This window comes from Cygnus olor, chromosome Z (genome assembly GCF_009769625.2).
Source record: "Cygnus olor isolate bCygOlo1 chromosome Z, bCygOlo1.pri.v2, whole genome shotgun sequence".
NCBI classification, from domain to species: Eukaryota; Metazoa; Chordata; class Aves; order Anseriformes; family Anatidae; genus Cygnus; species Cygnus olor.
In genome coordinates this window covers 21818340-22056090 of record NC_049198.1, presented here as the reverse complement: position 1 = coordinate 22056090, position 237751 = coordinate 21818340, and the positions used below count along the sequence as shown (strand labels likewise).

Below are 237751 nucleotides of genomic sequence, written 5' to 3'. Positions count from 1 at the left end.
AAAACAACAACAAAAAAACTCTATGTCTGTAGTTATCCTGACATGGTAAAAAGCCCCAAATTACTGCATGCTTTGGAGCAATCAAAAAGCATGAACATAAATGGCAAAGTAAAAAGGGAAAAATTGCAGCTATTCCACAGTTCTGCAGGGTAAATAAACATTAATTTTCTATATTGAATGCAGAAGTGGACATATTATGTATTCTGAAGCCACTTATGCCATACACAATTACTCAAAACGCCTGGCTAGGTTTTTCCATGCCTGTGAAGCACAGTTGCCCACCTAAGGTGTTTACATTTCTTCATCTTCTTTAGTTTGTGAGGTCTCCCCTTGTTCGTCTGTTCCTCCAAATCTTACTTTCAGTATCCAGAACAGTCTGACGCACTGGGATTTTTGGATGCCAGTGAATTTTCATGTAGTGTCATATTCTGGTGCATATGGCAGTGCTTTTCTGCTGTGAGATTTGTAAGGCTACTCACTCACAGAGTGAGAATCAGGATCCTTCTTGACTTGGTGAAGAGATTCTGACAGCAGGCAAGTGGCTTTCTTTAAGTAATAATATCAGCAACCTTGATAAGAATGTTACAGTCACAGGAACAAACTCCTTTCCCAGTTTTAAGTATTGAGCTTTATGAACAGATAAGATTTCAATAAAAACTCCTGTTATTACAATAAAATGTCATAATTCCTGAATAAATTATACTTTTGAATAGCACAAGTTACTAGAATCAATATTGATATCTAAATAGACTTTACACCATAAAAATACATTGCATTCCCATAATTTTAGTCAGTAACAATGATGAATTTCCAGTGCAGGTTTTAGCCTCTGAAGAAGTGCAGTTTAGCAGAAAAACTGTCACAAATTGACTATAAATAAATCCTATGGGCCAGGCTTGCCTCTAATAACAGAGCTTGAGAGGAAAGAAATGTGCTTGTTTTACTTCACCTTCTAATTGCTGTCTGAAACAGTTGGTCTGGTTCTGATTACTTTGGAGCTGCAGAGTATTGTCTTCACCGCAGTATTTCTAAGAAGCTTTCTATTGGAGCTCCTGCCATTCCTTTTCTGTCAGATGCTTGTTCTGTATATGAGGATATACTGTCCTGTTTGCTTAAAAAGCCATACGCCTCTGTTACTCTTTTGAAAAATATCTTTTGCATTCTGAACATTCAGGTAGCTTCAGAATTCAGACGTATTCCTCCGTTGTGCAGTCATATTTCTGGTTACGTTCAGGAATTCCAAAAATAATATCACGGAGGAAAACTCAAAAGCTCATTGCTTTTGTGGCTTTTTTTGCTGAGGCCTGTTTTAGGCCATATTTCCAATGATCAGTCTGTACTCCTTAGTTCTATGCTATATACATAAGCTGTGTGTGCTACAAATGATGTTTTTTTTAGCTTCTCCATATAACCTATTAAACAGTAGTTGGAATACTTCCATCCCTAAAGAGAAGCCTTTGGCATAAATAATATTGTCATTTGGATAGGCTAGAGGATAGGCTAGACATATTTTTGCAAAGTGACCTTGTAAAAATATTGTCTGAGGTATGACTGAGCCTAAATTATATGACAGTGAGGTAGTATATTCTGCTCCCCCAGGAATACAAGGTCTCATCTGAAACCACATGAAATTAAACAAAAAACTGTAGTGTGCATCGGAATTAGAGGTTAAAATAAACTTTTTTTTTTTTTTTTTAAAGTCACAGACATTGCAGACATTTATGTAAATTCTTTGTTTGGCAAAGCCAAGCATTGCTTACTGTGGTTTTTCTGTCTGATGATTTTGTCTTCATAAAATAAAATGATACAAAATACTGGAAAGAACTACACTCTTCTGCCTGTATTATAAATGTAAATAAGCTTGGCATAGTTGGGTCAGATTTATTTTTTTCTCTCTCCTTTCCAGATGTCTCGAATATTTTTCTGTGACATTCGTTATCAGGGAGAACTTGACTTCTGTGTGTTATAGGACAACACATTACACTCTGTTAAAACATCCCTATTTCTGTTTCCCCTCAAGATCATCTTAAAAATGTCTTTGTTGTCTGTACGGCAGTGACAGATATGATAGTTAAATATGCCATTTACCCTCTCATCCATCTGAATCATTATTTGTATTTTCATACTTACTGTATTATGTTGCTGAGTCTATTTCAGTACATAAGGACAAATGAGACCAACCTATGCTCCATTGGTTGAAATAATTCTTATGCTTAGAGTGAAATTTTTTTGGTTTGTATATCCTGTAAATGTAAAGGTGAGTATAGTGTAACTGTAATGGCAATTTTTTTTCAAAAAATGACTATACATATACTGACTTTTATTCTCTGCCATTCCAGTGAAACAACTTTAGAGACAGAAGGGCACAGTACCTGTGTGCTGATCATAGATGCTATTCACATAGTGAAGCTGCAAGAAAAAAAAAAAGAAATGGGAAATATACTAGTTTGCTTGTGAATCCGTACCTCTCACTGCTTGCCAAGAATGTAGAGGCACTCAGTACAGGCAGGTGAAAGAAATATCCTTTGAGTGTAATGTTCTATTAAAATGTTTGACTCAAAAATTACTTCTGAAGAAGAGCATATGCTATTTCAGAGCCAATTATTCTGCTGCAAATAGCTGCTGCAAAAACGTGATCTTTCAGGCCATGTTCTATACAAAGAGCTCAAGCTTTTAATGCTTTTTTTACTGCCAAAGTGAAGCTGCCAAAATTAAAGGGCTGTTCTCTAACTGTGCCCTTTTACTACTATGAGAAAATAATAAAGGGGAGCAAGTGTAGAACTTAAAGAACCTTATGAATATTGGACTGGATTTTCAAGTTCATGACTCGTAATGACTGGGGAATCTGAATGTCCTACCTTGCTATGTTCTGTAGCCAATGCATTTAACAAACTAAAAATAGGGACTGTTGTAGCTCTTTTCATCAGAAATTGTTTTCTTTTCCATGTGATCTTCTAAGACAAGAATGGTAGATTTTTCCTCTAACTTCACCATACCTCAAAATTCCTTGATATAAATTCAGAGTGGTTATTCACAGAAACACATCCTTTTAATTTAATTTAATTTAATTTAATTTAATTTAATTTAAATTTATTTTATTTTATTATTTCATTTCATTTCATTTCATTTTTTATTTTTTATTTTATTTTTTCTGATGTATTGAGGTTTAAGAACAGATTTTTTTTTTTTTTTTGAGAAGACTCCATTTTGTGTGTAGTCTGCACTCATGTCTGTACATTTAAAATGATTAACCTAGGGCCTTTGTTCTTTTTTAATGGTGTTTTATAAGTAGAAAGTTCCTATCAACCTATTTATATTTAAAGAGTGGTAAAGGATAGGTTTGAATTTAAACTAGATTTGAAGGGGGAAAGGGACAAAACCAGCCCCACTAGTGATAAGCTATGGGACTGCACGCTAATAGTTGAGGGACTGCATGCTAGCGAGATCCTTCAGCTTGCCCCACGAGGGTATGGGTTCAATGAAACACACCTGAAATGTTTCTGTGCAAAGTCATGCAGCATGAGAAACAAGCAAAGGGAGCTAGAAGCCTGGGCCCAGTCCCAGAACTACGGCATCACTGGCCTAAGTGAAGCCTGGTGGGAAGAGGCCTGTGACTGGTGCGTTGCGACGGACAGTTACAGGCAGGGCAGGCACCGCAGTGGGGTGGCCCTCTATGTAATGAAGGCACTGGAATGTATGGAGCTTGCAGTCAGCAACAATGTGGTTGAGAGCCTTTGGGTAAGGATCAAGGTACAAGCAAATAAAGGGGATGTTGTTGTGGGAGTCTACAATAGGCCACCTGGCCATGATGAGGACACTGATTCTTTAAAGAACTGAGAGACACTTCTAGATCAGCTGCTCTTGTCCTTATGGAGGACTTCAACCTGCTAGATGTCAGCTGGGAGTACCACACAGTTGAGACAAGTCCAGGAGACTCCTGATGCACCTTGATGATAACTTCTTGGTACAGGTACTAAGACAGCCGACTAGGAAGGGTGCCCTCCTGGATCTGTTGCTTGTAAACAGGGTGGGTCTTGTGGGTGAAGTGGAGATAGGTGGCAACCTTGGCCATAGTGACCATGAGGTAATTGAATTCAAAATCCTCGGTGACAGGAGGAAAACTGCCACCAAAACTTCAACCCTGGATTTGGGGAGAGCAGACTTCAGACTGCTCAGGGAACTACGTAGTAAGGTCCCCTGGAAAACTGTTTTTGAAGACATTGGGGTCCATCAGTGCTGGTCAGTTTTTAAGCACCACCTCCTAAGAGGAACAGGCAATCCTGAAATGTTGGAAGTCAAGCAGGAGGGCAGAAGGCTGGCTTGGCTGAGCAGGGATCTACTTCAAGAGCTTAGGCAGAAAAAGAAAGTGTATGGTTTCTGGAAGCAAGGTTGGGCAACATGGGAGGACTACAGGGATGTTGCTCACCTTTGTAGGGACAGAATCCAGGAGGCCAAAGCTCAGTTAGAGTTGAAGCTGGCCAGCAGTGTAGGGAACAATAAAAAAGGCTTTTTTAGGTATGTTAATGGGAAAAGGAGGAACAGAGCAAAATATACTTGATGAGGATGATACTTGAGGAGGACAGTCACCTAACAATCAAGGACATAGACAAAGCAGAAATGTTTAATGCATTTATTGCCTCTGTCTTCAACACCAGTGATGGGTTCTGGGACCCCCAGCGCCCTGAGTTGGACAGTGACTGCAGGAACAATAAACTCCCAGTCAACCCCAAACTTGTGTGGGATTTGCTGTTCTACCTGGATGCATATAAATCCATGTGGCTTGATGGGATTCATCCCAGAGTACTCAAAGAGCTGGCTGATGCCACTGTGGGACTTCTCTCAATTATTTTTCAACAGTCTTGGGAATATGGAGAGGTCCCAGTTGACTGGAAGCTGGCAAATGTGGTCCAATTTTCAAGAAGGGTAAGAAAGAAGATCCTGGCAATTACAAGCCTGTCAGTCTCACTTCAGTGCCTGGTAAACTTATGGAGATTATTCTGGGAGTTACTGAAAAACACCTAAAGGACAATGCAGACATTGGTCAGATTCAACATGGGTTCACAACGGGAAGGTCATATCTAAACAATTTAATTTCATTCTACAACATCACCCAGCTAATTGACCAAAGGAAGACAGTCGATGTGTTCTTCCTGGATTTCAGTAAAGCTTTTGATATTGCCTCTCAGTATCCTTCTGGACAAAATGACCAGAATACAGTTAGATAAAAGCATAATAAGATGGGTGAACAATTGGCTGATGGGTTGGGCCCAAAGGGTTCTTGTAAATGGTATTTCATCAGGATTGCGACCTGTCACTAGTGAGGTTCCCTGGGGCTCCATTTTAGGACCAGTCCTCTTCAATGTTTTCATATATGAAAATAAAGATATGGAGGAGTGACTGAAGTCACGGATTGTTCAGCCTGGAGGAGACTGATGGGAGGCCTCACGGTGGCCTGCAGCTTCCTCACAAGGGGGATCAGAGAGGCAGGCACTGAGCTTTGCTCTCTGGTGACCAGTGATAGGACAAGAGGGGACAAGAGGGGAACAGCAAGGAGCTGAAACAGGGGAGTTTCAAGCTGGATATCAGGAAAAGGTTTTTCACCAAGCGAGTAAAAAAGTGTTTTTTTTTTTTTTTTTTTTTTTTTTTTTTGGAGTGGTCCTTTGTGGACCCAGGAGTTGGACTCGATGATCCTTGTGGGTCCCTTCCAACTCGGATATCCTATAATTCTATGATCTCTTTCCAATGTTTGTGCTAGCTGTATAAGGTGACGAGCCTCTTGTGTTTAACTGGTGACATTTGACAGGTATTCCTGGTTGGTCTAATGCTGTACACCAGGAAAAGAAACACAAAGAGATGTGTTCTCACTTTTCCCTTTACATCCTCTGTGCTACATATACTTCAGCAGGACATTTTATTTGTAGCCAATCTGATCAGCTCACGTTTTGTTATAGTGAAAGATGTAAGCAAGAATCTACATCTTGTACTAAGAAAGCACATGTAGGAGTCCCCTTGTCTTCTAACAGCCCAACTTGTCTGTCATAATTTAAGTAACGACAGATGCACACTAATCTGCCAGAATGAGGCAGAGTCTGGAGTTATCCATTCTGTCTGAGGCTAGTTTTTATGTTGCCAGAACATAACTCTGTCTCCTGCAAACCTGAGGTCCTCTAGACAAAAGCAGACATTGGTGTGTAGTTATTTTAACCATTAGAGTTCAGTCACCTTTTTACTGCAGGAAGGAGACAGTAAGGGAACAACCTCTTCACAAACCTGCTTATGCTGCAAGCCAGCAGGGAAAACTACATAAGGTGACATTGTAGACTACACCCCTAACAGCATAGGTGTAGTGGATATTTGGCAGAAATATACCACTTCCATTTTTATTTCAGTGGTTTTTTTTTTCCTTTTTTTTTTTTTTTTTTTTTCAGTACGCTCCAAAGCAGAAAGGGCACATTGTACTAGCTGTTGGTTTCATCAAGATTCCTGAGGCAAGGCTTTAAGCTGTACTTTAAGATCTTGCTGTTAACAGATGTGGCCTAGAAGGACAATTATCTTCCTGAAATACAGCTGGTCTGGAAACAAGAACTTCAGGTTTACCAGCAAAATGTCTGTATGCAGGTGTAGGACCTTTTTTCTTCCCTTTATTTTCATTTAGGACCGTTAAATTCCCTTTAATGAAACATTGTACTGAAGGTAGGCAGGACTGGAAGGTCTGTTTGTCTCATAAACTTTGTGAGTTACTGTTTGTTGACACTGACCCACTGTGTTAGTAGCAAAGCAAATGTACAGAAATTTCAATTTAGCTGAGAAGTGTATCAAATGAACATTGCGAAATACTGTGCAAAGCTGATTAGCTGATTAGCCCTCAAGACTAGTATCACTTCAAACAATCCTTGTAATTATTGTTTAGAAACTAAACAATAATTTAACTAAATTTAATAATTTAATTATTAATTAATGAAAGAATTTAACTAAACAAATAAATAAAAATTATATTATAATAATATATTATATTAATATATTCTATATATTAATATATTCTATATATTCTATATAGAATATATTAATATATTCTATAATAAATATTATAGAATATTTTTATCACATAGAAATGATAAACAAAACCTGCTGTAATTGATTTATTTGTAGCATTTCTCTCTAGTGTTTCCTAATGATGAATTCTACTTGCAAAAGATTCCAAGCCCAACCTCTGTGGCCTACTGCACAAGTACTCCAAATATCTTCATTAAACATCCAGGGACTGGCACTTCTAGTTGTCGTCCATCAACTTAAAGTGGACCCAAGTCTCTAGAGTAATTGTTCTGTGCAGACTTTGATCTTGACCTGGAGAAGCCACTGATACATGAAGTCTTCCTAAAAGGAGCAAAAGGCTTTGAACCTTACCTTTGCAGTGTAGAAAAAGCCTGAATGTAGACTGTTTTTGTGGCATGGCAAACTGTTTTTCCAATGCCAATGTTGGGCTGTGAAGAAGTCTTTGTCGTGAGGCTTTGTACCAGGTATGCAACTGGGAAGTGGTGCAGTATGATGCAGTGCTGATTTGGGCTGGCAGCATTGGAATAACGGCACACAATTAAGGAGAATGTGGCTCGGTGTGCTCATGAGACATCTTTATAAAACAGCAAAGATGAAATTGGTTGAACAAGATCTAGATTCTTGGGTTCCAAGACTGGCTGAAAACATCTCTACCAGTTCTGTAGGTTTTTGTTATCTGGGCAATGAAACGAGCTGTCAGTCCTTTGAAGGACTCTTCCAACTGAACTGTTCCATTCCATTCCGTTCCGTTCCATTCCATTCCATTCCAGGAAGTTATGAGTAAAGAGATCCCATTTCAGATCTTCTGCCACTTTTGGAACTAGCTAATCCAGCCACCTTAAGTGATTTTACGACACCTGAAGTGCTTAACATGTATGCATTATTACTTGCCCTGTCACCTTCTAGAAGGTAATAAAAAGCAAGCAAGTAGATGTCTATTTCTCTGTTGCACTCAATTTATCCTTTTATTCTGTACATCTGGGGTTATATAAAGATGGTGTCTAGCAAGTTTGCAAGTGGAGAAAGGGAGGTATTGATAACACAGCTTGTATATATATATAACAGCCATGACTGAAAAGATACACAATGTGGATGACGGAGGATCCTTTGGGATCACAGAGATCCAAAACACTGTAACATTTTCTATGAGAAATCCTTATTATCAGCTAATATACTAATGTATATTAGTTTTCAATACACATTTCACCTATCAAGAAGATGTCAGCATAGTTAATTTGTTCTTATTGTGATGGACTGCATTAAATATCAGCCTGCTAAAGATGACCTGAGAAAGTAGCCTAAATGACTAGAAACAAGTCTGCCTTTCAGAGGCAAGGTTACTGAGTGACTACCATAGTAGACTACATACCTGGTTTCTCTATTTTGCTCCAAATAGTCTGTAGCACCTATGTTGGCTTTTGCCTGCAGCACGTTATGGTGATGAGCTAGGAGTGCTTTGCTTGTAGGCTTCTCAAACTAGTTTCTAAGGTTACAAATATAATTAATAAAAGCAAAAATACATGGGAAAGAATAATCACAAATCCCCATTGTCTTGTTGAACTGAAACAGGTTCAGCTTCAGTTTGATTTATAATGGATTTTGCCATTCATAATCACAAGAAAATTGAAGGATCTTTACCCTTACATATGCGTTTGGTACAGAGCAAAATGCAAACTGCTAGGGAAGTTGGTCCTATCTCTCATTTAACAAAACTGAAACCAAAACCCATTGCCTTTCCAAAAGGCTTTTCTCTTTTACATCCAGATAGCCGGTTTCAGTGGCTGTTAGCTTACTTCTGCGAACCTGGGCTTAATGCAGTAAATGACCATTACACCTGAAGCGATATTCATTAGACACAGGAAAGACTGCTGCTTGGGTAAGCATCCTTGCACTGTGGCTGGCCTTTCTATTCTCCTAGAACAAAGTGTAACACGTTAATGCTTAAAATTACCTTTAACAGGTAACACATTTGGTTTCAACTGTACCATTAATTATAAAAGGTAAAGTATCTCTAGAAAAAAGTATACTAATTTTCAATACACACTTCACCTACCTATAAGACGTCAGCATTAAGTTACTTTATTGTTCCTGAGATGGTATCAGTCCTGTGTCTGCGAGGACTAGCCTTTCAGACCTCTTCCTACTTGAATGGAGCTCTAAACCCTGAGTTAAAATTTTAAAACCCTGTGCTTGCATAGCATTTAAGAATGTGAATCATCAAATACAGCACAAACAGACCTGCCACAGGAGTTGGCAAAAAACCCATCATTCAGCTAAAAGGGTTGTTAGTCAACTTGTCTGTTCATTGCCTCATGCATCCTACTTCAGCTTACGGGAATATTATTTAATTAGAACATTTTCCTATCACAGGAGCAGTAGCTATCTCCTGTAACAGGCACTCAAGTTTCTTTCTTGATCTAGACCTCACTTTCCCTGTCCTGACCTCCTCTGCCAACATGCATGCTTATATACACACATCCTTCCTCTCTTCCCCCATCCCATCAGAGTGGGGATCTGATATGCTAATTTCCTGTAACATTTATTTTAAAACTTGCATTTTTTCTACAAGCAAAGCAATGAATCGAGATAGCATAGCATGTGACATATGATGTTCCTGGAAGATGGTCAAAGCCTGGTAGAAAATTACTTAACAATTAAATAACTTTGACTTAGTAGGTTGTAAATGGCAGTGTTTAAGAATGTAACCCCTCTTGACTTCTTTACACCATGGTACAGTATAATTCACTCAGCCTGAGAAGAGGATAATGACAGCTTTATACAGGATATCATGTCACACCTCCAAATTTTCTTTTTATCTCAAAGATTACACTGCACATTAAAGCAATAGTGTGCATTAATCTAACCTCTGACATTTGGGCCATATTAACCCACCAATGCAGGTTTATGTACCTCACACCTCAGACCCTATCAAGAAATTTGTCAGTGGCAGCTTGATAAAGACACCATACCTTACTGAATGTGTTCTAAAAACAACATCAGCAAAACACTTTTGGTCACACTTTTTAATGACCTTGCTCACTTCATATCCCTCTTCTTTAGCTATTGCCCATATGGTCTCTCTCCAAGCTTATTGTGGCATCAGAAAATGCTGTAAAGAAGTAGCAGTGGAAATTCTTATTTTCTGCAAAAGGTATTAGCACCCGGAGGAGGAGGGAGGGGGAAATCTGTGGGAAGTATGTAATCTTCTGGAAACCTCAAAAGCTCTTCATTTTTAGATGGTAAAATAATTGTTAAAAACAGAGTTACGTTTTTAATGAGACTGATTAGATTTTTCATTTTTGTACTGGACTAATTAACAAAGCAACCTTAATTACCACTTTACAGTGATTACTTACTTTTACTTAATTACTACTTTACAGTGAAAATTCTCCCAATGGAAGGTTTCTAGTATTGTAGCAGTTTAACAAAAAGAGAATCTAAACTTATTATAATGGTTGCTTAATGTGGTACTGTTAGTGAAATAATACTCCTCAACTTGTGTATCCCAAGGTGTCATATGAAATGGAATATGTATTTCAAAAGTAAGAAGAATTAACCAAATCCTCAAATCAAACAGTTTGTTTAAGAAAGCTGGAAACATTCTAAGCAATCCTGCAACTGCATCATCTTAAATCAATGACGGTGGCTCAGGAAGTCAGTGGTTACTGCTGTAATGTTTATATGCCTTCTCAAAAATAATAAAAATAATTAAAATTATACTTTCAGAATATCTCAAAAGCCTGCAGATGGAATTTTCATCTTCTAACTTCATCCTTACTGAGACAAATTCTCATTCATTATATTGAAAAATTTTTGATTATGATGGTGACTATTGTAATTAAAATGCAGATCAAACTGAAGTCAGCTGTTTTATTAAGTACATAAAAAACTTTAGCAAGCTTGGATAATGAATGCACTGAGAGTAGTTTACTGCACAACTTAAGAAACAAATGGTAGCTCAGATTCAAAACCACACAACAGGTTCTTGAGAGATTCCTTTTCACACTTGTCAAATGATATTTTTAGGAGCTACAGCTTACAAAAGAGCCAGTGCTTTATTGCAGTCGCTTTTCAAGGCAGCTCTGGCTAGGATAACATACATTTTATCTCCTTTCCTTTTTTTCTCTCATTATCTTCTTGCTTTCTTCTCTTCTCCTCTTAGTTACAGGATTCCGTGGGTCATAGATCTCAAAAGTGTCTTCATCCTGCATGCTTGCATCTTTCACCTTTCTGCTTCTATCTTCAAACTGAAGTACATGTGACATCCTACAAAACAAGTACAACATGGCTCAAATGCAGTGAAAGAACATAAAGTTATGATTTGCAATTATGATACACATGGCAAGATTTGAGTAGCCATGATTTATTTATTTTTGTGTAGAGAAAAGATCCAAGTTTTCTTTTTTCTTTTTCTCCCCTTCCATCAGTAAACTGTAATATTACAGGAAAACCACTTTTGTGAAAACCCATTTTGAAAAATACAGCTAGAGTTTGCTCTGCTGGATTTTATTTCAGGCAATGAACTGTCTTGTCTTGTCTTTTTCTATTTAACATATCTTCCCAAATGTACTGAATAATTTTCCCAGGAACAGGGAGTGTTTCTCAAGTTTTCCTATTAGTCACTTTGGACTTCCTTTCACCATTACAGTTATGCAAAAGGAAGAGCTTGCATGGAAAACGCTTAAAGTAGGTACACAAAAGATCAACAAGGGAATGCTTTAAGTCCTACTGTTCCATCTTAAATTGATTCAGATCATGCTTTTTATTTTTTTGAGTAGCAGACTAAACTAATGATTTTTTTTTAGCCGTTGATTAGAAATCTTCCCCATTAGATACTTTCCCTTTTCAGCAAATTCCGAGTAGTCTGACCATATCACCATAATCCGGAGTCAAAATAATCTGTTTGTTAGCTGTATTCAGTGCCAGGAAAGCCTCAAGCTGATCATCTTTGGTCTTATTAGTAGGTCTCGCTGAAGTGGGAATTAATACGGAAGATGTTAGAAAAATACAGGTTTTAGGTTGGACAAAATCTTAAACAAAGAGAGAAATCATTTGCCCTACCTAAAGACGAAGAGAGGCGAGGGGAAAAGAAGAAAATCACACTACAGATGCTCATAACAAGCTGACCGACTGTAAACCTCTTGATCTTTACTGACAACCTAGCTACTTTTCTATCATGGGACGTGGTTTTAAGTGTCAAAACTTGGCTATAAAATTAACACTTTTGACCACAGTTGTACTATTTTAAATTAAAAACCCACTCAACTAAGACCTCAGATTACAATCGTACTAAAGCTGCTACTTATGAACCAGGGGCAGGATAACAAATTTAAAATTGATTTGAGCAATTAACCACCCCCAACTGAATTTATGATTTTTCAGCGCATAAAAACTTGCCCAGGCAAAAACAAAACAAAACAAAACACTGAAGTTTGGATTCCGTATTAATCAATTATAAAAATTTCTTTGACTTTGATGGGGTAACTTAAAGTAACAGCAACAATACTGAAGTGAATATAAGCATATCAGCATTAGATATTGGTACAGTCTTTGTGAAATAGAAAATCCACAAATAACAAATCAGTATCAGAATGAAAATTCTGTTGCTGATGAAGTATTACCAGACCCTCACAATGTGTAAGAGGTCCTGAATTAAACAGGTTTTTCAAAGAGCTCTAGTACAGATTTCCATGTATAAAGGGAGGGAGGAGAACCAGATCAGTTATTGTAGATTACAATATTGTACTACTAAAGAATTCAGACAAAAATCAGACAAAATTCAAAGCTACGGACTACAGGAATTTGAATGTTTTGGAAAAATCTTAGTAACAATAATTCAGATTTTTCAACACAATCAATTATTGACATGAGAGCTCCATAAATCTCTCACTGAACAGCACTGAGAGCGTGCCTGCATATTACCATGTCTTCTGAAAATACTTAAGAGTTGAACTTCAGTAGTTTATAACCTTGTATGTACTAGTAACACCAAAACTTATTTTCTTAGTCACATCTACAATTCAGAATAACATAATGTACCATCAGAGTGACTCATGACTGTGTATTTGTAGTTTAATTATAAAAACATTGTCTCACATTGGAGGGACTGAAGTAATTTATTTTAGCTAACATGCTTTCTGCATTTGTCATATTTCTTCTCAACTTATAAAAGATGCGCATAAATATATATATATATTTATACACCAAATCACACTATCCGAGACTGAATTAAAATACAGTCCCAAAGAGATGGGGTCATTCCTCAGTAAGTGGTTTCAGAGGATGTTAATTAATGCATATAGACTTGTACTCTCACTCTACCATTTCATCAGCTTGGGTTTTCAAACAGTGACATGGCACACTTGTAGGATACAACTAATAGGAATTAAAAATAAATACATCTCTAATTCTTGGGTCAGACCATACCGTATGCCAGGTAGTTTGGAAATCAGATGCAGCAGATATAGACTATGAAACATTCACTCCTTTCCAAGAGCTGAAAGAAATCATAGTCTCTGACTCCTATTCATAATTTTCCACTGAAGTGTTCCCAGCTGTGATTAAAAATAAGTCAATATTAAGATGTTTTTTGATAATCCCTGAAAGAATTTCAGATGCAGCATCTCATAGGTAAAGCAAAATAAATGCAAGACCATGCTGAAGATTTTCAAAAATATTTTTCTAATGTGAACTTTAGCTTATTTTTGCAAAACACATCTTCACGGGCATACATATTTTGCATCAATGTAAATGCTAAATCATACCTCAAACTATTTTTTTTCAGAAACATGGGAAGTATTTAGTAATTATTTCTAAATTAATTATTTGAATTTAAAGTAATCCTATTCAAGCTCCTCTAACTAAGGCTTGCACTTGCATAACTTACTAATTGCTGTGTTTGGGCTACAAGTCCACAAATACATGTTGCCTAAGAGTTTTCCTTGTTCAGTTTATAGCTCTTTTCCCTACCTCATGCTCCTGAGTTCAGCCTGCTCAGTTGTGCTTCTGCAGTCACTGTGATGAAAACTCTAACTTCATCTCTGGGCTTTGGGAACCTACCATCCAACTTGTGCTTATCACCAGCTGTTGATAGTTCATCTTACACACTGGTTAAGACATACAACTTTAAAATACATTTTTTCTTCAAAATGCAAAGGATGAAAGGTGTAATTTCTCTTAAACTAAACTCAAATAACAAAGTTTTGCAGCTTAGTATTTTTTTCTTCAAAAATAGTTTGAATAAAAAAGCTTACCAAAACTGATGGTTCTAGGCTTAAATTACCTAGATGTGCAAACTGTTGACTTTCTTTAGAAGAAAAAATAAACACAAATCAATTTCTTTAACCTCTTTTATTAAGAGTGTAGTAAATTGGAGCTGGCTATCTTAGCTTGCATTTATTATTGGACAGGTTTAATTTTTACCCTGTCCAGACAACAGTATCATACAGTTTAAGCATTGTTCTATACCATGTACCGGGGCAGCATCTATACCACTATCTGCAACTCTTCATTTCAATGTTTCAGTTTTCAAATGACATTCAGTACTTGGCTCTCTTCTGCATTCCAAAAATGCAATGTCTTGGTACATTAGACTGAAATACCTGACCACATTTAAGCTTGTGTCAGAGAGAGCACAGATTTCAAAAGGTACACAGATACACTCCTGGCCTCATTCTCAGATGATTTCTGCAACAGCTGGCAAACAAGACTACTCCACAGTTAGTAGCAGACTAGCTCCTAGATGTCATTAAACTGTTGTAACTAACACATTACCTTAGTGATCAATTTGATTGCTTTCTGGGAGGTAACAAGTGGGAGAATGTTGGCTGCAACCAAGGCTAAAAAAGAACCACTTCAGCAGACTAGAAAACACTCAAGAACTATTACAGTACGACTAATCTGTGTGTCCAATAGCCTAGCATAGACAAAACTGTACTTGCCAACTGGACAGCAAAGACCGATCCCCACCTACATGGTGCTCTCCAGGCAGGCTCAACCAGTTTATTCAGGAGATGGAACATGTTCTTTTGAACTACTATAGTGAGATGGTACTTGTAAGAAAAGATATGATACACAGATTTTTAGATGTGTGAGCCATGCACTGGATCTGAAGCATATGTCAGCTGCTGACAGGTGGCAGTCATGTTAAGTGTAGCATAAGCAGAAATCTGGTATCAAGACAGCACTGACCTTTCCAGAACTGCCCTTTGGGAGAAACCAAAGTGGCAATCAGTGAATTGAACCATTTTCAACATCAGCAGTAGCAAGGAAGCCCTATAACTGCTTTTGCGCTAGTGATGAAACTCTGATCTCCATGTACAATGCACTGCATGAATCAGTGACTTTTACGCTAACTGAATGAAAACTCAAAGCCACATTGCTTAATTTCACACGTGTCTATCGATGTGACAGAGCTGTTGGCTGTTACCAGCCCACCTTCCTTGCACAACTTACTATACATGGCACTCCCTCTGGCACCTCAGCCACTTCAGTGGGGAGCCTGGGACATTTTCTCACACTCACCTATGCCAGCATTTTAAACTGCTGGACTTTACAGCAAATCATCAACAGGTGTGGGCAAAAGTTAAATTCTGCCAACTCTGCTATGGGGACAGTAGCCAGCAGCTTTGGCAGAGAGGCAGTAAGTTCTCAAGCATTTGCAGCCAGGGCTCATTTGGAGATACCTGCAAAAAGCATGGCAGCTGGTGACAGATTTTTTGTTTCTGCAATTGACAGGCACTGAGAAAAGAAATGCACAGCTTTTCACTTTTCAGATGCAGAACTGTGTGTTATATAAAATGCACTACTTATAGTACATCTAAACTGTTATACATAACACGAATGAAAATTACACATTGCCTCTAAATGCAGATTAAATGAATTAAACAATTCCATTACTATAAAACCAATCATTTAAATGTTAAAAAAGCCAGGTGCCCATCCTTGGGATGTATGGACTCCAGAGGATCACTTGTATGTTAACGAAGCCAAGTACCTGTCCCTTGGAGGGATCAGCTCCTTAGTTAGCTTGCTGGCTGCCACAGTTCTAAGAAGGAATCAAACTGTGAATGTGTGACCATGTGGAAAGATGGCTCTTGGTGGAGCCTATAAGAGCGGCACACAGAATGTTATCTTAGCTTGGAAGTGGGAGTGTTGGAAACAATTGCAGACGATTAGCTTTTAGCTGAAAGGAATGTTCTTTCAGTTAGGATAAAGTTCTTAGCCAGACCTTTCAAATCGTAAACATTAATAATTTTACCACTGTAGTCCATGATTATCAGTCTTACCATTTCTGAGTTCAACATCACATACAGGTGACATTACCCACTTTTCTCAATTACAACCAACGTTCCATATGCTTAGAAAAAAAAATAGTCAAGCTTCCGTTACATTATACTCTATTTGTAACTTACATTTTCCTTCAAATACTGTAAATGTGTTTGTTAAACCATAAACATTAATGGTTTATTATTTATATTATATAGTGGTTTATTATATTATAACACTTTCCTCCACGTAATTTCTTGATACATAGGCAGTGGATAGAAATGTAGTTCATGTGAACAGATGAGAAAACAGATTAGTGAATGCACAAACAAAAGCAAATGAGATCTTGCTCCCAAGGTAAAAATTTGTTAGATATTCTGGAAGAATGAACTCACTGGCACTCTTTTCACTTCCAGCAAAGTAGTGGGTGGCACAGGAAGAGAGACAGTTGAGAAACAGAGACCAAAAAGAAAAATAAACTGAGGAAGGTAAAGAATAAAAAAAAGGATAGGAATGAGAAACAAAAACAGAGAAAAAGAGGCTGACCAAAATGTAAATAAAATGAAGAAAAATGTCAATTAAAAGCTGACAAGCAAAAACTTTAAACCAAGGCAAGAGAACAGGACAAAAACAGTTATGGTTAAAACCATAAAACAATGAGAATTTTAAAAGAGGAAAGAACTTGAAATCTAAACTGGTTTTCACTTTTTTCAGAACTGAGATGCTACAATCAAAACAAGCTTTTTGGCTTAGCCTGCTGTCACCACTCCTTGCATAACAGTGTCCAAGAGCTTTACAAATAATTTTGGAAACATAGTCCAGCAGGACAGAGAAAATACATGTATATCTAATGAAACCTGCAACCACCCTTAAGTGCTTTGTGTAACACAAGTCTTGCAGGCAAGTTCTTGGTTTTTCTGTCCTATCTCACTATCTAGCTTTGTTATTTTAGTATAAGAGATTAACCCATCATCCCTCTTTTCATGAAAAGGAATTCTGTAATGAAAATTCCTCTCTCTTACTGATTATGAAAGGAAGTTTTTTCCCGAAGTACTTGAAATAGGTTCTGATTCTTAAAGGGTGTTAACAATTTAAGGAGTGCTATAGAAACAGTTTCAAACACAGACTCTTCTCTTTAATTCTCAATGTTTCACACAGCCACTGCTATTACAAAAAAGATGTGTGTAAGAAACAAGCTTCCATGAGTATGTTTTGTCTCATTAATTCATAATGTCTGAACTGTGCTAAATTACCTATGAAAGCCCCTACCCTTCCATAGCACTTGATACTTAAACCTTCCACTGTATCACACATACTGTTCCAGTTTGGACCTAGTTTGCCAAACCTGGTTTCGTTTCACTTCAAAAAAGCTTACAATGCCTCCCAACAAAAACCTCTGGTCACCAGGATTCTGCTGTGATTGTCACCACTAACAGATTTGACTTCTTGTTTCACTGCTTGTTTCCACAATTCCACGTTCCTCTGTTCCTCTCTGCCCATTTCTTTTCCCAAATAATCAGATCACTTGTCATAGAATCATAGAATATCCAAGTAGGAAGGGACCCACAAGGATCATCGAGTCCAACTTCTGGGTCCCCAAAAGACTACCCAAAAATCAGACGATGTGTCCCTCAAGCTTTTTGTGCCTTCATAAAATCTTCTGTTTCTCAACTCTTGTTTCTCTAGCAAGATTTGTTAGTCAGATCCATCCAGATTCACACAATTGGTTATTCTACTGAAGATACTAATATAAAAAAATGATTAAAAAATCATTAGAAAAGCATTGAGAAAAATATTGCTGTAAATAAAGATATTTGCTATAGTTAAGCTGATTTCACAAGTATTTAATTATATATCAAGATAAGATTGTTTCAATCAATTTCTATTAGTTTTTGAACTAATGTTATAGGGACACGCTTTAGTGGTAAACTTGGCAGTGCTAGGTTAACAGCTGGACTTGGTAATCTTAGAAGTCTTTTTCAACCTAGGTGATTCTATGAATATGGTATAGATATTCGTATATAACACATATACGGTGTATATATATATACCATATACCTATATCTATACCATTCCAAATATACATATATGGTATATATATACCATATATATACAGAATCACAGAATCACAGAATGGCCAAGGTTGGAAGGGACCTCTGAAGATCATCTAGTCCAACCCCACTGCCAAGCAGGATCACCTAGAGCATGTTGTGCAGGATGACATTCAGGCGGGTTTTGAATATCTCCAGAGAAGGAGACTCCACAAGCTCTCTGGGCAACCTGTGCCAGTGCTCTGTCACCCTCACAGTACAGAAGTGCCCTCTCATACTCAGCCAGAACCTCCTGCGCTTCAGTTTGTGCCTGTTGCCTCTCGTCCTGTTGCTGAGCACAACTGAAAAGAGACTGGCTCCATCCTCTCAACACCCTCCACTCAGATATTTATACACATTCATGAAGTCTCCCCTCAGTCTTCTCTTTTCCAGACTAAACAGGCCCAACTCTCTCAGCCTGTCCTCATATGACAGGAGCTCCAGTCCCCTCACCATATTAGTTGCCCTCCTCTGGACTAACTCCAGTAGCTCCATGTCCCTCTTGTGCTGGGGAGCCCAAAGCTGGACACAGCACTCCAGGTGGGGCCTCACCAGGGCTGAGTAGAGGGGGAGGATCACCTCCCTTGACCTGCTGGCAACACCCTTCCAAATGCAGCCCAGGATCCTGTTGGCCTTCTTGGCCACAAGGGCACATCGCTGGCTCATGGTCAGCCTGCTGTCCACCAGGACTCCCAGGTCTCTCTCTGCAGAGCTGCTCTCCAGCAGGTCAGCCCCCAGCCTGTACGGGTGCTTGGGGTTATTCCTCCCGAAGTGCAGGACCCTGCACTTGCCCTTGTTGAACTTCATGAGGTTCCTCTTGGTCCTATCCTCCAGCCTGTCGAGGTCCCTCTGAATGGTAGCACAGCCCTCTGGGGTACCAGCCACTCCTCCCAGCTTTGTGTTGTCAGCAAACCTGCTGAGGGTGCACTCTGCTCCATCATCCAGGTCGTTGAGGAATAAGTTGAACAACACTGGACCCAGTACTGGTCCCTGGGGGACACCACTAGCTACTGGCCTCCAAGTAGACTCCGCACCACTAAGCACTAACCTACCATTCATAGATATGGTATTGATATTCATATATAACTTCACAGATTTTAAACTGAAATCAGACTGAATTTAGACTGAAATTTAAGATCAATACAATACTCCTTTTTCACCACTGTTATAAATACCACTCATAACTCCCACCCTCCAAGCACTATTTTGAGCTAAATGTCATTTCTGAAAGACCTAAAAGGAGTATTTTCTAACTTTTGTATCAATGGAGTGCTACTTGCCTCCAGTATTTCAGCACTCAGATGTTAACAATGGAGGTGACATACTATTGCTGTTATTGCACAATCTCCTCAATTCGAAGCAAGCAAAACTGATAAAAATATAATTTATAAATATTATAAATAAATAAACATTCTACAAAGTCAGACTGTACTCTTCTGTTAGGCCTACCACATAAAATGAAATGGAACTTTCGCAGATATTTCTAACATACCATTTTCTCGAGATACTATTCGAATGCTACATCCTCATTTTTGCCCAAAACATTCACTGTGAAAATAATAAAAAAGCAGTAGTTTCACTAAGTGTGGGATATCCAAGTTATAAAATAAAAAACCCAACCCTTCAGTATTTGCAAAGCTACCAACAAAGTAAGCAATTCTTAATAAAGACTAATGTAATGGAGCATCCTTTTCCATTGTTCAAGATGTTGCTAAGCATTTTTTTTCTCTTGAAAGAAGATTTAATTGTAAGTAACCTTCTAAGGGAAAATCAACGTAACTACAAAAAAGATAATCCAATTCAAAAGATAGTAAAATCACTGGGGGAAAATTGGATTGGCTTTCTCATGGTTAGAAATAATTAGAAATATGTAAAACCTTCTGATTGTAAGCATTTTTTCTAAAAAAAAAATTTTAAAAAATCAATTATCCAGTTATTATTTAGTATATATTTGGTAACAATTCCTATATAGAGTATTTACAGTACATCTTTATCCCCTTCACAAAAATATTAAGTAGTTTGATGAAAGAAGCTGGGTGCTTTTAAATAGACAACTGCTCCTGGTAGAGTAGGTTGGTATGGGAGACAGTAATGTAAATTCCAGATGTTGTTCCAGACAGTGTACCAGCACAGAAAAACTTTACACAGCTTTTACTATACGGACATGGGAACCGCCATACCGGAACTGACCAATGATCCATCCAGTCTAGCATCCTGTCTCTGGCAGTAGCTTGTACAGCATCTGATACTCTAGAAGTCGGCAAATTGCCTCCCCAGGTTAACACAAACAGGTTTGTATCACCAGAGCACAAAGTAGGAGGGAGCAGAAAGAGAGAAGAGTGTATCTAACATAAGAATATTCTGATTTTCACAACTTAACATTCAACATTTTCTGGATGCCCTCCCTTCTCTTTTGTCCTTCCCTCTTCCCATTCTGAATATGTCCAAATCCACACAATTTAATCATGTCATTGAATGAGATGAAGTTGGGGTGCTTATAAAGGTGTGTATATTCAGAAAGCTTAAGCTAGGCTATTAAAGAGTTAGAAGATTATTTCTTCGTTCTTCACTAAGTTTGCTGGCAATAAATAAAATGTAAGGTTTCCAGACAGTAAATGAAATACTAGATATCCCTTGAGTAAAGCATGGATCATCTCTGAATTTAAGTCAAACAGTAGTCGATTCCAGGCCCAGATGCCTAGTCCAAATAAACTTAAGACATGAAGGAATTAACAAAAAATAAACAAACAAAAAACCCACCCCAAAGGCCCTGTGTTTCTCAGGCATGCTAAACAGCTAGAAGCAATAAATATATAACTTTAGCAGAAGAACAATTTGTTAATACAAAATTACTGACTGTTCAGCAGTGGGCTAGCAGCTAGCATTTACATACCAAGGTTTGACCACATTCTAGCAGTAGAGGGGTGAAGAAGGTGGAGAGAAAATTGGAGAAAAACGATTTAGAGCAGGAGGATTTTTTTTTTCTTTTTCCCTTTAAAAGTTACTGACAATGCTAAACCCCAAACAAACACTAATCTTTTTGCTAAACAGAAAAGAAACCCCTCTTTCCAATGTGTTTCTAATACAGACCTCTGGCATGCACTTATTCTTTGTAACAAGCAAGTAAGTATTTTGTCAACTTTTTTTTTTTTCTTCTTAAATGTAGTTGAGTAAATCAATGGCCTTAGCAGGAGAGCCCTAACATAGAGCCAGTTTTTCCAGACTAGTGGAGGAACGTTGGCTCAAATCTGGATGGGAGGAGGGGAGCTAACATGGCTCTAATCCATCTTTGTGCCTCACTGGCATAAATTACAGCAGCACTTTTTCTTTCGTTCCCCAAGCTAGCATCGGCATGTGAAAAAGACTGCTGCTTAGTTTTCAGGAGCTTACTGTGTTTGTCACAGTTAAGCTTCTGCAGCTGAATCTGCAGAGACTGGTGCTAATCTTGAGGAAGCCATATTTCATAATCATCTGTAAGGTATTATGGCAAAGAAAGAGACAGCATTCTAGAAAACACACATAAAAAGGTTAGGTTTATGAAAGAAATACAACCATTTTTTTTAGGTGTTTATCCAGAAGGATTTCACAATGCAAAGTTTAATAGCAGATGTATAAAATAAGAAGTACTGGAAATAAAATGTGGAAGACATTAACAGATTTATGTGGAGTAGATATTAACAGTGTGCATCATTGATTTAGTTCTTAATACAAATGAAATTTTGTAATATAAAAACAGGCTGACTGGCTTCAACATTTCCTGATTCTGAAATTCCTATTTTGATGAAAAAAGAAAACCAAACCAAACCAATTCAAGCCTACTCTCTAGAGCGGACATTAGAGGTGGTGTCTTGATACTTTTTTTTTTTTTTTAGACACAAATCTCTCTCAGATACAAAACCTTTTACTGGAAGAGAATGAAAGAAATGAAATACTGTATTCCTACTCCTGATTGCAACAGATTTCTCCTTGACACCAATGTTAAATATTCTGAGAGAATTTTTCCTTGTACTATAAATGAAAACATTTCTGAAGTAAAGAACATAACTATTGATTCTGGATAGAGAATGCCTTTACTGAACGTACAGGTTTTGTTTGTTTGTTCTGGAGTAAAACAGTTTCTGTAAAAAAAAAAAAAGTTTCTGTACAAACTGGGTAAAAAATTTTGCAGTCAAATTGCAGTGAATGTCCTGGCAGAAAGAGCTTAGCATTAGCACCCAATGTTGTTAAAACATTTAACTAGCATCAGGGGTAGTTTTGTGAAATTCAGAACTGGGAAAAGGTTATAGTATTTGATGTGTATAAACCAGTCTACACTTTAAATGGTTAGCACTGACCTTCACTGAGTTCACTGAGATTTTTGTCCAAAGAAGCAGTAATAAAAACAATTAAACAGACTCCTGCCCTTTATTCTTGGCTATAATCAGGTGATCAGATTTATGAACATTTGATTTGCACTGTGCAAATCAAAATAGAATTTTGTGACCAAGGAGGTATCTTTAAAAGCCCTCTAAGAGCCACAAGATTTTAAACAGTCTGTTTAAGTGAAGAGTTCCATTAAATTCATTTTTAGTCTTTCCTATCTTAAATGAGGTTTGTCACAAATAATTAACAATAGCCAATCCAGCATCATATTTAAACAACCTGCATATGAAACACTATCTATAAAGCAAGATATTGAATGCCTTGTTTGAAATGCAAGACCTTTACTCACATAATTTTCATATCCTTTTCACTGTAACTTGAAAAAGTATTTTCACGCATTAACTTGCTCACTTTGATTTAAAAATATTCCTTTTTTTTTCCTATCCCTTAAATTAAGTAACATTCGGAATAATGATCAAATTATTAATGATCAAGTGAACTTCACTTGATCTAAGTTCTTCACTAAGTTCAGACTCAACAAAGGTAACTAAGCATAAAATAATTTTAAAATGAGAAAACATGAAAAAACATCATTTTTTCCAAATTCCCACCTTGTTTATTCTTTCTTGTCCCACAGTATATCTGAAAGCTGAACAGATTTATTTAGTTATTATTTAGTTATTTCATATCAAAAGAAAAGAGTAAATTTCAGAGCCTAGACTTCATCCCCAAAATACTTAAGTGACTGCCTCATTTACATTCGTTTCTTACAGTTACAGCTATAACAGTGTTCCATGTGGAAGGAAAAAGCTGATCTCTTTCTTTGAAAGATCAAGTTCACATCCAACACCTCAGATTTCACCCAGGAAATATAAAATTCTAAATTCTTGATTGGTTTAGTGTATGATATATATAAATATATATTTTTGGGTTGTATGGAGTGCTGTTCCGTGTGAGTTTTACGTTACTTATCTTAACAACTAAGCTTTATATGCAAGAATGCTACAGGAGCTTGTTCACAAAACTTCTCATACATTTTATCTGTGAGAATGCACAGTTGGGAACCTTCACAGATACATGGTAACCCCATGTGGCAATCAGGTGAACATTAAAGAGAGAAAATGGTGGGTTGTTTTCTACAGAAAGTTCTACCAACTCAGAAATTGTCAGGACTGTTAAACTCTCATGAGAACAGAAATATATGTAAGGTTGTCAATAAATTTAGCAGTTTCAGGAATTCTACACTGGTTTTCAAAGATCAGAGTGAGAACAGTGGAAGATAGTCCAGAATTTTGGTTAGGTATATTACAAGTGAATTTCTGTAGCAGAGAACTTGTAACTTCCACAAACACTGGTATTCCATCTGGAAAAGTGTAGATTAAAACAACAACAACAAAAAACAAAAACACAAAAACAAACAAACAAACAACTATTTCATAAGGATATAAAGCTGGTGGAAAATCAGGTACAGAGCCCTATGTTTAGAAGTAGATGGCCACTGTTAGTGTCAAGCGTGAAATAATAAATTTGGTGGGGTTGTTCAGTTCACTTCTATTTATGACTTTAACAGAGAAGAACGTGTTTACAGAATGCATGTGCAATATGAAGTTTTGTGAAGAAGGGTCTCGAAAGAAGGGTCTTGAAGAAGGGTCTCGATGGGCAGAAGCCAATGGGATGAGGTTCAATATGGCTAAGCGCCTAGTACTACACTTTGGTCACAACAACCCAATGCAGTGCTACAGGTGTGGGGCAGAGTGGCTGGAAAGCTCTGCAGAGGAAAGGGATCTGGTTGCCTGAACATGAGCCAGCAGTGTGCCCAGGTGGCCAAGAAGGCCAACGGCATTCTGGCTTGTATCAGGAACAGTGTAGCCAGCAGGACCAGGGAGGTGCTCGTCCCCCTGTACTCTGCTCTGGTGAGGCCATACCTTGAGTACTGTGTTCAGTTTTGGGCCCCTCACTACAAGAAGGACATCGAGGCCCTGGAGCGTGTCCAAAGAAGGGCTACAAAGCTGGTGAAGGGCCTGGAACACAAGTCCTATGGGGAGCGGCTGAGGGAAGTGGGGTTGTTTAGTCTGGAGAAGAGGAGGCTCAGGGGAGACCTTATTGCTCTCTACAACTCCCTGAAAGGAAGATGTGGGGAGCTGGTGGTTGGCCTCTTCTTGCAGATAACTAGTGATAGGGAATGGCCTCAAGTTGCTCCAGGGGAGGTTCAGGTTGGAAATTAGGAGAAGTTTCTTCTCAGAAAGAGCAGTCAGGCATTGGAACGGGTTGCCCAGGGAGGTGGTGGAGTCACCGTCCCTAGGGGTGTTCAAGGAAAGGTTGGACCTGATGCTTAGGTACATGTTTAGTGGGTGATATTGGTGGTAGGGGGATGGTTGGACCAGATGATCCTGAATGTCTTTTCCGACCTTAATGATTCTATGATTCTATTAAAGTTTATTGGAGTATTTAGAATTTATGTGATTTTGGCAAACTAGTTATAGTATGAAAAATAGGATAAAATTCAGAAAGTGCAATGGCTGAATTTCAGTAAGGACATTTAATAGCATGGGTACAGGACAGAGACAGATTAGGCAACCATTCAGCAGAAAAAGATCTGTGGCTTGGAATGGATTGGAAACCAGGCATAAAAGAAACAATGACAAATAAATTGATCTTTTCACTCAATACTGACAAAGACTTGTATCTAGTCTTGAATTTCGTGCTTTGAAAGAGAGATGAACCACTCAGGAAGAATGATCACAAATTGAGAAAGAATAATCTCTGCAGAAAGACTAAAATGTTTTCTTTTTTGTCCAACTGAAAGAGATGAGCTTGTGATTATTTTCAAGTGTGCTAAAAAGCATCTTGAAAAAGAGACAGTGAACAGTTTCCTAGAATCCATTCATATCACAAGGAAGAGTGGATTACATACAAATATTCCATACCAAGAGGAACATTTAAACACTACAAGAGATTGCCTAGGGAATCTCTGTCATTGGACTTCCAGTGAATAAATGTGACTAATAGTAAGAAAATTGCACTGCAGATACATTGGCCATTGGGTTATGGAAACGGTGTAATTATATTACATTTGGAGGTCCCCTTCTGGCCCTTTTCTTATGTTAACTCTACGATTAATCAGTATTCTTGGTGGCTTCAGAAATGAAAACTCTTACCAACTGAACAGCAATATTTTTGATAACAAGAATAAACAGACATTTCTTAGAAGGATGAGTTATCTGGGAAAATGTTTCACTTCTTAGCAGCAGAAGATCTAATCCTACCCTTCCTGGAAACAGATAACAAAGTAGAGTGAACCATCATTAAATTGACTCGTACATTTCATAACAGGAATGACAAGCTAGAATCCTAAAAGAACCCTAGAGTTGAAAGTATAATAGCCCCAGATCAGCTACCTTTCTGTCAGGGAGATTATGTATCACTGTCTGTCAGTACAGTATCTGTGTTCCTCTTCCATTAGTGGCAATTATAAGAATACATAGACAGCATTACAAACTTTCTAGTATTTCTTCCTGGGTGCATAGTTGGATTGGGATACGGTTACTATATGTATTTTTAAGTGGAGAATTATTTAATAGGAAAGTAATTCAGAGTTCTAATTATCATTTTTATCCTATCTGAAGAGGAAGATTTTGTCTAAATTGACTAAAGCAGTCAATCTTTGAATATACTTGACTGCATCTGATTTTTTTATCCTCATAGCTGGATTATCTCTATGGAAGATATTTTATGTCATGTTCACAGGATCTGCATCATCAATTTCATTATATATAGTTGCCATAATATTTTTTGGACTGACACTTGATTTTTACTAAAGGTGTAGCTATTTGATGTTACAATCATGGTCCCAAAGTGACGCCACAACCTGACTAGGTGCCACATGTATGCAACAAAATGTATATAGAAGTCCAAATCCTAAGGAAGATGAGTAGCAGTGTTCTGTATAAAGTGTAACCCGTGCAGTGTTTTCACTTTCAAATTCAGGCATATCCAGTAATCCAGAGTGGAAGTACCAAGTAGATGGTACTTCCAGATGGGTCTTCTGCCATCACACATTTAGTTCTCAGTCTCCAAGCAGAAGACACCTCACTAAATTCTGGGGAGAAGTATGTCATGTGAAGCCCCGGGTAAGACTTTCAGCTCAGAATGAGTAACTATGTTCTGTCAAATCTACCTCTGCTGCACTCTGCACAACCTTTGTGAAAGTAAAGGATGAAGTCCTACGTCTGATGCTTTCTTACATAGACTATGAGTACATAAATAGCAAATAATGATGAAACAGTACTAAAGTAGTCTGGCAAATCTTAAAAAAAGCATAAGCAATAGTTCTTGATATGGAGCCGTAAGGACAAGTATGTGTGCACCAGGATGATCAGGCATATTTTCCTGATGTACCTAGATGCCACAAAAATGCATTTGTCTACTTCTTTGGAGATCCTTTTATTGTTAAAAGCACCCTTTCTGGCAGTACACAACATGTTTATTTCAATATTTTTGATTTCTGCAGGGGAAATTAAGTTTTGATTGCCGCAGGCTTGTACGTATAATCATTCTCACTTAGCATCAGAGTTTGCAATCCCAGCAAAGATCCTGCTATTTCATGTTAAAACCTAATATTATTCATTTCTCTTCAGATCTCTTCACTACACTTCCTCAGATGCCTTCTTAGACAGTAAAATCTGGTAATAATTATCAAACACCATACACACTGTTTACAATAGAGTCATATTTCTTTCTTCTTTTTTTCCTGCATAGAAAGTAGAATGCTGCTGAAAAGTACCCAAATGTCTGCTATGCTTCATGCCAATACAGCAGCTCAGCCAAATATGCAGAGAATAGTTTGCCAAATAAAAGAAAACATAACAAATTGGTAATAGTTTCTATCTTGACAGAAAATGAAAATTATACCTCAATGTGTGGCCACTCCTGTGGACACATAAAAATGTCTTAGAGGCAATCATTCTACCTCAGATAACACACCCTGACAGTAGAGCAAAGCATAGTGGCTGGCTTTCACTTCCCACAAAAAGAGCAGCCATGATCTACAAAGTAGCCTGGAGGAATCACATAATTTGTGCATATCATATACGTGTATGACATACGCTAATTATATTTACTATAAATCTTATAAAGTACTATTATTGTTTTTGAGTAGAATTATCGTGTTTGGAGGAGTAGATTGAAATTAAGAAAGATAATTTTTTTTAATGTCATGTCACTATACTTATCTCAAATCATCCAATCCGATGAAGAAATGAAAACATTAAGTCTTTATCCCAAAATATGAAATTCAACTCTCCAAGCCATTCTAACATTCATGAATACCTTTTAGAAACTTCATTGCTTTGCTAATGTTGTATGTGGATCTAGCCAATTTGCGTAATAAAAATATTTTACAACTTATTTAGCTTCGAAGTAAATTCTCTGAAAATGGAGCAAGACTCCAGTCTACAATGTTAACATGTACATTTACTGAACTGCAAAACTAATAATATAATGTTAATTATTAGTCTATTGCTTAGCATCATATTATTCTAAATCTTCATTTTAGTGCCATTTTGAATGCAACGTTGCTTTCTGAACAAAAAAGCCACGCAATTTCATAATCTGAAATTACAACAATCTTCTTCCTTCAGTTTAAGTTGCCTACAGGGAGAAGCACTATCACCAATTAGATGTCAGTAGTTACTCAGAAGGGAACACAAACGATGATGATTAGACTTTGCAAGTCCTTAACAGACTGGTTATATTACTGTGAAAAGAAAGATCAGGTGTTCAGAGGTAAAGGAAAGGCTGCATACTTTCTGTAGAATTTAAAAGCACATTGGTACGTCTGAAGGATCTCAAAGTATTAGTGAAATCCTGAAATCCAAGGGACAAAAAATTTATGCCATATGTTATACCTCATCCTCAAAGAGCTGCATAATGCCCAAGATAGAAAAGACATAATGAAGGAAGATTATGTAATTTAAAGAATTTACCAAATAGATGGTGACAAGAGAAACTTAAAGTAACGACAAGTGGTAATGAGACTTACCCTGAAAGGGGCAAGATTTAGGAAATTAATTTCTCTATTTTCAAAAACAAGAAACCAAAGCAATTTTTTTTCTGTTTTACCTGTTAAAACTGCCAATGAATAAAAGCAAATAAAGCAAGGCTGTTTTTCTTCTTTTCATTCCAGACAACAGAGTTAACATTAAAAGCAGAAAGAAAACTTAAGAAAAAGAGTCTGAATTTTTAAACTACCATATTCAGTAGTTTTGTTTAGATTCTACAGCTAAGAGAAATTCTCAACTCTTCTGCGAAAAAAAAGAATTTAAGCAAAGAATATAATCAATGAAATAAAAAGCAAAAAGATTGCTGGTGATGTTTGAATAGCTATTGCATTGAAAGAATTACAGGATTTTTAATAACCTATGCAGTAACTCAAATGAAATTTCATTGAGAAAAATATCAAGATAATATTGCACTCATTATGCACTACATATGTAAATATGTTGTTTTATGACTGCAAGAATTCTATGCTAAGTGCTGTACTACTAGTTTTAGTGTTTCTGCTAGTAAATGTCTGAAGTTTTCTGAAAAAAAAAAAAAATCCTAGTATTTCCCCGGTGAGGTCTCAGCTCTACTCAGTGAAAAGCAAGAAGGTGTGACTGTAAAGCTGCAGAATCTGTGTAGCTTCATCTTACTAAATTAAAAATAAGCAATGATTCATTCATATGATAGAAATAAAAATGGAGAAGTGAGCTGAGTAATCTAAAATTTTAGTATCATCCATTATGAGACCATTTAGGCCCCATAATTTGCAATTCAGCTTTTTATTATCTACCGTCTTTTTTTTTTTTTCTGTTAAATTTCTTTGGAATGTATCTTCAAACAAATAGTCTAAGATTTTCTTATTTAATGTATAAAAATTACCATTTTTATATTACACGTTATTGTAATTTGACCTGCAACTTCCAGATGAAGAATTTCTTTTAATTTATTAACACGTGGAACAAAAAAAATGAAATAAAATGTAAAAAAAAAATTAAAAAAAACATTTTGCCTCCCATACATTATATTCCCTCCCACTCTTTTTTATGTTGTCTTTTCTCAGATCAGTATGCACATCTTTTTCATTCGCAGAATGGCAGTAAATCTAACTTATTTAGACAGTCTGCATTTCCTCCCAATGCTGAAAAAGCACTTCATTAGCATGCTTATCTTTCTGTTTTGTGTAAGTCTCCTCAAACAGACATAGGGTCCTTTAACAACAATTAGTTATGTCATTTTGTTCTTATTTAAAAAGGATTTCTAATGTACTTTAAAACATCTTTGTACATTTTAGTTTGTCTTATTGTAATTCAATTTTTTTTCTAGTTACTGGTACTAGTTTGGGGTTTGGAAGAGGTAGGTATCTGATTGGTTTCCTACTCCCAAGATCGGAGCCTTTAGGAAGATCATAAAGGTACATATGATGTATTTTTACTTACTCATTTTAAGTTATCTGAGATATAGAAATTCTGGGTGTTTTAGAAGACTTGCCAGGACCGTTGTTCAATTTTCTATTTTAGTGGTAGTTCTGTTGTAGCTGTGATAGCTTATGTATACAACTAAGGAAAATGTCGTAGGCAGAGATATTATATTAGACCAACTGTATTGCCTGTCTTATAAAAAACACGACCAGTTTGTATAAAACATTTTCTAAAAAAACCCTTTTTTATAGCTATTTTATGAAAGCATTCTTTATTATCACTGAACAGCTTGCTGTCTAAGATTGCAGGATCACAATTTAAATCATACGGATTTTTCCCCTTCCCTATTTAATGTGGGTTCTTTGGATGAAAGACGAACATGAGTAAACACAGTACAGGTTGCTTCTTTGACTGTGAAGGTCACAACTTCTGCAGCACTTCATCAATTCCAGTGCTACCCTGCTTTGTTGGGGTCTCCCTCCATTTCAGGTGAGTCTATCTTTATCTTATCCATCAGTCTTTAAAATACTTACCACTCCACAGTTTTTGTAGGACTTAAGACTATACAAGGCAAAACATTTCCTACTGTCCCGCATTATTTTCCAGAGTACTAAACCAGTATGTTTTAGTTGACTCCTGCTGCATCAACTCTTTTTACATCTGGTGTTTCTGCTACTCCTTAAATTTAGGCTTAACAGTAAGACCATGCCAGTGCAGTAGGGTTTCAGAAACACAGAGAAGTTTAGCTAGAGGTGATAAACTGAGTAAATTCGAAGGTGGGAGATGGTGCTAACTCCTTTCATAACTTATTCCTGCTGGAGATAATTGGCACAGAAAGCATGCTATCTTCTTTCCTCAAAATGATGTAATAAAGAAGAAATAAGGCAAAGAAACAAGTAACTAAATGAGCCACTAAACAGTAAAATGGTAGTAAGAGGGATAAGAAAGAAGGATTCATTAAATCGAAAAAAGAGACTGGTTTGTGAAACAATTGAAAAATGAAGTGTGTGATTATTCCTCACTCAAACCTGACCAGTAATAAACACAGAAATCCAAATCCATAAAACTTACCAGCCTTCATCATTATCTACTTCAGGTTCAGAAATCTCATTTTCAGGAGTTTCTTCGATTGCCTGGGTTAACTTTGATTTGAACCGGTCCAATAGTGCCAGTGTCTGAAATTAAATACATGGTTTTAAGGAAGTTACATAGATTTATAAATAACAACAGGTATATAAAACATCTTCAAACTATTATCATTTTGAGACACAGTACAATGAGATGGAAGAGAGAACTGTTCTATGAACTAAAAACAAACACTGCAGACAGAGACAAGCAAGAGAGTCAGAGACACCACAAGTGAGAGCACCAATGGTGAGAGAGTGTGCAGTGCTGGGGGTACATAGTTGAGAGCATTTGTTTGGTCATCTAATGAAATAAACATGCACATTTAAGGCAAAAAAATTGTGGTTATACTTACAGAATAGAAACCTCTGATTAAACAATACTGACCACTGACAACAAATTTTACTGTTTGAACCTGCCATTTTAATCTAGTAAAGCAAAACATTGTATAAATTACAGATGACTTATGTATTGAAGACCTAGCTTGGTTGATACTTACATACTTTTACATTGCTGATCTTTTTAATTTTCTACTGACATTAAAAAAATTCAAAGCTTTAGACTCGAATACAATGAACCACCTTAACTTCTTCTACAGATACAGATCCTTATGCTACATACATTAAGCTCATACTGATTTATATTTGGTATTTTATTCTCCAGCTGACATTGCCCAGCCTTTCAGCTACAAAATGTCACTGGCTTTCAGGTGACATCTGAAGATCATATCACAGGTCTTGTTTCTGATCACTTGAGAGATGTCTATTACACAAGAATTGTATGCCTAAGCTTTGCAATGGTAGAGGAGTCCAGGGCTCTTCATAAAAAGGGCAGACCATAAGAATAATTTGCACAACCCACAGCTTATTTCTTGCTGATATTTGAGACATTCCTGGAAAGGAAAGCGTCAGGGAATAAGTGCTTGACTGAATTTATGTGGTAAACTACATTTGATCTGTAGGTGATAGGTTGGCCACCTATGTTGTAAAACACCTCTGTATGGCTATTTAGTTTTGTTTGGTCAAGTTTTTCAAATTTAAAAGAATAAAAACTAAACAAGAATAGAAAACAGAAATAGGAAATACCAGAAGTGTTCACTGGAATCAAATTTCCTTCTGGGAGCAATCTTAACTTTAGGAGTTTCCTGGCTTTTGAATTCTTTCAAAAACACATTTTAACACTGCCAAAGGCAGGTTTTGGATTTTTTTTGTTGTTTGCATTTGTTTTCTTTATTTTCTGTTTAATCTTCTGTTTAAGATGGGAGAAAGGAAAATTTCTAGAATACTTGAGTCTGTGAATCATTCAAGTTCTGCAGTTTTACACGTTACTGCAGACAAACGCTTAGAACATCTGAGAGAGCAAATCTCTGCTCAGGCCATCAGATGAAAACAAACTAACCCTTTTTACAAGAAATTGTGACCAACCAAAACCACATTCCTTGTGTCTTGCCTAATTTACTCTGGTGCCAGCATTTTTGTAAATAGACCTGTGAATAAAAATAATTTCAGTGTCTTAGAAGGCATTTTTGCAGTGAGTGATTAGATGCCATAAGGTGGATCATGTAACTTCATAAATTGACCCTTGCAAAATTATAAGGTCAGGATGTGCAATGTCTGGTGTTCTAGAGACATATACTTTCCCTATCTTCTCCTACTCTTGTACAGAGGACAGAAGATGGACAGAAGAGGACAGAAGAACTGTACTGTAGGACCAGGTAGGAGGTTTGCAAGGCTAGAAGAGGCCCACCACAAATGAAATGGCATACAAAGAACTTGATTATTAATTTTTGAAGAGTCAATGAATCCTTGCTGAACAGATGATTAATTATTGTTGAATAGTTTCTAACGAGGCTACATAAATAAAAATTAAGATGACTGAAATATGTATTCCTGTCAACTTATCTTGTTTTCCTAGGATGTCCAGGACAGGGCTGATACAAATTCACTAGAAGTGGTTTTAAATTCCTTGATCCACTTTGCCAACCAATCATTAGTACTCTTTAATTCAGAGTTAACAGACTTCTGAATGTACAAATTTTCCATAAAGTTCTTAGTTTAGAGCTAAATCAGCTTGCTGAGAGTATAAAGATTTGCCAGCCGCTGCTTTGAAGTTTTTAAGCCTCAAGTTTCCAATCTCTCTGGCTTCAACAGTTGAATACGAACATCTTTGTTAACTTAATTGACATGCACTTAAAGACCCATGCATTTGACGCACCGCATAGATTTTACATTAATGTTATTTCCCACTTCACAGGTAGTTTCATGTATTTAATGGTTTCAAACTTGTCTTTTTAGAAAAAAAATACAAATATTTATGTCAAACTTTAATTTGCTTACATTTGCATACTGAAGTCTACATACATTTTGACTGCAAAATAACGTTTTTTTTTTTCACTTCAAAATGCCCAATGAGATGGATGAATCTGATCTCTTTAAAACATTATCTAAAATGTAAAAAAAAACCCAGCACTTTGGAGGGATGCCAAATACACAAACTTCTGTCCCAGTGCTATCTTACAGCAAGCTCCAGAGCCAAGGAAAGCATTGTAGAGAAATGCAAACTCACGTAAACATCATCAAAGATATCTCTGTGTGGGTAGTTTTTCCTTCTGGAATATTTTAGTGACTAAACTCATGATACTTTAAAAATACATAGGAACTGCATGTATCAGTGTATCTGGGTAATCTATAGGTGATCAGAGAGTACACACTCATACAGGTATACTTATTATTGTTTGGGAATAGCAAGATTCTTTTTATAGAAAAAGAAACATATGGGATTTTTAATCTTCATTTTTACACAAATGAAGAAAGAATAGTTTTCAGAACTCTTTCTGGAATCTTTTTCCCTAGTTTTTCAAACAATTACCTGATCTTCACGAGAAACGCCTTTCTTTGGCTGCTGCTTCCGCTTGTCTTCATATTTTCTCTTCTCCTGAAGGTATTCTTCAACAACACTATTTGGAGCAGGTTCCTCTTCTGAATAAGGAAACATATTTGGTTAAACAAAATAAATTTACGTTTATAATTTAGTAGCATTTAGGAGAAGAGTTGTGACTTCTGAAATACCAAGCACAACACTTCCATAAAATGTTTCAGCTGTATTGCTTTCTCAGCAAATAGAATGATTTGCTACTTGCTGAAATGAAAAACAAAACACTGTATTGGGCAGACAATGAGTCCAAAAATTTTTGTTTCAATTTTATTTTACCACTGAGCCAGGGAAAGCAGGGTAACAGAAATAAATACTCTGATGGTAAGATGAGAAATAAGAACTTGCTGAAATTCCTTTAACAAGTTTACCGTCATTTCTGAACGCTTTTCATGGAGCAGCCAAACTGGTATGTTGTATTAATGTTCTACAGCTATGGAAAAATTGCTAGTTTTTCTGTTTTGTAGGTTGAAAAAACTATAAATCAAACCCTTGATTTTTAGATGATAGCTGACAGCTACACAGAGATGATTTCTGTTTCCAAACTAAATTTCCCTCTCACTTTTAAAGTTTTCTATAAAGTTCATAAATGCAGCATGTCATAATAAGAGGAAATAAATTTGTAGTAGGTGTATCTACATATCAAATATATTTGTTTACATATCCCTATAAATAGAATCTCTTATTTCTTTGTTATCCTAATTTATATGTTCCATGCATGTATTTGAAGAATAACTGGCAAAACATTTTAAACAAATATACAAAAAGCTGCCTTTTTCCCGTTTTCCTTTCGTCAGCTTGCATATAATGAAGAGCAGACAGAGAATTACTGATAAAAGCAAGAGAAAGAAAGAAAGGTCATCTTCTATAAGGACCAAATAAGACAAATGCATATACACAGACATTTGGGGATGGTTAAACAGCTGAATGAATGAAATAAAATCTGCTATAAAATCTCATGCAGCATAATATTGGAGGAACTAAAAAGGATAACAAAGTACAGTATAAAACTACAAATCGTAATGGCTCAGATTCATCTTTACCCCCCTTTGTGTCAGACTTTTCTACTAATTACTAAAATATATTCTTAATTCAAGACCAACCCCTTGTGAACACTAGTTTTTGCATAAATGTGTGTATCCAATCAAACTTGTTGACTGTGCAGAAACAATATACTACCTTATATATACATATATATAGACTATATCGCTACATAAATAGAGACTAAGTATTAGTGAAAATATTAGCTAAATACCTAAAAAAACCATGAGCTTTCCTATAGAAAACAACCTTTCAGGTGACATTTATCTAAAGGGGTGTTTTAAAAAGAATCCTGTCTACCCCATGGTAATTATAATTGTTCAGTTATGACAAGTGAAAAATGTGGGAAACGTGTTCTTGAAAATACCAGTCTCAAATTGGCCATAAACATTATAATGCTGTGATCCAAACTTTAGTATACATATGCTGAAATTAAAGTTACGATTCTTAGTGACACATGTCTTTTGACGAAGATTTTAGTTTAATCTAGTAGACCTCATATATAATTCTCATACATATAGGTTAAATTCCCCTGAAGTTGTGTGTTTGTGTATTTTTATCACCCTCATATAGTTGTCACTTACTGTTAACACAAATAATTTAAATTTCAGTTTAAGCTTTCTCTTAAGATTATTGTTTCTTGGGTCTTTGTCTGTCATAATTTTTATAATCCTCAACTTCATTTTCTCTGCCTCCTAGGAAAGCCTTTTCACAAGTCAGACAAATGATAATGAGATCCACCTGAACTAACTTCAGAGTGAGTCAACCAAAACTGTTATGCACTTGTATGCATCATATTTCTGTACCTTTCGTTACAAAGACTTAAAGACATGCTTGCATTATTCCATGAGGCCTTAGAACCTATTACTCCACATTAAAAGCAAGTAACATAACAGGAAGGATTTTCAATAGCTGTTAGACAATGGGTTTTTAACACATTTTACAACAACTCAAAACCATAAACATTATTTGTTAATATAAACAAAATATTCAGCTTTCATAAGGAGCGATTCTTTGAAAAAAATATTTTGTGTCTGCATGAACGAACTCAGGTAACTATCAAAGAAAAGAAAGTGTCTGGAAGAGAGCTGTTGGTTGGAAGTACCCTTTTAAAGTGTAAAATACTGTTTCAAAATGCAAAAGCAGATTGCATGGCTAATATTTCATTTCTGCTAGTCAGCATCCCACAGCCACTCCAAATCTTTCGTATTTGAGTTGAAAAAAGAGGAACCACAGCATTATAAATGGACTACACCTTCACATCAAGCGTGGTAAACTTAGGACCAGCTCGTTGATCCGAAGTATAAAGATCATTACATCAGCTTTAATATATCTAAGCTCCAAACTCTTTAATCTAAGAGCATTTATTCAGATAAAACTGAATGAAACAACGACATGAAGGCACTGCACTGAAATAACATAGAAATGTCTTATTTAAGTAGTGTAGGATGCAGAAAATAGTAGTTTAAGTTAGAGAGAATTTGCACATGTGCCCTACAGCCATCAAATCAGGATGTGTAAATTGCATCAGGCAAAGAAAGATTTTTTTCCTTAGTTTAAATAAAATTATGTGTATATTATATCATTAGGTTGCTCTGCCGGAGGGTAGAAAGTCCCTGCACAGTGACCTGGACAAGATGGGTTGATGGGCAGAGCCAATGGGATGAGGTTCAACATGGCTAAGTGCTGGGTCCTGCACTTTGGCCACAACAACCCAATGCAGTGCTACAGGTGTGGGGCAGAGTGGCTGGAAAGCTCTGCAGAGGAAAAGGATCTGGGGGTGCTGATTGATGCTCACCTGAACATGAGCCGGCAGTGTGCCCAGGTGGCCAAGAAGGCCAATGGCATTCTGGCTTGTATCAGGAATAGTGTAGCCAGCAGGACCAGGAGGTGATAGTCCCCCTGTACTCAGCTCTGGTGAGGCTGCCCCTCGTGTACTGTGTTCAGCTTTGGGCCCCTCACTACAAGAAGGACATTGAGGCCCTGGAGCGTGTCCAGAGAAGGGCTGCGAAGCTGGTGAAGGGCCTGGAACACAAGTCCTATGGGGAGCAGCTGAGGGAAGTGGGGTTGTTTAGTCTGGAGAAGAGGAGGCTCAGGGGAGACCCCATTGCTCTCTACAACTCCCTGAAAGGAAGGTGTGGGGAGGTGGGGATCGGCCTCTTCTCACAGATAACTAGTGATAGGACTAGAGGGAATGGCCTCAAGTTGCTCCAGGGGAGGTTCAGGTTGGAAATTAGGAGACATTTCTTCTCAGAAGGAGTAGTCAGGCATTGGGATGGGTTGCCCAGGGAGGTGGTGGAGTCATGGTCCCTGGGGGTGTTTAAGGAAAGTTTGGACATGGTGCTTAGTGACATGGTTTAGTGGGTGATATTGGTAGTAGTATGGTTGGACCAGATGATCTTGAAGGTCTTTTCCAACCTTAATGATTCTATGATTCTAGGGAAGGTTAGGGAAAACAAAAAGAAAAGAAAACACAACACTTTCTTTACTGAAAATACACTTCATTCTTAAGTATATTTCTATGTAAATTACATATATAATACATAACATATATAATAATAATAGTAAAAAAATATAATTTCTAAGTATATTGCTACTGTCCCTTAGCTAGCCTGAATTACCATCAAGAAACCCTTCATCTTACTGTGACATAAACTTCAGTATTTGTGTAATTTATATTTTTTTCAGATAGATTCTTCTATCCTGAAATATTCCTTTAAGGAATAACAGATGCCAACATGATGATGTAATCTAACCTAAAAGTTTGTTTTTGAGACATGGTTTCCAATGATAGCCTGAAACTAAGGATGAGATTCATAAGTTTTTAAACCAGAAACGACGAGACTGATTTAAAAAAAAATATAGAAGGGTTTATTTTTATCACACTTAAATTAGGAACAGTTCAAATGATGTCAGTTTCTAAATACAAAATTGCAAAAGTATAACAAAGACCTGAGAACTTGTTCTAAGGGTGTTGAACTGAATGCCAGTCTTCTAAGTTCAGAACAGGAAGTGGAGCAAAAGACAAAGCTTGGTAAAGAAGTTTTAAACTTCATTCCTACAGCAGCTGGTAAATCAAATAGTGTAATAAACACTCAACAGAAGTTGCATCAGAAAACCTCCATTTCACAATCTGCAACAGAATTTTACCTTCCACTTTACAAAAAACAGTAAATATTTGTTCTAGGCCTGCTAACTGTGGTAGATCAGAAAAACATGATCCTTGTTTATGCTGACATTCGTTTCTCAGCTTGATGCTCACTTTCCAAGATTCAAATTCTGTCTTTACACTGCACAACACTGTCTTTACATGCACAACAGTTGCTGATGTGCATGGTAAGGTACTAGTATTTTTCAGCCAAATCTTTTACTGACTGTATGCATACAATTTTCCACAGTATGAACTTCGGTTCTTTACAATTTTGTTATTTGTATCAGTGTTAAAAAAAACTTGTAATAACATCTGTCCTTGTAATAAAGGAGGCAGAACTCATGTAAGACCCAGAGATTTTATTCCCTTATTAAGGGAGAGATAATGAAGCTATGCATAAAATATTTGTTGGAATAAAAATCAGTTTCGTTTGCTGCAAGTATTACCAGATACACACTAATCTTCAGAAGGGAAGAAATGGTATGTATTGCGACAGAGAAAAATGCATGCTGTTTCTTAAGGTTTAATGTCAGCACACCAACACACAAAAAACCCATCTTCCATACTGACAAGAACCAGTGGAAGAGTTTTGATATTTTTCCCTCGATAAGGTACAGCTAGTATGAAGATTTTTAGACAACTAGGCATAAGTATCTTACATTACAAAACATTTCTGACAAAACTAATCCCATTAACTCTTGTGATGCATTTAGCATTTAGAATTATTAGTTCATGCATAACCAAGGTAAGATAACAAGGAGAGTGCACAAAGCAATCAGAGGCAAATCAGTTAACACCTGACAGCATCTCAGCTGCATTCACATTTAACTTGGATAAAACATTTTGGTTTTTAGAAGACCAATTGGATGGAAATACAATAAATGCATGGTATAGCTAGACTAAATACCAAATGGGAGAAGAGAAAACTGAAAAACCCTGGCCAATTCCTTGTTTGAACTGAAAGTTATGACTGAATGTTTTTGTGCCTTAAAATACAAGGCCTAAAACACATTGGTTTTACAGCACTGAAATTTCAGCTTTTCAGAAGAAGTCAACTTACACTGCATTCTTCTGAACTGATAGAGGCATGCAGTGCTGATTTTAAAAAATAATGGATGAGATTCAATCTTGTTTTTTTTTTTTTTTCTTCCAGAAAATAGGACTTACAAAACAAAATCCTTATGAATTACAAAAAAAATAAAAATAAAAATAATTCTGATATTCCTTAATATTTCAGGAATTCAAATGGAATTCCTACTAGAAGTGATGGATGCAGAACACAAAGCCCATTTCTATAATTAAGACCTAAGACAGATAATACACTTCTTCCAGAACCCAGGAAGAATTTTTCTTCCAGCATTAAATAGTGTTTATGAAAAAAATAACATTAATTTATTGTAAAGTAACATAAAAATAAATATTCTGGAATATACAATATGAATTAATATTATTATGCTTGAAAGAATTTATAACATACTCTCCAGTGTATTTCTGATAATAACTGTCTGATTTTACTTGTGGTTTCCTTCACACCTTAAACTGTTATTCAGTTATTGTCATTACAGTTCTGGCCTTGTTAAAATACTGAAGAGCCACTGAAGATTATTACTGAAGTCAAAGTTGGCTTACAGTGAGGTTTTTGTCCTCTTTTCTTTAGCAAGCAGAGAAAGAAGAGGGAAAAGCATTTACTTTGGCAGAGAAGAGACAGAATATGGATGCTGCGTATTATTTTAGGACAGATAAAATGAGAAAAAATAGAAATGGAAATAGTGGAAGAAAACAAAAACATTTGCAAAAGTGACATAGTCAGGATGTACACTTTGATATAATGCAGATACGCAGTATATACCATGAAATCTTAATATCTAACACATTTATGCCACAGAATTGCCAAACCAACAAAATTTGGATTTTGCAGTTTTCACAGTGTTTTCAAGGGTGCACGACTCTCTTAAAGTCTCAGACTTCAAGAAAGCATCTTGACAGGACTTAAGCAAATCTTTAAGTACCACTGACATTACCCAAAGTTAATAATAAAACAGAAATAAAACATAATCTTAAACTGGTATCCCTGCTAGCTTTGTAGAGTTTTCTAAACACTTCAAGCATTCAATTCTCTTACTACAATTAAAACCAAAGTAGAAAATAATTTGTGCCCCAGTAGGATTCTTACACTTAAGTGTTGTTTTTTATATTAGTTGTTAAGTTATTATTCTGTGACTTTTCTGTTTTCTTATGTGTGATAATTTTTTTCATCTAAAGATTATCAGTTTACAAAAAAAGTTCTAATAAGAAAAATTAAAATACTACTTTAAAACTATTTAAAACCAACATATAGTTAAAAAACAGATGGTATTTCTCTAATGCAAATTTCAAGTATATTCACAGGTTTACACAATGAAACTTTTAAGTATATCTTTTTCAAATACTTGATTAAGTACTTCAAAATGCTGAAGTAATTCAGCACTCAAATTAAAATGTTTGATGTAATTTCTGGCATCAATGCAGCAAATGTCACATAAAAGAAAAACATCTTATTTAAAGTAAGGTCTTGACAGCAGTCTGGCATAGTCAACAATCTTATTCAAAGACTGGAAGGCTGGTTATAATCAAACATATAAGGGGGGAATTAGTTTTTTTTTTTTTTTAAATCTCCATCCTCTTGAAACAATGTAAACACTTAAATTTTCACCCCACAATCCTCTTTAATTAATCTAATGCTCTGAATTTGGAAAAAAAAAAGTAGGCATAGTATGTAAAAAGAACCATTTAAAGATGTGATACCAATACTAATCTGCCAGTGGATGTAAAATAGATGTGTCTTTTCACCATCCATTCATTAGCCAGTACCTTAATCTCAGTTTTAGCCTTGATCCTGCAAAAGGTCCAGTATAACCTAGGCCTCATTCTCATACTAATCTGTGCTCTTCAGTTAATTTCTACCCCTATGCTTGCAAATTTTGGCTGAGATGCAGTGTTTATTAATCAAGCAGAATACCATATTAATGCAGTTGCATAGCTTCTGAACTAGCATTTTTTTCCTAAAGAACACAGCTCAGAACATAGACAGACACTGTGTAAGTGTCTGCATCATCTGCATAGACATACCTGATCCAGCATGTCACAACTCATTCTCCATTCCACACTCCCCCGAGAGGACAGGCAAAGAACAGTGGAAAAATCTCTTGCTATGGTCACAGAATCATAGAACATCCCAAGTTGGAAGGGACCCACAAGGATCGAGTCCAACTCCTGGGTCGCCAAAGGACCAGTCATTCGCTCAGTCATTGCTTGACAGTAGACTGTTTTAAATATATGCAATTTCTTGTATGTAAACTAATGCAGAATAGGTAAACTTTTACACATTTGGTAGATAATCTTGCTCTTGAGAGCTCTACTTCGCTGATGAAAACTCAGGTTGATTAAAAATTCACCAAGCGAACTGAGATAAATGCTTTTAATTTGGGGGTAAAATTATTTGCTCAGGTACTACGCTGTGTTTTACTGCTCTTAGATTTTATTCAAGCTAAGTGTTTCAAGATTCTTTTGTGCTATCCTTAAGTTCTAAATTGTTGTTTACAGTAAAGTATCTTTCTTAATTCCTTGTATTTACCATTGTAAATACTTAAGATTCCACAACAGCCTACCTAAACTCCATACATCTTTGAATATCTCCCAATGAGTTAATCTTGTCTTCTGTTATTTTCTTTTTCCGTTTGTATCCAATTGCTCCACATTTTTTTGGTGGTACGATACTTGGAACCAAGTGCAATAATATAACTGTGCTTTTACAATTAACGCCTCTGTAGCAACAGGTACACGATCACAGCTGCATCACACACAAATTCATGTTCATTTTTTTTTCTAGTATAAACCTGAAACAGTTTACACCGCTATGGTTCTCCCAATTTATTAAACTTATGAAATTATTTTTCTTTAAAGAAATATTAAAACGTATATGAAAAATTAATACGTATTCACGTATTTTTCCCCTTCCCTAATCTAGCACTTCCCGTACTAAAATCTATTAGTTAGTGACATTCACTTTTGTTTGTTGATGATTAACAAATTCAGTTTTCTAATAATATTTTCCCAATAGTCATAGGATCTAGTGTGAACACTCAACCCTGTTTTAATTTAATACACACCATCCATAAATTACGATTGAGATGATGTTACACAGAACAAAGTTTTATTTTAAGATATTACATCATGCTAGTATTATAAAAACTTACAAACAACTCCAATTGTTTCCACAATTAATATAATTAAGCAAGTTTAGAGGTCTTTGCTCAATGAAATCACACTTCTTAAATTACTATTACAATATCACTGCAAGACAGTAGCATTAGGTTTGCAGTCACAGGCTGGTACTTAGATTTCTAACATAAATTCAAAATTTTAACCAGAATCTTCTTTAAAACTGATGCTTTAGAACTCAAATGTTCTAAAAGACTTTAGAGATAATGTGAGTATTTGGCTAGAGTGAAAATGGGAAACTTCAGAAAACTGCTTTTAGCTCCAGGATGAAAACAGAAGTTTTCTTTTACATAAAGACTCAGGCAGACTCAAACATTTTTTAAAATTCAGAGAGTTAGATCTGAATCACTTTGTGTCTTTAGGCCACCTGTATTTGTAATGATGAAACTCATGAAAGACAGAAAAACCTTGGCTATTTCAATTTTAGCAAATAACACTGTGAAACAGGAACAAAACAGTTTTGCTGAGGCCCTGATCAGCTCAATATATACTCTTTGGACTGTTCCATTTTGGACTACCAGTTGGAACTCATCAGGTGTGCTCCTGGAACACAACTTCCATTGTGGCAACATCCAAAAGCACACATCTGGTCTGCGGTAAAGACACTAATGTAGATCTGCGTTTTAGCTAATATTCCTATTAAAATTTCAAGTCTTCTCTGCTGTTCTTGAAGTACACGACCTCTTTTGTCTATTACCAGAAACTTACATATCACACAACTGTACTTGTTCTTTCCATACAGATTATAAGTTTTGTATGATTCAAGTGACAACAAATTGACAGGCATGTACATGACATCTAAAGAATGATTTTTAAAAAGCAGTGGGTAGACTATGGAAGTGAAAATTGGCCATTTAAAACTCCTCTTCAAGACCATATCAAGCATGTTTAATCAGTCTCGTTTGAGTCTCATTACGAGTCTCTAATGAGTCTCATTTACTTTTTTGGTGTGCGTTTTGTAACAGTAGTTTTTCTACCATCAGAAATATTTACTTCCTTTGATCATATGGTGAATTACATTTCTTTGTGTAACACTTCATCAAAAAAGGAAACATCATTAGGATATTGACCTGCTTGTTTCAGGATGTAGATAAAATATCTCACTTGAGTACCAGTATAAGCTATTTGAAAAGAAAGCAAAAAAACAAGGACAGTAATACTTTACTCAATAATTTTGGCAGACCTACAACCAAGAGTTTAACTGCCTGATTTAAACAGTGATGGTAAACACAATACCTTCCGTAGTGCTTCCACTTAACTACCATCCCCGTTAGCAAGATGCTTAGCTTCTCCTCCCCAAAAAAACCCTCTTCCAAGTCACATCTTATATTTCTTTTGATTTATTAAGAAGCTGTTCTTCACGGAATCTAGAAAAACAGAACATCTAAGCCCATCCCACCTACAAGAGAGGCTCAACCTTTTTTAAACTAGTCTGAAGAAGTATTTGCCTAATATTCTGTTGCAGAGTTCCACTCTGTAGGTCATCTAGTCCAATAGAAGTTTTCCCTAACATTTAACCTAAATCCCTTTAGCTGTAATTGAAACCTATTATCTCTTGTCTTCTCCACAGGAATTACAAAGAATAATTTCCTCTCCATGGTAGCCTTTAACATTCTTGAAGGTATTTAATATGGCTTCCTTTACAAAGTCATCTCTACTCTAAACTAAACAGCCACTCTTCCTACAATGTTCAAATGTTATGCTTTCCAGATCATCAGTCACTGATGTTACTCTCTTCTGTGTTCCTATAATAAGTCTCAATATCTTTTTTTCCAAGTGGAATGGCCAAAACTGAGCAATATATTAGAGATGAAGACCTGCTCAGATTGAACAATGAGTCTGTCTTGCATACAACATGCTACTTTATACTTCTTTTTTTGAGTCTTTTTCAATAGCATGGCATTATATGTATTAGATTTTAAGTTGCATAAGCGCTACCTAACATCTTGAATTTATACAACTGATCATTTCTAAGAGAGATACAAACCACTTACTATTGTTTTTTTCCACCAGACCTCCCCCTTTCCTAAGCACATATTCCATTTACCTTGACATGGTTTTAATCTTCTATGAACTGATTAATCCAATACAAAATTGGAACAAAAAAGGAACAGCTTTTTTCCAACTTAACAAACCAAATCATGTCAGTAAAAGCTTCAACACAGACCAGGCCTAGTGCAAGGGAAGACAGCTCTTCAATTTGACTACTGCATGTGAAAATACATACTTAGTGCTAAAATTTGCATTTTTCTTATTTTCTTATTTTCTCACTTTTCTTATAAATTTGCATTTTTCTGATTTTCCTTTTGTCTTCCCCTTCCCTGACCAATATATTTTTTTAGTCCAGAAAATTTAATAAAGGTAATCTGCTGTCTTCTCCAGATCACTAATAAACAGATTCCTGGGAATCCTGCTTTCCAGTTTGATTACAATTCTCTTTAAGAATTCTTTTAATACTTTATTAATGTTAATGTCTCTGGGACTGCTTGAGCCAACTCTGATATGCTTCACTGAATTCCATCAAGTTTGAATGATTTTAATGCACCTAATTTATCTAAGCAGTCTCTAGTTTGTTTGTTCTGTACCTGAATACTTCCTTTATGTCACTGATCACATGTAACCATATGAACAAAGCTGACTGCTATGCTAAAGACTGAATTAAAACAAGCATTCAAGCTTAGTTCCTTTTTGTTTTGCCAAAGAAAACCAACTCTTTTCTTGCTTATTCTTCTCCTGTTACTGTATTTTCATTAATCATTTTGCCCTTCACTATTTGCATCTCATTTAACATCTTCTTCATTTTGTCTTCAATTTTAGAACATGTTTATTTTCATATTTTTCAGTTAGGTACTCCAAGAACCTGCTGAATGGTTTCTTTCCTGCCATATATCTTTTTCAACAGGTACTGGAACAGACAAATACTTATGCTCTGACAGCACTCACAAAAAGGAAAACAAGAACTATTTTTACCATTAATTCTTACCTACAGCTCTTGAACAGGTTAATCTCCTACCTGCTATTTAATTCAATGAAATAAAAAAACCAACACACACACAACAACACCCCCCCAAACAGCTGATACATAAAGCTCCCATTTCTTCTTCCCCCACCCCCTACCTGTCCTTGAATAAAAGGTATCCTTCAATATTGTACCATAGTTGTATCTACCAGTGGTATCCAAGTATTAATTTAGTCTGTCACTGTAAAGTGGATTTCCTCAAATTATTCTACAGTAAGTCCTCTGACGTAACAGGCACCAGAACAGGGATAATGTTAAAGCAATGGTATTACAATTGCCATACATGGCACTACTCTTTATCATTTATCATATATGTACATAAGAACTACTCTCTTTTCTACACTTCCACTTGCAGTTCCTTTTTTAACGTGTCCAATGACTGCATTCAGTGTCTTGCCAACATGAGCTTATATTCATTTAGTGACAGTATGATTCCTAGAAGCTTTTCAGAGCCACTACTTTGTATAATATGGTGACAGACTTCATATACAAGTTCCAGATACTGTATTTTTTAATTTGCCAAACTGGTTATTGATCAAGTTCAGAGATTCAAGAGAATCCATGACATTTTCTAACAATTGTTATGATTTCTACTTTCTAATTTGTATAAAAAATGATATGATAAATGATACAGAGTAGAGTAATGGAAATTTTTCTGGCAATGACTTTATATTTTCTTTCAGATTTTTTATGTTGTTTGAGAACTGGACTAAGAACCCACTCCAGAAATGTGTCTAGCAACTCCAGAGTACTTAAAACCCTTTTTTTTTTCAGTTCAGCTAACGAAGTGTTAATTATGCACTAAAAATGCAATTTACCCATTATATACTTAACAATTTGTGTGCATTTAGTAAGTAATTGAATATAAAATTATTCTGATAAAAAGTGGGCATGTGAAGATCCCATTTTGCTAAGGTTTATGAAGAACAAACATGCAACTGACTTCTTGATTTTAAGTTCCCCTGGTATCATTCAGAAGAGGTGTAGAAGTTTGAAGTCAATACCTTTGAGTTCAGAGTTAATCATGTGTACCTTTAAGTACCTTTCCAAGTTGGACAGTCAGGAATACTTTCCCCTTTGGAGGTCAGAATAGGTAGGTCCCCATTAAAGAATTAAATCAATTATTTGAAAAAAAAATATTTCAAATACAGAAGCCTGCCCAACTATATATATGTAACTGAAGAACATCTGAAAGAACAAATGCCACCTAATTTATTTATATACTAGCATCCTTTCATTCTTAAGGAAAACTAATTTTCTGGGAAAAAACCCCCACAACATTTCAGCAATATATCCATCTGAAACACAAAACTACTAAACAACTTTAAAACTGTATTGTTAACTGGAAATCCACACAACACCTGCTATATTATACTCTTACCTTCCTTTTCTTTGGGTTTTAAAGCTTGCTCTTCTTTTTTTTGCTTTGCCTCCAGCAGTTCACGTTTCAGCTGTCGTGCTTCTTTCCGTAGCTCCTCACTGCAAAGGGAAAAATATTTACAAGAATTTAATCTTTTAGGAATGTAAAGCCACTCAGGAGAAACAGAATCAAAATTAATGGGCAGTAAATCTCTGATATAAACAAAGAGAATGTACTGACTCACTGATGCTAGGAAGATGGCTTAAAAATCAATTAGAACCTAGAGAAGTTCATATTTTCATTAGCAAAGACAACAAAAGAACATAACAGATGACTTATTTTAAGAGCCCATTAGAAATATGTCAAGGATATGAATAATAAAACAAAGAACTCCCATCTGTATTTTTAATTTAATATTGTAAGATTTAGCTATAAGAACCACACAAAGAGATTTTGAAAGAGAGGCAGTGCCAAATAAATATTACATGTATTCTCTAATTCAGTTTCCTGAAGTAATAAATTCTAGCATCCTGGGTTTCTTAGATGGACAGACAATGTAGTTGCTATATAACGAAGACATGACCAGTATGTAAGGAAAAAATATTACATATGAAAATTAATTTAGTTTTAAAATGTTACAACAAATAACCAAAAATAACTAGAAAGAAGAAACCAAAAGTTTGCAAGACTGTGTATTAACATCAAATACAATGTCTGTCTTCACTGAATCACAAGATAGCTGAGTTTGGAATGGATGTCTGAACACCATCCAGTCCAAGTGGCCTTCTCAAAGCAGGGCCAATCAGAGCAGGCTACTTAGGGCGCTGTCCAGTCAGGACTTCAAATATCCAGAGATGGAGTCTCCACAACCTCTCTGGGTAACCTGTTCCACTGCTTGACCACCCTAATGTGAAAAAGCTTTGTTTGTATGTTTAAATGGAATTTCTTGAATTTCAGTTCATATCTATTTGTGCCGATCTAATGGTTACCAGTATTAAAGAACTGGTAACTAAGTTTTTCTGTGTCAGAATCTGTATTTTCCACTTTTTCCAAAATGTAAGTTTTGACTTACTTAGTATTCAAAGTCAGTGCATAACAAAAATAGCTACAATGCAGGAATATGCCATGCAAGCACCTTCCTGCAGCTCTGTTACCACAATGTTACTTTCCTTAAGCAAAGACTTAGAATTATGGGATTATGACGTCTTTCAAATTTTATTTTCATTTGTGTACATACAAAGACAGAGCTTGTGAAAAGTACTAGAAAAAGAAGTCTGACATTGCAAAGGTACTCAAAAAATCAACCACAGCAGTAAATCTTAATTTTCAATTGGCAGAAACAATACTGAGGAAGATTAACAACTTTTACATGAGAATACAGTTCTACTTTTCTATCCTGATTTAAAAAAAACAAAAACAAAAACAAAAACCAAGGGAAGTGTTAGGAGACGTTTTTAACCCAAATAACTCCCTAACATTTATATAAATTTTGGATAATGCAGTAAGCAAGCTGTATCACTACACCAATCTAGTATATTACAAGAACATATTTCTTACAGAATTCTGGCAAAATAACATACATATCAATTAAAGTTACACATCTGAAATATTTATAGCGATAAAAGTTAAAAAGATGCATTCAGTTCTCATTAAAAGTGGCAGCAAAAACCTTGTGAAGATATTCTAGGTGCCTGGGAACTATAGGACTTTCTTCTCTATATTTCCAAAGTACGCTGCCAGGTACAATACAACTCTGCTCTCTCTTCCTCCTGGAAGAAACTAATTCTTCTTTGCAACTCGGCAAGAGTGGGTTACAAATGGCACTTGAAATACAACAGTCCAGCACATCAAAAGGCTTTCTGTAAGAGGGACGCACTCTCAGTTATCTTAAAGTACTGCGGAATTAAGAAGAAGAACCTGTCTCCTGATAACTATTCAGCCTTCCTCTCCCTCTTTTGTTTTTCCAGTGGAAAGAGGTTTCTGTACAGAACACAGAAGGTCCTAATTCCTTTAGAGCCTAATTATAAAGTAATTTTTCAAGCTCCCTCTATGATCAGTACTAGGTCAAAATAGGACTTTGATATTTGGCTTCAAGAGTACAGACTCTCAACTTCCTACATTTTTTATTCCTAGGGTCACTTCACAAAGTTAGGTAGGTGAGAAAGGCAATTCAAAAAACCTACATGCTAAGGAGGAAGCCCCAAGAACTGATTAATTGGAAAGCCAGAAGCCAGACTTACTGGTGGAGAATGCAAAATAACCAACTTCTTGAAATGGAAAACCATGAAATTGATGAAGTACAGCATAATCAAAATAAGGGACTACAAATCAGCCTGTACCTGCAATCTTCATATTTGAAGCATAGGTGTTTGTGTGCAGTAAATTTGCTGACATTTTATATACCTTAGCTTTTCTCAGCTTGTAGGCACTGCACTGTTGTCTCTTGTCACTGGAAAGTTTCTGTCACTACAGAGGCATAGCTGTGTGTCTGGTGTAGGCTCTTCTCACTGCCTTCTTGGTCCCACTGTTATGCTACAGACTCTTCTCTTGTTCTCACTCATTATTCTTCCTCTTCTTCCCCCTTCCTGTAGTCTGGAATATTTCCTCCCTCCCTCAGCACAGACTTCCTGAACAGGTGCAATCACCTCCCCAGACTACTCATCCCCTCATCCACAAATGGAATGCAACAAAATAAAACACAACTTCATTTTTGCTTCCTGAAGTGGCAGTACAAGCGTTACATACAAATCATTTCCTTCCTGAATTTCATTTTTTGAAATTTTTGAAATGCAACTCATTCTTTAAAAATTCTAATCTTTTATCTCCATATTTTGCAAAGAGCACTTCAGTAAAATTGCTTAAGTACTAAGCTGGATTCTGGCTTGGAGATATTCCTTCTAAACATGGACCAAATTTCCAAATAACAGTGATTTTTATTGCTTTTGGATGTAAAGTACATTTTACAGTAAATAAAAGCCGTAACTTTCCATAACTCCTGAAATACTGGCTAGCACTAGCTTATGTATAAACAACAGCTTTTAACCTTTTATCTGAAGTTGCTTAGCCTAAGTATTTTTCTCCAATTACTACAATCTCTTGTCTATATAACCCTCGATATCTTTTTCTGACTGAAGTCCTGAAAGATAACAGCTGTTAAACAACTTTACAAAAGGCTTATACTATTCTAGGGCCAAGCATAATGGTCATCAACTATCTCAACCATCTGTTCCATATTCGAGATCAAGCAAAAAATAACTCTGTATATATGTGTACGTGTATATATATGCATGCATATGTGTAATAAATTACATATTGAATGTTTCTGAAAACAAGAATTATAGACAGTATTATTTTTCTCCAACATTGCCAAAACTCTCTAGGAAAGTTAGCTCCAAGAAGCACTATGAGAAAAAAAAAATCTGCAGAAAATTAAGAAAAACAGTTTCAGAAGAAAATGTGTAACTCCAGAATTCTTAGTTGACTTCCTTAAAAAGAATTGTTTTATCTAGAAAGTCTTAAAGGGATCAAGTCTAGGAATTCATTTGAATTCTTGGCTCAACTATGGATCAGTACGTATCAATCTGACTGATGGGAACTCCACAATCTAGATACTATGAAAACTTGGGGCACTACAGGTTGATCTCTTATTTCCAGTTTAAGACACCATGCATGGGGAAACTATCATCTTTCCTACACTGTTACCTCAGTCACTACTCAGGTTTCTCTTCAGCAAGCTAAGTAATTTATATTTCTTTAAGTTCTTCTTAAAAGAAATGATGTTTTCCTAGCTTTAATCACTTCTCTTTACCTCAGAACTCCCTGCAGCATTTCCACAATCCCATTGGAATGTAGACCTCAAAATTAGACACATTGAGGGGTGCTAACATTCCAGTAGCGCTCTGCTGATTGCATACTTGGTACCTTGGCTTTAATTCACAATGGAATACAATGAAATACAAAAGAATACAATGTCATGACTTCACTGAGCACTCACCTTATTTCCCCAAATGACTCTAAATCCATCTCTTATCCAATTCTTTCCAAGATGTCACTCAGAGGTTGTACTAGGCAGCAGACACAACCTGCATTTATGATTTCCAACTGTATAACCTGGCTTTTGGTTGTATTGTAAGATTTTTATTGCATTCTGACCACTTGCTATTCACAGAATCACACAGAATCATCTAGGTTGGAAGAGACCTCCAAGATCACCAAGTACAACCTCTGACCTAACACTAACAAGTCCTCCACTAAACCATATCACTAAGCTCTACACCTAAACATCTTTTAAAGACCTTCAGAGATGGTGACTCAACCACTTCCCTGGGCAGCCTATTCCAATGCCTAACAACCCTTTCAGTAAAGAAGTTCTTCCTAACATCCAACCTAAACCTCCCCTGCCGCAACTTTAGCCCATTCCCCCTCGTCCTGTCACCAGGCACATGGGAGAACAGACCAACCCCCACCTCACTACAGCCTCCTTTAAGGTACCCGTAGAGTGCGATACGGTCGCCCCTGAGCCTCCTCTTCTCCAGACTGAACAATCCTAGCTCCCTCAGCCGCTCCTCGTAGGACTTGTTCTCCAGACCCCTCACCAGCTTCGTTGCCCTTCTCTGGACTCGCTCGAGCACCTCCATGTCCTTCTTGTAGTGAGGGGCCCAAAACTGAACACAGTACTCGAGGTGCGGCCTCACCAGAGCCGAGTACAGGGGGACAATCACTTCCCTAGACCTGCTGGCCACACTGTTTCTTATACAAGCCAGGATGCTGTTGGCCTTCTTGGCCACCTGAGCACACTGCTGGCTCATATTCAGCTGCCTATCAACCAGTACTCCCAGGTCCTTCTCTGCCAGGCAGCTTTCCAACCACTCATCTCCCAGCCTGTAGCACTGCTTGGGGTTGTTGCGCTCCAGGTGCAGGACCCGGCACTTGGCTGTGTTGAACTTCATACAGCTGGCCTCAGCCCATCGGTCCAGCCTATCCAGGTCATCCTGCAGAGCCTTCCTACCCTCGAGCAGATCGACACACGCACCTAACTTGGTGTCGTCTGCAAACTTACTGAGGGTGCACTTGATCCCCTCATCCAGATCATCGATGAAGATATTAAAGAGGACTGGCCCCAGTACTGAGCCCTGGGGGACTCCACTAGTGACCGGCCTCCAACTGGATTTAACTCCATTCACCACGACTCTTTGGGCCCGGCTACCCCGCCAGTGTCTAACCCAACGTATTCGATTCAAATTATTTGTAACAGTTTGTCCTCGTATACGCAATTATTTTCTTATAAAGACTTTTTCTCTTTTTAAATAAATACAAGAACAGCAGTGGCTCATAAATTAATGCTTGGTACAAATCTGCCCGTACTACAAACACTGTACCAACTCAGTTATTTTTATAAATAAAAAAAAGGTCAACTCTTTAAAACAATATTATCCCATCCCTCCAGTTTCTCCAAAAGGCAACATAGTTAATCTACTAATTACAAAATTATACTAACCAGCATTGGTTACAACTTTAGTCTCTTTTTTTTCCTGATGAGTGTAGGGAACAAAGCATTCTGTCCCATATATATCATATCATGGAACAGCTTGGGTTGGAAGGGTCCTTAAATATCATCCATTTCCAACCCCCCTGCATGGGCAGGGATGCTACATACTAGATCAGGTTACTCAAAGCCCTATCCCACCTGGTCTTGAATACCTCCAAGGATGGGGCATTCACAAGTTCTCTGGGCAACCTGTTCCAATGCCTCACCACCCTCTGCGACAAGAATTTCTTCCTAATATCTAATCCAAACCCACTCTCTTTTAATTTAAACCCATTCTGCCTTGTACTGAGATTGTCTGTCTGAGCAAAAAGTTTCTGTCTTCTTTGTAAGGCCCCCCTCTAAATATTGAAAAGCTGCAATGAGGTCACCCTGGAGCCTTCTCTTCTGTAGGCTGGACAGCCCCAGCTCTCTCTGCCTTTCATGGGAGAGGTGCTCCAGCCCCTTGATTATTCTCATGGTTCTTATTCTGATAGGCCCATTTCCTTCTTGTGCTGCCCCCAGAACGGAATGCAGCACTCCAGATGGTCTCACGAGAGCAGAATAGAGACTCACCTCCTTCCATCTGCTGGCCATGCTTCTCTTGATGCATCCCAGGGTATGTGGTTGGCTTTCTGGGCTGCAAGCACACACTGCTGGCTCATGTTGAGCTTCTCATCAACCAACACCCCCAGGTCTTTTTGCTCAAGGCTGCTCTCAATCCATTCTCTGCCCAGCCTGTATTGGTGCTTGGGATTGCCCCGATCCAGGAGCAGGACCTTGCACTTGGCCTTGTTGAACTGCATGATGTTTGCAGAGACCCACCTCTCAAGCCTGCCCTGGTCCCTCTGGATGGCATCCCTTCCTTCCAGCATGTCGACCGCACCACACAGCTTGGTGTCATCAGCAAACTCGTTGAGGGTGCACTCTATCCCACTGTCCATGTCACTGACAAAGATGTTAAACAGCGCCCATCCCAATACTGACCCCTGAGGAACACCACCTGGACATTGAGCCATTGACTGCAACTTTTTGAGTGCGACCATCCAGCCAATTCCTTACCCACTGAGTGGTCCATATGTCAAATCTATGTCTCTCCAATTTAAAGACAAGGATACTACGGGGGACAGTGTCAAACGCTTTGCACAAGCCCAGTTAGATGATGACAGTTGCTCTTCCCCTATCCACCAATTCTGTAACCCTGTCACAGCATACCTTTTGCCATATTTAGATTATGAAATGGCCGTTCTCTAATTCTTTGTAATCTCTTTAATTTTCCTGTTTTTATTAAAAACTAACATTTGTAGAACAGAAAGCATTCAATTTTTCACCAAAGTCCTTGCATTTAAGTTAGCTAGGCCTCTTGTCTATTGAATGTTTAATTTTAAAAGATGTTGCCCAACTTCTCCCTTGACAGTGTATGTGAACTTTTTATTCTACTCACATAATGCATGCATTACTTTCCACACCTAGAACATAAACACTTACTGAATATTTTTTTTGTTTTGTATATAATGATTTTGCCACCTTAATGGCCAGCTGAACTTGATCCAGCAATGTGCCCAGGTGGCCAAGAAAGTCAATGCCATCCTGGCCTGCACCAGAAATAGTGTGGCCAGCTACACTGCTGTGACCTAGGGAAGTGATTGTCCCCTTGTACAAGGCAGTGGTAAGACTACACCTTGAATATTGTGTTTTGGGACTCACTACAAGAAGGATGTTGAGCTGGTGGAATGTTTTAAGAAAACAGCAACAAAATTGGTGAATGGACTAGAAAACAAGACTTATGAGGAACAGCCAAAGGAATTGGCATTGTTTAGTCTGGAGAGGAGGAGGCTTAAGGGAGACCTCATTACTTTCTACAACTATGATGATGTTGGAGCGAGAAGGGTGTTGGTGTCTTTTCTCGTGTGACAAGTGATACGACACGAGGAAACGGCCTCAAGTTGTGCCAAGTGTGACTTACGAAGAATTTTTTCATGGAGATGGTGTTCAAGCATTGGAACAGTCTGCCCAGGGAAGTGGTGGAGTCCCCATCCCTGGAGGTATTTAAGACACATGGTGGTAAGGGAAAAGATTTAGTGATGGGACTTAGGTCACTTTGATGACTGGACTTTATGATCTTAAAAGTCTTTTTGAACCCAGACAATTCTATGATTCTATATAGCAGATGACTCTATACATAACCTACCTAGAATTTTTTTCCCTGCCCTTTTAATTTAAACTGTTTCAGAAATGCCTGTTTGCTTGCTTTAAGCCTCATGGTGATTTCATCAATATTCCACTAACTCTTTTGGCCTTTCTAGTTGGTATAGGTGTTTTAATTTGAAACATTCTTTGCTATATCCTTTTGCTTTTTCACTGATTTCGTATTTCTTTTAAACCAGAATGTTTCCTCCCCAGTGTGACTTTATTCCACATCCAAATTGGGCATCCCTGAACAATTGTTATATTTTGGTAACACTCTATTCTGTCTTTAATTTTCCAACTGAGTTGTATAAATTAAATGAAATCCAATCATGAACTCTATTTGACTGCTAACCTCTAAGCCAGCAATAAAGTAGATCAACGTATTTTGAACAATTCAGCTTGCACCTAATGACTAAGTAGCTTTTTGTGCTTCAGCACAGCAGAAGTGCCTTGCAGTTTTACATACTGTATAGCAAAGCAGGCCACATGCATGCAGAAGTACTGGAAAATCTTTCAATGTTCCTCTATATTCTGTGATCGCAAGGTGAAAAGATTCTTTTCATTGACTGTCTTAATACAAAAATTGCATGAGTTTCCTGACTCCAAATCTAAGACTGTTTCAGAGATTCGTGTCACAAGTCACATGAAGTAAGAATACCCTACAAACTTAGTCATCTGTATGGCTGGATGGAATCCATGAACAACTGAATGGAGATTGCCTGACCTCCTGTAATCCTCCCACTGAATTTGAAAGAAAGAGTATTTTGGTGGATCAAGATTCCATCCTCATGAAATGCAACAAGAACCAGCAGACTGAACACCAGACTAAAAGTTAAAAACGTAACTCTTGCCTCTGCACAAAGGATCTGCCCCCAAAATAGGTAAACACACACTTGCTATACCACACCCTTAGCTGAAGAGCTGTGACCAAGCACAGCTCCAAAAACTCATGACGTTATGGCAGTGGTATGGAGTTTCGGTACCTTAGCCCTTTCATTTCAATATTAGTTGGTTTCTGGCTTGGTTAAAAGCCTCTGGAAAGCTCACTTGTACTGCTTGTTTACTATAAAACATCTTCCATCTTTGAGCATTCAGCTGTATTAAAGCTGAATTAGTATTAAAGCTTTATATTTCAATGAACTTTAATCATAATAACAGGGTTTTATACAGTTATCTTTAAATCATGATACAGTCCATGCTTCTGCTTTCTAATAAATCTATTTTTTTCTTTTGTATTTTATAATGCTAGGAATAAACACTTCATTAATAAGGAATAAAACCAATTGGGAATTTAGCTAAATATTCTAAGTTAAATGAATAAACTTGTTTCTAAGTTGACAAACACTGAAGGTGTCTTGCAAAAAATACTAAGGTGTCTTCTGAACTTACTGATCAACTTCCTAAATCAAAAACGAGTTATATATTCGACTTCACTTCGGCATAAGAAAAGGCAACTGATTACAGAAGTAAACAGTAATTGTGATATTGGTGTAACCATTGGATTATACTTGCTATGCACAAACACAAAATGACCCCTCTTTCTATATATGTATATATCTATTTGTACTTGTGTGCTCATGCAGACATGTATATAAATTACAATAACTGAATATATAAAATCTGTACTAATAAAATATATTTGGTACACTGTATTAGGTTTACATAGCAAGGTTTTGGTAGCTGGGGTGCTGTAGGAGTGGCCTCTGAGCAGAGCCCAGCAGCTGCCCCATGTCATATCAGAGCCAGCTCCAGCTGGCTCCAAAATGGACCTGCCGGTGGCCAGAGCCAAGCCAGAGAGCAGCGCTGGCTGGGCCGCTGGGAGAGCAGATTGAAGAAAGGGAAAAAAAAAATGCTATTCAACAGCAGCAGGGAGAGAGAGTCCGGAGCAGCAGCCGGAGGGCAGGAGGTGCTCCAGGCAGGCAGCAGCAGTTCCCCTGCGGCCTGTGGAGAGGCCCCTGGTGGAGCAGGCTGTCCCCCTGCAGCCCATGGGTCCCACATGGAGCAGATCTCCATGCTGCAGCCCGTGGAGGAGCCCCCGGTGGAGCAGGTGGATGTGGCCTGGAGGAGGCTGCGGCCCATGGAGAGCCCCCGCAGGAGCAGGCCCCGGGCCGGAGCTGCAGCCCGTGGAGAGGAGCCCATGCAGGAGCAGGGGGTCTGGGGGAGCTGCCACCCATGGGGGACCCTCTAAATTCCACCTAAGTTCCCAGAGGGGCCCCAATTGCTTGAGGTTAGTCTAGCACACAGCCATTCACTGATCTTGGTACAACATTAAATGAGGCCACTTTCTTTCAAAACTCAAGTACTCAGCTGGTGTTGAAAATATATAGATAGTCTTTCAGTCAGGATTCACTCAGAAAATTGTGAATTTATAGTGAAGAAGCTACTTAGTCACTGAACAACTGAAACAAGATGATGGTGTATTTTCCATCAATGGATTTGGTATTTCTCTAAAAGGTATGCTTTGGTTGAAGCAAGAATTAATTTGGGTAAGTGCTGTTTTCTGTAGTAATCAGTATTAAATTATTACGTTTGATGACATAACATGTTATTTCCTTTCCTCTTCTTATGATATTATAATCACATTGTTTTTATTTTTTAAAGGCCATTTCCTGTCATTTGTTTGTGCTAGCTTTTCATTCAGTAGCATCAAAGGACAATTACTGGCTATACATAAATGATAAATTATTTAGTAACTGCTGCTCAAAGTAAACATATCACAACAAGAAAAAAAATAAATATGCTTAAAAAGTCCTTTAAAAATGTTATAAATAATATAGGCATGTGAAGATTGTCACATAAAAGTATAGTGTTTGCATGAACACCATCCTTTAACATCTTCTGTCAGTTTAAATTTTTCCTTACACTGATTTCAAAGGTAAGGTATTATAGAAATTATGTATATATACATATATAATAAAATCAATACTAAAGTACTCTAACACTGCTCATGTGAATTTCATAGCAGAAAGAATTATGTTAATTTAGCTTAGACAAAAATAAAAGTAAGCCGTAGTACAGTGTTATCTCTTCATTTCCAACCTAGATGATTCTATAATTCATAATGTAAGCTAACAATCTGGAAAGAGGTTCTGGATTAAATTCCCTCCTATTACAGGCAGCCACATTCCTTTTCCAAAATTTATTAATTCCATAAGAAGCACATTCTATAAGCTCTTATACTTAGTAATGATAATTTTCAATGCCTTTTATATCAATAGTAGCCATGAAAGGTCACTCTAGAACTGACTAACAGACATCTCAGTAATATCAGGGACAATGAAGAAGAATCCCTGTTAAGGTGTTAGCTTTTGATTTCTGCTATATATTCTTAAAAAATGCATAACTTCCTGTTTAAGAATTTAAACTCTAAGTTAAAATATAAATAGAGTTTCCACATAGAGATCTCTAATGACAAATGAAAGCGATATAAAAATCATGTTTGTACAACTAACTGATAGGTAGAATGTGAGGAAGGATCAAGGGAAATGACTGTTCTATAATGTCACAATTTTAGTCTTTTCTGATACTCCCCTTTCTGCCCTTTGGGGTACCTGCAGAACATTCAATTCTTGGAATGGACAGTAAATTCCCCATTTGGCATATAGATCTAAGGCTTTTCTAGGGTTCAAGAATCCTGTTTTATATGGATTATATTACCGTTCATCTCTGGCGCTGCAAGAATTTTACAACTGAAAAATGAGAATGAAAATTGAAAATTATGGGTTTGGAATATACACCTTGTCTTTTTGCCAGCCTGGTTTTAGTGCAGGAGTCAGACAGATGTCTGTCTGTCTTCTGCAGATGGTACATCACAGTCGTATCTCGCATAAGAAGGTGATATAAAAATAGCAGAAGACATTCAGCAGGTCTTGACATTAGAAACCTGTAAACTAAATATTTTGATGTAAGTGCTGGGCCTTGCGTGGACACCTGTGCTAACACTAATGCTAACAGTTAATGTTGTTTCTTGACTTTAACAGTACTTGCTATATTACAGCTTGCAATTAGCACTATAACTCTTTGTTTAAAAAACTTCTTCACTGAAAGAGTTTATGGATGAATTACCAGTATTTGTACGTATTTTATCTAGGACTATTGAATGATTTCAATGCTGAAATCTGATATGATTGGCTTGTTTATTAGAGACTACACTGGCAAACATTGCTGTCTTTACATTCCCATAAACCTGAGTATAAATAAGTGGATCACATAATTAGAATACACATTATCTGAACCTTTATTTTAATGTAATTATGCATGCTGGACTATAAACTGCATTTTATGTTAGCAGTGTGAGAAACGAAGTTGTGATTTTGCAGTAGAGAACTACAGCAGTCTCAGTACGGGGCAATGAATTCTCATAGGCTGAGATTGATGAAGAATGTTACCATTTTACTCTGTTGGAAGAAGCTTAACAGAACAGCCAGGCCTACAAACTGAGCATGAAGTATAAACATGTGCAAGAAGAAAGGTATTAAGGGAACAGCAACATATTTCATTAGGGCAACTAGGACAGCTGGAGAGGAAAAAAAACACACAAGTTTCAGAGCACATGAACTCTTCTTCAGCTAGTTTATTTTTCTTTCACAGTTAGCTTAATAAAAGGTATTAGCTTTCCCTACAAGGCTTGCTTCACTTGTATTGTTCAGCCACCAGTTATGCTGCCAGAAACTACAAATATATACATTAAGGCATGTATAGAAGCATTTATCATAGTTTTATCTCAAGGCTGATTTTGTACACTATCTGTACTTCAATTTTCACAGCAGGTTCTGGAACAGACATAAGAACCTAACTTTTCCCAATGTAAAAGAAGAACCTACCTTTGCCTAATGCAGGATAGGCCAATGTAACATTGTTAAACTAAAAAGAATAAGCAGAAAAACTCGAGGAGACTGCCAACATCTCTCATCCAGAACAATGGTGTATCTATGTCTATTGCAAATACATAGCTTAATGTGTGATAAAAGTGCATTTGACTTTTTTTCTTTGTTGTCACACAGCTTAACACATTGGTCACTCACAGTTGTGATTAATAGGATATTGTCCTCATCTGTCACTTCCAAATGATGGTTTGCATTAAGAATTCTTGTTTTAGTCCCCTATGGTATAATCCTAAAACTTAAACTTCACCCTATTTCTATCAATCAAGCTTTTGAGATAATTCATTTTTCCATTAGGACATTCCTATCTAACTTACTTCTACCTCATTAACATTACTTTCCAGCCTCATACTATCTAGAAGTTTCATTTAACAAAAATTGTTGGTTCCTGTCCCCCACATTTAAACTGTTACTGAAAACTTAAACTAGGGACTATCCTAATAAATCTGACTTAAAACAATAGCCGCTTTTCTTCTTAAACTAGCTTCTTACCTGTTTTACAGTTCTTTTTCTAAATTTTTGTCTCCTTCATTTTAATAATTCCCTCTTAATCTGGAGTTAATTTTTATCAAATACTTAGCCTACAGGAAAAAAAAAAAAAGAAAAAAGAAAAAAAGAAAAAAAAAGATTACTTTTGATCAGTAAGGTCCTAGAGACAAGTTAGTCTGGCATAATCTCCTTTAGCAAACCAATTCAGCACATTTTTCTATTAGCCACTAATCTTTGTCTTTAGTTATTCTTACTGACAAATCTAGAACGTTGTATTATATTGTTCAGTCTTGGAAAAAGCAAACCAAATTCACCATTCATCCTGAAAATTTAGGATGGTTTCACCGGATGAGTCAGAGAAGTTCTAATGTCTTAGATAAAAGTACTAAATGCTTTAGAAATAACATACATGCTTCCTGTAAAAACAACAGAAGTCTTAGATGTAATGCAAAGCTCATAAAAAAAAGGCAAGGAATTAGTACGACTAAACAACAAAGTTTAAGAGGTTATTTAAACCAAATAATTTTATATCTGTAAAGTTAAACCTATGGCTGTCAGAATAGATTGTGAAAGGACATATATTAGAAGATGTATAAAAGGGCCTATGATGAGATTTAAAGAGGAAACAGATGAAGGTATTAATGCTACAATGATTGAATTAGCTAAAACAACAAAACAAAAGAAATAAGAGGTTACTAGGTCACATGGGATTAAAGGGAATAATAAAGTAAAACAAAACCACTGCTGATAAGATAAGTGATTTATTTGTGTCAGCTTTCTCAAGAGAAGATGCTAGGGAGGTAACTTTCTAAGAACTTGATCTGATATGGAGATAAAGATGAGACACTACCAGAGCCAGAGGTATCAGAAGAAGAGTTATCAACCAATTAAAATGTGATAAAGCTTCAGAGAACATCCTCCGGAAGGAACTCAAGAACAACTATTCCCCTAATTCACCTTAAAAACAATGTTCTATCAAATGATCTGATAGTAACAAATACCATACCTTTACAACACAAGAGATGACCAAGGAAAGCACAGTAAAAATTTCTCGTGAATAGTTTCAAACAACAATAAATAATAAACACCATCTGAAATAGGGAGTCTGTATGCTGTTTCACTACTCTAGTAGTTGCATCAAAACGAAAGTGTGGATGAACAGAGTAATGGACAACAAGGTGAAGAGCTTTAGATATTCAAAAAATCTTTTAACAAGGGCCTATTAAAGTACTATTAGAGAAGACAAATGGTAAGAAATAGATTGAAAACAAAGTACACAGCAAAAAAATAGTTAATCTTAGACAAGAATAAGCAGATACTTTTCAATACAGCAAAAGGTAATAATTCAAGTTAAATACTCTAAAACTGGAATGAGGTACTTGATAGCAACATATCTGGAATATCCAGTCAGGAGACCAGTCAAGCCCAGAAAAAATATGGTGATTTCCTACAGTTTTAGCTGAGGAATAGAGAATGGAATAAATGGTCACAATCAGCCTCTCGAAAATTCTTATGAAATTCCCTTACAAAATTGAAGGAGACTCTCCAGAGGGAAACGTGTGTGTTTTTTATGCCTTACGCAGCTCTAATATTTCCGAACAAGGTCATGAAAAGACTCTGAGCTTTATTAGCAACAACTCAGGGAAGAACACTATTATGTAGTTGTGGAAAACAAAACCATAAAATGCATTAAGTGTTAAAATACATTTTTAAGGAGGATAATGCAACAAGTATTACAGTGGCTCTAAAAGAAACAACAATATGGCTCATTTGAGAATACTACATAAAACATTGGACAACCCACGTCACAATGGTCAACATGGTCATATAAAAAGTTCCAGAAAGGATGACAAAGATTATTTCCACCATTAAAAATTTCCTCTGACCTAAAGAATGGAATTATTAATTTCAGAAAGAAAGTGAGACTTTTCTACATAAAAAAGGGTAGAACAAATACTGCAGAGGTCTAATATCTGAGTCAGGGATACATTCAATAACATCTCAGTAAATTATATTAATAAAATATTTTTCATTTTTCAGATGAGACCAGACAACTCTTTTGCACATTATTATTTTGCACGGAAAATCTTCAGATAATTAAGAGCATCTCAGATATTTAAATGGAAAACTGGAACATCTTTTTTACAATAATTAATGCTAAAAATCAATTTCATAAGAAATGTACAATTTCATTCCTTGGGACCATCTAATTACACGTCAGCTTACGCCTATTACTGATAGATCCCTCTCCCACTTCTCTAAGGCAAATGATGCTGGTCACTGGCCAGCCAATTCTACTTGCCAATTTCTACATCATCAATCGAGGCAAAACCACTTAGGACAGCAGCATATGCCTAATGGAGATTCTCCTCTCCAAGTCTCACTCTGACCCTCCAGTTTATGAAGTGTCATCAGTGGTCATGATTACTAAGTACCAAAACATTTATATCAGCATCAGAGCCTTCAAAAGAAAATAAATGTGAGGAAAGATGGAAATAAGTTTCTGTTTGCTTTGTAATACCTGTATACTCTAGGACATTTTAAATATCTAAATGGACAGATTAAACTAAGAACACAATAGATGCCAATTACATATCACTGTTTCTTGGAAATTGGATAAAACACTTGCTCTGACTCTTGCCTGCTGTTACCCAACATCTGATAAAAATTTATAACAGATGGAAATGATTGCAAAGTGAACAGCACTCCCTTCATGTTCTCCATTCTGCTGATTTAATCACAAACACACTGAATCTGATAGTAATGAAACAATAGACTTGTTGTTGATGAGATCACCAAATGGCTTCCATAAAAACCTATCAGACACTGTAAAATATAGTCAACCACAGACGTACAGAATCCTTTTCTGACCTGCTGTATCACCTGTCTACACAAAATCCTAAGTTCTGCCACACAAGCAGCCTCAAATAAAACAAATGGTCAGCTTTACTTAATTTGTAATTATATTCAAAAGGCAGATTCAAAAAAGAAAATCTTGCCAAAAATGTTTCATAGTAAGCTGGCCTAGACATTTTTAGATTTTAGCATCCTTCCCTATTATGAAACTACAACAGTATTCCCAAGTGAGTCTGCTCTTCAATCTCTATATAATGCATACTTTAAACAAATCATATTCCAATGCTCTGCTACTGCAAACTACTACTGAGAGATAGGTTTGAGTATACAGTAGTTCTGTTAACTTTAGAAAAGGCTCAAAGTTAAGCACACGCTGAAGTACTTGCAAGATCAGTGCCAAATTGACTGGAATATCAGTTAACATTCTACTGGATCTACCTATTCACTTCCTGAAGTAAATACAGATATAGGCTCAAAATGAACAGATCTCTGAGGAGAAACAATGTAACTTAATTCTTCTAAAACCTCAACATTATATAAAATTGCTTTTCTGTACATAAAAGTGTCATCAATTTAATGTCAGTTTAAGGACTGATTTGCAGAATGTTTCAATTCTAGAAGCAATCACTGAGCCTCATTCAAAGTTAGCAAAAACTGCCTCTTTCCTTACTATTTTAGCCTCAAAGGATCCAACAGGGTGATTCATCCAGCCTGAGGATCCTTCCTGGCTGCCCCTTCTCCTAGAGGCTCCTCTGATCCAGACAAGAGAGAGCAGACTGGAAAGAATTTTTCTGGCAGCAAAAAAAGAACCTAGCTGGAGCACTGCCTTCCCCAAGCCCTCTTGTCACATGAAGGGACCACATGCACATGATGCGATGGGAGAGGGATGCAGGACTGTCAGGGAAAGTCAAAAGCTAGGAGTTCCACTGTCAGAACAATTTTTTTTTTGGCCCACATTATAGTTCTTGTCCAGGTATGAGGGGTTCCCTAAGACAGAGAGTGCTAGGTGTGTGCTGGATGATATGCTCTGGTAGCAGCAACCTATTCTTTGTTTTCCTTTTCCTGTTTATGGCAGGAAAATGTAGGCACGCACAGGAAATGCAGCGCATCAGAGAATTAATCTTCAGAAATGTACTCTACAACACATTCACAATAGGCCAAGTAATATCACAGAAAAGGATTACTGTTTATAGTCATTCTCTATCTCTGTTAAAACTTTGTTGCTCACTGTCCAGTCAAGCACCATAGCTCAGTCTCCAATTGCGTCTGTCTCAGAACCCAACAGTGATTAAGAGGACATTTTAAGAACCCCTTGAATTATTTTTATGATCCCTTCTATCTAAACATACTGACAGAAGGAGTAGACCATACCAAATTGGGATTTCAGTGAGAATGGGCAATCAAGTCCCTCTGACTGTCCAGTGAAAGAGGAGATCCCTCATGTTTCACCAATTCCAAAGTTTGTTCATGATTCAGAGTCCAGCAATTAGAGATGCTGGATATGGAAATATCATATGGAAGGCAAATAAGAACATAAAAAGAGATTTGCAACAGACTGAAAATGATACCCAATCAAATATGGGACTGAAATGTCTTCGACAGAACATAAGCTACAGGAGTTAGTCACTATTTCTCATATGAAAAGCACTTGAAGGTGTTAAATGAAACTATATGACAGCAGATTTAAAACAAGCAAAAGGAAATATTGTCCACACTATTTAAAATTAAATTGAGGAATGCCACATGATTTCAGAGCCCAAAAGACTGGGTTCAAAGCAGCTAGATATATTCACAGAATTAAAATACAAGACCATTAACGACAGACGAAATTATTATTTTTTTGACTAAATAAGGCTTAAACTTTAGATTCTGGAAACAGGAAAAGCTCCCTAGTAGTATCCTAGTAGAATGGTTTGGGTTGGAAGAGACCTTGAAGATCACCTAATTCCAACCCTCCTACTATGGAATCCTAGACCTACGCTGTTTCTGGTCACTATCAGAGACAGGATATTTGGCTAAACGGATCTTTGATCTAATCCAGCACAGTTTATTCTTAAATCAATGATTACTTCTAAAACTCTGACATTTTTTTACTTAGAATTAGCAGCACATAAGCGTGGAGTGATATTTTCCATATTGGAGAGGTCCCTTTCTAGAGGTGCACAAATACTTTTTTTTTTTTTTAATTTATTTTTGGATGAAATATCTCTTACGCAAAAATATTCCTCAGAGAAAATTATATGTCATTTTCTGTTTTTGAAGGGTGAGAAAGTAGGCATTTGCACAGCTCTAAAAAAGATCAGTTTTTTTTTACGTAACTGGAAAAACTTGGTAAAACTTTGAAGCAACAGCTGTGGGATATGTAAAGTTAAAACAAAAACAAAAATAAATTTCTAATTATGTAATGCATGGATGGCTAAATAAGGAAGGAATTTAATAGACACTAGGTGTATTTTCAAACACAATCTGTGCCTGACCCAGTATTAGGACCCAGTATTAGAGCCTGTGGAGCTCCTCCATTGAGCAGTTAACATGTGACAGTTATGCCACAGCTGATGCAGAGTCATCCAGTGAATGCCTGGACAATAGAATTAATTACACCGATGCAGACACAGTCAGAAAAACTCCCCCAGACTCCCACAGTGTATCAACCATGTATTCCAGTGTGCCTAGCATATTCGGTGCACCTGGTGTATTTATTTCAACTATAAAATTAATCACAAAAATCACCAAAGTATCAGCTTCACACTAGCAGATTAGTAAAAAAGAATTCAGCAAATTAAAGTGATCATTGCTATAGCAACTATTAAAATCTATGACATCTGTGAAGAACAAAAAGTAAGGTTCATTAACTCAGAGTTATAAATGAATAAAAAAATATTTCACAGGAAAAAGCTTTATTCTTAAGTAAGAAGCACAACCTGAGCTCTAGGTTCTTTTACAGTAGAATATTTGAGCTGATCTGCTCCTTACACCAGATGGATTTCACATTCTTATGAAGTAGCTCCATCTATAATCTCTTCCTTTACCCATTCCCCTCTCACTTGAGGAAAGAATGGCTCCAAAATGCCTCTCACATTATTATCTCACACCTGCACATCAATTAAGCATGGAGCACATGAGAGCCAGAAAAAAAACATTTTGGCATCTCTTTAGACTGAGTAAAAAGTATATTCAAATTGAGCTAAAGAAAGTCTTAAAGAAATTCAGATAAAATTGAAAAGATGTTTTATTTTTGCCGTAGATCTCAAATTGGACCTGAATCGTATGATGTAATAAAACGCCACTTCAGATGATCATCTTACTCCCAGATGTAATTTAAAACACTTTTTCCAATTTAAAGAGCAAAACAGGTAATTGAATAATACTGAATATTACTTGTTTGAAATCTGTTTTATGATGTTCACCATTATCTTTTATTCTACTTACGATAGAGAGAGCTGATTGGCATAGCTAACCAAGTAATTATTCCCATTATAAGTACAGGCTCCAAACCTGAATTTTTCTACTTTGCTTTGCAAGTAATTCTGTAAGTTTTCTTTTTCTTAGTAAAATTACTGGCAGAGAACTTTTATTGCCAGCCAACACTAATGAAGAAAAATAATACAATGAAGAAAAAAAGATCAAGAGATCGTAGCAAAGAGTAGTCCTACTATAACAGTATATAATAACAAGTTTGTCAATACTTTTATTAGGGTGCATCTTCTGTTTTAGATTGTCATACTTTTTATAATACATCTGTTATTCACTGCTAGAATAAACAAAGGTTACTGGGACACAGCAACGGGGTCCCATAGTCTTCAACAATACTTCTTTATGTAAAACAAATAAACAAAAGATAAGTATTTAAATAGCAGCTCTCCTTTTTAGCATAAAAGGCACACATAATAAAACAATAAATAATAAATATACAGAAATGTATCTGTTTTTCCCTTTAAAATTCATAGCTATTAAAAGGAAAATTAGTTACGTCTCCTTTATCACTGTTAGCATTCTGATGTCTGGTTTTCATTTGTTGATTAGTCAATAAAATCATATTCCTATTTTCACTCACCTACTAACGATGATAATTTAATATTGTCAAATAAGGAATGTCAGTTGAAATTTTATGTAAAGCTTTTTCTCATGGCTTTAAGTCGCTGTAAGTCAAATTCTCACAAAACAGATGTGACAGTTCATCTATTTTTGAATGATGAATAGAGAGTTCATCTGTTTAAAAATAGTTTGAATTAGGAATGACAGCAATCCATCTGTAACAAAATATTATCCTAAATATATTTTCTACCTGTAATATCCATGCATTTTCCCAAGAACACAATTAATTTGTTTTTTAAAAAGGAGGCGAGTAAACGGAAGGTATGCCCAAGAGTTCACATTCTACAGACCTAAATACAGACAAAGAAAGTGAGTAAGACTAAAGAAAGTTGAGGGCAATCACTTGACTTGAAGAAAAGGATTATGGTTTTAAGAAATACTCACTTCAGAGTTAATAGACTATTGAGAATAATGGTAGTTTATTCCTGAAGTTAACCAGTAAGTATTAGATGATAGTCAAAAAGGGAGCTTTTTTTTTTTAAAGAAAAACTTAAAACATATGTGGTAGAGGGCCCCAGTTAGCAGGCTGCAAAAGGAGAGCAAGGGATTCAGCACATATTTTATTAACTCAATTTTCTTTTCAGCTTTGCAGTTCACCTTTAAAATAAAAGCTTAGATTCTGCTGAAAACAGCAAAATTTGTGGAAAATCCATAGGGAGGCTCCAAATCCTTGGGATTTGTGGATTTTCTGTTTGAACAGATTTTTATTGTTCCTGTTGATTGCCCTAACACTCACTTTCAGGCACCAGGCAGCTTGAGTTATGTTATCTGTGGGCATTTAAACTGTACCAGCAGGTAGCTTAACTTTCCAAACTCATTTTTCCTAGAAGGTAGAATGCCAAATAACTGTTTGGACAGACATGAAAATGTAAAATGAATGATCTTATCAGTTTTGTTAATTTAACTTGGTTTAATCATTGCCACTGACTTGTTAGATATATTAAGTTATAAAAATATTTTTATATGGACTGACACCTCTATTTTCATTCTTTTTGTTATTGCCTGGTCACATACTATAGGAAAATGACTATGTCTGGGCTAAATGCCCAGAACATTTGAAGCATCTCATGCTGAAACAATAGTGGTCTTTGTTGGACACCATCTGCTAGCAGAAGGTTTTTTTTTTTTTTTTAAATCATTGTGTGTCTGTTAATACAGATGCATTGCACTTCCACAAACTGAATTACATTTATGCTCAGACTAAATACTATTCATGTAAAAAGTGTTTCATTTCACATTATGACTGAGCTGGAGTTATACTGATGCAACACACATGAGATAAGCTTGTTCCATGTGGCCAGATCACTTCAGAAATATTTGGTTTTGCCCCCCGCCCACCCTTCCCCCCTTTTTTACACAGTTTGCCATGCTTTTAGTATCACAAATCATACCTTTCAGTAATAATCCGTGTTTTGAATTTGTTACAATTGCTCATCACTCTGTTTCTTTACTAGCTATTAGAGATGGGTGAACTGACTTGGCTAAATTATGAATCAGACAGTAAACAGCACATTAATAAAATCTGCAGACACTAAATAGTTGTCATCTCCAGTAAGAAAACAGAAATGCATTAACAGACTTATAAAAATTAAAATATGGGCCAAAATGAAGTCTGTCTTGAAAAGTGTAAGAAAAAACATCTGGGAAAAATAATTACAAGCACAGATAGTCAATGGGAAGAACCAAATAGTAATATGAAACCCACAGACAATGCAAACAAACCTAATTAAAGCCAGCATTGTGGCTATATTCACAGTTCCCTTTAAAAATTTTGTGAAATTAATATTCTGGTCATAACAGTCTTGGCTGAAATTTCACTGTAAAGAATGATAAGCTAAATGTTCAACTGATTTTTGGAATAGCTAAAAAAGAGTACTTCAAAATTTGTGGAAGCAATTTTCCAAACTAGAGGAAGAAAATGGAGAAGATGTAGTAGGTTATTTAGTTTATCTGCTTCCTCATTTCTACAAGATATATAGTGCTTTTTTTTTTTTTTTTCTCTTAGGTTAAGCATCTGAAACCATAATTTCCTTATGTTTCGTAATATTACTGATATCCATTTCAAATACTTTGATTTCCCTCTCCTTTTACCATCCTGAATCTCTTCTGCTCTTGTTCTTTAAGAACTCTGATAAATAACATGCTATTTATACCCTCAGACATGAGTAGATACTAAATCTTTCGAAGTGATGGTGTATCAGACCAATCAGAACTGTGTACAGTCTCAGGCAATGACAAATACAAAATAAAGTGTATTAGCTTAAAACACAATTAAAATGTCAACTATAGCTGCTCAGTGGTAATTAATCTTGTAGTTGCGCCATATTAATTTACTTCTTAATATTTTTTTGTATGCCAAACTATATAAAATGTGTTAATATTACATTCAATTGTATTTCTAATCGTAGTGGAATCTAAGAGATACAAAAGATACACAGGCACTTTCCAAACAGATTTTTAGATTAGCACTCAAATACTCTCAAAAATTCTAATGGACAACTGTCTCCTTTTGAGGTTTCCTCATCCTTTAGTAGGTCATTTTAAAGAAGGAAAAAAAAATCAATAAAAAATGCACTTTAAAAAAAAGTTAGATCGCTATTTTCATGAGATTATGAAGTGATTAATATTTCTAAAGAATAAAAAAGTAACATTTATGATCTACAACTGGCTGGTTCTGCACTCTGGAAGACAAAGACCATAACAAGACTGTATTACATATCCTTAAGTCTAGTACTCTAGGAGCACCTGTTTAATTTTCATATGAAAATATGAAAAAATATGAAATATGTGTATTTCATAGCCTTTCAAAACATACTCTTAAATGAGTTCATGATTTACACCCATCACATCCTTAAAATTCTGACTTCCAAAACAAACCTGGTGTTCGTATTTCATATAATTTAGGTGGGGAAAATGGGTAGTGCTCATGGTATTCTGAAGTACCGTGTTAATAAACAGACTTAAAAGCCTATAATTGTTTCACCAGTAAAATATTATATATATTTTCTAAATGCCATATACAAAAGAATAATCTCACTTGCATATCTGTTCTCAGAAATGACCAAACAGTCATGAACCATAGCACATTTTGTTTAAAGTAAGTCTTAAAAGAACAAAACATAGAAAGGAAAGATAAATATTGATTTATATTACTGAGATTTATATTGCAGGAAATTTCACAATTAGTAAAACCAAGCTGTTAAACAAAACTTCAACAACAAAGCAAGCAATACATACAGAAACTTTCTTGTAACACATCACCTTCCATATAATTTCTTTACTTCATAATCTTGCTCAATAAGGAATTTGTGTAACAGCCAGTACTGTTTGCAACAGATACTGTAAACTATTTTCTCTAATAGAAAACACTTATAGTAGTAAATCTCCAAGTTAAAACCTGGTAAGTTATTATTATTATTATTTTTTTAACTGCATATAATTATAAGCCCTTAAAAAACAGCATTCGCTTACTGGACTCTGGTATGCATAACATGATAAAAGTATCCCTAAAACTATAAGAACATGAAACTATTAATTCCACGTTAAGAACTTTTTTGAAGTATGTTACATGTAAAAAGTATATACAGAAAGTAAAATTGAACTGCACACTTATATGGAAGCTGCTGCGCTGATGTGTTTATCTCCCACAGCTACACAAATCCATCTTTTATGTGGGTTGCTTCCATCTACTCTTTTTTTTTTTTTTTTTTTCAAAGTTTATTCACAAGTTACTTTGCAGGCTTTCTTTCCCCAGAAATGTATTTCTTCCTGATAGTGAAACCTGTCCTACGCTGGCTGTTAGCCAGCTACTTTCATACACTCTTTCTCTAGGTGCTTAACATCAGCTTTGTGTGGCTTGGATTCAGAGCTATCCTGTCTTCCTTACAAGTCACATTGATTGTCTGGTCTTAATATGGTCTGTCTTCTGTGTAAGCACAACTGTTAAAATCTGCCCAACTTTTCTGTCTCACTGTGTTACTAGATAAGAAAAACAACATCAACCAGAACATCTTTGACATCAGTATTTAAGAGCCTAAAAAAACATTTGAAAACGAAATGTTGAGTCAGTCTAGTTTCAGCATTTCTGTTGATTACAAAAAGTGCTTGATACTTAATTTGGTTATTCATCATGGTTGAGTGTTTATGTGTTTGACAACAGTTTTGTCTTGTGGTTCATTGGTTTTCCAGTAGTTGCTCTTTCAACAGTTTTTCTGTTTTTTTTTTTTATATATATATATTTTTTTTCTTTTCAGGGTGCTATCCACTATCCCTTTTTAATAATTCACCTATGTAAACTGTTGCCAAACGCTGTCTTTTGTATATTCTCTTTATCTTACTTGCAAGAAGATTAAGCACTTATTACAAAAAATGATGCAATTTTGTATTTACAAATTATTGCTTAATTTATTTTGTGGTATATTTTATAATAAAAAAGCGGAAGGCATTCATTTAATATTTATGATTGGTATAAGTGATACTGAAAAGCACACATTGTTTATATTATTTATATTTATATTATCAATTCCTTTGCAAAAAAAATACATTAAAGGTTAAAAAGAAGTGTAATTTCATTAAGAACTGGTTTTTTCCACATCTAATTTAAGGTATGCAGAAGAGTGAAAAAAGCAGGATCAGTAATGAGTTCTAGTGAAGTACAGCCATGGATTTCTCTTGCCAGGCTTCACATCTGCCCTTACTACCCACCCCTGACACTAAGCAGATATACCAGAACCCCATGACAAATGCAAGTAACATCTCTTAACATTCTGGAGAAAGTACTGCTTTAGAAGCTAAGGCAAAATTAATAAATACATTTTACAGGGGGATATTTAAATATCACTTCTTGGCTACATTTCACAAAGTATAGTATCAGAGAAAGAAGCAGTCTACTGATTACTTCTGCATTTTTCTGCAGTTTAGAAAATTCAGTATTGAATCCTTTATCTAGAAGATACTAACAGAGAACACTAAAAAGGTAGGTAGTAGGCTTCTCTAGCAAATAAAGGCAGACAGTAAGGACAAAATCAGGAACAGATGGCATAAATCTCACTAAAATAAAGTATCACATCTATCAAAAGAGCAAACAAACCAGAGAATACATCTGGGAAGAAGTATAAATATTAGCTACATCTCACAGCTCTAGTAGTATACAGTAAGACTCTTCAGGTTCACTGAAAATATATGTATTATATATATAAAATATATTTATATATCATTTGCTGCAGAAATACTGTCTAGATTTATAGATCTCAAGAAATATATTCTAGAGCATTCAGAAAAGCAAAGATAAGAGGGTGTATTTGACTTTGAATTTTTATTTTTAACCTAAGTTTCAGGGATGCCTCCTTAGAACAGAAAATTGAGAACATTTGTATTTCTGAATTAACAGAATTTACAACTTCTGGAGCGGACTGATGCCTTCAAGTTAGATATATATACAAATATTATATTTGAAAGATATATATTAATTGCAAACTAAAATTTAGCAAGTGTTGATTAAGTGTTAAGTGTTGATTACAGTCTTATCTTTGTTTATGTTATAGTGGACAATGTAAGAAGAAACACTGTCAGTTCTTAGTGTTCTTCTTCCCAAGAACGTACAACTCGTAGTACAGAAACAAAAGAGACTGACTTGGGTATAGGTGATACAAACTACTGGCTCAAAATACTGCCTGGTAGTTTTTCAGTTCTCATACATTAAATATGGTAACAGCATATGTCCACTGCTTACTACATTTGTACAAGGAGCGGTCAACCCTACACTGCAGTGTTTTGACACCAATCAGATCATATACGTACCAGGAATATGAAAATTTGGGCTTACTACAGACAAGTAAAATGACTTCAGGCAACTGCCTTTCATGTATTTACTATGTAATAAAATGATACAGTTAACCCTTTTCTCACAGATTTCCTGTAATATATCAGAGCTGTATCTAGCTCTGAACATAAACTTCTCAGCTCCTCCCCTAAATATTATTTTGCTTTCTCTTTTACTGCCTTTTCTGTCTGGGTTGAAATTCCTGATAAAATCCAGACAGACTAACACTTCCTCAAAAGCCTCCTGTGTTACTCATCCTCTGCCAAAAGATCTACAAAACCCCAACAGATAGCATGGGTAAACAGATGTCCATCTATCTTGATCTTCTTTTTTTTTTTTTCTTTCCACACTGTCTTTCTGTACTAGGACTTGTCAAAATAGTACAAAAGAAGAAAGGAGATTGCATTGCTTTCTAAAGACAAACTTTTGATGTGGTGCTTATCATTTGTCTGTTATATCTATACTCTACATGTATCTATACATACTCCCCACTTTTGTTTGCCCATAGCTTACAAGTAGAATAGCAAAGATTGTATGCTATTCTATGCTAACACAGAATCCCACTTGAAATTACATCAATCCAGCCACATTTGGTAGCATCCAGATACTCTCACTGTCAATAATCATCAAGACTATCAAAACTAATGCAGAATATACATTCTTTATAGTAACTTTGATAAACACTTCAAGATCTGCAGAACTATATAAACATTATTTTTCAAATCACTGTGACAGAACCACTGAACCAATGAAAGCTATCATCCAGCTACAACAAATGAAGAAAAGCAATTTACAGATCTATTGTCAAAAATAAGCATGAACTACATATTGGAGCTTTATATGTAACTATAGATATACATACAAAAAGTAGTGTTTTTTTTTTCTTTCCAGTATATTATTGCCAAATGTCTTTATATGTGAACATACATAAAAAGATGTATTTCTAGAGTTGACTATAAAAAGGGAAAAACAAACAAACAAACAAACAAACATATTTCAAACATACATCACATAAGTTAGAATATTATGGGGACAAATTTAGTGCAAAAGCAAGCCCATACCAAATGAACCTCTACAATGGAATATTAACTGAATATAGATAATACTTCTGGGATAACTGGCAATCATGCTTTCTATAGCAGCGCAAAACAATGCAGGCAAGGAATGGTTTTATGACTACTATAAAAGTATTCTAGTTGAGAAAAACACATAATTTTGAAAAAGAAATTTGCACAGTAGAGTATTATGCTGATTTTTTTTAAAAAAATTAATCTAACTCATTTTTCAGACTAGTTGCAGTACCCAGAGCTTCTTGAGCCACTCTTCACTTGAAACACAAGAAGCAGGTTTGAACTATGGTAATTTTGACATGCAATCACAAGCAGTAATTAGATAGCAAAACCTGTAAAAAATGATTATTGGTTTGAAACTATAACTGCTATCATATACCTAAAACTGCTATCTCAATACCTAATAGTAGACGGGGAGAGGAAATCTAAGTTCTCACCTTTTTTCCAGTCTTGGTGAGCTACTCTACTGATTCTTCCCATGTACAACATACTTTGCTTAAACCCTGTCCAATCCGAATGGAGGGTACTCTTTCTTTATTTACTCCCTCATATTCTGCTATATACACTCTGATCTCATCCGATCCATGTCCCACAGTCAGAATTCTGCAGCAGAGGAAACGTCATGCAAACGCAGTAAGTGCAGAGATGGTGCATGGTTCCAGCCAGCATCCTTGCTGAAAGACACTCTCTTTAACTTCAAAATATTTCCTGATTTTCTTCAGCATATTTTGGCATACTTGTGTTGAGAAATTCAGTCATCAGATTAACCTCATTACTTGTGAAACTAATAATTGTAAGAGAGGTTATTAACAACTCTATACTAAATTAGACAGTCTAGTGGACAAAAGAAAAGGAGAGGTCATATATGCTCTTTAGTGCACGCTTAAAAGTTGCAAATATTTACATATTAAATGATGGAAGAGGGAAGTTAAGGAGAAGAGGTAGTAATTCATTACGCAGTACTTCCTAACTGAACAGTCTGAGTTTTAAATATGCATAGAGAACAGATTTAAAAAAAAATTATAAGAATATTGCTACATGTGCATTTGACTTCATTTTAACTCATGTTTCAGGGCTTAATTTGGGTGGAGGTTTCTTTTTTATTTTTATATTTTACCTTAAGTAGCAGTATTACTTACTACAGTTACTCCATATTTGTTGATGAATAATTCAAAAACCATGATAACACATGCAAGTGTTTCTTTTTCACTCCTTTTTTCTAAACCTGCAAACTAAAACTAAATTAAATTACTATTACATATCTACTTTTTCTTTTTAAGTGCAGAAAAAATGAAAAAAAAAACATTTGCTGTTCTGTTGTTCACTGTATTTTAAAAAAGATACCCTGGGAACATATATAACAAAAGTAATTGTTAGCTATGAAGCTACACCATCACTGTACAGATTAGTAGTAAGATGCTGGGGTTAATTAAAAAAAGTCACTTGCTGGATGTAAAGGTGAGTCTTTTTATCAACATTAAAAATAAAATATAAAAATAAATCAAACTCAGAAGTATGTCTAGTATCAAAAAATAAAATATAAAAATAAATCAAACTCAGAAGTATGTCTAGTATCATGCTGAAATGTAAGTTAGTGCTGTTTTGACATTTCTAACAGTGTTTGAATGGGCAAGGGAAGTAAAATGGTTTAAAATTGAACAGTCTGATTTTAGGATTTGAGAAACAATGACAACTTAAAAGCATTTTGAACCTCTGAAAATAGATTTTGCCAGGAAAATAAAATTCAGTATTATTCTGTGCCAACTGTTTGGTGTTTATAGGAATGATCTTCAAAATTAGGTATCTTCTCAGTGCAACTTCTGTGAAAGCTTTTCTCTTAGGACAGGTAGTTTTGTGGCAAGTTTGATTTTCAGTATTTTTATTCGTTGTACCTGCTTCATGCATAAATTCATATAATTTTTAAATATCAGAAAAGAAAAACCAGAAAAAAGTATGAATATTGCCAAAAGGCATGCCTATGAGTACAAATACCTGAAGGGAAAATGGAGCCATACTATTTTCAGTGGTACCCAGTGTGAGGGCAAGAGGCAATGGCCACAAACTGGAACACGAAAGGTTACCTCTGAACATCAGGAAGCACTTCTTTACTCTGCTGGTGTTGGAGCACTGGCATAAGCTGACAAGAGAATCTGTGGAGTCTCTCTTTTTGGAGACGTCCAAAAGCTACCAAGGCAACCTGCTCTAGGTGTCCCTGCTTGAGATGAGATGAGCACATGAGCTCCAGAGGTTCCTTCCAACCTAAACCATTCTGTGGTCCCTTGCTCTATACCCAAAAATACATAATTTCCTGATGCAACCATTTTCCTTAAGAAGGATAAACAAAATGCTACAAGTGGATCTCAGTGACGCATTTATGTACTATTCAGCAATTCTTTTATTCTCCAATAGAAAAGAATAATCATGTGCAGCTGAAATAGTTTGATTTAGTTACAAAAACATTTATTATACTTGTACCTCTGATTATTTTGTGCATTTTTTTCAATAACACTAATAGGCTTAAGAGAACATTGTAATTTAGCCAATTAAACTCAGAGTAAGTATTTTAAGAATCTATATTGAAGACATGCCTGTCCTTGTACTTGATAAAAAACTAGCTTATCTTTTCTATTTTAAATATTTGTGCTAATTTTTAAAATAGGTAATAAATACTGTATGACTGGAGGATTAAAGACATAACATTCAAATATGTAACATTAAGCTGTTATTTTACTCTCCCACAGAATAAATAACGTAAAACAGTATTATATTAGAGACATATACCTCACTGTGCTTGACAACCCACCCTCAATTCTAAAATACTTTCTTGGTCCTAGAATAAATATGCTTGTGCCCTTCTTGGTGATCAAACCACTACCTGTAGTAGTTACTACTTAAGTACAGTTAGTACTTAAGTACTGATTACAAGTAGTTACTCGTAGTTAGTAGTTACTTGTTAGTTAGTAGTTACTTGTAATTGGTAACTTCTGAGTTGTCCATGTTCCTTCTCATAACAGTGTTGGATCAATTCAGTATCACGTACTTTTTCATGCTATCTTTCAATAAAGATAGACTAGAATTATATACAAAGAACTTCATGTCACTTAAAACAGAGCAAACTTAAAAATCAATTTTTTTTTTTTTTAATGAAGAGGGAAAATACAAAAAAAAACCATTACGTTCACTGTGTTCACTGTTTAAGTAAGCTTTATAAAAACTGGTCTGGAAGCGTGTGTACAGACTTGTTACAGAACAGTGAATGTTAACTGTCTCAAAGCATTGCTCACTCGGATTGACTCCCTTCAGACAGTGTTAGCAGTCTTTTTCTGACCACACCTGTCCCATAGGAGTCTCCAGTGGAGTAGTGATGTTATGTTTTGGTCTCAATTCATGAAAGGAAAAAAGCACCCTTTCATCTGCTTGGGGGGGCATATAAAAGACATTTCCAGCACACATAGTGAGCTTTCATTAAAATGCATCCTTTCCTTATAACTTCATTTCCTTGAGATACCTCCAAACTCCTTCTCCCACCTCCATTCTGTGGTACATGTTTATATATTTCATAAGAAGTTCTAAGACTTGGACACTGTTTTGTCTGTCTCCTGTTTCAGTCTTAACAAGCCTCTCCTCCTACCCTATAACCCAAAGCCTAGCCTCTTTAATTCAATGAGTCAGCAGCTTTTACCTTCCACCAGAACATTTGCACAGAGCATTCTAGGTCTCCACCAAAAGGCAAACTATATACACTACATGTAGAAACAACTGTTATAATAAAAAATGTAAATAATTATCTACTTCCATTCAAGCACAGTAAATAATTTTGTGAATTTTTGTAAACATTTTTAGAACTTTTATTATTGCAGATTGTACACTTGCAGGGTTTTTTTGTTTGCGTTTTTGTTTATTTGTTTTGTTTTTAAACTGACTGCGAGGGCAGAGTTTAAGCCAGTGATAAACTACTCATACAAACTGCCAATTTTAAGCAAGCCTGATGCTTAGCACCAAAGGAGAGAAACAGACAATAAGCAGCTATGTAACTTTTCATTACAAGATGCCAAGGATTTGCACTGATGCACTCATGATTAATCTATAATAAATGTTAATAAAAATTTTAACAGTTTAGGTATTGTAGATATATAAAAACAATTTGGAACGACAACTAAGAAATGATTTGACTGCAGGGAAAAAAAGAGAGGAAAAAACATTCCGAAGATGTGTAAATGAAACGGCTTTTATCCACGTACACATAGGGATGAAAAGAAAAACAAAAACAAACCCAACACTATAACCCCGACTTGTTAATTAAGTGGCATTTCTGACAGGTACACGAACCACTTCTTACCCTTTAGGAGTCTGATGACATATAAAGAGTTACAGAAGAATTATGAATGAACAGTGAGAGATTCAATTAAATACACAGTTTGCGAACCTAGTGGAAAAGATGGCGGCTAAGGCATGCAAGTTCACTTCTGGAAGAGCTCTTTGTAAAACTAGAAAAAAAAAATCAGGATTTTAAAAAGATTCCTGCTTGGAAGAATCTGTATAAACTGGATTTTATGTAAGGGCATATCAATCTAAAAGAAGAGTAGGGCACAGACATACAAACAGGCCACTATAGTGCTGAAACAGTTTCTATTTGACCAGGAAGTCTGCTAGTAACTACTGAAAAAAAAAACAAACCAAAAACCAACCACAAAGATTATTTTTTAATTGCAAGATAACGTTTTTAATTAAGTAATGGAAGTACCATTACTATGAACTTTTTGTCCTCAACATAATTTTAGGAAAGTAAGAAGCATCCTCCAATGATGACAGACTGTCTAATACACCCCTTCAGTCTTTAGATTACATGAATTTCATACAATGCTGTTATTCCTAGTAGGTATGATTCCACATTCCAAGGACTTAGTGAGACAACACTAATTGATATAATTGGCTAACTGATATAATTGACATTACCGAAAGCTACTGAGTCAATATGCACGACTGGAGTGTTGAAAACTCTGGGTGGAAGTTAGCAACCAGAATTCTAGTTTAGAAGGGTTAAGAGGGTGAAAACAGTTTAAAATACTTCTGGAACTGAAGAAATCTTTAGACATGCAGAACAGTGATAGCTAATACAACAGGAATATCCTGACAAAAAAGACCACTTATAAATGTCTTCTCAAAAAAAAAAAAAAAAAGAAAGAAAAAGAAAGGAAAAAAATAGCACTTAAAAATTACCTGTTAATAAGACATGAAGAGAAAAAAACAGAAATCTTCAATGAAAGCAAAGTTTAAGAGTTTAAGGAATATAACATGACCTTCTAACATCACAGATACTGCATGCAACACAAAGTATTTTGGACTTCACTATGAGCGATGAAGATTACTCAGTTACTGAATTATGACTGATTGCCTAGAGACCACCAAATACAAACTAAAAAGCAAAAACAAAGAGCAAACCGGCTCACAAGAATATGTAAAGAGTATGACATTTGAGCTAATATTCTAACACTACTATAAATGCATGGGAAGATTGAAAAATTTTTACAAAACTGCAATCACTAAAATGCAAAGAAATTGCGATTGAAACCAACGGTCCTTAAGGACAGCAATTTAGTTGGCCCAAAGTCACAATTCTGCAGCACAGAAAAAGGACAACTGGTAGAAAGATCGACTGCATTCACAGGCAAAGTCAGCAACTAAAACTGAAAAGTGCAACATCCATAACAATGAGAAAGACAAAATAGCTATCTATTTTCTCCCTCTTTGGAAAACAAAACAAAACAAACAAACAAACAAACAAAAAACAGAAAACAAAATCACAGTATCATACCACAGAAAAATGCTGCAGTATGGTTCAGGCCATCAGCAGTAACAGAAGTCATTAGACATCATTTAGAAAAACAGTAAGTACATTTTATTCTGTCAACTGTCAATTTCTAAAAGGCTTAGCTGCCAGAGTGTCTGTCTCCTCATCTTTCAGTTTGCCACAGGAATACTAGAAGACTGACAATACCATGTTTGCAATGCAAATTTAGAATTATCCAGGTTTATTTTTTAGACCAATTAGCCATTTTGTTGGTATTAACAATCTACTGATTACAAGAAAAAATGAGAAAAAAAGTGCTTTATAAATAACAAAGTATCAAAACTCCAGTTATTAAAGAAGTTTATGGAAAACAGGTCTTCGCTAATGAGCATATTGTTTTAAGTAGGCTGAAAAACTGATCAGCAATTGGAAAAAACGCCTTGAATAATGAATGTAAGACTGGCTGCCCTTCCTGTCTTTCCAAAAAATCAGTCAAAAATTTGAGAAGACAAGCAGTTTAAGTCTACAAATTGAGAATTGAGAAGGACCTTCCAGAGTAAAGAAAAAAAATATATATTTCCTGGTACCAAATTCGGCACAAATGTTTCACAGGAGATAGAACTAATCACTAGAAGAAGTATGTTCTCCACATTTTCTTTTTTTCACATGAAGACTAGATGCTTCTCCAAAAAGTATTCTACAACTGAACACAAATCCTGTCTTGACAAAACACAAATTACTGGACTTACAATATGGGTAAGTTGGACAAACCATGAAATACAGACGGTCAGACTAGATGATCTAATAGCTCCAAATACCCATGCTACTTTTTTCTATTTCTAGTTTATACGATGGGAAAAAGGGAAGTTTCATATGTTTCCATACTCTTAGCCAAAATAAACACATTTTCTTGCCAAGCATTCAAAAATCTATAGTGCCCAAACTTAACTAAGATTCATAAATCATAACACAGACCTTTGTGTAAAGATGAAACATGTAAATAGTAGATTTTTGACCAAAGTCTTTGTCACATACTGTCCTCTTTGAACAATCATTAGTATGGAGGTGATAGAATCAGGCACCACTTACTCATTTATTCATGGAGACATCACAGTCTAATGTTGTAGTTTTGGATAGTTTCCTCAAAGAACTGGAGAGAAAATATGATGAAAATCTCTTGGAACTGCTGTACTTTCCAAAGCTGTTTTAGAATATTTGAGCTCAAATATTTGGGCAAATTTAATAAACCCCCTGCCTACTTGAGCTAATGCCAGAGTCATGCAGACCAACAAGGAAGTACACTCTTCCAGCCTTCCCAAAGACTCTGTAATCTGTGAAGGATATGTGAAAAATATTTGTCTTTATAATGATGACTGCTAGTAAATTTATTTATTTATTTTTATTAAATCATTAGTCATTATTCCCAAACTAAACATTTTATGAATGCACAGTAGACTTTTTTTTTTAGAGACAGATATAATTTTTTTAACAAACAGATAGAACTCTATATCCCCTGTATGAATCTGACATATTGAATGGTAGAAATATTCCTGTGTCTAAGCTGAACTCTGAGTCAAAGTGGAATGTTAAACTTCACAAAAACAAGTCACTGTATTAGAAAAACAAAGAAACAAATAATCACGAACATATTAGTAGCAAATTAAGAAGAAAATATGTCTGCCTCTGTTTTTTAAGATGTTTTCGTATCTCATCTAATTCACTGATGTCACTCACAAACTATGGACTAAGAATGGAACATATCAATCTATTTTATTTTTCAGATATTCTGAAGGAAATGGTAGGCTTCTAGGCGACAAGTGCAAAGGAGGTATTTCTACAGCAAAGGAGATATTTTGAGAAGCAGGCCCAGTAAAGATGAGAGAAGCAGCAGAACAGAAGACAGCTTTGTAATCAGCTTGTTTGCTTGGGAAAGGGAACGTAGCCATCTATCACATTTCTAGATGAAAAACTCTGAAAAAAAATAACTAAAAATCTTACATGACAAAAAGAAAAATATCCAGATCCGGATATAACAGAGAAAATGTATGTATGTGGTGGAACCTATCTAAATTAATGAAAAGAAAAACAAAAACACAACAAAACCAACACATGCTTATTAAATTCATGATAGGGATTGTGTAACTCAGTATCTGCAGGGACCTGCTCTGAGGACATTGGAAGTTCCCTTTTATACCTAGTTGCTAGATTCTTTAATGTGCCTCTGTGAGCAAATAGAATATGCCTTTGTTTACCCAAGATCTTCCTGGCAGTGTGTATTTATCAAAATCACTTCCCACATGACATAAGAATACACAGAAACTGTGCTATCTTAAGAATATAGCATTTGCCTTTGATCTGTTTTAACAGCTCATTAACAAACAAATGGATCTCCATTCTCAGTGCACACTTTACCGTCCACGGTGAGAAGCATAAGGGTTGCAGTTCTAACATGCTCATGCCATTAGCCATTCTGAATTAAGACAGTGGTGATAATCAAATAGGATACTACACAAACAAGGACAAGAAATATTTTTATCCCAATTATACACAATTTGTTGGAGGACTTTCTTAAGTGACTGAAAAAAAATAGCGACAGAGAATCAGAGGGGCTCCACCTCAGGTAGTATAAAAAAACATCCTTTCTACATAGAGCTGCTTGAGTGTGTGCAGAGAAGAACAATGAAGCTGGTGAAAGGACTAGAAAACAAGACTTATGAGGAGCGGCTGAGGGAACTGGGGCTGTTTAGGCTGTAGAAAGGGAGGCTGAGGGAGACATCACCCCCCTCTACAACTACCTGAGACAAGGCTGCAGCAAAGAGGTTGTTGGTCTCAAGTGACAAGTAACAGGAAACAAGGAAATGGCCTCAAGCTGAGCCAAGGGTGGTTTAGATTGAATATCAGTAATAATTTCTTCATACAGAGGGTGGTCAAACATTGGAACAGGCTGCCCAGGGAAATGCTGGAGTTCCCCACCCTGGAATTATTTAAGAGAGGTGTGTGGATGTGGTGCTAAGGGACATGGATTAGTGATGGGACTTGACAGGTCAGGTTAATCGTTGGACTTGATGATCCTGAAGGTCTTTGCCAACCTTGATGATGCTATGATAAATCTTGAGATAAAAACTAAAAATACCTAACTGGGTATCACAAGAGAGTTCCTCCACAAGTCCAGCTGACATGAGATGTTGGGAGTTCACATTCTTACTACAGATTGCAAACTAACTTGGGCAAATCTTAATTTTTTTTTATTATACTATGTTTGTGTGCTGGTGACAACTTTCACTGGTAGGTATCAGTTATTAACATGACTAAAACATGAAATTATTGATTTCAGTGTGGGTAACTGTGACAGTGAATGTGTGGTATGAAAGAAGTGAGATTATATAATCTAATATGCTTTCTGACCTTTAAGAAACTAAGAACAAAAAATTATTTCATGCCCCTTTATTAAAAGTCACTAGTATCTGAAGATCATGCATTTTTCGACAGTAGTAATACAATACAGCTCCTTATGTTAACTGTGTCTGTTATACTGACACAAAGTTACACAAATACCAACTAATTTAATAAAATGAACAGAAAAAGATGGACTTTCATAACTAAAACTCAAAGGCAGTGCTCTTCTCTAAAAGTGGAAGCTTGTGTGGCCCAAGCTGTCTGTAACACTGTTATGTGACACATTTGCAGAATTCAGTCCATCTAGACATACATAAAACCAAACCAAACCAAAACCCAACCCCCCTCTCTTCACTAAAGAGAAAGCATGCATAGTTTAAAATAGCTCCTGGTAACTGGTTTAACCATAGAGGTTTTGCATCTCTTTTCAGTCTTTACGATAGGTTATTTGAGACAAAGATTATAAAGTGCCACAGAGTATTAAGAGCAAACATTTCATACATGAATGTAAATCTGTCTTTGAGACAAATCTGTAATACAAATCTTAGTTGAATATTATTTTTGAGTGATTTTGAAAGCCAGTCTGCCATCCAAAAATCTGTTAGGTTTCAAATTATGATGCACTGGCACATGTATATAGACAAGTGGGAAGGATGGAGGGATTTAAGGTAAAAACAGATTAAATTTCTAAACTATTATTTAATCCAATGCAATTTTAATTTACGTCCTTAGAGTTATTTGCAAACCTCAGTTCCAGCCAAATTCAGGAACCACAAAATCCACAAACTGACTGTTTTTGATATTTTAATTTATCGTATTTTCAAAGCAGAACAGAAAAAAGTGTGTATTGAAATTGATTCAAGTGTTTATAATCAAAAACCACGTGTAAGAGTTCTTCCCATAGTTTTTAAAAGCTAAGATCATCAGGTAGACTAGAAGGTTAAAGATTATAGAAATGCAATGCAACGTGCCACATATCATTGTTTCTTAAATCACGAAGTTCAAGTCCTCAAGTCCACCTAAATAAATAAATAAATAAATAAATAAGACAAGAAAAAAATGGAATAGAGTTTGGTCTGAGAACTGTATCCTTATGGGCAACAGGAATTGCTATATAGCTATTGTATAGCACTTCCTAAGTAACAGTATTAAATAATCAAAAATCAAACAAACAAAACAGTATTAAAAAAGCACCCTCCTGAGGAAGTGGAAGCATAGCTACCTCTGGAAGAACTAGAAGTTCTCACTGAGAGTTCACATGCCTAATCCTGTGTGTCACTGCAGAACTGCTGCTGAGCTCCTTTTCTCCACTTGCTTCCCATGGAGCTCAAAGCTGAACTTGGCAGCTCGGAAAGTTCTCACTGAAAATGGTTCAAATTGTTTACCATCACATCCTCCCACACACATGCAAAAACCCACAATGTCAAAAGTCATGGATATTTTTTTAAAGAACATGAAAATCATGAAATCCATAACTCTTATGACAGCCATGACAAAAATGCAGTTTTATTGATGGACCCACAAAAAGTTCATGTAACCCTAGACTATTCCGTAGAGGGTGAGTTAGAGGGCATAATATGGTTCATTTTGCATTAGGGATTTTTTTTCTTGTTTTACTTGTTAGAACTGCTTAAAGCTTGAAAAGAAAAGAGCACATGAGTTTCATTTCTGGCATATTTTCCAAGCAATCAATATGAAATAAATCAGGTTTTAAAATGTCGTGCCGTTAAAAACAAACAAATAAAACCTTCGGCAGAATTAAAACAATGAAAATACTTAAAATTTGTAGTACCATATATTTAAAATCTTAAATCAGTCCAAGCAGTGGACAATATAATGAAATGGAGAGAGGCACGAGGAAGAGGATGAAAGAAGAAAAGTGACAGTGCTCAACACCAGCTTAATTCTAGAAAGCATCTCAGACTGAAAAATTAAACGGGAGAGAGACAAAACTAGGACACAGAAATGAACTATGCAGATATGAAAAGTGGGACAGTAGGATCTCTCTGTGGCATACTGCTCAAAAAGCAAAGCTACAACAGTAGGTATGCAACAGACAAGAAAACATAATTTTCTACAAGTAACTTGTCCAGTTTTCTGTTCAAAGCACTCTAAGGGAGACAAGGAAATGAACTGTGTAGGACAAAATAAAAAACACAAAACGTTCTTCAGTTAATTTCAGGCCCACCTGAACCTAAAAGAGTAAGCAGAATCAATGCCATGCAAGTCCCAGAAAACATGCCTTAAGGAAGGAAAGCATCTGATGATGTATTTGAATTCAGCATGACAAATTCATCAAATAAAGTTAAGTTCCCAAGGAAACAATGGGAAGAAATTTGCTATTCTGCATTAGGTTATCGTCCTCACTATTGGAAGAATTGACAGAAACATCTTTGTAGAAGTGACAAAACTTTGACCATATAAGCTTCACTTTCACTTTTATGTACTTTCACGCATACTGAAGTAGAAGATTTCATTATCAGCAACAAATCATGAAATATAAGGCCTCTCAGATTCTAACAAGAATGTCCCTCATTTTCATGTCCCACATGTCAATAAGGATATAATTTCTAAAAAAATTCAAGGATATTATTCTCTCACAAGTTCCTATGAGAAGCTGAAGGCTTCCGTCTTTCCCAGAAGATGCTATTGTATCCTACTATTGCAGGACTGGCAGATGCAGTAGGGAGACGTAACTGTACATTTGTTAGGGTTTCCCATAACAAAATAACTTGTCTGCCATTCCTCTTCTTTTCCAGGGTGGGTACTCCAATTGCACCAACTCTACAGCAATCATACTATTTAATATTTTTAACAAAGATTTTCTACCATGACATCACAATAGTGCAGATCACTCATTCACAGTTAAAGAACATCTCTATCTGTAACTGTAATGAAGATTTAATGGAAAGGTAAAGTTAAGAAAACAGGAAAATACTGAATATGCTTTTAATATAATTTAACAGCTGAAAAACAAGATCATTAAATACTAAAACAAAACAAAACAAAAACAAACAAACAAACAAAAAAAAACAACAAAGAAAAAACAGATTAGATTTACCAATATGCATTTATGAAGGTCTCAGGAATAGCTCAGCTGATTTAACTGTCCACTAACAGTGAAAAACAGTTCTTGTACTAATGTTCCCTCCTAATCTTCTCCTCCTTCCTCTACCACAACTTCTAGTTTAGGCAGCCTTATTCCCTTTCTTGCCCCTCTGGTGTTTGTAAATTCCTTCCAAAAGCATGCTTTTTTATAGCTTTTGCTCAGTTAATTGTCTGACAGAAAAGTGAAATAAGTCATTGGGATTAAGGTGAGGGCTAAACAATGGTAGAGATGTGCAAGCAGGAGCGAATAATCATAAATATGAAAATGAATCCTGCCTGTAAAACTGCAGACCTGCTAATTATTTTACATGGAATTACCAAATAAATTTTCATGTTCATGTTTTCATGAGTAATCTGGTTATCACTCTAATGTTTATATTTTTAGGTCATTCTTTAAAACTTCATTAGCAGTAAGCTAATTTATGCCATTTGCCAAATTTACTTTCTGTTTGGTTTCTATATGCCTAAAGAGAACATACTCTTTAGTATACAACCAAAAGACTCAGAGAAGACATATACATGATTAATACTTGTATAATGAATTTATGCTATTGGGAAGTTCACTTAATTGCACGTATATCACACCTTGATTACTGAAAAATTATTTTATTTTTGAAAAAATCCTTTTTCCTTTACAATAAATATAAATGACATGTATCAATAGAAAACCTATTTTCTTTAATTTTAGATAACTAAGAATGAAAGAGATATATATATCTTATATATTAAGATATATATTATTATACATATTACTTTTTATCAATGCGGGTATAAAATAAGTTTATTGGCTGATTTATGAGAAGAAAAATTACAGATTATAGAAAAAGACCTTAGGATACGAAATACATTGTTATACTATGAAACATGAACTACAGAAGCTAAAACTTTTACTGCTGTTGAGAGTTCCTCAAGACACTTTTCCAACAGCAATAGTCCTCCTTAACTCCATTTAAGTACTCATTTTGAAAATGAGTTTTTTTCTTTTCTGGCAATGCTAAGGCTTCAAACTGTAAACTGATATAGCCATGACTGAAATTAAGCATGAGAAGAAAGTGTAAGGGAGCACACTTAGAAAAGGGAGAAAAGGGCTTGGAAGGAATACTTTGATATTTCTTGTCTAGTGTCAGAATGACCAATTAAACATCTAGTGAAATGATACTGAATCTTTTGTCCTGGAAGGGAATGGCAACAATTTTGATTGGTGTGGACAGTATGTATTGTTGAGCTTGCAAAATTTAAGATGATTGACTCTGCTCTGGTAGAGGATGCTTCATTAAAAAAATAAATAAATCTCAGCTGGTATGCAAAAACCTTTCCTCTGGCAATGCAGGAACCTGCATATTTGAGGAAATCAGCTCAGAGTTCCCATAACTACAGTTTTTGAGATACTCTCCTGGCAGATGGAAGAGACCTCCTCCATTCTTTGGGCATAGAGGTAGGATTGGTTATGTCATTTTGGTCACATAAAGGAGAGAACAGCAGAAAATATTTTCAAATCAGTATTAAAAGTCAATGAAAGACTGTATTAGAACTTCTCTCTGCATAGCCAGAAAAAGGGAATTAAAGGATTTTGCACAGAACAGGGGCCTAGTCTACAACTGACCACTGCTATTACAACGTATATTCCTCATATGGGTGCACTCATTTTTTGGAAAACAGCAAAAAGTTCTCTCATGGCAAAGCTCTAAAAAGTTTCAATGAACCTACGCCAGAAAAAACAGTTTCACTAGAGTGAAACTAACCACACAAGAATTATAGATCTGTTTATATATACTGTTTTGTATTCACCTGTTTAGCCAGGCCCTCAAGCAGAAGACTAAAGAATGACTTGAACCTTCAGGTACAAGCCTAAACAATTTTTCTTATTTGATTAAAGATTGGTATTCAACCCACATACTTTAAGACTGAGTCCTAATGTTCCAGGAAGACAAAATATTCACAAAAAAAATGGAAGCTGTGTAACACATTCATCTGCAAGTACTCTAAAATAAGGTAATTTTCATTCCACTCATTTAGATTACAATACACATGATTTGGATTGAAAAGTAAGGGCTAGTTTCACAAACTTAATGCAGTTTCACAAATGTAACCAAATACAGGGCTATGAAACTGCCTGTACAGCCATAGTGGGAACTTAAAATGTAAGAGATGAATTCTGTTATTCAGCACATTTGTTCACTCCATGTGACAAGACTTTTCTTACTCTTGAAAAATTGCCCAGACACATAACAGAACATCTACAGTTCACCAATTTCAGTACAATATACACTTACTAAAGTTTTTCAGGACAGAAATGAATGATCAAAAATTGTAAAGTGATGATTTTATATAATTAAAAAAAATAAATCACTCAAGACAGAGCAAATTACATTTATCATATTTTCTTCATATGTGATATGAAGCTTAGAAGTACATCTTTACAAATAATATTAAACTTTTAGTTCCTAACATTTTGGATTTTCACCTCATGCTGGTTGTGTATCTATTGTGTGTAATGGCAAATTAACAGTTTCAACATTTGTTATAAAATTTCTAAGCACACACATTACAGCAAGGCTGAAATACCAAACTGGGAATTCCAAACTTCAATACATACTAAAATGTTTCAAGAAACCCACAGTACATTTTTTTCCCAGAGACATAAAAATGCATGCTCGTAAACAACACTATATTAATCACAACAAATACTTGTTACATATTTATATATATGTATTTTAGCAAACCTTGAATGAAACAATGATGGCATCAAACCTTATCTACAGTTAACTTGAATGTAAGAACTGTATTAATCAAAGATTTAGAGGCATGATAAAAAGAGGAGCTTATTATTTAGCCTTTTGGCATTCAAGTCGGACTATGAGTGCTAGAAATATGCTTATTTAATATATATTACATAGCTTCTTCCAGTCTACTTGATTAGAGGATGCCTAACACTCTGGCATCAAAAAAATAACATATGAAAGCAGAGGAGTAGAAACAAAATCCTACGATTTGTAAATGTTTCAAGAATTATTTTATAAAACATAACAGTACAAATAAGTAATATTTACTATGCGAGATTCATTTAGGGTTCATACTTCCCAGTATGTACTGATTGTACTAATAGATTAATTAGCTTCTAAATGAGAATTCTGCTGAGCAATACATGAAGGACGATACAGCTTTTCCCACCTTCACCCCCTTAGGGCTTTTCATACTGCTATAATTTGCCAGCAAGTTATTCCCATAAACAACAGACAATATTGATACTTTACCTTAGCAAGCTGATCCTCTAGCCAGGAGGGTCTAAGGTTAATAGAAAAATAGCCACCATTCAAAATAGTCCTTTTCCACCAACAGGCAGAAACTACCATTTCATCAGTCAATGAAAAAGAAAACACAACATAGTGAACCTAAAGGTTACCAGGCAGTGAATCTGGGGAGGAAGTACTTGAATGAAAACACAGACACCCATGAACACATTTTCTCCCCCCAATATTCCTTTCCCAATGTACCTTATTGAAAACAGAGCTATGAGAACAGCTACTTAATCCTTTATACTTTTCATCAGAAAACAGCAACAACTACACCTCTAAATAAGTTTTGCTTCTATCTTACATTAATATCCACAATGGACCAAAACAGACAGAACTATTTTGTATGACTTTGAACAAATTGAATGGAATGTGCTCATCTTTTTCCTCAAACTTTAAAAGTGGGAGAATCCAACATCTACTCACATATAACTGTCAGCAACAGTTCCTCTTTAGCCTGGTCACTGGAAATTTCACAAGAGAAGCCTCTAACTATACAAATTACATACAGGATATGAGGGACATCCCAGAAACCTCACTTGGAGAGCAATCCATATTATGTGACTAAAAAATCATCTCTCATTAAAGACAATCATATAATTTTGACCAACTTTGTTACAGAATTGTTAAGCAAGAAGGTTCTAACAATTTTAGTATCAATGATACTCTTTTAAAAGCACTATTGGCTTTTGATTCATAGAAAAAACAACATAAATATTGTTTTCCTGGTAGGCATATGACTTTTTTTCCCCTCCAAGAAGTGTGAATTCAGTTATACAGAAAGAGTATAGGATGGTGTTCCACTGTTGCTTTAAAATCCTGATAAAATTATCCTGATAAAATTCCATCAACTACAATTGTATTTTCAGGGGGAGGAAAGAAAAACTGAAGGGCAATTAAAAACAAAACAAAACAAAACACAATTTCCACTAAAAAGAATGCTTTCATTGAATCATGTGCTTTTTGTTTTTATAAAAATAATAATTTACTTTTAATTCAACTTCTACATTTTTATAGCAGTTAAAGATCATTGCCACATTTCATTCAATGACATTTTCCATTAAAAATATTTATCACAAAGTTAGTACCATTAGCATGAAATACAAGAGAGGCCATGACATAAAAAATACAGCTATTTTAAGCAATCAAAGATTTATTTTTCTTTCAAGCAGTTCTGCAAATGAAAAACAACACAATACTTTGTTTAAGAAGGATTACTCTAAGCTCAAACATACAATAATCCTGATATACAAATTTGCATTTTAGGGGTCAGAAGTAATTTTCTTGTTTACTTTTTAAACTTAAAGTACTCCCCCTCTTTTTTTTTTAGGATACTTTAACGAAGTGGCTAGCTTCAGGTGTTATATCTTAAAATAAAAAAAGTTAACTTACCTAAGAGATGGTCTAGTAACTGTTTGCCTAGGGCTGTTATTGAATGAACAGTAACTTGTTCAATGTTAAGAGGAAAAAAAAAGAAAAAAGTACATAAAACAACTATCAAATACAAAACCTGGATTGCATCTTCATTAATGAAGAAATCAACAAATTATTCTGAACTAAATTGTAATTAATATCCCTCAGTAAGTTTTGAAGTCGCTGTCGGTTTGAGTTTTTCATAAACGTGCATTTAGAATGATAAAAAGTTTCAGTTCAGAGGAAGCTGAACATACTAAGTTCATCCTCTTTTCCTGCGGATCACAGAATCATAAAGGTTGGAAAAGACCTTCAAGATCATCTGGTCCAACTGTCCTCCTACTGCCAAAGTCACCCACTAAACCATGTCACTAAGCACCACGTCCAACCTTTCCTCAAACACCCCCAGGGACAGTGACTGCACCACCTCCCTGGGCAACCCGTTCCAATGCCTGACTGCTCTTTCTGAGAAGAAATGTCTCCTCATTTCCAACCTAAACCTCCTCTGGCACAACTTGAGGCCATTCCTTCTAGTCCTATCACTAGTTATCTGTGAGAAGAGGCTGACCCCCAGCTCCCCACACCTTCCTTTCAGGGAGTTGTAGAGAGCAATAAGGTCTCCCCTGAGCCTCCTCTCCTCCAGACTAAACAACCCCAGTGCCCTCAGCCACTCCCCACAGGACTTGTGTTCCAGGCCCTTCACCAGCTTCGTAGCCCTTCTTTGGACACGCTCCAGGGCCTTGATGTCCTTCTTGTAGTGAGGGGCACAAACCGAACACAGTACTCGAGGGGTGGCCTCACCAGAGCTGAGTACAGGGGGACAATCACCTCCCTGGTCCTGCTGGCTACACTATTCCTGATACAAGCCAGGATGCCGTTGGTCTTTTGGGCCACCTGGGCACACTGCAGGCTCATGTTCAGGTGAGCATTGACCAGCACTCCCAGATCCTTTTCCTCGGCACATCTTTCCAGCAACTCTGCCCCAAGCCTGTAGCACTGCATGGGGTTGTTGTGGCCAAAGTGCAGGACCCAGCACTTAGCCATGTTGAACCTCATCCCATTGGCCTCTGCCCATCGACCCTTCCTGTCCAGGTCCCTCTGCAGGGCCTTCCTACCCTCTGGCAGATTGACGCTTCCCCCCAACTTGGTGTCATCTGCAAACTTACTGAGGGTGCACTCAATTCCCTCATCCAAATCATCAATAAAGATGTTAAAGAGGAGGGGCCCTACCACTGACCCCTGGGGAACACCACTGGTGACCAGTCGCCTGCTGGATTTCACTCCGTTCACCACTACTTTCTGGGCCCGACCTCAGTACACTGTAGAAGAATTTTTTTCAGCATTTTGTGTTCTAGTTGATAAAACAGACATTAAACTTACTTGTTTGAGAATTCTATTGTTACGAGGGCAAACATTCGTAAAAATTAACATGGCCCTATATTTTCTACTAAAACAAAAATGGCAACAGTTTATTGATTTACTATCATTAGCTGATGGGTTAGACTCAAAGGGTCATGGTAAATGGTGTTACATCAGGCTTACGGCCAATCAATAGTGGGGTTCAGCAGGGCTCCACATTAGGGCCAGTTCTCTTTAATATTTATATAAATGATCTGGACACAGGACTTGAATGCATACTAAGTAAATTTGCAAATGATAATAAATTAGGAGGAGCTGTTGACTTCCTCAAGTGTAGAGAGGCTTTTAAGAGAGATCTTGACAAATTAGAGGGCTGGGCAATCCCCAACCATATGATGTTTAACAAGAGCTGGATTCTGCATGTGGGACAGGACAACCCTGGATATACGTACAGACTAGGGGAGAAGTGGATGCAGGGCAGGCCCATGGAAATGGACCTAGGGACTCTCACTGACAGCAAGCTGAACATGAGTCAACAGTGTGCCGTGGCAGTCAAAAGGGTGAACTGTATCCCAGGATGCATCAAACAGCATTGCTAGCTGGTTGAGGGAAGGGATTGTCCCAATCTACACGCTGGTGTAGTGTCACCTTGAGTACTGCGTGCAGTTCTGGACACCACAATATAACAAGGACCTAAAACTATTAAAGAACACCCAAAGGAGGGCAGCAAAGGTGGTGAAGGGTCTAGGGGGCAAGATGTATTAGGAGCAGCAAAGTCACTTGGTTTGGTCAGCCTAGAGAACAGGAGGTGGAGGGGAGGCCTCATGGCGGTCTGCAGCTTCCTCACAAGGGGAACGGAAGGGCAGGTGCTGAGCTCTGCTCTCTGGGGACAGTGACAGGACCCGAGGGAATAGCATGAAGCTGCATCAAGGAAGGTTCAGGTCGGCTATTAGGAAAAGGTTCTTCACCAAGAGAGAGGGTGTTGGGCACTGGAACAGGATTCCTCAGGGAAGATGGCAGGCTCAGTGCCATGACCAAGTTCCAGAAGTACTGGACAATGCTCTCAGTCATCTGGCTTGATTTTTTGGTTGTCCTGTGTCGAGCCAGGAATTAGACTCATTGATCCTCAATGATTGGCTGGATTGTTGCACTCAGAGTTGTGGTCAACAGATGGATGTCCAGGTAGAGACCAGTGACAAGTGGCATTCCTCAGGGACAGGTATAAGGACTGGTGCTATCCAACATCTTTGTTGGTGACTTTGGCAGTGGGATCGAGTGCACCCTCACCAAGTTTGCCAATGACACCAAGCTATGTGGTGCGGTCAATGCGCTGGAGGGAAGGGATGCCATCCAGGGAGATCTTGACAGGCTCAAGAGTTGGCCCGCACAAACCTCATGCAGTTCAACAAGGCCAAGTGCAAGGTCCTGCATCTCGTAAGGGCAATTCCAAGCACAAAGAGAGGCTGGGCAAAGAATGAATTGAGAGCAGCCCTGAGAAGAAGGACTTGGGCATGTTGGTTGCTGAGCTGTCAAGTCAATATGAGCTAGCAACGTATGCTTGCAGCCCAGAAAGTCAATAGTATCCTAGGCTGCATCAAAAGAAGCGTGGCCAGTAGATCAAATGAAGTGATTCTCCCCCTCTACTCTGCTCTTGTCAGTCCCCACCTAGAGTACTTCATCCAGGTATGTGGCTCCCAACATAAGAAGGACACGGACCAGTTGATGCTGAGTTCAGAGGAGGGCCACAAGGATGATGAAGGGGCTGGAGCACCTCTCGGTGAAGACAGGCTGAGAGAGTTGGGGCTGTTCACCTTGAAGAAGAGAAAGTTTGAAGGAGACATTATAGCAGCCTTCCAGTACCTAAAGGGGGCTTACAAGAAAGCTGGGGAGGGACTCTTTGTCAGGGTATGGAGTGATAGGACAAAGGGTAATGACTTTCAACTAAAAGAGGGCAGATATATTAGATATAAGGAGGAAATTCTTTACTGTGAGGGTGGTGAGGCTCTGGAACAGATGGCCCACAGAAGCTGTGGATACCCTATCCCTGGAAGTGCTCAAGGCCAGGCTGGATGGGGCTCTGTGCAACTTGGTCTAGTGGGTGGCATCCCTGCCCATGGCAGGGGGGAAGAGGGGCTTAAACTAGATGATCTTTAAGGCTGCTTCCAATCCAAACCATTCTATGATTCTAAGATCATCTACTCCATGTATAGTGAACTAATTACAATATATATATACTTAAAAAAAAAACAATTACCATAATGCTGTTTCTGTAATAATGACATGCTATTTTAAAAGTCACTGCTACCACTTGCTGAACGTTTCCAGAAATAACGTATCAGATGCACTTGTTCTATGATAGAATTTAATGCAAGTGCATTCAGAAATAGTCTCTATTTTATTTACAATCAACTACTTCCAAATTAGATTTAATCATCTCTCAATTAATATTCAGATTTGAATTCCATCATGAAAAACCAACTGACTTATTCCCTTCTTTGACTCCTCTTTTTGTGTCCCACAGGGCCAGGAGATGCATCTCCATACTGTGCATGTGAGAAAAAGAATGACAATAAACTCATTGTACCTTCAGTCAGACTCACCATTATCTATCCATTTCCATTCTATCCTTCCAGTCACTTGAATTTCCTTATTCATTCTCTCACAACCCATCACAGTCTAATCCTACCACTCTTACAAATTCATTCCTGCCTGATCCTTGTATTCTTTTCACATCTTCAAACTCCTATTTCTGTCTACCACATTCTTCTTGCATATTACTACTGACATGCTTCTCTCCTTATTGTCCCCACTCACCCTCCTCTCGTGTTTTCTGAGAAGACAATGTCATTTCAGCTCAATAAGGAAGACAGAGCTGACATTTTTGCTTGAAGCGTCTTCATTTGGAACAACTACTTATATTAAAGGAAAATAAGGATCATTTCAGTTAGATCAGGTGATACCTGTAACATTATTTCCAGTGACACAGAATAGTGGCAACTAACCTTGTTCCTTAAAGCTTCAGAAATGTGAACAAACAAATGAAAAATCCTACTGAAACACCTAAGGAAAAATTTCAAATTCTGCAAAGTGCCTATGGAAAGGATTATTAAATGTATTAAATTTTTAAGGGAGGTAGCCAGGGTACTATATTTGAAGACCATTAATATCCAATATGTACATGTTACTTAAATATAATATTATTAATCTACTGTATGCCATCTATGTTACAATGTGTTGTCATGTACTGTTGTACCAAAAACTTCTGTGTATTCTGAATCACACCAACTGAAATTAATGCAATGCATTCAGAAACAAGAAAAAAAGGAACGAGAGTCTAAACAGGACTCACCAGACTTACTTTCTAGATTGAGCTAAGCACCCCAAATCTATTAATATATATTACATAATTATGGTTCACATCATGATTCTTAGCAAGAACATTCCTGTTTGATAAAGAATGTTACAAGAGAATCAGTCAAGTAATGCAAAATACTACTCATTAGCTTGCTTATTGTGTTAGCAATAGCCATCAATACCAAAACCCTGTTCTATGACATCTTCTGTTTACTTATAGTTTTCTGAAATTTATAACAGAATAAAGATCAAAATATTTATAATGTAATTTTACAAAATGTTTAAACTTAGAAACTTTTAAAATTTCTAGTTTCCATTTAACACTGTAAGGACTCTCTGGAACAAAAGATGTACCAGTATTCTGCACTTACGTGATCTAATTAGCTTATTCAAATTGTCTAAACAAACTAGGAAACGTGCTGATTATAAAACGTATGAAAATTGCAAAGCATATGAGTTATCTCAAATTCCAGAGTCTAAGATACTCAGACATATTTTCAGAATTCATACATGGTATAAACATATGTAGAAATCAAGTATTTTGAAGACGTACCGAAGAACTAAAAGCCCTCTAACTAGCTGAAAAACATACTAGAATTAAAGGACACTATAAGTATATACATAGCAGGTAATACAAACATAAGTACTCGTATACAATTGCTATAGTGAAAAATTAATCCCCCAGATAGGATCACATGATAAAAAGCAGCACAGTGATAAGCACCTGAGACACCAGAGAACTTAAAACTCTGATATGGAACAGACATCTGAATACTAATAAATGTGTATGTATATGCATACACACACAAAACATTGCTAAATATGTTTTCCCTGGTTACATATGAATTTTTTATTTATATTTTCTATGACACTGTCTTCAAGGAGAACAAATCTGTAAAGAATTTTTCGTTACAAAAGACAAACTTACAAATTAACACGTAAAAAAATAGCATTCATTCAAGACAATGCTTAATTAAAAGAATCATTTACTTGTACTTTCAAGTTATTTGCAACATTCTCATTTTGAGAAGCTCACGTCATGAACTGAAAAGTGACAATTTGATTTTAACAAGCACAACAGGTTGCCAAACTAAGATTACATCTAACAATGTCTCCCAGTGCACCAGACTCTTTCCTGCTCCTGCTGACCTTTCAACACGTGGTTCAGAGGCTACTGGATTAGAGCTGTTAACAAGTGACAGGTGCAGCCAATTAACCAAGCAATGACGTAACTGTGACTTCCAGTCTTAAGCATAACGCTTGTTCAGCAAATGATGCTTTTCCATCAATGAGCTCAGTATGACTGCTTATCAGCCAAACTCAAGAAGAACTTCAAAAGCTCTGTGCTGCTGACATATTTCTCATTAAAGAATGATTTTACTGTGAAATTATCCAACTTTGACTATGGTATGCTTTGCTGTTCTCCAGCTTGGGAAGTTGTGAAACAATATGCATTAACCCTTTTACTGAGAGGATCACAAATTTTCAAGTACACAGTAAGAACTAATAAAAATTGATGAGAATTATATGTCAGTTTAAATTGATCAAAAAAAGATACAAGAAACCAAGTAGTTGCTGTATAGCCAAGTACTTATTTAGCAATGAGTCTGAAAAAATATTTTAATATTACCATTTGGAATATGGTGTTCGATCAACTACATTTCCCTCCCATGGTGGTCCAAATCAGTTTGAGACACAGCTCAAAAACTACATCAGTCAATAATCCTACCAACAGCCCTTTCCTAATACTAGTTAGCGCATAACTTGCAGTGATTAGAAGTTTCCTAGTTTTGTCTTTCTTGTTATAATTTGAGACAGAACATGCTGGAAAGAAGTAAAGATCTGCTTATCTGAGGACATGCATCACTATCAACTTGGCCCATCAAGATCACTACTGCTTCATCTTTTTGAAGTGCCTCTTTTGCAAGTCTGCATTGGCAAGATAATTGCATATTATTTTGCATCAATCTCCATGTCTCACGTCTTCCTAGTGGATTAATATATGTTAAACTCTAACTTTGAGGTGGGTATATATTTTATTTTTCACACACACAAAAAAAGAATGCTGCCATACTGCACACTAGGTAGCAGTTACCAGATTTTCTGGACCACGAACAGCCCATCAAAGGTAAAGATGTGCTTGTAGCTTACAGTTATCTCTAAGGGTATATACATAAAGTACTTAGCAATATACTAAAAAAGTATGTAGTTTGTTAAATTACCCCTCATTTTAAGACCACACAGCAGTCAATAGACAACAACTTGGAACAACTCAGATATAATGCAGAGAGTGGTGCAATCAGTTCAGTAAAGGGGGATGCGTGGTCTGGAATCTCCCCCAGAGTCACAGAAGCAGCAAGCTGCAGATATGTACTCTTCTGAAGCCTGGACACAAACAAGGGGCATACTACAAAATCCACCCCCTTCTGATCACACGGACACAACTGGGGGCATGTCATGGTTTACTAGTCCAACCCAGTATTAGCAACTGTTGATGTGAAGAACTGTAAGAAACCAGTAGCAGCTCACAAAACATCTTGTCAGACAATACATGTGTGAACACAACAGGCTGACAAGACTCATATGTAACAGCCATCTCCAGAGACAGATGAAGTCTGGAAAGCGTAAAGATTGCTTTAGTAAGACAGAAACCAGAAAAAATAAAACTCTCACAACAACTTGTTCTGTCCCAGGCCAGGTCTGTCATGCCGCCCTCCTTGTGTTCCAAGCACACAAACTTGGTGCAGAGACAGCTAACTTCATGGTTATCAACTCAGCTCCAACATGACCTGTCAGGCTAATGCAGTATCACACATATTGAATCAAGGCTGGCTCCTGAAGAGACACTTGTGTACCTCGATATTATATTTACCAGTATCCTGAGAGAGTTCCTAGTGTTCTTTGCGAAGCAAATACATAAGTACCACTTTAGCTCAATACCTTTGAAACAGGTTCATTTAACTGTTGTGTAATCTGTATCATTTGGTCTGTCAACATCAAAATACTGTGACTTATTTATGCCTGAATAAAAATGGTATCAAAAATGAAAAAAGTCTTAATTTGGCCTCAGAGAGGTTATTGTAACAGGGTAAAAATATTTTTAAACAGAATAGTGATCATTAAATAACTGCTGTCCATTTATTTATGGCAATAGACAGGTAAAGTTATACAGGTGTGCATCTTTGACCACATATAGAAAAAAAATTCTGAATTTTATTTTTAAGTTAGGGATTAAAGTCTAAAATACAGAGAAGACTAACAACGTAGAAAAGAAGTGATTCAATAGCTCTGTTCTCCAAGAAAGCCAGATATGATATGTGGAGTTGATACATTTTTACTGTCTTCTTTAGTTACCCCTCAGAATGGAAAGCACAGCTACTAAAATTAAGCAGTACAAAAAAGCAACAGGATCAGGCAATTTGCGTTCAAGATTTTTAGAAAAAACAAGCTTAAAAATAGATTTCTGAATGCTGGTTGTGAATAACAAAAGAGAATGGAAATTACAGAGAAGTGAGGGAATAGAGGAGGGAGAAAATGACTGTAATGGCATATTAATATTTACAACTAGAAAATATATCTTAGATTATTATAATCCTGACACCAATAACCTGTTCTTAAGAAAAAAAAAAAAAGACAGCCATTAACATAGAACCACAAAATAAACGTAATTAATTTTACTAATTTTAACTTAGTAAAATTTTACTTTTACTATTTATGAACATAAGAAAAAGAACCATCTCATGTGAAAGAACAAAACAGAATGATTTCTGACCAAGTTTACACATGACAAAGCGTGGGGAGAAGTAAAATGCCTCAAAAGAAAAGGTTAATGCTCAATCTACTCAATTTATCAAACAAAGTTCAGGGGTGATTTGGTCACAATTTGCAAGCGAAGATGGATGTGCTAACAGAAGGCTAGCAACAAAAGTGGACAAGAGTCTAATGGCCACAAGATGAAGCAAGACAAAAGGCAGACTGAAAAAAAGCCCTATTTTTATTTTCTTTAATGAGAACAGCAATTAACCAAATAAATTTTAGTGGGGTATCTTTCAACACTGAAAAGGTATATTTTTCCTCCAAAAGATAAGAGTGAGATAAAAGAATTTCACAGTCTTGTGTGCTCTGTTAGGTAAAATACTGGATTAAATAATCATAGCAGTCTTTTCAGTCTTATCCTCTGAAAGTCCAGGCTTTTTGGATGTTTTCCATTTTCATTAGATAAACAGCTTCTTCTCATTAGAAGCAGATATACCCTTATAAGGACTCAAGTTGCGTTTTCTTTATTCCTGCCGACACAAATTCTGTTCCGAATCTTGTTTAATACATCTTAGATCTTATTGCAGAACTAAACAATACAAGTGCTTTTGTTGGTAATTTTCATGAAATACATTTATTATAAAACATCTAAAATAGTTTCTCTTGCTTATAATTAACGTGAAACTCTACTGTGCTCTCCATACTTAAACTTACTTTAAAGTCAAGTGATCACAAGAAACAGAAATCAGTTTGTATACACTCTCTATGGAACACAAGCACTGAAACTCATTAAAGTTACAGTTGCTAAATAAAACAACACAGTGCTTTTTGTCAAAAACAATCCATTTTATTTACATAGCTTTGCCTTAATTATGTGCAAGGGATTCTGATCAAAAAGGGAGTATTTCAGTTTGTACATATTCTTGACTCTTGACCAATAAAAAGTCTGCCCAGCAATGAACCTCAGAAATTCATTCCCTAAAACATAGCTCCTAAAACTTATTGTAAAGCTTATTACCATGTTTAGTCAGTTTTACTGAATTTACTCAGTGAGCTAGTAAGACTATTAATTACAGAAATCATGACACTTGCAGCAAGAGGTTAGAGGATCTAGCTTTAAAGTGACATGTTTTACTCCATTGTTCTCAAATAAAACTCCTGCCTCTACAGTAATATACAAAAATTCAAGCTGCAGAAAATTACGCAGCCTACCACTCATTTCTAGCAAGTACTCTCCAGAGAAGAAGCCGAGGGGAAAAAAACCCACCCAAACTCCAAATTCCTTACGAAAACATAATCACAACAGCAAAGATACATTCACAAAAAGAATATAAAGCCTAAAATTGTTGACACTTTATTATGAAAATATTACAGACTAATTTTGCATAAAAATTGAGCAACTGGTTTTTTTTATGAGAGTTTTTGTAGAAGTAGCATATATTTAACAATATGTTTGTGAAAATTCATCAACTAGTAGTAAGATACTAAGAAAACACAGGCTGAAATTGCAGCTGCTACCATTTACCATAAAAATTGGGCTGTTTATGGGAGAAACTGTAGTACATATTCATTGCTTTAACTTCCATAGAATCTGTTATGTAATTTTGAATTAAAGCACAGCCATAGCCTTCTCATTCTGGAAGTTCACGACTGTGAAGAAACAGCACATTTATCACTGAATAAATCATAAAGAGCAACTGAAAACCTTTTTCAAGTATGGATTTGTGAACTTCACTGCAGAATTTAGGCCAGGAATGCTAACCTATTAAACACAGTCCACCATGATCTCTTCAGCAATACCTGGAAGTGTTAAAGAAAGGATAAAGACTACAAGAACAGTGTAATGCTTACTGTCTGGTTTGCTTTTCTTTCTTTCATTCCTTTTTTTTTTTTTCTTTTTGGTAAATATTAACAATGGAGGTTAGATTCCTAATAGTAAAAATGCATGTTTATACTTACAAAGCTTCTACTTGGAAAAGTAAGGGTCAATATAGTATACTCTTGTCTTCAGTTCTAAAAAATACTAGCTTTTTTTTTTTGTGTTTAAATGTAAGGATCAAGTTTTCTCCTAAGCTAGAATACTAAATGCCTTCAACAAAATTGTGAATTAGATTGGTAGAGACATCGAAGGAAAATTTATGAAGAATCATTTAACCTGAAGTAGCATTCCGGAAATCAAACCTCTACAATTCATGCAATATCCACCAGAAGTATGCAGGTACCAATGCAGCTAACTATTGATAATTAATATAAATTTATCTGTGAAAAAACATGAAAATGTCCTCTTAAAATATGAAAAACATAAAACTAAGGTAGGCTGCTGGTACTTTTTGTAGATACAAATGCACTCACAAATACTAAACATACCTTTGTACAGAAATTATTGTACTTAAGAACTGACACAATTTAACATAAAATTGTCAAAGTGACTTAGAAAAGCTGATGTATAACCCCCACTTCAATATTAAAAGATTTCTTTAATCAGAGTAAATATTCTGTGGTAGATTTCAACTATGATTTAACAGACTGCCAGCTGCAATCCCCCCCCAACCAAAAAAAGCAACGTAAATTCCTGTGAGGAACAGCCAACAAAGAAAATTGAAAATGAAATATTTACAAAGGAAAGAAGAATATAAGTGATATTCAGTAGGCCCAACTGTTAAAGCAAAGTGATACTGGACTGAAAGCTGAGTAGAAGCCTACCAACAAAAGGGAAAGGAGCAAAAATTTTGTTGATTATAATTCAGCTAGTGGCAAAGAATCAAAAAGTGGTGTTGCTGAACATATGCAGCAGTAAATGAAATGTTCTCCTTTCCAGGTGTCTTGTTTTGGAAAGGCTATCTATATATCTGTAGAAGAAGAATGCAGAAAAGGGGGTAAGTGCTTTCAGCAACGGATAACAAAGATAAAAGATGCACAAGAAAAAGGTGATTGTCCTGCACTTCATTGCTTCCAGTGAAAGAAAGCTGAGCTCCCCTGTTAACCCAAGTGACGAAAAAAAAAACTTTGAAAGAAGTTTACAACTGAATAACTCTGTTGATTTACACAGTACTTTATATCAAGCTCATCTCTAAAGTAACACTGAAATCCAGATTTAAATGCTCCTTATGCTTTGATTTGTAGAGAAAATTGGCTTAAAAAGGCAACAATTTCCTAAGATTCTCCATCCCACCCCACCTCCCCAAAAAAGGGAAAATTTATTATCCCACCTGACAACAAGTGACGAATGGACTTGCGTAAAACTCAGCGATGATATGTACGCAAAAAATGATCAGTGTGTTAAGCATTACAAAACAGGATGCAAAAGCATATCAAGTGTGCCAGTTTATTAACACAGTGTAGTAGCTACACTGGGGCAGGCAGGAGGACCTGTGATACAGTAAACAGCTTAGTAGCAGTTATCATTACTGTCTGAAAGGTTCCCGAATAAACTCTGCCCAAATCACAGAGGTGATAATTTTATTTTGTTTTGCTATCAGCAAACTACTCACTATTAACCATTACATAAGGTTAACTATTGCTATAAAAAATGTAACAACCTTTTAGGCAGTAACTGAATTTCACTTCTTTTTATTTATGCAACATTACTAAATATAGATTCCAAAACCAGAATCTGATAACCAAGGTGACTTGTTCTAAAGTATATTAAAAATATCTACTACCTATTTTGCCTTCTAGTGAGGCATGTAAAATAGTAAAAATATTAAATTATAACATGACTTGACTCTCTAGAGACAAACAGCAGATGTGAAGAATAAAGAAAATGTTTTAACATACTGTAGTCATCCTTCACTGCAGTATAACTTTAAGACGTACTGATCATATTTACCAAAAAATGTATTCTGTATTAGAAACAAGACCCTCAAAATGTCTCTTCCCATGCTTCTCAACTCTGTTGAGACAAAGAAAGGAAATGGAGCATGAACATTTAGCAATTAAAAAGTACATAGCTATACCACTGTTAAATCCCTCTTGTTATGTTACAAAAAAAAAAAAAAAAAAAAAAGGAAAAAATCACATGTTCAGCTAAACAATTGAGAGCACTCCAGTGCTTTGAAATGATATCTTGACCACGATATACTGCTAACAATTCACTGTGTAATAAGGATTACACATTCTCACCTTCCATCATGCTAACTGCATTTTCACGGGTCATCTACGCATCCTTTTTTCCAGGTGACTAGACAAACGCACACACAAACTTCACCTAAAAATACGCTGACTCTTGCCAAGTAGCAGCAGGATGAAATATACCACAGTAACAATCCAGTCTTTGTCCCAGGCTAACACTACACCTATTAACACGCTTTGATGCTTAGCCAAGAAAAATCTCAGTGCTGGGATTCTGGGTTTTGTGCCCAAACAATCTGGGTTTGTGTTTAATATAGTATAGACAGCTTTAAAGTTACTGCCAATCATTAACTCTACAAAGAGCATGTCTGGGATTATTTTTTTGTTTAAAATGAATGTTATTAACGGTAAAGAATACAGAAAATTCTATATTATTCTGAAAATAATAAATGAATCATGCTATCCTTAGCATTAAGTGTATGGTCTCCCTCAGAAAAATAAAGTATTTCTAAAACCAGTTATGAAGTAATCTTTCTTTCCTGTATGTCAGTCATACATTACTGAAATATTCAATTTCTTCAACAAAACATAAAAATGCAAATGAAAAAGAACACACCAGACTCTTAAACTTACAGAAACCTTAAGGATTGATTTTTATCAAAGGAGAAGAAGACCATTCCTTCAATTATGTAGTGATAGGACAAGGAATAATGGCTTTAAACTAAAAAAGGGTAGATGTAGATTAGATGTAAGGAAGAAATTCTTTACTATGAGGGCAGTGAGGCACTGGCACAGGTTGCCCAGAGAAGCTGTGGATGCCCCATTCCTGGAGGTGCTCAAGGCCAGGCTGGATGGGGCTTCGGGCAGCCTGGTCTGGTGGGAGGTGTCCCTGCCCAGGGCAGGGGGATTGGAATGGGGTGATCTTTAAGGTCCCTTTCAAACCAAACAAGAGACTTTTCTGAAGTAATTAAAAAGAGGATCTCATCAGCAAAAAAGGAATTGATCAATGGTTTTAAATAGAACGGATAAAATTTAAACATGACAAATAAAGTGTGTGATAAGGATAACATAAAGAAAGCAACAACGCAAGTAGCATTTCAGGTTCTAATCTCAGCAAGATGCAGTCCCTGATTCTTTCTTAACACTGATGCCTATATATTTATACTGTGAGCCTTGGGTATAAGGTCATGAATGCTTTCTAGAGCATTAAAACTTGCTTAAAAGTCTCTAAACTTTGACAGCTGACTTCTGGCCCTGCCTCTGTAGCTGACTTTTCTGATGTTTCACCAGAACTGAATCAGAGACCGTATTACAAGGAACTCCTTAAGTAACTGTAATGCTCTAATTGAGGAAAAAATGACAAGAACAAGTGGCCAAGGGGACAGGAAAGGAAGGCAGTAATCTCTTGAGACAGCCTCAGGAAAAAGAAAAGTTACTGAGTCCCAAGGGTACGGATTTGCTCTGTCATTTTACCCAAAATATTCTTTCCTCTCCTTTATCCTTCATACCACATGATGATTGTCAAATTCCTGTCCAAAGGAATTTCAGTGGTTCTCAGGCTTATTTGTATGAACTTTTACTTACATGAGTATTTTCACTGGTATAATTTGAGTCACATAAGCATTTGCAGAACTGAGTAATTTCCGTATGACCGTGGATAAATGGCAATTTAGAAATTACCAATTTCAATCTATATTTCAAGGCTGCATATATTTCAATCTACATTGAATTTATCTGCCGTGGTAAGCCACATAAGCCATACTAATCACACACTAATGTGCATACGTATCAAAACAAACATCAGGCATGTAGACATCAAACATCAGACAAGTATGACTGTAAGGTATTACATTGCCTCCAGGTGAATCTGTGTATGGTATCAATACAAAATTCCAATGCTAGTACTAGAACACAAGATTCAGAAATTCCCCTTCTTTCAGACACTCCTGAAAATATATAGGACTAAACCTCTTTCCTCTTTTTCTCCTCTAAATTCTGAAGAGAATTTTTGTGCATATGATTTGCTAATTTAACATTAGCCGTAGTCAAGATCAAACAACGCACCATAAAAATATCTATCATCCTTTTTCCAGGAATCTAACTTATAAAGACACATTGACAAACAGACACCAAAACACTCTGCACTTTATATATTAGAAATACTAGTTATGTGAAAGTTTCTATGTTTATATTTTTCAAGAGGCAGGAGCTTAAAACAGCCACTACATTAATCTGACACTCTCAACCATGGAACTGGAAAAGAACTACGCTGATTTAAAAGAATACATCAAAATACATTTCCCTTTCAGATTCTTTCACTAAAGTCATAATAACTTAGCATACACCAACACCACCCTTACTATTTTGTTATGCTAGGCACCAAATTTCTGTCAATATGTGTCTGTCCTTCTTTGCAATGCCGCAGCGGGGAAAGCAAAAAGGAAGTCTTCCCTTTTATAACAGGTAGTTCCACCTCACACATCTGCTTACCATAGCTGTGGTAATGTTCTCTCAGGTAACACAAGCTTACAGAATACAGGATTCAAAACATTTCCACCCGCAAAGCCACAGTAGACATGCATAAATCAGAACCAGTACAATACACTTTCAGTGTAAACTAGGTATTCTGTTGCATAATTTTTCATAGGCCTTTATTTTAAGTCATTTCTGACATAATGTCTGAATTCTCCAAAGGTAGAGGTACCACCTAAAGCATGTCACAATTATGAGCTTCAGCTGAATTTGAGATCGTGTAGCAAGGACTGTATGTAGAAGAATCTACGCTTATGAAGCAAAACAGGAAAATACGTTGATTTTGACATGTGGCAGCAGCTTTTTGTAATCTTCTGCTGTAAAGCCACTTAATAAATAATGGAGTAACTTACCTTGCATATAATAAAAATATTTGTGTAGATACTATATACATATCATAGAAATTATCATCTCCTATGTCCTTGCTGGATCTCCCATAGCCAAGTTCACATGTTTGAATTAGTTCCTTCCGAAGAATTGATGTGACAAACAGCAAAATCTGCTGTATTTAAGGCAAATGACTAACCTAATGAAATTCTGTCAGGACACAGGTTAATCAAGATACACAACAACAGGGAAACTGAAATACCGCCTTACTGGTTTGTATTTCTGAAAGTGGAATCTTTACCACTATAAAGTTGAAAACAACAAAAACAAAAACCAACAACAAAACTAAACAACAACAACAACAACGCACCAAAAGCCTAAAACCACACACCTTTACATCACTGTTGATTTTCCAAGTGGAAGATTCATCAGCATGCTTCATTTACATGGCGCTTTGCATCAAAGAAGTACTGCATCTCCAAAGAGCTTTTGAAATGACATCTCACACCAGGAGTGAAAGAGCAGAATATAGGAATCCAAATATATTAACTACTGATGAACAAACAGTAGAACACTCAGCACGCTTCCAAGTTTTTTAGTATAATAAAAGCCACTAAATGTTAGGATTTAAGACAAACACTGATATTCTCCACTTGAGCAGGACTGCTAGTAGCGAGGATTTGATATTCCATGATACCTTGAAGTTCAGCATTGTATGAACTTCTGCATTTTTCCACAAATATCAGTTAGAATTTTATGGATTATTAAATAGAGTTACATTCTACTCAACAAATAGTATGAGGCAGTTCTGAAGAGCAAAATAAATCCCTTGGGTAGTCTGTAAATTTTGTTTTCCAGGTGACAATTTGAGACCTTTTCTGTCACCGTATTATAGTACAAGTCAACATTAAAGGAGGTGAGACTGTAGTAGACAAAACATAACTTCTTTGATCTCTAACAGCAAAAAAATCATTATAAATGATACTCCCATAACACTTTTCAGTCTCTTGCAAACCACATGAGGTTGTGGATGTAAGGATGGCCTCCCAGTATACAATATACAGAACTCTAAGAGGTGGAGCTTTGGGAATTTGCTAGTAAACTCTGGATAAGTACCCAGAAAAATTACAAAAAATAAAATTGTTTCCTGATTATATACTATACTTTACATGAGAACTTGGAGGGCAGGATAAAGAATGCTGGATTTCACACAGTGGAAGTTTTATGTTTACCATAGTTTTGCAGAAGTACAGCATACAATATATCTTAATACAAGGAAGCATAGAAGAGCAAATTATTAGTATTCAGTAGAAAAGTTACATGTAGTTTTGTCATAAAATATATATATATATATCTTTTTCCCCCAAAAGCACATGTTATATCTCTCCAGTTACTGTCCTATTTGAAATGCAAGCTACACAAAACGCATTGAATTCAAATGAAAATTATTATAACTCTACAGTTGCCATCTTGTTGCAGCATATTACACAAAATATATATCTTTGTCATATTTATTATGTAATCATCATTACCCAGTCTATTTTCAAACCAAGATGATGTATTTTAAAAATAGTCCTCTTTATCTAGCAAAACAAAGATATAGTCTAATTTCACGCACCATTTACTATATTGGAAAAATGACTATGTATGTCATTAAATTATTATTTTTTTCATAAAATTAGAATTTCTCAATTTAATCTGTTACGAGTTTAAAGTAGTTTTGGACATTTCTTTTAGAATGGAGCAGAAATCAGTCCACTGCAAAAACTTATAAAAAACAGACTGGTTTGCAAGTTTATGACTCTTGATTGCTCCCAGTTTTCAACGAATATGCACACAGATGGAGCATAATAATCACAAAGTGAACGTCGTCCTTTAAATATGTAATTAATGACTTTGAATAAAATAAAAATATTTACGACTAAACTTCCACTGTTGGATGAAAAACAAGTATTATTAACACTTGTAAGTATGTAGAAACTCAAAACATTGAAGAACATGGAATTAAATTCAAAATACAGCCATCACAGTAACAAAGACCTGAAGGTACAATAATGTATAAAAAAATGCAAGAACACAAGAGACTCTGCAAACATCAAGGCAATCTCATGCAATAATCTTTGCAATAGTACAGTATTTCTAGCAATAGATTTTAATCTCAGTTTGTTCCCACATGACAATATTTTTTTTTCTTTAAAACCTATCAGATATTTTCCATTATTCTAAAATCTGTCACTTTATGTCTTAGGCACAGAAGACCTTTGGACCCAAAGTTAGGAGGTCATGATAAAAAGGCAATAGGTTTATCTGTATGATAACCAGCTGTAGGTATAGCTATTAGTTTCAATATGTATCCAAAAATGAAATGAAAACTAATAATTTTACATATGCTTAGCTCACCATTTAAATGAATTTTATATCAATTTTATTGGCACTTTTTTGTTTGACTGGTACGGGATTAAACACACAAAACATACTCTTCTTGAATCAAGCTACAGTAAAATAATCCAACAAAAACTTTCCCACAGGAAAAGTATACTCATCAAAATCAAAAAGGTTTCAGAGGAGCATTAAGTCAGAACTGATATGTTATCAGATACCTTCTTAGTAGAATTCATTGTGAGTTCCTGACTGGTTGCTAACCCTAGTTAATTTTAGAGTCAATCCAAATAACCCCTCTTGATTACATGAAATCAGAAAAACTTGCTTCCCAGTGCCTTTAAAAAAACAAAAACAAAACAAACAAACAAACAAACAAAAAGACAACTTCAAAAGTCAGCAATACAAAATAGGATGAAAGAACATCTTTATTGAATAAGAATTAGGTTACAGACTTATTGTTTAAAATAGTTGCCAATAGTTCCAAATGACTGGAAATGCATCTATTCACTCCAGGGAATTCCATACCAAATCCACAGCTACTGAATCATGCAAACTGTCACAGGATGGCAAATTATCCTATCAGGATTGCCTGTTAATCCAAACTTGTTAACATAGACTAAAACAAAAGCCTACAACAACTAATTGAAAAAATCAAGGAAGCAGGAACAAAATGCGAAACAAGTTCTTGAAGAACAGTGACTGAAAACAGTCTGGGAAGCCCTAGCAACATAAAAAATCTCAGTGGAATACTGGTAAAAAGGGCTGATGTGATCATTGTGTGAATAAACAGGGAGCAGAAGTGAGAAAAAGTTGTAGCTCTCTACATACAGCACCAGTACCACTAATAAGATTACTGATCAAAGCTCTTTAAAGAATGTTGAAAAATTGGAGAAAGAACAGAAAGGCCACAAAATGATCTGAAGACTGGCTGAAGAAAGCTGAAGTAGCTGAAGAAACAGAAAACATGTCACACTGTAGTGAACTTCAGAAAAAACACACAACAAAAAAAATCACTGGTTGCAAGCTGAACACAGGCAAGTTAAAGTTAAAAAATTGTATAAAATACTCTTAGGGGTAAGGTGCCTGGAAGAGATTGCACTGTCCAACCAAATATGGGCCAAACTACACTATCGGTATCTACAAACTACCTCTGCCTTCCTGTTCAGCTGTAGCCAAACAGTGAGCTCAATACAGGGGTAACTGGCAGTAAATTGCAGCACAGGATACACAGTTTATCTGATGGTCACCCTTGGCTTAGAATGCTATTAATAGAATACCTGAATTTACTATATGAAAATAACAGCAGTTTGTTAAGTATAGTGAGGTTTGAAGTCAGTTGCAAAAAAGGTTTGTACTCCAGAACTCAACAGCCATTCCTATTAATGTACATACTACACTTCCCGGTATCAAACTGAAAAGCAAAGAGACAAACTGTATTGTTGGACATGGCCTAGTCGTAACAGTGGTATCTGGTTTAAGAAAATACTAGCAGTATATAATACTAACTATTATTTAATAGTTAATACATTGGAAATAGTAATTACTGCAAAGAAAGAACAGTTCTATATGGAAACAGACAAACCTCACTATCCAAAGTGCATTTTTCTCCTTCACGTGCCCAGAAACACTTTCCAAGTGAATCTGCCTCATGTTTTACCCAAGGGCCGAGATGAGGTCGATCAGATCATTATTGCTTTTTATTTTTATTTTTTTGGAAAATGGGCACAACATCTGTAACATCCTCCAGCCTGAGGATTTTCACAATGTTTCAAAGATTATAGACAGCAGCCTCACAGTGACATCAGCTGGCTGTCTGAGCAGCCTTAAATGCATCCCAAGTCCCATAGACTTGTTTGGGCTGAGATTTCTCACTAATTCCTGACTCAATCCTCTACCACTATTAGCAGTTCCTCCCTTTTTTGAAACCTTACGTAGACACATAAGCCCAAAAGACCTTGTTGGCATCAAGTAATCTCAGTCATTCCTGTGTGCACTGTTACTAAATCAGAAGGAGGTCTACATTTTTCTGCGTTTAATCTTTCATGTAGGGGTATAAATTCTTCCAGTTGCCCTTTAATCTCTTTACCAATTTCAGCTTTAGCTGAGCTTTGGCTTTCGTAAAAACATCACTGCATGCCTTGACCACTTTCCTGTATCTCTGTATTCCTCCTTTGTAGACAGTCCTCACTTCCACCTCCAGTATAGATCCATTTTGTCCATCAGTCATTACTTCCCTCTTGACTCATACCAGTACAAAAAGTTTAGCTGCTCTCCTGACTGATCAGCTTGCTCCCCACTGCCACCCGGCTCTGCCGTCCCCAGTGCAAGGACAGACCATAGCTGTATTTGAAGACCTGTCAGTTCTCTTGAGTTCAGTGGCCCGTCAGAACTGCCTCCCACAGGACACCATCTATCAGTTCCACCAAAAAAAAAAAAAAAAAAAAAAATCTCTTGATGTCCAGGGTCCAAACTCTGCTATTTGCCTTCCTCCCTTCATTCAGGAACCACTGGTTATGATGGAGACAGAGAGACAGAGAGATGAAGGAACACTACAGTCTTACTAGATGCCTTACTAAAACATCTTCTTTAGCAAACCATTACTAAAATACGGACAGTTGAAGTCTTGCAAAACAGTGTGATTTTTTGGTAAGCTAGAATTACAGAAGCTCATTTCTGAGGATACATCCATCAATAAATTTGTTTTCTGGGGGAAAATATTAAATAAATGTATTTAAATCAAAGGACTATATTAGACCACAACATTCAGAGACGAAAAAAAATCACTTTACCCCAGAATGTGTGAACAAAATTGTTCATGTAACAGTCTTCAATGTGTTACGAACAAAACTGCACACACAACTGACCAAGATCATGAAAGACAATCTATCCCAGGCAACTTTCATAACTGCAAATGAAGTTTCTTGTACTTCAGCTCATACCTTTTATAAAGGTAAAGAATCACAGACAAAACTATTTTGAAGTCTGTATTCCAAAAGCATTTGCAGCAAGTTCATATTACACGTTTAAATATTGCACACTCAGTGCATCAATGTTTATTTAGATGCTAATAAAATGTTATGATGTCTTAACTATATTCTACATTGCTTTTCAACAACTTGTACTGAGTGGTCTGAAATAGACTTAGTATGAATTTGAGCATGTCTGCCTGCTATTTTTATTACTGTTATGCCTAGACATCAAGGTGAAGATGGGGATGTCAGTCATTTGACCAAGTGCAGTTACCTGTAAACAAACTAGCTATTTTATCCTGTTGTTGCAACAAATGGAAAAACAAACAACAAAAACAAAACAAACAAAAAAACACGTCAGAGGAATTATACTTCTAAAAGTGTTCTAGAGTTTTATGTTACAATGAAACAAGTAATTTCTTACCTACATGCACAGTAGACCTCTAAAGCTTCATGAGATGATTTTAACTATGATGATATTAATATTACCTAGCAATATTTATTCTATATGCAAGAAAAAATAAGGAATGTGATAGTAACTATATTGCTACTCCTTTAACACATATGTAGATACTCATTTTATGATGACGGCTTATAAACCAAAAGAAAATGAAATTACTTAGCTCAACTGTGCTTTATAGGATTGTTAGGAGAAAAATACACGAGAGAAAATACAAACACTTAAATTCAAGTGATTCAGCTACTCGAAAAGTCAGCATTCCTTCCTCATTTTAGCTATTCCACACAATTACTTCATATTGCTATTTAATAGCACATCTGTGATAGGGATGCAACTGAAATTATACTCTGTTTGTACACTGTGTGTCTTGCAAACAAGAAGCAGTGAGAATTTTTAAAAGCTAGTAACCAGAAATGTGTAGCATGTGAGCTCCACCTACAGGATGAAAACAAATGTAAAACAGTATTTTTAATTACCAGACTAAGGTCCATTTAATTTGAAGCATTCAGCTAACTGCTCAAGCCACTGACATTTTAAAAACGTCATGTCATGCTGTTAAATTTTATTCTTATTGCAATGATGGCAGACATTTCTTTTGTGTGTATATATTTTCATGCAAACAACCATTCTGTATTTTGAAGTTTAAGTTTAATCTATCAATAGAAACAAAAGATCTTTGGAATTTCTCAAATAACTTGTCAGAATGAGTGGGAAATACTTTTTCCTTAGGTTTCATGTTGAATATGAAATTGGAAAGTGTCTTCACATTATTTTTAAAAACATACACAAAAGGTTCAAATATATACTGAAATTACTAAAATTAACTTCACCATCTGAGCACTCCAAGTACAACTGCATTTAGAAGAAGCAGTCCTGGATCTCAATACCATGGATTTGAGATTATGACTATTATTTCCATATTATTTCTCTGAAATTGATGTGCAAACTTCTCCTTTCACACATGGATTTGTGTTAAAAGAAATGACTGATACAAATGAATACAGATTTGTAGAAAACATCATGCATATTAAAAAGACATGATTGAAAAAACACTTTTGGAAGCTCTGTTATTTTATTAAAGCATTTAAATATCTGATGAGATGAACAAATCTGCAAGATAACACACATTTCTTGGCCCTCTAATATGTTACTAGACATTTGTCTTCAAGCTATGTATGGTAGATTTTTTTTTATTATTATTTTTTTTTTTTTAGTATTCCCACCTAATACATTTCTGTATGCTCTGATCAGCACACACTTGGACTACTGTTGGTGGTGAAGTCCCATGAAAATATTATCAATCATCTTTGGCACACTTACAAAAAAGGTCACTATTGTAGAAAATGAAAATAATAGACTTTATCTCATCATATCAGAGCTCAACGTTAATAATGCCTTGTGGATAAACAACACAATGCCTTTGATTTTCATGCCAGACAATACCAGACTATCACGTGGAAAAAAACAGATTCTAGAACCTGATGTCACTTGTGATACTAAGCAGTGTCTCCCTGGGCTATTGCTCCCAGCTGCTAAAAATGCATTCAATAAAACCCTCTTCTGAGTCTTGATAGTCCATTTGGCTATAATACTACTGCAACTGCCCTGGAAGAGTGGAATAAACATAGGCAAAACACACTGACCTTCCACAAGCACAGCTAGCTTGCAGAATTCTTACACAAATGTCTCTGAAATGTGGTAAAATATAACACAAGAATTCCTAAGAGTATGCTCTAGCTTTGTGTTACACCCTCATGCTGTGAGCTCGCTACTACAACTTAGGTATATATATAACTTATGGTTCTACTAGGCATCACTGAAAAAAATCAACAGTTACACAGATTGGTCAACATGTTTGACGATAGGTAGTATGCATGTACAGAGTCCAATGTCTCTTGCTATTCTAAAGATGTTTGTCTTCCATGTACTCGAAGGCTCTTTTCCAGAAAAAGCTCTCCTTGGAGAATGCCTTAATTTCTCACTCCTTCCTTTCCACTGTATGATAGAGCTAACACTGATCTTTATTTGTCCAATGGTGACCACACCAGAACTTAGCCTAGGTAATTCTTAATTATTTAACAATTCCCGAGACTGACTTCACAGATTTTATTAAGACATGACTCCATAATTAGAGGCAGTTCATTGACTCTGAGAAGCTTATAATTATTCCATATGGGGGAATATTATGGATAACACCACAAACATTGTTAGAGTGTAGCATGAATCAACCACAGAAGGCACAGCAATGAAAAACAGGAATTACCTCTTTATGCAGTCAGGAACTGCATCAGCTCAATGTTTCCACAAGATCTGAGACAGAAAACTGCCTGATGTATTCTTGTCTCAGATAACGACATATATTCATTTTAATTGACACAAGATAAATATTTATGTAATTTATCACTGGGATTAGGTATCAATCTCAACTGTTGGACTAATAACTAGATTTGGGAAGTTATCAATCATCCTGCTTGATATCAGTGTACTTCCTGTGGATCACCTGTCTACAGCAGAGATAGTACATTCACCAATTTCCAAAGCAGCCACACAGCACAATTTTAAATATGGCAGAGAGGAAAAAGAGAGATGGTTCTGTTCAGAGGCAACTGCTCTGGGAGAGAATTTATGAATGCCACTGCACACCCAGAATTCATTATAGGCAAAGTCTTAATAATTTCATCACACAATTATTTGTGACAACTGTATACAGTTAGAGTAAAAATTCTAATTTTGGTGCTTCCTCCTCCTACCCTCCAGTAAGTTTCACTGAAAAAGTAAATTTACCCATTGAACCTTTAGACTGCAAAGACTGAAAAAATTACAAATTGTTCAGTAACTTCTGAAGTCCATATTTATTGAAATACTCAGTAATGGTTCCTACTAAATTATTATTATGCAGAAATTCCCAAACAGGCTCTGGAAGCAAGATTTCCAAGATACAAGATTTCCAAACAGGCATGTTAACTCACTGAAAATTGAGTGCTAATCAGTGCAGATGTCCATGAAGACTAGCATTACTAGCAAGACTAGTATTACATGACTAGAACCTATGCCATTATGTGATATTATGCTGATATTGCCACAAAAACATAGTAATTTGACTAGAGATAGTTTAATTATTTGAATATAGAGTTACACTACTAAACATAGACATGTTCCAACCCCCTAAGAACAGCGCAACATAGTATTTAAAAACTGTTGTATCAATTGCAGTGTTGAAAATCTGCTACATTGTAAAACAACTGCCGCATTAAAGCAGATTTAAACAATGGAAGACTAGGAAGCCTCGACTTCATGTAAGTCCCAATGGTGGATGACCACCATATATTATCACAGATAGAGGATCTGCAAACTCAAGTATTTACAACTATGTAGAAAAACAAAGTAAAGCATGATAAACACATACAAATATTCTTAATTTGTAAGTCACAGGGACAAATAAACAGAAAACGTCCCAAATAAAGTGCTCAGGTAGTGTAACTGCAATGTAACTTAACTCTTAGGTTTAAACTGCAAAATTAAACTAAGAAATGAGAAAACAACAATTTCACGTTTCACAGTTGAGAGAGAATGATATTTTAAAGTAATGCTAATCTACCAATGTTGAAACTGGAAAACCGGAATTGAACAGAAAATAAAACTGTAAACAAGCTGGAGGGAGAAAAAAAGCATGATACTTACCTGCGACTGCTTGTTTTCTTTTCTGTCTTAGTTTCTTCCTCTTGAACTGGTGGTTTAACAGCTTCATTTGCATCAATTTTCAACTTTTTTGCAATACGTTCTTTCATTTGAAATCTCTCATTGCTAGCAGCTTCATCTTCTACACTATCAGCATCTTCATCATTTTCTTCTTCCTCCTTTATTGGTTTAAAGTTAGAAAATGTCTCCTTTAGTTTTTTTTTGTTTGTTTGTTTTAAATTACAGAACTCTGAATATGGAAACTTCTTACAAAAACAACCCCTTACTAAAACAAACAAACAAAAAAATAAAAAACACCATTTAAAAAAATGTTTCAAAGCAAAGTTTTAAAACAAGTATACTCTTATTTGCTTCATAGGGAACAAAAATGCAAAAATGTAAAAATTAAAAAAATAATCATACACAAACTACATCTTTATGTAACACTTAAAAAACTAAAATAGTCTAGACTTTAAGTCCTTATAGGTCTGCAGAAAGCCTCACAACAAGGTGGTATTAGTCTGATTGTTGTTCATGGATTCAAAATTTGATCAAGGAAATACACTAAACACTTCCTTAATCTTCCTTTCAATGACAACAAAACTCATTAAAGTTTCCTGCTTCAAGGCTACTATCCTATCATGAATGTAGACAAGAAAGTAGATCTAACCTGGACAGACTAGATCGATGGGCAGAGGCCAATGGGATGAGGTTCAGCATAGCTAAGTGCCAGGTCCTGAACTTTGAACAACAACCCCATGCAGCGCTACAGGCCTGGGGCAGAGTGGCTCAAAAGCTGTGCAGAGGAAAAGGATCTGGGGGTGCTGATTGATGCTCACCTGAACATGAGCCTGCAGTGTGCCCAGGTGGCCAAAAAGACCAACGGCATCCTGGCTTGTATCAGGAATAGCGTAGCCAGCAGGACCAGGGATGTGATCGTCCCCCTGTACTCTGCTCTGGTGAGGCCATCCCTCGAGTACTGTGTTCAGCTTTGGGCCCCTCACTACAAGAAGGACATCAAGGCATATCCAGAGAAGTGCAAGGAAGCTGGTGAAGGGCCTGGAACACAAGTCCTGTAGGGAGTGGCTGAGGGCACTGGGCTTGTTTAGCCTGGAGAAGAGAAGGCTCAGGGGAGACCTTATTGCTCTCTACAACTCCCTGAAAGGAAGGTGTGGGGACCTGGGGATCAGCCTCTTCTCACAGATAACTAGTGATAGGACTAGAGGGAACGGCCTCAATGGCGCCTGGGAGGCTCAGGTTGGAAATTAGGAGAAATTTCTCCTACTCAGAAAGAGCAGTCAGGCATTGGAACGGGTTGCCCAGGGAGGTGGTGGAGTCACCATCCCTGGAGGTACTCAAGGAAACGTTGGACGTGGTGCTTAGTGACATGGTTTAGTGGGTGACACTGGTAGTAGAGGGATGGTTGGACAAGATGATCTTGGAGGTCTTTTCCAATCTTAATGATTCTATGATTCCGTAAGACAATTGGACTGGCCATCAACGAGGAAATTTACAAATGTCACTTGGATCAAAAGAGTTTGCAAAAACCTATGGAATCAATCATCCACATTTCCTACAGAGGTATTATGCTTCTAGACCTAGCAGATGAAGACAAAGGGGATAAACCACCTCCATTTAAAGACATTTGAGGGGAGAAATAACTAATTCCTATCAACAATCAGGAAGAAGCAACTCGACTGAACCAATGCCTCTGCACAGCAAAGCTTCCTTGGAAGAAGGAAGCCCACTTCATAGAAGGACGAAGCCCACTTCATCCTCCATAGAAGGATGCCAACTCAAAGTCTAGATCACAAATCTCTTGATGCTTTGCAGCGGTACTAATTAGCAAGAGAGTGCATAAGATGCTACATGATTGTCATTTTATCCACACAGAGAGAAAGAACAGACTTTGAAATCATATTCATGAGAACTGTGCTGTAACCGGGATACAGCCAGGATGTCAGCACTGGGAGAAAATGTCAGCACTCTAAAGAGAATATACTTGTTTTGTGTGTGTGACTGACAAGTAGGACAAGTATAGCATGATGACCATGGTCATATAGGTAGGGAAGGGAAGTGGAGGAAAAAAAGGAGTTTAAAAAAAAAAACAAAAACAGAGAAAACAAACTTTCCAAAGCATTTGTTTACTCACTAAACTATCAGGAAGACAGGATGACAACAGACCTTAATGGCAGGGGGGCAGAATCCAGAAAAGGAACATGACAGGACTTTGTTCAGGGTGTTTAATAGCCAGGAACGAAGACAGACTTCTGGTGGAGATCTGGCTAGGAGCTAGGTAAGAGCATTTCACTGAAACATAAACAGATGGATAGGAGAATTTCTAGAAGAACAATGAGAACTCTAGACTAATCACAATTACTAAGTAGTAATTTAAAATTACTGAAGTGTGAGGAAGGGAGGAGGTTCCATGGATACCTCTTTAAAATGGAAGACAGAAAATGGTTCAACTTGTCCAACTCAGCTGAAACCCCTACTTCCAGAACCTTCCATTTTTCTCAACCTGCACAGAATTTCTTTCACATTTCTTCTACAAAAACACTGACAAAATAATAGAACCATAGAATGCTTTGGATTGGAAGGGATCATGAAGTTCCAACCCCCCTGCCATGGGCAAGGACACCTCCCAACAGACCAGGTTGCCCAAAGCCCCATCCAGCCTGGCCTTGAGCACCTCCAGGGATGGGGCATCCACAGCTTCTCTGGGCAACCTGTGCCAGTGCCTCACCATCATCATTGTAAAGAATTTCCTACTAACATCTAATCTAAACCTACTCTCTTTTAGTTTAAAGCCATTATGCTTTGTCCTGTCACTACACTCCCTGACAAAGAGTCCCTCCTCAGCTTTCCTGCATGCCCCCTTTAGGTACTGGAACATGGCTATAAGGTCTCCCCAAAGCCTTCTCTTCTCCAGGCTGAATAGCCCCAACACCCTCAACCTGTCTTCGTAGGAGAGGTGCTCCAGGCCTCTGATCATCCTCGTGGACCTCATCTGGACCCACTCCAATGAGTCATAGAATATCTTGACTTGGAAGGGATCCAACAAGGATCATTGAGTCCGAATCCTGTCTCCTTTTAAAAATGGTGGTCATGTTTCCCCTCTTTCAGTCAGTGGGAACTTCACCAGACTGCTACTTCTCAAATATGATGGACAGTGGTTTAGCACTTAAATTCACCAGTTCCCTCAGGATCCATGTCTGTTTCTCGTCAGGTCCCACGGACTTGTGCACTTTTTGGTTCCTTAGCTGATCTCAAACCCGATCTTCTAGACTGGGAGGTTCTTCATTATCCCAGTCCGTCTCTTCGCCTTCTGGGGCCCTGGCTATTTGACTAGGACTCTTGCTGGCGAAGGCTGAGGCAAACAAGTCATTGAGTACCTCAGCCTTCTCTATATCCCAGGTAGCCAGGTTTCCCATTGCCTTTCAGAGAGGAACCACAATTTCTCTATTCTTCCTTTTATCACTGATGTACCTATAGAAGCCTATCCTGTTGCCCTTGAAATCTCAGGCCAAATTTAATTCTAACAAGGCTTTATATATGATATAGCTCTCCTCAACTCTTTCCCTCTGGTGGCTCCCTTATTTCCTCTTGCCCAGTCTCCTCTTTTAGTCCTTCTGTTGTCTCATTAACTCCATCTGACTTCATTTAGACTTTTTTCTGACATCTCATTTCCAACTAATACATCTAACAGATTTCTAGCCCTGAGCAGTCTACACAACTTCGGAGGAAAGCTGTTGTTCAGGTGTATGATGGTGTTCCCTTAGTGACAAAGAAATGCTAAACTTCTTGTCCGGAAGCTGAACTAGTGTTTGCTGCTGTTGTTAATTGAGTGGAGTTGCTCCCATTCTTCAGTTTGCTCTGGAAATAAAAATGTAATGGCAGATTTTGTGCCAGAATGACTAACAGCTACCGTATCTAATATGACTTAGCCATTTGAGAAGATTATTGATTTTCGGGGAGTGCAGAGAAGAATATAAGTTCTTATCTATCCATAGTACTACCTGATACTTACTGTTCAGTAACTAACTGGCAAATAGGGAGATGAAAATAAGTTTTTACTGAAAGGAAACAAAAGAAAGTCACTGGTAGGAAAAAATATCAGTCTTGCGAACACATTACATATAACATTTTCATTAATAACTTAGGCACAAAAAGAGGCTTAAAAGCAGCAATGAAGGATTGTTAATACATAGGATCTGACTCTCAAAGGATGGATGACCTTGAGGACTACAGTAATAGAAACAAGATGACATTTGCATGAACAGCAAGGTCTGGAGCTTCAGGAATAACAAGAATTTCTCTCACACACTATGGACTTGTAATTTTGGGGAGGTAAAGAGATCTGGAAGAATTATTTGCTCATAGGACGACTATAAAACTACCGATGTGTTGCAGACATGTAAAAGAGAAAGTGATCCTATAACATGTTAACAGAAATAAATCCAAAAGAGATGATAAAGTACTCGTACTCCTTTACAAGCCTCATGTAATTGCCTGAAATGCTAGATTCTAGGTAATATCTTTAAATGAAATAAAATCTAAGGAGAGCACCTGTGGAAAGAAAAAGCTTCTCTATTTCCTGCTTCATGTCATTACTATGAAATAGTAACAGCATTCAGATTAACTAGGCTAAAAAATAAAAATTGAAATAAATATACCTAGGGTGTCCCTGCTCAATATTCCCCAACACCAACCCCAGCTCATTTGAACATATGAAGAATTATTAATTAAATTCTCAGAACCCTTCAAATACCTAAATGCTCCTACACAACAGGAATTACAAGAGAGAAGAGTCCAAGAACCTGTACTTCGACTATGCTTTGTTAAAAAGGCAACAGGAAACAGGATGGAAATCACAGAATCACCAATCTCTGAATTGCAACAGACCCACAAGGGTCATTGAGTCCAAATCCTGGGTCTCCAAAGGACCACACACACACACAAAAACAACACACACAAAAAAACAACAAAACAAAACAAACAAAAAACCCACACCAATGACCTATTTTCTTTTTGTTCAGGTACAAAAATGGGAAAGACTGCATCTTTCCTTCACTTCCACAGTACACCAACTAACAGTTGATAGGTACTGACTTATGCAGCAGACAGATATGAAAAGCAAAGTACTTACAAGGATTCAATTTAGGGAACATGGGATTATATTCCCAGTCAAATATTACATCCATGTCTCAACAGCAACTCAAAGGGCTATCCCGTCACCTATGGCTGTAGGCAAACTCTTACTTCAGCAAGCAATTTTATCCTGCACCATCTATGACAATGTCTTTGAAATTAAAATACCCTCCGTTTTTGGTTGCTTGTCCCATTTATTACTGCTTGCTTACTCAAATTTCCCATCTTTCAGAAGTGACACTTCATCAATACTATTTTTAGTGATAAATATTTATTGAAATTTTGTTTCCTTGAAGCAATATTTCCAACAGGATTCTTATTTATTCATAGATTTCCTTTCAGAGCTTAGATTTCTTAGTTTTATCATTATTTATGATAAATTTCATTTTATTCCTCCATACCTCTTCTTCCCCTCCCCCCCCCCCAGCAATTTTAGGACTCTTACTAATGGTTTGTCACTCTGTGGTAAATAACCTCCATATATACCTCATCTACTGACTGAAATATCTCGTCTTTATGAACACAGCAGGTGGCATGCAGAAGCATCTCCACCCTGCCATCAATGTTCACAATGGCCAAACCTTAGAGATCTGAAAGAACCACCAGTCTTTTGCTGAAAATCTGACCTGAAATAGCTGTCAAAATCCTCAACAGCAGCATTTGTTTCCCGTAAGAAAATATAATTCACATACAATAAAAACAAACAAACAAAAAACCTACAAAGACTTATTTGTAAAAAAAAAAAAAAAAAAAAAAGTTCCTTACCTCACTCAAATACATGTCTTCATTTGCTGCTTCACTAAAAAAAAAGGAATAAGAATCTTAGTTTTGAACTACTAGAGAAGATTTAAGATATTATTATAAAAATACAGGTCTTGAATTAAAAATTTTGTTTAACTACTTGAAATTTTAGTCAACCTAGTCATTTATATCATCTTCACATTCATCCTAACAGTACCAATTAATATTATTTTCTATCATTTGTCATAATCCTTTCTAAATAGGAATGTTTAAAAACACAGGAGAAAACTGCAAGCTACAATACAATAGATATATTCTATTACTAAGTATATCTTGAGCTATCCAGACAAAATGCCAAGTTTTTAGTTTCTTGAAAGATGAAGAAATATAATAATGATAACTATTAGGATTATTTTAAAACTTTAGGTCAAACAATTTTGGCTCAAGAAAGGAATTTGATTGGACAAGTAGATAGAATAATGTGGAATAGCTCTGGATATCAATTTGGACCAAAACATAACAATTCAATGGACACAATGTAAGTGCAATGTCTTACGAGTGTAAGCAAAAAACTTAAACAACAGTACAAGAATACTGTCAGACAAAATACACAAGTGGGTATGTCATGTCTTCTGACTATCTTTTGCACTACATTGCTGTTAAAAGAAAAAAAAAATCATAACACACTGTTAAGATGGTTGCTTTTGATCTCTTATCAATTCCTAGGATTTCATTGCAAATAATGCTTTGTATTTCAGAAAGTCTTCTTTATAATAGGTATGTTTTACTTGTACTATACTGATGGCTGAATTTAAGATAAAAATTTTTATTTGTTATACAGCCATGATTTAGCACATTAGAAAAAAAAAAAGGAATCCATCTAGATATACTAAAGCTAACATATCCACTGTTATTTGTCACAAACAAATAATAAAGACCCTTGAAGATTTTTCTGTGACACAATTTGTTACAATTCTGTCACACAAGTTATGTTAGAGAAACAAAGCAAGGAATATTGAAAGAGTCTCCAAATTCAAGGTTTTGAGGTGTGCACTCTTTTCATCAATAATTCATCAGGGTTATCAAAGAAACAATGAGCTTGTGGGAACCAATGACATTAATTTCATTTAAAAATAATCCAGAAATTTCGCTGCAAAGTAATTATTTCTTAACAGGAGACTAGAATTTTAAAAATTATCTAAAAGTATTACATATTTTGGATATATCCAGGTATATAATTCTGATGTCAGTACTGAACAAGTAGGAGCTACAGTAAGAGGTCAAATGGCCTACTTGGGACTTGTGACGTGCGTGTTAGCTTTAATAACAGCCTTCGTGAGTTTTGAATGGGCTACACATGTTTGTGAATGAGCTGTCTGATATATCTGGACCCAGACAGAATCTCTAACCAAAGGTTTTTAAGGAAACTAAATAGCCCTGAGATGGCAGAGAAGGTCCATGCACTAATAAATAAATGGTTAAAAGACATGAAACAAAAGCTATGAGCAAACAGTTACTTCTGGAAGCAAAGACTACTAGTTTATTTCCAAAGTAGTGTGCTAGGTAAGTCTTTCAGCTATTCACAAAACTCAGTAGCAAAGTAGGCAAGCAGCCAGGTTGCTGTGTTTTTGATGATACAATGTTACTCACAATAGTAAAGACAAGAGGAGATAGATCAATTGCAGAAGGACAAGAATGATGAAACAATAAAATAAGAGATGAAATTTGAGGTAGGTAAAAGTAAAGCTATGCACATGTCAAAAACGAATCATACAAACGACAAGGAACTCTGAGCTGAACATCACTGATCATAAACAAATTCTTGGACTTGAGTATTGAGCCTAATTCCATGAAAATGTATCAGCAAAGGTTTAAAAAACAAACCAGAAGTTAAGAATGACAAACTAAAGACCATCTTTATGCAAGCATACAGATTTACTATTCACCCCCATCTTTAATTTCTTTAGATTAAACACAAATAAATTTTTAAAAAGTATTTTAGAACAGAAAGGAGGTCACAGAAGAGTAACAAGATTAAACACAGATACACAACTACTCACACATCTTACATTTGAGTGAATTTTAAGAATTCAGGCTGGAAAAGAGATGGCCTAAGAAGGGATTGTACTAAAGAAAGGTATACAGGGACTGGCTGCTCACTGTCTCTTCTGCATAAGAGCTAGAATTTTCCGAATGAGGCCAGTAGCAGCCAGGTCCAGAACAAAAAGGGGAAGTACTTATTCCTGCAATAGACAGGAAGGTGCAAGTGTAAAAAACATTGCAAAAGGAGACTGAATAAATACTTTGAAGAGAACCCATTTAAGGATTACTAAATAGATGAACCATATCAAACTCTGACAGTCCTCTGAGCTGAAAGTAGTTGGCTAGAAAGCTAGCGGTTGGCTAGTAGTAAGACTACGCAGGGAGACATGTTTGCCATACTTTTATTCTTTGTTGGGCATCCATCAATGGCTGCTGTTGGAAACAGCACAGGGGGTTAGAGGAACATTTGGTCTGATCTAGCACTGCCATTCTTACTTTCTTAGAGTAACAGATAAACAATGAGTATACGTGATGCTCATCAGGTCTAACATCCTGAAAGTAAATCTATTCTGGAATATGGAAATCTTGTATTAACCTTTTGACAGCAGGAACTGAGCTTAGATGTGGATCATCCTTCAGTAGATCATGACTACTTTTACTTTTTCCTTTCATACTCTGTTAAAAAAAAGAAAAAAAAGGTGTTACAAATTTCAATGTTTGAGAGAATAGATGGTGAAGGGGTAATGGTAGTAATAGAGCAGATAATAAAACCTCATTCTGATTTATAAACACCTTCTTTTTCTAATTTTATGTAGAAAAAGACTAACAAATTCAACAACTTGAAAAATTACTTCTGTCAACAGGTAATGGGGGGAAGGGGAAGGAGTGCATGTTCAGGAACTAGATGAAGCACATGACAGATGCCTAACGCCTTCGTAAACAGCACCAAACAAGTGCAGACAATTAAACCAGCAATTCAGACACTGAAAGCTTCAGTTTAAACACCAAGTGACAATCTGTGGAGCCAACACCGTCAGGTCCCAGAGCACATTAATATGCCTTGACAGCCTTGAGGAATTTCACAGAATCACAGAATCATCTAGGTTGGAAGAGACCTCCAAGATCACCCAGTCCAACCTCTGACCTAACACTAACAAGTCCTCCACTAAACCATATCACTAAGCTCTACATCTAAACATCTCTTAAAGACCTCCAGGGATGGTGATTCAACCACTTCCCTGGACAGCCTATTCCAGTGCCTAACAACCCTTTCAGTAAAGAAGTTCTTCCTAACATCCAACCTAAACCTCCCCTGGCACAACTTTAGCCCATTCCCCCTCGTCCTGTCACCAGGCACGTGGGAGAACAGACCAACCCCCACCTCGCTACAGCCTCCTGTAAGGTACCTGTAGAGTGCAATAAAAGGTCACCTGGACCTCCTTTGCCTACAAGCACCATTTCAGCTCAAACCTGTAAATACAGTCACTGCCTGAGCTACGTCAGAGGTATGCCTATGTCTAGCTCTTGGACAGACATTGAAGACTTGTCTCCATTCTGTCTCCTGCCTCATCTCTTTCTGTTCCCTCCTAGACTCCCTGGATGGGCACCTCTGTCTTGGTTATTGCCTGCCTTGTCCAAGACTGTCAATGGATCCTGTTACTAGACCCAGATGTATCCAGATGCTATAGGACTATGCCCTAGCTGGTGAACACAGAGCCTGTGTTAGAATCAGCCTCATGCAGCTATCCTGCTCTTCCTCTTCCCTGATGCAAACCTCCCTAGTCCTGTGATCTCCACCTTCTATAGCCTACTGGAATACACATATTTTCTTTCTAATATTCATGCCCTACATAATCCAACCACTTAAATATCCACCTGATAACAGAAGATGTAATTTGACCTGTAACATTTAACAGCCGTCGGTGGCCCTAAACTCAATGAATTTATATAATCCCTTTCTGAAAGTATATACACTTCCTACTTTCATCATGTTCTGTGGCATAAATGTTCACAACTTAAATTCCTAAACGGAAAAAAAAAAACACACTTTTTCTGTGGTAATTTATTTGCTCATTTATCTTTGTGTCTTAACTCTCATATTGCGAGAAACAGCGAATAATCATTCAAAAAAAATTTTTTAAAGTTACCATCACCTGTATCCCAAATTATTCTTCTTGGCCTTTTTAGTATAGTTTCAGGGATAAGACTCTAAACTGTAGTTACCATGAATACGGTGCTACAATCCAGCACAGGCAAAACGTACTCCGTCTCTTAGGCTAAATCTAGTATGGGCTACACTAGTCCTGTGCAGAAAATTATTCATAAGGGAAGATGGAGAAAAAAAACTAAGGAACAGGTCAGGTCTTCTTAAAGTCTCTACTAAATATGATGTGACTGAGACAAGAATACTTAATTTTTCACATAAACATGCAACTATTTATTAAATACCATACAAACTTCATCCTGATGCATACTGATTTTATTTATTTGTTGGGTAATAACTGACTAAGCTTTACTTTGCTAAAAAAATAATAAAAAGTGTTCCCTTTTCCCAGATCTTTAGAAGATCTTCATCAATTACTTTCAGACCTTCCTCTCAACCTCAGTCCTTAAAGTATACCCTTCTTAAGTTGAAATAAGAAAGATCCACTCCATCTGGCAACCACCACCAAAAAAAAAAAAGTTAACAGAATTATGTATTTGTAGGTGTCAAAGAATCCCATTCTCAACTTTCAAGTGTTCTTATTGAAGACCAAAAATGAAAGTTGGTGCTGAAGTCCATGTAACAACATAATATCCAGAACCATAGAGATTCTGATCTAATATCTAGACCTATTAGAGATAAGCAATTTGGTTTGGATAAAAAAGTTTTCATTCTGCTACAAAGAATTAATAGAACTTCTTCATAAACAGTCGGGTTAGTTTTTCCAGATACAGTTAGTACAGAATTTAGTCAAGACAATTTTAAGGCTGAGTTGGAAGACAGCATGACAATACTGAACTAGTCTTGTTATGAAAGAGATGTTATATTTAGATAACTTTAAACTGAAGAACAAGTATTTAGGGTGAAAGGGAAGAACAAAGCAAACAGGTTAAATGCAGTATTAAAAAAACAGACATGTACCAAGAGCAGAATGGCAGATATGCATGTTGTTAAGGTAAACAAGCACAGTTAATCTGACAGGGTAAGTCAAACTAGGAAAGAAAAGAGAGTTAAACTACTGTGTAATAAACTTCTACTACCCTGACGCTGCCTCATTGTAATATCATGCACCTTTGTATTCACTGTTGTCTTTTATATTTTACCTAATATAAATACCTGATATATATTTCAGGGCTGAAAACTTTTTTTTTTTTAATTTACGTTGGTACAGTACTCAGCACAGTGTAGTCTCATCACTAACTGAAGCAGCTAGGCACCTGAATCATACAAGCAAATTAGAAAGTCCAGAGCTCTAGAGAAATAATTTGGTCAGTAGTAGAAATGAAGAAGACAATTTGCCAAAGATATTTTTAAACTAACCTTATTTAAGTGGCAAAGTCCAATATGGAAATGTTAGAGGAAAGACTACCTGTGCAACTCTAGTTCTTTGAATGTGGACAATTCATACTAGTGAAACATTTCAATTACAAAAATGCACTGTTTTTCCCACAACATCACTGCCTCACTCTGGACACAGAATGGATACACTTAAGAAAACACAGCTAAGAATCTGCTGGTAATGAAAAAGTTGACTTTTTCAAGTTCAACTGTTATACCATCAAATAATCTTATAATTAAGGAGGTGAAGAAGAATAAAATATCTATCACCTCCAAGAATTTTAAACAGAAGAGATAGCTCTACACTATGAAGTATGAAACAATTTTTTACATTTCCATACATTTCCATATTACCATGCAGTCACTGACAGCACCTTCTGAGTCAGAAAAGTTAAAAATCTCTTTTTCTTCTACACATCAAAATAGTAGACTCATAAAACTAAGGTCACTTCTAGTATTGTTGTTCAAAACTTAAATGTAAGAACAATATTAAGAACTTAAAGTTAACAATTTACTTGTTTGTGGAAGAAATTAAAGTTGAGAAGAAAAGTGTGGATGGTTTGGTACAGTACCTGACTAACTCTGTTGACTTCCTCCTCTTCTTCTTCAGCTTCTTCCCCAAATGAAAGCAGGTTAAAATTTCTTTAAGAAAGAAAACACAATTTCTAGTAAAATTTTAAATGTTGTTTCATTAACATTCCATCAACTTTAAACATTTTACTTCCATATTGCTTGTAGGATTTTGTTTTTAACTTTTTTCCCCCTGATAAATATATCAATTTCTAATAAGTATAACATGTTATTTTTACAATAAACAGTACTTAACTTTAGCAGTATTTAGGGAGTGACGTTTCTATTCTATACTTGAGACAGAACAATCAGGGTAACTACAAGTTAGAGTAGTTTAAAGTCACTTACAAAATGGCAAGACAGAATTAAAAAACTTCCATAGACTCATAAATGCTGACAGATTTGTATTTTTTTTCTAATACAGCAATGTTCAAGTACCAAACACAAAAAAATTAAAGATACAACAGCTGAGAAAGGCATTAAATGCACATAATCACAGAATGTAATTAAAATAAATAAATATCAATATTTTCCTTTTAACCTGTGTTGGAAACAGCTAGTTACAATATGATCTACTTCTGTCCAACAAAATTGACAACATGTGCATAGTTTAGATTTCCTATTACTTTTCATTAAATGTTTAAATCTACCAAATTTCATTCGCAGAAACTGAAGTTTCCTATGTCTAAATGCTTGCCGTTTGCTGAGTATTTTAGTGGGAGACAACTGGTAGCTGATAAAAGACATTAAAAATCTCAAACAATCGAGCCCACGTTAATAATATGCATTAACTTCTGTGTCATTTCAGTCACAAAAGAATGATTGCATATTCCTGCCACAGGCTTACACTACTATATTTCTAGTCTCTTTTGCACCGAACTGTCACCATGTACAAAACAGTATATAGCTCAGCTGATGCACAGGAACCACTTCAATCAGAGCAACTAGATTTGTACCATCTCTTTAAGAAATAGAGCTAGCAGATTTTGCTAACATTAGAGAACACTCTTCTTGCATTTTGGTAAACCCTTGTGTTTCAAAAGCAGAAATAGAAAATTACCAAGCTGCAAAGTAAAGGTAAAAAAAAATAATCACCACTTTGTTGAATATATTTACTTTGTGCCTTTTACTTTGGGCTTTTTATCTTCTTCTTCTGGTTTGTCCCTCTTCAGTTTTCTATTTGGTCTTGGAACAATGTCATCAAAAGGATTAAACAAAACCTATGAAAAAATAATATTTTGGACATTTCTAATAAGCATGTTGTTCTGATTAAACGATTCAGTATTTTAAAAATAATATATAAAAGATATGCCAGGTTTTCATACTAGAACATAATTGTCTGAACACTGCAAACAAAACAATCTTAAAATTTCAAATTTTAAAAAAGAACACACGCACCTCACTACTTCTTATTTTGTGTGGACTGAGTGGTCTTTCTTCCTTGTCAACTTCTACTTCAGCCAGCCGCAACATGTTATATATTGTATCCCCTGTAACCTGTCAAATTTATTAAAAAAATAAAAAAGAGGGGCTTGAAACTGCTCCCTTATAATTTTTGTTAATTATTCTAAAAAATGCAAGGCAATTATTAGGTGAAGAATTTTGAAAAACAAGTGATTATAGGAAATACTATAAGCACATAAGACTTTTTTAAAAGAGAGTTAAGTACAGTGCACAAATGGTTTTGTTTTTTAAATTAACAGGAAAGTTGAAAGAACATAGGTAGCTAAATGTGTATTTTTGAGAGTGTATACAGGGGAATGTGTCAAATTCTTAATGGGAACTTTGAAAAAAGGAAAATAAAAGATACTGTGAAGTAGAAAAATTGTTGGTTTATTTTCTTTCAGGTAAACCAGGGAAGTGGTAAATTTGTCTTACATTTTTCATTTTCCTGATTCACCTTGATAAATTATGATTTTCAAACAGCATTTTATAAAATATTACTAGTATTAGATTAGTTTAATAAAAGTCAATATTTTTAGTAAGAGATTATTCAAAAGGAAGCACAACACTAAAATATCATTTAGAGGAAAAACACTAACAAAACAGATAACAATGGGAAAAACCAGAAACATTTCTATCAGACACAGGAAACAAAGAGAATGGAGACAGCTAGAAAGGAGTGAAATAAGTTTCACATGCATATAAGAGAAAACAACACTAAAAGAGCCTTTGAACGCAGAGAAACACATAGATGCTTCTGTCAAACTGGGATTCTAGTCCGTGTAGCAGACCTTTCCAAAGATTGTGTGCTTGTTATTAAGTTCATCTGCACGACCCAATGTAAAGAAAAACTGGCTGCCATTATCATGGGGCCCAGCATTTGCCATAGCAACAAGTCCTCTTCGATTAAATCGCAGTCGTGAGTGGAACTCATCCTGGAAAAGACAACGAAGTATTTAATCACCATATATTTATATCAACTTACACACATAGAAATGAGCTGTTAATTTAAAAACAAACAAAAAAACAAACAAACAGGACATTAACAAAATCAAAGTAATTTTAAAGCCAAGAGTGCATTTAAAAGCTTCTGTTTTCAGCAGTAAAAAATCTTTGCCTGGTTCTTCCTCTTAGTTCCTATAATACAAACAAATGACCAATCTTCTTTCAAAAAAACCCCACAACACATAACCAACAAATGCTAAATGAAAAAAAATAGAAGCTACTATGCTGATAATAGAAAGAAACACAATTTAAGAAAAACTAAGTTAACTTTTTCCATGCATTGCCTAATAATTGCTATTCATTATTTCTGTTGGAATTAATGCTCCCTCCAACACTACAAAAAATTATTCTTGAAGTAACTGTGTATATTTCTTGTAAAAACTGTGTATATTTCTTGTAAAACTACAATTCCAGTTAATAGCTCTATTTAGGAGAAATCCTAATTGACATAAGAAAACTGGAAGTTTAATAACATCGCAGTAGTACAGTATTACCCAAATCCAAAGAAAAAACATTTTGTGGACCATGAGAAGACGGAAGGACTTTTGAAGAAGATGAAAGTGATAAATAATATATTAATATCATTGCAGTATCAGAATTGTAAACACTGTAATACTGAATAATCACTAATTAGTAGTAGTGTTGCTACTACAGTACTGGGAGTATTTGTTTTGAACTCTGCTCAGGTACCAATCTATTCCACAAACTCCATGTTTTTGCCACACGCAGACGTCTACTCTTGCATCAGGTGGACAGAAGGCCCAGAGACTGGCTATGCAGCTTCATTCACAAGCTAAAGGTGTTTGTCCTGAGTGAAATAAAGTAATGAAGCAGAACAGAACACAGCTGCTGTGCATGTATAGCTTCACTCAGGATATGAGCATCCTGCTCAAGACATGAGCCATGCCACTATTATAATAAAAATGAATATATATACAACATTCAGAGACCTTTGCTAACTGAGATAAAACATACATAAACAATGTACATTTCTGTATCTTAGTTTGCCACACAGAATTATAGAATCATAGAAGGGTTTGGGTTGGAAGGGACCTTAAAGATCATCTAGTTCCAATCCCCCTGCCATGAGCAGGGACACCTCCTACTAGACCAAGTTGCCCAAAGCCCCATCCAGCCTGGCCTTGTACACTTCCAGGGACTGGGCATCCATAGCTTCTCTGGGTAACCTGTTCCAATGCCTCACCACCCTCTGAGAATTTCTTCCTAATATATAATCTAATCTAAATCTGCCTTCTTTTTAGTTTAAAGCTATTAATCCTTGTCCTAACACTGCACTCTCTGACAAAGAGTCCCTCCTCAGACTGATATGTCTGTAGTTACAAAGGTCTTTTTTCTTGCCTTTCTTGAAAATTGGAACAAAGGCCCATGTCCTTCTTATGCTGGGGGTTCCATAGGTGAATGCAGGACTTCAGGTGGGGTCTCATGAGAGCAGAGCAGAGGGGCAGAATCACTCCCTTGCCCTGCTGGCCACATTTCTTTTGATACAGCCCAGGATACAGTTGGCTTTCTGGTCTGCAAGCACACATTTCCCAGCTCATATTGACTTTCTCATCAACCAACATGCCTAAGTCCTTCTCCTCAGGGCTGCTCTCAATTCATTCTCTGCCCAGCCTGAATTTGTGCTTGGGACTTCCCCAACCCAGGTGTAGGACCTTGTGTTTTGCTTTGTTGATCCTCCTGATGTTAAAACATATAAACACCTACTCTGAACAATTCCACCCCATTCTTCCTCGTTGAAGTTCATGCTAGTAAGGTTATGCATTTATTATAGCATCAGAACAGATAGATTTAAGAACTCTAAATTAAAAAATCCATATTCAAAAATACTGAAGCAACACGTGAAAGCAAACACAGCATACAAATAAACTTGCCTTTCTTATATAATGTTTGCTGTCTTGCAGCCTAACAGAGTAGGAAAAACAACCACTAGGGACTTATCAAAAACTAATGCATAAGATACACATTTATGTACCTTGAAGGGAGCTCCGTATATTGATTCTCCACCTGATCCAGTACCAGTGGGATCACCTCCTTGCACTATAAAACCAGGCACTACTCTGTGAAATATTGTGTTATTGTAATACTCTGAAAAAGAAAAGGAAAAGATCATTAAGTATATTTGAATGGTCTCAAAATCACACTTCCATGTAAATGTTGCAGACACATCAATGACTGGAGTTCTAGAAGACAACCACTGTAACTGGATTCTGCCATTTCCAGTAGGTTGCCTCGTCCTCCACTAACTTACACAGTCTGACTGTATCTCACCTACAAAGTATTGCTGATTACATTTATGAAAAAATTTGTGATATCATAAATTTCTGCTGCAGAAGGTATTGCACATCACTGACAAGATTATATCGATGAGTTATTTTCTTTTCAGTGCTATCACTAGATAGTGCTGAAACATATATCCACCAGATAGTGCCACCAACATATATTGTTTTAAAGAGAGAGCTGTCTACCACGTTCCATCTCAGACAACATCTCACATATATAGTTATTCATATCCATACACTAAGTGGCTAACATTTTCACTCACCAGCATGGAACACAGATATTATCCCTTTCACCTATACTGTACACTGATTGATGATGTTCACAGAGTGAAGTATGCGGTATATTTTGCTCCCCAGGTTATCTTCTTATTCTCTCTCTCTCTCTCTGTATATATCTCTCTCTATAGATACACTTACCTATCTGTAATAAGATATGTGTCTGAAAAGTGTTATGAGATCGTATGAAAACGTAAGATTTGCGAATGTAACACAACATATATTTCCTGTTTTTTTGTCTGTTTGTTTTTTCCAAATCTGCAGTACGCTGCCAGACGAAGCAGGATCTGCCAGAGTTGCAGAACAGGTACATATGTTCATGGATGATTACACTCTATGGTGTTCACAAGGAAAACACTCAAGTTTACCATACAAAGCACAGAATCCAACACAGCAGTCACACAAATTCAGAAAGAAATTAAAGCTTATTTTCTTTAAGACTGAGAATAATTGAAGGTTACTCCCAGGACTCAGCAAGGGCTGAGAAGTTGATTTACCATTGCAAGAAAAAAATCCACATCTGCACATAATATGTAAGAACACAGAGCAGACTTGATCTGTGCAGGAGGCACAAATCCCAGACTCCTATTTTTCCTTAACAGAGGAGGGCTAAAAAAACTCTTAACAACCCTGTAAATATATAAATGGGATAACAGCAGCACCTAGAAAACACATAAAAGGGCAAGGTCCTTTGCACATTCCTGGTATGCTTTTCCCAACACGGAACTTCTCATTCTGGTACCCAGTACTTAAGTGAAAAGTGTTACAGAGCTTCAGACAGTGAAAAACCACATCAAGTGAAATATTAAAAATGATCCTGAAAAAATTAAAAGGTAGTAAAGATAGTGATACAGGAATAAGTTTAACAGAGGATGTCCAGGTATTGCATCACTGCTGTTTCGTTCATTCTTTAAAGCAGTAACTGTACTTTGCAGAGACTTGTCAAAAATAAGCTTTCTAAGCCTTTTACGTCAACTACTACGTTTCACAGAAGCATGTAAAATTTTTCTATTTTTTGCCACTATGCTCCTTAAAAAACTTGAAATATATTCTCTTCCTGGGTAGTAGTTAATATTTTATAAATACAAATAATGAGTTAATATATTAAAGTTAAAATGTACTTATGAATTCTCTATAACAAAAAAGTACATCAATATTACATATGAAGTAATATCAATAAATCCTATGCCATTCAATCATTACCTTCCATACAAAGCTGGATGAAATTTCGACATGCTTTCGGTGCTTCTTTTGACCACAACTCTATATCAATATCTCCTGCTGTTGTTCTCAGCAAAACCTATAAAAATATTGATAAATTCATCATTAGTTTTCTTGCAACTTTGACACTGATCAACAAATACTGTAAGTGAGTTAAACGATACTTTGAAATTCATAACATTAGTAACAGCAGTAGATATCCAAATGTGCTGGGTAGCTACATTTGGTCTTAATTGGTTTTTCCAGTATTTATGACACAGTTCTGAAATGATAAGTATCATAGAAGCATACAATCATTGAGGTTGGAAGAGACCTCCAAGATCATCTGGTCCAACCATCCCCCTACTACCAATGTCACCCACTAAACCATGTCCCTAAGCACCACGTCCAACCTTGCCTTAAACACCCCCAGGGACGGTGACTGCACCACCTCCCTGGGCAACCCGTTCCAATGCCTGACTGCTCTTTCTGAGTAGGAGAAATTTCTCCTCATTTCCAACCTGAACCTCCCCTGGAGCAACTTGAGGCCATTCCCTCTAGTCCTATCACTAGCTCTCTGCAAGAAGAGGCCGATCCCCACCTCCCCACACCTTCCTTTCAGGGAGTTGTAGAGAGCAATGTCTCCCCTGAGCCTTCCCTTCTCCAGACTAAACAACCCCAGTGCCCTCAGCCGCTCCTCATAGGACTTGTGTTCCAGGCCCTTCACCAGCTTCGTAGCCCTTCTCTGGACACGCTTCAGGCCCTTGATGTCCTTCTTGTAGTGAGGGGCCCAAAGCTGAACACAGTACTTGAGGTGCGGCCTCACCAGAGCAGAGTACAGGGGGACGATCACCTCCCTGGTCCTGCTGGCTACACTGTTCCTGATACAAGCCAGGATGCCGTTGGCCTTCTTGGCCACCTGGGCACACTGCCGGCTCATGTTCAGGTGAGCACAGACCTCGACTCAAGCAGGTCTTTGCATGCTACCACGCACCCAATTCACCGAGGCAGGTCACGGGAACCGCCCGGGACGCACGGGACCACCCCCACGGGACGCACGTCCCCTCCTCGCCTGTCCCCTGGCCGCCTGCAGCACTCGGTTCCTTCCCCCAGCCTCCCAAAAACGGCGGCAGCCCCAGCCCCTCGCGGGGCCTCACCTTGCCGTTGGTGGGGGGCTCCTGGATGTAGATGTTGCTCATGGCGATGAAAGGGGCGTCCCGGGGGGACAGCCCCGACCCCTGCCCGTGCCCAGCGCCGCGCTTCTACCCGCGGCACGGACCCCATCCGCCCGCCATCTTGGGCGCCTCCATACGGCCCGAGCAGGGGGGGAGGCTGCCCAAGACAAGCAGAAGAAGAAGATAGGGGTCGGTCCCCGAACGGAGGCACAGCGGGGACAGATGATGAGAAATCTCTTTGTAAAAAGATCCGAAGAGCTCTCCAGGCAGCTCAGTCCCTCCCTGTGGCTCTCGCCCGCCGGTGAGTTTTCCCGTCCTCCCTGCGAGTAGCACGGCCCGAGAGTGCGCCGGGCAAAGCCTTCCGGCGGGGAGAGGCGGCGGGGCCGTGCTGGGCCGGGCCGGCGGGGACAGCGCGGGAGGCGCCATGGCGCTGCCCGGTGAGGGGATGGGGGCGGCGGCTCGGGGCGAGGCTCTGCCGCAGCGGGGGCCGTGAGGAGGGGAGGGCGGCCCGGGGCTGTGTGCGCGCGCGCGCGGTTTGTTTGCTTGTCTCTTTATTTATTTATTCTTTCTTTCTTTCTCTCGCTTCTCTTCCGCACCTCTCGTGAGGAGCGGTCCGTGCCGAGCAGTGTGGCTGCCGGGGCTGGTGCCCTGCTGCCGCCGTCCCTGAGGTTGGTTAGCGCCGCGGGGCGGCCCCGCCGGGGGGCTCTCGTCACGCTCGGCTCTCCCCCTGCCTCCACCGGGCTGCTGTTTTGGTGCGGCGGGTGGGAGCAGCGGAGGGACGCTGCAGCCAAAAAACGGCCACCGTGTGCGCAAGGTGTTTAGATCTACGCCAGCCAAACGTATAGTGGCTGGTTTCTGTCTTTCTTTTTTTTTTTTTTCTTTTTCCTGAGGCGTGAGGACTGTTCAGCTGGAGAAAACTGAGTAAGTCTGAATCTTGCTAAGAGCTTAAAAAAAACCCTCTCAAAAGAAGAAGAGAAAAACTGAATAAACTCGCTCCCATTCTAGGAGCAGAGTTTCTTAAGAAAGAGATCTCACGTTTGCATTTAAAGGTTTGCAGAGCTTGCTTTTTTTTTTTGCAGCCTTGTGGTCTGCTGAATGAGTGATGGTTGTTGCTCCCTCAGTTGCTGTTTTTCTCAAGTGTTAACAGTTGGGAAGAAGTGAGAAAGAGAAGCTTCTAGTAGTTCATTTGCTTTTAATTCCATAAAACTGCATTTCTAGCAATGTTATTTAAAGCCAAAATAATAATAATAATAGAATTTCAGCCTCGAGAATTTGGTGGGAGCAAGGAAAATCAATCAAGACCTAGTAAACCTGTCCGCTAGGTAGGTGATGGTGTGGGGGCATCTTAAGTTTTTCAGGTTTTGTAAACAGGCTCTATTAAGATACCAGTCTTACTGTGATTCCTGCTTTTACTGCTGTGTAAAGGTTTAGCTCCTATACACTTTTTTTTCCAGATTTTTTGGACATGCATTTTTTGTGTCTTGATGCTTGTTTCCCTGCTGTTTCTCTCTTAAAAATATGTGTGTGTTGTGTGATGTAGCTTTTGGTAAGGATATACAACTTGCACCAGTCCGCTAAAACTGGAGCCAGTGTCAGTATTCTGCCCTACCAGTTTTAATAAATTCAGCACTATTCTGGTCATGTGCTGGGTGATTCTGTTGGAAATCCTGACAAATGGCACCTGCATATGCAGTGGGAGATTTTGTAGTGTCTGCATGACTGTACTGACTTCCCTTGCGTGAACAGTGAATCTTTCTGTACCTACAGGTCAGTTACACACTAGGGCTGAAGTTTATTGAATATTTCAGAAAACTGAGATAAAGTAGGTGGTTTGGGAGGTCTTGCTTTTGAGTCCAAAGGTGAACTGAACTGGCAGGTGCTGTTCAAAGTATTTTTTTTGGTATAGCATTGGGAGACGCAGGTGCATTTTTGTTCCTTGTTTCTTGATACTTTCTCCTGTATTTCTTGTCTTCTTATTCCTCATGGGTTTCCCTTAAAAGACAGTCACTTATAAAATAGACACATAAATACTGCTGAATTTGTAAACCACAAAGAAGTTACATAATACTGTGGTTTTGGGGTCTACAGAAGACTGGGGTTTGAAGGCTCGTCTGCTACTTTGAATACAATTTTCTAAAGACGATGCATGTCTCAGTAAATTAAAGTCTAAGCTTGTGGAGCTAATGTACCTCCTTTCTGGTTCTCTAATTTCTGTCATGGAATTCTTGTTGTGTTTGGTTATTTATTTAAATGAAGGAACTAGTTTTTCTGAAAACTTTGTATACAGCTGTTGCTGTGTTTTTCATGCTCTATTCAGTTTAAGTACAGAAATTTGATTTCGGAAATTCTGTGTTGACTTTCATTGTGAATAGACTCAGCTGATTTTAAAATAACACTGATCCTTTTAGGGGGAGGTCTCCAGAGCTTCTCTTTTTCTGAGTTACATCTTACTACGTCTATTTAACTTAACTGTGGGCTCACATAGGTATAGAAGGCAACTTTGCCAGAATTCTAAGGGGTGATCATTCTGGTCTGCATGTTGATGTTATCAAGCCAGATTTAGAAGGAACTTAAAAGTTATGTTACTAACACGTAATTTATGGATTTTTATCTTTCAGGTGGAAATAAGGATAACATCAGAGCTGGATGCAAGAAATGTGGCTACCGTAAGTTTGTAGTAAGGAAGATGATGATGCAGTGTTTTTTTCAATTGATGGTGATGGAACTACTTTTTGAATAGGAAAAGCTTCCTCCCTTGTGGCCTAGACAATTGTCAGATTAAGCTACCATATATTTTTATTTAATTTCCTGTTCATTCTCTTTTTCCTTGCGCCTATTGGTGTTTTTGAAGACTTAAGTTTCTCAAGAGAAATAAGAAGTATGCTATTGTATTCATATGTACTGAAGTTACAATGTCATTGCTTGAGAAACATTTGAATTTCAAGCATTGGCTTTGATATATACTGTAGTATTTACTGAGATCAGCATTTGTGCATCTTCAGAGTCTCATTGAAGGCTTAAGGAGGCTTTTTTGCCCAAGGAATGTCCAATGTGTTTTGAAAGAAAAAAAATTAATCGGAATCATCTTCTACACTAAGAAAGCCTACTTCTGTGTGCATTCCATATTGCAAGAAACAGTTTATTTTGTTACTTGTAAGTTCTGCAGCTAGCATTTAGCTCATGCTCTTCATTATGTTCTGTTAATAAAAGTATGTCTGTGGCTACTCTCCTGATGAATGTAGATGTGTCTTAGTGAAGAGTTTAATTTGTTATTCACTAAGTCTTGTTCTTTGGAAAAAGGAGGAGTGGACACTGATCCATTGTGAATCGCATTGAACTTTTAACACTGTAATTCATGCTATTTTTATTTTTTTGAATGTTATGTGGCTTGAAGGGAAAAAAGCTTGCTTGGTTCTTTCACTAAAGACTTTGCTTCCAAGAAATTTTGTCAGTGTATCCATTCATTGAAAGGAACAGGAGTATCAAAATAGATTTAGTGGTTCATTTGAAGGTGCAATGTCAGAAGATTTCTGGAAGAAGAGGAAACTTGTAGTCAAATCACAAAGCCTATGTTTATATTCCGAAAAGTTCTGTCTTCAAGATGTAAGTTTTTTGATAAGAAGATGAGTTTGTTTCAATTGCTACTTGACCTCCTGTGTCTTTAGCTTAGTTTCTCACAACCCATATCTTCAATTTGTTTTATTTTTTGTTATTATTTCCAATACGTGTATGCAGCTTTAAGGGGTCTAGCTCTGGTCATGATTACTGAGGTGTAATTTGTAATTTAGAAAACTAAAAATACTAGTCAAGTAATAGCTTGATCAGTATTATGTACGGGTAGTTAAAAATGAATGTTGTGTCAAAAGAGAATTAAATTCTTCTATTTCACAAAAGGGAGACAGAAAGAGCAGCATAACACACTTGTCGTTTTTTAAATATTTCACTTCCTGCTTTTAATAATTTCTTCAGGAAGAATCTGAGACCATTGAAGAAATAGGAAGTAAAGTTTGGTCAAAATCTTTAAACTTTTAAACAGAAATGCGAGACAGGTCATAAAGCATCATTAGATGGAACACCATTGCATAGCCTCTCAAAATTCTTTGAGGCATTTTCAAAGTATTCACTGTCCTGCCTTGTTCATTGATTGGAGCCTAGCCTAACCTTTTTTCTTTTATCAAAACTGAGTAATACTAAAGCTCTTTTGATATTATTTGGTAATTTTTCGGAATTTCTTTCTGAATTTTTGTTTTGTTCAGCTGGTCATCTGACATTTGAATGCCGAAACTTCCTCCGAGTGGATCCTCAAAGAGATATTGTTTTAGATGTTAGCAGCACTAGCAGTGAAGACAGTGAGGAAGAAGAGCTACAGAGATTGCAAGCCATGCGTGAAAAAAAGAGTAGGTTTTTTATTTTGAATTCATTTTGTTTAAATCAGATGTGCCAGATGGGAAGATGTGTCTTCTGATGTGCTGAAACTATCATTTTGTCCTTTTTGAGAATTATTATTGGTTCTTTTAGTCTGTGCTTTAAAGATAAATCTTTTACATCTTATGTTTACACTTCAGAGAAATGATTCTATGTCTTTTTTTTTTATTAATACCTTTCATAAGAAATTAATAATGTACCCATTTAGAACATCCCAAAAAGGGCTTCTTAAATGCAAAAGATTATAAGACTATTAATAAGCAGCTGCTTAGAATAACATTACATGGATATTTTGAGTTTATCCTGTGAGTACATGTAGTTTGAACATTTTAAAGTTGACAGCAACTCTTAAAAGTAATGACAAATGCGGTAGTTCAGTTTCTCTCTAGTTCCTGTGTAATATTTTAGCTAGCTGACTGAAATAGCTAGCCAGTTGAATTTCAGCATTGATATTTGGAGAAGTACTGCTCTCTCTTTGGAAGGTCTGTGCATCAGCTGTTTGTCAGAAAAAGGTGCATTCATTAGTTAACAGATACTTTGGTTCATTTGAATTTGGATTCGAAAGAGACTATTCCCCTAAGAAAGAGGTGAAGGTTGTTCTATTATAGTATTTTCTAAATGAAATCATTTTCTTCTTTCCTTTAATTTAAACATCTTGTTTTGTTCTGTTGCTCTCGTATTCCAGACCCTAAACTCAGTCCTAGTAAGGATGATATGTAGGGAGGAGAAATGATGGAGGCAACTCCGTATTTTGAACAACAGTTATTTTTGTCAGCGTTTTTTGTTTACTGCATTGCCAAAATAAGTTCCTATTATGTATTCATTTGGGGAGGACCTGGGTATTAATTGCTCTCTGTTCTTCATTTCTTTCCCTGGATGTCAATATTTCTGTCCTGTATTTAGCTTTTTATACAACTGTGTAGGCAGAGTGGGGAAAGGTCAGATGAAGAGTGACTTTCCTATCATGTTCATAGATGTTACATTGACAGTTAAATCAGATTTATCTTAGTTACAGCTATTTGTGAAGTGTGAAATAAGGCTGTGTGAGTTCAAGTATGCCGATGGGAATATGTGTCTATTTTTTTCTGTACCTTCAAGTTACATGACCTGATTTCAGACTAGTACAAGTCCTTCAAAATACAGAAGAATGGATATGAAACCCTAAAGTTGTATGTTTTGCAGGGCGTCCTTCATTCTTAGTGTTCAGATAAATGTCCTTGGAATGTAAGGTGTATATTAAATTCTACTACTGTGCAAAATATTTCTGAAATGAATATACTAGACCAGAATTTGGAGAAAAGAAAAACTTCTAACAATAATTTTATAGTAACTTTACCTTACTGTTGCAGCCATTCTTTTAATGCTTATCGTAATTCAGTCTGAAATGTCATAAACTTTTATTTTTTGTCCATAGATTTGAATGAGGAGGAGGAAAAAAAGAAACAAAAAAGAAAAAGCAAAGAAAAACCAAAATTAAAGAGACCAAGGAAAAGGTAACTCTTTCATACACCTACTTTAATTTCAAAACAGAAATTTGGAAATATTCTGATGTTTGGGTGGTGTTTTTGTTTCAGAAAATGTTGCTGCTTTGAATCCAGTGGGTTTGGCAAGAATCTTTTTGATTGGAAAAAACTTCCCATTATCCAGTGAGAACTTGTTTGTTCTTTGAGTAATGGTGAAGCCACAGGCTTCTGCTGTGGAGTTAGGACAATGGAAGTCTTGAAAACTCTAGCAAGACATTGTAGTTCTGGAGGTGTGCAGTTCTGAGAAAGCAGTGTTCCGTTTGACTACCCAACTCTGGGCAAGATGTGGTGGGGAAAGGAGAGCAAGGAGTCAGGAGGATTATGGGGTTGGTCCCCAGCTTAGCTTATATGGAAAAGCTTACAGGACCCTAAATTTCTCTTTGTGCATGTGTGCACACATATGCACACCCTTGCTTTTTCTGAGTAGCTTAACAGGCAAAACTACAGTTTTCCTTTTGATAAGCTTGTATTGAGTTTTAATGTTCCTGTTGCTGTAAAAGCCTAAGAAAGCGTTAGTCTGGTTTCAAAGAAAAGGTCACAATACCCAATTTATTGTGAACCTGAGTTTTGGCCTGCCGACTGATCTTTAGATGAGAGTATAGATTTTAGGACTGTTGATAACAACCCAGGAACTGCACTGAGAGCCAGGAAATGTGAATTGTATTTGGAGGACAGAATAAGGTGTTCTTTGGAGATAAAATAAAGCAATAGGATTTAACATTGGCTGTATTGGCATTGCCCCCCCTCTTCCTTATTTACATAATGTAGCTCTAACACTTAATGAAGAGTACAGAAATGTTAGTCTGCTGGCAGTAGTCTTTACATGCAAGAAATTAATAGTTTATGTTGGAAACAATAGGACAGAACAGCAATTCTGAACAACTCAAGAACTTGAGCACAATCATTGAAACATTCCTTTTATTGTCGTCTTAATTCTTGCATGTATACAGTCACTTCACTCATCACTGCTGGGTTAGAGACAAATAATACCAGCTGCAAGAGAATCCAAATCTATCATACCTATTTCTCTTAGATTTTTATATATGTGAAATGCATGAAGGTTTCCTCTAAGGTATTCCCATATCATTGGGACTGATCATATGATACTTTACCAGGTGGAAGCTCTTCTTTAGTGTTATACTGTCACTCGTTTTTTTGAGGTCTGTACTCTTCATCTTTTTCTTACTGAAGATTGCAAAACCACACAACTCGCCTAATCAATTAATCTGCATTGTAAACATGCTGCTTTTCTAGCATGATAGACTAATTAGAAAAGTCATTGCTCAGTTGAACATGCAGACTGAGATACCGTAAAGTTTCCACTGGATGCTTCTGTATAAATTCTTCACCAAATTTGATTTGCAACATTGTATGAATACTGAAATAATAATAAAATCTTGTAGCATTTTTCCTTCTCCAATTATCTGTCAATGTTTAATTTGGTCTAGGTCTTCCTCATCAAGTGCTGCTGAAGAGGATAGTCCAAAGCCAAAAAAACAAAAATCACACAAGAAGGAAAGGAAAAAGGAGAAGAAGAATAAATCTAAGAAAGGAAAACATCATAAAAAGGAAAAGAAGAAGAGACGAAAGGAAAAAAGTTCATCTTCTGACAGTTCAGACAGTTCTAGTAGTGACTAATGTGCTGGCCTATTTTTGCTCTCACTTCTGAAGTGGGATGATTTTCCTGTTAAATCTAACCTATTTATGCTTTGCAATGCTGTTGTTTTAAAATGATATATATTTTTTGAAGAAATCTATTTGGAAATGTTAGTGCTTCAAATTATTAAATGAAACATTTTAAAAAAAACTCCTATTCCCAATTTATTAGAATTCAGCCATGCAAGTTGAACTAGTTTTTCGACTTTGTTCAGTTGTGATTAGTTGTGTTTTCAATCCTTTACATTAGGATATAGCACACTTTAATTTGCAAGTCTTTGTGTCAGAAGATTTGGACGTAAATATGCTTAATGTTGGAATGGTTAAATTAAATTTAGAAATATTTGAATGATTTTTTTTTAATTCCTTAAATGTATATGTTTTGCATAACATTTTCTATTTACATGTACTAATTGGTAAATGCAAATATGAAATAGCATTCACGTGCAGAAGTGGAGAAGGAAGGGGCAATGAGAAACTAAAAGTTTGCTCCTTCAAAATAAGCTGAAATTGATCTACTAATAGATTTTTGAAATGTGTGATTACCACTTTTTTTGACAGGATCCCTGTGAGCAAATTGAAAACAGACAAAAGTAAGCAACTATCAATTTTGAAGTCCTTTCCTTCTGCCTAGGTTCTGTTCTTTTGCAATTGCAGCCATTTTATCTATGTGAGATAGATTATGAAATACCATTTCTTAACAGTAGATGACTATCCAGCAAGATTGTTTACAAAATTCTTAGTACTAAATTAAGACAGTATGCAGTTGTTGATAACTACATGAATCTAAACAGCAAATTTGAAGACTAAATCTGACAAAAATCTTGAACTCTCTATTCGTTCTAATAAAACTCCCATAGAAACGTTATTTTCCTCTTGTGGGAGGGAGGTGAGCATCTATCATGTTGAAGTTGGCAACAATTTACCATTTGCTGTCAGGGGAGTAGTCTTTAAGCATGTCAAAATTTCATAATTAGATACTTTGATGTCCAATTCATACCTTGTACCCCAGTAGCATACAGCTGATAAGTAGCACTTGCATTGCAATTAGGCATTTAGCTGGTAAGTCTCATGGGGATCAAGAGATGAGGAAGAGCAACGTTTAAGCTTTCTTACGAGTGATATCCATTGCCTCTAGATCTAACTCCTGCCTTCAAACTTGTATGTCCCAGATGAGTATCCTTTATTATTGGCAATTATTGGACAACTTCACTTGCACTGTAGATGCTGTGGTAGGGAACATTAAAGACAAATAGTCATGGAAGCCACAGAAGAACAAAGAAAAATAATCTCTAACCACCTCCATTGGTCTGTCAGAGGATGACAAGAGTCCTTGCATCTGCTCTTTTCTTACTGGATTTGGTCTGATCTCTAACTTTCATTCATACATCATGATTTCTGGGATGGGCTTGGATAATATAACTAAAGAAAGACTAGACTCTTTAATTAGCTAATGACTTTACATAAGATTAAAAAGCATAGTGTAAGGAACATTTTTTTTAATAAGTACTAATGTAAAGGCTTCGGTCACCCTGTTCACTATCGTCTTCTTAGTGCTGCTGTAACTTAATAGATCTTATTTTTAACTGGGTCAGTTCTCTAAGTCAGTCATTCTGTGGAGGGCAACAGAGGAGTTGTGGGCTACCTAAGCCAGTACTGTTAACAAAGGAAATGCTTAATTAAGCCACAGATTAAAACTTCTACTTCCCTTCCCCCCCCCCCCCCCCCCAAATTTTTTTAATGAAATTGGAAGAGTTATTCCAGTTAGGGGATTTCAGAGCTCGTGTATAATTTCACTATGATCCTAAGTTGGCATGCCACCTCTGGGAAATGGGATTTTGTACTTTGTTTCTTGATTTTGAAAGTTTCAGGTAAAGACACGTAACTGAAGGGAAATTTTATAGCCTTCTATACCAGAATGGCCGAGAAGTTTACTGAGGAACCCTTATTAGGGGGAGTATTTCTCTACACAGGCTTATAATTTGTTCATCGAATTAATGACTAAATTAGGGAAGGGGTAAAATCAGAAAAGTAACTCATATTTTAGTAGTGGTGAGGTTGCTCTAATTGTTGAAGTCAAGTCTGTCTATCTAAATAGTGTGATTACCTTTTGTGTAACATTACAGCAGTCCTGTTTACAATGGTATTTCAGAAAGGTATGTAAGGCTTTAATTTCAATGTTCACATTTTTCCACTTGTTAATAGAATGTTAATAGAGTGTTTTTCATACTCAGAAAAGGCTTTTAAAATTTGATCAATTTAAATATCACTATTGTCAACATGTATTCCTTTAACAAAGAGAATATCATGTAATTTTGTTTTTCAGGCTATATTCCCATTTTATTTGCAAAGATGTACATTAAAGTCTACAGGTTTTGCCACAGAATTAAAGTGCTCAAGATTTCAGGTGTATTAGATGACATATCAAGGAAATGCTACAATGAACAGTTCTCTGCCAAGCTAATGTTTGCTAATCTTTAAAAAGTGATACTAGAATAAATATTATATTTTTTTTCCTATTTGGTTTAACCATAATATTAGTGATTCTGATGTGTCATAACAAATGTTATTGTTTCACTCAAACCAGAACTAAAATGCCTACTTTGATTCCAGAAAAAGTGGCATTCAGCAGGTTTAAGTATCGAAGCAAGACTTCTGATTTAAAAATCCATCTATTTCTTCCCTCCTGCTAAGTGTTGTTTCAGTTTTCACACATCCCACGTGGACTGTCCTCCATTGTCAGCAGATCTGTTAAGAATGAAATGCATATTTCAGAAAGGAAAAAATAATGCATGTAAGCAGAATATGTGGCAAGATCAAGAATTGAAATGAAGGCAACACCAGGCCAAAGTAATAGAATAATGAAGAGTCAACAACCTCCATACTCCTTACAAGCAGCTCTAGAATGCAAACCAACCTCTTTTACCAGCAAAATTTGTGTGTGAATATTAACACCAACACTATTACGTATGTTTTTTTTTTTAATGTTGTGGCCTTCAGCTTCCGTAGTTTCTGAGAGTTTTTCCTGAGTATTTTCTGCAGGTTTGTGAAATTGGCTTATTCTCTAAGCTGCTAGTTGCAAAGACAGTTACAGCTGTGCCCATTTTGACATGGATTGCACATGAGTTGTAGGCTCCTAATCTCTAGCTAAGGGGTATGAAGTCTAGAGAACACTGAACCCCTAACAGAGAAAACATCCTTCCCTCCTTCCATGGAGAAGTGGAATGGAAATGAAGGTTTGTCACAGTGATCCAGGGGAAGTGCCTGTTTTTTAGTAGGCATTTAATGGTGAATTTCACTGTTTTAAATTTTACTTTTCCAATTGGCTTCCTTACAAAAGGTAAGCAGAAGGTGTATCCTCTCCTCACCATGTATGTGCAACTCTTTATAATTTTTGGGAGATCCTTAAGCCACTGTGTTCCTACTGGGCTTCTCTTGTGATTTTTTGAAAGAACAGTACTGGTAAAAATATAATCAACCTTTGACCGTTAAGCTAATTGGAACATACACAAGGGAGGATACTGTTAGAAGCTCAGTGACTGACTGATATAAGACTGAGAAATCTGTATCTTCTGTACTAGGTAGATCTGAATACTTAGCTCTTGATGTATGTAAGCAATAGTTCAATTTATATGTCTAAGAACTTGTCAGTACAGTACAACTTGTCTGTACAACAGAGCCTGTTATACTGTTGTTTAGGACCTACAAATGGGGTGGCAGCATTTCTTAGCTGTGGCAAGCTGTCCTTAGGGAACTTTCAAGATGGAATCTGCCTCTGCTGAACAAGAAAGACTAAGTATGTCAGAGACCTGCATATTCTTGTCTGATTTTGCTAGGCTTATAAGGAAAAGACAACAGAACTAAAACCTCAAAGACATAAAGGAAATAATAGGTCTAATTCCTAGATCATTTGGTCTTCATGCCAGAGATTTGTCAGAGATGGATCAATACTCATTGTAGAGTGTCCCAGATTCATTGTGATCTTTCAGGATTGTGATGGGTGGGGAAGGACGGAGATGTTGCCATTCTTATCCAACACTATTATCACGAACTTTAGGTGTAAGAGAACAAACAAGAAGAGTGATCTACCTAGATATGAAAATATCCATTCCAAAAAGCTTTGTTCAGCAATAGTTGCTGCAGCATGAAAACCCTGTATAGCATTTTAAATTATATACGTCTTGTTCAATTAAACCTGAACTATTAACAAAGAATCAAGATTGATTCACAATGGCACAGACGGTTCCTTGTCACCCTTTTCCATGGTCCACAGAACTAGCTGGTTCTCTAAGGCCAGCATGGTGGAGCCCTCTTGCCTATATTAATGTTAATATCCATAGAGTTCTAGGAGCTTAATCTCCACTATGTACAAATACTCCTGGTCCCAGATTCATTTGCCTTTCCTCCCACAAGGAGAAGATTATATTTCCTGCTCCACTGTCGCATGCATGGGATAATCGTTTTAGTACACTCTCCCCTGGCCTTTCAGCCATACCCTTTTTTATGTCTTAGAGTTCTCCAAGGTCACAATTCCTAGTAGTTTTTTGGTGACTTATTACCCTCTAGTCATCATTAGGTTCAAGGTTATTATCTCATCTATGAACAATTAACTCTTCCTTTCTTCAATAACTAATGAAGACAGGTGTATTTCTAGCTGTACTATACTTCCCTAAAGGATGCTGGCATAAGTGTGAAGGTTATATCACTTTACCTGTATGTCATTCTTTTACTTTTTTTTTTTTTAACTCATAACTTTCCAGATCCGTCAATAACTACCTGTAATGCATCTTTCAACAACCTTTGAAACCTAAAAATGATAAATAAAAACTAAAAATAATAAATAAAAATAATAAAGGTGCATGCACTTTTCTTTTTTTTTCATTTTACATGCTGTTTGCCATTTACAAAAATCAAACCTTAATTCAATGGAATCTGTACATTTTTTTTCTCTATATCTTCTTTAGGGTTTGCCCATCCTTCTCTGCCGAGGTTATCTCAAAATTTGTCCAAGCCTCCATTTGCATATTTTCTCTCTCTTACAATTCGCCAATATCCTGTTACATAACTACACCAATATCTTCTAGCCAGAGCTAACAGGTTCTTTAAGGCATCATGATTGAAAAAAAGAGAATCAAACAACTTAGTTAATCAACTAACTTTATGAGTCAAACAACCTAATTGTTAACCAACTAACCATATTAATTCAGTTACTTCAACTTGTGATAGAATTTTTGATCCAAATTAACACGGTATACAGTTATAATTACAGTTATTATCTAGCTGCTATGAACTAAATTGGAATTCCACTCACCCTTCTGCCAACTCTGTCATAAGCACTGTCTCTCACTCAGTTCCCTGGGAAAGAAATGTATGGAATAATATGTCCCCCCCTGGCAGGTGGTTACCACTTGGACAGCAGTGTGCTCGTTAACAAGGACTCAATTTCCTGCTGTCTTGAGTATATTTATACCTCACTTGTCACGTGCAGAGTTTTCCCAGTTTTGACATACTCCTCCCTCCTCCTTTTGTAATTGTGGTTCTTCTCCTGGAACGGTTTAATTGGCATATTGCTGATGACAGCTGCACTTCGTTCTGCATATCTTGTCACGAGCTGGTTGCTTTAAAGAAACGTTTCCTCCTGCGCGATTAACTCAGCTATGTGAGCTGGCATTACACAAGGTCATGATGTTTCAGCACACCAGGATTCACTTCTGGGTGAAATGTGTAAAAGGACTCACTGGGCCCCTAGGGCTCAAGGGAGGATCTCTTAGTCTGGCTACAATAGTTCACAAAGTACAAAATTTATCTGTATAGAACTACTACACTAAGTTAAAAGAAAACAACAACAACAAAACCAAACCAAAACAGGGAAAAAAAATCTCTATAGCTTGTTATGGGGACAACTCCACTACAGTTATTTAAAATTGAAGACAGATGGTCTTGAGACAATGCAAACAAGAACAGCTGATCAGCTTCAGCAACTGTTTCTGGTATGTACATCTATTTGAAAATATTTCATCATGGATTGTTTAGTATCCGGCCAAGATCTGAGAAAAGGGGAGTTTCAAGACAGTTTTAAATATAGCGGGAATGCTAGTTTAAGTTATGCTCCATACTTGCAGTGTTTATTTTAAAGCCCTACATTCATTTTCCTCTTTCATTGTAAGTCATTTGCCCTCTTACAGAAAGTTCAGCAAGTCCATAAAAAATAGCTGTTTCTTCAGCCAAATCAAGTGTGAACTTTTTTCTAGACTTAAGAAGCCAGTGTAGATTTTTTATGATTGTACAAAGTTTTTGCACCACCACAAAAAATTTTTGGTGTTCTACTCTGCAGAAAAATTTAGTCATTTCACAGTGAGACAATTGCAACTTAACTGATCTTGTATATGCTCCAAAAGACAACACCAAGGAATACTTTACAGATGTTACATTCCTCCTCTCTCTCTCTTTACCTCATCACTTTTTTGAATCTTAACTCTTTTTTTATTCCACTTGCAGGGAAAACATCTTTTCCAAAACAGATGACCTACATTAGTTAGAAAAGTATGAGTTTTCTGTGGTTTGGGGGTCAATTCTACTTGTTGAGAAAACAGATTAAACTCAAAATTAGTTATTTGACCCAAAACCCACAAAGATTAATTCGGCTGAAATGTTACAGAAAAAGTCATGGCAATACAACAACAAAATGCCCAAACTTATCAAAACTAGTGTAGCAAGGCACTGTTTTTCTTTTCAATATATGCAAGACGTGGGTATATAGGACTATGTGGCATACAAATGTCACTGCAGGCTTCGGTTTTCCACATTTTTTAGAAAGGAGTGGGTTACACTCTTGAGTTGGGCATATGCAAGGAGTCTAGAGATATCTACACTTGTAAAATGCTGTTTTTTAAAAACTGTCAAGAATTAAAAGAGGTAATAATTGCAGGTAAACAAAAATATCTTTTTTTGAAGACAACAGGAAGCCTCCAATATTAATAATTGGACTGTCTAAAATAGGCTTCAGATAATATGTAACAGAAACTATGTAAAACAATGTGTAAGAAACTCAGATGCTGGCAGGTGATTTGCAGACCTCAAAAGTACCTTAAAAACTTCCCTTATATGGCACTTGACACAAGAATTTTATTACTGTATTTAGCTAACCAGTGCATGATTGTTTGCTATAGATAGGCTAAGTTTCCCTACAACTGCTGCAGGGTGCTGAAGTTTCCCTTTGAGGTTTTTCCTCAGTTCAGATCATCTCTCTAGTGAGGTACTAGAATTAAAAAACAAACAAACAAACAAAAAACCAAACCAAAACAAAAAAACCTACTGTGGCATTAAGCTCAACTTCAGAATAAACGAAGTAGGGAGGACAAGGAGAATAAAGTTTTATTTCTAAGAGCTAGGTTGCTTGTACTAGGGACTAGGACTGGAAGTGAGCTGAAAGATTGAGATTTAACAAAAAAAGTCTTTTTGTGTATTTGTATATTTTTCTCCTTTCCTTTGTGTATTTGTGTATTTTGTGTATTTTTCTCCTTCTTTCAAAGGAGAAAAAGCAGACTTAATCTTTTGAAAGATATAGATATTTTTTCTTTAGATATATAACTTTAACTTCCTTAAGGAAATCTATTCTGTTACATTCAAATTCTACTAATTTGTTTTGCCAAACCTTTCAAAATCTCTAAAGTGTTCAGTATCTTAAATAATGCTCGCTCTCTCTCTCTCTAGAACATCTGCCAGATCTGTTCCATGCACAGTTGGTTTCTTCTGTTACTGTATCTTTTCCCAACTGAAAGAGATTAATGGTTTGAATCTGGAAAAAGAAGGTCAAAAGAGTGTTGCTCCTGGGATCAGCAACTTTTTCTCTCTCTCTCCTTTTTTTTTTTTTTTTTTTTTTTTTTTTTTTTTTTAACAAGAAATAAGGTGAAGTCTCAAGTAGTAGTGGGGGGGAAGGATAATAAAAGTAGACTTGAAGAATTCAGAACAACAACAGATGATTACCAGTCTGAGTCTCAGCCTAAAAACTAAAGAAAATCAGGCAGTTTGGGGAGCAGTAAATCTGAAAGAAGCTTAAAAAAAATAAGCTGCACAGAAAGCCTAGTTCTATAATCCTTAAAGTTGTCATATTACAGGAAGGGGAGATCACTAGTGCACTCTGCAACTCAAATGTCGATGAGACTAATAGTTTACAGCTAGATGAATTCAGAGAGCAAAAAAGAAAATGTCTGAGACTGGTAGCATACGGCTAGATCTGAGCTCCAGGTATGTATACACTGACAGCTGGGTAACTTGAAAAAAATACATTAAAGGTTATGATCACCAACTAAGGGGGAAAGGTGTACCACTTACTTGAGGTATGACTGAGTTAATAAATGAGATTTAAAAAAAAAATTAAAAAAAGATTATAAGGAAATAGAACCTCAGAAAAAAAGATTTCTAGCTTTAATATAAATTATTGGGCTGTGGAATAGTCTAAAGTCAGAGTTTTCAACTTTTGCCACACTGTGATCCCTAGAATATATCTCCTTTCCACCCAGGTTTAACCTGGCTTAGCTCTTATTGAAGCAGAAAGGAAGACTTTGAGGTTCCTGCTGACAAAGGAAAAGTTTTTTTACCTGTCAGTTGTTTCCATAAAGGTCCTGCACCTTAAACAGGACCACAAACTTCCCAAAACAATGTTACACATCTCCTCAGTGACGAGAACAACTGAGATACGTGGTTCCAGAGGAGGGCCACAAAGACGATCAAGGAGCTGGAGCACCTCTCCTGCAAAGAAAGGCTGAGAGAGCTGGGGCCGTTGAGCCTGGAGAAGAGAAGGCTTCAAGGAGACCTCATTGCAACCTTTCAGTGCTTAAAGGGGACTTAGAAAAAAGATAGAAAGCAACTCTTTGCTCAATCAGATAATGACAGGACAAGGGGGAATGGTTTTAAACTAAAAGAGGGGAGATTTAAATTAGAGATTAGGAGGAAATTCTTCACTGTGGTGAGGCACTGGAAAAGGTTGCCCTGAGAGGTTGCAGGTGCCCTGTCCCTGGAGGTGTTCAAGGCCAGGTTAGATGAGGCTCTGAGCAACCTGATCTAGTGGGTGGTGTCCCTGCTTATGGCAGGGGGGTTGGAACTGGGTGATCTTTCAGGTGCCTTCCAACCCAAGTTATTCTGTGATTCTATGATACAGCAGGAACAGGTGTCTCCATAGCTTCTCTTGCCTCTTGCCCATGAAGATGGACAATAGGAAGAGTATTTTTTAAATAGGTAATGAAGAATCCCACTTTTACACTGACATAAGGCCAGCAAACTCTTTAAAAAGATGTGTAAGTGCATCACTGTGCAATTGTTCTTGAAATGGGAAAAGTTTGGTTTTAGCCTTTTCCCCTTTTTCTGACAGATCTTACAGGATGAAAAACAAATCAAGATTAAAAAAAAAAAAAAGAACTTAAAAATTTTAACTTTAAATTTCATTTACAATGGCATGACAACTAATATCACACCACCTAGTTATGGATGAACAATCCTATTCTTCTTGCAAACCTATTCCTGTTGCATTTCCCTAATCAAGTTTGTTGCAGGTTCATCCATGTTACGAAGGGTCCCCACACCTCACCCAACTGGCAAGAGAAAGATGTTGCTAACACTGAAAGGCCAAATCAGTTGCCCAAACGTAAGTGTCTAGTGCCATTTGAGATGCTCTCAGGACCCTGAGGCACCTGTACAGATCTTGCAATTTTGTGATAAACAACCTGTGAGGAAAATGCTGTCCTTCACATGAGGAAAAGATACCATATGACACTCAAATGGGTCTACACATTTATACATAGGCATCTGAGCCAAGATGGACTGGATGCCACCGTGGAGTATATAGATAAAATTCCTACAAGCTACTTGATGTAGATGAGCTGTCTGCCAAAGAAACAAAACTGCTCAGGCTTTGTTTTTACTTCAGGAAGCGTGTGCGGTGCCACGACGCGGCAGCGCCGCCCTGAGGCCCCGGCCCTCGCCTCAGCGCCAACGGCCGTTGCCGCCACCGGGCGGCGCCTCGCTCCCTGAGACGGCTGGGTTCGGCCGCCACGGCTGGCAGCTCCCGGCTCGCCGCAGCAGCTCCCGGCTTCGCCGTCGCCCCGCCGAGCACCGACGTCGGGAAGGAACAGAAGCGGCAGAAGACGGGCCCCGACCGGGAAGGGACGCCCCGCGGGGGGGGTCCCGCCGCCGCCACCGCCCTGCCCGCCCGCGCTTCCCGCCCCCTCTTCGCCCCCTCCTGGTGGCCCCGCTGAGGAGGGCGCAGCTCCTGGTGGAGGAGGGATTTTTGAAGAAGTGATTAGAAGACATGGATTCTGCAGTCGGGATTCTGACTTCAGGATTTATTTATTTAAATATTAATTAATTAATTAAAATAGTAATCAATTCTCCGGGATTTATTTATTCATTTATTTTCCCTCAAAAACTGTTGAGGAGGCAAAAAGTGTTAAGAAGTAGTGTAGCAAACTTAAAATCAGATTTTGTACTTGCAAGACTACACAGCAACATTAGGAATCTCTTACATCTGGTATCTCACCTTCTGTTCCTGAATGCACCATTCTCAAAGTGGCATCACATGAACTTTAAGTTCGGTCAGGGTTCCAATATCACTGTTGTCACTGTAGTATGTGAGTGCCTTTCAGCTGAGCTTTAATCACTGTCACTAGAATTGCCTAGTGGCTCTTTTTTTTTTTTTTTTTTTTTTTTTTTCTTTCCCATTATGCTTTCACCAAGAGTTGCATCTTCCGTGAAGTAGTTCACGGAAGTAGTTCACATGTGGTTTTTGCTCTCATATTGTGCAATGCTCATAAAAGAAGGTCAAAGGTGTTCGTTCTACATTGGGAATAGAAAGGTTGTGATTTTCATTTTTAGATCTTCCAGTTTGTGGTGAGAATTTGGTTACAGTGTAACCATCTGATCAAGAAAATTTGTTCTCTGACAAACGTAAGCCAAGCACTTATTTAAACATGCCAATGTGAAAAGCAAAACTCTTAATTATTGCATGACCTTTGATACTTCTGTCATTCCTTTATATTTGCTCAGGAAAGATCATTAAATGCACAAAAGATAAAGACAGTATCTAGTATATCCTGTAGGAATCCTGCACATAGGAAGATCAAAATATGGTGGCCATGATGGTATTTAAAAACAGGTTAGGAAGGTGTGGAATATCACTGTAAACAGGAGACATGATGGATTCCTGTCTGAGTGTTGGCATGAGCATAGCATCCAGGACACTGAACTGAGAAATAAATGTAACTGTTCAGTGATGTTCTGGAATGACATCTGGGGAGTGTAATACCTCATCTCAGAATTAGAGTTAAATCAGAGAAAGTATGCACTGTCAAAGAAAAGCTGGAGCTGAAAGTCATGGGCATCCAGCTAGTGTTTTACTGAACATAGGATTATTTGAAGAGCATTGTTTATATACTTTTACTTATCAACTGTTTTTTTTTTTTTTTTCCCACCTTATAAATACGGTCTTTTTCTTAGGTTGCATAAGAATTATTAACATTGACAACTTGCTTACAACACAAACCAAAAAAATAACAATAAAAATCATCACACTCTAAATTAGTTCACTCATGCTCACTTTCTAATTGCTTTTCCTAATCAAAATTTTAGCAGATAGTTCAGAGGTTGCATAGGGTTTATTTTTTTGTTTTGTTTGTTTTTGTTGTTTTCTTTTTAATACCTACTTTTAGGGTATGCACAGGATCATCCATAAATAAATGGAACAAACAGTCCTACTACTCTGAAAAACTGGTCATAGATACAAGTGGTTGAGCCTTACTTCACAGAACTTTTTAAGTTGTATGTATCAACCTCTGGTTACCCAAGGAGAATGATCTAGCTGTGATAATGCAGAAATAATTAGTCTTTGTCTGACCTGTTGCTTTATGCTACCCAGTATGAAAACATTTTGAAGTTCTTTATTTATTAAAAAGTCTTCAGTATGATTCTAGTTGCAAGTAGTGAGAACTGATATCTAAAAGTGGAACAGATTTACTTCCAGTAGATGACACAGGATATTACAAAAAGGTTTTCATAAGTATTTTTATGTTATCTTGCTTCTGTACTTAGATAATTTGGGAGAGATGTGGGGCACACTTGGATTAACCTCTTTAATTTCATGACTAGTTTTTGTCTTCTACAAGCTATGGAGCTGAAACTATACTTCAGAATGACAGGGCTGCCTCTTATGAATGCTTTTTGAGAACTCCTTGAATAGTTTGCAAGATGCTATCTACTGCATAATTAGTAGTAGGAATTAATCATGTCAGAGCAACTGTATTGCTTTTATTTATTTTATTTTATTTTATTTTATTTTAATTATTTTTTAATTTTAATTTAATTTAATTTAATTTAATTTTATCTTATTTTATTTTTATTTATTTTTGCATTTTCAACTAGAAAAAAACTAAATGGTTACCCAAATTTCTTATACTTTTTTCATGTAATGAGTTTATGTTTGTCTGTAAAATATTCCAACTTTGAATAAGTAAGATCTCAACAGTACGGGCAGAAAACTCTTTATTTCCTCAAACTCCCTGTCACTGATTAATTGCCAGTATATAGAAATAATCTGAAAAATCAGTTGGTCACTGTTAGACATCTCTGACGTTGTCTTCAAAATATTTCTTTTTATGTTGTAAAATTCAGTGTGCTCCTGGACTGTCTTTCATGACAAGAAAGGCTAATATGAGAGTCTTGCTTGGGACTTGACAAAGATCTAAGTCTGTAGCAGTTATATTTCCTTTTTTTTTTTTTTTTTTTTTTTTTGAGCTCTGTATTGGTAGGAAAACACTTTACAATAGCTTTGTTGTTGTTGGTTAAAATAACTTCATCAATCTTGGCTAGGATATAGATTATTAATGATCATATGGCTGAGATGAGCACTAGTTAGAAAGAAAATCACATTCTGGCAGCTGCTTTGCAAACTGTATCTCATTTAGAAGTAGATAAGAGTCCCAAATCAGAGCATAAGACATTTGTTCCATTCGCTCATGTCTAGACCAGATCCAAAATAAAATTTAGCAGATCTTAGGCAAATTTAGGTGCCAAAGACCAATACTTTAATTTTGAAAATGATAACTGATCAAGCACCTGAGTTTGCGGTTTTAAACCACTTCCTTTGCGTCTTATCTACGGCTTCTGTCTGTGCCTGCCGTGACAGGACTAAGCAACTCAGCTCCTGTTTCATGCTACTTTCAGGTATTGAAGATCAGCTTATTTTATAGGGCACCCAACCACCTCTTTACAATTCCAGATTCAACTTTGTTAGCCAAGGGTCTTGAGCTGGGCAGTGCTGTGATAAACTCATCTCTTCTTGTCTCTAGTCCCACAGAGACAGTCAGGTTAATTGCTTTCCTTACGGAAGCAAATGCAGATCTCTCTGACTCCTGAAAATATTGCCATTTGTTCTTAGCTTTATTGAAGAGTTCAACACACCTTCCCCTGAGGTCAATGGTTTCTGTCCATTTTCTGCAACAGGAGTTTGAGTGGATATACATAGAACTGTTCCCTGTCAGCTGCTCTTGTTTTATTAACCATATTAAATCAGAATCAGTTGAAATCAGTTTGTGAATAGCAGTTTTCTATTGTTAAGAATTGGAGAATACTGCTATTCTTTCAGCCATCTGAATGAGTAACCCCAGGCTGTTAACAGAAGAATTGGGTCAGCATTCCCCGACTGCTTCTTCTCTTTTCCATTCCCCAGTCTGTGCCAGGTGTTCCCTACTCCTTGTATCCCAGGAGCCCACATATACGCAGTTCTGTATTAGCAACTCATTTTTCATGAATTACCAATAGCAATACTTGTTATCATACCAGGATGCTGGCAGAGTGTGGTTCTAGTTATAATGTAAAATGTATCAATAGCTTACAATCAGTTCAGGGTTTTATAATGCCATTACACATTTGACAAATTTGTGTAATGTTTCAAAGCTATCTACATATTTTATGCATTAAATATGAATAATTCAGCAATGTTTCTGGAGCATAAGTCCCTCTTATGAATTATATGTAAATAGATTTAGACTCAACAGTACATGCATTTATAAAATACTGACATAGAAGCTAGTATAGTTCTACTTTTGCAGTTACCTCACAGGTTGCATGAAAAATATGCTGTATATATATTTTTTTGGTCAATATTTGCAACATATTGCAAGTGCAGGTTCACCAGGCTCTTCTAAATCATTGAAGTATTTATCCCTTGCTGACTGCTGTTTATTTCTGACACAATGGGAAAGTAAAAGTATTCTTTAAAGTTTTATTAAATTAATCTGGATCTTGTCAAAGTCTCACAGCTTTCTCTCTCTTCCTCTCTCTCCACCCCACTCCCACCTCCAACTACCCATTTTACCACTATATACCCGCTAAATTCAAAGCCTTGCTTCTTTTACATTTATGATGCTTGTTCATTCACATGTGAAAAAGCTAGTGCTTCACTGCAAGTTGAATTTTCCTTGACAGCATATTAACAGGTTAACCTCAGGGGCTAAGTAAATATGATGTCAGTGCTCAAAAACAGTTTTGTTAAGCTTGTTGTTGTGCTCTCTAATACTGTTCTGAGATATATTTGTTTTCATTTAGTTTACTGTATTCATTCCACTGACTTTCGGTCTTTATGTCTGCAGTCTCTAAATATGCTTCAGATAAAATGAGTTTTGGGTTACATAATAAATATCTCTTGCGGCAGTCCTAGCCTTACCATAAGCAGTCTAAATGAATTCTAGGATTCAAACTCTTGAATTTCCTTTAATTTATAGTTATATATTTATCTTATGGTGAAAAATAAATGTCTTTGTATTGCGTCTCATCCTAAGTAAGCCTGTTGAGGGATCAAAAGGTAATAAGGCTTAACTAGTCAAAGAAACAACATCTTACTGCAATCTTCAATATGTATTTACTGTCTATTTCTATATGCCTGTATTTTGCTTTTGCTCTGAAGGTCTTACGCTGTACATAGATAACTGAGTATTTAGACAGGAATTTTGCACAAAATGAAATATCTGTGAAAAGAAGAAAGGTAATACAAATGACTGGTGGTTTTAAAGGATTTGGTTTTGATCTGAAAAGATGGAGCTTTTTGCACAAAGCCTTGATAAGAAAGATTTGGTGGGTGCAGAAATTACGCTTATTGTTTCTTACCATGCAGAAGAGTTGTGGTACCTTTTTTTCCTTTCAAATTTTAGTGAAAGACAATCCTCTGTATTCCTGAAGAAGCCAATTTATCCCTTAGCACCTCTTCAGTTTGGATACTTACTAGGCCTTGTATCATGCCCACCATCTATTAAAGAATAACTGGAAGACAATCCATTAGCTCCCAATCACCAATATTCTTTAGGCTTGGAAGTGAAAGCATGTGCCCATTAGGATCAGTAAACTATAATGAATGCCAGGGACTGAAGAGAAGCTGCAAAATTGATTAGAACTATGGAGAGGTTTCAAAATGAACAAAGATTGAAATTTTAGTTGTCTTTAGTTCTGTCTTTAGTTCTTTAGAAGAGAAACAAGTAAAGTTTACAGAATAACAAAAGGTACAAGAATGTGCATACTACTGTTCACTTCAAAACAGTGAGAACAAAAAAGACTTAGAACCTTTAAAGACAACGTACATAAATCTTCTTCCATCACAGGATGAGCTGAAGTTGTGAAACTCACTGTGATAAGATTGATGTCAAGAGCTTTGCATAATTAATTAACATGTATACATTTGTCTCATTAATACACATTCCATTGCAATAAATTCAATAAAAATACAGAGATATGAACTGTCATGTAACATAGCATGTTAAATTCCATGTGACAATAGCTGGGCAGGTATTGCATTAGACATGCCTACTGCTTAATCTGCCTTTATTTGAAAGTAGTTATTAAAAAAAGACACCACACTGACCTAATAGCGCAATTTCTGTGTATGTACCAATATAACAAGATTTTAAAGAATTAACACTATATGCTTGTGTGAAAGTTGTACAAAGGCCATCTGCTTTCTCTCTTTCTCTCTTGCTCCATACACAGTATTGTTGTCTTCATTGTTTTTTTGGCATTAATGTCTACAGGATTAATTAAATAATGTTTGTCTGTTTCTTTAACTTATGTTGAATCAAAATTAATTGGCTAACTCTAGTTACAGATCATCACCCCAAGTAGTATTTTTTAATAACCATTAAACATCAAGAGCTGTTTTTTTCCAGTTCTCTTAGTTGCAAAACCCGTTCTGTCTCTGGGGATGGAGGTATACAGCACATCTATCCGTTAGAACACTTTTAATGGAAACATGTCAGTGCTGCCATCTCTTGGACATTCTGTTACTATTACAGAAATCTAGTATCTGATTAATGAAGACATTGCTGTGGGGAAATTGTCATAGATTTGTAGATTTTGACTCCATGCTCCTTTAATACATGCACATGCTGTATGTGCACATGTGCACACACTGTTTTGTGACCACATAGGGGTATTCCCATGTTAAATGTGATATGCTCTGAAGAATGTGACCTGAAATCATAATGCACATTGGAGTTACCTTTTTCTGTACTATTTAAAGAATACAATTGTGCTTGCAGCTATGTGTTCTTGAAGTATGTATTCATGCATTCCTCAGATGGAATTCATTTTACTTATGGAAACACACAACTTCTACTAAGGTTTTTTACATGCATTTTTCCTCATTGCATTTAAAGGACTTATTTGGGGGTGATTATTCAAAAATATTTTTTTCTGTCTGGAAGAGTGAAAGGTGAGCATATGATTACAACCTGGAAAAAAACAACGACAAGAACAACAAAAAACTGTCTGCTGTGTCTCAGTGAAAGGAAAAATAACCTTTCAGGGAAATGCTGGAAGCTCTGTTGAATGACTTCCTGAAACTGGAACCGTGTGCCTCTGATGGGATCACTGTTCAGAAAGAAAAAATCCTGTCTTCCTCTCTTTGGATTAAATTAGATCTCAATTTTTGGGCCATGCAGTACACTAATGCTTCTGACAATGTGCATGTTTTCTTACTTTTTCAGCAGACAGCTGAAAAAGTTTTTCATGATGAGAAAAAAAATGGTAGAAAAATGAGTCAGAACAAATTTAATAGCTGCCAGATACAATTCAGTTAATAGCTTTCTGTAATAAACTGTTTTTGGGACTGTCTTGCCAAAAAAACAAACCAAACCAACCCCCCCCCAAAAAAAAAAACCAACACAACACCACAAAACCCAACCAACGAACCAAAAGTATTCCACAAACAAAACACATGGAGTATATAACTGTATAGGTGTTTCCTGTGACAAGGAAACAATTCCTCCTTATCCACCACTAAACCCTTATGCAGTAAGAAGGAATTTGATTCCTGTTAATATGCTGGGTCACGATGGAGTGGAAGAAAGTCACCTTCCTCATACATTACACGGGCAAAGTGACCTGCTCTGTATGATAGTTACAGATTAGTGTGACTGTCTAGCACAAGTTTATTTCTGGTATCTTGCCTACCATCCTGGAATATCAGTACAAGTCTGGTGTATTCATATCTATTACTGCTACTTGCTGTCATTTTAGCATTTATATATTCATTATAATATTTTGTCTGTTTGTAAACACACATCTTGAAATGAAAAAAATTATGAAAGCTTTGTATAGTTTTTTGACAATAAAATTAGCAAAAACACATATTCTGGCAATATAACTAGACACAGGATAATTTAAATAAAAAACTTTATTAACAATGTAAAACGTTTAGTATCTTACAGTCTGAGATAATTCTGGCATGCCCTATAAGAGTTAATACTTAGTGATATGCAGACACCATGCGTTAAATTCTATTGGAAACAAAATGGGTTGGTGTTGTGTTTTACATTGTTTATTTTACTACATCTTCATTTAATAAATTATTTATTTATTTATTTTCCCAAAAGCCAGTAGAGATACTATTGGCTTAAAAGGAAATCTGTTACTTCTATGCATTGTACAGTATGTAGATATTATGATTTCTCTGTATTTACAAGTTCTAAATACTTTTATATATGGTTTATGTATCATAAATTAAGATATTTTTCTATGAAGCTTTTAAATTGAGATATAGTGGAAGACTAATTATGAATGAGAGCACAAAAAGCGACTGGAGATTTTGTGCAAATTCTGTTACAATATTGTTTAAATATTTTAGAAGTTTAATACTTTTGCTGTTAAATAGTTTTCTATGCTTAAAGACTGTTAGAATATGATCAAGTATTTCAATATGATACTAATAAGAATACTGTACTATGCACAAACTTTTTGCTGTAGTTCAAACAATAAAAAACTTAAAAATGACCTATTAACCATAATTCATGTTTTTTTTTTCTTTTTTTTCTCTCAGTGGTTGAAAGTAAGCATGCAAAACATACTTTAAAAAGTTTTAAAAACATTCTTAGTTATGCTAGATCTATTCCACAACTTGTTCTTGACCACCATAACTTTAAACTATTAAAACCCTTATTTTGAAAAGGGGGATGGAACAACAGAGAAAAAGGCATAGGCCAGCATAGAAAATATATTTTATAATCAAGAGTAGTAATGTTCTTCTTTTCAGTGATGAAATGACAGTGGTTTAATCGAAGTTATGATTTTCTTGGTGTTTCTGTATTTAATCTTCTAACTTGAGACAAGACAACACAGTCCAAAGAATCTTCGCTTCCGTCTTCTTACTAAGGGGTAAGGAGTCAAGTTTAGGAGGCTGCTATCATCTGTGATGAAAAAAAAAACCCACAATTTAATATAAACATGCACATTCACAAATGAGTTTATATCTTTTATGTGTCTTAAGAGCACCTACAAGACCAAGGACTAGATCCTGTTGTTCTAGGCATAGAGAAAATAATAACCTGAACTTTTTACAGGAGTCTTAAAATGCTATCAGGATTTCCTTGATAATGCAACAGAAGTTTTGGCAAGATGAATACCAGTTCAATGACACAACCTTAAGGAAACAACGCCTCCTTTTAAATTAATGCAAAATGCTTATACTTATCTGAACGCATGCACTGTCAATGAACTATCTTGAAAAACTTTTAGAATTTACTTTTAATTTCAATTGTCTTTATGCAGTGTTTCAGACCAAGAACTATGGCTAATAAGCATATTCTGCTCAGGAATGAATATAAGAATGTTCCTGTTCTTACCACATCAGGGACCTAGTTTTGGTTGTAGGCTCTAGACACCACTGTAATACAAATGCTTAAGAACATAAGTAAGACATCATTTAATATTATGGCTCCTAAGCTTACAAATCACATCAACTTCTCAGCATAGTAACGTTCCTGCTTTCTCTTCAGATGATTGCATACAAAAAACAGGTCGGCAAGCAGTCAGTAACATTATGTAAAGCTTTAATGGGCTTACAACCCTTTTGGCTGTTGAAGTCAAAAGCGAAACATTCAATTAAATGAAAGCAAGACCAGGTCTTGTAAAGATCAACTCATTCAATAGCATTCAGTTATCTCATAAACCATGCTTGTAATTCACATAAAAGCAAAAATTACAGTCCAGACCACATAAATTACCTATAGTGCTATTCATTTGCTCTATTTACATATACTTTAATGTAATTTTGTCAATTAAAGGTCTTAGATTATTAAAAAAACTAGGTTCTGTATTAATAATGAGTGAAACTGGCCATTTCTGAGGCATCAGTTCTCAGAGGTCAGCTGTAAACTACGATCAAATTTGTGCTGTGTGGGAGCAGAAAACAAAACAAACCAACCAACCAAAGAAACAAAACAAAACAAAACAAACAAACAAACAATCAAAAAAAAATATGATTCCTGGATCCTGAGGCAAGTCTCAGAACTTTCAAACTCTAACGTGTGTTTCCCAGCCTGCCACATAGGTGATCAGTGAGTGATTTTTGTGCCAGTCTTGAAGGCTAGTATAGACACAAGACTGCAGAGAATTCAGTATGCCTTTGTCTTTGTTCTGAATTTAAGTTCCTATATGCTTTATACACTAAAATGTGTCTTTTCATTCCTTATTTCTTCTAGGAAATTTCTACGCTCCTTTCTTCTAGGCTAGGCACGGACTTTATGACAATTTCCCAGTCTTTACAATAGCACATCAATTTCATGCATCATAATCATAGAATAACAGAATCACAGAATGGCTTACGTTGGAAGGAACCTTAAAGATCATTCAGTTCCAACCCCCTGCCATGGGCAGGGACACCTCACACTAGACCAGCCTGATCAAAGCCCCATCCAACCTGGCCAAAAAAACTTCCAGGTATGAGGCATCCACAGCTTCCACAGCCTCATCACCCTTATAGTAAAGAATTTCTTCCTTATACCTAATCTAAACCTACTTCTACTTTAAAGCCCCTTGTCCTATCACTGCACTCCTTTTTACCTGCTCTAGGGAACCTGCTTTGGCAGGGAGGTTGGACCCGATGATATCCTGAGGTCCCTTTCAACCCCTGCAATTCTGTGATTCTGACAAAGAGTCCCTCCCCAGCTTTCCTGCAGGCCCCCTTTAGGTACTTGGAAGGCTGCTGTAAGGTCTCCCTGGGGCCTTTTGTTCTCCAGGCTGAAAAACCCAAGCTCTCTCAGCCTGTCTTCACAGGAGATGTACTCCACACCTCTGATCATCTTTGTAGCACTCCTCTGGACTTTCTAATGGGTCCATGTCCTTCTTGTGCTAAGCAATTCCCTTTCTCCTCCGAATAGTTCTCTATCAAGCCATCCCTGACATAAACTCTTACTTATGATGAAATCATCCATTCCATCTTTATCTTTTTACACGTTATTATGAATGTTAGACTGCTTAGTTTCTTGAGACAAGCTCTAGGACACCTTAGGTGTACTTCACCAGCTGCTAGACTACACAGCATTTAAGAAATACACATTATCAAAAAGAAACAAAAAAAAAGGAAATGATTATCTTTTAATTGTTCTTCACATGAAGACAGTCCCTATAGGTGCCGAATATTTGACTGTTATGCCACAAAATGGAGGCACGTTTGCTAAATACATGCATAAGATGGAAATCCTACTCCCAGTGTGCTATAGGATGCTTCATACCTGACTACTGGGAGAAGCAAGCCATCAGTAGTCTCCAGGCAAGCATCTCTTCTGTATAGGGTCAGTGTCTCCTTATCACTGAGTCACGATACAGAAGCTACAAACCTTGCAGAGGTAAACCCTATCACTCAGCATGATCCCCACCATAGTCTGTGCAATTTACGCCTTCATTACATTTGAAAAAGAAAGCCTCCTGACACAGGGAATCAGTTACCTTCATCTCACCAGGAAAAGTCTATTATTTTATCTATAGATAGCATATCTACAAACTTCCAGAATAATGTACTTTGAAGGGTAATGTTTTCAAGTAAAACTTGAGAGGACAAAGTTCACATATTAAATTCTGGCTCCACTGAATCAGTAGGGAAGGGACTACACCTAGATTTTTCTTTCTGTAACTTCTATAAAAAAAAGAAAAGAAAAGAAAAAAGGAAAAAAAAACAACTAGATTTTTTTTCCCGATTTAATGGAAGGCAAAACCTTTAATTATTTTAATTTTCCTTACATGAAGAAAATGTTAAACCTACCTTGATTTTTCAGTGGTAAAGGCATAGTCTCCCTGAGTTTGCTTAAAAGGTTTTTCATTTCTCTCATATCTCTGTAGAAACAGAAGTTGGAAGAGATACAATAGAACAGCAGTTGAATACTTTAAATGGTGAATTGCTCACAGCATAGCTTTGTATGCTGAAATAATGAGGCAATAAACCAAGCTAAATAATACAGAAACGTATTGGGCAAGCATATGGTTCAAATACATATATCAGAAGGTGCATACCAAAATAAAGGGCAGTAGATTCAAAGTAGATTCAATATGGGTGCACTTCTAAGCCAGCCTGATTTTAACTTGTAGCTTCCAGTCCAAATTTATGATCCATTCTGGCTCTTGAGTATTCAATATTAAATGAATTGGTGGGCACAATGTGATCCCACGTGGCAAAATGCACAATATACCTTACAATTAGCACAAACACTAATGTTAACCGTATCAGCATTTTATAGCTTGTGCCATGAATGTGTTTCATTGTTTAAAAGGCAATTATCATACATATAGCCAATCTATGTTACTAAAGCTCCCAGGCCATTAAGTGAAAATTTTAGAAACTGGGCTGTCTCACTCCTCTTAGGAGGACTTTGGCGTGACATTTGCAGTAGATGGAAAATACACTAACAAAATACCATCTCACAAAGCAAGTTACATAAAGATACATTCTGAGAGAGGCCGGAAGTTGTAAAAAGGTTCTTGTTTTACAGATCGATAGCAGACCAGCAATTTTGTGTGCAGGCTCACAATGTCTTAAGGCATTCAGGATTTAAAAGTAATGTGGTCTTGCCTCATTCATCTACATATAAAATGGTTTTTAGAAATGAAGCAGCATGACTGTCTTTCTTATTGCTCAGTTATATTTACCAAGTTACTCAATAGAACATATTTTATATAAGTAAACAGGGTAACCATTACAATCTCAGCAGCTGCTTATAATACAAAATCATCAAAAAGATATTTTTACAAAGAAATGTTGGTAATAAGGATTACTCCCTACTAAAGGGTCTCAGTTTTGTCTTCCAACTGCAGCTAAGAGGGTAACAGAAGCCCACTTGTGGATGGTTTTTCCTTCCCCTCCTAAGGCTTCCACATTCATAACTATGAGAAGAAGCAACTATGTGGACTATGTTCTGTGCTTTTTATTAATAAAGAACCGCAGGCCAGCAGATTTTAGATACAAAATCAGAAGCCACTTAAGATGAAATGGAAGCTCTCCCTTTTAGAGATCCTGGCCCATAAGCACCATAGTTTCCTGCCCTTTGTTTTAGACAATTACCCTCTGGTAATTAGCCAAATTAAAAATGTCACTTCTGTCTGCTTTTCTTTTTGGATTTGCTCTCAGATATGTTACATATAACAGAAATATTAACAGCTATTTAATTTACTAACATCTTTTATGGTAGCAACAATGGCTGCCTAATTGGGAAAGACTAAATAAATCCTAGACAGAAATTTGTTTTACTTAAGAATAAAATGACACACTGTAGTGGGTTTACGTGGCAAGGATTTGGTAGCAGGGGGCCATAGGGGTGGCTTCTGTGAGAAGAATCTAGAAGTTCCCCATGTTAGGTAAGGGCCCCACTGCTGACCAGAGCTGAGCCAATAAGCGATGTTGTTTTGCACCTCTGTGAGAGCATATTTAAGACAGAGGAAAAAAAAATGCTGCGTCACACAGCAGCTGGGAGAGTGAGAGGAGTGAGGAACAGCCTTGCAGGCGCCAAGGTCAGTGAAGAAGGAGGGGGAGAGGTGCTCCAGGCGCCGAAGCAGAAGTCCCCTGCGGCCTGTGGTGAGGACCATGTTGAAGCAGGTTGTCGTCCTGCAGCCCATGGAGTACCACGGTGGCGCAAGGTTCCATGCTGCAGCCCGTGGAGGAGAACACGGTGGAGCAGGTGGACCGGCACTGACGGAGACTGCAGCCTGTGGAAGACCCCTGCCGGAGCAGATTCCAGGCCGGACCTGTAGCCCGTGGAGAGGAGACCACGCAGGAGCAGGTGACCTGGCAGGAGCTGCTGCCCGTGGGGGATCCAGGTTGGAGCAGTTCGCTCCTGAGGGATGGACCCCGTGGTATGGACCCGTATCTGGAGCAGTTCTTGAAGAGCTGCTGCCTGTGGGCAGCCCACGCTGGATCGGTTCATCAAGGACTGCATCCCGTGGGAGGGACCCCACAGCACAGGGGACGAGAGTGACCGAGAAGGAGCGGCGGCGAAGAAGCGCTATAGACTGACCATAACCCCCATTCCCCCGTTCCCCTGCGCCGCTCAGGGGGAGGAGGTGGAAGAGGGTGGATGGGGGGGAAGGTGCTTTTGCTTTCTTTCCTTTGTTTCTCGCTTCTCTAGCTTGTTCATAACAGGCAATAAATCTTACTATCTCCCTGTGCTGAGTCTGTCCTGCCCGTCACGATAATTACTATGAGATCTCCTCATCCTTATCTCAACCCTTGAGCCCTTTTCATCTTATTTTCTCCCCGTTCCTCTTTGAGGAGGGGGAGTGACAGAGCGGTTGTGGTGGAGCTCGGCCACCCACCCGAGTAAAACCACCACATACACATACCTTTCAGTGTTTTCAATATCTGTGGAAACCTGCCATAAATGTTGAATATCTGTTGGTGATGATGATGTGTCTTCCAAAATAGGTACTTCAGAGCTCTCTTCCACTTTAGTATCCATGATCTTGGGTGGGGCATAAGGCTCTTTTCCTTTAAAATATTTTTAAAAAAATATGTAATCCTGTTATTAATAAATTAAAATGTGCACTCAGATTATGTCATTGATGTTTTGGTTTTGATCTTGCATGGCCTAAATGAGAGAGATTTGTGAATCCAGATTCTGAGTAAGAAACATTCAGAGACAGAGCAGGCCACACCAATCTGTTAATCATGTTGCTGCTGTATGTTATTCCTGCCAAACTGCACAAAAATAAATATTATGCTGGCATGTGTGGTGCTTCAAATTTTACTTATTAAGTATCACAAAGATTTTTGGTTAAATTCCAGCAGCTGTAACATAAAATAAGGACCAGAGGACAAAACAGAACAAAATAAATAGAGAACTAGAGCATACATTCTAAAAGCAACTTCAAAAATCCCCACATTAAAGAACACTGTAATCCATGTCTCTTAGTATTACTGCAGTACTAAGGGAAAGCAAAAGACAAAAATGTGCAGTTTCGTACTTGATGATGTTAATAACTGTATATAGCTGCTGCCATTCACAGTCCAATATGCAGTATATTCTGAATTTCCATGCTTATACTTGCGTAATTCATGCTTACTATATGAAAATAAAATGTAGTGTTGGAACTGAGTGGGGGCTTCATGACAGATCTGCCAGGGCATTTGTCAGAGACAGAATGGAATATAGGATGTGGACTATGCAAAAGCATGCAAGAGAGTTAAGTATTCTGGGAATTTTTTGGTATCTTTGCAAACCTCTCATGGACAGCCAGTTGGGTACCCACCCACTGTAGCATCAAGTACAGACCTGGTACCAACTATAGGATTGGACAAATTCTATTTGCAAGCATCATTTAAATAATAAATTTCAAATTGGAGTTCATTCCAAACACAATATTGAGAAATTAAAGTTTTTCCTCTCTTAGTTATCTCACAAAATGATGTAATCAATTTCAGAAAGAAACAAATAGGAAAAAAAAATCAAAGTTTTGAACAGTGGTACTGAGAAGTTGAATAGGAAATGTTTTTTAATCTAACGATGTTTGCAACTTGGAAAATTTTCACATCTGGACAAACCTGAGTAACTTCTTTTAAGGTTTGACAAAGAACAGGAACAAGAACATAGTAGTGGTTCTTAAGTGTATATATATATATATATTTTTGGCCATTAGAGACTAAGATTACAGACCATTCCATATTAATTCTCCATATCACAAATAAGAATTCTTGTAAACCCTTTAAAAAAAAATCAGAAATTCCTGGACCTTAAAAATCTCTTTTTGAGACGGTTACCTAAACTTTTGTATTCTGGTAAATTATTCCTTCATTGAAAATAGAAATAATTCTCAGCTATTTGTCTGAATGGCAAATTACAGAATCACAGAATCGTCTAGGTTGGAAGAGACCTCCAAGATCACCTAGTCCAACCTCTGTCCTAACACTAACAAGACCTCCACTAAACCATATCACTGAGGACTACAACTAAACGTCTTTTAAAGACCTCCAGGGATGGTGACTCAACCACTTCCCTGGGCAGCCCATTCCAACGCCTAACAACCCTTTCAGTAAAGAAGTTCTTCCTAACATCCAACCTAAACCTCCCCTGCCGCAACTTTAGCCCATTCCCCCTCGTCCTGTCACCAGGCACGTGGGAGAATAGACCAACCCCCACCTCTCTACAGCCTCCTTTAAGGTACCTATAGAGAGCGATGAGGTCTCCCCTGAGCCTCCTCTTCTCCAGGCTAAACAACCCCAGCTCCCTCAGCCGCTCCTCGTAAGACTTGTTCTCCAGACCCCACACCAGCTTCGTAGCCCTTCTCTGGACTCGCTCGAGCACCTCCATGTCCTTCTTGTAGTGAGGGGCCCAAAACTGAACACAGTACTCGAGGTGCGGCCTCACCAGAGCCGAGTACAGGGGGACAATCACTTCCCTAGACCTGCTGGCCACACTGTTTCTTATACAAGCCAGGATGCTGTTGGCCTTCTCGGCCACCTGAGCACACTGCTGGCTCATATTCAGCTGCCTATCAACCAGTACTCCCAGGTCCTTCTCTGCCAGGCAGCTTTCCAACCACTCATCTCCCAGCCTGTAGCGCTGTTTGGGGTTGTTGCGCTCCAGGTGCAGGACCCGACACTTGGCCTTGTTGAACTTCATACAGTTGACCTCAGCCCATCAGTCCAGCCTATCCAGATCCTCCTGCAGAGCCTTCCTTCCCTCAAGCAGATCGACACACGCACCTAACTTGGTGTTGTCTGCAAACTTACTGAGGGTGCACTCGATCCCCTCATCCAGGTCATCGATAAAGATATTAAAGAGGCCTGGCCCCAGTACTGAGCCCTGGGGGACTCCACTAGTAACCGGCCTCCAACTGGATTTGGCTCCATTCACCACAACTCTTTGGGCCCAGCTATCCAGCCAGTTTTTAACCCAACAAAGCGTACGCCAGTCCAAGCCACGAGCAGCCAGTTTCTTGAGGAGAATGTTGTGGGAAATGGTGTCAAAAGCCTTACTGAAGTCAAGGTAGATCACATCCACAGCCTTCCCCTCATCCACCAAGCGCGTCACTTGGTCATAGAAGGAGATCAGGTTCGTCAAGCAGGACCTACCTTTCATAAACCCATGCTGAGTGGGCCTGATCGCCAGGTTGCCCTTCAAGTGCCGCGTGACGACATTCAAGATAATCTGCTCCATGAGCTTCCCTGGCACTGACGTCAAACTAACAGGCCTATAGTTCCCCGGGTCTACCCTTCGACCCTTCTTGTAGACGGGCATCACATTTGCTAGCCGCCAGTTGACTGGGACCTCCCCTGATAGCCAGGACTGCCAATAAATGATGGAAAGCGGCTTGGCCGGCTCCTCCACCAGTTCTCTCAGTACCCTTGGGTGGATCCCATCTGGCCCCATTGACTTGCGTACATCCAAGTGCTGTAGCAGGTCGCCAAACATTTCCTCACAGATAGTGAGGGCCACATCCTGCTCCCCATCCCCTTCCACCAGCTCAGGGTACCAGGTATCCAGAGAACAACTGGTCTTGCCGCTAAAGACTGAGGCAAAGAAGGCATTGAGTACCTCAGCCTTTTCCTCATCTTTTGTCACTAAGTTTCCCCCCACATCCAGTAAAGGATGGAGATTCTCCTTAGTCCTCCTTTTTGTGTTGATGTATTTGTAAAAACTTTTTTTGTTATCTTTAATGGCAGTAGCCAGATTGAGCTCCAGATGAGCTTTGGCCCTTCTAATTTTGTCCCTGCACAGCCTCGCAAAATCCTTATAGTCCTCTTAAGTAGCCCGCCCTCTTTTCCAAAGATTATAAACCCTCCTTTTTCTCCTAAGCTCAAGCCACAACTCTCTGTTCAGCCAGGCTGGTCTAGTTCTGCGCCGGCTTGTCTTTGGGCACGTGGGGACAGATCGCTCCTGAGCCATTAAGATTTCCTTCTTGAAGAGTGCCCAGCCTTCCTGGACTCCTCTGCCCTTCAGAACCACCTCCCAAGGGACTCTGCCAACCAGTGTCCTGTACAGCTCAAAGTCAGCCCTCCGGAAGTCCAAGAGAGTGGTTTTACTGGTCCCCTTCCTGACTTCGCCAAGAATAGAGAACTGAACCATTTCGTGGTCACTCTGCCCAAGACAGCTCTCGACCACCGCATCTCCCACCAGTCCGTCACTGTTTGTGAACAGAAGGTCTAGCAGGGCACCTCCCCTGGCAGGCTCTCTAACCAGCTGCGTCAGGAAGCTATCTTCCACGCTCTCCAGAAACCTCCTAGACTGCTTTCTCTGGGCTGTGTTGTGCTTCCAGGATACGTCTGGGAAGTTGAAGTCCCCCACGAGAACAAGCGCTGATGATTTCGCAGCTTCTGCCAGCTGCCTGTAGAATTCCTCATCTATCTCCTCACCCTGGTTCGGTGGTCTATAACAGACCCCCACCAGGATGCTTGCCTTGTTGGCCTTCCCTCTGATCCTAACCCACAGAGACTCAACCTTATCATTCCCAGCCTCAAGTTTTTCAACATTAAAACACTCTCTAATATAGAGAGCCACACCACCACCCCTTCTGTGCTGCCTGTCCCTTCTGAAGAGCCTATAGCCAGACATTGCAGCACTCCAGTCATGAGAGTGGTCCCACCACGTTTCCGTGATGGCAACCAAGTCATAGCCTTCCTGCTGCACGATGACTTCCAGCTCCTCTTGTTTGTTACCCATGCTGCGTGCCTTAGTGTAGATGCACTTCAGTTGGGCCATTGCCTTCTTCCCCAGCTTTGCCATTGTTCCCCCTGGTACAGCTCCAACAAGCCTAATTTCAGCCCCATCCCCCTTCTTTCCTAGTTTAAAGCCCTCTCAACGAGCCCTGCCAGCTCCTGGGCTAGGATTCGTTTTCCCCTTAGAGATAGGGACCCGTCTGCGGTCACCAGGCTGGGTGCCGAGTAAAGCGCCCCGTGGTCAAAAAACCCAAAATTTCTGTGTTGGCACCAGCCTCTGAGCCACGTGTTAATCAGGTGGGCTTTCCGTGTCCTCTCGGTACCCCTCCCTGCCACTGCAGAGATAGACTAAAACACCACCTGTACTCCCGCTCCATCCACTAACCACCCCAGTCCCCTAAAGTCCCGTTTGATAGCCTTCAGGCTTCTCTCTTCAATATCATCACTGCCAGCCTGGACTATCAAAAGAGGGTAGTAGTCAGAGGGGCGAACCAGGTTGGGAAGCTTTCTGGCAACATCCCTGACCCTGGCCCCAGGGAGGCAGCAGACTTCCCTACAGGTAGGGTCAGGTCGACAAATAGGGCCCTCTGTTCCCCTGAGAAGGGAGTCATGTACAACGATCACCCTTCTGTCTTTCTTGGTGGAGGCAGTCTTGAGGCGTGGAGTCGGCTTCCTCGCCCTAGGCATCCTCTTGGGTAGGCTTTCTACCTCGTCCTCACCCACCGGCCTCTCAAGCTCCAGGGCCTCAAATCCGTTGCGTAAGGGCACCTGGGAAGGTGGGGCCGGTGGGGGGGGGGCGTTGCCTGCGAGGTCGAGCAGGGACCTGTCTCCATTCCTCAACTCCTAGGTCCCCTCCCTCTGCCCGACAGCGACAGGGCAGGGGGTCCACCCCCATTTGGGGTGTCTCACCCCGGTACCTCTCCTTCAGGCCCTGCAGGGAGTCGCTCCACCAGTCTATCTCCTGCTCACACTCCCTGATAGCCCTCAACCTATCCACCTCCTCTTTGAGTTCTGCCACCAGGCAGACCAGGTCATCCACCTGCTCGCACCTCACACACACAGTCCCTCTGCCTCCCTCAGATGGCAGCAACAGGCTCAGACACTCCCTGCACCCAGAGACCTGAACTGCCGCATTGTTGAGCAGGCGGTCAGTCTGGGTGGTTACAGACTTTCTAGAGAGAGCAGTCTGCCTGGTGTAGACCATTGCAGCCTAGCTAGCGGTCGACGGCCGTTAAAGGTGTTCCTCTTATGGGCGGGGGGCAACTTTCTGCCCTCTCCGCCCTCCCTGCGTGAACTGCCGCGCAAACTGCCGCGCCCCGCCCTTCTGACGCGCCCCGCCCTGGTCGCCGCGCTCCCTAGGGGCTGCTTTTGAACGGCCGGGGAGGGGGCGCTGCTGGCTCCGCCTACTCCTCGTCAGCCTCCCTCGTGAGGGCTGCCGGGTCCTAGCGGCTCCCTCGAGCGGCCTCGATGTCGGAAAAAAAGCCCTGCTTGTCCCGATCCCCCGCTCCGCTGCAGAACGCGCCTGACCCGGAGCCGATCGCCTCGGCTAATAAATATTAATATCTAATAAATTAGATATTACTTATAACATGGAAAATATTTGGTTATTGTTTTCATTATCCTTTAAAATCAGTAGGAAACACTTCTTCCTGCTTCTTCCTCTCACCCAAAATAAAGTCATCTAACTGTGGTTCCTAGAGATGCCATAACCTGTTTCTCATATATGAAAAAAGATGTCCTGTGTCCTTCCTCTGCTGCTTACTGTGGCATCCACTGCTAGCTTCTGCTGTGCCAGATCCCTCTGTGAGCCACTTCAACCCATCAAATGGTAGAAGATTACCCCAACAAATGGAAAAATAAACAGTGAACAGTTTTCTGATGTTGCAGTGATTTAAATCAGGTCACTAAAGAACCCAGCACGTTCCAGGCATGTGACAGAAGGAGGCTGATCATGTGGCTAGAAGCAGGAAAATGCTGGAAGAAGTGGAGGCAAGGTAAGAGGGGAGATAGAAACCAAGGGATCCAAGCCTTTCTGGTGACAACAAGCTATTATGCTGTCTCAACTGCTTGTGGAACAGCAGCCTAAGTCTACTTGTCAGATTATACATTTTATTGTGCACCACTTTGTAGATGTATGTCCTGGTTTCAGCTGAGATAGAGATAATTTTCTTCGTGGCAGATGGTATGGTGCCATGTTTTGAATTTTTGATGAAAACGGTGTTGATAACACTCTGATGTTTTAGCTGTTGTAGAGCCATGCTTGCACAGAGCCCAGGACATTTCAGCTGCTCGTGCTGCCCTTCCACTGAGGAGTGTGGGGGTGCACCAGGAGCTGGGAGGGGACACAGCCAGGACAGCTGGCCCAGGATGGCCAGAGGGATGTCCCATACCACATAGTGTCATGCTGAGCAATCAACCGGGTGTGGGTGGGGGCAATGCTCAGGGACTTGCTGGGCAGCAGTCAGCAGGTGGTGAGCAATTGCATTGTGCATCATATTTTGTATGTATGTATGTATGCATTATTATTATTATTATCATCCCTTTCTTTTCTGTCTTACTAAACTGCTTTCATCTCAGCTCATGAGTTCTACCTTTCATCTATTCTCTCCTGCATCACACTTTAGGGGAGTGAGTGAACAGCTGTGTGGTAGTTAGATGCCCGCTGGGTTAAACCACAACAGTGTAACTTTCAGATTATTTTTAGTTGTTAACTGCAGATTATGCTGTTATGTTAAGGTAGTTCATATTGTGCAATCTGAATTGTTCGTTTGTGTAAGCTTCACTATTCATTACTTTTCCCAGTACAAGGAGCCCGTAACACAAAATACTCTTACAAATAATTCACCACTAGTGTAAAAGGGGGTTGCTTCACAGAAACTAATTTATCACAAGGTGTTATTACTGCAACTGGTATTAGTTAGTTCTGCCATTATTTTGAAGTGTTGTTTTGGAACTCTGACCCGAACTTTGGTGACATGCTGTCAAGAACAACCCTGTCTATAGATGCATTGATCAGGGACGTTAAAGGTGTTTCAATAGAAACAATACTGCTCCCAGATGAAAAAACAGTAAAGATTCTTTTTTCCCAACTCAAGAACAGACTGACTGAGACTAATGTTCTTTTTGTTAGCACAAAGGAAGGCTCTTGCAGATTTAGCAGAATGAACGGCACAGATTTCCTTTCAATTGAAAGGAGCTCTTTACCAGTAATTCCGTTGTATTGTGAGCAATTCATGAAGCTTTCCTTGAATTTCAGAGCATCTGCTCAATCACTTGAAAACAGTTAAAGAGTCAGATAATAATAAAGGCTTTGCTTGAATAATGTATATGACTCGGGCTTAACATTCGTACTACATGGTACACACTGTAGGGAAACAAAAGCTCTTTAATCTTCTCACCCTTCTACTGTGGTAAAGATATCCTTTGTATTATATTACAAATTCTTAAATAGAGATATGAACCCTACATTTTACTTTCTATTTACTAATTGGAAAGACTTTCATTAATTTCAGTGGGAGTTTGATCATGCATACAATGTTTTCAGAGGTGTCGACACACAGTAGCTGTTTGTGCCAGTTGATTAGACAGAGGCTCTTTTTACTGTTGGTGATATTTTAACACAAAACTCAATGAATTCTTTGTCTTCTAGCCTCTAATTCAGTATATCTTTTTATTTAAGAAGTGGAGATTCACCTTTAGCGTGAAATTAAATTAATTGAATTGAATAATGCTGAAGCTCCTACTTGAATGAGGATAAATAAGATAGAAAATGATCCTTCCAGTAAGGGTACATGCACCACCTGTGATCACTGTGCTTTATGTCCCTCACCTGTTGTGCTCCTTACCACTTCTGTGGTGACCTCTGTATTTGATTCTATTATGCTACCCTATGTGCCTTCCCTTTATCACCACCTGTGTCCCAGAGAAACTTGCATAATGCATACATATATATATGATAGGTCCCTCAAAGCTAGTTAGATTTCACTGCAGATGAATTGGAAAGATCTTTGAAGGAAATCAAAGAGAACACATCTCAAAAAGAAGGCAGCATTTGCACCAGACTTCTAATTTGGCAATTAAGAATAAAAGCACTAGATCACACATAAAATAAAAGAAAAAGAGAACATAAAAAGGTGAATAGGAAAGACTCACGTAGAAAGTAAAAAGGAAATGTGTTGCTGCAAATACAGCTATGAGCTTGATGTACTTCATTCTTGACCTACGCTTGGAACTGCAGAACTCAAGAGATTGGTTCATTGTAAATATTAATATCAAGAACAGAAAGTCTGTGGAGGAAAATGTGTTTTATTCCTCCTTCCATGCCTGCTTTTTTTCTATTCATTTTGGCCTCTCCGCAGTGTACACATGGGAACGGGTGATTCTCGGGGCCTGTAAGACCTTTAAGGCCTTTAAGACCTTTGACACTGCCTCCTAAGGCTCAAAGCTGTATAATTCAGAAAATACAGGGGGACAAATAAAGCAAAACCAGGACTAGAATAGAAGCTCCAGGACCCAGGTAAGGGAACTCATCTGTTACTTGACAAAGTCTGAGAAAGATGATTCTATCCAGAGAAGTTCTGCCAGAGTGTGATAATAATGCAGAAGAAAATTAGGTGAAATATGCTTGGGTAAACAAATGCAGTGAGAAGTTTCAGATCTCCTTGAAGAGATGGAACACGAGCTGTCATCTGCCATTTTGTCATCCTCATCAGTAAGTATTTGCCATAGTCATCCTGTTCTGACAAAAAAGGACAGCAAGATCCTTAAGGCCATGATGTTAGGGACTGCAGGAAGACACAATGCTGCACTGAAAACTGAACTTATATACCTTCCTCTGAACCAGAGTTTTCATGTGATCTGAGTTGCTTAAGCCCAGGTCCTCAAAATAGTTATCGACAAAATACTTTTAAGCACCTGGTTGCTGAACCCAAAGACTCCTTGCTTGCAGCTGCAACTGAAGCTACTGAGAAATTACTCTAAACATATACACAACACCACAAAAAGTATGCTGCAATCTCAAATTTTAAATTAGCACCCTCCAGTTTAAATGCTCTTTGTTCCTCATTTACAATGGGAAAAATTGCTACGACCTCACTATTCAACGTACTGAAGACACTCACATCAGGGTATGAGTTACCAAGAAAGGTCAGAAGAACAGAATGCCTTTAGAACAGAATTGTGTGCAATAAATACAATATATGACACTGAACAATTAGGATACAAGACAGATAAACGCCCAAGTAAATATTGGTGTAATATTATCATGTGTATTAGTTATCTAGGACCTCTGGGACTGTGAAAAGTAGGAATAATAAAGTGCATGATCAGATAAGTAAAGACGTAATACATACAAAAAGATTGAATTAAGGGTACTAGTGCACTTTTCATTTTGCCATTTACAAACCTTCTGAATATTGAACTCTGCAATCAAAATGTATTTTCAACACTGCACTTTTGTGGTGTATGTATCTTAGAACCAAATTTATCAGAGACCACTTACCTCAGTTTACTTACTGCATAACACAGCTGGAAATATTTATGGCTATTGGCCCCACTATAACTCTTACATCTCAAAAAAAAATAATAACAGACTGCCTGACTTTTCTAGCAGAGGTTGTATGACAGTAGTAAGTTAATCTGAAGTACTGTAAATATGCAAGAAATTTCTGTACAGGAAGCTTGATATATAATATGCAGTACCTGTAGGAATGCTTGTTCGGTAGAACAGAAAGATAAGGAGAGATGAGGAGATCAGTGCTGAGACAGAGAATGAAAATACCCAGAGCTCAGCCCTTTGAACTGCAGCGTGGTGTTTCATAAAAGAGCATCTGTTTCCCAGGAGGGATCATTGGCTGTGTTCCTCTTGGGAAAAGAGCATCAGCTTACTGCTTTAGCTTTATCAGTTCTGAAGTTTATTTGATAATGTCTGGTCAAGATACCAGATCAGGATAGCAGTTCCCATATTATTATTTATTACCTGCAGGTTGGTGAGAACAGTCTGTATGTTATTCTTCTTTAATCTCTGGTGGCTCCAAAATAAGAATATAAACTGGTGAAAACTTATAGGAGATTTAAAAACCTGTACTGTGTTTGGCTGGGATGGAGTTAACTTTCCCTGCATCAGGCCATACAGGCTCTACACTTGTAGCTAGAACAGCCTTGGTATCACACCAATGTTTTGTCTACTGCTGAGCAGTGCTGGCACAGCACCAAGGCTCCCTCCAAACCTCCCATCAGGCTGGGAGTGGGCAAGAAGTGGGGAGGGGACACAGCCAGGGCAGCTGACGTAAATCAGCCAAAGGGATATTCCATACCATGTGGTGTCACACTCGGCACTAAAAGGTGGGGAAGGGGAAGGAGATGGGTCGCTCTTGTTACAAAGATGTCTGTCCTCTCAAACAGCTGCTACTCATATTGAGGCCCTGCTTCCTGGGATGTGGCTGAGCATTGCTTGTTGATGGGAAGTAGAGATTTTTTTTCCCCTCTCTCTGTGCTTCTGCATGGCCTGTGCTTGTTTCTTCCCTCTTCCCTTTCCCTTTAATTAAATTATCCTTATCTGAACCTGTTGGCTTTTATTTTTTTTTTTCTCCCTTTCCAGCATACTTTTCTTCTGAGGAAGGGGAGTGAGAGAGCAATTGTGGTGGAGTTTAGCTGCCCAACAAACCACTTATCCAACAGTTAAGAGGACTAAAAAACAGAAAATATTATAGACAAATGGAAAATACTACCTTCAAAAATAAGCTTCAAGATATGGCAAGAAATTAGATGCAGGGAATAATACCAGACATTAATTTATCAAAGTTAACGTATTTTGGAAATATTCACTGTTTCTAAGGGTAGTCCTCTTCATGGACAAGAGAAACAATTTATTTTGTTTAGTATCATTTGTTAGATGGTGAAAAACTGGTGGAAAAACTGAACAGACAAAAAAGTAAAAGCTATATGCTAGCAATATGACAATATATTTTATAGTAGTGAAATTATTGTCTCTTCCATTTCTAGAGGTAAATTTACGCACTTTGCCTACACTGCAGTACCATTCTCCAGAAGTAAAGAAATTAAAGAAATGGTTTATTCTGCTCCTTGGGAAATAATTTGTTTTGGTACACGTAGAATCACAGAACAAAATTGTCTGTAAGGCCATCTGGTCTTATTTTCTGCTGAAACCAGGGCCAAGTTCTGTCATGTTGCAAGGCCTCAAATGGGTCTTGTCCCTCTGAGTTACGAGTATCTCCAAGAATGGAGATTTCACAGCCTCTTTGGGTGCCTGTTTCAATGTTTGACCACCACCACAGTGCAAAAGTAATTAACATGTAACTGGAATTTCCTTCGTTGCATGATGCCTTTGCGAGACTTACAGGCATTGTAAGTATCCAGGTACTTCATATATGAAAACAGCATTTTGCTAGCTACGTTCCACAATTCACTGTATTAAAATCCTTGTGATAATACAATTTTTGCCTATTCACATTTTTCTCTTAAGAATGTCACAGAAATTTTGAGCCAAGTTACTGTCGTTATCTCTATGTTGATGCAGGATAAAAATTATTCTCTTTAGCAATGGCAGAATAGCTACCACGACTTTCTGTATGGTGAGATGAGGAACCAATGCGTATTGCATATAGCAAAAGTACTGCCAGATAGGAAATGAGTTGGCTCGTACTGTGATGCTGAATTCATCTTATCCAACTTTAGACATGTAATAGAAGTTTAGTTTAGGTTAATCACGTAGATACCATCCAGACATAAAGGGGAGACAGACTCATCTGGGTTACTTGGGTCACTCTAGGCTACATAATTTCTGCAGTTACATAAAGTACTTTGACAACTGTAGCCAATGCTAGGAAATGTAGTACATTCTGTCTTAAAAAAATGATGAATCATTTTAGCAGCTGGTAGATGATAGCTCTGTTAATTCTGCCTCTTTAAATCTTATAGATCTCTTTTTGACTTGAGAAAATCACTAAGAAGTTCAATTGTGCAGTCATAAACCTCTAATTCTTATTTTCATAATAAAAAGTACCACTGGCATTAGCTGTACCCTATAGCTAGATATAGAAAATGCATTACAGAATCTTTCAGCATGACAGGAAATGCATAAGGTTTATTACAAAACAAGAACTTTGTCTGAAATATTATCTGGGAAAAAAGTAGTTACTGTTATCATATATATAGTTCCAATCAGTGTATCCCATCAGCAAATACTGAGGTTACTGTGTAACCTTTTCAGTAAATTACCTGCATTTCTACATTTTAGCCAGCAGACGGCTAATGAAATGTGAAATTATTAGAGAGGCACATTTTCACTGAATGAAGGATATCTCCTTCGTGTATAAACATACCCTATTGGGCAGGTTCCAGTTCTGAATCTAGTATCTATTTTTATAAAGGTGGACAGCTTTTTAAACATAAAATGCTCTTAATATTTATCCATATTTTTCTATAAAATGGCATTGCTGGACATAGTAATGGATTGGTTTAGTGCTAACACCCTGTCATACTGCTCAACCAAACACTTGCCATTAAATATTTTACGCAAGAAATACCTCAACATAGTAATTATGCAGTAATCAGCTTCTGTTAATTTAGCTGTTTCTTTACTAATTTTTTTCATACCAATACAGATATCAGTGTGATCAGAATTGCTCTGCTTATTTTAGACAGTTCTTCAAGTTATACTATCTACTCCTTTAGTTCATCAGCAGCTTCTTACAGGTGGGCTAACTATTAGAAAAGGTAAAACATGCACCATTGAGAATCAGGATTTCTTTGACAGAACTGTGGCAGGTTCAGCCAGAAAGGACAGTGTGGCTAAAGCAGCTGACACACTGACATCACGTTTCTGGAAACACAGCACCAGAATCAGCTCTGTCAGACATCACCTTACACAATTCCTAGGAAGCCCACATGGGAGATGACATTTTAGTCATCCAAAATACTTGAGAGACTTGCTCATTAGTATGAAATGTGGGGCGAACTTCTTTGCCACTGTAGCCCTTAGGGTACTCTCACGCTTTCTTTGTCTGAGTAGGATGGGTGAATGCTCTGTCTGTAGATACCTCTGAGACTTTGGAGCACTTGAGTTCATGTAAAGTGAATGGCAAGCACAGTGGCTTGATTAGACAAGCCCTAAAATGGTTTATTCAGGATACGCAAGTAATTTTGGAGGAGTATAACTTGCTTTCTTCTGTCAAGATATTTCTGGAGAACAAACTTCATTTTGTCTAGTTCAATTGATGAGCCTTAACTCTGTACAGTCTTTGACCAGTCAAGCCTTAACAGTACACATAAGGCACAGAGACACCACTGTTCTCAAAGGGCTGTTAAAAATGTATTTTATTATGGACACATTAGTAGTTTTCTTAAAGTTAACTCTTGGGAACAAAACTCTCTCTGTGGTAAAACAAAAACAAAAGAATACAACAAACTTATGTTGCAAAGGAAATAGAAAAAAGAACTTTAGTTTGAGTAGTAGTTATTTTAAATTGTTAGGCAGCCTGTGTTACAGGTCAAGCTCCTTGTTATCTTCTATTTTAACTAAGGTCCTGCAGGTGTCCTCTGAGTACTGAGCGTGACTGTAATTATGGTCTGGCTAGAAAAATTCTCCTGTGAATTAAAACATGTACATAGGGTATCCTGGCTATAATTCTGACAAAGCTCATAAGAAAGTAAACACATCTAAGTGTTGAAACCTGACCTGAAACAAAATTTCATGATATGCATGAACTAAAATTTTTCTAAAGATTTCATTCTGCAGTTGTTATTTTAATGACTAAGATAGCTTGGCTCCACCAATTTATTGGCAGTATTTTTTTTGTTTGTTTTTTTTTTTGTTTGGGACCACTCTTACAAAAAAACAAAATCAGACTTCAAAACTACAGAGACATTAGTGACACATGCCTGACATGACACACGCCTGACATGACACACTTCTGTAAGAATTATGATAATGAAACGGAAATACAGCTTTCTTCAGTAACTAAAAAGATTCAGTGGTATAGTTCCTTTTACAGTTTGGTGCTTTGTCTCTCATGAACACCCAAGCATTCCCCCAAAGACTGTTCTTTTGTTTAAATCAGCATCTCTACATTTGTGCAATTCAATACCTTTCCGATGAAACTGCAGTGATCCTAGCAGACATATGGACTTAAGCATTTCTGTTGTGTACATTTCTAAGCAACACTGCAACTGGATGTATAGTCTACAGATTTCAGGATGAATTTCACCATCTTCTGGGCTGCAACAAAAAAGAAAAAAAATTAGTTAGGAGTTGGACTGGAAGGACCTGACAGTCATCAAACCTGCTTCCTACCGTTGCAAGCAACTGCATAATAATCTACTTCATAAACTACTAAATATATTATGAAAAAGCTGTTTATATTAAACTGTATTTAAAAATGATTTTTGAGCAACCTGATCTACTGGAAGGCATCCCTGCGAATGGCAGGTGAGTTGGAACTAGAGGATCTTTAAGGTCCCTTTCCAAATCAAATCATTCTGTGATTCTATGAATTCTTTAGCTCTATAAAGCTCTGGGCTTAAAACAGCTGAACTTGGCTTGTCTTTGCTAAGATTACATGGTCCTTTTATTCCCCTGTGCACTTTTGGAAAAGGCATAAATAAGTGACTGAGCTCTCTCCATCTCTTTAGAAGCTTTGAAGAGGCATTTTCTGGTAGATTGAAGGATTCATTTGCCATCTTGTTTCAGCTACCTTTGGTCCTCATGCAGCTGCATAAAGAGATTGCAGGGCCACTTTCACAGTCACAGTTCAGGTTACAAATGCTGGATGAGGCATAATCCACCCTTCTTTGGAAACACTCAGATTGGAAACTAATCAGTTGTAGTCTTTAGGTTCTATAGTTTCTGCCCGAATTTCCTTTTTTTTTCCTCAGTGTTTAAAATATTAATCATGTGATACAATGCTGTGAGGAGAATGGAAGTTTAGAGATCTTTTTCACAAAAGCTATCTTTGCAGGGTGTCTCAGTAATAACAATTTTGAAAACAAAAATTGAAATCAAGAGTAATCCCACACATCCAATTAGTTGCTTCAGACACTAAGAAAATTATTTACTCAGATTCAGCCACTTTTGTGGGCTGAGGATGCCGCATGGGCATAAACATACAATTTTTTAAAACTCATCTGTTTCTGTGAGTACAAAAGAATTGATCTACCCAGTCATAACCTGAGAATTAGGTTTTCAGTGCCCTTTCAAAAGGTGCTTTCAATAGGGAAGTAACTGGTAAGACCAAAGAGTCAGGATTTGGGCCTTTTCATCTTCAGACCTTCTTGCTATTGGTTTGCTATATAGTGCTGTTAAAAGGTAAAACAACTCCTCAGACTGGATTTTATGACAATTCAGAAACTTGCTTTTCTAATAAACCTGTAGCATTTCTGAATACTACTACCAAGAAATGAAAAACATTTTCTCAGCACGTTTTCAGATTTCTAGCCCATGAATAATATAAACGAAGCTTTCACAATACAACGATTGCTAACATTCTTTACAGTGATTGAATTTCCTGTGGTTAAACTGATATTTCAAAAGACCCTCCTGAATATGAAATAAAATTAGACTTGCAGATTTCCTCATGGGAACCAAAGCAACTTACCCGGTAAATTATTTGCAGCAATGCTAGACTGGACTGCTATGCTCAAATGATTTCTTAATACCAATCTAGGCCAAAGACTTTAAGACACATAGCAGACAATACATTTTTAAACTAGTAAAATAGGTTCTTTCTGACCAAAATTAAGGTCATTATTTGTACCTCAATCCAGTCAAAATGTGAAGTCCAGCTCTTTTGTCAGAAACGCTTAGATACTGTGCTTTAAGGAAAATCCTATCAGTTTGTGCAGATACAATTTTACTGTAGTCCAGTTCAAATGAATACTGCATACTAAAACATGTTAATTCTTGTATTTGAGATTCACAATCATTTCTGACAAAGGAGACCATATGTTGCCTAGAAAGGATATACCTTCCGCCACTTATTTTAGTGACACCAAGGAAGAAAATGCTCAGACATATTCTGAGGTAAGAAAATAGACAAGGCCATTATAAGATAGGCCTTGTTTTATTTCTGTGCATGTGGCTCCGTGGGCAGAAGAAGGGAGCAACCTCAAAGGAATATTTGACGCATGGACTTGGCATTATCTAGCTCCAATGAAGGAGAAACTGTGTGGTTTTCCAAGGTTCTCAATGGTTCCCGTCCCTCCAAGTGACATCAGAAATCAAATGGAACTATGAGGGTTTCACAGAACTTACTAGAACCTTCCTAAAAGGAAAGAACAACCTTAGCACTTTCACAGCATATCAAGGAAGACTACTGATGTTTGCACACACCAATGAAAACAGTTAAGAATCACAGTAGTGGTAAGCTGCTCTAAGAATGCTTAAGCAAGCAAAAAATGCAGCCAAAATAGAAAAAAAAGAGAAGGCTGTAAAAGACAGAGGATTGAAAAGAAAGCATGTTGGACTTAGTAAAAAGGGACAAAGGAAGACTGTTCCCACCTGCTCTGATCCATTACAAAGTAGAACTCATCAAAAAGGCAGGAGATGATAACTGTAAATTGCAGTTGTTGTGATCTGCGTTGCTTTGGGACCATACACATAATAATAAAGCTGCCCATCCTAGCAGATTTATTTTCTTTGGCTAGGCTATAATACGTGCTTTTCTTTTCAGACACATCTAATTTTCTACTTTTAAACTGAAGTCTGCATTTGTTGAAAACTGTACGATACATGACATGGTATTTTCTGCAGCTTATTGTTAATAGAGAACTGCTGTTAGGGCAGAACAAGAAGGGATTCCACCTTAAAGATACTTTTTCTGATGTTTGCTATAGTATTTCTTACTCTTTTCAGTGATTCCAGCTCTGAAAACATTTGATAGTTTTAAGTCCCTGATTAGTTTTCCTGAAATATTAAGTACCTGACAGACATTATTATTATTATTATCATTTTGGTTTATTCAGAGTCAAGTCCTTCATTGCTTATAAAAACACATACTGAAAATGGATCCTTTTTCAAATCTCACATTGTTTTCAAAAGATATGAAAATAAATATTTTCAGTGATCGCATAAGGAGTATTTTAAAAGAATAAAGAATGCTAATTCTCAAACTGAAAATTATGCTTAGAAGACATAGCAATAAAACATACTTAAATGCACAAAAAATTACTCTGAGATAAACAACAGAAATCCTAAAAACTGTACCTAACTTAAGACTCCTCAGACACTTTTAAGTTCTATTATGTATTTTACAATATTTTGTAGTACTTTTTATCTTGCAGTAATCTACAGTATCTGGTACTGGTTTAATAAGATTTAAATCTTAACAATAATCTCTGCAGTTTTTTTTGCTGTCTTTTTCATTTTAAGCAACACATCTCCTATAAGAATTGCACCTGTATGATCAGTGATCACTTAGCTGATTAGAATTGGACTTTTCTCTCTGCATAAACAACCACAATATGTTTAACAGCAATTCTTTTCAAACTGGCAGATGGCAAAACAGTTTTTAATGTAATCATATTTGTATTAACCAAAGAAGATAAAACACATATACCCCAGATTTAAATGTAATTTGTTTTAGTATAAATCAGGAATAGTTCTTCTGAAGAAGGCTGTTATTTCTGAACCACACTAACATATTCAAGAACACTATCTAGCCCTCCATTTTGCATGAAGTGCTCCCAGTAATTTCAGCATTTTCTGCAAGAGTTGCTACAGGTTTGGATAAATCCTAGAGAAGAATAGGATTCTGATGTTTGATGCAAGAGACAGTCCCACGACTAAATCTAACCTTACAGAATTCATCTAACCAAATACAGCACGAACAAGCAATTAGCCAAATACTGCAAAAGTTGAACACACCATGTTTTCTTTCTCTGGAATAGTATTTTAAATTTCTGAACTTTGAGTTATATATACACTCTTGTTCTTATTTCTCTGATAACTGAATGTAAGAACCATAAAATACGTACTTAGGTAATAAATGGCCTTTTGGAGGCTTTTGCTATACTGATGTCCTACATTTTGCTTACATATGAGATGTTTTTATACATTTTAGTGTCACTTATATTCTTAGATGTGCATTGAACATTGTTTCCCAGTTCAGCACCATGGAATTACTACATTAGATGGGTTCGATGGGGATACATCTTTTTTTTTTTTTTTCCTCATCATCTGGATTTATTGGAATACAGTAATTTCCTTTGAGCTATTCTTACCAACAAAAGGTTTGCAAAAAGACTGTAGTTCCTCACACTTGTCACATTCAACACACAGATCCAAAATTTAGCTCTTAAGAGTTACTGCTCTTTTTGTCTAATTCCTAAATCCTTGTGTCCCAATACGCATACGAGCATGTTCAAGAGCCTGCTTGAGCTTCTCAAAAGTCTAGACTTTTCTTTCTAAGCAGGATTTCCTCTGTCCTGAAGACGACCAGTTACACAACTATTAATGGACAAATGAGACATTTATTTGCACATTCCACATGCAGGGCATTGCCCCATAACTGTTCCTTGTGTGCAGTGGAACCTGCACTAAATAAAGACACCACAGATGGCAACAATGACCTCCTTCTGCTCAGTAATGAGACCACTTTCTCACAGGGAGACACAGATCTACAGATCTACTCAGCTAAATCTACCTATTTCTTCTGAAAACAATGATTCTTTAACCCTAAGACTATCACTATGGAAAATACATGATGAGACAATAATAATTCCCTTGTAGAAGATTTAGATAAAACTGGATTGTCATCCTATCTTTCTCTGCGTTGTTTCAAATGTTAGAAATCCTTAGATTTTTTAGGTGTCATCATCATTAAGGGAGCTTTATTTATGATTTTGAAGGTATTTTTTCCTTTCTCTTCTCACTGGGAAAAAGATTGTTGGTTTGCCCATAGTTATGAGAAAACAGTATGCTCCTCATACAGCTATTTATTTTTTGAGGAGCAAAAACGGTCCACTTTTTTGGACTTGCTGATAGATTTTTTAATTGTGCAAACTAAGAAACCAGCAATTATATACAAGAAGATTGGCACATAAGCCAATTTTAATTTATCAATGGCTTTCTATTCACAGATGAGCTGTAACAGTAATTGGGAAACACAGTAATAGGTATTTTAATTGACTTTTTTTTTTTTTTTTTCTGTTGTAAGTCTAATGGATTCTTGTTGTAAACTCAGGTTTCTGAATAGTACAAGAATATGAACGAGAGGCATCTCTGATATATACATTGTCTGACCCCTTCTTGTTTCCTTTTTTTTTTTTTTTTTTTCCAGGAGTATGGAACATCTGTAATTGGACTGTTGGCAAAATTCTTCTCTCATTTGCAAATCCAGAGTAACAGCAGTGACATCCAAGGAAAATATTTTTCATTATCCAAGGTTTATACAATGAGAATTATTTCCAGGCCACTACCCTCACTAACAGTCTCAGACTGGTTAATCAGTCTTTAACAGCAATAATGACCACAAGCATTCCATTAATTTTCGGCCAAACAATTTTCTCCTATGCATGCATATAAGCCTCATTTTCATCTCTGAAAGCCACAGCCTCAAATGCTAATGCCTATAAAGATTTCTTTTATAATCCTTGATGTAAGTTCTCTGTTGTGAGCTTAAAATGCATTTTCAAAGTATCAACAAATTCACTTCTCTCAATAGATTTGTATGCTTATATGTCCAGTGTCAAGTCACCAGAAATGTTGAACAGGGGACTGGTACAGACATAACTTTCAGAATGCTAATTATACATTAATTATGAAGTAGCTACATTACCAAACTGTGTTTAGTTACATAGACAAGTTCATGTATTATTACCCCAAACACCAGCTACCTCAGTTAGTCCAGCTGATTTCTTGATGAAGACCGCTTAGATACTGAAACAAAATCTCAAATAATATGATCTCATATAACTCCTGTGATAAATTGTGTTGTCAATGGAGTTGGTTAATACCACGAAGTGCTGCTGGCCATACAAGAATTAGCACAGCACCGATCACCTGCCCATGAATCAATAACCAGTTCCTGCCATCTGAACACATCTGAGCACAGCATCACTGTCATTTGAGCACAGCTGCTGCAAGACTCTGAATAGGAATTGTGCTCACTGCCTGCATCCATTATGGAACAGAAATTTGCTTCTCTTTATGCACTTAAGTAAGAAAAACAGGTATTGGTAACATTTACGGGATTTGCATACGGATGTGATGGCTTCTTGGGACTACTTCCACTGAGAGGGGAGCACTGCTGCCCTCCACTGGATGAATGCCATGGACGTCCCACACAGGGAGAAACCAAAGACAGACTTCGCTGGAATTCTACTGCCCAGGGAAAGTCTGTTGACTTGTCAGTGAAGCTGCAAGATGCACATGTTCCCACACCTGAGGAAGGGGAAATGGTGAGATAAATGTACATGTACTTAGGAAATGGTGAGATGCGTAAATTTACTTAAGGAAGCATTTTGCATGTAGGGTATTGTTTATAGGCCCATACAAGCTGGTATGTAGCTTAATAACTATACCAGGCTTCACTTTAGTGTGTTCTTCACAAAAGAACTGTAGACTTTGATTTTCAAATTGAACTAAGAGAATGGGCTCCTTCACCCTTCAAATATTGTATATATATATATATATGTATGTACAGTTTTCTTTTTAATAATAAAAACTGTATGAAATAAAACCTGTGTTAACTTATTACTACTAACAACTACACTTACCTTCACGAGATTTATAGGATTACTTACGTGACCTAAAAACACTTCATGATGTCCAAGAAAAACTGTCTCTAATTTCCTTATTTTTTTTTCCCTCTGCTAAATTATGTTTATAGCTGTACATTAAATATTTTCTAATGTCCTGCCCTTCCTTTACTAAGAATTTCTGTAGTTATCACTTGGGTAAAATATCACCAGGGTGCCACAGAATAGAAATCCTTATTTGAAGATGTGAATGCTACTCATTTGATGAGAAATTCAGATTACTATGTGAGCCACACTTCTCCAGTTTGAGAGCTCTGATATCTACAATTATTAAAAGTAGTTACAAACAGAAAATGCTGATTTGTTTGTTTATACACCAGTAGCTTAAGTTATACAGTTTATCAGGCTGTTAAAATTGCAAAGATTTTTTTTTTTTTTTTAAAATACAACTGTAATAAAGAAATCTATAGCATTGTCATATTTTATATACTTTGTCCACTGGTAAAACTCAAAGTTTTCTTTCTATAAAATTCGGATTTTTAAAATTTAATAAAGTTGTTCAACTGATTATGTTTACGAAGCACTGACGAGAGGTGATATTTACTTTGGGTTTTCCTAAGCTGATATTAAGTAAAACCAATAGAGGGAGCTCTTATACCATTATTTTTTCTACCTGGTATAAGAAACGTGAGTGCATCACTGAATAATCGTTTTAAGATACAAGAATACGTTTAAAATGTCTGTCCATAACATAAAAAGGTAAAGAGTGAAAATGCATATTATTTTTCAGCTGCAAAGAAATACATATATATTTTTTTCTCCCCCAAATGGTTGATGTATGGTTTTATTATACTGCCAAAACGTTGGTTAGAACTGGAAAACACTTTCAGATATTCCTGGATTGCCACTGGTGCCCAGCATTCATAGCCCACTTAAATCAGTGAAATTTAAGACTGTCAAAATTGAACAAATCTTCTGGTCTGAATCTGATTTTAACTTAAAAACTTTAGTCAAACATTTACAATAGAAGAGTACGATCGACAACATTTAAAAATACATGCTGATATATTGTCTGTGGTTAAAAGAATGGGTAAGTTATATAAAGGGCTTGATATACTTTTTTGGTAAAAATATTGTGTTAACAAGTTACATCCTTTATTATAAGGCAGAGTATCATTTTAATGAACAGTACCAATAGCTGTAAAATAACATGAGATAAAAAAAAAAAAACCACACCAACAAATACCTACATATATAACAAAGAATGTGTATTTTAGAATGTGTGTTTAAAAGAAAATAAGCTTCTGGCAAATTAAAAGTGAAAACTAATTAATCAAATTCTGCTTTATGCCCCTTAGATGTACTTCCCATAAAAATATGGTATGGAAAATAACTTATGCACTTCACTGTCCACAAATATTATCATGTAAAGTGTCTTTTAATTTAGGTGCAGAGACACTGCCATTTAGAAATATATAGGAACTGCATAAAATGCCACAAATCAGCCTTATAGATTATAGTTCTTCTGCTAGAGTGAAAAATGTGACAAATACTTCAGAAGGTATATGCTTAATCTCCTTAGATACTGAGGGAAAGCAGCAAAAGTCCTCTCTGGTTATGGCTCAGGTGCAACAGCCTAATAAACCTGCCTCTGCTTTTGTATCTTAAACACATTATTTCTTTTACACTTAATCATTCATGTTTTTGAATGTAAGTAGAAAAGCCATCAAACTACAATATTTTATTCTGAACAGATCTTGAGAAAACATTCTTATTTGTGTTCCTCCCATCTGCTAGGGTTATTTTTTTCTTCTAAAATAAAAGTATGTCATGCAAATTGCTGTCATTTTCATTATCATATTTTTTTTGTTGTTGTTGTTCTACTAATACACTGAAATAATGTGATACAACTTCTGCACAACATCCCAGTCCATCAGAGGAAGAACAGGGCAAGCTCTTTCTAATAGACCTATAAATGGTTGCTATGTTTTTTTATTAAATAGTTGTTTTGAAGCAGTTTCGCTCTTGAGTGCTCTCAGTAACAGAAGGAGATATGTGACCAGATTTTGGTCACAGACAAATGTAAGTCTCCAGTTACTCTGATAAGGCTGAGGGAGTCATTCTGGGTGTATGACAATACAAATAGAATAAAGACACAATGCATTAACTCATATCATAGATACATTTCTAGCTCCCAAATTGACTGCTGTTTAGATATTTCCAAGCTAGAACAGTTTAGCTAGAATGATACTAGTAGGAAATATACTTTTTGGTTTTAATCCATTCAGGAAAATCTTGTTAACTTCCATAGACATTGTCTTATAAGCAAAGGGGGATATATGTCTGCAAATCATTGTCATTTTGATTTTTTTTGTCTCACTCCAATATAGTGTATATATATATATATATTTATTATGTCTTTATTATATCTTATTCTCTATTTATTAGACTGTATTATATATTTTACAAAATGTTAAATATTTTTATTTATCATATAGTATACATATATACTATATATATATATAAATATAGTATTTATTTTATTGAAGTCTTAAAATTGTTTTGGAAACTCACAATATGAGATAATAGCTACAGACACAGTAATCTTGCCTTTAAAATTAATTTGTTAAATCCTCATTAATACTGTGATTCTTCCACATCCCTGACTTTTTGTTTTCAGGAGAGCAAGTAAATATCAAAATCTTTTAAGAGTTTTGCATGTACTTTGCAGGTGCTGTTATCCAGTGTTTGCAGGTGCTATTCAGAAAACCTGTTCTGAAACCATCAGAATTACAGACTGAAATTTTCTAGATTTGTTAGATTTAGTGTAGATTTTCTCAGAAGTGAATTTTATTGGCTGAATGCACAAGCGTGGACAAGAATTATCACAGGCCTACCCGAACTTTTCTACCAGAAAACAAACAGGTTATGACCAGTTGATAGAACTTCTTGAACGTAGGTAGAACAGCACTAATATAAGAAATGTTATTCAAACCCACTCCGCTGTACGTTTAGGCAAAACTAGCTGGACGGAGGTTTTGGTAGCCACAGGGGCTGCGGGTTGGCAGCTGCTGGAGGTGGCCTCTGCCCCCTATCAGGCACAGACAGCTCTAGCCAGCTCCACAGAGGCCTCACTGCAGGATGCTGTCAAGCCCAACAGCCAAATATCACTGAAAACTTACTTAAAATGGAGATGAAGACACCACAGAAGGAGAGGAGGGAAGAAAAGGCGTGAGAAACAAGAGAGAGAGCATCAAGGTCAGAGAAAGTAGTAGTAGGAGGTTCTCCGTGGCAGAACAGATATTCCTGGCAGCCTCTGGAGAGGGTCACACCAGGGCAGATATTCCCTGCAGTCCACAAAGGACTCCGTGCTGTAGCAGATGGATATTTCTGAGGGAACTGCCACCTGTGGAGAACCCATGCTGGCGCAGAATTTTCTAACAGGACTGAAGCCCGTGGAGGAGCCCATGCTACAGCAAAGGAAAAGTGGTGAGGAACACCACAAAAGTGGAAAGAGCACCACAGAAGGAACTGTTACAGACTCATCATAATCCCTCAGCCCTCATCCTCTGTTATGTGCTGTTCAGGGGGTGGGTAGAGGAGTCTGGAATGAAGGAGTGAAACCGACCATGGGAAAGTGAGGGGAAAAGGTGCTGTTTTAATGTTTGTGGTTTTGTTCCTTTGTTTCTTTTTTGTTTGTTTGTTTTGCTTAATCTTCCTGAAGTTGAGGCTGTTTTGCCTGCAAGAGTAATTGATGAACAATCCTCCTGTCTTTGCCCTGACCCATGAGCTTTCTCATTCCTGTTCCTCCTATTTTCTCCCCTGCTCCCACTAAGGGGGGAGTAAACAAGCAGCTGGGTGGGATTTTGGCTGTTGGCCAATGCCAATCCACCACACTAGCTAAACCAGAGTGGGCATTCTGGAGACAGTTAATTTCTTCCTTGGGCAAAACTGGAATTGCTGTTTCTAGAATTCCTGGAATGGCTGTTCCTTCATCACAATTGTCCAAAAGCAAGTTACCCCTGGGCCTTATATTCCAAGATTCCTGCTTGAGGGCATGGTCCTAACCCCAGTCCATCCTAGAAGGATAAAGTTTCCCAGAGCTCCTAAAAGGCATAGGAGAGAGTCTCTCATACAGCTCTCCTAAAATGCATGATGCAACAATATCCAGCCAAATAGTACTGTATTATCATGTTTTTTCAGGAAATAAGATAAATTAAAAACCAAACCAAACCAAAACACATTAAAATTCCTCACAAGCTACTTCTAAGCACTCAGAGTTCCAAGTGAAATTGCACAGGCATCTTTAATTGTGCTTACTGGAAGATTTAAAAAAAGTAAATGCAGGACATGACCAGCATACCTTTACAGAAACTAATGCTAAGCCTCATTAAGCCATCATTTTTTTCTTCAACTCATTGCCCTTTGCCTTCATGTTAGGGAAATCCATAAGACTCTGCACTATCCAATGATGAGCTGAACAGGACCTTTCTCTCTGCACGTTATCAGGCTCCTCATTGAGAAGAGGTAGCACCAAGTTAGATGAAAGCAGTCACTTGGGTAAGCTCTCAAATCAGCCTTGCCTCACTCTAGCCTGATCTGGACCAGCAATCTGACTCAACACTTCACTGCCTCAGATAAAACAACAGACACTGCTAATTAATAGATAAACCCAAGCTTTGGCACAGACCTTCCAGGAAACATCTGTGATGACCAAGAAGGAGACGGTCAGATTAGCTGAATGCAACCATTTTTCAGTTACCTGAAGAAATTCCTATTTAGCACCCTGCTTTGTCAGCATCTATCTGCAAGTAATTCTCAAACAAGTTTCTTTGATAAACCAGTAGTGAGAACACAGAAAGGTTGCCTGTGCCAACAGGTTCAAAGACTGTCTACTTCTATATTGACTCTTATAACTTGCCTAGACAAATAAAACTCATACTGCCTATAGATTTCCCCTTTGATTTTAAGCTTCCAAGTTCTTTAAAATGTCCTTAGTTGCTTACTGTTCATTAATTTCTAAACTCTGCATAACAAAAGTATGAAAAACTTAAATGCTAAGAATCCACATCTACACTCTTGTCTAGTACCTTTGGTTAATAGTTGGAAAGAGAATGTTTGTATCTTTGACAAGTATTAAAACAATTATCTCTTGTGGAACAATTTATGAAAATTTGTTCTGATCAGTGTGAACACATTTTCCCAGATGGGTCAGATTTCCCAGAAAAGCTTGAAAATGAACAAAATGCTTCGGGTATTTGGTGCTGCAAGATCTAGGTCATAACAAACTACTAACATATGGGGTTTAGAAGGAAGTCTGCTGCAGGCAAGTGATGCCATCTGCTGTTGACCATGCACAGGACACTAAACCAGATGACTGCTTTGATTTATGACACCTCTGTTTTCCCTTTTTTCTTTTTCTAGTACCTACTTCAAATATAAATTTTAAAAAGATTTTTCCAAAGGGCATTCCATAAAGCACTTGTGTGGTCTGGATACCTGTTACCTGTTTGTAACTTAAATTTCTGGATTTCCATATGTCAAAATGAGAAAAACAGGAGATGTGAAGAGAGGATAAATATATTTGTATTTACTTAAAAAAAAAAAAAAAAAAAAAAAAAAAAAAAAGCCTTTGAAGCCTTTGAAAGCAATAAGAACCATTGAAACCAAAGGTAAAATGTTCTGTTAGCTTCACTGCGGTTCAGATAAGAACAATACTGCACAATACTGCATTAAAAACTACTGAAAAAATCCATACATTCTCATTAAACTTTTTTTTTTTAAATATATTTATTTTTTACTTGTAGTCAATGTGACTGCTACACTAGAAGCAGCATACACTGGAAGGAAAACAGTCCACTGAGTAGATTACTACTATGTTGCTCAGAATAAGGTTGAGGGATTCTGGATATACAAATGCTTCTAGGAGTGCTTTGAACAGATCATACTTATGCCCTGGGTTATTTTTTTTAACCTTTTTGTAGTCAAATGTCCAAATACTTTCACATAAAAGTCTTCTGTGTGGAAAATAAATTGTGGTATAAAGAAGTATCTTACACAGCCGCACCATATATTTCACAGATCTAATCTGTATGAGTAGTTAAGCTAAAAATCACAGCTGAGAGACTGTGAGAAAACTTGAATGTGTCAAAAAAAAAAAAAAAAAAAAAAGGGAAAATAAAATTAGATTAGCTTCCTGAAACGTTTAAATTCATACTGAGAGAAAGAAATTTTTAAAACCATCTGTTGATAAAATGTGTTCAGGAAGCAGTTTTTTTTTAGCATAAGGAACTTTGCATTTTTTCACTTTGGAGTTTTTTAATCCTGCTGTAGTCTCCACTTGACTTTGTGAATTGGCATTACTTTCTGCACCAACCCCTCCCCCCCCCCCCCCCCCCCCAAGTGCCTATTTCCTCCTGGGGAAAAAGGATGCCTTCACAAAGTCTTACTTGCATTAACTGTTACATAGATATACTAGTAATTTCTACTTCCTGAATGATGTAAAAGGAATAGCGAGGACATATGTATGCTATTTTGGGTAAGTCTGCTGCTAAATTAAATGCACAGACTTTGAAACAGACCCCTGACTTTGAGGCCTTGGTGTTCTTCAGTGTGCATGTACTGCTTTTTTGTGGGTGGGTGAGGAAGGAGTTAAACGTGTATAAGTGGATAGCTCTGCTTCACCACAAGAACACCTCCAGCAACAGAACTGGGGGTTGCTGTATAAACACAGCACTTTACAGTGTTTTGCCTTTTAACTATTTCCTATGCTGACAAGGTTACCAACAGATCACTTGCAACAATCTCTTTTGGCATGATAGCGATACAAAGCATCAGCTTTTCTTTGCTCATCTGATACATCCAAATTTTTCTTCTCCTATGGGAAGGCAGTCTCTTCAACAACTTTGAGTACATCATTTAGTATAATGTGACAGCATTTGAATACTTATGCCAAATCCACTGTCAGGAAATGCTGTTCATCCAGAAAGTATTCATAAAGAAGATAAGAATAACAAGGTAAACACAGAACAAAAGAAAGGAAAGGAAGAACTACACCGATTTAATTGTTTGTGTACAAATAACCGAGCATATTATTTCTCTTTTAGTTAGCAGTGGTGTAGAAAATCTAAATGTAGATCTGCAAGTGTATCCAGCAAAGAGGAAATAGAATCCAATAACAGCCAGAAGCACTTCAATATACGTTTACTCTTAAAACATGGATTTACACATAATTTAATTGATAGTACTGGAACAATTCCTGAGTAAGGAATGCCTAATTTAATGCTTTGTTCAGCTGAGACCTTAATGCCTTGATAACAATTTCAAATATTTAATTATTATGAAAAAGAATGATAAAGTAACTAGAAAAACTTGAACAAATTTTACACACCTTATAATGAATTCAGATTTGGTTACAATTTTCCCTGACAGGTCTGAGATCCTCCTTGGTTGGCTGGATGACTGATCTTGCAAATTACTGATGGTGCTGTTAAGAGCAGTTATCCTTTATCGTTTGGCACTTGACATCTTACTAGAGCAAATCTCCATGCACCAAAGAGGTCACAATAAATAGGAAATCTTTTTTAGAAGAGACTGCAAGAAGTTGAGCACTTGAAGGCACATGACAGAACATGAATTGTGAGAAGGACACTCATTTAATTGCATGGGCTGCACAATTAACTTAGCAACTGTGCTGGCTGATTTCAATGAGGGACACAGAAAAAAAATATAATCAGAGAACAATGTTTCAGAATCTAGAGGAATACTGAGAATTAGCAAAATTATTTGAGCTAGCTGGAAATTTTCAGCATAAAACTTAAAAAGGAATTAAGGAATTGGGGGGAAAAAAGAACAACAACAAAAAAAAACACCAGAAAATGGGTAGTTCTAGGACCCCATGTTAAAGTCTTTCTAACACACAATTGTTATCTCAGGTTCTTTCTTCCTTGAGCATATATCAACATTTCGCTAAAATAGTCTGGTTACTAGAACTTCAGTGAGAATCCCAAGTAATTTTCTGAAAACAATGTAATCAAAGCTAATACAGAATCAAGGTAAGCAGAGTGTCTAGAACTAAAAATTTCAGCAATGTGGGATTTTTTAAATCAATCAATGTTTAAGAAAATGATCATGAAAGAAGCACATAAAACTCATGACTAGATCTCAGCATGGCCACAGCTGTGCTTCACTAGAGATCTAGAGAAGAAAATTACTGAAATATGCCGGTGAGACAGATCTCAAAGCAGTGGACCTATATGGAACATAAAGAAGCTCTTTTTGGCTGTTGTGGTTATAGGGATGGTTCTTTACCAGTCCAACCCACCAACTTTCAATTACATCTGTGAAGCTAGACATGAAGCTTCAGTATACCTTTTTTTCAACAGATGTTTTTAAAAAATTTTTCCAAGAAAAATATCTTCTCTCTGAAATACTGAGATGAAACATTTATTTTCAGTTGCTCTTTAATTAATGGGTTCAAAATATCAAATCCATTTAATTAATGAGCTCAAATGATAGCCAGATGGTAGGCTACTTCAGTGCCCCTTATTTTTGTGGGTTTAGGGTCATTAGCATGATATGGATGCCTCATATTTAGTCTTCTAGTCTTTTAATACCTTTTAAAATTTACTTCTAAATCCCCCTTTCAAGCATTATTTACAGATATAAGTTAGTGTCATTCAAGTTTTTGCTCAGGAATGACTGATTACACTTGTGATGGGTCAAAATAAATATAGGAACGCTATATGCTGTTAAGTGCTAGGGCCTAATATTCCAGCAAATTGATAATTTAAAATCAGATCTTAAAGAAATAATTTAGGAAAATGACATGATAAACATGTAATCTTTACATGCTTTAATTAGTAAACACTATAACAATAATAAAATGGAGGATTTTTATATTATACTTTCTCTTGAAAGACTGGAAGTTGAGATAGAAGAGTTAAATAACATACACAATATTTTTCAGAGAAAATAAGTACTGCTGCACCTGTTCTGTACATGATTAACCTAAAGGATCTGGCAGGGGCTGAATGAAAGATTTTCAAGATTTCCCAGAATTTAACAGATAAATATATATTCAAAACGTTCTTTATTCTTTTCACTCTTGGTTATTACTGGTAATGCTAAAAAAAAAAATGTAAATGGATGTTGGTGAACTTGTTATAGTAAAACGTACATACTGTGTTTGCCTTGAAGTTTCCAGATAGAGTTAGTGTGGCAGCAGCAAAAGTGGTACTAATTTCATTACTATTTGGTGATGGGTGATGGAGAAAAAAGTGCAAGAAAGAGAACCACTGCAGAAAAGGCATGACAACAAGGGAGAAGAGGGTGTGAGAAAATTTGTAGTGAAGCTAAGGTAACAGCAACTGTAAACAGATCAATACATTTTTGTATGCATTTCAAAATCCCTACGTTTCTTGCCTCTATAGATGTACCTGACAGCTGGATTCTCTTGTTGATTGCTGTCTAAGAAAATTACTTACACAGAAGAAGTCTGAAAAGCTTTTATGTCCAACAGTATTGCTAGGTATTCAGAAAGAAGGACAAAATGGGGCAAGAGAAGAGCATGAAGTTAGAGAATGCTTGAAAGATATTGTTTTCTCTCACTTCAATTTTGTGATGTCAAAGGTTTGTATAGCTAAAAAGGGGACCATAAAACAGCATAGGCTCAGCTATAGCCGTAGCACTCCACAGTTCCTGAGTTAGCTTTAGAGAAACACACACTCTCACACACACACAGCTGTAGTGGAATGCTGCATGTGCATAACATCAAAGCGTGTGCTACTGAGGACTTAAGACAGGGCAACATCCTACCTTTTGACATCCTCTTCCATGCTGGAGTTTGGAACCTAGAATGGAGTGCCAAATGCAGAAGTCCTGTCAAGACAGAAGCCAAACCACCCTAAACCTGCAGCCTACTCCAGCCCTAGACCAAAGTTTTATGTAGGTGAATTTACAGTTCAGCAGGTTAAAAATCAGAACGCTAAAAAACACTCAGCACTCATACAAGTTCACCATCTCTGCTCCCCTGTATCCTTCTGTGTTTTATCTGCCTAAAATACAGAAACGTCATAGGAGCAAGGACTAGAATACAGATTCTCCTTACTACCAAGGAATTTCCATAAAGAGTTTTCAGTGTTACCCACACTGGCACTGCTTGAAACAGAAGCAGAATGCAGGCCCCTGCACCATACTGTTCCCTGGTGCACCATACTCTGCCAGTTGGGCTAGATGATGCCAATGTGCCCCTTCCTTCCCTGCAGTTACCTCTCAGTTTCAGGTCATGGCACAGAGGAAAAGTGACAATGCCTATCCTGCCTATCTGCAGTGATCCCTGAACACAGGGAAGAGTCTCTGGCTTCAGGGCTGGACATAGTTTCTCTTCTGTTAGAGGACCCTTCCAATAAGAGGCAGGCTTATCTACCTATCTTACCCAGCCTGTGTGGTCCTCAAGTGTTGTGGAAGTGGCAATGCTGCCCAGGGAGCTGCAGTGAATGTGCTGGTTGAGCATGAGATGGAAGGAAGGGGCAAAGAACTTCTTCATGATCAATGAAGATGATGCCCATCCTGCTTTTATCTCCCACTTCTCCATGACTGTAGTCTGGAAGTCTTGGCATTTTTCTGGGAGGTAGGCACAGGTGCTCTAAAAATTAGGTTTACTCACCTTCGGCTTTGCCTTAAAAGAAAGTGCTGGGTGCCCCTGTGTGGTGAGTACAAAACTGTTAGGCTGTAAGGACACTCTGATGGTGCCTATGGGATCAAGCTTGTCAGAGCTCGGACAAGGAAGAATGACCCAGTTCTGCCTGCTGTTTAGGTTTACCCTTAAGCAAGGTGCTTAGCTCTTCCACTTTCTGAAAACTACGTTATATTGTGTAACCACAGACATGGAACTTTCAGGCTTTTCAGAATTTCTGTTTTGCACACTGAGAAGTAAATGCTAAATACATAGGCACCTCTGCCCTTTACCAAACCTGGCCCTAGTTACAAAAACCAAATCCACAAAGGGGGATATTAATATCTTGTATATTTAAGTCCCAATTGTCTATAAGAGCACAGCACAAAGATACAAAGGAAAACTGAGTCTGTGGAGGTTAGCTATTTTGAGAACTCTAGTTTTAGTAAGTAACCTTGTTTTCTCCTCCATTATTTGCTTTCTAAATTTGCCTATTAAACTTGAGACATCTAACTTAAATGATTTCTTTTTCTTCCTGCAACTTAAATTGAGTAAATAGATTTTATTCTCAACAACAGAACACATCTTGACTAAGCTCCACAGAAAATTGCTGTAGTTTTTCGATGCCCCCTTTCCATCATTTTAGGTGCACAAGTTTTGTTGTATAATTAGAGACATTTTGAACCTTGTGAGAGCAATGTATGTGAGTCTTATTCTCTTCACAGGGGGGCAAGCTGTTTTACACTTGTGCTCTAGCTTGTCTGTAAAAACTTAGTTCATGGTATATCTGAATCTGAGCTTACTTCCCAAAATATTCGCACGTGTCTTTGTTTTCTTACATTTTATCACATTATTTTTAGTATTTAATTATACTCTCAATAGGTCATATTCTAATTATCATGGTGCAACCCCTGTGAAAAGTTTGCCTTATCCTTACCTTTTCACTTGGCTGTTAATGCACTGACTTTAACTGAGGCAGGACACAGGGCCAGTGCCTGTAGTTCAGATCTCCAGGGATCAATGTTAACCTCTGGTACGTATGGTTAGAGGGGGACTACAATGGCAGGGATTGTAGAGTCATGGGAGGAAGGCAGAGATCTCCATGCATGCTGCATGATTGATGTCTAGCTTGGGAAGAGCTCTAGTTTGTTACTATGTCTGCCGACATTACCTTAGTTTTGATTCATGATTATAAAAATTCTTCCCTGTTGAGCTGAGGGTTGCTATGTTCACTTTCTGCTTATCTATGCGGCCTGTCAGCAGTGCTTTATTTAACATCTGAAGTTAAACAGTTAACATGGATTCTATTATGTCTGTCTTAATAGAGCTCTCATTAACTTACAAGCGTGGTCTCTTTTTCTCTTAATTTTTAAAATATTATGGAGAAGTCTTTTTTGTTTGCTTATGTGCTTTAGTACGTAGGTACTCATTTTAAAGTGTCATTATCTGGGGAAAATTCAGACATTTTAACACAAATTTGGCCACAACCGGGTGTCAACAAAGTGTTTGAACACAACCTTAGGAGCTGCTTTAATATTAATTAGGTCTGAGAAACTACCTTCTGTTTCTTAACGAAAACATCAGAAATCTAGTGTAGACTGAAATGGAAAACAAAAGCAGAAATGAACTAAAGCTACTAAAGCAACACTATGGCTGCATTTCTGTGTACTGCAACAAAGACAGGAATGCAATCAGAATGTGATTTTTAGGTCTACTTCCTCAACTTTCTTGAACTCAGGGAAAGTCACATGTAACAACTATATTATAAAAGTAATGAATGCACCACAATGTAAAATAGCGAAAATTTATGTTGGGATTTTCCTGAGGAGAAGATTTACTGCAACTTCTATCACAGGCTGGAAGGGATGTCTAGAGGTGATCTAGTCTACTCCCCTGCTGAAGTCAGTGTTATCTAGAGCAGGTCACTAAGGATCAGGCCCAGGTGAGTTCTGAGTATCTCCAAGGATGGACACTCCACAACCTCTCCAAGAAATACTGGAGAGGTGGTGGAGTTTTCTGTCACTGCATACCACTGAGAAGAGTCTGATTGTGTCTTCTTTACACTCCCCCATCAGGTATTTATATGTATTGATAGAATTCCCATTCCAAGATTTCTCTTCTTCAAGCTGAACAATCCCAGCTCTGTCAGCCTCTCCTTGTATGCTGTGTGCTCTTTATTACCTTCATTGCCACTGACTAGGCCCCCTCCAGTATGTCCCTTTCTCTTTTCTACTAGGGAGCTCAGATCTGGACATGGTACTCCACAGATGGCCTCACTGGTGTTGTACAGAGGGGAACGATCATGTTTCTTGACCTGCTGGTGACACGTCCTAATGTAGTACAGGAGGCTGTTGGCTCTGTTTGCCACAAGGGCACACTGCTGGCTCATATTCAACACGGTGTTCACCAGAACCACCAAGTCATTTTCTGCAAAGCTGCCTTCCAGGTAGCTGGCCCCTAGCCTGTACTGGTGAATGGGGTTATTCTTTCCTTGATTCAGAAGTTTTCAACACCAGTCTGAACAACAGAGGACAATCACTTTGGAAGTTACGTTCACATACACATAAATTGCTGTGCACCCCTGGGCTCCTCACATAGTTTCATTTCATGCAAGAAAAATACACTGTTAAAATATATATCAGCCCACCAGAGAGAAAGTTCTGGTTCCAGTGTGCCAAGAGTGCACAGAAATACTTGCATTATGTAAGCATATCAAGTGCTTGGGAATATGAAAGGGACATTTAAAAAAGTGTGCACATGATTGTGCAGACCTATATCTTAAAATGCAATTCTGAGTTATTATTCTGTTTATATCCCATAGTGTACTTTACCTAATAAAGCTGGGTCTCTACTTGATAGCTTCTAATCTAAAATATTAGCAGAGTGTTTATCATCCCAAAAAACAGATCCTAAAATAGAGGTTTACACATTTTTTTTTCATTCTTCCTTTTGTTTCAAGTATTTTCCCACTCTTTTAGCTTTCCTTTACATAAAAATGCTGATCCATTTTCTTGCTGCTTTACCTTCTCCAGGTTTGGTTATAATTTCTGATACTACAAGGTGCACAATGTAGTTCAGTTATTTAATTTATGTTACATTAATATAGTAGAAAATGTAATGAAAGGACCAGAGCTTGCTCACTTTCCTCAGAAGACAGTCTCATTACAAATCAATAAGATTTTTTGGTATGAATTGTGAGTATAGTGTGCAGAAATTGACCTGAAGTCCCGAGATACCAACACTGAATGAACAGCTCACTCTGACTCAAAGATCATTAGCTAGAACTAGAATATCTCAATTTAAAATATTTCTATTTCTAATCTTTATTCTCTAAAAGCCATGGTAGTGTTTGTAAACCCAGGTATGCCTCTGCTCTTTAAGAAAATTTCATCTCTCTCTACATAGAGAATAATACATAACAGAGCAAGTTAAGAAGAGGGTGTAATAGCTATGAGGCCCTAGTAAGCTAGAGATTGAATTTGCGGTTTCTCTTCTCAATAAGCTTAATCTCTCTTTCTCTCTCTTTTTTTTTTTTTTTTAAATAAACTGATTTGTAAAGTTTTCAAACACACCACAGTGTATAGATGTCATTATTCATCCTCTGCATTTTCTATGTAGAAGACCCTCACATTTAGACAAATCCTTAAATCTTCTGTAAGAGCTTACATTTGTCAGGCGCTAGTTGTTCAGATACGGTCTTTGACTCAGGAAACTCCTAAGCTACTGATTGCCAAGAAGTGGCAAATATGCTAGGGAAGGCATCATTCTATGTACAGCCTGTTTTTTATTCTTTTTTACTGACTTTCTGCTACTGGTTACTGTCAGATTTGGGCTAGATGGGGCGATACGATCTAATCCAGTCCAGTCTCATAAGGTTTTATGTTTCCTTGCTACTTCCTTATCTTTGTCATCATCTCTTTCTTCTTTTTTCTTTCTTTTTTCTTTCTTTTCTCTCAAGTTTTTTTTTTTTTTTTTTTTTTTTTTTTTTTTTTTAATTTAAGTGTGGCTTTCAATCTCTCCATTTCCCTAGCTCCTTATTGTAGCAAAAGAGTATTCTTCTGCTGTAGCTACAGCTGGAGTCTTCTCTTTTTGTTCGAATTAAACCTCTGTCCTCCTTTGATGTCCCTTCAATATTCCAGAACTGATGTTCCCATGACCAAACTTTTCTTCTTCATGACTTTTCTCTTGGCCAGTTCATAATGTAACGCCTTCACCTCAGCGTTTCTTTCCCTTCCCACAACTGTCAAATTTTCTTCCAGAGCTGTCTTTATCATTGCTAGTGGGTTGTTCCTGTTTCTTTCCTTCTGAGTATTTGCACCTTTCCTCTTTGTTACCTTCCCTAGTCTGGTAGAACAGGTGAGCCAAGAAGGGAAATAGGTACTGCCTGAATCAGGAGCAGGTTTGAGTCTCAAACCCTAGTGTATTCAAATAGGAAGCACCAAACAAAGCTGTCTGCTAATTTTCCAAGGAGGATATCAACACAAACAAGATGAATGAACTTAATGTTGTCTGATATGGTGATGCCAACTTCTTGAAAGAAACTCAGAGTGCCCTGCAACAACTTGGGTTAGTTAGAGACTAACTGAATGTTATTGATGAGCTTAACTAATTAAATGCTGATATGTAATGAAATTTTATAGTCTAGTAACATAATTAGCTAATTGATACTATTATCTCTGCCTGGGAAAGCAATAGCTATCTTTACCAAGCTTCAGAAGATGTAATATGTGGTGTTACCCAGAAGTTTGCACAGTGCAGTGTTGCAGATTCTAAACTAAAGCAGCAAACTAAGTGAGCCTTTGTCTCATCTCCTGACTACCAGTGTTTTCTGAGCAATACACTACCCTCCTGACTATTTAATATTGGGGATAATTTAATGCATTCCTGCACCTAAATATTTTCCTTCCTTCTTGATTTTCTTCCTACCAAATTAGGTTCCCATTCCAGATCCTATGCCATATGCACTACATCGCTCTTCCTGACGAATTAAAGACTGAACCTCTACGTTTATTCACTATGCCTCTCCTTCTATTTGTTTTCTATGCTGAATCCCTCACAGATAATAATAAGTTAAGGTGGCTCATATAGCTTTCCTCAGCTGTATAAGTGTGAGGATGTGAAGTACATCTTGTAAAATGTCTGTCAAGCTAAACAAGTAATTTCCAGAGGGTTTCTAACACCTACCAGTTGTTATGCATATCATATTATTATCACAGTTACCTAAAACAGTTTTAGATTAGCTAAATGTCAATCTCACAGCAACTGCACAACCTTCAGGACATCTTTGTGTATGTGACAGGCTCCCAGCTGCGAAATTATTACTTAATTCTCTATTTCTAAATAAGCATGTATCTATGGTTTTCCTTATTGAGAAAAAAAAATAATAAAAAGACAAAAAAAAAGTCCAAGTTAGGTTCTGCTACTCTTTTTGTATTCTTTTTGTTTGTATTAGTCTCTCTTTTGAGTTTAAAAGTACACAGAATCAATTTCACTACTGTTTGTTTATTTACACACTTTCAGTGCTATAATGTTGAGGTATTGTATACTGGTTACAATGAACTGTATCCTTTTTTTTTAATTCTTACAGACTTTAGTGTCTTAAAAACTTACGTTTGAGGAAAAAATCGGAGTTCGCGATATCAGTTTAAGAGAAGAGTCTTTGCTCAAAATTGCATCTGAAAACATCAACAGCTCTACTAAAATGATCAACCAGTGTTTTCTTGGTCTTTCCCTATATACTAAAGCTCTGACATGTTTCTCATATATGTTAAACTGATGAAAGAACTTCAGTGGGGATTAGTCATAGCTGCCGAAAAGATTTTCCAGTGGTGTGCAGTGGTTTATGTTGGACAAGGCAGGTGCAGAAAACTCTGACAAAGCATGGTCAGTGAGACAAGACTCGGGAGGTAAATGTGTTACCATAAATGACCCACTTGCCATACAGTGAAAAAAAGATAAATAATTAGACTTACATAGTTTTCACCTAATTATTTTTACCTCTGGTTTTGCTAAGTTTCTAGTTGAGCTGAATTAGTTGTCACTATCTGTTCAGTTAGATATACTCAGTGAAGAACTGGGAAGGAAGTTATTGCCACATCAACTTTGAAAGGCAAGGCTTCTCCCCTAATCTTTTTAAGTTGTCTAGTGATACAGAGAAAAAACACATTCACCTTAAATAACAGCATCCAGTGAAATCAGTCAGACACCACCTTTATAAGGGGACCAGGATTTGGTCCCAAATTGCACTATAATAAGGACATAAGCATTCTGCAGGATTTGTGGCCATATATCTCTACGACTAAAACAGAAACACAAGTTAATGCTCTTGCTGAATGTTTCCTCAATGTAATATTTAGCAATGACGTGCGTAAGAGTACTGCTTTAATTAAACATAAGTAGTCTCCTACCCGGAAATTGCTGCTAGTTTTTGATGAGCCTGATAGGCCATCTCACATCCTCGGGTTCGAGTTTTGTGCATTTCTGCATGCAGAGATGGACAGGTGACTGAGACATCCCCAATGGAAATTACCAGCTCCCGGTACAGAGCAACCTGGGTATTGAACTCCTGGACAAGCTGAAAAACAAAGACAAGTTACTTACATGAGACAATTAGCTACACTGATAAAAACTTTTTTTTTTTTTTTTAATAAAAAAACCATGCCCAATTTAGGGCTTGTTCCTACTGCTTCCAGGCAGGCATGCACAGTGTACAAGACCAAGTGCCTAAGATTTAATAAATGACTAGGGCCTCCATGCCAGCTGCCTATTCTGTGTGCTGTAAATGTTCATTTGCAGGAAAGTAGTGCTTCTGCTTTTAATCTCTGGAAGCGTGAGTTATTAGTCCTAAATATTAAGCAGACAGAAAACCAGCTGTTTTACTAGTAGCATGAGGTTATTTTTTGCTATCATTAAAGACAAAAATATCTCCAGAAATGATTGCCTTTGCTCCTCCTGCTTCCTGATTAACAGCACATTTAGGGATTGGAATGTAGCATTTGCTTTTACACTGGAGATTTTGCTAATTTATTTTGTAATGATTTCTGTTCTGTCATTGGCCTCTAACCCAAATTTCAGACTTGAAACTGATTGGGAGTTATTGGCTGAGAAGATGTACCAGATACACACTTTCCAGTTAGGATTCTAGAAAACACTTTTTCCAATGTGGGGAGAAAAACAGACAAAGGACAAAAAACGTTTCAACATTTTCACAGAAATTTAATACACAGCAGATACACGTGGATGCTACTGGACACATAGGTTACTTTTACAGTGATGGAAAGATCATTATTGTTTAGTTCCACTGATCGCCAATATGGGATGATATTTTAAGGAAACAAAGCATTTGCTATCTTAAAGGAAGCACATCAGACCATTTGTTCCACATGGTGGCGGGGGTGGAAGGAAGGGAGCATTAGAACAAAATATGTATTTATCTTTGTTTTGCTAATTTGACCTCAATTTCCAAAATATAAAACCAGATGAGAGTAACTGCTAATAATTCTGCAGCCATCATTACCACCAGGAGTTCAACATATCCCAGCATACAAGCACAGTGAAAAAACAGGTCTAGGACCTGGATTCTATCAGTTTTACCAAACATTAAAGTCAAGCCTTCAAATTCTCATACTCAGAAACAGAAAATAAGTGAGTCGCTTCTCCTGCAGAGTTTCATGCTGGCTCTTCATGAGTACCGCTGTAATTACTCTGCATAACTAAGAACTAGTATCAGGGCCATGTTTTTTTTTTAGCTACGCTTTCTCAAATTTAATTGTAAGAGTAGCAAATAGGTTTCACTGCTTCTGGAGCAGCAAAACAATCCCAATGCCTTCCAACATACCCGCAAGAATACCACTACAACAACAAAAAACAACAAAACCCAAACTCCCCCTCCTCCAAATTCACACACCAAACAAAGCCCCAGACACAATCCTCGTACTCTGCTAAACGTGGCTTCAACTCTCCTGTTCTGTAGCTTCGGTGGATGCAAGAAACCAATGGGGATAAAAAGATGTACTACATTGTGTCATGGCATAATTATTCTGCATTAAGGAGACGAGAAAAGCTTCTCATCCTGCCACTGGTAAGCCAGACACATTTTGCTGGTTCTCACCTGATATCCCCTGTCTAAACAGAGCATTCTCAGCACTACCAAGGAAAACAAAACCATACCGATATTGCAGCACTGAGACAGAACAAGAAAAAATGCACTCATTTTATCTCCTGAATCTCACTGCATTTGGCAATCCACCTGTAAATCATATTATATTTCTAATCAGTGAATTCTACCGGACAAAGAGCGAAGAAAGGAAGCTAGCAGTTCTGTTTAACTAACCAAATTAAGCTACTGGGAATGAGAGAAAAGGCAGGACCCAGTAGGATCCACTTGTTGGATATATTTCTACAGCTACTGTGGCAGCTTTTGTTCTTTGGTGCACTGGGAGCTGCTGCCGGTTTTGAAGTATCAGAGTGGATATCTGCCAGAACAATTTGCAGTATTAGAGAGAAATATTGCCAGAGTCCAGCGGAACAGAAGTGGCAGACACATGTCCAATGCTACTGGACAGAGGTGTGGCAAGACCCGAATTTTTGAGGTAAAGTAGCAGCAACTTCATTTGTTTTCTGTGGTGGGTGAGATGAGCAATTTTGGGGCCCAACACCCATCTGACTGTAGCCTGAGGAGCCAGATGCCGCTGGCTTGCATGGAAGTGTCAAGATCGAAACATTTTGAGCACAAATGGAGAAAAATGCCATATTGTAACATGACGGTCGGAAAAGAGCACGGATGCAGGTGCTTGACCTGAGATTTTACAATTGCAGTCAGCTACTCTGGATAGACTGGAAGCACGTATCATGTATGTCAGGGACAAAATTTTGGGGCCTCAAATTCTGGATTCAGTTTTAGAAAGATTGTAGGGCAAGAGTGGTTGTTGTTGTTGTTTTTTCCCCACTAGGACAGCAAGCGGAGCATGTGCTGATGCCGCGGAAGCAACTGCTCACCTGTTTAGGCTTCAGTGAGTGCAAGTCTGGGGACAGATCGGGCCGTATCTAGCAAAAAAAGCAACTCCACCCGCTGTCAGCGCCGCGAAGGCAGCGCGTGCGGGGCTGCGGGCTCCTGCGGGACCAGGAGCCGGGCTCCGGTCCCGACCCACCCGTACGGCTGGAGACCTCTCTTCTCCCTCCCGCCTCCCGCGGCAGGGCAGCAGCCCCCCGGCGGGGACTGCAGTTTTAAAAATAGTGCAAATGCACGTGATGGGAATGGGCAAGCTGCCAGCCACGGAAACACTCAGAAAAAAAAAAGATAATAAATACATAAATAACAGTAATAATAATAATAATAATAATAATAATAATGATAATAATAATTTTTTCTTTTTGCGCGGTACCCACCATCTTGCAGTCGTCCAGGGCTCTCAGGGTCGTGCAGGCGCCCTCGCAGCCGCTGCCCCGCCGCTCGGAGTCGCGGCCGTGCGGCGAGGTCCTGCTGCTGCCCGGGAAGATGGAGGCGGCGGAGCGGGGGCGCTTCCTGCGCCCGCTCGCTGCAGAGCTCATGCACTCGCATCCGCCGCGCGGAGCCGCCGGCCGGGGAGGGCTGCGGAGCCCCGCCGCTCCTCGCCCCGTCCCGCCGGGGGCCGCGCGGCTCACGGCGGCGACAGCGGCTGGCGCGGGTGGCGACCGGGCGGCGGAGCGCCCTGCGGCATCGCCTCCGCTCGCGGCGGGGAGAGGCGGAGGGGCTGGCGCCTTCTCTCCTCCGGCAGCGCGGCTGTCAGTCCCCGCGGAACCGCCCCGCCGCCGGCGGCATGCTCCGCCGGCCTCCTGCCCGTAGCAGCGGCAGCCGTGCCCGGCGGACAGCGCCTGCCATCGGCGGCCGGCGACGCCCCCGCGATGCCCCCGCCCGGGGGAGCGCGCACCTCCCTCCTCCGAGCCCCTCCGCCGGCAGGGGGCACGGGGGGAACCGGGGGGGCTGACGCCGGTAACAGCGCGCCGCCCCCCTAGGGCGGGAGCGGCTGCGGCGGCCGCCCCCTTCCCGGGGACGAGACCCCCTCCCCGGAGCTCCTCCGGCGGCCGCGGAGGCGAAGCGGTCCCGTCCCCACACCGCCGGGGGTCCCAGACCCGGGGGAACCGCCCCGGGGCTCCCGCAGGCGTCAGCGCATCGCCCGCGGGGCTGCGGCCGAAGTTGGTGCTGAGTCGTCCAGACGGTGGCTCTGGGAGTGTTTGCGAGGACTTGGTTCGCTGCTCACGTTTGTTTTCTTTTCACGGAAAACAAAAACAAAGCAACAACAAAAAAGGGCATCTTATCTTGGGTCTCTAAGCAAGCGGTTGGTAAGCGTGATGCTGCCGCTCTTGTAGCATTAAAGGTTAAATAATGATCGAGTGGAGGAATTGTTCCCTCTCTGCTCCAGCACAGTGCAGTTGCACTTCAACAGGCTCCTGCTGCTGCTGCTTCTTCCCTCTCCCCCGGCCGCGGTCACCGGCGGGGCTGGGTCGGGGTTGGCTCCGCAGCCCCCTCCTCACCTCTCCTCGGTGGCTTCAGCCTGGGCCAGCTCCAGCCCCAGGCTGTGGCTGTTCCCCTCTGCATCTGGGTAGCTGCAGCTCCTTAGGATTTTACCTCTCTTCTGGTATAATTTTACTTCTTCAGAACGTTAAACAGCATTTTTTTTTAAATTATAATTAGTTTTATATTCCACTTTAACCTTTCATATCAGCAACATTCTTGTCACCTGAGGAATACCAAGTGTGTCACACACACATACCCAGCCTTGCCAAGGGGCCTAAATATGCCAGTGAAGGCCCTCTAGCAGGCTGAGGACCCCTCTGAAGGCTCCGCGTGAGTGTAACAGACACCCTGTCATCTACCTCAGTCTGGACATTGCCTATCTTGTCTTCTTTGAAACTTGTTTTAGACATTTCCTGCCGTTTTCGCGGAAATGGAAGCTGCTGCATGTGTATTAGCTTTGATGGGTTTTGCAGTGCTTGCAAGCACTGTCATCACTTTCGGCAAAGCTGAATTGACCTTGTAATTATAATGCTACACTTGTAAACATACTATGAGATCTTCAGCATCCGGAGTAGTGAGAACTTGCAGTTTGCAAGTGCTATTTTAAGGACACCACATTTTCTTTTTGTAGTAAACTTAATTCTATTACTCATATGAAATAAATGTTTGAATTCAGTGCTGCATAAACACAAGCTTTGAGCCAGGACATCATATTGCTTCCATACACAGACAAACCATTACCTAATGACAAGGAAAATATTTAAGTACTGGCAGAAAGCAAAATGAATGCGCCTTGTCCTCACATTATGTATGTGGAACAAAACACATATATTTGTAAAGGGAAATTAAAACAGTATTATGCCACATTAATGCTAATGTTTTAATCTTTGCTCATATATTGTTTTAGTCATATGTTCTAGTCTTATTTTAGGTCTCTAAGAGCTACTGGAATACTAATAATGAAATAATACTAATACTAATACTACTAATAAAATCAACAACAATAACAGTAAATCTACCAAACAAAGCGGCATGTTTGCTTACACATTACCTATCCTGGCTGAAGTTCTGTTCCCTTGAATCAATGGCAGAAGTCTCACTGCCTTTTAAAAAACTTAGTTCCTGGTTATAAATCTGCCCCGTGTAAAGCTGAGTCAGAGGTGAATTTTGCCCTGCAGCCAACATTTGGAACAGCTTTGAAGTCCCAGTCATCTAGAGGAGGTTCACTCCTGTCTGCATTTTCACTATGTCCACAATTGGAGATGGATCCGATGATCCTTTTGGTAATTTATAAGACCAAGGCTTTCATGTTTCTTTCATAATTCAGATTTTGACCTCTGAAATCCTCACAGAACAGTGTGGACTTGGTGGCACCTCAGGGATATGTTGGAGAGGCAAGAGTGTTGGGGAACTGTTCAGTCTGAGGTGCAGAAGACGGCAGTGGTTAATGGATTACAACAAGCAGGGGCTTGCTTCTCCTTCCCGCAATATCCTCTAAAGAGCATGGGTGGGTGACCTTGAAATAAATTCAGGCAGTACTTGGCTCGTTAGGTAGTCGAATTCGAATTCCACAGCTCATAACAAAATACAGGTAAACATCTAGGTTTTGCTATACATAGCCTGCACTGTAATACTAGAAAAATGAACTGAGATTAACTCTTTATTTGGGAATCCATTTTGTTCCATTTTGTTGTAATCTTTATCTAATCCATTTATTTCTCTGGTCATTGGTTTCTGGTAGTATTTCCCAAGGGTGAGCAGAATTTAATGGACCAGCAAAGTTATGAGACAAATGCTGATTAGCTGAGAAATGTGGGGAGATGACTTTGGAGAAAACAAGAAAATGAAGAAGAGGCAAAGAAGCAGAGAAGGAAAGAAGAGGACATTTCTACAGAAATAGGTACAGATACAGAAGAGAAAATCAAGAAACAGGTATGGAAAAAACAAAGAAAAGTAATTCTGTATAATCTCCTTCAGGCAGAAAAATAACGAATAAGATTTAAAGTTAGACTGAAAATGAAAAATTGAGAATAACAACAGATTTTTTTTTTCACGTCTTTAGAATACAGTTTAAAGCAAGTGAACTGACTTTTTTCTAAGTAAATATGGAATGTTTTAAACAGAGCACAAACTTTATTCCCTGAAAATGAAGGGTCAGAATGGTCTTGAGGTTTAGTATTCAATTTTTGTACCAGGCCCCCAGTGGAGTAAAAATATTTAACCTTCATAAATAACAATGTAATAACCCGTTTGAGAATCACTGCTTCAGTGCCTGTTTCTTTTTTATTAATCGTTTTCTCCAGGCTGGGAAGTTACGGAAAGGACAACCACAGGATACACTGTTCTGGCAAGCTCCATAAATAAGTCTTCAATGGATCCATCATCGAGCCTTATCCTTCCTGAATCCAGAGACCCTCCAGTGATGCAGTGCTGACCAAGTTGAAACATTTGTACCAAAGATTGCACATCAGTACATTTTAGTGTCTATTACTCTAATAACAAGGTACAGAAAAAATATTGTATTTGCCCTCTTTAAAAGTCAATACAGTATTTTTGACCCCAAATGCATTGAGTCTCTTTTTAAAATGTTTTAAAAATAATTTGAGCAGATATCTCTCAAAGCAAAGATACCTCTGTCCTACGAAATTTATATCCACAATACAGTGAAGACTGACACTGTATTACACGAGTATAAAGAAAATACCAACATTTTTCCAAGTCCCATTGTGTCAGTCTCAGCAAATCTACAAGTTTAGGAAACTAATGCCCAAACAGTATATAGCAGAAGAGACACTGAGGAAGGCTCTTATCTTGCTTTGCAGGCAGTAGAAATATAAAAAAAAATAATGCAGTGAGTCTGTAACTGCCAGCCCATCAGCATGTTGCTCCTGGATATGAATGTGTGAAACAACAAGCTTAAACTAGCAAAATGTCAAAATGGCTTTAGTCTGCTTCTATGTTCTTTTTCTTTAAGCGTTGCAAAACACTGCATATGATGCGTAAATTATGCCCTGAGGATGTTAGAGATTATTGCACTGAGATTTTTGGCACTTAAGAACTACTACTTAAGTCAGGGAGTGAAAGAAATTATAAATCAGATAATCCAGGATATCTTTCCACCTTCTCTATTACTTTTACAACATGTATTTACATATGCAATTGCAACATGAGCTTATATGGAAATACCTCCGGGAGCACTCAGGTAGTCAGATAACTGCCTGGTTCAAATTTATCCAGATTTGGCCCAAAAGAGGTAGGATATGAAGACAAGGAAATCTCAGATGCTCAGATGGCTCATACAATCAGATTTTTTTTCTTTCACCTCTATGTTTAAAAAAAAAAAAAGTAAAGTGAAAAACAAAATAATGCTAATGGCATTAAAATAATGGCAATCCTGTTATGAGAAAAAAAAAAAAGAAAAAAAAAGAACAAAATGCCTACTTAAAAAAATAAATATTAGCTTTACAAGTCTTCAAACTGCAGAAATTAGCAATTATATCTGAAATTATTCTGAAAAGAATGGGTTTAACACCAGGTTCTTGTTCTGAAAGTATCAATGAGCTAATTTATATTTGGCTTTAGTACAGTAAGCAAAGCACAAGGTTTGCAATAAGTAAACATAAATTTGCCTTATTTTTTTCTTTTTAAGATAGAAAATATGGCATAAAAACAAAATCAAACACTGAGTGGAAGATAAAAGAAGTCCACAGATAAATCTTCGTGTAAATAAAATAATCAAGAAAAATAAAATAACGAGTATGATTAAAGTAATCAAGAAAAATATATTTTAGATCATAAAACACAAAAAAATAAAATATGTTTTTATGAACTAGTTGTTAAATTTTTTTTATTATTTAAATTCCTCATGACTAAAATGTCCCATGACAATTTTCATAAACAACTGGGTAGTAAAATATTAGAATAAATTCTTATACATAAAAAATCTGTACATTATTTACAGAATGGTGAAGATTAAACTCTTGAAGTAAAGTATTGCTATTATTAAAAGTAGGATAGGAATAGATACAGGAAATAACATACAGTGGACTTGTGAGGAGCTGTAAGATAGAGGAGTGAGAATATACAGGTCTAGTCAAATAGATGTTTAAGAAACTAATGCCTGTAAATGTACAGGTGCTTTGCTACTTCGAAAATGCAGAGTTTGACATACAGTGGTTTGGCAGAATTTTGATGGATGCATAGGAGAAATACATGGGGTTTGTGTTTTTATATTAAACATATAAATTGCTGTCCTTTGTTTATTGAAGCAAAGTAAACTTAATTTAAAAAAACAAGTCTAATCTTTTGAGAACCTGAGAATAACATGTAAATATGAAAAGCAAATAATCTTCATTGCCTTCACTTTTATAGGAAAAATGCCTGGATCAATAGAGAGGCCTTCCACTGTATCTTCAGGAACATTTAAAAAGTCATGTACTTTACAGAAGAGGCATAGATGACAAAATACATAGCCATTGTAGTGACCATGGTTGCCCTGTAGACCTATGCAGTTGTCAGAAATAAAGTCCAATATAAAACTTCTGGCTTAGTCAGTATGAGAAGTGGTTTGTCACTATGTCAATACTGTCTCTTACTCATCATGGATCAGGTGCTCAGAAATGGGATATCAACCAGCATAAGCTATACCAACAAAAAGGGTCTTGCTAGTAGGTTGTATGCAAACTTCTATACTTTTTGTGGATAGATTGTTTTTATATCTTAGTGGTTCTCTTTCAAGATTAAAAAAACAAATATCTGATAACATTTAAAGAAGAACAAATATTTTCAGATTTCAAAAGCAAATCAAGGATAGTAAAATTTCACTACTGTATCTGATGTGAATACCACACAATTATGCTGTTGCAGGGAACGATTCAAAGAAAACTCTCAAAGCTAGTGACGTAATGAAAATCTGGAAGCTAAATCAGACTGGACACACAGGCTTAGTCACTTTGAGAAAGTCCTGTTTGTGTTATAAGATGAGAATACAGCTCAAAATTAGGAAATGCATTGGAGGCAGCAGTACTTAGAAACCTCTTCTGTCTGCCACGTGAATTTGGTGTTTGTGAAAATGCTTTTACTGACTGCTTTATACCTCCAATGTTCTGCCCATCATGACCATTCACTGGCTACAAGTTTGAAAGAGAAGCTGTAGTCCTACACAGCAAACTTTGACTACAGCTTCTGTTTATCTGTTGTTAAATGGTCAGAAAAGATAAAATATTGATTCTTAAAATTATCATTATAGCACTTAGAAATTAATGTTTTATTGAAATGAATAGAAATAGATTACATCTTCTTAAGAGTCATAATTTGGATTGTTACTCTGCAGATTCAATAAATTTTCACATTTAGAGGATTATTTTAATAACTACATTTTCATATTTTCTTTAAATAAAAGCTTAAATCACACAGAAAATGATGTGGTTTCCATCTAAGAATCATTACAACACACCACAAACACTTGCTTCTCTACTTTTGGTACATGGCAGGTGCAGCACAGTTAATTTTTATAAGAAAATGCAATATGAGTTGAAACAAATGGACAGTGATTTCAGTGGGGAACCTTGAGCTCTTTCTCTGCCTTGCAAGCTTTTCAGCTTTGCTGCTGTGAGTAACTGGACGGAAATCACATCATTCTTAACAGAAATATATAGTGCAAGTTCCTATATTGTACTTTTTCTTAATTGGGAGTTATCAATCTGTTTGCACCAAGCTTGTTTACCTCGTATATTCCCATTATCTTTACATTTAATGACTATAATTTTCAAGTCAAAACAAAACAAACAAAAATGGCAACTGTTCTTGTTGAATGCCGTGCACTTCTGAGAATCTGGCTGTGCATCTGTCTCCTCTAATTTGTCCTCCTTCTTTCTATTTCACAGATGATAAAAGAACCCTTTCTAATAATTATATGATAGTGTGATAAACAGCTTTGTAAGAGTTAAAAAAAAGATTAAACACAGTCATGAAATCTGAAGCGGAGGGGTTCCACTAAGGCCAGTGTTTCTGGCAATGTATTTAAAAGACAAAAAAACAAAACAACTTAAGTTTTAATGAATCTTAGACTGAAAAAAAAGATGCAGCATGTGGGAGGACCTGCAGAGATTCAGAAAGATATATCACATCTTTGGAAGCATGTTTTTAAAATCCCGCATGAAGCTGTTGTGCTGTCAATAAAGAGCTTAAGATTTGAGAATGTGTAACTAAAAATATAGGACTGAATTATAGTTTAAAAGCAAAAAAGTAAGTGCTTAGTTTCAATGTTTTTTCATCAACTGATTTTTGTTCTTGACTTTTTTTTTTCCCTGTTCTTTTAAACTTTGTCCTATTGCTTCTTTGATTTAATTTCTTCGTGGTTTATACCCCGTGTTTTTTTAATTGGCCTGTTTTCATGTTTCATTTGTTCTTCTGTTCTCATGTTACCTTTCTATTCTATATTTTGTCCTTATTTTTTCCCCATCTTGATTATCACACATTTCTCTGCTGTCCATATTCCTATCTGTTTTTTTCAAAGAATGGTTTATTGATTTATGTTCTGTTCTTGTAAATGACAGGTGAAATTGTAGTTTTGAAGCTAGTGTGCTAATCAGCAAATATAAACAAAATTTATATCTTTCCCTGCATAGACTTCAACTCATGATGAGAGAGGAAGGTTTATTCTACAAATAATTTTAAATTATATTGAACTATATGCATATACGCAAAATACATTTTGCATGATAGACTTACGGGACTGGATTCCTAGTCCCACCTTTGTTCTCCAAGAATAACCACATAGAACTGGAGAAATCCTTTGGAATATATGTTATACATATATGGAATACATACATAGTATGCATTAATATCCGTACATATACTGTTTCTTTTCTCTTTCCCTGAGGAACACCAAAGCTAAGGGAGAACAAAACAGTTTAAACTATATCTTAAGATATAATCAGTGGGTTATTCTTAACATTGAATGCAGTTTTCCATGTCATCCAGATGATGGTATTGGGAATATAATTGTTCGATTAAATGACATGAATCTGAAAGGGATTGCTGCTCAGACTTTGATAGATGATAATTCATTAGGATCATGGCAAAGCAAAGATGCCATCTTTAAAAATGTTGTACAATTGTGTAAGGAAATGTGCAAGACACAGCATTTTGGTAGAAGTTACCCACCACACAAATGAGAGTTGGCCATGTAGAATTCTGCATTACAGGATCTAGGCATTTTTATTGTTGAGTTGAAGATGAATCTATTAGGAAGAAAAGACCTAATACGTGGTATAACTAGTGGTGCAGCTAAGATGCATGAAATAGTAATTCCACTTAATCTTTACTCAGCCTTGGCTTTACAAGGTGGGTTAGCTGGTACAATATGAAGTCTTGCACTTCAAGAAAGATGTGGGCCTCTTGGAGGGAAGGGAAAGTAGTGGAGAAAACAATTAAAGGCGGGAGTAGAAAATGGGAACTCAATAGTGGTTGAAGGTACTGGAAGTGGAGGACAGAGGGAAAATAACAGCAGTTCTCAAGTACAAAAAATGCTGCTGCAAAAGGAAAAAAATCTGGAATCACAGAAACGTAGTAAATTTCAGCAAGAGCATTCAGGTTAAATGGAAAATTCTTTGTGATGGTAAGGATAGTAAAGATCTGGATTAGTTTTCTACTTGAAACTTTAACTGAAGGTTGTTAGGAGGTTTAGACAATCTTCTGTCAGAAACTATGAATGTAGCGTTAATCATCTCTTGGCAGAAAATTGGCTAATAGGCTCCTCAAGGTCCTGTTCAACTCTATTTTTTCTGTGCTTTTTGGAATTACAAAAAAATCATGTCAGTTTTTTAAGAAATATTCACTTATAAATATTCCCATAGGAGATAAAAATGCTTTTTCAACCTTCCCTAGTCTTATTTTGTTATTTCATGGAAGTTTATAAGCTCAGGAGACAGATCCTTTCACTGTATTTGCCACTACTTCAACATCTTTTCTGCTTTTCAGATTCAGTACTGTTGGAAGCAACATTTCTTAATATTTATTTACTGGAAATACTTTTTTCAACAGAGCACCAGGGAAGTGATTTGACAGAAGTATTAGTCTATTAAATGTTCCAGGAATTTGTACAGCTTTTAAAAATATTTTTAAAATTGGGGAAGAAAGGTGGGAAGGGAAAAAGAAGAAACTTACTAACATGAAGAAACAGGGTGAAAAAAGCTGAACAGCAATAGAGAGTACTTGTGAATTACAAAATAAAGTGAAATGAAAGTGGTAAGATATATAGCAGTGAAGGTCAAAATAAGAAAATGCAAGTCTGTGGGATGTAGCAAAAGAGCAAGTCCACATTTTGACTGTAGATTTTTGTTGTTGTTGTTGTTGTTTTTCCCTCCCTTTCTACTCAGAGAACACCTGCCACTGACATTTGTAAAATAATGGAGTTTTCTAAGTGTTGTTCATCTGTTTTATCTGTAAATATTTTTATTTATTTTGAGATAATGCCAAACTAAATCTTTATTAATTCAGCAGTGAAATGGAAACTAGAAATATGGATGAACAGCAAGAAGACTGTATCAAGTGGGGACAGCTTGTGTATTTTTTGCTTGTTTGTTTGTTTGTTTTTCCCTTTGTGTACTTGCTACAGCTACAAAGAAGCCTGATTCCCTTAATCCAGTTATTATTTTTCATGGACACTGCTTAAATCCATCAGCTTTAAACGTAGTTACAAAGGGAAAACATATGATTCCATTTTTAAATGTTCTGCCCACTTGCAGTCTTTGGTAAATAAATACAAGGTAAGTTGAATTTCATAATACCTGTGGTTTGTTGGTTTATTCACAGTTGTATGGGGTCATCTGCAGGTTTTTGATTATAAATTATCCCAGACAGGACTTTGTGTTCTTACCTTTAATACAGACCGTGGTCTCTGCATTGTCAACACAGCCTAAATTCTCGATGTGACGGGTAGAATCTGTTTGGATCCAGTGGCTGAAGTGTACCCTTTGTCACAGCAGAACAAACATGCTGTTTGTATAGTGGCAGCACTTTTGGCCCTCTTCCAGTCCCGGTTAGGGCTGTACCACAGTATGTCTGTATGTCCTCATAGGATACATAGGGTGTAGGAGATGCACTTTGGTAGCCTCTCCCCCAAAATTCCTCTCTACAAGTGGAGTATCCTCTTCAGGATTGAGTCAAGAAACAAAGTTATCCTCCAAAATTGCAGAAATAAAATAAAAGGAAAATCTACTCCTAGCTGCATGGTACCATAATGTAAAAATTATCACTGAACAGTAGCTTCTTTAAAAAAGAATGCAGTTAATCACTAATTTAAGTGCTACTTATGGCAGTTGTGTGACTGTTATTTTAATGGAGAATTAAATCCAAGACCGTTTAAGTCTATATAAGATTTTTGGTTTGGCCTATGATTTGCCTCAAAATTAACAGACAAACCATACAAAGTGTGCTTTTGGGAGGAAATGCTGTTTAATAAACAGAAGAATTGACTCTTCAGATGTAACAGACTTTGCTTTTGATGTGGGCAGCAAGTGTTCAGACTCACAAATGAGATTGTGACAAATAGTTTCAGAACTAGTAGACAACAAAACTGGTTACTGAAAATAGCAGTATATTATCCTACCAAATTATTAAGTAGAAACTATTTTGTTTGGCAGGTACCCATATAGGTAAGGGAAAAGGCCTTTAGGATCGCCAAGCAAGTGCAAGTTTTTTATTTATTTTTATTTTTATTTTTATTTTTAATCAGGAAAAGAAACAGGGAAAGCAAAAATATGTCAAATAGATGATTCTCTCTCTCTTATTTATTTATTTATTTATTTTTATATGTGCTTTTTGTGTTTCCAAATGTCTGTCCTTTCAGCTGTGGATTTAGTTGGGTGGAAGGGTAAGTTAGACTTTTTTCAGTTCTTACTATTTTTGGTTACTCTTTTGGAAAACTCAGAAACTATTCAATTTTTAGGAAGTAAATATAATTCCTTATGATCAAAACTGATTTTCCACTCTTGTTCTACATATACTCCTAAGCAAGAAGATATACAGCATGAAAATGAAAAGTTCTTACCGTAAGTAGTTGTATCCCCAAGAAAACTGCCTGTGTACACACCAATAGTCATATGAAATAGTCTTTCTGCTCATGCTAATATTATTTCAGGTTTAATAAGTATGTGGGCTTGGCAATCAAATCCTCTGCAGAAGCAGCTTAGCATACAGAACCCTCTGGGATAATTCATGGAAGAGGGATATTCAGGGACATTTTCAGAGACTACACCAGGACCAGGATTTGAACCGAAGACCACTCTGCTGCCTTTATGCAGGATTCTGTAAAATATAGACAGACATATGAGAATAGTGTGGCTGGCATTTCTTAGGCCTACTGTTGTAGGCTCAGAGTAGTGGCTGATACCCCAGAGGGCTGTGCTGCCATTCAGAGGGACATCGAGAGGCTGGAGAGCTGGGCCAAGTGGGACCTTATGAAGTTCAACAAGGGCAAGTGCAGAGTCTTGCACCTGGGGAGGAATAACCCCAAGCGCCAGTACAAGCTTGGGGGCTGACCTGCTGGAGAGCAGCTCTGCAGAGAGGGACCTGGGAGTCCTGGTGGACAGCAGGCTGACCATGAGCCAGCGATGTGCCCTTGTGGCCAAGAAGGCCAACGGTATCCTGGGGCGCATTTGGAAGAGTGTTGCCAGCAGGTCAAGGGAGGCGATCCTCCTCCTCTACTCAGCCCTGGTGAGGCCCCACCTGGAGTATTGTGTCCAGTTCTGGGCTCCCCGGCACAAGAGGGACATGGAGCTACTGGAGTTAGTCCAGAGGAGGGGTACGAAGATGATGAGAGGACTGAAGCAGCTGTTGTATGAGGACAGGCTAAGAGAGCTGGGCCTATTTAGCCTGGAAAAGAGAAGACTGAGGGGAGACCTCATTAATGTGTATAAATATCTGAGTGGAGGGTGTTGAGAGGATGGAGCCAGTCTCTTTTCAGTTGTGCCCAGCGACAGGACGAGAGGCAACGGGCACAAACTGAAGCACAGGAGGTTCTGGCTGAATATGAGAGGGCACTTCTGTGCTGTGAGGGTGACAGAGCACTGGCACAGGTTGCCAAGGGAGCTTGTGGAGTCTCCTTCTCTGGAGATATTCAGAACATTCCTGTATGCCTTTCTGCACAACATGCCCTAGGTGATCCTTCTCAGCAGGGGAGTTGGGCTAGATGATCTTCAGAGGTCCCTTCCAAGCTCGTCCATTCTGTGACTCTGTGTGATTCTGTGATTCTGTTATACTATTTAATGTTTTTTGTGTGGTGCTGAGAATTTTTATTTCTCCCCTCTTCATATTATTTCATGCTCAATAAAGAAAATAAAGTCATACTATGCTGAGAGAGACTTTTTACCTTAATTATTTGACTGAGCATTAAATATAAACTTTTTATCTTAAGGTGAAGTAAATATTTCCTCAATCTCTACCTCAGGGTTCCAAGACCCAGAAGGCAAAGGCGGGGACTGGAAAGATGATGAACAGACCAGTGTAGGAGAGGATCAGGTTTGAGACCAACTAGGTAACCTAAAGTTGCACAAGTCCTTGGGACTTGATGAGATGCATCCACAGGTTCTGTGGGAACTGGCAGATGAGGTGCTAAGCCATCATATTTGAGAAGTTGTGGCAGTTTGGTGATGTTCCCACTGACTGGAAGAGGGGAAACATAACTCCCATTTTTAAAAGGGGAAGAAAGGAAGACCCGGGGATCTACAGGCCAGTCTGTCTCACCTCAGTGCCTGCCAAAATCATGGAGCAGATCATCCTTGAAACTGTGCTAAGGCACATTAAAATAAATGAGGTGACTGGTGACAGCCAACACAGCTTCTCTAAGGGCAGATTATGCCTGACAAATCTAGTGGTCTTCTATGATGGGGCTACAGCATTGTTGGATAGGGAAAGAGCAAATAACAAATGATATCCATGTTTCTAAATTGGAGGGACATGGGTTTGACAGATGGACCACTTAGAGGGTAAGAAATTAGCTGGATGGTCACACTCAAAGAGTTGTGGTCAACAGCTCAATATCTAAGTGGAGATAGTGATGAGTGGTGTTCATCAGAGGTCAGTATTGGGACGGGCTCTGTTAACATCTTTGTCGGCAATACGGACAGTGGGATTGAGTGCACCCTCAGTAACTTTGCCAATGACACCAAGCTGTGTGGTGTGGTTGACACACTGGAGGGAAGGGATGTCATCCAGAGGGACCGGGGTGGGCTTGAGAGGTGGGCCTGTGCGAACCTCATGAGGTTCAACAAGGAAAATTGCAAGGTCCTGCATCTGGGTCAGGGCAATCCTAAGGCAAAAATACAGGCTGAGCAGAGAACAGACTGAAAGCAGCCCTGAGGAGAAGGACCTGGGGGTGTTGGTTGTTGCAAAGCTCAACCGGCAATGTGTGCTTGCAGCTCAGAAAGCCAACCATATCCTGGGCTGCATCAAAAGCAGCATGGCCAGCAGGGCAAGGGAGGTGATTCTCCCCCTCTGCTCTGCTCTCATGACACCTCACATGGAGAACTGTATTCAGCTCTGGGGTCCCCAGCACAGGAAGGGTGTGTAAATATTAAAACAAGTCCAGAGGAGGGCCATGAGGATGATCAAAGGGCTGAAACTCTTCTCCTATGAAGACAGGCTGAGGGAGTTGAGGTTGTTCAGCCTGGAGAAGAGAAGGCTCCAGGGAGATCTTACAGTGGCCTTTCAGTACCTAAAGGGGGCCTACAGGAAAGCTGGGGAGGGACTCTTGGTCAGGGAGTGTAAAGTGTAATCATAGGACAAGGCATAATGGCTTTAAACTAAAAGAGGGTAGGTATAGATTAGATATTACGTAGAAATTCTTCACTCAGAGGATGGTGAAGCACTGGCACAGGTTGCCCAGAGAAGCTCTGGATGTCCCCATCCCTGGAGGTGTTCAAGGCCAGGCTGGATGGGACTTTGGGCAACCTGGTCTGGTGGGAGGTGTCTCAATGGCCATAGCAAGGTGTGTGTGTGTGTCAGCACTAGATGATCTTTAAGGTCCCTTCCAACTCAAACTATTCTTTGATTTTTTGATTCTATGATTCTCTGTTCTGAATGTGAATTTAGAGGGTGGGAAGCCCCCCAGATTGTGCTCTGTGTTCTATATTCTGCATTATTCTAGATACAATTATCTGTAATGTATTTACATTGCAGCCAGGGGACTTTCCTGCTTTTAGAAATATAGTTTAGATTTATTTTTAACTGGAGACCCATATTTCTTTCTGATGTAACTCTACTGACTTCAGTAGACTTAGACCAGAGAGGAATGTGGCCTATTATTTTTAATTGTTTCAGTTTAATTTTTAATGGAAGGTTACTCTAGTGTATCCATGAGTTGATTACTATTACAATACATCATCTTACCATACTTTTAAGCTCACCTAAAAGTGCATTTAGAAATCTTTTAATTTATCCAGTTTCACCCTAAAATATCACTATATCTGAGAATATAGGAAAGCTCTTAGTAAGAAAAAGTACCCTTGACACACCTCTGTCTGTTACCTCCTGAATTCTTGAGAGAATTAGTGGGTAAAAGTGTATGAATTATGTGGTATGTGAATTATATGAGTAGCACACGGATTAATATGAATTAATTGAAATTATCCTTGACATAGCTACTAATTCAACAGTTAAAAGCAATGAAAGAGTGAAAGAATGCAGCAGGCAATAACATTCTGGTTTATGGATGCTGGGACTTTCTAATTGAAAGATCATTGTCCATAATTAAGAATTTCCTTCATTATTACAGATTTTTATTAGTAATATTATTACTGTAATACGCCAGTCCCCAGAGCTTCACACTTAAATTCTGTACGTAGTTATCACTGTTGAATTGCATAGTGCATTCCCACTGTGAGTAAAAATATTTCTGACAATGTATTAAATTTAAATAAGCTATTTTCTCTGTTATGTAACAGCGAAAGCATTTAAAGACAACCACAAGTGGATTCCTATAAATCATTCTTTGCTGTGCTGTAGTATTTTATCTGCCATATTCTCTACCACTGAGCAGACTCTGGAGTTCACAAGACAATTTTAATTAGGTCATTGATAGTGATGTTAGTTAATTGGTCATTATTTAAACTTTTCTAATAATTGAAAATCTTTTGAATATATTAAAATTTAACCATGGAAATGTGTCTTAATTATTTAGTATGGAATTTTTAGTATGGAATAGCTCTTCCAAGATATCTGAATAAGAACAAATCCAGAAGTTAGGAATTTCTGAGACAAAAGAAGTTTAAAGCATTCTGAAACAGTCATATTAGAGAAAGCAAAAACAAACAAACAAACAAAAAACAACCACAAAAGAAACCTCTGAAGTAATTAGGAATGTAAATTTATTTTTAAAAAAAAGTAAAAATGAGTCTAATGCTTATCAATATCAATACGTATTAACACGTTAGTTGTGAACTAAACACATAAGTTAGCTGCTTCAGCTTACGTAACATACATGCTAGTGTGTATATGAACACATATTCTGAAAGTTTTATATTTATAGTTTAGACTGTAGTGGTGATTCCCATCACTTAAAAGATCTACTTTTCTGCATTCTCTCTGGCTGCGAGTTGTGTTTTTTTTGTTTTGTTTTGTTTTGTCTTTTAAAGTATATGGTATCCAAGTCAGGAATCAAGCATATTGTGTTTGTAGAACAAATATGGTAAGAGTGAAGAATGATACTTAGTTAAGTACAGCAGTACTGTAATATGACAAAACAACTTGGGTGAAATCCTGGTTGTAGTCTCAAAAGCAACATATTTTTGTGATTATTTCCACTCCCCAATCAAATAAGAAGCAATTTGAGAACACACTTCTGTTCCCATGTATAAAACCTTAATCTTACTAAATCTGCAGAACAATTGGTTTTGCCAAATATGCTTTAAATCAAAAAGCTACCAAACTATTTACAAAATGAAAGCTTCTTTAAATCTTCATAGACAATCAATTTTGGTGGCACTGCTATCTCCATTTACTTGTTCTTCCTAGCTAATATGCTGTTTGTTTATTTGTTTACTTTTAACCTGGTACCTACATGGCTTTAATTTCGAGATAGCTGTATTGTTATTTTATGATGGAAAGGATTAAGATAAAGATTTGGCTTCTCCATGTATTCCTGTATGCTGTATTAAAAAAAAATAAAATCCAAACACTATAGACATCATTAAATCAGTATTCTTGCTTAGTTTTCTAGGACTGTTCACCTCACATGTATGTATGGTACAGTATGTGTATACATCTTCGCAGTATCAACTCCTTCATCACTGTTATTCAAACAGGTTTTTTTAGACATATTTAGACATATTCTTTCTTAGCATAACCTCAAACCACAGCTGGAATCAAGTCTTTCATGAAAGACTATTCTTTCATGAAAGCCAAACTTTCATGAAAGAATAATCCTACAGGAAATTTATTTTCTGCAATGACTTCTGCACCCATTGTTCAAACTGAGTATACCCAGCAGGGCTTTTTACTATGCACAATAATTTTACTATCTGTTGTATATCCACTGCTAGCAGTCAGAATTCCAGGGAGACAACGGCTGGAAGTTCTTGAAAATGAGTTTTACAGATACCCAGTTCTTCATGGAAAACCTCTAGAGTGACCATCCGGTCTGTTCTATCTATATACAAAAATGTTAGGAAAAACTACTTTACAGTGAAGGTGGTCCAACACTGGAACAGGCTTCATAGAGGGGTGCTTGATGCCCTTTGCCTGTCAGTGTTGAAGAGGCATTTGGATAATGCCCTCAATAACATGCTGTAACTTTTGGTTGGCCCTGAAGTGGTCAGGCAGTTGGATTAGGTGATTTTTCCAGGTCCCTTCCCTTCCCTTCCCTTCCCTTCCCTTCCCTTCCCTTCCCTTCCCTTCCCTTCCCTTCCCTTCCCTTCCCTTCCCTTCCCTTCCCTTCCCTTCCCTTCCCTTCCCTTCCCTTCCCTTCCCTTCCCTTCATTGTAGGATATTTGTTGCAAGTATGATCTTACAAATTTTGATATTTTAAGAGTGTGTTGAACAATGTCTTATTTGCTCTGAGCCTGCTTCTTACTGCATTTATTGTTCTGAATGGTTCATTAATTTGATTTATTCCTTTTTACTCTCCAGCATTTGTCTTCTTAACTTCCGGATTTCCTTATGTAGCGGGAATAGAATTTGAACTTGGTCCAGATGCAGAACAGGGGCACAGACTTATAGGAGGCTCAGTAAAAAATCAAAGACCATATGTATTTTTTTTATTTATAGTTTCTGAGAAATATTCATGCTCATGAATATGATATAAGTATAAGGTTTATTTCCATAAAATACAGGTGGCTTAATTGCTGAATTATGAGAGTATACTGGATTATAATTCTATTCTTTCCCCCTTTTGTCACCAGTTTTCAAATTTGTTAATTTCCTGATACTCCTATATGTTTTTAGTTTGATAAATATTCCTGCCATCCTGTAGAAAATTAGAAAACACAGATATCAAGTCTGTTTTTTAAACTATCGTCTTCTAGTAGAGTTCACATATGCAAATACTATTTTTGCATATTCAGATTAAGCATAGCTATTTGTAGCCACAATTCTTCAGTCCTATTTGCATGCAAAATGTACATGTTCAATCTGGAATTTATTTAAGAAGGTAGCTTCAAGCAATTTTGGCTTACTTTTCCAATGAATAAAATATTTATAATAAATCAGGAGGAAAAGGATAGTTTTAATAAAAATGCTTTTGCAATCTTACAATTCAAAATCATTTTGAAATAGTCATTTAAGTGTGTACATTTATAGAACTAACATATATGAGAGTGATTCTGATTTCTCTTAGAGAATTGTCTGCTATTATCATCTTTCAATCTGATTATTGGGAACTTGAATAATAAAAATAAAGCTATAAATATACCAAATACCAGAAGTTAGTGTATGGGAACTTTACTAGAGTACAGCTGAGAAAAGGAAGGAAAGATCTGTGGCAGCTTCTGAGTACTTGACCCTGTAAGTCCACAGAGCTGTAGCTTTATGAATATGGTAATATTATGTTTAGGTACAGATATTCAGATAAAAACTGGTTCAGATACACCTGTTCAGATATGTTCTACTATATTCAGACACAAGCTCATTAACATTATTCCCAGTTAATTTTTCTGGGGGGATCACACCTGCAGGTGTGTGGAGATGGGTTTCTGAAGGGACGTGAAAAAGGAGGAAGTAAAAAATATTTTTTAAGAGGTCAAGTTGTTTAGAAATTCCAGTCCCCTTGTAAGGAAGTGGGTTTAACATACCTATGCCTTGGATTTAGCATATAAGGCTTTTAGGGGACAAAAGCTTTTTCTGATCCATTCCCCTCTTTACGTTCACAAAGAATCTGTGACAAAATTGCTTTTGCAGGGTGCAGATCTACTGATACATTTTGACAGTGTCACTATCTCCTTTTCTTTCTTTGCATCTCATAAGCATCAATACTAACATCTTTTTACAAAAGTTGGAATTTATAATAATGTCAACACTGAAAAGTAGGCTTTAAAGGGAGCTAAGATTATATTGGAAGATGACACCATTTAGTTTCGGTGTACTTGAGTTTAGAGAGGAATATGTAGACTTTAAGTCCTGATTTACTTGGTCAGGTTTGAAAACCCCCACCCAAGATTTTCTTCTTTACAGCCACAAATATAAATATGGTCCTTCAGGTTTTTTTTTCTTAAGTTCTTCCCCAGTGATGCTTGAACAAAGCTGTTTCTTTCAGAAGACCATTTAATTATGAGAAGGGAAGGACTCTGATTTAAAGAATTCTTTAGATGATTATAATACTAACAAAATCATTCTCTTTAAGAGACTTTTGCCATCTATTCATGGACTGTACACAGTGAAATATATTCTTATTTTCATAACAATAAACTGAACTTCTCTTCCCATTTTGAAATACAGAAGAAAAAGCTAAAAAATTGAATTTATTTACAGGCAGGTTAAGACAGTAAAATCCTTTTAACAGTCCAGAAAGCAGTTCTCCTTTAGCCAAGGACATCCAAAATGCTCAAGAAGTGAGGCATTATTCTTTGTCATTGACAGTTTTTTGCACTTAAATGAACAGTTTATGTCACATTTTAATGGTGGCTACCTTGCATTGTGTTTATTTTTCCCTACACCTAAAAGACTGCGAATAAAGTGATGTATTCTGTTTGTATCACTCAACTCACCTTGTAGACCTGCAATTGTGACTCTTATTTAGAATTTGTATTGCTTCACAGGCAGGAAATTCTGAATGTGTTTTTTCAAACCAGTTGTACTGAGGGACAGAGAAATAACTTTATAGTAGATACAGTATCAAATATGTTTTAATCTCTTCCAGAATAGGCTAGGAGAGTCTACCTGACATTCTGGGCTAAGCAGCTATATTTCTGATCCAAAGGATGGTGTGGAAAGTGAATAAAGTTGGAACCACGTTTATAGATGTAAATTATATAAGACAGATAAAGGTTCACCTGCTCCTGTGGATGGTGCTGAAAAGTACAAAAAAGTCCGTGTCAAACCATTCTCATCAGTTAGAATCTTTTATTTGTAATTTTGCCAAAGTAATTTATAACCCTATGTCCTAAAAGGTTTCAGAAATTCTGTTGGGAGTAGATGGCTTTGTTGTGAGAAGATATTTAGGAAATCGGGTCAAAGCCACAGAACAAAACCTAGAAATGCTATTACTATTTCACAATAGAGAGCTCAAGATAATGAAAAGTAGATGTCTTAAATGTCAGAAGAGAAACAGAAGTCCTTCATTTTCCTTCTAAGTCTTTCTTTCACTATTCTCCCTTAGGTTCACTGGCCAGGCTTCTTTATCTCCTTACAGCTGTGTGAAATGCTTTATTCCCATTTTTTCTCACTTTGAAAAGACAATGAAAAAGATGCAGCCCTCTTTCTGCTGGACCTACTCCTAGCATAAGCACCTTCTGATAGGTAATATAAGTGGCCTAATTGATGTCTTTCTTGCCTTTGCTTATTGATCCTGTGGCAGTAGACATGTTGGGCACAGGAAATAGTCATCCTGTTTGCAGTTTGTCCAAAGCTAATACAGCCCCTAGGTTACTTAAAATGGCTCGTAAGAACAGTGGGCTGCGGCTCTCTAATGGGCTCCCTGATCTGTGAATACAGGTCAAGTCAGGTTATTCTCCCTTTGAATCCCATACTGGTTCCCTCATTATCACCACATCATATTTAAAGTCTTTTTCCTCATGCAGAAGATTCAAAAAATATTTCTCTTTTTGAGGATGCTCTCTCTCTCCTCTTGTCATACCATTCAAATTCACTGATAATTTTCTTCTATTAGAATAATTTATTACCACGCTCCTTTTGTACAATATCCAGCATGTTCTCAGTCTGTGGATCAACAGGAGTATTTAACACTTGAAAAGCTCCTTGGCACTGCATGCTCATGTACATCCCATGTGTTAGAACTGATGTTATGTAGAACTATACCGCACTTACTGCACAGTGTTAATGGTATTTCAGAAGGAAAAGACAGCAGATGTAGGTTTACCGTTCTTCCTTCAGGCTGGAGATTTGGGGGTCCATGTCTTATAACAGCTGTATATGTAACTGGCATATAAGAAATCTCTAGGAAACAAAGTAGTAAGACTAACTTTAAGGCTGAACTCATTTGCATGAGTTTGAAAGCAGAGATCTGGAAATGAAGAATAGTTCATCCTATGAAAACTTGAACCAGTCACTCCATATTCATAGTCTTTGTAATCTGGAAAGATGTTATCTGCTTTTCACTGTACAAGTCTGCAAATACTATTTCTTAGATTCTGACATAGTTTCAAGTAGTTAGAGACTGGTGTCTGGCTCACCTGTTGATATCTGAACTACTGCAGTGTTGAGTTCTCATTAAGCAAAAGATAAAATTATAGGAAATTATGAAGGTTGGGTTATTTATCAAATTTCTAGGTTATAATAAAAACCTGGGTTCTAAAGTTTTTATTATATATACAATAGTCACAACAGAATTGGATCAACATTTAAGTTCATTAAGTGATTTGTAGTTAATATAATTATTTTATTCTATTCTTTTATAATGCATATATCTATATTACTTTACTACAACATTTTTTTTTGAATTTGCCACAGGCTTTTGATGAAAACAGAGTTAAAAGAACATCAGAAACTGTGGTGCCTACTATAGAAGGAAGGATTTGTCATATTTCCCAGAAAATGAAGGAACACCTGTGACAACTCAGAATGGTGAGACAGGAGGCTTTGCATATGTTCCCTATGGCTCTCAGCAAGGACTGCAACCACTCTGATTCTGACTGAATATGATAAAAGAAACACTAGGGAAAATGGTCCCTCTTCAGATGAAAATGGTAGACCTGGCCACCCAGGATATGCAGGAGATCTTTAGAGTCCCTTCCAACCCAAACCATTCTATTTCTATGTTTCCAACATAAACAGCCTCAAGGCCAATATAGTACATAAAAATTGCATCTTCTATAAACTGGTAACGTCAAACACTGATTTCTTTATTTTTTTTTTAGCACAAATATGTTAGTGTTATTTTTTTTTTCCATTAAAGTTGAAAGGTTTTGTTGTTATAGACATTTATTTGAAATAAACCCTGAACATTTTTTTGCATTCACCAAATATCTGAAAAGAGAAATATATTTTCTTGTTTTTCAGAGATTTTTTTTTTTGAACTTGAGAAACAAATGTTCAGTTATTTAATAATTAACTATTGGTCATTTTATTAAACTACTTTTTTCATATTCCCACTGATTTATTATTATGGTAAACTTCAATTGATTTTGAAACCCACTACTTGAAAGTAGTAGCCTATAATAAATTTTTAAAATTTGTTTATGGTATTAAGTTAGAAATTTGTTCATCAATATAAAAATAAATGAGAAATCTGCTGGTTTCCAACATAAACATAGCTAATATAACTATAACAATGCTTATCTAGGTTATAGTAATGATTGCAGGAGGATGCTGAGACCACTGGCGTAAATCGACATAGGAATGGAAACCATTTCATCAAGTATTTTTCTTTGTGACTAATAATGTGAAAGAGAAGTATTTCCACAGTTTTAATCAGGTATTTACTCTGATATGTTAGGATTTTAGTATGATAAAATATCTATAGCCATACCTTCTCTCAATAAACCAGCATATACAAAAATACAATAATCTCATAAATATTAAATAATACTAAGAGTTCTTGGACAGTGGTTTTAGTTACATTTAACTCACAGAACATACTCAAAGTAGCCTCAAAAATCTCTTGCTGCCTTTCCAATACTGAAATGGGGTATTTTTCATAACTACAAACAACATTTGTTTTCTAGGAGCTGGATTCATGAAAGACCAGGATTAAGAGGGCTCAGGGTATTGCCATTCTCAGATCTTCAGGTTAGGTATTTGCCAAGGGTACTGAAATTCAAAGTAGGGCTGAGATTCCCTCTATCCAGAAGAGAGATTAGATCCAGAAGGATGTGATACACTACAGTCATACAGTCATACATACATAAGCTTAGTATTTGCCACTTTTCCCCTTCTTGCACATACTCCCAGCTAAAGCATGTATCTTAAACATTGGATTTCTGTGAAAGAGGAACATAGAAATTCCATCTACTGGACTTGATAATGTATTTAAATACAGATATTAATATCTTTCTTTCATTTGACAATAAAGTGTTGCTACAACCTCATGTGCCTCCATAATCACTTAGTGGTTAGGGCATTTGGTCTGGACAAGGGAAGCTTTGGTTCCAGAAGGATGTGTTTAAATCCTTTTCCTCGAAGTACTCTGGCCAATAAACTGTAGAAAAAAGAATACTGTGATCAGTGATAAGTACATATAGTAGATATTGCTGTTAGGGGAGTGCCAAGGACCTTGAGAGGATCAAAGTCTAATTCATTCTGCGTTACAGTTCCTTCTGGGGAATAAAGGAGGAATATTTGGAGCAGCCACCGAATTCACACTTTTTGTAGCAGTCACCTCAAGTCTGTTCTGGCAGTGCATGGTCAGTTTGCATGGTCATGTGACAATGCTCCCTGCCATCTGTGTGATTTCCTAATGCCAAGTGGTTCTGCATGGAGCCAGCTATGCTGGCTGTCATCCCTGTGAGGATTCCTGTGCTGAAAGGGGAGTGGAGCACAAGTATCAGGTGCAGTACGGCTGGTGCAATGGTAGAAAAAAAAGATTAGCAAGAGATAGGATTTGTCCATAGCAGCAGGTTAAATACAAGGGCTGTTGACAACTTTTATTACTGAATCAGGACTTAATCCTTTCATTTGGAAGATTTATTTTCTAGGACTTGACATTTTCTTACTCAGCTTCTTGATTTTAGGTGCACTCTGACTCCTGTTACCGTGCTTTATCTTTCATGAAGAAACACACAGGAATTGTTGTTGCATCTGAAGATTTAAAAAACAAAACAAAACAAAAGCAACAATTCCGTTCATTATGTTTGAAATAATGCTAGCCTGCTTTTGAAATCTACCCACTGCTAATCTCTAAAAAAGTGAGTCATTTCAATACATTTAAAACAATTTTTTGTATTCAATTCATATCTCAATTGCACTGTCTTTCTAAAATAATGCAGTGTTATGCTTATTATGTTTTTCAAAGAGACAGCTCAACAGTATTTACAAGCATTCTTTTGTACAAAAATAGAATTGTATGGCTGCTATGATCACATTGCTGATCACTGATGATAATGATAATGGAAAGGTTTCTTGACACTGGATTGCTTTGCTGTATTTTATAAAAAGCCTAGATGTGAAATGAACTAATCTTTCCAGTGAGTGAAAAAAATAATCAATCAAACAAAATGATAAATCACACTGTAATTTATATTTTGTTGCTCAGTGTAACATACTGTCTACTCCATTTGAAGGTTTAGACATTTTCTCCTCTTTCTACTGAGGGTACTTGGCTAAGCAATATGTGGAGGAATGCTGTTAGTGGAAATCTTCCAGAAATCTCCTCCTTACCATCATCAAAAAATCCTGAAAAACTTTTAATATTAGCAGGATATGCTACAACAGTTTTTTTTTTTTTTTTTAATCTATAAAAGAAGGTAGTTAATAACTGCATAACACGTGTAATTGGCTGTACTTTGACTTAAGTTATGATAATCATAACTAGTAACTGTTCCCCAAATATGTTAATTTGAATTTGATATCATCTTGTGCTTATAAAAGTGCATTTCAGTTAAGAAGCTCCAAGTGCTTTGCATGTTGAGCAATATTACTACTAAAATCCTCATAGAAAATTCTGAAGAACTTGTTTTTAGAGATTCAAAATAATGAGAACTCAGGCTGTAAATCACTCTAAAAATCAGGACATTGAAATAATAGGCATTGAATATCAGAATAATAGGTAAGGAAAGTGGAGGGTATAGCAAATTATGCTATTGTTACCATTATACTATATTTCTGTCTTAAACAGAATTAAGTAACTGTACCAGTACAGCTTTGTAATTTAATGGCATCATGATAGTTTTTGTAGTTCAGAATTTAGGTTATTTCTCAGGGGACAAACAGGTATGGGTCTGTGAGTATTAACTCCTAGGTGAGTATAATGCAGATTTATCAGACAATTTTTTTAGGTCATGCTATTGTTTTTAATGAAAAAATGAATTGTGTTCATGTGTAATATCTGTGCTCTTTAAGACATTACAAATAATTATTAACTTCTATGTTCATTTAACTCACAAGTCTTTAGAATAATAAAAAGTGGGGTACACTTCTTGAAGATGGAACCAGATAGGGCTGTAAATTGCCTGTAACATTAACTTCTTGCAAAAATTTTCTACTTATAAGATATAAAAGAAAATTAACATATTCTTCCTCCCCTGAAGTCTAATTCAAATTATTTTAGAACTAGTTTAACTTCTGACAGATGAAATGCATACATTAGCTAGCTAGAGCCATCTGCAAGGCAAACACTTTCTTACCTCATATGTTTCTAATTGGAATGTGTTGTCTTTCAGGCACCATCAGATGCCATACTATGACTGGTAATGTATTCTGGAATCATGTACATCCCAAAGGATTTATAATCACCAAGAATATAATCACCAAGGACAGGCTTTTGTGTGTTTATTATTTTCGCACTTGGATTGCAAGTCTAAACACTATTTCTTGAACAGCAACCTAATTATTCAAGGAGTTAGCATCCCCCAAACAGGGATTATTTTAGGCATACTAAGATTACACAGGATTCTTTAAAGTATTATTTTTCACTTATTCATTGAGCAGGATCATTAGGTAGATTTTTACGTCAATATCTAATATCCTTTACTTTATACTAATGTAGTGTGGCTACATGCAAATTTCCCTTCTGCTCAGTTTAAATTCCTTTCTCCATCTCAGAAACAGAGGAGTACATTTCACCATTAACATTTTAATATTCATTTTTTTATGACAGAGTAAAAAGAATTTTATATAATTAATTTTTAATACTTGTATCAATATCAAATGACTTACTATGATCTTTTTATTGATGGCATTTACTCTTTCTGCTTTATCATCTTGACTGAGGATAAAAGATTACATGTGCAATATATTTTAAGTAATTGCCTGATTATATTTTAATGCCTTACCAGAAATGTAGAAAAAATTAATCTGAAGAATACGTTTGATGGAAAATGAAATATGACTATTCTTAAGTTAAAATGGTATCTAGTAAAGAGTGAGAATATAATTACTTCAGTTTTCTCATCCTAAAACCAATCTGCAATCTTAAGCCATCACTAATACTGGGTAGCACTGAGTAGCAGCTATCACTGCTATACCAACTCCCATTGCACTGGGTAGCAGCTATCACTGCTATAGCAACTCCCATTGATTCTGTTGGAATCTATATCAATACTGAAGTTTATAATAAATAGGTGTATTTAAGGTTTATCAGGCTTACAAAGGTGATCTTTAGTTTTTCTGCTTCAGATATCTTTTAAAAGAAGGCCTTATGTTGAGAATGCCAAATTAAATCACCCAGAATTGGAAATTTGTATATAACATCTTTACCTGTAAAAAGTTAGATTTTAGACTTTAACAAATAATAACACAAAAGTCAGTTTAAATTATAAATTCTGAATATCTATTTCCGACAGTAAGATGAATTGTAGTGGAATAATATAACTTGATTTCTTTTGAGTCTTTCCTTATTACTCGTCTGAACTTTACTCTTAGAGAACTGCAGTAGCTACAGATTTCAGTAATTATGTGAAGAAAGATGATCCCTGAAAGTTTGAACTGGTACACAAACAGAGATTGATCATATTGACTCAAGATATGAGCGAGAGAAAAAAAAAAATACCATGAGTTATTACAGCCAGAGAATTAAGGGTACAGAAAACAACAGAAATGAACCTAAATGTGGGCCAAATTCTTCCAGCATTATATATTCTACCCAGAACTGTTTCATTGATCTGTCCATTTTTGAAGGACGTAGTACTGGTCCTCAACCTTATGTAATAACTTCACAGAATTATTCATGTGTGAGATTCTCCACTACTTTCACCATCTTCATGGCCTGTTGTTGGACTCTCTCCAGTATGTCCCTGCCTCTCTTGCACTGGGAAGCCCAGAACTGGACAGAGTCCTCTAGGTGTGGCCTCACCAGAGCTGAGCTGAGGAGAAGGATCACCTTCCTTGAGTGGCTGGCAACACTTCTTTTAATGCAGCCCATAATACCATGAGCCTTCTTGCTGCAAGGGTGCACTGCTGGCTTATGTTCAATGTAGTGTTCACTAGGAGGACACCCAGGTCATTTTCTGCAGAGCTGCTTTCCACCTGCTCAGTCCCCAGAATGTACTGGAGCCAGGGGTTGTTTCTCACCAGGTGCAGGACTTTGCACTTCCCTTAGGTAAGCTTCATGAGGTTCCTGTTGGTCCATTTTTCTAGTCTGTCCAGGTCCTTCTAGACAGCAGCATGACCCTTTGATACATCAGCCTCCCAGTTTTGTGTCATCATCAAAATTGCTGAGGACATGTGCTGGCTCATTATCCTGATCATCACTGGAGATGCTGAACAGGATAGACCCAGTATTGGCACCTGGGGTACACTGATAGTTACTCACATCTAGGTAAACTTTGTGCCAGTGACCACAACCCCATAAGCCTGGCTGTTCAGCCAGTTTTCAGTCCACCTCATTGTCTATCAATACTGTCTGTCTTATTACTTTTTGCTAAGGGCGTGTCCAAGGAGGGCTTGTTATAATGCTCCAAATCTAGCCCAGACCAATCCACAGCATGTCTTGCCTCCTTTCTCTCAGTATATGCTGGGCTATGGGGCTGAACACCAGCAGAATACTCTCGTTGTCCTAGCTTCACATTTTCCTGAAGTCTGCATCTCCCCATGTACAGAGCTGGAATTCCCCATAAGGACCTCTGAAACCTTTGTGGGCAATCTTCTCTTCTTTATCAAAGCTAAACCACAGGATATTTCTTTTCAGCCTGCTGTGTCTTCCTTGAAGGATATGAGACATAACCATGTAAGTAGGATCTGCTGTTCAAACCAAGAAATGTCTCCTGCTACATCTGCTACCCCTGCTAGTGCATGGTGATGCTGCTGTCATGAAGGCAGAAATGAAACAGGAGCATCTCCATGTCATGGTCATAGAATTTTACTTAGGAAACAAGAGCCTTCTCACTCTGAAGGCAAGAGTGCTGCATTTAGGCTTTTTCTATCTTACGTTCATCCTATCCACTGTGCATTAGTGAAAACAGTCCTGTCATCTAACATAACTGGTACATCCTTGAAGGAGTATCCTTCAGTTTCCAAAGCAATGGTAAGGTGTGTTCTGTTTTTTTTTGCACACACTGTAGCACCAGGAAAATAGCAAACGTGTAATTTCAGTCTTCTCTCCTTTCCCCCTCTAACCTTTCCCTCTTACAGGGATTAATGTACTAATTTCATGTACTAATTTCCAAGTTATGAAGTAGTTGGAGTTGTCAAGGACAAAAGATGCTGAATATAAATTCACAAAAGCAGTGCTATGCAATGAGACCATTACTTGTCGTGATAGCTACAATAGTTACTCTTTCTCCCAAAGATTCATGCTACCAGCTCTACTTTTCTCTAAAAACGACAAAATAAAACTAAACTCTGCTTCTTCATCAACCTTTTTGATCCCAGAATCAATAACTGTGGTGTAGTGGGTTTACGTGGCAAGGTTTTGGTAGCAGGGGACCATGGGGATGGCTTCTGAGAGAAGAATCTAGAAGCTGCCCCATGTTAGGTAAGGGCCCCACTGCTGACCAGAGCAAAGCCAATATGTGATGTTGTCTGCGCCTCTGTGAGTGCATATTTAAGACAGGGAAAAAAAAAACAAAAACAAACTCTGCTCCTCACAGCAGCTGGGAGAGTGAGAGGAGTGAGAAACAGCCTTGCAGGCACCAAGGTCAGTGTAGAAGGAGGGGGAAAGGTGCTCCAGGTGCCGGAGCAGAAGTCCCCTGCAGCCTGTGGTGAAGACCATGGTGAAGCAGGCTGTCCCCCTGCAGCCCATGGAGTACCACGGTGGAGCAGGGTTCCACGCTGCAGTCTGTGGAGGAGAACACGGTGGAGCAGGTGGATGGACCTGCAATGACGGAGGCTGCGGCCTGTGGAGGACCCCCGCAGGAGCAGATTCTGGGCTGGACCTGTAGCCCGTGGAGAGGAGACCACACAGGAGCAGGTGACCTGGCCAGAGCTGCTGCCCGTGGGGGATCCAGGTTGGAGCAGTTTCCTCCTGAGGGATGGGCCCTGTGGTATGGAGCCATGTGGGAGCAGTTCTTGAAGAGCTGCTGCCCGTGGGAAGCCCACGCCAGATCAGTTCGTCAAGGACTGCATCCCGTGGGAGGGACCCCACAGCACAGGGGACGAGAGTGACCGAGAAGGAGCGGCGGAGAAGAAGCGCTACAGACTGACCATAACCCCCGTTCTCCCATTCCCCTGCGCCGCTCGGGGGGAGGAGGTGGAAGAGGAGGTGGATGGGGGGAAGGTGCTTTTGCTTTCTTTCCTTTGTTTCTCACTTCTCTAGCTTGTTCGTAACAGGCAATAAATCTTACTATCTCCCTGTGCTGAGTCTGTTTTGCCCGTCATGACAATTGTTGAGTGATCTCCCCGTCCTTATCTCAACCCTTGAGCCCTTTGCATCGTATTTTTCTCCCCCTTTCCCTTTGAGGAGGGGGAGTGAGATAGCGGTTGTGGTGGAACTCGGCCGCCCACCCGAGTAAAACCACTACACTGTGGTAATACTGCTACTGACATACATAAATATTTCAGGTGTATATGCAGTGTACTGGCAAAGGCTTACCTTAGATCTCAGCTTTTGTGGGAAGGTACATGGTTGTGAAAGGATCTGTTGTGCTTCACAAGTACTACTTCCTGTGCAGATATTGTGCAGAGATTTTTAAAAAAAGCTGTGGATGACCGGGCCTCTGGCAGAGCTACAA

General features: G+C 37.2%; 3 protein-coding genes and 1 long non-coding RNA gene across 9 annotated transcripts; 2 read left to right on the top strand and 2 right to left on the bottom strand.

Moving 5' to 3' along the window:
* Positions 1 to 10909: 10909 nt before the first annotated feature.
* Positions 10910 to 148433, bottom strand: CWC27 (CWC27 spliceosome associated cyclophilin). Of its 5 annotated transcripts, none has more exons than XM_040540520.1 (15): positions 148297 to 148433; positions 145588 to 145733; positions 134210 to 134306; positions 132424 to 132536; positions 130217 to 130360; positions 129381 to 129479; positions 129099 to 129202; positions 127985 to 128054; positions 124467 to 124546; positions 121853 to 121886; positions 115940 to 116115; positions 47141 to 47238; positions 34226 to 34335; positions 31304 to 31407; positions 10910 to 11319 (listed from the first exon to the last, which is right to left on the bottom strand). In XM_040540520.1, the coding sequence occupies exons 3-15, from the start codon at positions 134214 to 134216 to the stop codon at positions 11157 to 11159; spliced, it is 1302 nt and encodes a 433-aa protein (XP_040396454.1). In that variant the 5' UTR covers positions 134217 to 134306; positions 145588 to 145733; positions 148297 to 148433; the 3' UTR covers positions 10910 to 11156. The 5 variants fall into 5 exon arrangements, with proteins under 5 accessions (XP_040396454.1, XP_040396453.1, XP_040396455.1 ...); XM_040540519.1 differs by lacking the exons at positions 145588 to 145733; positions 148297 to 148433 and adding exons at positions 23384 to 23421; positions 135364 to 135722; XM_040540521.1 differs by lacking the exon at positions 148297 to 148433 and having other exon boundaries at positions 145588 to 145921.
* On the top strand, positions 29903 to 33169 carry LOC121061536. The gene is made up of 3 exons (XR_005815138.1): positions 29903 to 30225; positions 30631 to 30721; positions 33022 to 33169. It is a non-coding gene; the product is annotated as an uncharacterized LOC121061536 (long non-coding RNA).
* On the top strand, positions 135697 to 143136 carry SREK1IP1 (SREK1 interacting protein 1). The gene is made up of 5 exons (XM_040540523.1): positions 135697 to 135818; positions 138000 to 138047; positions 139638 to 139778; positions 141221 to 141299; positions 142778 to 143136. Exons 1-5 carry the CDS (start codon positions 135806 to 135808, stop codon positions 142965 to 142967), a joined length of 471 nt encoding a protein of 156 aa, XP_040396457.1. The 5' UTR covers positions 135697 to 135805; the 3' UTR covers positions 142968 to 143136.
* A 12903-nt stretch (positions 148434 to 161336) lies between the features above and the next one.
* On the bottom strand, positions 161337 to 208758 carry LOC121061998 (regulator of G protein signaling 7 binding protein). 2 transcript variants are annotated; one of them, XM_040541522.1, is made up of 6 exons: positions 208211 to 208751; positions 205231 to 205397; positions 181542 to 181672; positions 167124 to 167268; positions 164557 to 164627; positions 161337 to 161704 (listed from the first exon to the last, which is right to left on the bottom strand). In XM_040541522.1, exons 1-6 carry the CDS (start codon positions 208370 to 208372, stop codon positions 161613 to 161615), a joined length of 768 nt encoding a protein of 255 aa, XP_040397456.1. In that variant the 5' UTR covers positions 208373 to 208751; the 3' UTR covers positions 161337 to 161612. The 2 variants fall into 2 exon arrangements, with proteins under 2 accessions (XP_040397456.1, XP_040397457.1); XM_040541523.1 differs by lacking the exon at positions 161337 to 161704 and having other exon boundaries at positions 164553 to 164625; positions 208211 to 208758.
* Positions 208759 to 237751: the final 28993 nt, after the last annotated feature.

Bases quoted from the DNA above. Each gene is read 5' to 3' on its own strand.
- LOC121061998 (XM_040541522.1), bottom strand. From the start codon at position 208,372: ATGAGCTCTGCAGCGAGCGGGCGCAGGAAGCGCCCCCGCTCCGCCGCC. The intron at 167,269-181,541 runs GTATTGAATTGC...AATATTTTAAAG, and splicing joins ACTGCAGTTTCATCGGAAAG to GAAAAGAGCCTTATGCCCCA. The intron at 164,628-167,123 runs GTATGTGTATGT...CTGTTTCTACAG, and splicing joins GATATTGAAAACACTGAAAG to AGATATGAGAGAAATGAAAA.
- CWC27 (XM_040540517.1), bottom strand. From the start codon at position 135,405: ATGAGCAACATCTACATCCAGGAGCCCCCCACCAACGGCAAG. The intron at 130,361-132,423 runs GTACATAAATGT...TGTCTTTTCCAG, and splicing joins TATACGGAGCTCCCTTCAAG to GATGAGTTCCACTCACGACT. The intron at 129,480-130,216 runs GTCTGCTACACG...TAAATTTGACAG, and splicing joins AGCACACAATCTTTGGAAAG to GTTACAGGGGATACAATATA.
- SREK1IP1 (XM_040540523.1), top strand. The intron at 138,048-139,637 runs GTAAGTTTGTAG...TGTTTTGTTCAG, and splicing joins ATGCAAGAAATGTGGCTACC to CTGGTCATCTGACATTTGAA. The intron at 139,779-141,220 runs GTAGGTTTTTTA...TTTTGTCCATAG, and splicing joins AGCCATGCGTGAAAAAAAGA to ATTTGAATGAGGAGGAGGAA.